At 45.5% G+C, this 288,358-nt stretch overlaps 3 protein-coding genes and 1 long non-coding RNA gene across 9 annotated transcripts in view; 2 read left to right on the top strand and 2 right to left on the bottom strand.

Moving 5' to 3' along the window:
• Positions 1 to 41,440: 41,440 nt before the first annotated feature.
• Positions 41,441 to 91,741, top strand: LOC139537809 (clathrin interactor 1-like). Of its 3 annotated transcripts, none has more exons than XM_071339608.1 (12): positions 41,441 to 41,509; positions 68,366 to 68,470; positions 68,586 to 68,682; positions 69,900 to 70,008; positions 75,364 to 75,540; positions 77,221 to 77,401; positions 77,666 to 77,900; positions 85,994 to 86,075; positions 86,730 to 86,807; positions 88,501 to 88,706; positions 90,093 to 90,261; positions 90,379 to 91,741. In XM_071339608.1, the coding sequence occupies exons 2-12, from the start codon at positions 68,379 to 68,381 to the stop codon at positions 90,726 to 90,728; spliced, it is 1,776 nt and encodes a 591-aa protein (XP_071195709.1). In that variant the 5' UTR covers positions 41,441 to 41,509; positions 68,366 to 68,378; the 3' UTR covers positions 90,729 to 91,741. The 3 variants fall into 3 exon arrangements, with proteins under 3 accessions (XP_071195709.1, XP_071195708.1, XP_071195711.1); XM_071339607.1 differs by lacking the exon at positions 41,441 to 41,509 and adding an exon at positions 41,716 to 42,049; XM_071339610.1 differs by lacking the exons at positions 41,441 to 41,509; positions 88,501 to 88,706 and adding an exon at positions 41,868 to 42,049.
• Positions 91,742 to 110,107: 18,366 nt separating this feature from the next.
• Positions 110,108 to 128,164, top strand: LOC139537807 (transcription elongation regulator 1-like). 2 transcript variants are annotated; one of them, XM_071339603.1, is made up of 21 exons: positions 110,108 to 110,214; positions 110,944 to 111,169; positions 111,356 to 111,508; positions 111,804 to 112,059; positions 112,280 to 112,528; positions 113,865 to 113,927; positions 116,276 to 116,470; positions 116,587 to 116,693; positions 116,817 to 116,902; positions 117,690 to 117,853; positions 117,933 to 118,008; positions 118,925 to 119,063; positions 120,088 to 120,177; positions 120,385 to 120,503; positions 123,115 to 123,265; positions 123,434 to 123,598; positions 125,415 to 125,597; positions 125,875 to 126,054; positions 126,256 to 126,339; positions 127,172 to 127,272; positions 127,496 to 128,164. In XM_071339603.1, the coding sequence occupies exons 1-21, from the start codon at positions 110,168 to 110,170 to the stop codon at positions 127,695 to 127,697; spliced, it is 3,036 nt and encodes a 1,011-aa protein (XP_071195704.1). In that variant the 5' UTR covers positions 110,108 to 110,167; the 3' UTR covers positions 127,698 to 128,164. The 2 variants fall into 2 exon arrangements, with proteins under 2 accessions (XP_071195704.1, XP_071195703.1); XM_071339602.1 differs by having other exon boundaries at positions 112,265 to 112,528.
• Positions 128,062 to 267,534, bottom strand: LOC139537808 (serine/threonine-protein phosphatase 2A 55 kDa regulatory subunit B beta isoform). Of its 3 annotated transcripts, none has more exons than XM_071339604.1 (9): positions 267,230 to 267,534; positions 150,157 to 150,254; positions 146,555 to 146,720; positions 145,614 to 145,726; positions 131,629 to 131,806; positions 130,889 to 131,053; positions 129,529 to 129,698; positions 129,240 to 129,331; positions 128,062 to 129,117 (listed from the first exon to the last, which is right to left on the bottom strand). In XM_071339604.1, exons 1-9 carry the CDS (start codon positions 267,306 to 267,308, stop codon positions 128,838 to 128,840), a joined length of 1,341 nt encoding a protein of 446 aa, XP_071195705.1. In that variant the 5' UTR covers positions 267,309 to 267,534; the 3' UTR covers positions 128,062 to 128,837. The 3 variants fall into 3 exon arrangements, with proteins under 3 accessions (XP_071195705.1, XP_071195706.1, XP_071195707.1); XM_071339605.1 differs by lacking the exon at positions 267,230 to 267,534 and adding an exon at positions 210,051 to 210,241 and having other exon boundaries at positions 128,252 to 129,117; XM_071339606.1 differs by lacking the exons at positions 146,555 to 146,720; positions 150,157 to 150,254; positions 267,230 to 267,534 and adding an exon at positions 146,527 to 146,538 and having other exon boundaries at positions 128,252 to 129,117.
• Positions 267,535 to 287,895: 20,361 nt separating this feature from the next.
• Positions 287,896 to 288,358, bottom strand: part of LOC139537800 (uncharacterized) — a 3,763-nt gene continuing 3,300 nt past the window's right edge. Inside the window, exon 3 of the long non-coding RNA XR_011667601.1 lies at positions 287,896 to 288,358. This exon is cut by the window's right edge and continues 543 nt beyond it. This is a non-coding gene — a long non-coding RNA (uncharacterized lncRNA).

The following is a 288,358-nucleotide window of genomic DNA, read 5'->3' as shown; positions in this document are numbered from 1 at the left end:
ACAAGTGACCTTCCTGTGACACAGGGTGCTGTAGATGTCCTGGAGGGCAGAAAGTGTGCCCCCGTGATGTGTCGGGCAGACCGCACCACCCTCTGGAGAGCCCTGCGGTTGCGGATGGTGCAGTTGCCGAACCAGGCGGTGATACAGCCTTATAGGATGCTCTCAATGGTGCATCTGTAAAGGTTTGTGAGAGTCTTAGGCGCCAAACCAAATTTCTTCAGCCTCCAGATGTTATTGCGGGTGTAGCGAAATGCTTGTGTTCTAGCTCCAACAGTGCAGTAAGGTCTAACAATGCACAACAATACACACAAATCTAAGAACTAAAAGAATGGAATTAAGAAATATAGAAATATTAGGACGAGCAATGTCGGAGTCCAGAGCATAAATAACGTCCTCTCACTGTCAACTGTGTTTATTTTCAGCAAATTTAACATGTGTAAATATTTGTATGAATATAACAAGACTCAACAAATGAGACACAAACTGAAATGGAATAATGTGTCCCTGAACAAAGGGGGGGTAAAAATCAAAAGTAAGAGTCAGTATCTGGTGTGGCCACCAGCTGTATTAAGTACTGCAGTGCATCTCCTCCTCATGGACTGCACCAGATTTGCCAGTTCTTGCTGTGAGATGTTGGCCCACTCTTCCACCAAGGCACCTGCAAGTTCCCGGACATTTCTGGGGGGACTGGCCCTAGCCCTAGCCCTCACCCTCCGATCCAACAGGTCCCAGACGTGCTCAATGGGATTGAGATCCGGGCTCTTCGCTGGCCATGGCAGAACACTGACATTCCTGTGTTAAAGGAAAATACGCACAGAATGAGCAGTATGGCTGGTGGCATTGTCATGCTGGAGGGTCATGTCAGGATGAGCCTGCAGGAAGGGTACAACATGAGGGAGGAGGATGTCTTCCCTATAACGCACAACATTGAGATTGCCTGCAATGACAACAAGCTCAGTCTGATGATTCTGTGACACACCGCCCCAGACCATGACGGACCCTCCACCTCCAAATCAATCCCGCTCCAGAGTACAGGCCTCGGTGTGACGCTCATTCCTTTGACGATAAACGCAAATCTGACCATCACCCCTGGTGAGACAAATCCGTGACTCGTCAGTGAAGAGCACTTTTTGCCAGTCCTGTCTGGTCCAGCGATGGTGGGTTTGTGCCCGTTGTTGACGGTGACGTCTGGTGAGGACCTGCCTTACAACAGGCCTACAAGCCCTCAGTCCAGCCTCTCTCAGCCTATTGCGTACAGTCTGAGCACTGATGGAGGGATTGTGCATTCCTGGTGTAACTCGGGCAGTTGTTGTTGCCATCCTGTACCTGTCCCGCAGGTGTGATGTTTGGATGTACCGATCCTGTGCAGATGTTGTTACACGTGGTCTGCTACTGCGAGGATGATCAGCTGTCCGTCCTGTCTCCCTGTAGCGCTGTTTTAGGCGTCTCACAGTACGGACATTGCAATTTATTGCCCTGGCCACATCTGCAGTCCTCAATCCTCCTTGCAGCATCACCTAAGGCACGTTCACGCAGATGAGCAGGGACCCTGGGCATCTTTCTTTTGGTGTTTTTCAGTCAGTAGAACGGCCTCTTTAGTGTCCTAAGTTTTCAGAACTTTGACCTTAATTGCCTACCATCTGTAAGCTGTTAGTGTCTTAAAACCTGTTACGGCTAGACGTTCCGCTAGCCGTAACAGAGCACCAAATTCAAATTAAATTATTAGAAATATTTAACTTTCATAAAATCATAAAAGTGCAATACACCAAAATAAAGCTTAACTTCTTGTTAATCCAGCCATCAGATTTCAAAAAGGCTTTACGGTGAAAACAAACCATGCGATTATCTGAGGACAGCACCCCACCATACAAACACATGAAAATCATATTTCAACCAAGCAGGTGCGACACGAAAGTCAGAAATAACGATATAATTCATGCCTTACCTTTGAAGATCTTCTTCTGTTGGCACTCCAATATGTCCCAGAAACATCACAAATGGTCCTTTTGTTCGATAAACTCCTTTTTATATCCCCAAAATGTCCATTTATTTGGCGCGTTTGATTCAGGATAACACTGGTTCCAACTCGCCCAACATGACTACAAATGATCTAATAAGTTACCTGTAAACTTGGTCCAAATATTTCAAACAACTTTCCTAATCCATCCATTTATCCTAAAACGTAAATAATCGATCAAATTTAAGACGGCATATACTGTGTTCAATAGCGGATAAAATCAAAGTGGAGCGAGCTCCAGGTCGCGCGCCCCAAACAAAAGAGTCCACATGGCTTGACACTAAGTCTGAACAGCCCTACTTCTTCATTTCTCAAAAGAAAAACATCAACCAATTTCTAAAGACTGTTGATATCTAGTGGAACCCATAGGAACTGCAACCAGGTGCCTCATAAATCTAGTTACCCATAGAAAACAATAGAGAAAACAGTGAACTCAAAAAAGAAAATCCTGGATGGTTTGTCCTCGGGGTTTCGCCTGCCAAATAAATTCTGTTATACTCACAGACATTCTTTTAACAGTTCCAGAATCGTTAGAGTGTTTTCTATCCAAACCTACCAATTGTATGCATATCCTAGCTTCTGGGCCTGAGTAGCAGGCAGTTTACTTTGGGCACACTTTTCATCCGGACGTGAAAATACCGCCTCCTATCCCAAAGAGGTTTTAACAACCGTTCCACAGGTGCATGTTCATTAATTGATTATGGTTCATTGAACAAGCATGGAAAACAGGGTTTAAACCCTTTACAATGAAGGTCTGTGAAGTTATTTGGATTTTTACAAATCATCTTTGAAACACAGGGTCCTGAAAAAGGGACGAGTTTATATTTTTATTTATCCGTTATTTTACAGTACCAGTCCAAAAGTTTGGACACATCTACTCATTCAAGGGTTTTTCATCGTTTTTACTATTTTCTACATTGTAGAATAATAGTGAAGACATCAAAACTATGAAATAACACATATGGAATCATGTAGTAACCCAAAAAGTTTTAAACGAATCAAAATGTATTTTAGATTTGAGATTCTTCTAAGAAGATACCCTTTGCCTTGATGACAGCTTTACACACTCATGGCATTCTCTCAACCAGCTTAATGAGGTAAGATAAATGACAAATAATTATAGTAAAAGGCTTTGGAGCACCTTAAATTACATTTTGGGCAAAAGGCAATTCATTGAATCAGATGGCTCATTTGACACAAAACCCATTGATATTGCCAACAACTTTAATGATTGGCAAGATTAGCAAACTTAGGCATGACATGCCAGAAACAAATGCTGTCACTACACATCCAGGTATATCTGACCAAATTATGAAAGACAACCATTGTAATTTTGAATTCAGTAAAGTAAGTGTGGAAGAGGTAAAAAAAATATGGTTGTCAACAATGACAAGCCACCGAGTCTGACGACTTGGATGGAAAATTACTGAGGATAATAGCGTATGTATAAAATGTATAACTGGCTTAATTTTTCTGGGCCCCAGGAAGAGTACTGTAGCTGCTGCCTTTGCAGTATCTAATGGGTATCCATAATAAATACAAATACAAATACAGCCCAGTCGATGCTCGGCCCTCCGTTTCCTGTAATCCATCACTTCCTTGGTTATCTTCCCCATATCTGTCACTCCCCTTGGTTCTTCCTCAGGTGTTATTGACTCTGTTTTCATGTCGGTGCGTTATTTGTGTTTTGTGTTCATTGTTTATTTTCTTTATTAAAACACTCACTCCCTGAACTTGCTTCCCGACTCTCAACGCACTCGTTACACATTTGATCTGTTAAACCTACCCTTTGGAATGACTTCCATAGCATCAGTGAATCTATTTCGTTTTTAAGTGGAGCTCTCTCAGCAATCGTTCTCACAGCAATTGTTGTCACGGTAGCACATTGGTAATAGTCAGTGACAAACATCATAGCTAAGAAGAGTTGGGTTTGGCTATAACCCTGGATGGGAGACCAAAGGGTAGATGGATAGTTTCTCCAGCAGGAGGTGCAGCTTTTATATTTTTTTCTGATAGTGGATATAACGTTGAAGATCTGACGTTGTTTTAAAAGGTACAAATTCAACATATTTAATATGAGATTTGTCTATGTTGAAATTTGGTTATGATTACATAATCCTGTGGTTGAAATTTCACCCTCAAAACAACAGTTGATAACTTTTTTTAAATCCAATGTATTTTCCAAGTAGATTCCACGTCACAATATGTAGACAAATTACGTTAACAAAATTTTGATTGATCCAGTTTGTTCCCAGTGGGTAATTTATATAGATATAGGATCTTAATTTGATCACTCTATTGCAGGAGAACTGCAGGACATTTTTTACTTGCAGTGTATTGAGGTTAAAGAAGGCTTCTGAAGTTTGTAATTTCCATTTAGACATTTCAGACTTGATTTTCCCTTACGAAAAATGTATCAAACATTACAAAAATGTCCATTAATTATAATACACATAATAATTCACATTTCCTGTTGCTGCAGAATTATTTTCCTGCTGTAGCAAACTGGCTCAAATTAACATCTGACATCTGGACATATTTTCTCCAGATAGCAGATTATCAAGTTGTTCTCAATGTCATGACATTGAAGAAGAAAAAATCGCCATTCAGGCCACAGCAGATTAAAGTCATTTGAGAGTTAATATCAGTCTGGATCCAGTTCTACTCAAGTTCTAGTCAAGATTTCCAAAATGTTTTTTGAAATAATCTAAATATACTGTGGAAAACTTGAAAGACTGTCTCATTAACATTGAGATGTAAAGAAATAGTGAACACAAAACTCTTCTGAGATGACTTAAAACACCAAAAAGAGAGTGGAGATCTCCCAGTTCTGATGGTTACCTTCCCAGGAGACAGTAATTTGGAGGATAAATGGGGTGGAATACCACAGCAGATAAAAGTCCACCGGCCTCCCAATGTTTCTCACTACAGTCTCTGACAGAACAAATAAGCACTGGTTGCCATGCGATGGAACTTTTTAGGAAACTTTATTTTTGTGCGAGGAATAGATTCTTTGACAGAGAATTGACTCTCCTCTCACAGAGGTTTTATAGTGCATTACATTTCAGGTGATAAAAGTGAGTGAATAATGGTAATGGGTTCTGGTATAACAGTAGTCGAACAATGAATGGCTTGTTATTCAATTTCCCAAGAATTAGATTACTGACTTTGGAAATAACATGCTTAAGTCAGGAAATCCTTTGGTTTGACGTTTGAGTGTTCAGGGTCCCAAGTTTAAGTTTGTCAGACCATCATCATCATCATCACTCACTGTGATGGTTCATTTCTCTGTCTCTACCCCTCACTGTGGTGGTTCATTCCTCTGTCTCTACCCCTCACTGTGGTGGTTCATTCCTCCGTCTCTACCCCTCACTGTGGTGGTTCACTCCTCCGTCTCTACCCCTCACTGTGGTGTTTCATTCCTCCGTCTCTACCCCTCACTGTGGTGGTTCATTCCTCTGTCTCTACCCCTCACTGTGGTGGTTCATTCCTCCGTCTCTACCCCTCACTGTGGTGTTTCATTCCTCCGTCTCTACCCCTCACTGTGGTGTTTCATTCCTCTGTCTCTACCCCTCACTGTGGTGGTTCATTCCTCCGTCTCTACCCCTCACTGTGGTGGTTCATTCCTCCGTCTCTACCCCTCACTGTGGTGTTTCATTCCTCCGTCTCTACCCCTCACTGTGGTGGTTCATTCCTCCGTCTCTACCCCTCACTGTGGTGGTTCATTCCTCCGTCTCTACCCCTCACTGTGGTGTTTCATTTCTCCGTCTCTACCCCTCACTGTGGTGTTTCATTCCTCCGTCTCTACCCCTCACTGTGGTGGTTCATTCCTCCGTCTCTACCCCTCACTGTGGTGGTTCATTCCTCCGTCTCTACCCCTCACTGTGGTGGTTCATTTCTCCGTCTCTACCCCTCACTGTGGTGTTTCATTCCTCCGTCTCTACCCCTCACTGTGGTGTTTCATTCCTCCGTCTCTACCCCTCACTGTAGTGGTTCATTCCTCTGTCTCTACCCCTCACTGTGGTGTTTCATTCCTCCGTCTCTACCCCTCACTGTGGTGTTTCATTCCTCCGTCTCTACCCCTCACTGTGGTGTTTCATTCCTCTGTCTCTACCCCTCACTGTGGTGGTTCATTCCTCTGTCTCTACCCCTCACTGTGGTGTTTCATTCCTCCGTCTCTACCCCTCACTGTGGTGTTTCATTCCTCTGTCTCTACCCCTCACTGTGGTGTTTCATTCCTCCGTCTCTACCCCTCACTGTGGTGTTTCATTTCTCCGTCTCTACCCCTCACTGTGGTGTTTCATTCCTCTGTCTCTACCCCTCACTGTGGTGTTTCATTCCTCCGTCTCTACCCCTCACTGTGGTGGTTCATTCCTCCGTCTCTACCCCTCACTGTGGTGTTTCATTCCTCTGTCTCTACCCCTCACTGTGGTGGTTCATTCCTCTGTCTCTACCCCTCACTGTGGTGTTTCATTCCTCCGTCTCTACCCCTCACTGTGGTGTTTCATTCCTCCGTCTCTACCCCTCACTGTGGTGTTTCATTCCTCCGTCTCTACCCCTCACTGTGGTGGTTCATTCCTCCGTCTCTACACCTCACTGTGGTGTTTCATTCCTCCGTCTCTACACCTCACTGTGGTGTTTCATTCCTCCGTCTCTACCCCTCACTGTGGTGGTTCATTCCTCCATCTCTACCCCTCACTGTGGTGGTTCATTCCTCCGTCTCTACCCCTCACTGTGGTGTTTCATTCCTCCGTCTCTACCCCTCACTGTGGTGTTTCATTCCTCCGTCTCTACCCCTCACTGTGGTGTTTCATTCCTCCGTCTCTACCCCTCACTGTGGTGTTTCATTCCTCCGTCTCTACCCCTCACTGTGGTGTTTCATTCCTCTGTCTCTACCCCTCACTGTGGTGTTTCATTCCTCTGTCTCTACCCCTCACTGTGGTGGTTCATTCCTCCGTCTCTACCCCTCACTGTGGTGTTTCATTCCTCCGTCTCTACCCCTCACTGTGGTGTTTCATTCCTCCGTCTCTACCCCTCACTGTGGTGTTTCATTCCTCTGTCTCTACCCCTCACTGTGGTGTTTCATTCCTCCGTCTCTACCCCTCACTGTGGTGTTTCATTCCTCCGTCTCTACCCCTCACTGTGGTGGTTCATTCCTCCATCTCTACCCCTCACTGTGGTGTTTCATTCCTCCGTCTCTACCCCTCACTGTGGTGTTTCATTCCTCCGTCTCTACACCTCACTGTGGTGTTTCATTCCTCTGTCTCTACCCCTCACTGTGGTGTTTCATTCCTCCGTCTCTACCCCTCACTGTGGTGGTTCATTCCTCCGTCTCTACCCCTCACTGTGGTGGTTCATTCCTCCGTCTCTACCCCTCACTGTGGTGGTTCATTCCTCCGTCTCTACCCCTCACTGTGGTGGTTCATTCCTCCGTCTCTACCCCTCACTGTGGTGGTTAATTCCTCCGTCTCTACCCCTCACTGTGGTGTTTCATTCCTCCGTCTCTACCCCTCACTGTGGTGGTTCATTCCTCCGTCTCTACCCCTCACTGTGGTGTTTCATTCCTCCGTCTCTACCCCTCACTGTGGTGGTTCATTTCTCTGTCTCTACCCCTCACTGTGGTGGTTCACTCCTCCGTCTCTACCCCTCACTGTGGTGTTTCATTCCTCCGTCTCTACCCCTCACTGTGGTGGTTCATTTCTCCGTCTCTACCCCTCACTGTGGTGGTTCACTCCTCCGTCTCTACCCCTCACTGTGGTGTTTCATTCCTCCGTCTCTACCCCTCACTGTGGTGGTTCATTTCTCCGTCTCTACCCCTCACTGTGGTGGTTCACTCCTCCGTCTCTACCCCTCACTGTGGTGTTTCATTCCTCCGTCTCTACCCCTCACTGTGGTGGTTCATTCCTCTGTCTCTACCCCTCACTGTGGTGGTTCATTCCTCCGTCTCTACCCCTCACTGTGGTGGTTCACTCCTCCGTCTCTACCCCTCACTGTGGTGGTTCATTTCTCCGTCTCTACCCCTCACTGTGGTGGTTCATTCCTCCGTCTCTACCCCTCACTGTGATGGTTCATTTCTCCGTCTCTACCCCTCACTGTGGTGTTTCATTCCTCCGTCTCTACCCCTCACTGTGGTGTTTCACTCCTCCGTCTCTACCCCTCACTGTGGTGGTTCATTCCTCTGTCTCTACCCCTCACTGTGGTGGTTCATTCCTCCGTCTCTACCCCTCACTGTGGTGTTTCACTCCTCCGTCTCTACCCCTCACTGTGGTGGTTCATTCCTCTGTCTCTACCCCTCACTGTGGTGTTTCACTCCTCCGTCTCTACCCCTCACTGTGGTGGTTCATTCCTCCGTCTCTACACCTCACTGTGGTGGTTCATTCCTCCGTCTCTACACCTCACTGTGGTGGTTCATTCCTCCGTCTCTACCCCTCACTGTGGTGGTTCATTCCTCCGTCTCTACACCTCACTGTGGTGGTTCATTCCTCCGTCTCTACCCCTCACTGTCATTCCTCTGTCTCTACCCCTCACTGTGGTGGTTCATTCCTCCGTCTCTACCCCTCACTGTGGTGGTTCATTCCTCTGTCTCTACCCCTCACTGTGGTGGTTCACTCCTCCGTCTCTACCCCTCACTGTGGTGGTTCATTCCTCTGTCTCTACCCCTCACTGTGGTGGTTCATTCCTCCGTCTCTACCCCTCACTGTGGTGGTTCATTCCTCTGTCTCTACCCCTCACTGTGGTGGTTCATTCCTCCGTCTCTACCCCTCACTGTGGTGGTTCATTCCTCTGTCTCTACCCCTCACTGTGGTGGTTCACTCCTCCGTCTCTACCCCTCACTGTGGTGGTTCATTCCTCTGTCTCTACCCCTCACTGTGGTGGTTCATTCCTCTGTCTCTACCCCTCACTGTGGTGTTTCATTCCTCCGTCTCTACCCCTCACTGTGGTGGTTCATTCCTCCGTCTCTACCCCTCACTGTGGTGGTTCATTCCTCCGTCTCTACCCCTCACTGTGGTGTTTCATTCCTCCGTCTCTACCCCTCACTGTGGTGGTTCACTCCTCCGTCTCTACCCCTCACTGTGGTGGTTCACTCCTCCGTCTCTACCCCTCACTGTGGTGGTTCATTCCTCTGTCTCTACCCCTCACTGTGGTGGTTCACTCCTCCGTCTCTACCCCTCACTGTGGTGTTTCATTCCTCCGTCTCTACCCCTCACTGTGGTGGTTCACTCCTCCGTCTCTACCCCTCACTGTGGTGTTTCATTCCTCCGTCTCTACCCCTCACTGTGGTGGTTCATTCCTCTGTCTCTACCCCTCACTGTGGTGTTTCATTCCTCCGTCTCTACCCCTCACTGTGGTGTTTCATTCCTCCGTCTCTACCCCTCACTGTGGTGGTTCACTCCTCCGTCTCTACCCCTCACTGTGGTGTTTCATTCCTCTGTCTCTACCCCTCACTGTGGTGTTTCATTCCTCCGTCTCTACCCCTCACTGTGGTGGTTCATTCCTCCGTCTCTACACCTCACTGTGGTGTTTCATTCCTCTGTCTCTACCCCTCACTGTGGTGTTTCATTCCTCCGTCTCTACCCCTCACTGTTAGCTGTGTGTAAGGCTTTGTTTCAGAGTGTGTGACTATTTCGTGCATCCCAGCTATACAACAAGGAATCTGATTCATTTTGAGCAACAGCTTTTGCTTCACGCTCTGATTTAACTGGCCTGCACTATGTCACAACCACTGAGATGCATTGGATTATGTGGATTATTCAGCATCAGGGATGTCCGTTTCTAGTTGATTACAGTCATAAAGAGCGCTGACATGCACCAAGGCTCTGGTTTAATGAAAGGAAAAGGGCTGGCAAGGGGCCTGTGTTTTTAGCACTCCTCAAAGTCCTGAGAAGTCACGTCTGTCCCGGAGCAAGGCCAGAAAGACATGGGGAGTGAAAAACACCCCAGTGCCTTCTAACCAGGCCAGCTCCCCCTTAGCGTTGGGTGGAAAAACACAGGAGAACCAGGAGCCGGAAGATGGAGAAAGCTTTGCCAAAGTGCTAGCTTCCCATGTCAGCGCCTCTGTGCTTCCCAGGGCTATGGCAAGCAGCACAGCATGAGAGAGAGAGAGAGAGAGAGAGAGAGAGAGAGAGAGAGAGAGAGAGAGAGAGAGAGAGAGAGAGAGAGAGAGAGAGAGAGAGAGAGAGAGAGAGAGAGAGAGAGAGAGAGAGAGAGAGAGAGATGCCAAATATAATTTGTTTGTCCATCGCTTTCCTGAGAGAATGGCGCCATCTAGTCTGAGCAGAGAAAAAACTGTTCACAATCTGTATAATGTCAACACGGTTACAATGGACACAGTTATGATATCGTTCAGAAGAGCTTTGAGAGTCCATAACACATTATGAAGAATGTGTATAGGTGGTCAAATGCAGTCAAATTCCTGCAGTCAAATGACCAAATCGCCCTCGAGTGGCCTCATGGGTGGAATGTTATGAATATTTATTCTAATTTCCTAATTAATCAACATTATTTAAAAGAATGCAAAAAAAGACGGTGTTTTTATGTCAAATGTCTTTTTAAAAATATATTTCAGTCGTCCGTGATGTGTATAAAGTGTAATGTTGGGATGCAAGCGCAAAATGTAATACATGTCTCTATATCTGACATGGTACAGGTGTCTTCTTCTTTTAAAGCCCATAACCATGTGTGTGAGGTCTATACTTTTGTTTCAAGGTAGATTTGTTTAAGACGACCAAGAAACACGGTGTGATCCTGATTTAGTCCACTGCAGTAAAAGATGAACCTTGATTCCATTTTATTATTATACTTTCATTCCCCCCAAAAAATTGTTCCCTCAAAGTAACACACAATGCAGATAGTGTATCGTGACTCAGATACTCAGGTATCTGAATAATCACTTTTGTTATATACCTTTATGTTTTAAGGCTTTGTGTGTTTCCCTCGTGTCTCCTTCGTTATAGATTATCTATAACTACGCCACAGGGAACAGTAATGAACTTCAGACTATAGGCTATTTCCTGTGTTGTTCTTTTCCTCTGCGCTGTAATATTCTCTTTGCGTCCTAAATTACTGCTACATCTGCACAGGCATTTCCTGCCTGACCTTGAGCCAGGCTCCCGCGCACCCTCAAAGTGACGGAGAAATCACTGACAGCCAAGGACACGCATCTGCACGGACAGAGGACGGACTCCCTGCCACAACAGGCATACACTACTAACAGTAGGGCTAGGTGAAAAATAGTAGGCTTTACAACACAGTCTCATATTTTATATTTACAGTAGACTAAAAATGTATGCTTTATAACTGCTAGGCTCCCTGCCGCCCAGATCTCAGGTGATCTGTAGGAAGTCAAGTTCACATTACTCTCTCAACATAGATCTAATTTTCTCTGGAACTTCATCTATACAGATGTAGGATCTTAATTTGATCACCCTGTTGCAGGAGAACTTGTAGTGTATTTTAGGTTTAATAAGGCTTTTGAAGTTTGTAATTTCCACTTTGAAATTTCAGACGGCTTTCCCTTACAAAAAATGTATCAACCCCTACAATCATGTCCATTAATTATAATCCACATAATAACTCACATTTCATGCTGCTGCAGGATTATTTTCCTGCTGTAGCAAACTGGCTCAAATTAAGATCCTACATCTGTATAATTAACGCAGGCCTCCAACGCCATAACATATCCTATCAGTCATGTATGAAATACCGACCCAGGTGTGGCTGCAGGTGTGAGGGCATGTGGGAGTTGGCATTATTATTCTGGGGCGTGGAGTAGTAGAAGACCATTCACTCACACCAAAGTATTCAAAACCAAACCAAATGTTCATCAATTATGTAATCTCTGCCATTTTGAAATGCTATGCTTCTAAAATTGGGCACAAGTGTTTTTATTCAATGGGAAATGTATATAAGTGAAGGTTAGCTCAAAGACAGTTTAGAATATAATAATTAATGTAAAAGAAAGCAAATAGGATGCAAGTGTGACCTCACTGTATTTTGCGAGCGTGCTCAGAATACATTGATATCCCTCGTGGCAGTAAAAGACTGCCTTTTCTCACACTGCTATTTCATTCCCTGAACAAAATTTTATAGGCTCTGGAAACGAACCAAGCCAAAGTAAAATAATTAGCATAGATTTAAAATAACAAATGTTTCCCTCTGGCGACTTGCTAAACTTTCATAGACATAATACAACACAGAATTATTATTCCAATTCTGCCCAAAAACAAGCCAAGCACACAGTGTCTATTGTGCTCTGTAATTGGTGTCTGCTTTTAATGTTAAATCATATGGCAAGTGACCATGATGGCAATACAAACACACTGAGACTCAATTCCCCTGTGGATCGACTCTCCAGTCAACACAACACACTGTTCTCTTCTCCCATCCAACCCTGTGCAATGTTAGTTTGGAGAATCTTGTCCTGACATCCCCTGCCTCTTCACCTCCAAGTCCAACCCCCTCCACTCCTCCATCTCTCCATCCCTTTACCCCTCCATCCCTCCACCCCCTCCTAATCCCAGCAGGGGGAGTCATAGTTTCCGTAAAGGTCACGTAATCGTATGAGATCATGGTGTTTGATACAAGTATCTCTACTGCTTTCCCATGGGAGAGTTCTAGAAGGAACTGGCAGTGGGCTCTCTCTCTCTTTCTCTCTCTCTCTCTTTTTCTCTCTCTCTCTCTCTTTTTCCCTTCTCTCTCTCTCTCTCTCTTTTTCCCTCTCTCTTTCTCTGTCTCTCTCTCTTTTTTTATCTCACTCTCATTCGTTCTCTCTCTCTCTCTCTCTCTCTCTCTCTCTCTCTCTCTCTCTCTCTCTCTCTCTCTCTCTCTCTCTGCTGAGTGTTCCGTGTGCTGCTGAGAACCAACATCATGCTGCACATATCCTCAACAGTCCTCAACAGTGCCTCTGTTTCCAACACTGGGTTCTAACTAGTGGCTGCCATGTGCTTCGCCTCAAAGCACAATTACAATGTGCATGCGCACATCTGCGCACACACACGCACACACACATACACACACACGTATACACACACATACACACACGTATACACACACACATCAACATCCATAAAAGGATCAACCCGTCTCCATAGTTATTTAAGTTCCTTTGACAGGCTATGACATATGCTCAGTGCCAGGATGCATTGCTGACTAACCTAGGCTCAGGCTCAGAAAGAGACCGCCATGGCTGTCACAGACGCTTCTTAATGCATGTTTGCTGTATAGACAGGTGCATGTCTTCACACTGTCCCATCTCATCTGTTACGGTTCACCGTGTTGCAGTGGTCTGCCCCTAAGAGCCCAGGGCTGGAGGAGGCTTTTACTGCTGTTCTACAGACCCAAGGGGACTTGCTTCCTGATCCAGCCCTGACGGACTGGCTGAGTCTTTGGCTCTGACGGCCACAGCCCTGGTCCCCAGGTGCCCCTCTCAGTCCATGTTGTCACCCAACATGACAGCTGGTGTCCCCCTGAGCGAGAGCACAGCTCTCTACATGAGTGCCAGTCCCGACCATCCGCAGCCCAGACTCAGACAGGAAGTGACAGCCTTTTTCTTTCTGCCGAGGTAAAGGAGTGAAGAGATCGTTCTCTAACTTCAGAGCAGTTTGCCAATTATGGCCAGAGAGAGAGGCAGAGAGAGAGAGAGAGAGAGAGAGGCAGAGAGAGCGAGAGAGAGAGGCAGAGAGAGAGAGAGAGAGAGAGGCAGAGAGAAAGCGAGAGGCAGAGAGAGAGAGAGGCAGAGAGAGAGAGAGGCAGAGAGAGAGAGAGAGAGAGAGAGAGAGAGAGAGAGAGAGAGAGAGAGAGAGAGAGAGAGAGAGAGAGAGAGAGAGAGAGAGAGAGAGAGAGAGAGAGAGAGAGAGAGAGAGAGAGAGAGAGAGAGAGAGAGAGAGAGGTCAGTTTAAAAATCAATAACTGGATCAAGCGATGTTCTAAAACAGAACTCTTGGCGAGGAGAAGAAAACACTCTTTCAACATCAAATTAAACAGATTGATTGTGAGACAGAGACGTATGCAGTTTCAGCCCTTGGCAGAACGCAGGGCAAAATGTCAAATCTTGAAACGTGCTACTCTTTTATTTACAATCCACTTTGACACCTCTGACCTGGCTTCTTGACATGAGTATGACGTATCGCATATCATCACTCATCATTGAGATTGTTCTGGGAGCCTTGCCCACAAACACTGGGTTTATTCAATAATATAAATATATCTGTTTTAAAACCCTGGCAGCTAAAACCATGCAGGCCGTTCGTTGAATGGATAATGAGTGAACAGGAAATCAGCCAATAATCCATTCAGGTTGTTTAGCCACCGATGTTACGAGGTGCTGGAAATGTGAGGTGAATGATGTCATTTCATATGTATGACGCATAAGTATTGCAAGGGGAGTATCCAGTCCTCCCAGTCCCTTTCCACCAGGTAGTAAATGCATCCATGCGGTTAAATACCTACAGGATGCTGCTGGCCTGCGCTGTTCACTGTGTGTTCACTATGCCTACACACACAATCAGAGCAATGACAAGAGCGCCTTAGTCAAAACACCTCTGGCGCCGTGACCCGTGTCCAACCATAAATTATTCCTGAGTGTGAGCATAAAAAGGGTATGCCATTCAAACGCTGCGCTCCTATGACATACCATTAGATTTGTCCTTTCACAGCGCCCAGCACCCCCTGAGGTGTAGGAGTCACGCTGTGGCAAAGCCATGCAAAAATCATTATTTTCCCTGATAAATAAATAAATGAGCTAAGGGCCCTTCAGACTTCACTCCAGCCACACGTGATACTGGGGGGGGGGGGGCTGAATAATATAGAACAAATAGCTCAGTTAATTTATTAATAATAATTTGTGTCTTGCTGTCACACGCAGCGGATTGGCTAGCGGCGGTGTTAAGAGACAAACAGAAATGCCGCTGGGAACATTTTAAATTCCTCCGGTTGAGAGAGAAGTGGGAGGAAATCGACAACTGTTTTAAGCAATGTGAGGTTGACTGAGATGAAGTTTGTTGCTGCAGGCTGTGTGACAATCAAGCGGTGACGATCAAAGGTGGCAGTGGATTTGTGTTTAGATCAGAAATACTGTATATTCTAAAAGAGGAAAAAGTCAGAATGGCCATTTAATGGATGCGTATTTCCCCCTTGATTAAATCTGAACACGTCTACTACAAGCCACGGTAGGCCTTCTCACATTCTTTCTTCATTATTACCGTACAGAAAGCACAGATCTTCTATCACTCCTCCATGCTAACAGGTCACTGGTCATAATACATGTGCAATGTCCAAAACATGGACTTCTAACATGGACGTACACCGCACCTTGTATCTTTGCCTGAGGAGCAGCTTCGCTCCCGATCTCTATTCTCTCCCTGTTGAACCTCACTCTGCTGTGGGAAGGTGAACTCATGACCTGAAACTGAAAGCGCGAACCACTGCTTTTAACCAGGGCAAGGTGACCGGAAGCATGACCGAATACAAACAGTGTAGCTATTCTCTCCGCAAGGCAATCAAACAGGCCAAGTCTCAGTACAGAGACAAAATCGAGTCGAAATTCAACAGCTCAGACACAAGAGGTATGTGGCAGGGTCTACAGTCAATCACGGATTACAAAAAGAAAACCAGCCCCGTCGAGGACCAGGATGTCTTGCTCCCAGACAGGCTAAACAACTTTTTTGCCCGCTTTGAGGACAATACAGTGCCACTGACACGGCCCCCTACCAAAACCTGCGGGCTCTCCTTCACTGCAGCCGAGGTGAGTAAAACATTTAAACGTGTTAACCCTCGCAAGGCTGCAGGCCCAGACGGCATTCCCAGCCGCGTCCTCAGAGCATGCGCAGACCAGCTGGCTGGTGTGTTTACGGACATATTCAATCAATCCTTATCCCAGTCTGCTGTTCCCACATGCTTCAAGAGGGCCACCATTGTTCCTGTTCCCAAGAAAGCTAAGGTAACTGAGCTAAACGACTACCGCCCCGTAGCACTCACTTCCGTCATCATGAAGTGCTTTGAGAGACTAGTCAAGGACCATATCACCTCCACCCTACCGGACACCCTAGACCCACTCCAATTTGCTTACCGACCCAATAGGTCCACAGACGACGCAATCGCAACCACACTGCACACTGCCCTAACCCATCTGGACAAGAGGAATACCCATGTGAGAATGCTGTTCATCGATTACAGCTCAGCATTTAACACCATAGTACCCTCCAAACTCGTCATCAAGCTCGAGACCCTGGGTCTCGACCCCGCCCTGTGCAACTGGGTCCTGGACTTCCTGACGGGCCGCCCCCAGGTGGTGAGGGTAGGTAACAACATCTCCACCCCGCTGATCCTCAACACTGGGGCCCCACAAGGGTGCGTTCTGAGCCCTCTCCTGTACTCCCTGTTCACCCACGACTGCGTGGCCATGCACGCCTCCAACTCAATCATCAAGTTTGCGGATGACACTACAGTGGTAGGCTTGATCACCAACAACGACGAGACGGCCTACAGGGAGGAGGTGAGGGCCCTCGGAGTGTGGTGTCAGGAAAATAACCTCATACTCAACGTCAACAAAACAAAGGAGATGATTGTGGACTTCAGGAAACAGCAGAGGGAGCACCCCCCTATCCACATCGACGGGTCAGTAGTGGAGAAGGTGGAAAGTTTTAAGTTCCTCGGTGTACACATCACGGACAAACTGAACTGGTCCACCCACACAGACAGCGTTGTGAAGAAGGCGCAGCAGCGCCTCTTCAACCTCAGGAGGCTGAAGAAATTCGGCTTGTCACCAAAAGCACTCACAAACTTCTACAGATGCACAATCGAGAGCATCCTGTCGGGCTGTATCACCGCCTGGTACGGCAACTGCTCCGCCCACAACCGTAAGGCTCTCCAGAGGGTAGTGAGGTCTGCAGAACGCATCACCAGGGGCAAACTACCTGCCCTCCAGGACACCTACACCACCCGATGTCACAGGAAGGCCATAAAGATCATCAAGGACAACAACCACCCAAGCCACTGCCTGTTCACCCCGCTATCATCCAGAAGGCGAGGTCAGTACAGGTGCATCAAAGCAGGGACCGAGAGACTGAAAAACAGCTTCTATCTCAAGGCCATCAGACTGTTAAACAGCCACCACTAACATTTAGCGGCCGCTGCCAACATACTGACTCAACTCCAGCCACTTTAAAAATGGGAATTGATGGAAATTATGTAAAAATGTACCACTAGCCACTTTAAGCAATGCCACTTAATACAATGTTTACATACCCTACATTACCCATCTCATATGTATATATACTGTACTCTATATCATCTACTGCATCTTGCCATCTTTATGCAATACATGTACCACTAGCCACTTTAAACTATGCCACTTTATGTTTACATACCCTACAGTACTCATCTCATATGTATATACCGTACTCTATACCATCTACTGCATCTGCCATGCCGTTCTGTACCACCACTCATCCATATATCTTTATGTACATATTCTTTATCCCTTACACTTGTGTGTGTGTGTAAGGTAGTAGTGTGGAATTGTTAGGTTAGATTACTGTTGGTTATTACTGCATTGTCGGAACTAGAAGCACAAGCATTTCGCTACACTCGCATTAACATCTGCTAACCATGTGTATGTGACTAATAAAATTTGATTTGATTTGATTTGACCTCTCCTAACCCTCATCTCTGTGGTAATCCTGCTTTATATCATTATGACAGGGAAACCACAGCTTGCTCACCCCAATGCAAACATGTCAATTGGAATCACATGTTCCTATTCACATTGTCTAGTTCTTACACCCATTACCCTTTCCCTCATCACCGTCACTGATCAGACATGGTGTCCCCCTTTGGAGCATCTTGCCCTGGCTAACTGAGCTCTGAGCTTTTCCATGGAACATTCCAGCCACAGTAGAACCCTGTCTGTATCATTGCTTAGTTACAGATACATTAGCCTTGAGCTCTTTTCCTGGTCATTATAACTCCTTCAGTAAGCATGTCCTAAAGGCCTGGTCCTGCTAGTGTCTCTGTAGCTCCTCTCTGATGGGCTAACCCTGTTGGCTAAGTGGAACTCAGCTGGGGGACAGATGTGACAGAAATACCTCAGTGGTTTGGGCTGGGGTCTTCAGTCTCCACAGGGGAGCACAGCAGTGGTATGTGATTTCAGACATGTTCTCCCATCGAATATACACTATATAAACAAAAGTATGTGGACGCCACTTCATATTAGTGAATTTGGCTATTTCAGCCACACCCGTTACTGACAGGTGTATAAAATCGAGCACACAGCCATCTAATCTCCATAGACAAACATTGGCAGTAGAATGGCCTTACTGAAGAGCTCGGTGACTTTCAACGTGGTACCATCATAGGGTGTCACCTTTCCACCAAGTCAGTTTGTCACATTTCTGTCCTGTTAGAGTTGCCCCGGCCAACTGTAATTGCTATTATTGTGAAGTGGAAACATCTAGGAGCAACAACGGCTCAGCCGCGAAGTGGTAGGCCACACAAGCTCACAGAACGGATTGCCAAGTGCCGAAGCTCGTTCTGTAAGTGTTGCAACACTCACTACCGTGTTCTAAACTGCCTCTGGAAACAACATCAGCACAATAACTGTTAGTTAGGAGCTTCATGAAATGGGTTTCCATGGTCGAGCAGCCGCACACAAGCCTAAGATCACTATGCGCAATGCCAAGCATCGGCTGGAATGGAGTAAAGCCATTTACACCATTCTCTGGACTCATTCATGGACTCTGGAGCAGTGGAAACGTGTTCTCTGGAGTGATGAATCACGCTTCACCATCTGGCAATCTGACTAACAAATCCGGGTTTAGCGGATGCCAGGAGAACGCTACCTGCCCTAATGCATAGTGCCAACTGTAAAGTATGGTGGACGAGGAATAATGGTCTGGGGCTGTTTTTCATGGTTCAGCCTAGGCCCTTAGTTCCAGTGAAGAGAAATCTTAACTTTACAGCATACAATGACATTCTAGATGATTCGGTGCTTCCAACATTGTGGCAACAGTTTGGGTAAGGCCCTTTCCCGTTTCAGCATGACAATGTCCCTGCGCACAAAACGAGGTCCATACAAAAATGGTTTGTCGAGATTGGTGTGGAAGAACTTGACTGGCCTGCACAGAGCCCTGACCTCAACCCTATCGAACACCTTTGGGATGAATTGGAACGCCGACTGTGAGGCAGGACTAATCGCCCCAATATCAGTGCCCGACCTCACTAATGCTCTTGTGGCTGAATGGAAGCAAGTCCCCGCAGCAATGTTCCAACATCTAGTGGAAAGCCTTCCCAGAAGAGTGGAGGCTGTTATAGCAGCAAAGGGGGGGACCAACTCCATATTAATGGCCATGATTATGGAATGAGATGTTGGACGAGCAGGTGTCCACATACTTTTGTTCATGTAGTGCATCTCCAATGCTTAGTGAAAGTGGGTGAAACCCCATACTAGTTCCTTTGTCTAAGATCGAGGCACCACAGTAAAGATGTACTAAAGTGATACTGAAGTTAGCCAAGAGTAGAGTATCAATCTTTGTATATTTATGTTAATCAGCTTAAAAACTATTGACTCCATCAGATCTGCTGTGAGAGAGATAGAGAGGAGAGCAGAATTGGTATCTATCCAAACACGTGTGTAGTGTATTTATTAGCTGTCGTCTTACTTGGTTATGATTAGTAATGCCTGTTGACAGTGTTCTGAGGGACTGTGTTCCCTGTTAGGGTACCATTCTCATCACCATGGCGGTGAGTGGGAGACAGAGAACGCACACGAGGGCCCTGATTGGCCTAGACATCTGATGCATAAAATATTAAAGCTCTGTGGATTCAGTGTTGCCGTAGTTGCTCTTTTTTTGGTTCTAGTTTACTAATGCTGAGAATTACTAACGTTTATTAATGCTGAGAATGACCAACGTTTATTAATGCTGAGAATTACTAACGTTTACTAATGCTGAGAATTACTAACGCTTACTAATGCTGAGAATTACTAACGTTTACTAATGCTGAGAATTACTAACGTTTACTAATGCTGAGAATTACTAACGCTTAATAATGCTGAGAATTACTAACGCTTACTAATGCTGAGAATTACTAACGCTTACTAATGCTGAGAATTACTAACGCTTACTAACGCTGAGAATTACTAACGCTTACTAATGCTGAGAATTACTAACGCTTACTAATGCTGAGAATTACTAACGCTTACTAATGCTGAGAATACAGCAACATCATTTTCTGCAGTGTTGCTTTGGGATTACCGTGGAAACCTTCAACAAGATACAGTATTTGAAATAAGTTTATAAAGCCCTGTTGACATTGGCAGTTTCAAGTGAATCAAATCCTATTTACTTGTATTGTCACGAACGTTGTTGTAAGAATCGGACCAAAGCGCAGCGTGGTTTGGGTTCATCATCTTTATTACGTGAACCGGCAAAAAAACAATAAAGAACAAAACGAACGTGAAGCGATGCAGTGCTCAAGGCAACTATACACAAACAAGATCCCACAACAAACAGGTGGGAAAAGGCTGCCTAAATATGATCCCCAATCAGAGACAACGATAGACAGCTGCCTCTGATTGGGAACCATACCAAGCCAACCTAGAAATAAAGAAACTAGAATGCCCACCCTAGTCACACCCCGACCTAACCAAAATAGAGAATAAAGGATCTCTAAGGTCAGGGCGTGACATGTATATCCCATTTGAATCTGTTCTTTTCCCCGAAACGTTTTGGGGGGGGCTGCGCTACAGACACTGTATTGGTCCGCTAATACAGGACTATTAAAGCTCCAGTGCACTACTTTTGTGAACAAAACAAAAAAATCACAACAACAACAAAAATATATATACTGTATATACATGTTTCTTTTTATGGGGTGCTGCAGCACCCTCAGCACCCTTACTTCCCGCAGCTATGTCATTGTTACTATGACAACTAGCATAACATTGGAAGCAAATGACTTCTGTCTGAACGCACACAAATCCGATTTGGTCACATGTAACTTGCTGTTTGGCCAGTTAGTATTGCAAAACGGATTTGAAAAACAAAATTGATTTGAGCATCACACTGCAGTGTGAACAATGCTTTCGTCTCTCACTCCTGCCTTATTGTACTAGGCTGACTCCTCCGCAAACCTATAAATACCTAGTTGTCTGGCTAGACTGTAAACTCTCCTTCTAGACTCACATTAAATCTCCAATCCAGAGTTAAATCTAGAATCGGCTTCCTATTTCGCAACAAAGCCTCCTTCACTCATGCTGCCAAACATGCCCTCGTAAAACTGACTATCCTACCGATCCTTGACTTCGCCGATGTCATTTACAGAATAGCATCCAACACTCTACTCAGCAAATTGGATGCAGTCTATCACAGTGCCATCCGTTTTGTCACCAAAGCCCCATATACTACCCACCCCTGCGACCTGTATGCTCTCGTTGGCTGGTCCTCACTACATATTCGTCGCCAAACCCACTGGCTCCAGGTCATCTCTAAGTCTTTGCTAGGTAAAGCTCCGCCTTATCTCAGCTCACTGGGGCTGGGGGGGTTGGCAGGGGGGGTTGGCAGGGCGCGCAGTGATGTGGTCTGGTGTGGATAAAATGCCATGACCAAATTCTTGTCCCATTCCCCCCATGATGAAAGTGGTCCCCCTATCTGAACTCCCTGAGTTCCCCTGCTCCGATCACTCCATGGCACTGAGCTCATCAGTCATGCTGCAATGGGATGTGACGTGGGGCGTGTCAGGGACTTGTGATTCCATATGTGAAACAGTTAAACCCCTAACAGCTCTCAGATGGAGAGATGGGGGAGGGGAGATTGCCAAAGGCTCCCTCTCTATCTCCCTCCCAGCTCAATCCGCCATGACACCCTGGCAGTCCTTCTGTTACTGTAGTAGTGCCTGGGATACACCATGGAACAGAACCACAGGCTCTGGAGTCCTCACAAACCTCACATCTCTCCATAACGGAACATCCAAACACACCGACTGTCCCACGACATAAACCATCGTCCCCCCCGTCCCCCTTTCTCTCCATCGGCCCTAACTCAACATGAACACACTGACACACCCCACCGTTTATTCACTATGGCAGGTCTACAACCAAGATGGTAAGCCTTACAGTTTGGCCTGGAGGCATTATCCAATTCTGCACTGTTTCCTTTCCTAACTGTCAACCCTGAGCATTTTCACTTTTTTTTTTGCAATCAAGTACTTTGAGCTTGGTGGTGAAAACCTAGGTATTCTCTGGGGTGCAGTAGGCTGGAGGAAGTGGGCTGAGAGGGTAATTCCAGACGCCCAGCTCCAGTGCCTAAACTGCCATGGTTCCACAAACAACACATTCTCTCCTGGGTTTCTAGTGTTTCACCACCTCTCGCTCTGCATTTCACTATGGGACATGTTGGCTCTTGGTTGACTCTTTCCCTTTCGCTTTGTATTTTCCATGTTTCCATCAGTTCCTAAGCTTCTGCTGAAACCTCTGCTCAAACAGCCCAGAACAGAGGAGAACAAAGTGGAGAAAACATGGGAGTGATGTTTTCTCTGCCGACATGTTTGTCATATTTCTACACTGCTGCTTGTTTACATTAGAGATTTAAATAAATGACATGGATTATATCCCGTGTGTACTGTACAACCAGAGAGGTAGAGTATATAGCTGTATCATATTCAATATAATGTATCCTTTCACTCTTAGAAGAAAAGGTGATATGTAGAACCTTAAAAGGTCCTTTGAAGGTCCCTTTTTGGTTGCAGGTAGAAAGAACCCTTTTGGGTTCCATGTAGATAGAACCCTTTCTACAAAGGTTCTAGAACCCTTTTCAAAAAGATTCTACCAGGAACCCCAAAGGGTTCTCCTATTGGGACAGCTGAAGAACCCATTTGGAACCCTTACAGCAACGCTGTAGCTGTGTCTCTTCTAAGTTCTCCAATAGTCATCATGTCCACTGAATCTGTAGTATACTGTTGCAATCTGGCCTACTATAGGTTAAGTGCAGAGTCTCTTTAAAACCTCTTACATCTCTCTGTTGTACCATAGATTTCCTCTCTCCGTCCCTACTTTTATTCATATAGAGCAGGCCCTATTATCTATGAAGTCTGTTTTCCTTTATACTTAATGATGATGGAAGACAAAGTAGAAAACATATTGAAGCTAGTCACCTGCCCACCTGCTCGCTACGTGCTTTCACACGATTACACTGACAGCTCCTCACATTCCAGAAAATGAACAGGGAAAGATGTTCCTTCAGCGGGCTAAGATTTAAACCTACATAAACACAATCGCCTTAATTTATGGCAAAGGCTCTTTATGATGACAGCCTGAAAACAATTAACACCTTTTCTCCAACATGTCTTGCTTTCCCTCTGGCATAAGAAGCAATAATATTTATTTTTGCCTGCAGCGTCATGGGTCACATCAACTCGATTAGAGATTACTGCTCTGGCAAACAGGGTTTTCAACACCTAGTGTGTGCGGTGAGGAACCAGCTTGACAAGGCAGTTAAGAATGTATACTCTCTGCTTTGGGAGAGATGCTGTTTTTTTCCTCTCCCGGAACAATTCCCATGCCTCTGAGGCTGTCTGCCTGCCCGCTTGATGTAAATCGTATGCAGGGAAAACGTCTCTCTGCACAGCGTACAGGCAATGAGATGATGTACACACAGGATATTTAGGAATAGTTTTTCAATGACTTCATTCTAGCTGGCGTTGAAACAAGTTCAATGTTACTTGTCTTATCATTGTATGATGCTGATGTGTAGTATCAATATTTATTTACATTGTAAACTCAGCAAAAAAATAAACGTCCTCTCACTGTCAACTGCGTTTATTTTCAGCAAACTTCTCATGTGTAAATATTTGTATGAACATAACAAGATTCAACAACTGAGACATAAACTGAACAAGTTCCACAGACATGTGACTAACAGAAATTGAATAATGTGTCCCTGAACAAAGTGGGTGTCAAAATCAAAAGTAACAGTCAGTATCTGGTGTGGCCACCAGCTGCATTAAGTACTGCAGTGCATCTCCTCCTCATGGACTGCACCATATTTCCCAGTTCTTGCTGTGAGATGTTACCTCACTCTTCCACCAAGGCACCTGCAAGTTCCCGGACATTTCTTGGGGGAAAATCCCTAGCCCTCACACTCCGATTCAACAGGTCCCAGACGTGCTCAATGGAATTGAGATCTGGGCTCTTCGCTGGCCATGGCAGAACACTGACATTCCTGTCTTGCAGGAAATCATGCACAGAATGAGCAGTATGGCTGGTGGCATTGTCATGCTGGAGGGTCATGTCAGGATGAGCCTGCAGGAAGGGTACCACATGAGGGAGGAGGATGTCTTCCTTGTAATGCACAGCATTGAGATTGCAGGCAATGACAACAACCTCAGTCCGATGATGCTGTGACACACCGCCCCAGACCATGACAGACCCTCCACCTCCAAATCAATCCTGCTCCAGAGTACAGGCCTTGGTGTAACGCTCATTCCTTTGACAAAAAAATGCAAATCCATCACCCCTGGTGAGACAAAATCGCGACTCGTCAGTGAAGAGCACTTTTTGCCAGTCATGTCTGGTCCAGCGATGGTGGGTTTGTGCCCATAGGCAACGTTGTTGCCGGTGATGTCTGGTGAGGACCTGCCTTACAACAGGCCTACAAGCCCTCAGTCCAGCCTCTCTCAGCCTATTGCGGACAGTCTGAGCACTGATGGAGGGATTGTGCGTTCCTGGTGTAACTCGGACAGTTGTTGTTGCCATCCTGTACCTGTCCCGCAGGTGTGATGTTCAGATGTACCGATCCTGTGCAGATGTTGTTACACGTGGTCTGCCACTGCGAGGATGATCAGCTGTCCGTCCTGTCTCCCTGTAGCGCTGTCTTAGGCGTCTCACAGTACGGACATTGCAATTTATTGCCCTGGCCACATCTGCAGTCCTCATGCCTCCTTGCAGCATGCCTAAGGCACGTTCACGCAGATGAGCAGGGACCCTGGGCATCTTTCTTTTGGTGTTTTTTAGAGTCAGTAGAAAGGCCTCTTTAGTGTCCTAAGTTTTCATAACTTTGACCTTAATTTCCAACCGTCTGTAAGCTGTTAGTGTCTTAACGACCGTTCCACAGGTGCATGTTCATTAATTGTTTATGATTCATTGAAAAAGCATGGGAAACAGTGTTTAAACCCTTTACAATGAAGATCTGTGAAGTTATTTGGATTTTTACGAATTATCTTTGAAAGACAGGGTTCTGAAAAAGGTCAGTTTCTTTTTTTGCTGAGTATGTTTTACACTCTTAGAAAAAAGGTGATATGATGTATCATGACAACATTGCATTTGGGAGTTATTGTTTAATTTCAGATTTCAATCACACTGCAATTGAGAGAGAATTTTTGTTCACCATCTATAACTGAAACCATAAGCCACAGAGAAAGTCCACTGTCCACCAGTTTGTTTGTTTTTAAATATTGTGAAACACTTTTTGATTTTGACAAATAAATCCAGTGGCAGTGGATGATTCTATATGCAGACCCACAATCTATGCTTTATCAGTGTTTCAATCGTGTACACCTACTGGAATCTCTCGGCAGAGGCCAAAAAGGGACTTTTGATCAGTGCCCAGACCTCTAAATTTCATTCACGTGCATTTAACAGCATGTTACACCACTCCTTTAAACAGCTCAGTGTGAGTCAAGAGCCTGGTTTTCATAACGAAGCGCCCATAACAGCTCTAATAATCAACGTGGAGTTCATTATTACAGGCGAGTTGGGTTAGCTTACAGCAGGACTCTTCAACCCTGTTCCTGGAGAGCTACAGTCCTGTAGGTTTTCACTTCAACCCTGTTCTTGGAGAGCTACCCTCCTGTAGGTTTTAACTCCAACCCTGTACCTGGAGAGCTACCGTCCTGTAGGTTTTCACTCCAACCCTGTTCCTGGAGAGCTACCCTCCTGTAGGTTTTAACTCCAACCCTGTACCTGGAGAGCTACCGTCCTGTAGGTTTTCACTCCAACCCTGTTCCTGGAGAGCTACCGTCCTGTAGGTTTTCACTCCAACCCTAATCTAGAGCACCTGATTCTAATAATTAGCTGGTTGATAAGTTGAATCAGGTTAGTTACAACTGGGGTTGGAGCGAAAACCTACAGGAGTGTAGCTCTCCAGGAACAGGGTTGGAGAGCCCTGGCCTCGAGCCTACAGCCCAGAGCCCAGTCCCCAGGGCCAGGGGACATAGAGGAGGAAACACAAGTCCCTGGGGAGCTTTAAGACTACTCTCTCTCTCTTTCTCTCTCGCACACGTTTTCTCTTTCATTCTCCCTTTCTATGTTTTATTCTCTCCATTTCTTCCTCTGAGGGGCATTAGTTCCTGTGAAACGAGAAGTAGCCCTTTTTGGGAATCTATTGTTCTGCCAGCTGCCGTCTGCTTCTCTCCCATGCTTTTTGTAGCTGGAGAGGACAGACCCATGGACATGAAGCGTAGCTGGAGAGGACAGACCCATGGACATGAAGCGTATCTGGAGAGGATAGACCCATGGACATGAAGAGTAGCTGGAGAGGACAGACCCATGGACATGAAGCGTAGCTGGAGAGGATAGACCCATGGACATGAAGCGTAGCTGGAGAGGTTAGACCCATGGACATGAAGCGTAGCTGGAGAGGACAGACCCATGGACATGAAGCGTAGCTGGAGAGGATAGACCCATGGACATGAAGCGTAGCTGGAGAGGACAGACCCATGGACATGAAGCGCAGAATGATGTTGCATTTTGGTAGTTGCATGCAAGAGCATTTTTGGCATTGCTCTCCATCCCATGGGAGAGGAGATAAAGCCATGAACTGACAGGGCTCTTAAGTGTCTCGCTATGAAATCTGAACTGTCCTTTTTCATCTATCCTTCTATAATTTTTTGGGATGTTTCCCTCTGATGGTCCCTGAGCTGTCTATTCTTCAAAAGCGTCTATTCTTTTGAAATGTAAAAAATAAATGAACAAGCTATTGATATTTAGGCGACTGGGATTAATCCGGGGTTTAATCTTCGCTAACTAAACTGTCAATTAAATTCTGATGTCGGTGTCACAAGTTGTACTGTTTAATGTTACGCTATATTTGCTATAGTCTCAGTCGATTTACAATAGACAAATTATTAGGGTAAAAAAATCACCACTTATCAGCCATTTTTCTCAGCTTGACTTTGGCACAGACCTGTTTTATCATGCATGTCACGCGGAAAGCTTTTGTCCTTGAAAGTTTTGCATTTTCATCCTCTCCTTTCCCTTCATTTTCCACATTAACTGTTAATGACTCCAGATGTTTGGCCTTGTTTTCACTTTCCTTTTCAGCTAAATTGTCAATTGAATCTGGCCATAAAAGAGTAGCTGCTTTTCGGGAACCAGGACAGTGTGTGTCAGGATGGAGAGAGCGACCAGGACAGTGTGTGTCAGGATGGAGAGAGCGACCAGGACAGTGTGTGTCAGGATGGAGAGAGCGACCATGACAGTGTGTGTCAGGATGGAGAGAGCAACCAGGACAGTGTGTGTCAGGATGGAGAGAGCGACCAGGACAGTGTGTGTCAGGATGGAGAGAGCGACCAGGACAGTGTGTGTCAGGATGGAGAGAGCAACCAGGACAGTGTGTGTCAGGATGGAGAGAGCGACCATGACAGTGTGTGTCAGGATGGAGAGAGCGACCATGACAGTGTGTGTCAGGATGGAGAGAGCAACCAGGACAGTGTGTGTCAGGATGGAGAGAGCGACCAGGACAGTGTGTGTCAGGATGGAGAGAGCGACCAGGACAGTGTGTGTCAGGATGGAGAGAGCGACCATGACAGTGTGTGTCAGGATGTAGAGAGCGACCATGACAGTGTGTGTCAGGATGGAGAGAGCGACCATGACAGTGTGTGTCAGGATGGAGAGAGCAACCAGGACAGTGTGTGTCAGGATGGAGAGAGCGACCAGGACAGTGTGTGTCAGGATGGAGAGAGCGACAAGGACAGTGTGTGTCAGGATGGAGAGAGCGACCAGGACAGTGCGTGTCAGGATGGAGAGAGCGACCAGGACAGTGTGTGTCAGGATGGAGAGAGCAACCAGGACAGTGTGTGTCAGGATGGAGAGAGTGACCAGGACAGCAGGATGAGAGGGGTTGTCCTGGTTCCCACATGACGCTGCAGCTGGCTTTTTACTGCTCTTTACTGACCTTTAAAGTCTCTCCATTCCTTTCTGTTTATTCCCTGAGAGCGGATCTCCTCTACCTGTGCTGCTACACTGCTGTCATGAATCTGCATGACGCCAGTTTAGGGTTGTTTACAAAAAGCAAATGGCTGACTGAAGCCAAGCTCACAACCCTATTTGCTGGCTGTTCTTCACAGTGTGTGTGTGTGTGTGGCAACGGGGGTGGGGGAGCTTTTTCATCCGCGATAAGAGGGCTGATACAAGTCTTTAAATGCACAGGAGCTCTCCCATGAGGTTATGTCCCAGTGCTCCACGGTTGTTCCTATCCAGATGTGTGCTAAGAATAAGGCCCTTATTTATTGTTCTCCAGTTTATTTTTGGAACAGCTCTGGAATGTGCTCCTTCTGCCTGTTTGTGCTGAACATAAAAATGTAAGCATCAGTAAACGCTGCGGCAGCTTATGATAAAGAAACTGCAGCATGTTTGGAGCATGTCTGGGACTGGGACTGGGACTGGGACTGGGACTGGGACTGGGACTGCAGCTTCCCTCTGTAAGGCCCTGTGCCGTGGGGCCATACTGGGACTGCAGCTTCCCTCTGTAAGCCCCTGTGCTGTGGGGCCATACTGGGACTGCAGCTTCCCTCTAGAAGGCCCTGTGCTGTGTGGCCATACCGGGACTGCAGCTTCCCTCTGTAAGCCCCTGTGCTGTGGGGCCATACCGGGACTGCAGCTTCCCACTGTAAGCCCCTGTGCTGTGGGGCCATACTGGGACTGCAGCTTCCCTCTGTAAGGCCCTGTGCTGTGTGGCCATACTGGGACTGCAGCTTCCCTCAGTAAGGCCCTGTGCTGTGGGGCCATACTGGGACTGCAGCTTCCCACTGTAAGCCCTTGTGCTGTGGGGCCATACTGGGACTGCAGCTTCCCTCTGTAAGGCCCTGTGCTGTGGTGCCATACCGGGACTGCAGCTTCCCACTGTAAGCCCCTGTGCTGTGGGGCCATACTGGGACTGCAGCTTCCCTCTGTAAGGCCCTGTGCTGTGTGGCCATACTGGGACTGCAGCTTCCCTCAGTAAGCCCCTGTGCTGTGGGGCCATACTGGGACTGCAGCTTCCCACTGTAAGCCCCTGTGCTGTGGGGCCATACTGGGACTGCAGCTTCCCTCTGTAAGGCCCTGTGCTGTGTGGCCATACCGGGACTGCAGCTTCCCTCTGTAAGCCCCTGTGCTGTGTGGCCATACTGGGACTGCAGCTTCCCTCTGTAAGGCCCTGTGCTGTGTGGCCATACCGGGACTGTAGCTTCCCTCTGTAAGCCCCTGTGCTGTGTGGCCATACCGGGACTGCAGCTTCCCTCTGTAAGGCCCTGTGCTGTGTGGCCATACCGGGACTGCAGCTTCCCTCTGTAAGGCCCTGTGCTGTGTGGCCATACCGGGACTGTAGCTTCCCTCTGTAAGCCCCTGTGCTGTGTGGCCATACCGGGACTGGGACTGCAGCTTCCCACTGTAAGCCCCTGTGCTGTGGGGCCATACTGGGACTGCAGCTTCCCTCTGTAAGCCCCTGTGCTGTGTGGCCATACTGGGACTGCAGCTTCCCTCTGTAAGGCCCTGTGCTGTGTGGCCATACTGGGACTGCAGCTTCCCTCTGTAAGGCCCTGTGCTGTGGGGCCATACTGGGACTGTAGCTTCCCTCTGTAAGGCCCTGTGCTGTGGGGCCATACTGGGACTGCAGCTTCCCTCTGTAAGGCCCTGTGCTGTGGGGCCATACTGGGACTTCTTATGACACTAGAAATGGAGGACGTCTTGTATCCTTTCACCGTTCCCTTGTTCCCTCTCCTCCATGAACAATGACAGGCTCCACCGCAGGCTGAGCCAGAAAGTGGAGTGCACACATTGTTGTTTACCCCCTAGGAATGCACGCTGCCTCTATTGTGGGGGGCAGAAGAACGACAACAGTTTAGACAAAGGATTTTGAAGGGAAAATGAACATTTAAAGTGATTGTGGTGAAGCCAGTTCAAACGGTATATAAAGGAGGCATCAGATCTGATTTTCTCCAGTGCGGGGGCGAAACATTGGCAGAATGCCCAGATAGCAGAAAATGATCTGCTGGGCAGTATGCCCGCCCACTGAAGTTGGTGAGGGCTCTGGTCCTTCCAGCCCACACAGGCTTTGTTAGGCCTGATTGGAACCACCACAGTGGACACCATGAATATGGCCCAGGTCACGATGCATCATCATACCTGGTAGACACGTGCTGCTCCATCACATAGACAGACAGCTCTCACAATGACAGTAGGTGACTGGCCCAGGAGTTTGACTGAACGTTCCCCGAGCTTAAAAGGAGCAGACCTGTTTACGCAGCTGAATTTCCCATGACTGATCGTCATCTGCAGTCATGGATGCTCTCCATCTTCCTCTCCCACTTCATAGTTTAGCAAAACAAAAAAAAGAGCACAAATAAAACAATCCAAATTTCCCATTATTCTTTTTACATATGGATCAAATCAGTTGAAATGCTGTGAAACCATGCGGGTGAGTTCTGTTTTTCTTCCATTTCCTTTTCTTTTGAAATACAATGTTCTTTGTTCATTGATTTAGCTCTAATGTTACATACCCATGTCCATGACTTGGTTCTCAGGTTTGTAATCTCTCTGTTGGACGGGATATCTTTCTCTCTCTCCACTGTTTTATTTTGAGTTGTTATTTTTGGCTACCACTACCACAGTCAGACCTTAGGTTCTTTTCCCAAGCGATATACATGTCATACACCCACATACCATACAGCATTTGATCCTGCCCCACATGCAAACCCATTTTCACCACAGATTCTTTCCCTGGAAAAAATCATATGTAAACAAATAGAAAAAAGGTTTATTCCTGTTACATGGAAATCTATTTGCTTTATGGGACATTTTGTAAGTGGAACGCCATTTTCTACGATGTCTTGATAATCTGTCTTTTATAAATTCCTTAATATTTACACTGAAAACTATAGTCAATAATTGGTTATTTATTAAAATTATTATTATTACTATTATATCATAAAATGTTACATATGCTCAAAATAAAAGCTATAAATATATATTATGATTATAGTAGTGACTGTTAAAAGAACTCCCCACTCAAAGAGATTTATCCGTACTCCTGTTTCCATCCATCACGGTTTATCTGGAGACACAGTGCCACCTATTGGAAAGACAGAATATTACATTTACATTGAAGGATTGTGTAGTGATCAGGGTGAACTGTTGGAAAATATGTCCTGTCAATATTGACCAATCAACTGTTCATACAAGTATGTGAAAATACAGTTAAAATGCAACTGTGTGATCATCAGTAAGCCGCATAATGAGTATTGGTAGTTTATCGAATCAGAATCGCTTGTACACCTACTCCGTAGCTCCTACCCTCATACACACTTTTGTGGACCTGTAGTTCTGAATTCATAAGGTACGGATCAAAATGTACTGTGGGGGGGGGTCTGGTCCAACTTAAGGTGTCATAACAAAATGGACCCCCCTCACCAACGTAACAAAATATTTTCACATGACACTCCCCCTTGTACTGTAAAATAAATTGAACACCCTTCCCTCTCGTAGAATTAACTCTAAATATTGTTAATTACCACAAATAACAATAACTGTAGCGACCCTGTGTTTATATTCATGGATATCGACTTTGCCACTTCAGCATGCTGTTGTGTCACAGTTGATGCAGGGCTAGCGGCCAGAAGGTTGAGGGTTCTCCAACCACCACAGACAGAATCACTCTCATTGCCTGTTTCATTACTGTCCGATTAGAGCCGTCTGCAGACAATGGTCAGCTCGGGGGAAGTCTGATTTAAAGTTATATAAAATATATGCAATACATTTTCCACCAATAGGTTTCTGTGCCAATTTTTTTATTTTTTTTATTTTTTTTACCGTTATTTTACCAGGTAAGTTGGCTGAGAACATGTTCTCATTTGCAGCAACGACCTGGGGAATAGTTACAGGGGAGAGGAGGGGGATGAATGAGCCAATTGTAAACTGGGGATTATTAGGTGACCGTGATGGTTGAGGGCCAGATTGGGAATTTAGCCAGGACACCGGGGTTAACACCCCTACTCTTACGATAAGTGCCATGGGATCTTTAATGACCTCAGAGAGTCAGGACACCCGTTTAACGTCCCATCCGAAAGACGGCACCCTACACAGAGCAGTGTCCCCAATCACTGCCCTGGGGCATTGGGATCTTTGTTTAGACCAGAGGAAAGAGTGCCTCCTACTGGCCCTCCAACACCACTTCCAGCAGCACCTGGTCTCCCATCCAGGGACTGACCAGGACCAACCCTGCTTAGCTTCAGAAGCAAGCCAGCAGTGGTATGCAGGGTGGTATGCTGCTGGCATATGCACCACACAACCAATAAACAAAGCATACCAATATGGTTTGTGTTTTCAACACCACAATAAATAGACTATGTCAATCTGGACAAACAGAAAACACATCCCTTCCTGCCTTATAGGCTTACCCAGTATCGAATGCTTGGCTTGACAATCTCTGAATGTTATTCAACTTTTGGTGAATTTCCATTTATTAAATTGCCTATGCACAGTTTGGATTAATTGATTGATTTTCTGTCAGTAAAAAAACAAACATATATATACACTGCTCAAAAAAATAAAGGGAACACTTAAACAAGACAATGTAACTCCAAGTCAATCACACTTCTGTGAAATCAAACTGTCCACTTAGGAAGCAACACTGATTGACAATAAATTTCACATGCTGTTGTGCAAATGGAATAGACAAAAGGTGGAAATTATAGGCAATTAGCAAGACACCCCCAAAAAAGGAGTGATTCTGCAGGTGGTGACCACAGACCACTTCTCAGTTCCTATGCTTCCTGGCTGATGTTTTGGTCACTTTTGAATGCTGGCGGTGCTCTCACTCTAGTGGTAGCATGAGACGGAGTCTACAACCCACACAAGTGGCTCAGGTAGTGCAGTTCATCCAGGATGGCACATCAATGCGAGCTGTGGCAAAAAGGTTTGCTGTGTCTGTCAGCGTAGTGTCCAGAGCATGGAGGCGCTACCAGGAGACAGGCCAGTACATCAGGAGACGTGGAGGAGGCCGTAGGAGGGCAACAACCCAGCAGCAGGACCGCTACCTCCGCCTTTGTGCAAGGAGGTGCACTGCCAGAGCCCTGCAAAATGACCTCCAGCAGGCCACAAATGTGCATGTGTCTGCTCAAACGGTCAGAAACAGACTCCATGAGGGTGGTATGAGGGCCCGACGTCCACAGGTGGGGGTTGTGCTTACAGCCCAGCACCGTGCAGGACGTTTGGCATTTGCCAGAGAACACCAAGATTGGCAAATTCGCCACTGGCGCCCTGTGCTCTTCACAGATGAAAGCAGGTTCACACTGAGCACATGAGCACATGTGACAGACGTGACAGAGTCTGGAGACGCCGTGGAGAATGTTCTGCTGCCTGCAACATCCTCCAGCATGACCGGTTTGGCGGTGGGTCAGTCATGGTGTGGGGTGGCATTTCTTTGTGGGGCCGCACAGCCCTCCATGTGCTCGCCAGAGGTAGCCTGACTGCCATTAGGTACCGAGATGAGATCCTCAGACCCCTTGTGAGACCATATGCTGACATATGCACATTTGTGGCCTGCTGGAGGTCATTTTGCAGGGCTCTGGCAGTGCACCTCCTTGCACAAAGGCGGAGGTAGCGGTCCTGCTGCTGGGTTGTTGCCCTCCTACGGCCTCCTCCACGTCTCCTGATGTACTGGCCTGTCTCCTGGTAGCGCCTCCATGCTCTGGACACTACGCTGACAGACACAGCAAACCTTTTTGCCACAGCTCGCATTGATGTGCCATCCTGGATGAACTGCACTACCTGAGCCACTTGTGTGGATTGTAGACTCCGTCTCATGCTACCACTAGAGTGAGAGCACCGCCAGCATTCAAAAGTGACCAAAACATCAGCCAGGAAGCATAGGAACTGAGAAGTGGTCTGTGGTCACCACCTGCAGAATCACTCCTTTTTTGGGGGTGTCTTGCTAATTGCCTATAATTTCCACCTTTTGTCTATTCCATTTGCACAACAGCATGTGAAATTTATTGTCAATCAGTGTTGCTTCCTAAGTGGACAGTTTGACTTCATAGAAGTGTGATTGACTTGGAGTTACATTGTGTTGTTTAAGTGTTCCCTTTATTTTTTTGAGCAGTGTATATATATATATACACACACACAAATCATTTTTTTAAAGTAAATGTGACTGCACAATAAAGTCAGAGGTGTATTTACATTGTGGTCCCTACATTTTCTGTAGCATATGATAGAGTAATATAAGGACTGAATGCACATCTAATTTACACATCTCCATCTTGCTTCTGGGAGTCACCTTATTTTTTAACATACATTATATATAAAGAAGTATGTGGACATCCCTTGAAATTAGTGGATTCTGCTATTTCAGCCACACTCGTTGCTGACAGTTGTATAAAATCGAGCACACAGCCATGCAATCTCCATAGCCAAACATTGCAATCTCCATAGACAAACACGTCTGTCCTCGGTTGCAACACTCACTACCGAGTTCCAAACTGCCTCTGGAAGCAACGTCGGCACAATAACTGTTCGTCGCGAACTTCATTAAATGGGTTTCCATGGCCGAGCAGCCGCACACAAGCCTAAGATCACCATGCGCACTGCCAAGCGTCGGCTGGAGTGGTGAAGGCTTGCCGCCATTGGACTCTGGAGCAGCGGAAATGCGTTTTCTGGAGTAATAAATCACCCTTCACCATCTGGCAGTTCGACGGACGAATCTGGTCGATAAAGAAATGGTTTGTCGAGATCAGTGTGGAAGAACTTGATTAGCCTGCACAGAGCCCTGACCTCAACCCCGTCAAACACCTTTGGGATGAATTGGAACGCTGACTGCGAGCCAGGCCTAATCGCCAAACATCAGTGCCCGACCTCACTAATGCTCTTGTGGCTGAATGGAAGCAAGTCCCTGCAGCAATGTTCCAATATCTAGTAGAAACCCTTCCCAGAAGAGCAGAGGCTGTTACAGCCACAAAGGGAAGACCAGCTCCATATTAATGCCCATACATTTTGGAATGAGATGTTCGACAAGCAGATGTCCACATATGTTTGGTCATGCAGTGTAGCATCTATGGCCTTTTATATTTTCTGGGGTGCGTAATAAAATGTCTTTAATGTAGGGCTCATAAAATATTTTTCATGTTGGAATCATAAAATATCTTTAATGCATGGCTCATAAAATGTATTTAAATGTAGGGCTCATAAAATGTATTTAAATGTAGGGCTCACAAAATATCTTTAATGTAGGGATCATGAAATGTCTTTAATGTATGGCTAATAAAATGTATTTAGTGTAGGGCTCATAAAATATCATTCATGTAGGGATCATAAAATGTCTTTAATATATGAGTTATAAAATGTATTTAATGTAGGGATCATCAGACTCAGGTAGCATCAGACTTGAATTTTCATGACAATCAAAGCTCTAATCAAATCTAGATATTAATATGCTTTATAATGCTTTAGAATGATACTTACAGTTTGGGCACGAAATATCGGGTTGCCAGTGAGAAAAGTGATTATTCTCTGGATGGAACATTTGTAAAATACATGGAAAATATTCAATCATAGTCTGTAGTGTATTCTTTAGATGTTTGTGTGTGCTTGTGAACCATGATGTGCAAGCATAATCAAAGTGACACTGGACTAGCGCACTTTACAGAATCTTTAGGGTGTCTATAGGTTTCCATCCAATTGGTGACAGATTTTCATGTGAATATTTAAAAATCGTCATTAAAAACAATATGCACGTTGTGAGGCTGGTTCAACGTACTCCCAAATTCTCTAGAACAACGTTGAAGGTGGCTTATGGTAGAGAAATTAACATTTGCATTCCAATTGCACACTCCCTCAAAACTTGAGACATCTGTGGCATTGTGTTTGACAACCCTGCACATTTTAGAGTGGACTTTTGTCCCCAGCACAAGGTGCATCTGTGTAATGATCATACTGTTTAATCAGCTTCTTGATATGCCACAACTGTCAGGTGGATGGATTATCTTGGCAAAGGAGAAATGCTCCCTAACAAGAATGTAAACTAACTAAATTAGAGAAATGTTTGTCCATATGGAACATTTTGGGGATCTTTTATTTCAGTTTATGAAACCAACACTTTACATGTTGCGTTTATATTTTTGTTCAGTGTATATTGCGGCAAACACAGCATTAGTTGGAACTTAATTTGGACAAAGAAAAAGGCTCAACAGAATGAAACTAAATACTTGCGAACTGGTTTAAACCTTCACAAATGTTTTGAACAGGCTATATTGCAGCAATTACCAACAAAGGCAAGTGCCTACCGTACCCAACAAATGACAGAAATAGGCTAATGTTATTTATTTTACAACAGACCTACTTATAACCGATCTTGATTTAAAAATGGAGCACACAATTAAGACAGATCTAATTTAATTTAGCAAATGTGAAAATGTCTCAGAATTAAACAAAACAGGTTTAGCATATTATTAAATAGGCTTACAATATTAACAATGATATACAAAAATGATAAAACAAATTATAAATGTAAGTTCCAAAATGTCATCCTGCCTGAATAGGGAGTAGCACAGTAGCCTGTATTCTTCTCATCTTAGTCCATTACAATAACTAAACATATATTCAATTCCCCCTGTAGACTGTTCATTATAGGCATACACTTTCTCCCTCTAACTTTTGTTTACCTCCATTTTAGCAATAAACAGTAGCCTAGGCCAAGGCTCCTCTGTTGCTTGCAAGGCTTGAGAGAAGGATGCTGAATGGCAAATTTGGGGTGTAGGCTATAATAAGCAGCTTCTCCTGGACAATTTGGCCTGCAATAATTTTATGTAAAATCGGCGTTAAAATGTTTTTAAATTGGCCAAATGCCTGGCAATTACCAGCTAAGGGAAACCCTGGACCATTTTCCCCATCAGAGTTGTTTCCATCAAATTGACTTCTTGCAGATAAAAGTATGTGCATAAATACATAGCGCACATAAAAAAATAATTTTGAGGTTAAATTCCCATTAACCTGATAAAAAAAGTTAAATGGGTTTCCATCCCATTTTCAACTCTAGGCATACTGATGGTTTTGTCCTCCCAATTTTTTTTCCATAGGTATAGAGAATGTGCCCATTCTGGTATTGGGACATGCACTCTAGCCAATAGCTTGCAGTTACAGTGCAGGTACAGCACCAGTCAAAAGTTTGGACACACTTACTCATTCAAGGGTTTCTATATTCTCACTATTTTCTACATACATAAGTGAAGACATCAAAACTATGAAATAACACAAATGGAATCATAAAGTATCCCAAAAAAGTGTTAAACAAATAAAAATATATTTTAGATTCTAGCCACCCTTTGTCTTGATGACAGCGTCGTACTCTCTTGGCATTCTCTCAACCAGCTTCACCTGGAATGCTTTTCCAACAGTCTTGAAGGAGTTCCCATATATGCTGAGCACTTGTTGGCTGCTTTTCCTGCAATCTGCGGTCTAACTCATCCCAAACCATCTCAGTTGTGTTGAGGTTGGGTGATTGTGGAGGCAAGGTCATCTGATGAAGCATTCCGTCACTCTCCTTCTTGGTCAAATAGCCCTTACACAGCCTGGAGGTGTTTTGGGTCATTGTCCTGTTGAAAAACAAATGATAGTCCCACTAAGCTCAAACCAGATGGGATGGCATATCGCTGCAGAATGCTGTGGTAACCATGCTGGTTAAGTATGCCTTGAATTCTAAATAAATCACTGACAGTGTCACCAGCAAAGCACCCCCACACTTCTCCACCATTCTTCATGACGGGAACCACACATTATCCGTTCACCTACTCTGCATCTCACATAGACATGGTGGTAGGAACCAAAAATCTCAAATTTGGACTCATCAGACCAAAGGACATATTTCCACCGGTGATATACATTGATCGTGTTTCTTGGCCCAAGCAAATCTCTTCTTATTGGTGTCCTTTAGTAATGGTATTCTTTGCAGCAATTTGACCATGAAGGCCTGATTCACGCAGTCCCCTCTGAACAGTTGATGTTGAGATGTGTCTGTAACTTGAACTCTCTGAAGCATTTATTTGTTCTGCAATCTGAGGTGCAGTTAACTCTAATAAACTTATCCTCTGCAGCAGAGGTAACTCTGGGTCTTCCTTTCCTGTGGCGGTCCTCATGAAAGCCAGTTTCATCATAGAGCTTGGTTTTTGCGACTGCACTTGAAGTAACTTTCAAAGTTCTTGAAATTTTACGCATTGACTGACCTTCATGTCCTATAGCAGGGCTGCCCAACCCTCTTCCTGGAGATCTACTGTCCTGTAGGTTTTCAGTCCAACCCTAATTTAGCATATCTGACTCAGCTAGTTAAGCAAATTAGTATAATCAGGTGTGTTAAATTAGGGTTGGACTGGAAACCCACAGGATGGTAGATCTCCAGGAAGAGGGTTGGGCAGCCCTGTCTTACAGTAATGATGGACTGTTGTTTCTCTTTGCTTATTTGAGCTGTTCTTGCCATAAAATGGACTTGGTCTTTTACCAAATAGGGCTATCTTCTGTATAACACCCCTACCTTGTCGCAACACAACTGATTGGCTCAAACGCATTAAGAAGGAAAGAAATTCCACAAATGTACTTTTAACAAGGCACACTTGTTAATTGTATTCCAGGTGACTACCTCATGAAGCTGATTGAGAGAATGCCAAGAGTGTGCATAGCTGTCATCAAGGCAAAGGGTGGCTACTTTGAAGAATCTCAAATATATTTTGATTTGTTTAACACTTTTTTGGGTACTACATGATTCCATATGTGTTATTTCATAGTTTTGATGTCTTCACTATTATTCTACAATGTAGTAAATAGTACAAATAAAGAAAAACCCTGGAATGAGTAGGTGTGTCCAAACTTTTGACTGGTACAGTATGTGAATGAAAGAGGATACAATTTAATATACATTTATTAATATGTTCAACATTCCACTTCCTTGTATAAAATCCATCCAAACCAGCAATATGAGGTCCTGAGGAGAAATGGTGAAACACGAGGTATAGTGAAGGAAGGCGGGGGCGTGACAGTCAGGAGAGTGGAGTGGTCGATTCATGCCTGATGGCGTTGACAGAACTCAGCACTCCTCTTGGCAGCACACTGACGTAGTGCATCTAAAATACATTGTTTCCTACTTATAGCCTGTCCCTGTGACCTCAACACTCCTGAATACTTTATTAAGAGGCCAGAAACAAGTTCGTAAAGAAGGCCCTCTCAATCTCTGCCACTCCTCCCGTGTCAAAATGATGAAATTGTTTTGGAATGTTCTTATTTCTTCTGCAGGCCTGACAGTCTGTGGGCTGCTTCTTCATTGGCCGTTCAGTTTTGATGAGTTGTGAGCTCTCAAAGGGCACAGTACAGATAGGGACAGTGAGTGCTGTCTCGTGTCATGCTTTGTTTGAATTAAAATCGTCACTTTTTTTTATCTGTATTCAGAACGTTGTCATTTTTCCCTCTCACTTATTTCCTGTCTATGCTTACAAGGAGCAGAGGTCCTCTTGCGGATGAACTGGGTCTCCTGATCATGTAAACGTTCTCCCTCAGAGTCAGGAGCAGACGGTATCCTGAGAAATGGCCTGAGGATCGGAGCTGACACCGGGACGTCCTGCACAGCTGTCTCCTGTCCGTCATGGAGACAGGCACGATGGATTCAGGATGACAACGTGCGAACTGTGCTTAGGTATGTGCATCAGATCAGGCCTCACTCCTCTGCCAGACTGGATTTGGAGTAAGAGCAATGACGTTGTTGAGGACTCTTCAAGCTGAATGTGTACTCATGTAGATGGCTGCCTGCACCACAACATCCCATTACCTTTTCACTTGTCCTCCACAATGATGTCTCTTCTTGAATAATTTGCCACTGACATGGAGATACATGAGCCTTCAAGATCCAAGGAGGTTGAGGCCCTATAGATCATTCAATATAATGATGTAATAATCAATAATAATGATGTAGCGAATGGTGGAGCAGGGAAGCAAACCTGGGTTCACTGGCATGAAAGGCAAACACCCTATGCATCGCACCAATAGGGTTTACCCCACTTAGTAGGAATTGTAACGTGGCTCATTTAGAAAAGATTGCTACACGTCTTTATGCGTCGACCTACCGCAGCCACTCACGGCCGCCATCCCACTTTTGACACCAGTGTAACAAACAGTGAGGCAGGGAAGCGAACCCGGGTCGCTGGCGTTATAGGCAAACACCCTAAACATTGCATGGGAATTGTAACGTGGCTCATATAGCAAGGATCTCTATAATATTTATATGTTTAAGCATAATGATGAGTTAATTTGTTTTTGGGCTATTTTTAAACGTCTTTGCAAGTTACAAATGTTTCTTTCTTAGACTGTAAAGAAAAAGTGGTCTTTGACATATTTTCAGCATACCTTGCTGTACAAAACTCCTGCCACTTCCTACCTAACAACTATTGGTCGCCACACACTTCATTCAATGGGCGCATTCGATTATGCTAAACTACGGGGCAGTGGTCAATGGCCCATTACGTCATCGGGCGAAAGCGGGCAATCTGTAATTTTGGCAACATGGTGCATCATCCAGAAACATACATCTCTTGCCATAAAATAAATGTTAGAAAAGCAATCCCTTTTGCAATGGAAAACACAGAATCCTAGTAATTACTACCTGTGCTTAATGACGTCCCTTTTGCGCCGGCTTCGCTGTGGGCTTTGAACTCACGCTCGGGAGGCAGCCCGGTTCCAAATCGAATGCAATCAACTTTCAGCCAATGCAAAACACGCCTGCACGGGTGGGATTAATATAACCCCCTCAATGTAATCAACCAGATCATGTCCACCTAAAATAGGCTACCCCTTTAAATGCCCCCACCTGCAATCATTAGCCTCTTTCAAACCAAACCAGCATGGAATCCTTGAGATTTGTCATTGACTTTAAATAATCTAAAATATGTTACCTGAAAACCATCTATGAAGCCTTAAAGACCAACCTGTTTAAATAAAAGGACACAGGTCACCCTCTCCTTGTGTTCGTACAGATACACCCGCTGTGTTACGTCTCACCCATCCCTTACTAGTTTCTTTGAGCTATTTTTCCACTTACAAATATACAATCATTCTGATCATGAAAGAAAGAGTCCTCTCAAGACTTTGAAATAAGGTGCAGTTCCATAAATTAAATTTCAACAAGAGAAAGGTGTCAATTGTTTGCCTGAACAGTTTGTGGGGTGTGGCCTAACAGAAAAAAAGTGGAACATAAAAAGGAAAACGCTGCACGTTTCCAGGTAGATGTTACTCTGTTGCATTACCACAAGGGACAAAATCTACACACAACTGTCAAATATAACAATTAACATCTGCATACAAAAAGAAGCAGAGCCAGCTATGCGGCCAAACAGCGAAAGGTTGTAACTATTCAATTCAGTTACAACATCAAATCTCATACTTGTGTATTTTACTAAAGTGTGATTGGGCTGGCAGAGGTCTAGCAAGTAGGAACATAAAGATACCTCTCCTATGTTCATATGCAGATTGGTTCTGGGTACAGGCATAATGAAGCAGGTTGCTTTTCTTTAACTTTTAGGCCAAAATGATTTCCCCCCCAAACACAACCTGGGTGAACTACACTGACGTATAGAGGACGTCTCCCGTAGTAACTTGCCCACAGAGCTGGCTAGTGGAAGGGACTCGGAATTCTGTTGTCGGTGACACAAGTCCATCTGTGGTTGGAAACGGACTGGACGACGCATTATTGAGGCGGCGAGCCACTGATAGAGCGTTTACATGCTAAATATGTGGAAAGTCAGGGAAATTGTGGATAAAGCGTGAGTACTCTTGCTGTTTTCGTCTGCTTGTCATTTTGTTGCAAGGCCCGTTAGCTGGCTAGTTTACATTTGACAACCGACCAGGGAAACACTGATCTCGTGACGTCACGCTGTTTTCTCAGCTGATCGCTCAGTATGGCTAACGTTACTGTATATCAGTCTTGTGTACAAAATGTAACGATATATATTCCTCTGATCTTTTTGATATCCTACTGTCCATTATAAACATACAGACTCCAATATGGAAAGTAACACCCATTTATTCCATGTTAGCAATATTTTGGAGGAATGTATTAACCTTAACTATAAACTAGCTAGATTATGTCTTACCAAATAATGACATCGTATCGTTCAATAACAATGGGACGCCCTCGTTAACTCACAGCTAACGTTAGCTAGCTATAAAACGGGCTAACTTTAATTTATCATTGTTAGCTCACTAGCTAGCTAACGTTAGCTAACACCACTAAGCTAGCCACAATGTCTGTCAAGACCTTCATCAAACCTGTCATTTGCACTTTTTCGTTTCATTATGTTCATTACAATACTCACTATAGAAGTTGAACTTCATGACCATTGTATTGTTTTCTGGTTGAAACGTTTTTACACGAGCACAATGTAACGTTAGTTAGCTATCTAAGCCATCAACTAGCATTTGTCTGTGCATTAGGCTGTAGCGTTCCTGGTTACCGTTAGACGGAAGACGTTGCAGCAGCGCCATAAAGCTGTCTGCCGAATATTGGTCATACCAGGCTCGTGCCTCTCATCAAACGACTGAAAGTGGACCTGACCCACGACTAATGCAGCATGACACAATATCTCTTAGCTAGCTAAGTTAGTGTATTGCAAAGGATCTGTATGTGTTGTGTATGGAATTGTTCACTGCATCATGTGCGTAACATACATTATTTAAATGGATAGCGAGAGGGTTTTGACGTTTCCATACCCTGGCAACATTTAGTTATTCATGCATCAGTATTGGAAAAGTGCAAATTGCTTATTGCAACCATTTATTTAAAGACCGTTATGATAATGAGTGAAAGACTCTGTGTGTGACACATAATTCCTTAGTCTAATAGTTTTCCAGATTTGCAAGCAATGTCAGAAAAAGGTTCCAGCCGAGTGCATGTTTCATGGAGCCTGCAGTCAGGTTGCAGTAACGGATGCTGCCTGAGCTGGTGCCACCTGTTAGGCATGCCTGATTTCAGCTGAATAGGGCCTGTTATTGATACAGCTGGCGAGAAGGCCTTCTCCTGCCACCCTGGTCCCAGAGAGCTCCCTGCAGACCCTGCGCTTTTAGAGAACAGACTATCTACCGCCACACCTTGTGGATTGTGTCACTGCCATCAGTTGTTTGTGGTGTGATTGCAGCACAGGGAGGGACATTGCTTCAGTGGGTTAGCCAGTTGAATGGTATTTTTGTTGAGGACTGGTGTTTTTTCACGTCTAGCAGAATATGCATTTAGGCTAGATGTATGTTTGGGTATATTGTCCCTCACATAAGTGAGGAGGAGAACCCATGGTCATCATGGATTGTTCTGTGGCTGATCAATACTAGCTGTCTGAGACTCAAGATCATAGCTGAATGGGAGGGGCTTTGAGATTGGTCATCTAGTCAAATCAAACTTTATTTGTCACATACGCCGAATACAACAAGTGTAGACCTTACTGTGAAATGCTTACTTACAAGCCCTTAACCAACAGTGCAGTTTAAGAAGAGTTAAGAAAATATTTACCAAATAATCTAAAGTAAAAAGTAACACAATTAATTATAACAATAACGAGGCTATATACAGGGGGCACCGGTACCGAGTCAGTGTGCGGGGGTACAGGTTAGTTGATGTAATTTGTACATGAAGGTAGGGGTGAAGTGACTATGCATAGATAATAAACAGCGAGTAGCAGCAGTGTACAAAACAAATGGAGGGGAGGGGGTGTCAATGTAAATAGTCCGGTGGCCATTTGATTAATTGTTTAGCAGTTTTATGGCTTGGGGGTAGAAGCTGTTAATGAGCCTTGCTGGATGGGAGGGGCTTTGGTAGTATTCCTATTGCTGGATGGGAGGGGCTTTGGTAGTACTCCTATTGCTGGATGGGAGGGGCTTTAAGATTGGTCATCTAGTAAGCCTATTGCTGGATGGGAGGGGCTTTGGTAGTACTCCTATTGCTGGATGGGAGGGGCTTTGGTAGTACTCCTATTGCTGGATGGGAGGGGCTTTGGTAGTACTCCTATTGCTTGATGGGAGGGGCTTTGGTAGTATTCCTATTGCTGGATGGGAGGGGCTTTGGTAGTATTCCTATTGCTGGATGGGAGGGGCTTTGGTAGTATTCCTATTGCTGGATGGGAGGGGCTTTGGTAGTATTCCTATTGCTGGATGGGAGGGGCTTTGGTAGTACTCCTATTGCTGGATGGGAGGGGCTTTGGTAGTATTCCTATTGCTGGATGGGAGGGGCTTTGGTAGTATTCCTATTGCTGGATGGGAGGGGCTTTGGTAGTATTCCTATTGCTGGATGGGAGGGGCTTTGGTAGTATTCCTATTGCTGGATGGGAGGGGCTTTGGTAGTACTCCTATTGCTGGATGGGAGGGGCTTTGGTAGTATTCCTATTGCTGGATGGGAGGGGCTTTGGTAGTACTCCTATTGCTGGATGGGAGGGGCTTTGGTAGTATTCCTATTGCTGGATGGGAGGGGCTTTGGTAGTACTCCTATTGCTGGATGGGAGGAACTTTGGTGGTATTCCTATTGCTGGAGGGGAGGGGCTTTGAGATTGTTCATCTAGTAAGCCTATTGCTGAATGGAAGGGGCTTTGGTAGTACTCCTATTGCTGGATGGGAGGGGCTTTGGTTGTATTCCTATTGCTTGTTTTGAGTTTTGTCATCTACTTGTAGCCTATTAGGTCTGTTCCTATGTCAGTTATTACACAGGAGAGAAGTTAAGAATTGAGAGTCAAATCATGAATTTCTTTGAATGATTACTTTGATTCAAGGCCCATTCCAAATGTAAAGTGGTATAGGCATGAGTTCAGTGGAAGCTGTTTCTCAGTATGATATCATTACATTGTAGTGACTAACGATAGCCACTCTAAAGGCAGTCTTCATGTCCTGTGTAAGTGTTTGAGTCTTTGGATGTTCTCTTCCAGTTAATGGACTGTCAAACATTGCGCTATTATGTGGAAAGATATTATCTGTTGAATGGAGCAGAGGAAACCTGGTCCTGAAGACATGAAAGAAGAGGGACGTTTTGACAACTCTCGCTCAGATAAGATCTGAAGACTGGACCCTCTTCTCAAACTCTTGTGAAGACCAATATAAAACAACTTCCTCACCTTGTTAATTTGTCTCCTTGTTTTAAAGGAAATCATTCGTCCAAGTTGACTTCCTTTTATTAGAAGATATGGTAGCATAAGTTCTTTAGCTTGCCCTTAGCTGGCATCACTGTCTAGGCTTACAGCTTTACTATGAACCACGGCTTATTACGGCTTGAATGTCTGAGTCACACGTCTGGGAAATGCTAATTCTGCCTTTAGATTACAGTAATGAGCAGAACTTCAGCTAGTCATTCAGACAACCTGCAAATCCATGTTCTCAGTAAATGCTCTTCCTAGTAGGCATGACTTCCAGCAGTACGGTATTCTATATCCTCCCAGCACACTGCAGAGTAATCAGCACCACTGGTATAGATTTCTTCTCTCTTCTGGTCCCGTGTGTCTTAGTTGGTAGAGCATGGCACTGGCAATGCCAGGGTTGTGAGTTTAATTCCTACGGGGGACCAGTATGAAAATATATGCACTCAATACTGTAAGTCGCTCTAGATAAGAGTGTCTGCTAAATGACTTAAATGTAACATGTCTTCTGTGTGAGTAGCTTCAGGAGTAGCTCCTACATCAGCCCGGCTGCCAGCTGTTGTCCTCCAGGGCCTCTTCTCCCTGCAAATGTCCTCGTCAGACCAGGGCCTCTTCTCCCTGCAAACGTCCTCGTCAGACCAGGGCCTCTTTTCCCTGTAAACGTCCTCGTCAGACCAGGGCCTCTTCTCCCTGCAAACGTCCTCGTCAGACCAGGGCCTCTTCTCCCTGCAAACGTCCTCGTCAGACCAGGGCCTCTTCTCCCTGCAAACGTCCTCGTCAGACCAGGGCCTCTTCTCCCTGCAAACGTCCTCGTCAGACCAGGGTCTCTTCTCCCTGCAAATGTCCTCGTCAGACCAGGGCCTCTTCTCCCTGCAAACGTCCTCGTCAGACCAGGGCCTCTTTTCCCTGCAAACGTCCTCGTCAGACCAGGGCCTCTTCTCCCTGCAAACGTCCTCGTCAGACCAGGGCCTCTTCTCCCTGCAAACGTCCTCGTCAGACCAGGGCCTCTTCTCCCTGCAAACGTCCTCGTCAGACCAGGGCCTCTTCTCCCTGCAAACGTCCTCGTCAGACCAGGGCCTCTTTTCCCTGCAAACGTCCTCGTCAGACCAGGGCCTCTTCTCCCTGCAAACGTCCTCGTCAGACCAGGGCCTCTTCTCCCTGCAAACGTCCTCGTCAGACCAGGGCCTCTTCTCCCTGCAAACGTCCTCATCAGACCAGGGCCTCTTCTCCCTGCAAACGTCCTCGTCAGACCAGGGCCTCTTCTCCCTGCAAACGTCCTCGTCAGACCAGGGCCTCCTACTTCTGATATGCATCAGTGAGCCCCCTGCCCCTCCTCCCTTGCTGCTGTTGTCCCCTGTGCCCCCTTCATCACCACTATCTCCATCTGAAAACTGACGCCTAGAACCACTGTTCCTCAGAAGCAGGATGTGGTGTTTTTCTTCTAGTGTAGTAGGAGGGAGAGTGAAAGACTGTTTCATGTGCAGTGCTATGTTTTTTCAGCAGGCTGCATGTGTAGGTAAGCAGGCTCATCCTCAGTAGTGCAGGAGTAACGCTGCTGTGGCGGGCCTGCACAACAAAGAGGCCCAGGATGCAGACAGTTGGAGGAGAAGCCTGGGCTCTGTCTCTGTTTGAGAGAGTTGGAAGAGAAGCCTGGGCTCTGTCTCTGTTTGAGAGAGTTGGAAGAGAAGCCTGGGCTCTGTCTCTGTTTGCCTGTACCTTTCGTTCAGACCCACAGCTCGTCTTCTTTTGTCTCATCCCCAGCGGAATATTTTTTAACATAGCGGGCCGTTCTGTGTGCGTGTGTTTCCTAGTCTGCTTGAAATGTAAGCACATCGCCGGTTCACTTGCCGTTCAGGCCATCTGTTTTTATACACCGCTGTCATTCATTATTCAGTGGACTGAGATTTTCCTTAATCTTGGAACAGCTTTGCTGTGGAGATCTCATCTTACTGTCTCTGTCAGTCATACTGCTGCACACCTGGGCAAAAAATACACTAAACAAAAATATAAACGTAACATGGACAGTGTTGGTTTCATGAGCTGAAATAAAAGAACCCAGAAATGTTCCATACGCACAAAAAACGTATTTCTCAACTTTTGTGGACAAATTTGTTTACATTCCTGTTAGTGAGCGGTTCTCCTTTGCCAAGATAATCCATCAACCTGACAGGTGTGGCATATCAAGATCATTACACAGGTGCACCTTGTGCTGGGGACAATAACTCCTTGCCACTGTCAGAAACCGTCTCGGGGAAGCTCATCTGCGTGCTTGTCGTCCTCACCAGGGTCTTGACCTGACTGCAGTTTGGTGTCGTAACCGACTTCACTGGGCAAATGCTCACCTTCAATGGCCACTGGCGCGCTGGAGGCGTGTGCTCTTCACGAACGAATCCCAGTTTCAACTATACCGGGCAGATGGCGTCGTGTGGGCGAGTGGTTTGCTGATGTCAACGTTGTGAACAGTGCCCCATGGTGGCGGTGGGGTTATGGTATGGTGAGGCATAAGCTACGGACAACAAACACAATTTGCGTTTTATCGATGGTAATTTGAATGCACAGAGATACCGTGACGAGATCCTGAGGCCCATTGTCATGCCATTCATCCACCGCCATCACCTCATGTTTCAGCATGATAATACACGTTGCCGTGTCGCAAGGATCTGTACACAATTACTTTAAGCTGAAAATGTCCCAGTTCTGCATACTCACCAGATGTCACCCATTGAGCACGTTTGGAATGCTCTGGATCGACGTGTACATCAGCATGTTCCAGTTCCAGCCAATATCCAGGAACTTCGCTCACAGCCCATGAGGAGCGGGAGAACATTCCACAAGCAACAGCCTGATCAACTATGCAAAGGAGATGTGTAGCGCTGCATGAGGCAAATGGGGGTCCACCAGATACTGACTGGTTTTCTGATCCACGCCCCTACCTTTTTGTTAAAGGTATCTGTGACCAACAGATGCATATCTGTATTCCCAGTCCTGTGAAATCCATAGATTAGGGCCTAATGAATTTATTCAAATTTACAGATTTTTCTTACATGAACAATAACTCAGTAAAATCTTTGAAATTGTTGCATGTTGAGTTTCATATTTTTGTTCAGTGTAGTTGTATTTTGTAGTTCATTTGAAAATACCAACTTCTAAATATATACAGTATATATATATATTTTTTTATCTCAGCAAAAAAAGAAATGTCACTTTTTCAGGACCCTGTCTTTCAAAGATAATTCGTAAAACTCCAAATAACTTCACAGATCTTCATTGTAAAGGGTTTAAACACTGTTTCCCATGCTTGTTCAATGAACCATAAACAATTAATGAACATGCACTTGTGGAACGGTTGACAACTTCTCTAGGATATGTGGGACGCTAACGTCCCACTTGGCCAAAATCCAGATAAAATGTAGCGCGCCAAATTCAAATATATTATTATAAAAATCAATCTTAAATGAAATCACACATGAAAGACACCAAATTAAAGCTACACATGTTGTGAATCCAGCCAACATGTCTGATTTCAAAAAGGATTTACAAGGAAAGCACACCAAACAATTATGTTAGCTCAGTACATAGCCACAGAAAAACACAGCCATTTTCCCAGCAAAAGATGGTAGTAACAAAATCCAGAAATAGAGATAAAATTCATCACTAACCTTTGAACATCTTCATCAGATGACACTCATATGACATCATGTTACACAATACATTTATGTTTTGTTCGATAAGGTGCATATTTATATCCACAAATCTCGGTTTACATTGGCGCCATGTTCAGAAATGCCTCCAAAATATCCGGAGCAATTACAGAGAGCCACGTCAAATAACAGAAATACTCATCATAAACTTTGATGAAAGATACATGTTTTACATATAATTAAAGATACACTGGTTCTTAATGCAACCGCTGTGTCAGATTTTTTTTAAACTTTAGGAAAAAGCATACCATGCAATAATCTGAGACGGCGCTCAGAAATACACAACATTTCTCCGCCATGTTGGAGTCAACAGAAATACGAAATTACATCATAAATATTCCCTTACCTTTGATGATCTTTCATCAGAATGCAGTGCCAGGAATCCTAGTTCCACAATAAATTGTTGTTTTGTTCGATAATGTCCATTACTAGTGTCCAATTAGCTAATTTTGATAGCACGTTTAGTTCACGTGTCCAAACGCTGGCGCCGGTCCAGGCGAACTCGGACGAAAACTTAAAAAAGTTATATTCCAGGTCGAATAAACTGGTCAAACTTAGTAGAGAATCAATCTTCAGGATGTTGTTATCATTTATATCCAATAAGGTTCCAACCGGAGAATTCTTTTCAGTCTCTATAAGTAATGGAACGCAAGACGATATAATGAGGAAAGCGTGTGACCAGGAACTGGCAATCTGCCAGACCACTGACTCATTCCCCTCCCATCCGGTCCCACAACACAGCATAGGCTTCATTCCACGTTCTACTGACTGTTGACATCTAGTGGAAGGCGTATGAAGTGCAAACAGATCCATATATTACAGGGAATTGAATAGGCGATGACTTTAACAACGACCACTCTCAGAATTTTCACTTCCTGTTTGGATTTTTTCTCAGGTTTTTGCCTGCCATATGAGTTCTGTTATACTCACAGACATCATTCAAACAGTTTTAGAACCTTCAGAGTGTTTTCTATCCAATAATATGCATATATTAGCATGTGGGACAGAGTAGGAGGCAGTTCACTATGGGCACGAAATTCATCCAAAAGTGAAAATGCTGCCCCCTATACCACAGAAGTTAAGACACTAACAGCTTACAGACGTTAGGCAATTAAGGTCACAGTTATGAAAACTTAGGACACTAAAGAGGCCTTTCTACTGACTCTGAAAAACACCAAAAGAAAAATGCCCAGGGTCCCTGCTCATCTGCGTGAACGTGCCTTAGGCATGCAGCAAGGAGGTGTAAGAAAAACTTTTATGCTCATATATGCTTGAAGCCAAGATAGGCCTTTATATCTATGCATTAGCTTTTAGTAACAAAAGGCAAAGCAAATGAACTTATATTACAAGTGTGTTTGCAGTATGTTGCACAACCTGCTTCTGGCATGCCAGACTAATGTTTCCACTTACAGCCAAGAAAACAGGAACTGGGTCAACCGCAGAGGTCTAAGGGACTTCATCTTGTGATGACATATCTGCTGATGCCTGGAAGACACACAGACACACACACCCCACCCACGCACATTCACACTCAAACACAGAGAACCACACACACTGCATTAATACCTAATAGAGCTTCTAGGGATCCTAAGCTTATCAACATTGTGCACACACGGCAGTTGGGAAATTCAAAACAGACATTAAGCAAGGGACATTCTTCAACAACAATGGTGGACCAATAAGCATGGACTACGCCCGGACCAGAGCCAACCAGAGGACCAGGACTTCAAAGAATCAACCTACTTTCTGTACTGTATATAATCTGTAATCAACCTGTTTTAGGGGCTCTCCTCTTTTAGCTCACTCGGAGTTCTTAGACGGAGCCCCGCATGCGCAGTACCAAATATATTTACTCTGAATAAACTGCTGATTGTTAAACTTTAACTCCTCGTCTGAGTCGATCCTTGACCGACTCGCTCACCTGTGCACCTCACCTTTTATCAACAGAGGCATGAGGAGTGCAGATGTGGCCAGGGCAATAAATTGCAATGTCTGTACTGTGAGACGCATAAGACAGCGCTACAGGAAGACAGGACGGACAGCTGATCATCCTCGCAGTGGCAGACCACGTGTAAAAACACCTGCACAGGATTGGTACATCCGAACATCACACCTGCGGGACAGGTACAGGATGGCAACAACAACTGCCCGAGTTACACCAGGAACGCACAATCCCTCCATTAGTGCTCAGACTGTCCGCAATAGGCTGAGAGAGGCTGGACTGAGGGCTTGTAGGCCTGTTGTAAGACAGATCCTCACCAGACATCACCGGCAACATCGTCGCCTATGGGCACAAACCCACCGTCGCTGGACCAGACAGGACTGGCAAAAAGTGCTCTTCACTGACGAGTTGCGGTGTTGTCTCACCAGGGGTGATGGTCGGATTTGCAATTATCGTCGAAGGAATGAGCGTTACACCGAGGCCTGTACTCTGGAGCGGTATCGATCTGGAGGTGGACGGTCCGTCATGGTCTGGGGCGGTGTGTCACAGCATCATCGGACTGAGCTTGTTGTCATTGCAGGCAATCTCAACGCTGTGCGTTACAGGGAAGACATCCTCCTCCCTCATGTTGTACCCTTCCTGCAGGCTCATCCTGACATGACCCTCCAGCATGACAGTGCCACCAGCCATACTGCTCGTTCTGTGCGTGATTTCCTGCAAGACAGGAATGTCAGTGTTCTGTCATGGCCAGCGAAGAGCCCGGATCTCAATCCCATTGAGCACATCTGGGACCTGTTAGATCGGAGGGTGAGGGCTAAGGCCATTCCCCCAGAAATGTCCGGGAACTTGCAGGTGCTTTGGTGGAAGAGTGGGGTAACATCTCACAGCAAGAACTGGCAAATCTGGTGCAGTCCCTGAGGAGATGCACTGCAGTACTTAATGCAGCTGGTGGCCACACCAGATACTGACTGTTACTTTTGATTTTGACCCCTCCTCCCCCTTTGTTCAGGGACACATTATTCCATTTATGTTAGTCACATGTCTGTGGAACTTGTTCAGTTTATGTCTGTTGATGAATCTTGTTGAATCTTGTTATGTTCATACAAATATTTACACCTGTTAATTAAGTTTGCTGAAAATAAACACAGTTGACAGTGAGAGGACATTTCTTTTTTTGCTGAGTTTACATAAACACACACACACTGATTATACCAAACGTTAGGAACACCTTCCTAATATTGAGTTGCACACCCCCTTTTGCCCTCATAACAGCCTCAATTCATCGGGGCATGGACTCTACAAGGTGTCAAAAGCGTTCCACAGGGCTGCTGGCCCATGTTGACTCCAATGCTTCCCACAGTTAAGTTGGCTGGATGTTCTTTGGGTGGTTGACCATTCTTGATACACACGGGAAACTTTTGAGCATGAAAAGCCCAGCAGTGTTGTAGTTCTTGACACAAACCGGTGCACCTGGCACCTACTACCATACCCTGTTCAAAGACACCTGAATATTTAGTTTTACCCATTCACCTTCTGAATGGCACATACACAATCTATGTCTCAAGGCTTAAAAATCCTTCTTTAAACTGCCTCCTCCCCTTCATCTACTACACTGAGTTGAAGGGGGTTGAACACGTGCCATCAATAAGAGACTATAGCATTCACCTGGTCAGTCTGTCATGGACAGAGCAGTTGTTCTTTAATGTTTTGTATACTCAGTGTAAAGTTTCAGCTACAAAAAACAACTATTTTCTTTGATATTCAAATACTGGTCTCATAATGAAAAACAAATATTTGGAAGTATTTTAATACCTTTCAGAAAACCAAATAGTATTTGAATATAAGGACGTTATTTGAAAACAAAAAATATTTATTTGATGGCTGCCAAATATTTGATGAAGAAACCAAAAACTACAACAGTCGAATTGTTCATGGTACATGGTTTGGGGGGCTCTTAGATATGAATCTTAATATAGCATGTAGCCTATATTTAAATACATGGGAGGGAAGCCTGGTCTCTGTCTCTGTTTGGGAGAGTTGGAAGGGAAGTCTAGTTCGAATTCAGGCTGCATCACATCTGGCTGTGATTAGGAGTGCCATAGGGTGGCGCACAATTGGACTAGCGTCATCCGGGTTTGGCCAGGGTAGGCCGTCATTTTAAATAAGAATTTGTTCTTAACTGACTTGCCTAGTTTAAATAAAGGTTTGATTTTTAAATATATTTTGTTTTAGGCTGTCCCTGACAACAACAAAAAAGTAATCTGTTCTTTCGACCAATCGACCAGAAATTTTTTAACGTATTTTTCCGTATATAGACACACCCTATGTGTTTTAATAAAATCAACTATATGTAGGCTACTGAGCTTGTCTGATGCTTTAAGCACACTGTGATTTAAATCATTTAAGACACACAAATTATTCAAGAGAGCCAGAGATCAAGATAGCTTTATCAGAAGACAAAAATCATTTTCCCGAACCACCTTCTAGCACCGCTGCTGGCCTTTGCAGATTCTGCCATTACGCTCCCGAAGTTACCGGTAATAGGCTACACCAGGGGTGTTCCATTTGGAGTGCCAATTTATCTTGCCATTTCTTGCCGATCTGCGTGCCAGTTATGTTCATATGTACATTTTCGTGGAACAGTTAAATTCATTTTATAATAAAATAATATCTCAAAATCATTGTCATGTGATTAATACAAGTGTATATCTCAATGGAAATTATACAAATCTAATATGAACCTCTATTTCCATTGCCAACTAGGTAAAAATAGCCTACTTAAAGCCAACAAATAAAAACATAGCAGCCTGCAGGTAGAAAATATCCTATTAAAAAGAAATCACATTGGCTACACATGACCTGTCTGCAACTTGAAACATTGTATCAACCAACAACTTGGTCCAGCCTGAAGCAGGTGCTAACAAACTTGCAAAGTTTAATCAAATATTCTGCACCCTCCTGAGTTTCCTGAGCCAGTGAGCTCCGGACAGCTGCAGGGTATTTGCGCAAGGGATATGAAGTTATCAGGTAGGCCTTTATGACGTTTTCACAGCATCAGAGCATGACCATTTTTTTCCCCCTTTCACTCACTGGTTATGGAAAGGGAGAGAGCTGGAAATATTTTTTTAAATAGGCTACATTGAGGAACTATTGTCATTATCAATGGATATTAAAAAAAATACTTTGTTTACTTGCTGTTTGAGGTAAAGAGAAAATTACTTTGAGAAGCTCCACAGCTCATTTAGTTACGACAATCAGAAATACTATGAGATCCCCAAATGGGCACATTTTATAAGCCTACATTTGCGCGCAGGCCATGTAGCCTAGGACTACTTCTATACTTCTAATCAGGTGTGCATCGTTACTCAACATTGACAGGAGCGCTACAAACAAAACACAATGAATAAATTGACAACTCCTAAATGGAATGAAATAAACCGACACTTGTTTCTCAGAAGTGTAGCCTTGGTTGTGCACTCTGCAAACAACGTGTCCACTCCTACAATGACAACAGTAAAAGACTAATAATATACTGAATGCAGAGACTGCTTTCTAAGACAACTGAAAAAGTACAGGGTTAAACAGCTGCTGGTTCAGTTTTGAATGTTTGTGAGGCTGGGGTATATGTGTATATTAGTCGTGTAGGAGCTACCCCAAGCTGTACCGTATACACATACCACGACCTTGGTTGCGTGGCAATAAAGTATCTTGTATTTCACTTTTATTTTTAAAGTCATATTTTCTTTTAGCAGTTAAATGTTAACTAAATTATAAATGGTTATAGCTATTCTTTTTGGATTTATAAATGTTTATAGGTATCAAATGTTATTTGTCACATGCACCGAATACAACAGGTGTAGTAGACCTTACAGTGAAATGCTTACTTTCAAGCCCTTAACTTCTTTGGGGTAGGGGCCAGTATTTTCACGTCCGGATGAAAAGCGTGCCCAGAGTAAACTGCCTGCTACTCAGGCCCAGATCCTAGGATATGCATATTATTAGTAGATTTGGATAGAAAACACTCTGAAGTTTCTAAAACTGTTTGAATGATGTCTGTGAGTATAACAGAACTCATGGCAGGCAAAAACCTGAGAAAAAATCCAACCAGGAAGTGGGAAATCTGAGGTTTGTAGCTTTTCTACTCTTTGCTTATCCAAGATAAAGTGGAAATGGGGTCATGTTGCACTTCCTAAGGCTTCCACTAGATGTCAACAGTCTTTAAAACCTTGTTTGATTCTGCTACTGTGAAGTGGGGGCGAATGAGAGGATTGAGTAAGGTCTCTCCCAGAGTGCCACGATCTGACCATGCGCGTTCATGTGAGAGTCAGCTGCGTTCCATTGCATTTCTGAAGACAAAGGAATTCTCCGGTTGGAACATTATTGAAGATTTATGTTAAAAACATCCTAAAGATTGATTCTATACATCGTTTGACATGTTTCTACGGACTGTAACGGAACTTTTTGGACTTTTCGTCCGTACTTTCCGCTGGACTTGCACGCGCGTCATGAGTTTAGATTGTGTACTGAACACACGAACAACAAGGAGGAATTTGGACATAAATGATGGACATTATCGAACAAAACAAACATTTATTGTGGAACTGGGATTACTGGGAGTGCATTCTGATGAAGATCATCAAAAGTAAGTGAATATTTATAATGCTATTTCTGACTTATGTTGACTCCAACATGGCGGATATCTCTTTGGGTTGATTTGTCGTCTGAGCGCCGTACTCAGATTATTGCATGGTTTGCTTTTTCCGTAATTTGTTTTGATATCTGACACAGCGGTTGCGTTAAGGAGAAGTGGATCTAAAATTCAATGTGTAACACTTGTATTTTCATCAACATTTATGATGACTATTTCTGTAAATTGATGTGGCTCTCTGCAAAATCACCGGATGTTTTGGAACTACTGAACATAACGCGCCAATGTAAACTGAGATTTTTGGATATAAATATGAAGTTTACCGAACAAAACATACATGTATTGTGTAACATGAAGTCCTATGAGTGTCATCTGATGAAGATCATAAAAGGTTAGTGATTAATTTTATCTATATTTCTGCTTTTTGTGACTCCTCTCTTTGGCTGGAAAAATGGCTGTGTTTTTCTGTGACTTGGCTCTGACCTAACATAATCGTTAGGCTTTATGACGAAAGCAAACCAATTTGAAATCAGACGCTGTGGCTGGATTTGCAACAAGTGTATCTTTTAAAATGGTGTAAAATACATGTATGTTTGAGGAATTTTAATTATGGGATTTCTGTTGTTTTGAATTTGGCGCCCTGCAGTTTCACTGGCTGTTGACGAGGTGACGAGGTCCCACATACCCTAGAGAGGTTTTAACCAACAATGCAGTTTTAAGAAAATACCTAATACATTTTTTTTTTAAAGAGATAAGAATAACTATAGAGCAGCAGTAAATAACAATAGCGGGGCTATATACAGGGGGTACCGGTACAGAGTCAATGTGGAGGCTATATACAGGGGGTACCGGTACAGAGTCAATGTGGAGGCTATATACAGGGGGTACCGGTACAGAGTCAATGTGGAGGCTATATACAGGGGGTACCGGTACAGAGTCAATGTGGAGGCTATATACAGGGGGTACCGGTACAGAGACAATGTGGAGGCTATATACAGGGGGTACCGGTACAGAGACAATGTGGAGGCTATATACAGGGGGTACCGGTACAGAGTCAATGTGGAGGCTATATACAGGGGGTACCGGTACAGAGTCAATGTGGAGGCTATATACAGGGGGTACCGGTACAGAGTCAATGTGGAGGCTATATACAGGGGGTACCGGTACAGAGTCAATGTGGAGGCTATATACAGGGGGTACCGGTACAGAGACAATGTGGAGGCTATATACAGGGGGTACCGGTACAGAGTCAATGTGGAGGCTATATACAGGGGGTACCGGTACAGAGTCAATGTGGAGGCTATATACAGGGGGTACCGGTACAGAGTCAATGTGGAGGCTATATACAGGGGGTACCGGTACAGAGTCAATGTGGAGGCTATATACAGGGGGTACCGGTACAGAGACAATGTGCAGGGGCACCGGTGTCGAGGTAATATGTACATGTAGGTCTGTCACTAAAATCGGATATACTTTTACCATTTATACATATGGGTAAATCATTTATAGATGATTTGAGAGTTCATTCAGAGCGTAGACACACTTATAGGCAGTATTGGGTACTCGTCAATACATGAGAGAAGATTCAACACTTTGTTAAACATATTTAGTCAATTAATATGGGGTATGAAGTCCAAAACATTTAACATTGTGAAAGGATACCTCCTCCACTGGTATTACTGTTACCATACTTGTGGACTATCACAGAGAAGTGATACGTGCGTGTTGATATCATCTGGTAAGGCGTAATGATGATTAATTAATGACCTGGATGTAAATTTGGCCAGGGCATCCGGGTTTCGAAGGTGTCAAGACACGAAAACCCAACGGTCTTGTGTTCCTGGGACAGAGCAATGATGCATCACACACAAAAATGAGAAGATAACTATTTGTTCAACAGTGCAACTATTGAACATATGGATGCATGATGATACATAAGGGTTCATCTTATAAGCATTTGTAAGTGCATTTATGCATTTTTAATAACTGGAGGTACATTTTGGCTCACTGTTTTGACAAACACTGACCAGTTATTGCACTATGTAGACCAATGGGATATAACTTTATTATTGCTTTAAAAGGCATTTACAAATGATTAAATAACGTTAATGTAATTATAGCCTCTTTATAAACCTTTTACAAATGTAACCTCAATGTGTAGTGTTACCCTTTGTTACATAGAACTTTGCAAATTGCTTTATAATTGCATAATAATAGAGCTATTACATAAGTGGAATAAGGAACAGTCACTATTCCTCTTGTGTAGAGTAGTTAAACTCAGCTTATTGCTATGCAATTCAAATACAATTAACAAAGTATTATGTGACAACATGCTAATAAAATGTTGATCCAAAAGTAACTACAGTTTTATTACACTACACCATTTATAGATGTGTGTGTGTTTTGAATTAAGAGCAGTTACCCTCAGATGGACAAAGGGGATCAAAGTTGTTTTTGCTAAGCATCCAACTTGTGGTTTGCAAATAGCTTTGAATGACTCTGCAGTATTTTCAGGTGTTCTAAAAAATTAATTGCAGCTTTCAACTTTTTCAGTGGAAATGTTGAAAGAGTCATACAGTAGTTGATCATCACAACTTATACTTATCTGTACAACATAAAATGGGTACATTTTGATTATGTATACCTGGGCCAATAAGCATTCAGGAGAATGGACATTTACATGTTCAGATAGAAATGTATTGTGTAGATCAAATGTGACCGTCAGATTGGAATGCTATAGGAGATTGTGTGTTCTATTCATTATATTTCTGTCTTCAACATGCCGTTCCAGACACAGCCCGCCATTAGGCCTAGTTGAAGGCAGCTAATCTAATAGTTTCAGAAAAGTAGTCACTTCCTGAGATCTGTATTCAAATATTTTTTTTAAGTTGTCATTTTTTGGGGGATCTATATTCAAATAGTTGTAGTCCCCTCCAAAGTAACTATTCCCCCGGAAATAGTTACTTTCCACAAAGCGTAGTTAAAACGATAGTTATCCCAGATCTGCACTGAATGTAAAGTTTCTTTCCCTGTTTTATGTTAATCTATCCACCATGAAACACACACGATTCATAGAACTTAAGAAGTATCCAGTTCCAGCCAATGTTCTGTTTGGAACAAACCTGTTTGAGTCGTTGCCATTTGTGGATCTCTGTGTAGGCTACGTGTGATCAGTTGGCTGTTTTCCTCAGACTTGATATCATTGGCTCATTCATCAGTCTCTGGTGCCGTCTTATTTCCCCAGCTCTGTTCCATTGTCCTTCCATCTGGCCCTCTGTCACTGAGCACTTGACACTTGACCTCCTAAGGATCTGACCACCTGTCTGTGGTGATGCCCAGGCTAAACCCAGCAGCCATCTGTGAACTAATCAGACCAGTGGTCACACAGGGTCACCTCCACTACTCCAGACTATCTCTGTCCTGTTTTATTACATTTGTTAGGATCCTTTAGATCTGGTACACTGCATTCTAGCTTAAAACGAACTACTCCAGCCGTTAGGCTACGGTGTGCAAACAAATATATGCAAATAGACTGAGTGTGAATAGGTTCAATAGGGGGGGGAATTGTACATTTGTGTGTTCGATATCCTGGATAGGCCAATATTAGGGTCAGGAATTCAGTCAATCTCCCTCCCTCTTGTTAGCGCTCTAGAGCCATAGAATTGGATCATATGTTTTTGTCATCAACATGTGGAAGAAATTGGCAGCGGAGTGAAAGTGAACTAATCTGATACATTATAGACTTAAGTAGTAGAAGGAGCTGCATTTCCTTCCCAGTGAGAACAGGTGTTCAAGCTTTCAGACCTGACCACCTTTTTCTGTTCCTCTCACACTTAACGCTACATCATCCGTGGCCCGCTGTGGTAATGGCTTCCAGAGCTGCCTGCCTGGCTCTCCTGTCAACCTGCTCCCTCCCTGTGCGGGTTGGTCTGTGGGATTTAGTGAGAGTGGAGGAAGTGTCTGAGTTTTCTGTCAAAATGACATTAGGGATGATTAGTAAAAGTGCTGGCAGCTGTAGGGGAAGGGATAGTCTCTAGAGCAGGGGTAGGCAACTAGATTCAGCCTCGGGTCGATTTTTGTTGGGGGGTCGGATGGGGGGGGGGGGGGGGGGAAGTAGTGGAACGTAATTATGATTTGTACACTGCAAATTGACCACAAAAAGAGATGTTATTTTCAAATACAATAATTTCATAACTTGATTATATTGACACGGTCATGTCTTTTTGTAATAATTCAAAATAAATAAATACATACAAGTATTCAGACCCCTTCCCCTTCCCCTTTTCCACATTTTGTTATGTTACAGCCTTATTCTAAACTGTATTAAATAAAAACATTTCCTCATCAATCTACATACATAATGACAAAGCGAAAACAGGTTTTTAGAACATTTATTTGCACATTTATTACAAATAAACAGAAATAACTTATTTATGTAAGTATTCAGACCCTTTGCTATGACACTTGAAATTGAGCACACACCTGTCTATATAAGGTCCCACAGTTGACAGTGCATGTCAGAGCAATAGACAGGTGTGTGTGTGTCTTTCCAAATCATGTCCAATCAATTGAGTTTACCACAGGTGGACTCCAATCAAGTTGTAGAAACATCTCAAGGATGATCATTGGAAACAGGATGCACCTGAGCGCAATTTCGAGTCTCATAGCAAAGGGTCTGAATACTTTTGTTAAATTAAGTTATTTCTGTTTTATATTTGTAATACATTTGCTAACTTTTCTAAAAACCTGTTTTTTCACTTTGGTGTTATGGGGTATTGTGTGTAGATTGACGAATTAAAAAATACATACATTTTAGGATAAACTGTAACGTAACAGAAGGTGTCTGAATACTTTCCAAATGCCCTGGATATATCTTGATTAGATACAGAGCCTTCAGAAAGTTTTCACACCCCTTGACTTTTTCAAAATGTTGTGTTACAGCCTGAAATTTAAAACTGATTAAATTTATATTTTTTGGTCACTGCACAAAGCACATTTTTACTCCTGAATTTATTTATGCTTGCCATAACAAAGGGGTTGAATACTTATTGGCTCAAGATATTTCAGCTTTTCATTTGTAATACATTTCTAAAAACATAATTCCAGTTGGAGTTTAATAGCTGTGAAAGGAGATCTGAGGATGGATCAACAACATTGTAGTTTCTCCACAATACTAACCTAATTGACAGAGTGAAAAGGAAGCCTGTACAGAATAAAAATATTCCAAAACATGCATCCTGTTTGCAACAAGACACTAAAGTAGTACTGCAAAATATGTAGCAAAGCGATTCACTTCTTGTCTTGAATACAAAGTGTTATGTTTGGGACAAATCCAATACAACACATTACTGAGTACCACTCTCCATATTTTCTAGCATAGTGGTGGCTGCATCATGTTATGGGTATGCTTGTAATCGTTAAGAGACCCGGCGCCAGAACGAATCAGTTGGAGGCCTTTGATTTCCATAGCGGGGCATGTTTTTTTCACGGGACCCCCTTTTGTGCAAGTGCTAGCACATTCACCATTTTTTTTTTATTGCTGTAATAGTAGACTATAGGAATTCTTGTGAGTTTCAAGTTTGGTGAAGCTTACAATTTATCCTACCATTTCTACCTATCTACATGCCAGTTCTGATTTATTTTTATATGCGCATTTTCGTCTAACAGTTTAATTTCAATAATATGGTTTTTGTTCCTCGAAATCATTGTCACATGGTTAATCATGATATGAAGTAAAATGATCATCTAAATGTTAACATTGAATTTTGAATGGACACATTGATACGCTGTGATCCATTGGCAGCTAAAGACATTTGAGCACAGAACTCAGATGCAGCAGTGGGCCTAACTTCCTTTGTCAACTAAGTAAAATACATAGGCCTAAAGCCGACAAATAAAAACAGTTGAAAATATCTTGATGACAATTTACAGTTCTTTCATTCACATTAATTTCTCTACTCCGCCTGCCTCCCTTTCTATCTGTCTTGACATGAGCTATTGAAGTGCAACATTGTATCAAATCATCACTTGGTCTGGCCTGAAGCTGTTGCTAGCGAACTTGTAACATTGTATCAACTAGCCTATTCCTGGTTCCTGCGCCAGTGTGTTTGGGACATAAATGTTTTTTATGACGTTTCCACTGTATATACAGTGGGGAGAACAAGTATTTGATACACTGCCGATTTTGCAGGTTTTCCTACTTACAAAGCATGTAGAGGTCTGTAATTTTTATCATAGGTACACTTCAACTGTGAGAGATGGAATCTAAAACAAAAATCCAGAAACTCACATTGTATGATTTTTAAATAATTAATTTGCATTTTATTGCATGACATAAGTATTTGATCACCTACCAACCAGTAAGAATTCCGGCTCTCACAGACCTGTTAGTTTTTCTTTAAGAAGCCCTCCTGTTCTCCACTCATTACCTGTATTAACTGCACCTGTTTGAACTCGTTACCTGTATAAAAGACACCTGTCCACACACTCAATCAAACAGATTCCAACCTCTCCACAATGGCCAAGACCAGAGAGCTGTGTAAGGACATCAGGGATAAAATTGTAGACCTGCACAAGGCTGGGATGGGCTACAGGACAATAGGCAAGCAGCTTGGTGAGAAGGAAACAACTGTTGGCGCAATTATTAGAAAATGGAAGAAGTTCAAGATGACGGTCAATCACCCTCGGTCTGGGGCTCCATGCAAGATTTCACCTCGTGGGGCATCAATGATCATGAGGAAGGTGAGGGATCAGCCCAGAACTACACGGCAGGACCTGGTCAATGACCTGAAGAGAGCTGGGACCACAGTCTCAAAGAAAACCATTAGTAACACACTACGCCGTCATGGATTAAAATCCTGCAGCGCACGCAAGGTCCCCCTGCTTAAGCCAGTGCATGTCCAGGCCTGTCTGAAGTTTGCCAATGACCATCTGGATGATCCAGAGGAGGAATGGGAGAAGGTCATGTGGTCTGATGAGACAAAAATAGAGCTTTTTGGTCTAACTCCACTCGCCGTGTTTGGAGGAAGAAGAAGTATGAGTACAACCCCAAGAACACCATCCCAACCGTGAAGCATGGAGGTGGAAACATCATTCTTTGGGGATGCTTTTCTGCAAAGGGGACAGGACGACTGCACCGTATTGAGGGGAGGATGGATGGGGCCATGTATCGCAAGATCTTGGCCAACAACCTCCTTCCCTCAGTAAGAGCATTGAAGATGGGTCGTGGCTGGGTCTTCCAGCATGACAACGACACGAAGCACACAGCCATGGCAACTAAGGAGTGGCTCCGTAAGAAGCATCTCAAGGTCCTGGAGTGGCCTAGCCAGTCTCCAGACCTGAACCCAATAGAAAATCTTTGGAGGGAGCTGAAAGTCCGTATTGCCCAGCGACAGCCCCGAAACCTGAAGGATCTGGAGAAGATCTGTAGGGAGGAGTGGGCCAAAATCCCTGCTGCAGTGTGTGCAAACCTAGTCAAGAACTACAGGAAACGTATGATCTCTGTAATTGCAAACAAAGGTTTCTGTACCAAATATTAAGTTCTGCTTTTCTGATGTATCAAATACTTATGTCATGCAATAAAATGCAAATTAATTACTTAAAAATCATACAATGTGATTTTCTGGATTTTTGTTTTAGATTCCGTCTCTCATAGTTGAAGTGTACCTATGATAAAAATTACAGACCTCTACATGCTTTGTAAGTAGGAAAACCTGCAAAATCGGCAGTGTATCAAATACTTGTTCTCCCCACTGTATGCAATCATCAGATCATGATATTTTGCTCTTTTACACCGAGGCTTGGTGATTATCTAGGCCGGGAGAGTTGGAACGATTTTTCAAATACTGAGGAACTATCATTCGCAATGGATGTTTAAAAAAAAAAAAAAACGGACTTTGTTAAATGTTTGACATTTTTCGTTGACTTGTGTGAGGCGAGGAATCAGATTGGTGTACATTGTGAGTTAAGACAATCAGACATTGCCAAATGGACGCACCATATCTTCGCCACACTCCCCTTCTTCTTGATGCAAAATTTAAAATTGTACTGTTTTTTAAATGTAACCTTTTATGTAACTAGGCAAGTCAGTTAAGAACAAATTCTTATTTACAATGACGGTATACTCCGGCTAAACCCGGACGACGCTGGGCCAATTGTGCACCGCCCTATGGGACTCCCAATCACGGCTGGATGTGATACAGCCTGGATACGAACCAGGGACTGTAGTGACGCCTCTTGCACTGAGATGCAGTGTCTTAGACCGCTACTACTACAACTACTCGACACATTATCTTCACACATTTTAGATGCTTTTCATTTAACAGTCACAACTCAATCAGCTAGCTCTATTGCCATACGCAATACCCAAATTGGGGCTCCCAATAAATGTTTCGCTGTCCAGACAGCGTCAGATACATGGTCTATACATACTGAGACAGACAGGGGGCCCTATTTCGCTGTCCAGACTGCATCAGATACATGGTCTATACATACTGAGACAGACAGGGGGCCCTATTTCGCTGTCCAGACTGCATCAGATACATGGTCTATACATACTGAGACAGACAGGGGGCCCTGTTTCGCTGTCCAGACTGCATCAGATACATGGTCTATACATACTGAGACAGACAGGGGGCCCTGTTTCGCTCGCTCGGATGATTTAACTGAGATTGATGTTTCTTTCTGTCGCAGCTTGTATCAATATTTCAATATTTTATTTGGACTAGCAAGGAGGTACGGTAGGGCGGGCTGGTTCCTAGGGGAAAACCTGGTTGAGTCTGCTTTCCACCAGACACTGGGAGATGAATTCACATTTCAGCAGGACAATAACCTAAAACACAATGCCAAATCTACACTGGAGTTGCTTTCCAAGAAGACCGTATATGTTCCTGAGTGGCCGAGTTACAGTTTTGGCTTAAATATACTTGAAATCTATGGGAAGACATGAAAATGGTTTTATAGCAATGATCAACAACCAACTTGACAGAGCTTGAAGAATTTTTAAAAGAATAATGGGGCAAAACGCTTGTGCACAAGTGTGGAAAGCTCTTAGAGACTTAGTACAAGTCAGAAGTTTACATACACTTAGGTTGGCGTTAATAAAACTTCTGATTTGACATAATTTGAGTCAATTGGAGGTGGACTTATGGATGTATTTCAAGGCCTACCTTCAAACTCAGTGCCTCTTTGCTTGACATCATGGGGAAATCAAAAGAAATCAGCCAAGACCTCAGAAAAAAAATTGTAGACCTCCACAAGTCTGGTTCATCCTTGGGAGCAATTTCCAAATGCCAGAAGGTACCACGTTCATCTGTACAAACAATAGTACGCAAGTATAAACACCATGGGACCACGCAGCCGTCATACCGCTCAGGAAGGAGACGCGTTCTGTCTCCTAGAGATGAACGTACTTTGGTGCGCAAAGTGCAAATCAATCCCAGAACAACAGCAAAGGACCTTGTCAAGATGCTGGAGGAAACGGGTACAAAAGTATCTATATCCACAGTAAAACGAGTCCTATATCGACATAACCTGAAAGGCAGCTCAGCAAGGAAGAAGCCACTGCTCCAAAACCGCCATAAAAAAGCCAAAGTACGGTTTGCAACTGCACAAGGGTACAAAAGATCGTACTTTTTGGAGAAATGTCCTCTGATCTGATGAAACAAAAATAGAACGGTTTGACCATCATTATGTTTGGAGGAAAAAGGGGGAGGCTTGCAAGCCAAAGAACACCATCCCAACCGTGAAGCACGGGGGTGGCAGCATCATGTTGTTGGGGTGCTTTGCTTCAGGACGGACTGGTGCACTTCACAAAATAGATGGCATCATGAGGTAGGAAAATGATGTGGATATATTGAAGCAGCATCTCAAGACATCGGTCAGGAAGTTAAAGCTTGGTCGCAAATGGACAATGACCCCAAGCATACTTCCAAAGTTGTGGCAAATGGCTTAAGGACAACAAAGTCAAGGTATTGGAGTGCCCATCACAAAGCCCTGACCTCAATCCCATAGAAAATGGCAAGGAGGCCTGCAAACCAGACTCCGTTACACCGGCTCTGTCAGGAGGAATGGGCCAAAATTCACCCAACTTATTGTGGGAAGCTTGTGAAAGGCATCACAAAACATTTGACCCAAGTTAAACAATTTAAAGGCAATGCTACCAAATACTAATTGAGTGTATGTAAACTTCTGACCCACTGGGAATGTGATGAAAGAAATAAAAGCTGAAATGTATCATTCTCTCTCCTATTATTCTGACATGTCACATTCTTAAAATAAAGTGGTGATCCTAACTGACCCAAGACAGATAATTTTTACTAGGATTAAATGTCAGGAATTGTGAAAAACTGAGTTTAAATGTATTTGGCTAAGGTGTATGTAAACTTCCGACTTCAACTGTACCTAGAAAGACTCACAGCTGTAATCGCTGCCAAAGTGGCTTCTACAAAGTAACGACTCAGGGATGTGAATACTTATATAAATGAGATATTTCTATATTTTATTTTCAATAAATTTGCTACAAATTTAAAAAAACATATTTTCACTTTGTCATTATGGGATTTTGTGTGTAGATGGGTTTAATCAATTTTGAATTCAGTCTGTAACACAACAACATTTGGAATAAGTCAAAGGGTATGAATACTTTCTGAAGTCACTGTATGTATTCAACCCTCTGAGTCAATACATGTTAGAATCACCTTTTGGCAGTGATTACAGCTGTAAGTCTTTCTGGGTAAGTCTCTAAGAGCTTTGCACAACTGGATTGTATAATATTTGCATTTTATTATTTTTTAAACTCTTCAAGCTCTGTCAAGTTGGTTGCTTGGTCATTGTTGGACAGCCGTTGACACAGATTTTCAAGATGATTTAAGTCAAAACTCTTAACTAGGCCACTCAGGAACATTCAATGTCATCATGGTAAGCAACTCCAGTGTATATTTGGCCTTGAGTTTTAGGTTATTGTCCTGCTGAAAGGTGAATTTGTCTCCTAGTGTCTGTTGGAAAGTAGACTGAACCAGGTTTTCCTCTAGGATTACTGCTTAGCTCTATTCCATTTATTTTTATCCAGAAAAACTCCATAGTCCTTGCCGATGACAAGCATATCAATAACATGATGCAGCCACCACCATGCTTGAAAATATGAAGAGTGAATATGTGCAGGAAATTCACTATTCGACTGTGGGACCTTACAGATAATTGTATGTGTGGGGTACAGAGATGAGGTAGTCATTTAGAAATCATGTTAACCACTAACTATTATTGCATACAGAGTCCATGCAACTTATTATGTGACTTGTTAATCCTGCTTTTTACATGTGGGGAATCTCAATACATGTGACTGGAACCAGAGCTATTGGCTTATGCATACCATGAGTTTTTTTGTGCCTTTTCATTCCTTTCACTGTTGTGCGGTTGATCAGCCATGTTGTTTCAGCCTACATTTACATTTACATTTACATTTAAGACTTACAAATTGGAAAGTTCATACATATTCATTCTGGTCCCCCAGTGGGGAATGAACCCACAACCCTGGCGTTGCAAGCGCCATGCTCTACCAACTGAGCCACACGGGACCCCCTACATCTGGGCTGACGTTACCATGTTGACCTAATTTATTGCATAGCAGTTCTGTCTCCCATTACTCTAACCTTCCATTAGTTACATCTGTCAGATGCCCCCCCCCCCCCCCCCCCTCCTATCTGGCTCAGCTGAACTGTGACAGTGGAGGTTAGAACTGATGGTCCATAGGTGTGCTCTCTGAGTCCCTGAAAACATTGCCTCACGTTTATCACTGATCAGCTGCATTAGCCCCGGCTCTAATGTTGCTTTGTCTTTCTTTCCCTCTGTTTTCTCAAATGCATTCTTCTCCTTCTTTCGAATTACAGTTATGTTGTCAGCTGGTTAATCTTTTATCCCTGAGTGCTTTTGGGTGTGTCTTTTGTGTTGTCATAATCCGTTCAAGCTGCTTCTCGAATCAGGATAGATCTTGAGAACCCTTTTTACTCATCAGTCAATTTAATGACTGTCTTTATATCCTGTAGTTGCCGCCCGCTCTGCCACTCCTTCTGACAGTTGAGAGGAGAAAGTTGAGAAGAGCCCAGCTGTTTCCTGGCACTCTGCTCTGTTTCCTGGCAGGTCTGCTGATGGTGACGAGTAGAGCCCAGCTGTTTCCTGGCTCTCTGCTCTGTGACTGGCAGGTCTGCTCTGTGACTGGCAGGTCTGCTCTGTTTCCTGGCAGGTCTGCTCTGTGACTGGCAGGTCTGCTCTGTGACTGGCAGGTTTGCTGATGGTGATAGGAGTGAAATGGGGCCTGACAGGAAATGGCTGATTGTTGTGTAGACTCTCGGCTGTAGACTCCACACTGAGCTTTAGGGGCAACAGGAGCCCTCACAACCTGCTCCCAGAACAGGCTCAATCTGATCAGAGGAGTTAGCCTAGGCCCTTGCTGGACATCTAGGCTAAATCAAAGGTCTGTTAAGACCAGCCTTTCCACTACCTATACTAACACCACCACTCTAATACTCAAAACACACTGTATAATACCAGGAAGCCATGCCTCATGCAGAATATCCATCTGTGAGAGAGGTCATAGTTCACATTGGTTACCCAATGTGTCGTTCGGTGTGTTTTTATTAATATAATTATTTATGTCTAAGGTGTCGTGTGTTTCCTGTCTCTTGCAGCACTAACGTGGTGATGAACTACTCTGAGATCGAGTCCAAGGTGCGAGAGGTCACCAACGATGACCCCTGGGGTCCCTCTGGACAGCTCATGGGAGAGATCGCCAAGTAAGGGACAACCACAGCACAACGCTCAGTCCAATCACATTTGCATAACTGGCCTAGCAGTTGTGGCTTTACAGGTACTCCCTAATCCCATCCATATTTCTGATGTTCCTCTCAGATCCACGTTCATGTTCGAGCAGTTCCCTGAGGTCATGAACATGCTGTGGACCAGAATGCTGAAGGACAATAAGAAGAACTGGAGAAGAGTTTACAAGGTGCCGAGTCTCTGTTCCACTGCTTATGTTTCAGTCATATGATCATGTTGCCTGTGGTGAGGAAGCATAGTGTCAGGTTGCCTGTGGTGAGGAAGCCTAGTGTCATGTTGCCTGTGGTGAGGAAGCATAGTGTCAGGTTGCCTGTGGTGAGGAAGCCTAGTGTCATGTTGCCTGTGGAGAGGAAGCCTAGTGTCATGTTGCCTGTGGAGAGGAAGCCTAGTGTCATGTTGCCTGTGGTGAGGAAGCATAGTGTCAGGTTGCCTGTGGTGAGGAAGCATAGTGTCAGGTTGCCTGTGGAGAGGAAGCCTAGTGTCATGTTGCCTGTGGTGAGGAAGCATAGTGTCAGGTTGCCTGTGCTGAGGAAGCCTAGTGTCATGTTGCCTGTGGAGAGGAAGCCTAGTGTCATGTTGCCTGTGGTGAGGAAGCCTAGTGTCATGTTGCCTGTGGTGAGGAAGCCTAGTGTCATGTTGCCTGTGCTGAGGAAGCCTAGTGTCATGTTGCCTGTGGTGAGGAAGCATAGTGTCAGGTTGCCTGTGGAGAGGAAGCCTAGTGTCATGTTGCCTGTGGTGAGGAAGCCTAGTGTCATGTTGCCTGTGGTGAGGAAGCCTAGTGTCATGTTGCCTGTGCTGAGGAAGCCTAGTGTCATGTTGCCTGTTGTGAGGAAGCCTGGTGCCATGTTGCCTGTGGAGAGGAAGCCTAGTGTCATGTTGCCTGTGGTGAGGAAGCCTAGTGTCATGTTGCCTGTGGTGAGGAAGCCTAGTGCCATGTTGCCTGTGGTGAGGAAGCCTAGTGTCATGTTGCCTGTGAGGAGGGAGCCTAGTGTCATGTTGCCTGTGGAGAGGAAGCCTAGTGACATGTTGCCTGTGGAGAGGAAGCCTAGTGTCATGTTGCCTGTGGTGAGGAAGCCTAGTGCCATGTTGCCTGTGGTGAGGAAGCCTAGTGTCATGTTGCCTGTGGTGAGGAAGCCTAGTGTCATGTTGCCTGTGGTGAGGAAGCCTAGTGTCATGTTGCCTGTGAAGAGGAAGCCTAGTGTCATGTTGCCTGTGGTGAGGAAGCCTAGTGTCATGTTGCCTGTGGTGAGGAAGCCTAGTGTCATGTTGCCTGTGGTGAGGAAGCCTAGTGTCATGTTGCCTGTGGTGAGGAAGCCTAGTGTCATGTTGCCTGTGGTGAGGAAGCCTAGTGCCATGTTGTCTCTAACAGATGCTCCTCTCCTCCAGGCCTTACTACTATTGGCATATCTCATCAGGAACGGATCGGAGCGAGTTGTCACCAGCGCGAGGGAACACATCTACGACCTTCGCTCCTTAGAAAACTACCATTTTGTTGGTAAGCAATCATTTGGGGCTGGCGCTACACAGCAGCACTGAAAGACCAAGAGCAGTGTGAACTCTAAGCCTGGGTATTCATTCCATAACCATCCCCACGCCTCTCTTCTACACCAATCAGGATGTCCTCAGTGATGAGGCTCTTGGTTTCAGATGGAACACCCAGGAGTATTCATTAGTGAGGAAGTTTCCATGGCCACAGCTGGAGTACTGAAGAGTCAGTCAGATGCAAGTCATGTTCTGGTTTTCAACCTGGTATATATGTACATATGTAATGTGCACAAGTTAAGAGTATGTAAATGATCAACTTGAGTGGCTCCTTGGATACTAACTGTATGCATTTGTGATTTGCTATGACAGAGGTGAAAACCTTGGATGGTTTTTGTACATGTTTTGTGTGGCCGAGCCTGCATCTGTTTTCAGTGGTACAACAACACATGCTTTGGAGCCTAATGGCATCACAGGAATGTGAGAAACTCTGAAAATGTATGTTCCAAACATGGACGACTTGGTTCCTCTCTTATTTTTGGTAGTTTTTGAAAAAGCTGAGGAATGAGATCGCATCACCATCACTTTTAATATGCTCAGGGAAGGGCTGTTTTGGAGGCGCATGTTGCTTCAACCGTTTTGGTTCCGCTTAGTGTTGCAGTGGAACGTTCTACGTGTTGTGAATGTCAGAGCGTACCACAGTTTGTTTTACAACGCCAAGTCACTGACCATCAGAGAATCCTCTTGTTATGTACAGAGTTCCAGTGAGTGACTGAATGACTGAAAGTGCATTGTTTGGTCAGACCAGTCACCTAGTAATGTCAGTTAAGTGTCTAGGCTGATCTACAGGCCAGACAAGTCTGTCTAGAGAGACACACTAAGGTCAGATAAAGTTTAGGTACATTAAAGGGACAGGTAACCGTGCTATAAATTCTCAGACAACCCAAAGGTTACTAGGTGCCCTTCCAAACTCCCTCCACCTACCCAAGGATGTCAGAGTACAAAAATCAGTTAACCACCTAACTGGGTAACTAAATTTAACCTTGCGTAATACCCTAGATGCAGTCGCACCCCTAAAAACAAAAAACATTTGTAATAAGAAACTAGCTCCCTGGTATACAGAAAATACCAGAGCCCTGAAGCAAGCTTCCAGAAAATTGGGACGGAAATGGCGCTACACCAAACAAAGTCTTCCGACTAGCTTGGATAGATAGTACCGTACAGTATCAAAGAGCCCTCACTGCTGCTCGATCATCCTATTTTTTCAACTTAATTGAGGATAATAAGAACAATCCAAAAAAAGCTAACTAAAAAACAGCATTCCCCAAGAGAGGATGGCTTTCACTTCAGCAGTGATAAATTCATGAACTTCTTTGACGAAAAGATCATGATCATTAGAAAGCAAATGAAGGACTCCTTTTTAAATCTGCGTATTTCTCCAAAGCTCCGTTGTCCTGAGTCTGCACAACACTGCAAACCTAGGATCAAGGGAGACACTCAAGTTTTCTTAATACTATATCTCTTGACACATTGATGAACATAGTCTTGGCCTCTAAACCTTCAAGCTGTATACTGGACCCTATTCCAACTAAACTACTGAAAGAGCTGCTTCCTGTGCTTGGCCCTCCTATGTTGAACATAATAAATGGTTCTCTATCCACCGGATGTGTACCAAACTCACTAAGTGGCAGTAATAAAGCATCTCTTGAAAAAGCCTAACCTTGACCCAGAAAATATTTTAAAAACTATTGGCCTATATCGAATCACCCATTCCTCTCCTCAATTTTTTTTGAAAAAGCTGTTGCTCAGCAACTCACTGCCTTCCTGAAGACAATGTATATGAAACGCTTCAGTCTGGTTTTAGACCCCATCATAGCACTGAGACTGCACTCGTAAAGGTGGTAAATTACATTTTAATGGCATCAGACCAAGGCTCTGCATTTGTCCTCGTGCTCCTAGACCTTAGTCAGTCCCTCCAGGCAGTACAATGAACATAAATCAATCTCAATTGCCGACAAAAATAACAAAACAATTTCCAAGTGTTTTTGGAAACTAGAGAGGGTCGACAATCAACAGTCACTTCGAATCAACAAAGCATATGAGAATGTCAGAACAGTTCCCATAGCAGCGGCAGATCACCATGACTGAAGTGGTAGCAGGGAAGACTGTGGCAAGCGCTGAAAGAATCAAGGTGAGTGGCGTTTTACTCAAACTTTTACTCCGCTAACCTTGGCTTTAGTAGGGTGGTCGACACACTGCTCTCCCCAGTCTGTCTATGGAGAGCGCTGCTCAAAGCGTGCAATTTGCCAGTTTTGCCGTTTATAAACTCTCTTTAAAACTTAATACGGATCACGAAAGCACAATTTTTCTGGATAAAAAAAAAATGGAATAATCAACCACAACTATTTTTACGTGTTCTGTTCTTTATCTTACGACCCTTTCAGAAAAAAAATCACAATCTCAAGAATTTTGAAGACAACTTATTAGAAAGAAATATCGATCCTCAAACTGAAAGTGATTGATCAGCTCTGAATCTATTGGTTTTTTGAGAGCATTTTTGGCCGCAGAAATCACACAAAAAAAAAGTGAAATCCCGGAGGGGCTGCTTTTGATACCATCGATTACCACATTCTTTTGGAGAGATTGGAAACCCAAATTGGACTACACGGAGAAGTTCTGGCCTGATTTTGATCTGATCTGTCTTATCAGTTTGTCTCTGTGGATGGTTTGTCTTCTGACAAATCAACTGTAAATGTCGGGTGTTCCTCAAGGTTCCGTTTTAGGACCACTATTGTTTTCACTATATATTTTACCTCTTGGGGATGTCATTCAGAAAAATAATGTTAACTTTCACTGCTATGCAGACGATACACAGCTGTACCTTTCGATGAGACATGGTGAAGCCCCAAAATTGCCCTCCCTGGAAGCCTGTGTTTCAGACATAAGGAAGTGGATGGCGGCAAGTTTTTTACTTTTAAACAAAGAGATCTTCTGTTGGATCTGACAATCTTGATGGTTGTACAGTCATCTCAAATAAAACTGAAGGACCTCGGCGTTACTTTGGACCCTGATCTCTCTTTTGACGAACATATCAAGAATATTTCAAGGACAGCTTTTTTCATCCATGCTTTTGTCACTTCTAGATTAGACTACTGCAATGCTCTACTTTTCAGCTACCCGGATAAAGCACTAAATAAACTTCAGTTAGTGCTAAACACGGCTGCTAAAATCTTTACTAGATCCAAAAAATGTGATCATATTACTCCAATGCTAGCCTCTCCACTGGCTTCCTGTTAAGGCTAGGGCTGATTTCAAGGTTTTACTGCTAACCTACAAATCATTACATTGGCTTGCTCCTACCTATCTGTCCGATTTGGTCCTGCCGTACATACCTACGCATACGCTACGGTCACAAGATGCAGGCCTCCTTACTGTCCCTAGAATTTTTAAGCAAACAGATGGAGGCAGGGCTTTCTCCTATAGAGCTCCATGGTCTGCCTATCCATGTGAGAGACGCAGACTCGGTCTCGACCATTAAGTCTTTATAGAAGACTCATCTCTTCAGTAGGTCCTATGATTGAGTGTAGTCTGGCCCAGGGATGTGAAGGTGAGCGGAAAGGCACTGGAGCGACGAACCGCCCTTGCTGTCTCTGCCTGGCCGGTTCCACTCTCTCCACTGGGATTCTCTGCCTCTAACCCTATTACGGGGGCTGAGTCACTGGCTTACTGGTGCTCTTCCATGCCATCCCTAGGAGGGGTGCGTCACTTGAGTGGGTTGAGTCACTGACGTGATCTTCCTGTCCGGGTTGGCGCCTCCCTCAGGTTCGTGCCACTGCGGACAAGTTAAAGAAAAAAAATGTATCCACTCACTACTGTAAGTCACTCTGGATTCGAGAAATTCACAACTCTGTTTCAAGCATTGTGTTTTATATTATTTTATTCGTAATCCAATACCATTTCAAATGTTACATGGAAATTAATTTAGGATAATGGCATTTAACTTCGGGGTTGGTGTCCCTTCCACAGGACGGTTGAGCTAACGTAGGCTAATGCGATTAGCATGAGGTTGTAAGTAACAAGAACAATTTCCAGGACATAGACATATCTGATATTGGCAGAAAGCTTACATTCTTGTTAATCTAACTGCACTGTCCAATGTACAGTAGCTATTACAGTGAAAGAATACCATGCTATTGTTTGAGGAGAGTGCACAATTTTGAACATAAAGTTATTAATAAACAAATTAGGCACATTTGGGCAGTCTTGATACAACATTTTGAACAAAAATACAATGGTTCATTGGATCAGTCTAAAACCTTGCACATACACTGATGCCATCTAGTGGCCAAACTCAGAATTGTACCTGGGCTGGAATAATACATTATGGACCTTCTCTTGCATTTCAAAGATGATGGTACAAAAAAACCCCACAAAAGAACAGTTGTTTTTTTCTTTGTATTAACTTTTACCAGATCTATTGTGTTATATTTTACTACATTCCTTTCACATTTCCACGAACTTCAAAGTGTTTCCTTTCAAATGGTACCAAGAATATGCATATCCTTGCTTCAGGGCCTGAGCTACAGGCAGTTAGATTTGGGAATGTCATTTTAGGCGAAAATTGAGAGAAAAAAAGGGGTAATCCTTAAATATTTGAGTAAGGGGCTAACAGATTTACTGTAGGTCTATGTTAATCTTTTTTCATGCTTCGCTCTCAAGAATTAGCATTTGGTGCATGGCATGAGCACTCACTAGGCTCTGTTACATAAAGTCCCCACTGAGACAAATACTGTCTCCAGGACAGGCCTGTTGTGGCATTAAAACAATGGTGCCTTTGTTCCTCCTCCTGAAGAAGCTTCATAAAGGCCTGGTCCCAAGCTCTACCAGACCCTCATCCAAAGCTGCTTTGGCCTGGAGCTGCACTGCACTGTTCTGTTCTTTTTCTCGCTCTCTCATTCTCTCTCGCTCTCTCATTCTCTCTTGCTCGCTCTCACTCGCTCTCTTGCTCTCATTCTCTCACTCTCTCGCTCTCTCATTCTCTCTTGCTCGCTCTCACTCGCTCTCTTGCTCTCATTCTCTCTCGCTCTTTCTCGTTCTCATTCTCTCTCTCTCTCTCAGCCAAAACAAACATCACTTTATTTTCTTCAGTGTTGACTTCCCCTTTAACTGCCTAACCCTGTCACTATGGCGAACGAGAGGTCAGGTTTATGGATGGTGTTGATTCTATTGTCAGTTTTCAATTCAAATGACCCCCACCATGGTATAATGTGGGAAGCCAAAAGTGAAATGATTTCCACACTTTTTTAATTTGGTGAATGCCAGTGTATTAAAGTGTCCGATCGTGTTGTGTTCCCCCTCCCATCGCCAGATGAGAATGGGAAGGACCAGGGCGTCAACGTGCGTCAGAAGGTGAAGGAGATGGTGGAGTTTGTTCAGGATGACGACCGGCTCCGGGAGGAGAGGAAGAAGGCCAAGAAAAACAAGGACAAGTATATCGGCGTGTCCTCAGACAGCACTGGAGGAGGAGGATTCAACAAGACCAGCTGTAAGTGTCACCACACGGGAGCAGATTATCTGTGATGCTCTGTTGAGAATGTGGTATGGTCTCTCATTTCCATGCACTCACAAATCTGTAATTTACCTCTAGTCCCTGTCACTGTCACTGTCATTTACCTCTAGTCACTGTCACTGTAATGTACCTCTAGTCCTTGTCACTATAATGTACCTCTAGTCCCTGTCACTGTCATTTACCTCTAGTCACTGTCACTGTAATGTACCTCTAGTCACTGTCACTGTAATGTACCTCTAGTCACTGTCACTGTAATGCACCTCTAGTCCCTGTAATGTACCTCTAGTCCCTGTGATGTACCTCTAGTCCCTGTAATGTACCTCTAGTACCTGTAATTTACCTCTAGTCCCTGTTACTGTAATTTACCTCTAGTCCATGTTACTGTAATTTACCTCTAGTCCCTGTTACTGAAATTACAGGGAATATAGGTAAATTACAGTAACACGGACTAGAGGTAAATGACAGGGACTAGAGGTTCATTGAAACATGATTTGCCCCGGATTAACAATCGCTCGAATCAAAAGATCAGTGATGAGGAGGAGGAGGCAGCGTGAGAGGAGGGAGGAAGAGGTCTGTGGGGAATAGAGGAAGGCATAGAGGAGCGATATTCTGGAAGCATTCTGAGACTGCAGACAGAGACCTGCAACAAGACTCACAGTAACAGGGACTAGAGGTAAATTACAGGGACTAGAGGTAAATGACAGGGATTAGAGGTAAATTAATCTCTAGTCCCTGTCATTTACCTCTAGTCCTTGTTACAGTAATTTACCTCTAGTCACTGTACCTCTAGTCACTGTAATTTACCTCTTGTCACTGTAATTTACCTCTAGTCCCTGTTACTGTGAGTCTTGTTGCAGGTCTCTGTCTGCAGTCTCAGAATGCTTCCAGAATATCTCTCCTCTTTGCCTTCCTCTATTCCCCACAGACCTCTTCCTCCCTCCTCTCACGCTGCCTCCTCCTCCTCATCACTGATCTTTTGATTCGAGCGATTTTCAATCCGGGGCAAATAATGTCTTCTCACATCTTCATCAGTGAGATTTCTGATCATGTTTGTACGAGAGAAACCTCAACACCCTCACGATGTAACAGAATATATCTTCCCCATATCTGTTTTTGATTCGCTGCTTTCTGATCTGCTATTCCGATATCTAATCAAGGGCGAGTCCCTTGCCATTTCATTAGGATTCGGTTGGAGACAACTGACTGACAGGCTTTATTTTCATGCGCCATTGATTCCACCCTTTGATTTGCTGCTGTGATTTCCCACTTCATTAGTTAAACCAGAGTTCCCATTTGTCAATTAATGATGTGGCAGGGGGGGAATTATTTTTGTCGCACAGGATCAAAAATAACACTGCGATGGAGACATTCACATAGAGATGCTCTGTTTCAGCAGACATACTGTAGCTGTGCAGTGCTTGTGTTGGCAATGGGCCCATCCATTTTCAATGCAGAATAACCAATTATCTGTTGCACATCTTAATTGGCGTTCCAGATAGATGCAGTGCATTCCCACAACGGCGCTCATTGTGTTAGTGAAGTGAGGCTCACTCTGCATAGCTACAGGACACGTTAATGTTACCAAACCACACTTGATTTTTCAGCATAAACCTGTAACCCTGTTTCCCCCCTCTCTGCCCCTCTCCTCCCCCTCAGCGGGGGAAATGTTTGACTCTGAGCCCAAGGGGAAGTGGGATGAGGACTGGGACAAGAGCAAAGGAGCCTTCCCCTTCAGTGAGAAGCTGGGAGAAATCAGCGACAAGATCGGCAGCACCATCGACGACACTATCAACAAGTTCCGCAAGAATGAGAGGGATGACTCGCCCGACAGAACCAGGTATTCCTGACTGTATTTAAGGGCAAAAGGAGATGTAATGCTGAACGTGTCCCGGCGACCCCAGGGATCTACACAGCTGATTCAAATGATCAACTCATCAGGCTTTGATTGTCTGAATCAGTGGAGTAGTGCTCGCACAAAAAAAACTAAACGTGGACCCCCTGGGGTCCCCGGGACCGAGTTTTGGAAACGCTGGCTTAAGTCAATACATCTGTTTAATGAGCATTTCTTTCATGTGTGTGTTGTTCCCTTTCTCCCCCCCAGTGACAACGAGGAGGACAGGGTATCGCGGAACGGCCGGCCGGTGTCGGGGTCGGGGAAGCTGTCGGAGTTCAGAGACGAGGAGGAGACTGTTACGACCACGAGCATCCAGATCAGCCATGCAACGGAGACTACCACCACACGCAGACGGGCCGGCATCCGCTCCAAAACCGTGGACCTGGGGGCCGCTGCACACTACACAGGGGAAAGGGGCAGGCTGGACGCAGACAACGTAAAGGTACCTCTGTCCTCCCTGTATCTCACTCTGACCTCCCTGTTTCTCACTCTGACCTCCCTGTATCTCACTCTGTCCTCTCTGTTTCTCACTCTGTCCTCCCTGTTTCTCACTCTGTCCTCCCTGTATCTCACTCTGACCTCCCTGTTTCTCACTCTGACCTCCCTGTATCTCACCCTGTCCTCCCTGTTTCTCACTCTGTCCTCCCTGTATCTCACTCTGACCTCCCTGTATCTCACTCTGACCTCCCTGTTTCTCACTCTGTCCTCCCTGTTTCTCACTCTGTCCTCCCTGTATCTCACTCTGACCTCCCTGTTTCTCACTCTGTCCTCCCTGTTTCTCACTCTGTCCTCCCTGTATCTCACTCTGACCTCCCTGTATCTCACTCTGACCTCCCTGTATCTCACTCTGGCCTCCCTGTTTCTCACTCTGGCCTCCCTGTTTCTCACTCTGACCTCCCTGTATCTCACTCTGTACTCCCTGTTTCTCACTCTGACCTCCCTGTATCTCACTCTGACCTCCCTGTATCTCACTCTGACCTCCCTGTATCTCACTCTGTCCTCCCTGTATCTCACTCTGTCCTCCCTGTTTCTCACTCTGTCCTCCCTGTTTCTCACTCTGACCTCCCTGTATCTCACTCTGACCTCCCTGTATCTCACTCTGACCTCCCTGTATCTCACTCTGTCCTCCCTGTATCTCACTCTGACCTCCCTGTATCTCACTCTGGCCTCCCTGTTTCTCACTCTGGCCTCCCTGTTTCTCACTCTGTCCTCCCTGTATCTCACTCTGACCTCCCTGTATCTCACTCTGACCTCCCTGTATCTCACCCTGACCTCCCTGTATCTCACCCTGACCTCCCTGTATCTCACCCTGACCTCCCTGTATCTCACCCTGTCCTCCCTGTTTCTCACTCTGTCCTCCCTGTATCTCACTCTGACCTCCCTGTATCTCACTCTGGCCTCCCTGTTTCTCCCTCTGTCCTCTCTGTTTCTCACTCTGACCTCCCTGTATCTCACTCTGACCTCCCGGTATCTCACTCTGACCTCCCGGTATCTCACTCTGGCCTCCCTGTTTCTCCCTCTGTCCTCTCTGTTTCTCACTCTGACCTCCCTGTATCTCACTCTGTCCTCCCTGTATCTCACTCTGTCCTCCCTGTATCTCACTCTGTCCTCCCTGTATCTCACTCTGTCCTCCCTGTATCTCACTCTGACCTCCCTGTTTCTCACTCTGACCTCCCTGTTTCTCACTCTGGCCTCCCTGTATCTCACTCTGTCCTCCCTGTATCTCACTCTGTCCTCCCTGTATCTCACTCTGACCTCCCTGTATCTCACTCTGGCCTCCCTGTTTCTCACTCTGGCCTCCCTGTTTCTCACTCTGACCTCCCTGTATCTCACTCTGTCCTCCCTGTTTCTCACTCTGACCTCCCTGTATCTCACTCTGACCTCCCTGTATCTCACTCTGCCCTCCCTGTTTCTCACTCTGACCTCCCTGTATCTCACGCTGACCTCCCTGTATCTCACTCTGTCCTCCCTGTATCTCACTCTGTCCTCCCTGTTTCTCACTCTGACCTCCCTGTATCTCACTCTGACCTCCCTGTATCTCACTCTGACCTCCCTGTATCTCACTCTGTCCTCCCTGTATCTCACTCTGGCCTCCCTGTTTCTCACTCTGGCCTCCCTGTTTCTCACTCTGGCCTCCCTGTATCTCACTCTGACCTCCCTGTATCTCACGCTGACCTCCCTGTATCTCACTCTGTCCTCCCTGTATCTCCCTCTGTCCTCTCTGTTTCTCACTCTGACCTCCCTGTATCTCACTCTGACCTCCCTGTATCTCACTCTGACCTCCCGGTATCTCACTCTGGCCTCCCGGTATCTCACTCTGGCCTCCCTGTTTCTCCCTCTGTCCTCTCTGTTTCTCACTCTGACCTCCCTGTATCTCACTCTGGCCTCCCTGTTTCTCACTCTGACCTCCCTGTATCTCACTCTGACCTCCCTGTATCTCCCTCTGTCCTCTCTGTTTCTCACTCTGACCTCCCTGTATCTCACTCTGACCTCCCTGTATCTCACTCTGGCCTCCCTGTTTCTCACTCTGGCCTCCCTGTTTCTCACTCTGACCTCCCTGTATCTCACTCTGACCTCCCTGTTTCTCCCTCTGTCCTCTCTGTTTCTCCCTCTGACCTCCCTGTTTCTCACTCTGTCCTCTCTGTTTCTCACTCTGTCCTCCCTGTATCTCACTCTGACCTCCCTGTATCTCACTCTGACCTCCCTGTTTCTCACTCTGTCCTCCCTGTATCTCACTCTGACCTCCCTGTATCTCACTCTGACCTCCCTGTATCTCACTCTGACCTCCCTGTATCTCACTCTGACCTCCCTGTATCTCACTCTGACCTCCCTGTATCTCACTCTGACCTCCCTGTATCTCACTCTGGCCTCCCTGTTTCTCCCTCTGTCCTCTCTGTATCTCATTCTGACCTCCCTGTATCTCACTCTGGCCTCCCTGTATCTCACTCTGGCCTCCCTGTTTCTCACTCTGTCCTCCCTGTATCTCCCTCTGACCCCCCTATATCTCACCCTGACCTCCCTGTATCTCACTCTGGCCTCCCTGTATCTCACTCTGGCCTCCCTGTTTCTCACTCTGGCCTCCCTGTATCTCACTCTGTCCTCCCTGTTTCTCACTCTGGCCTCCCTGTATCTCACTCTGTCCTCCCTGTTTCTCACTCTGTCCTCCCTGTATCTCACTCTGACCTCCCTGTTTCTCACTCTGTCCTCCCTGTATCTCACCCTGACCTCCCTGTATCTCACCCTGACCTCCCTGTTTCTCACTCTGGCCTCCCTGTATCTCACTCTGTCCTCTCTGTTTCTCACTCTGTCCTCCCTGTATCTCACTCTGACCTCCCTGTATCTCACTCTGACCTCCCTGTATCTCACTCTGACCTCCCTGTATCTCACTCTGGCCTCCCTGTATCTCACTCTGGCCTCCCTGTATCTCACTCTGGCCTCCCTGTTTCTCCCTCTGTCCTCTCTGTATCTCACTCTGACCTCCCTGTATCTCACTCTGGCCTCCCTGTATCTCACTCTGGCCTCCCTGTATCTCACTCTGTCCTCCCTGTTTCTCACTCTGTCCTCCCTGTATCTCCCTCTGTCCTCCCTGTTTCTCCCTCTGTCCTCTCTGTATCTCACTCTGTCCTCCCTGTATCTCACTCTGTCCTCCCTGTTTCTCACTCTGTCCTCCCTGTATCTCCCTCTGATCTCCCTGTTTCTCACTCTGACCTCCCTGTTTCTCACTCTGACCTCCCTGTTTCTCACTCTGGCCTCCCTGTATCTCACTCTGACCTCCCTGTATCTCACTCTGGCCTCCCTGTATCTCACTCTGACCTCCCTGTATCTCACTCTGACCTCCCTGTATCTCACTCTGACCTCCCTGTTTCTCACTCTGTCCTCCCTGTATCTCACTCTGGCCTCCCTGTATCTCACTCTGTCCTCCCTGTTTCTCACTCTGTCCTCCCTGTATCTCCCTCTGTCCTCCCTGTTTCTCCCTCTGTCCTCTCTGTATCTCACTCTGTCCTCCCTGTATCTCACTCTGGCCTCCCTGTATCTCACTCTGTCCTCCCTGTTTCTCACTCTGTCCTCCCTGTATCTCACTCTGACCTCCCTGTATCTCACCCTGACCTCCCTGTATCTCACCCTGACCTCCCTGTATCTCACCCTGACCTCCCTGTATCTCACCCTGTCCTCCCTGTTTCTCACTCTGTCCTCCCTGTATCTCACTCTGGCCTCCCTGTATCTCACTCTGGCCTCCCTGTATCTCACTTTGACCTCCCTGTTTCTCACTCTGACATCCCTGTATCTCACTCTGGCCTCCCTGTTTCTCACTCTGACCTCCCTGTATCTCACTCTGACCTCCCTGTATCTCACTCTGACCTCCCTGTATCTCACTCTGGCCTCCCTGTTTCTCACTCTGACCTCCCTGTATCTAACTCTGACCTCCCTGTTTCTCCCTCTGTCCTCTCTGTTTCTCACTCTGACCTCCCTGTATCTCACTCTGACCTCCCTGTATCTCACTCTGGCCTCCCTGTTTCTCACTCTGGCCTCCCTGTTTCTCACTCTGACCTCCCTGTATCTCACTCTGACCTCCCTGTTTCTCCCTCTGTCCTCTCTGTTTCTCCCTCTGACCTCCCTGTTTCTCACTCTGTCCTCTCTGTTTCTCACTCTGTCCTCCCTGTATCTCACTCTGACCTCCCTGTATCTCACTCTGACCTCCCTGTTTCTCACTCTGTCCTCCCTGTATCTCACTCTGACCTCCCTGTATCTCACTCTGACCTCCCTGTATCTCACTCTGACCTCCCTGTATCTCACTCTGACCTCCCTGTATCTCACTCTGACCTCCCTGTATCTCACTCTGTCCTCCCTGTATCTCACTCTGACCTCCCTGTTTCTCACTCTGACCTCCCTGTATCTCACTCTGACCTCCCTGTATCTCACTCTGGCCTCCCTGTATCTCACTTTGACCTCCCTGTTTCTCACTCTGACATCCCTGTATCTCACTCTGGCCTCCCTGTTTCTCACTCTGACCTCCCTGTATCTCACTCTGACCTCCCTGTATCTCACTCTGACCTCCCTGTATCTCACTCTGGCCTCCCTGTTTCTCACTCTGACCTCCCTGTATCTCACTCCGACCTCCCTGTTTCTCCCTCTGTCCTCTCTGTTTCTCACTCTGACCTCCCTGTATCTCACTCTGACCTCCCTGTATCTCACTCTGGCCTCCCTGTTTCTCACTCTGACCTCCCTGTTTCTCACTCTGACCTCCCTGTATCTCACTCTGACCTCCCTGTTTCTCCCTGTTTCTCCCTCTGTCCTCTCTGTTTCTCACTCTGTCCTCTCTGTTTCTCACTCTGACCTCCCTGTATCTCACTCTGACCTCCCTGTATCTCACTCTGACCTCCCTGTTTCTCACTCTGTCCTCCCTGTATCTCACTCTGACCTCCCTGTATCTCACTCTGACCTCCCTGTATCTCACTCTGACCTCCCTGTATCTCACTCTGACCTCCCTGTATCTCACTCTGACCTCCCTGTATCTCACTCTGTCCTCCCTGTATCTCACTCTGACCTCCCTGTTTCTCACTCTGACCTCCCTGTATCTCACTCTGACCTCCCTGTATCTCACTCTGACCTCCCTGTATCTCACTCTGACCTCCCTGTATCTCACTCTGACCTCCCTGTATCTCACTCTGACCTCCCTGTTTCTCCCTCTGTCCTCTCTGTATCTCACTCTGACCTCCCTGTATCTCACTCTGGCCTCCCTGTATCTCACTCTGTCCTCCCTGTTTCTCACTCTGTCCTCCCTGTATCTCCCTCTGATCTCCCTGTTTCTCACTCTGACCTCCCTGTTTCTCACTCTGACCTCTCTGTTTCTCACTCTGGCCTCCCTGTATCTCACTCTGACCTCCCTGTATCTCACTCTGGCCTCCCTGTATCTCACTCTGACCTCCCTGTATCTCACTCTGACCTCCCTGTTTCTCACTCTGTCCTCTCTGTTTCTCACTCTGTCCTCCCTGTATCTCACTCTGACATCCCTGTATCTCACTCTGACCTCCCTGTATCTCACTCTGACCTCCCTGTTTCTCACTCTGACCTCCCTGTTTCTCACTCTGTCCTCTCTGTTTCTCACTCTGTCCTCCCTGTATCTCACTCTGACCTCCCTGTATCTCACTCTGTCCTCCCTGTATCTCACTCTGACCTCCCTGTATCTCACTCTGACCTCCCTGTATCTCACTCTGACCTCCCTGTATCTCACTCTGTCCTCCCTGTATCTCACTCTGACCTCCCTGTTTCTCACTCTGACCTCCCTGTATCTCACTCTGGCCTCCCTGTATCTCACTCTGGCCTCCCTGTATCTCACTCTGGCCTCCCTGTATCTCACTCTGGCCTCCCTGTATCTCACTCTGACCTCCCTGTATCTCACTCTGACCTCCCTGTATCTCACTCTGACCTCCCTGTATCTCACTCTGGCCTCCCTGTTTCTCCCTCTGTCCTCTCTGTATCTCACTCTGACCTCCCTGTATCTCACTCTGTCCTCCCTGTATCTCACTCTGGCCTCCCTGTATCTCACTCTGGCCTCCCTGTATCTCACTCTGTCCTCCCTGTTTCTCACTCTGTCCTCCCTGTATCTCCCTCTGACCTCCCTGTATCTCACCCTGACCTCCCTGTATCTCACTCTGGCCTCCCTGTATCTCACTCTGGCCTCCCTGTTTCTCACTCTGGCCTCCCTGTATCTCACTCTGTCCTCCCTGTTTCTCACTCTGGCCTCCCTGTATCTCACTCTGTCCTCCCTGTTTCTCACTCTGTCCTCCCTGTATCTCACTCTGACCTCCCTGTTTCTCACTCTGTCCTCCCTGTATCTCACCCTGACCTCCCTGTATCTCACCCTGACCTCCCTGTTTCTCACTCTGGCCTCCCTGTATCTCACTCTGTCCTCTCTGTTTCTCACTCTGTCCTCTCTGTATCTCACTCTGACCTCCCTGTATCTCACTCTGACCTCCCTGTATCTCACTCTGACCTCCCTGTATCTCACTCTGACCTCCCTGTATCTCACTCTGACCTCCCTGTATCTCACTCTGGCCTCCCTGTATCTCACTCTGGCCTCCCTGTTTCTCCCTCTGTCCTCTCTGTATCTCACTCTGACCTCCCTGTATCTCACTCTGTCCTCCCTGTATCTCACTCTGGCCTCCCTGTATCTCACTCTGTCCTCCCTGTTTCTCACTCTGTCCTCCCTGTATCTCCCTCTGTCCTCCCTGTTTCTCCCTCTGTCCTCTCTGTATCTCACTCTGTCCTCCCTGTATCTCACTCTGGCCTCCCTGTATCTCACTCTGTCCTCCCTGTTTCTCACTCTGTCCTCCCTGTATCTCCCTCTGATCTCCCTGTTTCTCACTCTGACCTCCCTGTTTCTCACTCTGACCTCCCTGTTTCTCACTCTGGCCTCCCTGTATCTCACTCTGACCTCCCTGTATCTCACTCTGGCCTCCCTGTATCTCACTCTGGCCTCCCTGTATCTCACTCTGACCTCCCTGTTTCTCACTCTGTCCTCTCTGTTTCTCACTCTGTCCTCCCTGTATCTCACTCTGACCTCCCTGTATCTCACTCTGACCTCCCTGTATCTCACTCTGACCTCCCTGTATCTCACTCTGACCTCCCTGTATCTCACTCTGTCCTCCCTGTTTCTCACTCTGACCTCCCTGTATCTCACTCTGTCCTCCCTGTTTCTCACTCTGACCTCCCTGTTTCTCACTCTGACCTCCCTGTTTCTCACTCTGTCCTCCCTGTTTCTCACTCTGACCTCCCTGTTTCTCACTCTGTCCTCCCTGTTTCTCACTCTGACCTCCCTGTATCTCACTCTGACCTCCCTGTATCTCACTCTGACCTCCCTGTATCTCACTCTGACCTCCCTGTATCTCACTCTGACCTCCCTGTTTCTCACTCTGTCCTCCCTGTATCTCACTCTGACCTCCCTGTTTCTCACTCTGTCCTCCCTGTTTCTCACTCTGACCTCCCTGTATCTCACTCTGTCCTCCCTGTATCTCACTCTGACCTCCCTGTTTCTCACTCTGTCCTCCCTGTTTCTCACTCTGACCTCCCTGTATCTCACTCTGACCTAGTGGTCCTGCATGTCAATGTAGGCCAATAGGCTGTGTAGACTCAACAGAACCTGCTTTTGAAGCCTATAGAGACACTGTTGAGTTGTCGGCGGAATCTATTTTCATCTTTGAGTTTTTCTAGAGACTGTCTCCCGTGGGACAGAAGAAAGCTGTGTTTCATCTCTTCTGACTGTCTAATGACATGATAGAAACGGATGGCAGCAGGACCAGTGAACAGGAGGAGCTCCTGGGATGCCTAATCCAAACTGATCTAGACTAAATGACATGGCAGCAGGACCAGTGAACAGGAGGAGCTCCTGGGATGCCTAATCCTAACTGTTTCTAGACTAATGCTGCTCTCTTGTGGCAGCTTTAGGAAGTGTAGCACCGTGTTTTATTCCAACTCAAATTAAAAGTGAACAGCTTGTGTGAGTGTCCTTATCTAAATTCTCTGTGCCCTCTTCAGACGTCTGTTAGCCAGTCTTCAAGCTGTGGCCTTGCAGACCTTCTTATGGTGGACTCTGAGTCCAGTCAGACTGCACCAGCAGGTGAGACCTATCACTCACTCATCTAATGAGCCAGTCAGCCACAGTGCTACACACATTGAGAAGAGGTCGCTATATATAAAGTGATAGCACTCTAAAGTAAGATGGCTCAAAGCCATACAGAATCACCACGAACAAGAGGGGAAGGAGCAGGCAGGCCTAAGATGCCAAGATGTCAGACCAGTGTTCCAGGCAGCGTAGGGAGAAAACGGGAGGGGAGGAGAGAACAGGAGAGGAGAAGGGGAGGAGAGGAGAGGGAGGAAGAGCATGGCATGGCCAGCTGTCTGAGACTGAGCCAGTGTTTGCTGGGAAGCAAATGCTGCATGTTCACACACACAGAGAGCTGCTGCGGTCCCTCGTGTCGTTGCCTTCTCCAACCAAAAGAGCTCGGGCCTGTCTCTCACACTCAGCCATACACTGGGAGGGAGGGAGGGAGGGAGGGAGGGAGGGAGGGAGGGAGACGACGTCCTCATCTCCTCCACTGATACTGTTCTCACTGTGTGTGTGTGTGTGTGTGTGTGTGTGTGTGTGTGTGTGTGTGTGTGTGTGTGTGTGTGTGTGTGTGTGTGTGTGTGTGTGTGTGTGTGTGTGTGTGTGTGTGTGTGTGTGTGTGTGTGTGTGTGTGTGTGTGTGTGTGTGTGTGTGTGTACCATCCAGGTGGCAGTTCAGACCTCCTCTGTGGTTTTGCTGACTTCTCCTCCCCAGCTGCCTCAGCCAGTCTCCCTTCATCAGCCGGTACGTCTCAGTGCTTCCCCTCTCCATCGTCTGAACACACTCTGCTGTCTGTATTACAGCTTCAATCTGAGGCAGGCCACTTCCCAATAACTCCAGCAGAAAACGTTTTCATAAACCTGGTAGCAGCGAGGGGAAAACTGAAGAGGTGAACAGCCATGCCACAGAGGTGTTTAGGGGGAGTCCCGCCTCCCGTCCCTCTCCGTGCCATCTCCTGCCCAGGGGGTTATGGCTGCGGACCACGTGATGTCCTGTGGAAGTGAAGGTGGTGTAATATTGATGTGTCTGGGATGAGACCAGAGGCCCTACCTGCTGAGCCTTATGAGGACAGACACACGTCAGCTCTCATTTCACACAGCTCATGTCCCCCAGCCTCCACCCTCTGCTGTGTGGATGGATGGATGGATGGATGGATGGATGGATGGATGGATGGATGGATGGATGGGAGAAAAGAGAGAAGGATGGAGGGGAATGAGAGCCCCAGCAACAAGTCTTTGGCAGTTTATCTGCTATTGTCAGAGTCCTCTCTGGATGTGTGTGTGCACGTCCGCATGTGTTCCCGTGCAGTACCCTCTGGTCCCGTGCAGTACCCTCTGGTCCCGTGCAGTACCCTCTGGTCCTGGTTTGTAGTCCCGTGCAGTACCCTCTGGTCCCGTGCAGTACCCTCTGGTCCCGTGCAGTACCCTCTGGTCCTGGTTTGTAGTCCCGTGCAGTACCCTCTGGTCCCGTGCAGTACCCTCTGGTCCCGTGCAGTACCCTCTGGTCCTGGTTTGTAGTCCCGTGCAGTACCCTCTGGTCCCGTGCAGTACCCTCTGGTCCCGTGCAGTACCCTCTGGTCCTGGTTTGTAGTCCCGTGCAGTACCCTCTGGTCCCGTGCAGTACCCTCTGGTCCTGGTTTGTAGTCCCGTGCAGTACCCTCTGGTCCCGTGCAGTGCCCTCTGGTCCTGGTTTGTAGTCCCGTGCAGTACCCTCTGGTCCCGTGCAGTACCCTCTGGTCCTGGTTTGTAGTCCCGTGCAGTACCCTCTGGTCCCGTGCAGTACCCTCTGGTCCTGGTTTGTAGTCCCGTGCAGTAGCCTCTGGTCCCGTGCAGTACCCTCTGGTCCTGTGCAGTACCCTCTGGTCCTGGTTTGTAGTCCCGTGCAGTACCCTCTGGTCCCGTGCAGTACCCTCTGGTCCTTGTTTGTAGTCCCGTGCAGTACCCTCTGGTCCCGTGCAGTACCCTCTGGTCCTGTGCAGTACCCTCTGGTCCCGTGCAGTACCCTCTGGTCCTGGTTTGTGGTCCCGTGCAGTACCCTCTGGTCCCGTGCAGTACCCTCTGGTCCCGTGCAGTACCCTCTGGTCCTGGTTTGTAGTCCCGTGCAGTACCCTCTGGTCCCGTGCAGTACCCTATGGTCCTGGTTTGTGGTCCCGTGCAGTACCCTCTGGTCCCGTGCAGTACCCTATGGTCCTGGTTTGTGGTCCCGTGCAGTACCCTCTGGTCCCGTGCAGTACCCTCTGGTCCTGATCCCACTGGGCTGTGTGTGCTGGTACTCCCCTTGGGTCGATCTCTGTTACCTTCACTGTTCACCTGCTGCCTGACAGGGTGGAAAAACTCCCCCTTACAGAAGAAATGGGACATGCCTCATGCCTTGTTCATTTCTCTTCAAGTTTTTGCAAATGCTGAACACTATGGATAATGAAATCTTCACTCCTTAGGGCCAGGGTCCAGTGGGAAGGGTGAGTTTGGGGATTGGAATGCGTTCTCCAGTCCGCCGGCCCCCACCCCACCCTCAGCTGACTTATTTGACCTGATTGGCTCCAATCACACCTCCCTCAGCGCCTCCCAAAGCATGACCTTCTCCATGTGTGGTACCCAGAGTGTGGGTGTCGCCAACACCGGCCTGCCCATCTCCAGATCACAGGTACGGGTGGCTCACAGGACTCCTCACTACATGAACCATTGTTATAGATGGAAGTGCCTCATTATCATGGAAGAGGTCTACGTTGTGAATACAAAGGATGTACACTATATATACAAAAGTATGTGGACACCCCTTCAAATTGGTTGATTCGGCTATTTCAGCCACACCGTTGCTACAGGTGAATAAAAGCGAGCACACAGCCATGCAAACTCCATATATTAACATTGGCAGTAGAATGGCTTTACTGAAGAGCTCAGTGATTTTCAACGTGGCACCGTCATAGGATGCCACCTTTCAGTTGGTCAAGTTTCTGTCCTGCTAGATCTGCCCCGGTCAACTGTAAGTACTGTTATTGTTAAGTGTAAATGTCTAGGAGCAACAACGGCTCAGCCGGGAATTGGTAGGCGACACAAGCTCACAGAACGGGACCGTCTGTCCTCGGTTGTAACACTCACTACCGAGTTCCAAACTGCCTCTGGAAACAACGTCAGCACAATAACTGTTCGTCGGGTGCTTCATGAAATGGGTTTCCATGGCCGAGCAGCCAAACACAAGCCTAAGATCAACAGGCACAATGTCAAGCGTCGACTGGTGGTGTAAAGCTCGCCGCCATTGGACTCTGGAGCAGTGGAAACGCATTCTCTGGTGTGATCAATCACGCTTCACCATCTGGCAGTCCGACGGACGGATCTGGGTTTGGCGGAGGCCAGGAGAACGCTACCTTCCCCAATGCATAGTTCCAACTGTAAAGTTTGGTGTAGGAGGAATAATGTTCCGGGGCTGTTTTTCATGGTTCGGGCCCCTTAGTTCCAGGGAAGGGGAATCTTAACGCTACAGCATACAATGACATCCTAGACAATTCTGTGCTTCCAACTTTGTGGCAACAGTTTGGGGGAGAAACTTTCCTGTTCTAGCATGACAATGCCCCTGTGCACAAAGCAAGGTACATACAGAAACGTTTTTTCGAGATTGGTGTGGAAGAACTTGACTGGCCTGTACAGCACCCTGACCTCAACCTCATCGAACACCTTTGGGATGAATTGGAACGCCAACTGCAAGCCAAGCCTAATCTCCTAACATCAGTGCCGACCTCACTAATGCTCTTGTGGCTAAATGAAAGCAAGTCCCCGCAGCAATGTTCCAACATCTAGTGGAAAGCCTTCCCAGAAGAGTGGAAGCTGTTATAGCAGCAAAGGGGGGACCAACTCCATATTAATGCCCATGATTTTGGAATGAGATGTTGGACTAGCAGGTGTCCACATACTTTTGGTCATGTAGTGTAGCATCTATGGGCTTTCATATTTTCATGTAGTGTGATTTGTAGGATAGATGATTGTGATAAACTGGCCTGTGTTTTTGTGTTGTCTCTTCTTTGGGTTGTTGTAGAACTTTGGACCAATGCAAGGGGGCTTATTGCCCCAGCACATGGAGCTCCAGACGCCCTGCCTCCCCTCCACATGGTCAGACCCCAGCGTCAACATCAGCCTGGACTTCCTGTCTCCTGGTATGCAGATGACCACCTGCAAGCCCAGCCTCAACAACATGTTACAGCAAGGTCTGTTATTAACTCACTGTCATCACTTATTTCTCTGTTGACCCTCAACTTGAAATTTCTATGTGTCCTTGCAGGAAGGTCTAACTGACGGTAATATCACCATATTTGTCATTTCAGATCCCCTGCTTTCAGGAGTCCAGCCGCCCATCAACCTGACTCAGAGTTTTGGAGGTCTGAATCTGAACATCCAGGCCACACCCATCAGACTTTCCACCAACCCCATGATGCCCGCCAGTGCCATGGGCCTAGGCATGCCTCCCACCATGGCAACGGGTACCATGGGGATGGGCGCCATGCGAATGGGAGGAGTGCCTGTCAATCAGGGAATTATGGGAGTGAACATGGTTGTGGCCCCCGCAGGCACCCTGGGTATGCCAGGGATGGGCGTAGGGCAGCCCATGGTCAACCCTGCCATGGTGCAACCCAAACAAGATGCCTTCGCCAACTTCGGCAACTTCGGGAAATGAGCGAGCTGAAGGATTTCTGTGGAAGAGTTTTGTTCAGAATACACCATTATGAACGGAAAGCTGCGTACATGGACTACTTGAGAAATATCTAATGGTGTTACCCTTCAATCCCTTCTCTTTATATACACTGAGTGTACAAAACATTAGGAACACCTTCCTAATATTGACTTGCACTCCCTTTTGCCCTCAGAACAGCCTCAGTTTGTCGGGGCATGGACTCTACAAGGTGTGGAAAGCATTCCACAGGGGATGCTGGTCCATGTTGACTCTAATGCTTCCCCACAGTTGTGTCAAGTTGGCTGGATGTCCTTTGGATGGTGGATCATTCTTGATCACACGGGAAACTGTTGAGCATGAAAAATACCCAGCAGCGTTGCAGTTCTTGCCACAAACCAGTGGGCCTGGCACAAACTCCTATGCCCTGTTCACTTAACACCCTATGAATGGCACACTTACACAATCCATGTCTCAAGACATCCTTCTTTAACCTGTCTCCTCCCCTTCATCTATCTGATGGAAGTGGATTTAAGTGACGTCATTAAGGGATCATAGTTTTCACCTGGATTCAGCTGGTCAGTCTGTCATGGAAAGAGCAGGTGTCCTTCATGTTTTGTACACTCAGAGAGTGTGTGTGTAATCAAGAGTTTGAATTAGTTTTTGGGCGGGAAGGGCTTAACATTACATGTTGTATACGGTTGGAAGCATATACATGATACTTTCTTGGTGTTTCTACCAACAACAGATAAATACTTCAGAAAACACGTTAAGGGTGTTACTGTGTCCCTTTTCTACTTTCATGTTGTCATGTCTCTGTTTTCAAACATGTCAGAAGAATGTTCAGGAATTACCTCACATTGACCATACTTCATGCCGGGACTCAGAACAGGAATGGCAAAATATGTAAATATATTTTTGGTGTGCAAAACAAAAAGTATTATTGCGCTATTAAAGATGTCTTGGAAAGTATGTGCTTTAAGGACAAAAGTCCACCAAGTCATTCAATTCCTCTGTTACATTTTTTTGTGTTTTCATGTAACATTTATATCTCCAACCTACAGTCTGTTACTGGTGTATGTTTAAACTGCACTTTCTACCATCGTAGTGGGTTAACCATCTGAATCAAGGTTAATATTATGAGTTAACGACAAAGCTGGTGACCACAAGCAGCAGCAGCTTCTGTTCTGCTTCCCAAATGGCACCGTGAAGGTAACGGGGTTCCATTTGGCCACCGTGAAGGTAACGGGGTTCCATTTGGCCACCGTGAAGGTAACGGGGTTCCATTTGGCCACCGTGAAGGTAACGGGGTTCCATTTGGGCACCGTGAAGGTAACGGGGTTCCATTTGGGCACCGTGAAGGTAACGGGGTTCCATTTGGCCACCGTGAAGGTAACGGGGCTCCATTTGGGCACCGTGAAGGTAACGGGGTTCCATTTGGGCACCGTGAAGGTAACGGGGTTCCATTTGGCCACCGTGAAGGTAACGGGGTTCCATTTGGGCACCGTGAAGGTAACGGGGTTCCATTTGGGCACCGTGAAGGTAACGGGGCTCCATTTGGGCACCGTGAAGGTAACGGGGTTCCATTTGGGCACCGTGAAGGTAACGGTGTTCCATTTGGGCACCGTGAAGGTAACGGGGTTCCATTTGGGCACCGTGAAGGTAACGGTGTTCCATTTGGGCACCGTGAAGGTAACAGGGTTCCATTTGGGACTCCCTGCTTTTCCATCCCAATGGGATCATGTACAGTGGCAGTGTTCCAGTGTTGCCCAGACAGAGACTGTCCTCTCCTTCCTTCTAGGGTGCCTCACAGTAAACCCCATACCTTGTCTCTGATGAGGGATGTGGTCACGAAGGCTGACACAAGAATAAATCAGTATTTGATCGAGATCCTTGATCAATCTAGTCCTTTAAACGTCGCTATATTCATGGATATTAAGCCCATGTATTTTAAGTATATTCATGGATATTAAGCCCATGTTTGCCACAGCATGATATAGGTATGAGGCGTATTGTGAGGTCATTGTGGGGATGTGTGTGACTGCGTGGTCAGCAGAAGTGGTCTGGCAGGCCTGGTGGTGATGGGGAAACTGGGGGTTATTGGGACTGTGGAGGGAGGAGACTATTGACTGATGATGATGAGTGAGACTGCATCCCTGCCTAGCACTTAAACGGGGGAGAGAGAGCGATTGGGCCTAGATTGAGTCACTCTGATCTGCCCAGTGGCACCCCTCATCTCTCTCCACTGTGATGGCTGATCCAACGGGTGTTTCTGTCTCACGACTCTCCCAACTGTGAAGGCTGATCCAACGGGTGTTTCTGTCTCATGTCTCTCTCTCAACTGTGAATGCTGATCCAACGGGTGTTTCTGGCTCGCGTCTCTCTCCACTGTGAAGGCTGATCCAACGGGTGTTTCTGTCTCACGACTCTCCCCACTGTGATGGCTGATCCAACGGGTGTGTCTGTCTCGTGTCTCTCTCTCCACTGTGAAGGCTGATCCAACGGGTGTGTCTGTCTCGTGTCTCTCTCTCCACTGTGAAGGCTGATCCAACGGGTGTGTCTGTCTCGTGTCTCTCTCTCCACTGTGAAGGCTGATCCAACGGGTGTGTCTGTCTCGTGTCTCTCCACTGTGAAGGCTGATCCAACGGGTGTGTCTGTCTCGTGTCTCTCTCTCCACTGTGAAGGCTGATCCAACGGGTGTTTCTGTGTCTCTCTCTCCACTGTGAAGGCTGATCCAACGTGTGTTTCTGTCGTGTCTCTCCACTGTGAAGGCTGATCCAACGGGTGTGTCTGTCTCGTGTCTCTCTCTCCACTGTGAAGGCTGATCCAACGGGTGTGTCTGTCTCGTGTCTCTCTCTCCACTGTGAAGGCTGATCCAACGGGTGTTTCTGTCTCGTGTCTCTCTCTCCACTGTGAGGGCTGATCCAATGGGTGTGTCTGTCTCGTCTCTCTCTCCAAATGTAAAGGTTGTTTCAAAGAGTGCTTGTGTCACTATAAAGGTACCCGTGGGCTCCCGACTGACGCAGCGGTCTAAGGCACTGCATCTCAGTGCTAGAGGTGTCACTACAGACCCTGGTTCAGCGGTCTAAGGCACTGCATCTCAGTGCTAGAGGTGTCACTACAGACCCTGGTTCAGCGGTCTAAGGCACTGCATCTCAGTGCTAGAGGTGTCACTACAGACCCTGGTTCAGCGGTCTAAGGCACTGCATCTCAGTGCTAGAGGTGTCACTACAGACCCTGGTTCAGCGGTCTAAGGCACTGCATCTCAGTGCTAGAGGTGTCACTACAGACCCTGGTTCAGCGGTCTAAGGCACTGCATCTCAGTGCTAGAGGTGTCACTACAGACCCTGGTTCAGCGGTCTAAGGCACTGCATCTCAGTGCTAGAGGTGTCACTACAGACCCTGGTTCAGCGGTCTAAGGCACTGCATCTCAGTGCTAGAGGTGTCACTACAGACCCTGGTTCAGCGGTCTAAGGCACTGCATCTCAGTGCTAGAGGTGTCACTACAGACCCTGGTTCAGCGGTCTAAGGCACTGCATCTCAGTGCTAGAGGCGTCACTACAGACCCTGGTTCAGCGGTCTAAGGCACTGCATCTCAGTGCTAGAGGCGTCACTACAGACCCTGGTTCAGCGGTCTAAGGCACTGCATCTCAGTGCTAGAGGCGTCACTACAGACCCTGGTTCAGCGGTCTAAGGCACTGCATCTCAGTGCTAGAGGCGTCACTACAGACCCTGGTTCAGCGGTCTAAGGCACTGCATCTCAGTGCTAGAGGCGTCACTACAGACCCTGGTTCAGCGGTCTAAGGCACTGCATCTCAGTGCTAGAGGCGTCACTACAGACCCTGGTTCAGCGGTCTAAGGCACTGCATCTCAGTGCTAGAGGCGTCACTACAGACCCTGGTTCAGCGGTCTAAGGCACTGCATCTCAGTGCTAGAGGCGTCACTACAGACCCTGGTTCAGCGGTCTAAGGCACTGCATCTCAGTGCTAGAGGCGTCACTACAGACCCTGGTTCAGCGGTCTAAGGCACTGCATCTCAGTGCTAGAGGTGTCACTACAGACCCTGGTTCAGCGGTCTAAGGCACTGCATCTCAGTGCTAGAGGTGTCACTACAGACCCTGGTTCAGCGGTCTAAGGCACTGCATCTCAGTGCTAGAGGTGTCACTACAGACCCTGGTTCAGCGGTCTAAGGCACTGCATCTCAGTGCTAGAGGTGTCACTACAGACCCTGGTTCAGCGGTCTAAGGCACTGCATCTCAGTGCTAGAGGTGTCACTACAGACCCTGGTTCAGCGGTCTAAGGCACTGCATCTCAGTGCTAGAGGTGTCACTACAGACCCTGGTTCAGCGGTCTAAGGCACTGCATCTCAGTGCTAGAGGTGTCACTACAGACCCTGGTTCAGCGGTCTAAGGCACTGCATCTCAGTGCTAGAGGCGTCACTACAGACCCTGGTTCAGCGGTCTAAGGCACTGCATCTCAGTGCTAGAGGCGTCACTACAGACCCTGGTTCAGCGGTCTAAGGCACTGCATCTCAGTGCTAGAGGCGTCACTACAGACCCTGGTTCAGCGGTCTAAGGCACTGCATCTCAGTGCTAGAGGCGTCACTACAGACCCTGGTTCAGCGGTCTAAGGCACTGCATCTCAGTGCTAGAGGCGTCACTACAGACCCTGGTTCAGCGGTCTAAGGCACTGCATCTCAGTGCTAGAGGTGTCACTACAGACCCTGGTTCAGCGGTCTAAGGCACTGCATCTCAGTGCTAGAGGTGTCACTACAGACCCTGGTTCAGCGGTCTAAGGCACTGCATCTCAGTGCTAGAGGCGTCACTACAGACCCTGGTTCAGCGGTCTAAGGCACTGCATCTCAGTGCTAGAGGCGTCACTACAGACCCTGGTTCAGCGGTCTAAGGCACTGCATCTCAGTGCTAGAGGTGTCACTACAGACCCTGGTTCAGCGGTCTAAGGCACTGCATCTCAGTGCTAGAGGTGTCACTACAGACCCTGGTTCAGCGGTCTAAGGCACTGCATCTCAGTGCTAGAGGTGTCACTACAGACCCTGGTTCAGCGGTCTAAGGCACTGCATCTCAGTGCTAGAGGTGTCACTACAGACCCTGGTTCAGCGGTCTAAGGCACTGCATCTCAGTGCTAGAGGTGTCACTACAGACCCTGGTTCAGCGGTCTAAGGCACTGCATCTCAGTGCTAGAGGTGTCACTACAGACCCTGGTTCAGCGGTCTAAGGCACTGCATCTCAGTGCTAGAGGTGTCACTACAGACCCTGGTTCAGCGGTCTAAGGCACTGCATCTCAGTGCTAGAGGCGTCACTACAGACCCTGGTTCAGCGGTCTAAGGCACTGCATCTCAGTGCTAGAGGCGTCACTACAGACCCTGGTTCAGCGGTCTAAGGCACTGCATCTCAGTGCTAGAGGCGTCACTACAGACCCTGGTTCAGCGGTCTAAGGCACTGCATCTCAGTGCTAGAGGCGTCACTACAGACCCTGGTTCAGCGGTCTAAGGCACTGCATCTCAGTGCTAGAGGCGTCACTACAGACCCTGGTTCAGCGGTCTAAGGCACTGCATCTCAGTGCTAGAGGTGTCACTACAGACCCTGGTTCAGCGGTCTAAGGCACTGCATCTCAGTGCTAGAGGCGTCACTACAGACCCTGGTTCAGCGGTCTAAGGCACTGCATCTCAGTGCTAGAGGCGTCACTACAGACCCTGGTTCAGCGGTCTAAGGCACTGCATCTCAGTGCTAGAGGCGTCACTACAGACCCTGGTTCAGCGGTCTAAGGCACTGCATCTCAGTGCTAGAGGCGTCACTACAGACCCTGGTTCAGCGGTCTAAGGCACTGCATCTCAGTGCTAGAGGTGTCACTACAGACCCTGGTTCAGCGGTCTAAGGCACTGCATCTCAGTGCTAGAGGTGTCACTACAGACCCTGGTTCAGCGGTCTAAGGCACTGCATCTCAGTGCTAGAGGTGTCACTACAGACCCTGGTTCAGCGGTCTAAGGCACTGCATCTCAGTGCTAGAGGTGTCACTACAGACCCTGGTTCAGCGGTCTAAGGCACTGCATCTCAGTGCTAGAGGTGTCACTACAGACCCTGGTTCAGCGGTCTAAGGCACTGCATCTCAGTGCTAGAGGTGTCACTACAGACCCTGGTTCAGCGGTCTAAGGCACTGCATCTCAGTGCTAGAGGTGTCACTACAGACCCTGGTTCAGCGGTCTAAGGCACTGCATCTCAGTGCTAGAGGTGTCACTACAGACCCTGGTTCAGCGGTCTAAGGCACTGCATCTCAGTGCTAGAGGTGTCACTACAGACCCTGGTTCAGCGGTCTAAGGCACTGCATCTCAGTGCTAGAGGTGTCACTACAGACCCTGGTTCAGCGGTCTAAGGCACTGCATCTCAGTGCTAGAGGTGTCACTACAGACCCTGGTTCAGCGGTCTAAGGCACTGCATCTCAGTGCTAGAGGTGTCACTACAGACCCTGGTTCAGCGGTCTAAGGCACTGCATCTCAGTGCTAGAGGTGTCACTACAGACCCTGGTTCAGCGGTCTAAGGCACTGCATCTCAGTGCTAGAGGTGTCACTACAGACCCTGGTTCAGCGGTCTAAGGCACTGCATCTCAGTGCTAGAGGTGTCACTACAGACCCTGGTTCAGCGGTCTAAGGCACTGCATCTCAGTGCTAGAGGTGTCACTACAGACCCTGGTTCAGCGGTCTAAGGCACTGCATCTCAGTGCTAGAGGTGTCACTACAGACCCTGGTTCAGCGGTCTAAGGCACTGCATCTCAGTGCTAGAGGTGTCACTACAGACCCTGGTTCAGCGGTCTAAGGCACTGCATCTCAGTGCTAGAGGCGTCACTACAGACCCTGGTTCAGCGGTCTAAGGCACTGCATCTCAGTGCTAGAGGCGTCACTACAGACCCTGGTTCAGCGGTCTAAGGCACTGCATCTCAGTGCTAGAGGTGTCACTACAGACCCTGGTTCAGCGGTCTAAGGCACTGCATCTCAGTGCTAGAGGCGTCACTACAGACCCTGGTTCAGCGGTCTAAGGCACTGCATCTCAGTGCTAGAGGCGTCACTACAGACCCTGGTTCAGCGGTCTAAGGCACTGCATCTCAGTGCTAGAGGCGTCACTACAGACCCTGGTTCAGCGGTCTAAGGCACTGCATCTCAGTGCTAGAGGTGTCACTACAGACCCTGGTTCAGCGGTCTAAGGCACTGCATCTCAGTGCTAGAGGTGTCACTACAGACCCTGGTTCAGCGGTCTAAGGCACTGCATCTCAGTGCTAGAGGTGTCACTACAGACCCTGGTTCAGCGGTCTAAGGCACTGCATCTCAGTGCTAGAGGTGTCACTACAGACCCTGGTTCAGCGGTCTAAGGCACTGCATCTCAGTGCTAGAGGCGTCACTACAGACCCTGGTTCAGCGGTCTAAGGCACTGCATCTCAGTGCTAGAGGCGTCACTACAGACCCTGGTTCAGCGGTCTAAGGCACTGCATCTCAGTGCTAGAGGCGTCACTACAGACCCTGGTTCAGCGGTCTAAGGCACTGCATCTCAGTGCTAGAGGCGTCACTACAGACCCTGGTTCAGCGGTCTAAGGCACTGCATCTCAGTGCTAGAGGCGTCACTACAGACCCTGGTTCAGCGGTCTAAGGCACTGCATCTCAGTGCTAGAGGCGTCACTACAGACCCTGGTTCAGCGGTCTAAGGCACTGCATCTCAGTGCTAGAGGCGTCACTACAGACCCTGGTTCAGCGGTCTAAGGCACTGCATCTCAGTGCTAGAGGTGTCACTACAGACCCTGGTTCAGCGGTCTAAGGCACTGCATCTCAGTGCTAGAGGTGTCACTACAGACCCTGGTTCAGCGGTCTAAGGCACTGCATCTCAGTGCTAGAGGTGTCACTACAGACCCTGGTTCAGCGGTCTAAGGCACTGCATCTCAGTGCTAGAGGTGTCACTACAGACCCTGGTTCAGCGGTCTAAGGCACTGCATCTCAGTGCTAGAGGTGTCACTACAGACCCTGGTTCAGCGGTCTAAGGCACTGCATCTCAGTGCTAGAGGTGTCACTACAGACCCTGGTTCAGCGGTCTAAGGCACTGCATCTCAGTGCTAGAGGTGTCACTACAGACCCTGGTTCAGCGGTCTAAGGCACTGCATCTCAGTGCTAGAGGTGTCACTACAGACCCTGGTTCAGCGGTCTAAGGCACTGCATCTCAGTGCTAGAGGTGTCACTACAGACCCTGGTTCAGCGGTCTAAGGCACTGCATCTCAGTGCTAGAGGTGTCACTACAGACCCTGGTTCAGCGGTCTAAGGCACTGCATCTCAGTGCTAGAGGTGTCACTACAGACCCTGGTTCAGCGGTCTAAGGCACTGCATCTCAGTGCTAGAGGTGTCACTACAGACCCTGGTTCAGCGGTCTAAGGCACTGCATCTCAGTGCTAGAGGTGTCACTACAGACCCTGGTTCAGCGGTCTAAGGCACTGCATCTCAGTGCTAGAGGTGTCACTACAGACCCTGGTTCAGCGGTCTAAGGCACTGCATCTCAGTGCTAGAGGCGTCACTACAGACCCTGGTTCAGCGGTCTAAGGCACTGCATCTCAGTGCTAGAGGCGTCACTACAGACCCTGGTTCAGCGGTCTAAGGCACTGCATCTCAGTGCTAGAGGTGTCACTACAGACCCTGGTTCAGCGGTCTAAGGCACTGCATCTCAGTGCTAGAGGCGTCACTACAGACCCTGGTTCAGCGGTCTAAGGCACTGCATCTCAGTGCTAGAGGTGTCACTACAGACCCTGGTTCAGCGGTCTAAGGCACTGCATCTCAGTGCTAGAGGTGTCACTACAGACCCTGGTTCAGCGGTCTAAGGCACTGCATCTCAGTGCTAGAGGTGTCACTACAGACCCTGGTTCAGCGGTCTAAGGCACTGCATCTCAGTGCTAGAGGCGTCACTACAGACCCTGGTTCAGCGGTCTAAGGCACTGCATCTCAGTGCTAGAGGTGTCACTACAGACCCTGGTTCAGCGGTCTAAGGCACTGCATCTCAGTGCTAGAGGTGTCACTACAGACCCTGGTTCAGCGGTCTAAGGCACTGCATCTCAGTGCTAGAGGCGTCACTACAGACCCTGGTTCAGCGGTCTAAGGCACTGCATCTCAGTGCTAGAGGCGTCACTACAGACCCTGGTTCAGCGGTCTAAGGCACTGCATCTCAGTGCTAGAGGCGTCACTACAGACCCTGGTTCAGCGGTCTAAGGCACTGCATCTCAGTGCTAGAGGTGTCACTACAGACCCTGGTTCAGCGGTCTAAGGCACTGCATCTCAGTGCTAGAGGTGTCACTACAGACCCTGGTTCAGCGGTCTAAGGCACTGCATCTCAGTGCTAGAGGTGTCACTACAGACCCTGGTTCAGCGGTCTAAGGCACTGCATCTCAGTGCTAGAGGTGTCACTACAGACCCTGGTTCAGCGGTCTAAGGCACTGCATCTCAGTGCTAGAGGTGTCACTACAGACCCTGGTTCAGCGGTCTAAGGCACTGCATCTCAGTGCTAGAGGTGTCACTACAGACCCTGGTTCAGCGGTCTAAGGCACTGCATCTCAGTGCTAGAGGTGTCACTACAGACCCTGGTTCAGCGGTCTAAGGCACTGCATCTCAGTGCTAGAGGTGTCACTACAGACCCTGGTTCAGCGGTCTAAGGCACTGCATCTCAGTGCTAGAGGTGTCACTACAGACCCTGGTTCAGCGGTCTAAGGCACTGCATCTCAGTGCTAGAGGTGTCACTACAGACCCTGGTTCAGCGGTCTAAGGCACTGCATCTCAGTGCTAGAGGCGTCACTACAGACCCTGGTTCAGCGGTCTAAGGCACTGCATCTCAGTGCTAGAGGTGTCACTACAGACCCTGGTTCAGCGGTCTAAGGCACTGCATCTCAGTGCTAGAGGTGTCACTACAGACCCTGGTTCAGCGGTCTAAGGCACTGCATCTCAGTGCTAGAGGTGTCACTACAGACCCTGGTTCAGCGGTCTAAGGCACTGCATCTCAGTGCTAGAGGTGTCACTACAGACCCTGGTTCAGCGGTCTAAGGCACTGCATCTCAGTGCTAGAGGTGTCACTACAGACCCTGGTTCAGCGGTCTAAGGCGCTGCATCTCAGTGCTAGAGGCGTCACTACAGACCCTGGTTCAGCGGTCTAAGGCACTGCATCTCAGTGCTAGAGGCGTCACTACAGACCCTGGTTCAGCGGTCTAAGGCACTGCATCTCAGTGCTAGAGGCGTCACTACAGACCCTGGTTCAGCGGTCTAAGGCACTGCATCTCAGTGCTAGAGGTGTCACTACAGACCCTGGTTCAGCGGTCTAAGGCACTGCATCTCAGTGCTAGAGGCGTCACTACAGACCCTGGTTCAGCGGTCTAAGGCACTGCATCTCAGTGCTAGAGGTGTCACTACAGACCCTGGTTCAGCGGTCTAAGGCACTGCATCTCAGTGCTAGAGGTGTCACTACAGACCCTGGTTCAGCGGTCTAAGGCACTGCATCTCAGTGCTAGAGGCGTCACTACAGACCCTGGTTCAGCGGTCTAAGGCACTGCATCTCAGTGCTAGAGGCGTCACTACAGACCCTGGTTCAGCGGTCTAAGGCACTGCATCTCAGTGCTAGAGGCGTCACTACAGACCCTGGTTCAGCGGTCTAAGGCACTGCATCTCAGTGCTAGAGGCGTCACTACAGACCCTGGTTCAGCGGTCTAAGGCACTGCATCTCAGTGCTAGAGGCGTCACTACAGACCCTGGTTCAGCGGTCTAAGGCACTGCATCTCAGTGCTAGAGGTGTCACTACAGACCCTGGTTCAGCGGTCTAAGGCACTGCATCTCAGTGCTAGAGGCGTCACTACAGACCCTGGTTCAGCGGTCTAAGGCACTGCATCTCAGTGCTAGAGGTGTCACTACAGACCCTGGTTCAGCGGTCTAAGGCACTGCATCTCAGTGCTAGAGGTGTCACTACAGACCCTGGTTCAGCGGTCTAAGGCACTGCATCTCAGTGCTAGAGGCGTCACTACAGACCCTGGTTCAGCGGTCTAAGGCACTGCATCTCAGTGCTAGAGGTGTCACTACAGACCCTGGTTCAGCGGTCTAAGGCACTGCATCTCAGTGGTAGAGGTGTCACTACAGACCCTGGTTCAGCGGTCTAAGGCACTGCATCTCAGTGCTAGAGGTGTCACTACAGACCCTGGTTCAGCGGTCTAAGGCACTGCATCTCAGTGCTAGAGGCGTCACTACAGACCCTGGTTCAGCGGTCTAAGGCACTGCATCTCAGTGCTAGAGGCGTCACTACAGACCCTGGTTCAGCGGTCTAAGGCACTGCATCTCAGTGGTAGAGGCGTCACTACAGACCCTGGTTCAGCGGTCTAAGGCACTGCATCTCAGTGCTAGAGGTGTCACTACAGACCCTGGTTCAGCGGTCTAAGGCACTGCATCTCAGTGCTAGAGGTGTCACTACAGACCCTGGTTCAGCGGTCTAAGGCACTGCATCTCAGTGCTAGAGGCGTCACTACAGACCCTGGTTCAGCGGTCTAAGGCACTGCATCTCAGTGGTAGAGGTGTCACTACAGACCCTGGTTCAGCGGTCTAAGGCACTGCATCTCAGTGGTAGAGGTGTCACTACAGACCCTGGTTCAGCGGTCTAAGGCACTGCATCTCAGTGGTAGAGGTGTCACTACAGACCCTGGTTCAACGGTCTAAGGCACTGCATCTCAGTGCTAGAGGTGTCACTACAGACCCTGGTTCAGCGGTCTAAGGCACTGCATCTCAGTGGTAGAGGCGTCACTACAGACGTGTCTTGGATCAAACTTTTTTGTGAGCATTTGCTGCTCACAGATGTTTAATATTTGAATACTTAACATTAAACAGACTGTAGTATGTTCATTTATATTATGTTGTATGAATCGGAGGGTTACTACAATCATTATTAGTTTATGCGAATGTAAAAAATAAGGATAAAGCATCTCTCATAAACTAGTTTATTTTCAGTACATACAGTTGAAGTCGGAACTTTACATACACTTAGGTTGGAGTCATTAAAACTCGTTTTTCAACCACTCCACAAATTTCTTGTTAACAAACTATAGTTTTGGCAAGTCGGTTAGGACATCTACTTTGTGCATGACACAAGTAATTTTTCCAACAATTGTTTACAGGCAGATTATTTCACTTATTTAACTTGTATCACAATTCCAGTGGGTCAGAAGTTTACATACACTAAGTTGACTGCCTTTAAACAGCTTGGAAAATTCCAGAAAATTATGTCATGGTTTAGAAGCTTCTGATATGCTAATTGACATCATTTGAGTCAATTGAAGGTGTACCTGTGGATGTATTTCAAGGCCTACCTTCAAACTCAGTGCCTCTTTGCTTGCCATCCTGGGAAAATCTAAAATCAGCCAAGATCTCAGAAATAAAATTGTAGACCTCCACAAGTCTGGTTCATCCTTGGGAGCAATTTCCAAACGCCTGAAGGTACCACGCTCATCTGTACAAACAATAGTACGCAAGTATAAACACCATGGGAACACACAGCCATCATACTGCTCAGGAAGGAGACACCTTCTGTCTCCTAGAGATGAACGTACTTTGGTGCAAAAAGTGCAAATCAATCCCAGAACAACAGTAAAGGACATTCTGAAGAGGCTGGAGGAAACAGGTACAAAATTATCTATATCACAGTAAAACGAGTCCCATATCGACATAACCTGAAAGGCAGCTCAGCAAGGAAGAAGCCACTGCTCCAAAACCGCCATAAAAAAAGCCAAACTACGGTTTGCAACTGCACATGGGGACGAAGATTGTACTTTTTGGAGAAATGTCCTCTGGTCTGATGAAACAAAAATAGAACTGTTTGGCCATAATGACCATCGTTATGTTTGGAGGAAAAGGGGGATGCTTGCAAGCCGAAGAACACCATCCCAACTGTGAAGCACGGGGGTGGCAGCATCATGTTGTGGGGGTGCTTTGCTGCAGGAGGGACTGGTGCACTTCACAAAACAGATGGCTTCATGAGGAAAGAAAATTATGTGGATATATTGAAGCAGCATCTCAAGACATCAGTCAGGAAGTTAAAGCTTGGTCGGAAATGGGTCTTCCAAATTGACAATGACCCCAAGCATACTTCCAAAGTTTTGGCAAAATGGCTTAAGGACAACAAGGTCAAGATATTGGAGTGGCCATCACAAAGCCCTGACCTCAATCCCATAGAAAATTTGTGGGCAGAACTGAAAAAGCGTGTGCGAGCAAGGAGGCCTAAAAACCTGACTCAGTTACACCAGCTCTGTCAGGAGGAATGGGACAAAATTCACCCAACTTATTGTGGGAAGCTTGTGGAAGGCTACCCGAAACGTTTGACCCAAGTTAAACAATTAAAGGCAATGCACCAAATACTAATTGAGTGTATGTAAACTTCTGACCCACTGGGAATGTGACGAAATAAATTAAAGCTGAACTAAATCATTCTCTCTACTATTATTCTGACATTTCACATTCTTAAAATAAAGTGGTGATTCTAACTGACCTAAAACAGGGAATTTTGTACTAGGATTAAATGTCAGGAATTGTGAAAAACTGAGTCTAAAATGTATTTGTCTAAGTTGTATGTAATCTTCCGATTTCAACTGTACTGTTTTGGATTGTACTCCATAGTATTTCTGTATTTAAACAGTTTATTAAATCATGACTAAAAGGACATTCTCTTGCAGAACTTTTATTTAAAGTTATTTTCTGTTTTGAGCTTAAAGAGATACTCATTGACAAACCTAATGGCAACATCAACAGTCACTTTGCTTGTACAGTGTAAATTTCATCAAATATCCATTTTTGGTTCCAAATTGGATGCAAATGAAGTCTGTGGTTGAACCAGAGAGTGAAGGAGGTGGGATCGCGAGGCATGAAAGTGATTCATTAGTAACAAGATTGGGATAATTAAAGCATGTGTTGTCTTAGGGGAATTCTGATTGGTTTTTCAGTCACTTCAAAGGCCCTGGCACCTTTGGCTAGAGCGCTGAGGTGTCAGGGATACCAGTTTACAGGATGCCCAATGTGCCTTGACAGCGTGGGCATCCTGGCATCTGTTCAGTCAGAGAGCAGAGGAGAGTCACCTGTACGTGTTCTTCCTGAACATGTTGGCAGTGCTAACACACTGGAGAGTCCGACAGCGAGGAGTGGTTTATTATTTTACACTAGCTAGTCATACCGAAACCTCGGCCAGCTGCTGGTTTTGTCATCTTGCACTTACTGCCTTCATCTCCCAGGATGTTATGCAGGAGATGGCAATCTTTATATGAGGAGAAGTCATTAAAATGCTCTTCCTGTGGCCACTCCTATGTTCTCTATTCTTAAAAAAAGGTCACTGTAGTACAGTAGACACTTCATTTGGACAGATTATTATTATTCGTTTTCATTATCACTACTACTTGGAATAACGTCTCTGATCTCTCAAACAACAGAATAGAGAAGTGACTTTGCTGTGGGCACTGGGAAGAGGAGACTGGAGCCTTACTTGAACATGAGAGTGCTCATTGAAGTTGTCAGAAGAGAGGCTTTCAAAAGAGGAAGGGAGACTGCAGAGAGTTGGAGCACCTTTGCAGATGTTTGTCTTGAAAATAAATCTCCAAGCGTGTGTGTGTTTAAGGACGTGACCGTATTCTAATGAGTCATGCGTTGTTCTGCAGAGCTCTTGAAGTGTGTCAGTGAAGCTGGGGAACAGATGTCCCCTGGGATTCCTCCACTGCCTCTCCCCTGAGCCGCCAGCAACACAAGTAAGGGCCTCCACTTTCTTCTCCCTGTTGGGCTATTCTATTGCATAGAGTTTTGGCACACAATACAATGTACAGGGACTATATATAACCCTTTAAATATTATTGCAGTTGTGCATCCTTTCACCTTTATGAAATGCAGACAGTATTTTGCATAATTACAGACTAATGATGAATCTTTTTGTAGGGAGGATTGTGTAACATGCAAGGTTGCCATAGAACACAACTAATTGTCAGATTTTGAAACCTGCCCAGTTAGATACCCATGTTCACCCCAGCCAATTTGTCTTTTCACTATTCCACCATAGTCGGGGTTTAACTGCCTTATACCCTATGAATTAAGATTGCTTTTGAATGCGTACTGATGTTGGCTGTCCTATCACTGAAGGCAAGTTTGAGGGAGGTAGTTGTTGAATTCCATGAGATAGACCAGAATTCCATGAGATAGACCAGAATTCCTTGAGAGAGACCAGAATTCCATGAGATAGTGCCTTTTGAAAGCCCTCAGTCGAGGTAGAATACCAAGGTGCATTTTAGAAATGTGGTTGTACACTGATAGTTAATGAGCCCATCAACTAACATTTTTTTTATTGCTAATTTAGTTTGGCGGCCAGCTATCTAAACGTGTTATCAATGGTCGAATTACTGTCTGGGGGCCCCCATTGATTTTGTTCGTCAGTCTCACTCAGATATATTAAAAACTGGAAACATTTCTCTCCACCCTATGGCAAAATGTGTATAATTGCAGGAAATCATCTGTAAAACAGTTAATCTTCCTCTCCGCCCCGTGGTAAATTAGTAGAATTGCATGAAATTAGTCATAAAATTGCTAAATATTCTCTGCACCCCATGGCAAAACTCTACACCCCCCCATCAAAGTTGCCCATCCCTGAGATAGGCAAAAAGTAGCTATAGTGTGTTTGGGGATCATGTGCACAGTACAATGTAATCACAATCAGAAATGTAGAAATAAAAAATGGCATCTGAATGTTATTTACAATTCAGGAGCTTAATAATTCATGTTGACCATATGTATTTGATAAGCAGATAAAAGTGATAAAAGATGGCACGCTCACTGCAATTTCCATTTTGCCTAATTTATTATTAGTCTAATGTCGCCATCTAGTGGTTAACTGTAGTACAGTGGCGGGTACAGCACACATTCTGTGGTCATAGGTCATACGGTCATTGGCATTTGTTTATGACAGCGTTATACAGGATTTAGGACGGGAGATTACCATTGCCTTGTTTTGCTATGACTAAACTGCTTGTTTTGTCGACACGTATTTTAGTTTTTTTAGGGTGTATAAATCATTGTGACAAGTAAACTAGTTGCGTTCCTTTCATTGCCAAACAATTATTTATTTATGACAAATCCCACCCAATTGTTGTGGTTTTTAACAATGCCGCTCGCACAACAATTTAAATCGTTCCCAAACATTCCATGACGGTTTGTTTATCGTTACAACCAACAATCAATCAGTAGTTTTTTGGGGGGGTTGATGTCTGTCACAAAGGTTTTCTCTCAAATTGAGCTAACTTGCTAATTTTTCAAAAAAATGGATAGGCATCCCAAGCGAAGAGCTCAAATGATATTCAAGAAAAGTGAACAAGGTAAAAACAAAGATGACAGTAAGAAAAATGCCAATGAAAGAGCGGGCCCTGCATCTATCTAATGCCCACAAGTTCAACACACCTCAAGGAAGACATTCAAGGTCGACCAGTTACATTTGAAAAGGAGAGGGCATCATCATCAGTCAGTAAACAGACTAAAGCCAAATCTGATCATCCCATGAACTCTCAAGTGCAGGTCATCAAGGGGGAGATCCTCACACCTGCTCCAGGTCAGGCCAAGGTAAAAGTTGCTTGAGAACCAACAACGCATCGTCAAGGATGTCCACCTGCAGCTCCCACTATAGACTTTTCCAAACCGATCCATGTTGTCCACAAAAATGGGATGACCTTCACAGTATTGGATGGTAAAGCCATAACGCTCAGTAAAGTTCCATACCCACCAGCTGTTCAGGTGAATGGTCCACCACCTCCAGTCAAGAAGGTGAACACTAGAGGGATGAATCTCACCATGCCACCATCAGACGCAGGTATGAATACGAGCTTACCTAAATTATACATACGGACGGTTTATACTTTTCAGCACATCATAGTCACCTATTGAGTTCATTCACAAACCAATAATCTATGTGAACATTTTCCTTCTAGAAAAAAAAATTCTGTGATGTCCTTCACCCCTCAACCGTCCTGCTGCTCTGCAGGGACAAGTGTTCCTGGGGCGTAGTCTTGTCCCATGACCGTGATGTCCTTCACCCCTCAACCGTCCTGCTGCTCTGCAGGGACAAGTGTTCCTGGGGCGTAGTCTTGTCCCATGACCGTGATGACAATGGTCACCAATACCACCAGCTCCTCTGTTGCATACACACGGGCTGCAGATAAAGCAAATAGCTCACTGTCTGGCTATCCCTCACCAGACACACTTTCATTTAGTGCACAAGTATAAAAACCCATAAACGTACAGATTTTAGTCTCTCCATACAACTTACACAGACTACAAAAACACACTTTTATCAACATGACAAATCTAAAACTACAGTTCATGTTTTAATAGAGATGGATGGCATTATTTAAAAAAAACATTTTATTTAACCTTTATTTAACTAGGCAATTGGCCATAACAAATTCTTATTTACAATGATGGCCTACCCCAGACGATGCTGGGCCAATTGTGCGCCGCCCTATGGGACTCCCAATTACGGCCGGGTGTGATACATCCTGGATTTGAAACAGGGACTGTAGTCACACCTCTTGCACTGAGATGCAGTGCTTTAGACCGCTGCGCCACTCAGGAGCCACAGTAGCTGCTATAACAGTAAACTGGAATAATACATTGCAGTATGAAGATTAATACAGTAGTTGTTTTGGTTTGGTCTTCCCCCAGGCTCTAATGTCCAGGGTGATACAGCAGCAGCCTCTCAGAGTACCAGCCCAGTCTCCATATTCTTCCAGACTACTGCCTGCCCACATCCCCACCCAACAGCCACTACCTCTGGTGGTAAGCCTGGAGAATGCAAGCGTGAAGCCAGACACTCTGGCAGCAACCTTGAAGAAGCTCTCAAACCCAGGAAAATCAGCAGTCAACAGGCATACTACAATTCTGCCAGTGTGATTCTCTCTACAATCATGCCATCCAGCTCCAGATGTCTCCAAATACCACTCTCTAACCTGACTTACCCAGACATGTATCCTCCATCTCCCATGCCACATCCGGTGGGCCTCTTCCCCACCCCTCGCTTCCCATTTGCTCTGCCCTACTTCATGTCTGGACCCCAGTTTTATCCACCAGGGTAAGCAAAGCATGCTGTTCCATGTTGAATACCAATTAAGTACTACCGTATGTAAGTTTGATGTTTTATAATTGTGCAGGTTAGTGGTGAAAATTGAACTATGGTCATTTGAAACGCCATCATCCTGGGATTGTTGTCTTTTTTTTTCAGATCATACCATTACCCACACGACCCACACTCCCATACTCCTACCCAGTTCTCCAACCCCAGGAGTTCTCCAACCCCATGATTAATCCTATGTCTACTCCAGGCTACTCCTATGATGACAACTACGATCAGCACGAGTCCACGTTCTCCCTTCCCAACAGAGACTAACCGTTTCGGCGGGGCAGAGATGTCAAGGTCAAAGGTAGACCCCCACTACCTCTGAGCTCCTGGGTTAGGTCCCACCACTGGATGTGCATGACCTGGAGAACATCTTCACCAACTCTGCGCCAGAGAACCCTGCCAGTGTCTAAGAGGTCCAAGTCACCAATGAGGAGGACGAGGAAGAAGTACACGTGATGAGAATTCTCTAGGATCAAACCAAAGTGACATCCTTTAGTAAAATCCCTGTTAGAGACAATTTGTTGATTCAGTGAATCAGTACATTGTGTTGTATATAAACACCCCAAGAAGTTTTGATCTAAAAATTAATTAATAGTTACTGTTATTCTGAAGTAATTTGTTTTTTAAAGATAAATACTGTTTTATGAGATTGATCTCTGCTCTGTACAAGATTACATTTTGCAGTATTTTAAGGTGTTTAATAGGAAGTCTATTTATTTATGCCTTTTTGTTCTACAAATACCTAGTTTATAAGGAGAAGGGGGTGCTTTGCTGGTTTTATGCAGACTGAGAGTCCAGGCATAGACATAGGTACTACTGGCCTATGCAGAGTACTGTGCTCTTTGTATAGAAATCAGATACAAATGCCAATGAACCAATAATACATGCGGAGTGGCCATTTTTACACAAGTACAGCAAATACTGTACATCCAATGTTGTTAATAACTTGCATGTAACTATGCAATGATGTATGTTTCTTAGTAAATGTAAATGAGGTTATGGTACAGTTGCCTGTCTGGCCATCTGTTTTGAAATTGTTATCCATCAATAGTTAGGAAAGTCCTAACTGAACAAAGACATCACAGTTGGCTGGACGGAGAGCCCTCTGGGCAGACGATGGCGACTATTTTGTCATCCAATCAGATTTTCTATATGACGGGCGTATAGTATGATCGATAGGGCATTTGGCCAATGTTGTGTAAAAGTTTGTGTGCGGAGGCGTTTCCAGGAAGAGTCGTTTCATTTTTCTGTAATGGCGGACCACGGAGACGGTGAAAGTATTGTGTTTAACGACAACAGGTGAGGTGATAGCGAATAAAGCCAAGTGAATCATATTTTTCAGAAGTACTGTTTTCTACGGTTGTTAGCTAGTTTGACATGAAGGTGAACGTGTCCTCCCAATGTCTGATTTGTTACATGCGCTGCAGGCGACTAGTGCATTCGGTGCTGACTATTCAATGTGGCCACGCTAGCAGCTAACATCATTAGCTAGCCTCCCTCCTGACTCGTGGATTTTTCTAAACTATGATGCTATTTAGCTAGCTGCGCGTCGATTTAAATTGCATAACATTAGCAACCTAGCTAGTTATCGTAACTAGCCTTACATTAGGTAGCTAACTAACTAGTGTACACTACCCTTACTGTGTTGATATGCGTATTACCAGTACACATTTGCTAGCTACGGTTAGTGTGTTCATGTGGGTATTAGCAGTTTATGTAGGTAGCTAGCTAAAGTTAGTCAGTGAGACTGTCAAATTGAACTAACTTAGGATCATAACTTGATTGCATCGTTTGATCCCAACAAGTAATGTATAGCTAGTTAGACTGTAACATAATTTAGCTAGCTAACGTTAGCCTGATAACATGAATCATGATTTTGTGTGGGGTCACTAACGTTAACCTGTGTTGCAAACAATCAGCTGGGAAAGGGGAAGATAGCAAGCGAGTAGATATAGCAACTCGATGTTGTGTAGTTCGATCGTTATTTTGATTTGGTTCATGAGCCAGGTCCATTTGTTTTGTTTCTAGGATGGCGCAGCAGCAGACGCTGCGTTTCCGCGGCCCTGCTCCTCCTCCAACCCCAGTGATGCGTGGTCCACCCCCACTGCTCAGACCTCCACCTCCCCCCTTCGGTATGATGAGAGGGCCTCCACCACGGGGGCCACTGTTTGGGCGTCCGCCGTTTGACCCCAGCATGCCACCCATACCCCCACCAGGAGGCATGCCCCCACCACTCGGACCCCCTCACCTACAGGTACACCTGTCAGAGATGAAAGGGATAATTTCTGCCATTGGATCCATCCATCTTTTCTATAGAATGTGACTGTTACACATTTGGTTTGTCAGAGGTATGAATGCATTGAGAGTCTGAACATCTTAGACTGCATTGCAAGAATTAAAGGCTTGATATTTGAATGCATTTTTTTTGTGTGTATTTCAGAGACCTCCTTTTATGCCCCCGCCGATGGGCAGCATGCCCCCACCCCCAGGGATGCTATTCCCCCCTGGGATGCCCCCAGTTCCTGCTGCTGGAGCTCATACTCTGCCCCCTACTGAGGAGATCTGGGTGGAGAACAAGACACCTGAGGGAAAGGTAGAGAATGGCCTCTTACTTAAAGGAAAGATTGACCCGTTTGAATGTGTTATTATTTTTGTGCATCTCTGAGTGTTTTCATGTGTATTGGAGCTATTGCCGTCCAAGCAAGCAGAAATACAGCCGGTATGTCTAGTTTTGCATCCAGGCTGTATTTCTGCCTGCTATAGATCATCACTTAGATGCACAGAAACTATATAACATTCACAATGGGTAAATTTTTCCTTTAATTGAGATGTTACGGTAGTTCTCTATTTGAACCTATCTGAATGAATATTTTCCTGTTTCCACCTAGGCGTACTACTACAACGCCAGGACTCGAGAGTCAGCCTGGAGCAAACCTGAAGGGGTAAAGGTGATCCAGCAGTCAGAACTCAACCCTATGATGGTGACCCCGGCCGGAACAGGAGCCTCCTCCAATAGCAGCACTGCAGCCAGCACTACAGCTGCCACACCCTCTCCAGTGTCCACACAGGCACCTTCCCAGTCTCATACCATGAGTACCAGCCCAGACACCAACACCACCTCTTCTTTGTCCCAGACCATCACTAGTGAGTACAGCACTGGGAAATGGACATCTGGATCTTGTTTTAGTTCTCTGGACAGGTCTGATGGTTAGAAATCCTCTTGGTATGACAAATTAAGACTGATTTAGTGAAGATCACAAAGTTGGAAATGAGTAGTTTTCTGCTTGTCTATTGTTAGTTTTACTATATGTCCAGACTGTGTTGTAACACTCTGCTGGTCTTTGTCCAGCTTCTGCTGCTACAGATCTGCAGCCTGTGTCCTCCGTCCCCTCCAGTGTGGGAGTGACCACGATGGCAGTGGTCAGTGTAACCACAGTGCCATCCTCAGTGACACCAGTCCAGACTATGTCCCTGTTGCCCCAAAGTCTCCCGACTGGCCTGCCCCACCACACCATGTCCCAGCCTCACACCACAGCCACTATCCCAGGCTTCCCCCCAGGGGTCATGCACCCCTTCAGGGTGCCTCTACCAGGCATGCATATCCCACTGCCCGGTAAGACACTCTCTCCTCATCCCAAACCTCTCTACCTCCCTTAACATTACTGACCCTCCACCCCTTTCCATACTGTCATTAGTCATCTCTTCATTTGTTTGTCATCTTAACGTTAGGTCTTATTTTTATTCCTGTACATTTTATATTTTAGTCATTTAGCAGACACTCTTATCCAAAGCAGTAGTGAGTGCATTCAGTTTAATCTATTAAAAGTAATAGATTAAACTAATAATTGTGGAGGTAGAATGGTCTCGGCCATGGTTGGAGAGAGAAATAAGCTAATCAGAACTTGTATTTGTAGTTTTTTAATTAAAAAAAAACTTATTCCACACAACTCCACATTCAGCTCTTTGACATTTTGTTTATTCTTGCACTGTAGTTATTGGAGAAACAAGTCTCTTTTAGTCCTGTAGATAGATGGCAGCATTGCCCATGTTCAGAAAAGGGTCAGCTAGTCGTCTGGAGAAAATAAATGCTGGAGAAAATTAAAATGCCTTTGAGACGATGTTCTATAAAGAAATAGGGTGTTTTTGTTGACTCACTTTGCAATATATATTAATTTAAAGGTGCAATATGCAGAAAACCCTCTCGCCATTTCCTGGTTGCTAAAATTGTGGTCCCGTGTGGCTCAGTTGGTAGAGCATGGCGCTTGCAACGCCAGGGTTGTGGGTTCATTCCCCACGGGGGGACCAGGATGAATATGTATGAACTTTCCAATTTGTAAGTCGCTCTGGATAAGAGCGTCTGCTAAATGACTTAAATGTAAATGTAAAATTCTAATAGTTTGCCTAATTTCAGTTTGTGACAAAACAAGCAATGTCTAGTTCAGAGTCAATGTACCATCTAAACTGCTGTGAAATGTCTTTTCAATAACCCAAAATATTATATTTTCAGCTGTTTGAAACTAGTGTTGAAAACCGAAAGTAAAAGGCGCAAAAACCAAACTTAAGGGGAAGCGTAGAAATAGCACACACACAACAGATCTACTGCTTCTTTGACTTGCTTTCAATGAGAATTTTAGATCTATATCTCATATTTCTATGTGAATTTGGTTGGGTCATCCAAAAAGTTACACATTGCAGCTTTAAATGTTTCGTTTAAAAAAAAATATATATATATAATTTTAATTCAATACTTTGCACATCTACATAACCTAATCAGCACTTTATTCATCCATCTGGTTGTTACCAGGAAGAGAATACTACATGTTGTTATCAAAGTGATAGTGGTTGTGGGCCTAGTTTTAATGTGTTGAAATCTGTGTCTGATCTGCCCTGGCAGCTTGCACCTCTCTCCTCCTGTGTTCAACACAATGCTTGCTTGTCCGTTCTTGCAGGTGTGGCAATGATGCAGATAGTAGGAGGTCCCTATATAAAGACAGTCTCCTCCAACCATAACGGTAATTCTTTCAAACATCTCCACTCACTATTCTGTTAGATGGCATGTTAGAGATTTGTTGTGAAAATTATGCTTATAATTTTTGGGCTCTTTTGGCACCGCCAAACAAGGTGGAATATTACTGTTGATTTTTTTTGTAGTTTTATTTCTTCAACATTAGTGAGTTAGACATATTCTAGGACTTTCTGTCTTGTGTTAAATGCTTTTTTTAAAGAGGAGATTTGGGAAGGAGGCATTTTGGATCTTGTATAGTGTTGAACAACCAATAGATGTTTGGACAAAACCGCAATGTGGACTTGTGTCAGTACTGTCGCCGTTATACTGTTTTTAGCTAGATTACTCTTTGCAGGGTTCGATTTTTGAGTGGTAATTTAGTCACTGGTATATAGGTCCTTGTTTTGACAGGCGACACACCTATTTTAGGTTAGGTTATTTTCCCTTTAGTACAGGAAATTCACATTTTATTAATGTTGTATGGTCATTTGATAATCATTTTCTTCTTGTGGCATACCTTGTGTGTTTTTGGTAACATCTCAGTGGCTCAGTTTTAGATGGTACCTGTGTACTCAAGGCTAAGCAGAGAAGGCCCTATATTTACAATTAGAAAATTAGGTCAAAGTATTGGAACTAAGACCTTTATATTTCAGGTGAATTCTCATGGGCTCTAAAATACATGCAGTGCATTCGGAAAGTATTCAGACCCCTTTACTTTTCCAAATGTTGTTACATTACAGCCTTATTCTAAAATGTATACACAAAATAATAATTCCTCAATCTATACACACTACCCCATAATGACAAAGCAAAAACAGGTTTTCTGAAAATTTTGCAAGAAATAACAAAAAAAAATGAATTATCACATTTACACATCATGCTACAAGCTTGTCACACCTGTATTTGGGAGGTTTCTCCCATTCTTCTCTGCAGATCCTCTCAAGCTCTGTCAGGTTGGATGGGGAGCGTTGCTGCACAGCTATTTTCAGGTCTCTCCAGAGATGTTCGATCGGGCTCAAGTCCGGGCTCTGGCCGGGCTACTCAAGGACATTGAGACTTGTCCCGAAGCCACTCCTGTGTTGTCTTAGCTGTGTGCTTAGGGTCGTTGTCCTGTTGGAAGGTGAACCTTCGCCCCAGCCCCATCAAGGATCTCACTACTTTGCTCCGTTGATCTTTCCCTCAATCTTGACTAGTCTCCCAGTCCTTGCCTCTGAAAAACATCCCCACAACATGATGCTGCCACCCACGCTTCACCGTAGGGATGGTGCCAGGTTTCTTCCAGACGTGACGCTTGGCATTCAGGCCAAAGAGTTTATTCTTTGTTTCATCAGACCAGAGAATCTTGTTTCTCTTGGTCTGAGTGTCTTTAGGTGCCTTTTGGCAAACTCCAAGTGGGCTGTCTTGCCTTTTACTGAGGAGTGGCTTCCATCTGGCCACTCTACCACAAAGGCCTGATTGGTGGAGTGCTGCAGAGATGGTTGTCCTTCTGGATGGTTCTCCCATCTCCACAGAGGAACTCTAGAACTCTGTCATAGTGACCATCGGGTTCTTGGTCACCTCCCTGACCAAGGCCCTTCTCCCCCGATTGCTCAGTTTGGCCAGGCGGCCAGCTCTAGGAAGAGTCCTGGTGGTTCCAAACTTCTTCCATTTAAGAATATTGGAGGCCACTGTGTTCTTAGGGATCTTCAATACTGAAGAAATGTTTTGGTACCCTTCCCCCAGATCGGCGCCTTGACACAATCCTGTCTCGGATCTCTACGGACAATTCCTTCGACCTCATGGCTTGTTTCTTTGCTCTGACATGAACTGTCAACTGTGGGACGTTATATAGACGTGTGTGTGCCTTTCCAAATCATGTCCAATCAATTGAATTTACCACAGGTGGACTCCAAGTTGTAGAAACATCTCAAGGATGATCAATGGAAACAGGATGCACCTGAGCTCAATTTCAAGTCTCATAACAGGGTCTGAATACTTCTGTAAATAACGTAATTTGCAAACATTTCTTAATCTATTTTCACTTGGTTATTATGGGGTATTGTGTGTAGATTGCAAACAATATATATATATTTAATACATTTTAGAATAAGACTAACGTAACAATGTGTAAAAAGTCAAGGGGTCTGAATACTTTCTGAAGGCACTGTACGTCCTCAGAACTTTTCAAGAATGAGCGACACAAGCTCTAGCAAAAGTGTCAACACAGCATTTTCCTTTTGGACCCTTTTACCCAAATGGAAGTAGATGCCCTACCCGCCCCTTGCTTTATGGCTTTGTTTAGATGTGCAGTAGAATGGGTTTATCAGACATGAATGTGTCTTAAGAAGTATTCTGTGTGTATTTGACCTTCCACAGGTATGCTGCCTGGCATGGGCCCTCCTCTTGTTCCCATGATGCACCACCCTCAGTTGGCCCTGGCGGCGCCCGCCTTGTCAGGCCTCCAGTTCCCAGAGTGGTCTGAGTACAAAACGGCCGACGGGAAAACCTACTACTACAACAACCGCACACTGGAGTCCACCTGGGACAAACCCCAGGAACTACGGGAGAAAGGTCGGTCTACTTAAAGCTTTGGATCTCTCCAACCAGCTAGCATTCATGCTCGACTGATTTAAGTGAGATTTTAGATGTTGCATATCTAATGTGTGTGAATTTTTCCTCTCCTGTAGAGAAAGAGGCAGAGAAGGCCAAAGAGAGACAGCAGGCCCTGGAGGAGGAGGCTATGGAGATGGAGGATGAACAGCCTAAAATAGAGCTCCCTAAGGAGGTGAAGGAGGTGAGAGGAGACCTGGAGCCATCTACTAGTCACACATCATTCTGGCCTGCATTTTATCATTTCAAACGGTCTATTATTAATGTCATCTAACTTAATAAAAGTTGTATTCCTTTCATTGAGCAGGTTAAGGAGGAGGAGATGACTGAAGAGGAGAAAGCAGCACAGAAAGCCAAGCCCGTTGCCACTAACCCAATACCTGGCACTCCCTGGTATGTAACAGAAAGCTAAGCCCGTGGCCACTAACCCAATAGCTGGCACTCCCTGGTATGTAACAGAAAGCTAAGCCCGTGGCCACTAACCCAATAGCTGCCACTCCCTGGTATGTAACAGAAAGCCAAGCCCGTGGCCACTAACCCAATAGCTGCCACTCCCTGGTATGTAACAGAAAGCCCGTGGCCACTAACCCAATAGCTGCCACTCCCTGGTATGTAACAGAAAGCCAAGCCCGTGGCCACTAACCCAATACCTGGCACTCCCTGGTATGTAACAGAAAGCCCGTGGCCACTAACCCAATAGCTGCCACTCCCTGGTATGTAACAGAAAGCCAAGCCCGTGGCCACTAACCCAATAGCTGCCACTCCCTGGTATGTAACAGAAAGCTAAGCCTGTGGCCACTAACCCAATAGCTGCCACTCCCTGGTATGTAACAGAAAGCTAAGCCTGTGGCCACTAACCCAATAGCTGCCACTCCCTGGTATGTAACAGAAAGCCAAGCCCATGGTCACTAACCCAATAGCTGCCACTCCCTGGTATGTAACAGAAAGCCCGTGGCCACTAACCCAATAGCTGCCACTCCCTGGTATGTAACAGAAAGCCCGTGGCCACTAACCCAATAGCTGCCACTCCCTGGTATGTAACAGAAAGCCCGTGGCCACTAACCCAATAGCTGCCACTCTGGTATGTGCCACTGATGGTAACAGAGCTATGTGCTGTTGTATGGAGGCGGAACTTGCATCAGTCACACGCCCTGGTGCCCTATTGAACTTGTGTGTGTAGGTGTATTGTGTGGACCGGTGACGAGCGGGTGTTCTACTACAACCCCACCACGCGTCTCTCCATGTGGGACCGGCCCGAGGAGCTGGTGGGGCGGGCCGACGTTGACAAGAACATCCAGGAACCACCTCATAAGAGAGGCCTGGAGGACGCCACCAGGAAGCTGGGTACGACCACACACAGGCACACTCTCATCCTGCCTCTGTAGGTGTTCATGACGATGGTCTCATCACTTCTCTCCCTCAGGAATCAGCAAAGAGGAGCTGGAGCAGGCAGCAGAGGAAGCTCTGGAGGATGAGCCTGTGAAGGCCAAGAAGAGGAAGTAAGTCCCCAGTCCTCTCCACCCAAGGGCCCAGCACACTTTACTAGGGGGCAGTAACAGCATGACAAAGCACTCAGTCATTCTCCATCGTCTGAACAGATAAAACAGCATGTACAAATTGAAATCAACCCATGATGTACTCGGGCTAAAAATATCTCAGTTCTTAGTTTAAGGTTAAGTTAGGGTGTTTGGTCGTGAAACCTAAATTGCTTGATTTTTGTATTTTCCTCTGGGGGTGGAGGGACTGACTCTTTCTGTGGGAAGTAGTTTTTAACCCAGCTTGTACTGACTTAGTAAAGCCTATGATGTCTTCACTGGTTCTGTTAAAGTGGTCAATCGATGGTCACTGTCCAGGTTACCCAATCAGTCACTGTTTCCCATCAGTGCCCTCCAAGCCTGCCTCTCCCGCTACCCTAAACACTGGTCCCGTTGCACAAGAGACTATTTTTCAGGGAAAAGGCCTGTAGAACACATGGTGATGCCAACAAGGTAACCAAGGTAACCACCTTGCTTGACCTCCTTCTTCTAGAACTACAGCTTTAGGAACCCCAATGAAGACGTTCACCTCCCCGTCTCGCCATAGCTATATGTGATAATGGAACACTGAATACAAATCCAAGACCGTGAATATCAGTGGTCAGGTATTTGACAAATCCTCCCCCTCTCAATCTTTATAACCTGTAGCACCTGTGCAAGACCCAACTTATATCATTTGGAGTCCACTCATTTGGTAGAGATGGACGGTAATTGATCAGTCAAGTATAGCAGAACGCCTGGGTAGAGAACATAGAAGAACATACTGTATCATTTCCCCAATTGAAGAAGTAAAGTTGCACCCCAGGCCAGCCCCCTAACCCCCCCCCCGTCTATCACCCTCCCCTGTGCCTGGGCCTTGACGTCTTCCCTCTGCTTGCAGGAAGGAGGAAGTGATGAAAGAGGCGGACTCTGAGAAAGAGGCAGCCATGGAGGCGGAGCTGAAGGCGGCCCGAGAGCGGGCCATCGTGCCCCTGGAGAAGCGCATGACACAGTTCAGGGACATGCTGCTGAAGAGAGGGGTAAAACACTTCAATCCAACGCAATACTGTAACGTTAGACACATTAATCTGAATGGAAGCCCACCAAGGTACACTCTTAAGTTACTTCTCCTTGTCTTTGGTGTTTTATTCCTGTTCTTCCTGCCTCTATCCCTGACCTCTATCTTATGCCCAGTTGATTGACAAGTACATTTCTGTTTATGTTTTGGTAATACTTCAAAAAAGTACATTCATAAAAGTTAGTTAAACATGTTATGTGCATATCTATAATAGTGTTGAATTGTAATGATAGACTAAGAATTTAACATTTCACTATTCTTTGTAGGGAAGAAATTATTTTATATCTATTTATTGTACATAATGGTGACTTTAAAAAAATGATATCTATTTTTTGAAAATGACATGCACATGCTGTAATGGATCAGTGTTTGGTTTTTCCAATACATTCATCAGATCTATATGTCTCCAGGCCTACCCTGCCAATGGCGGTCTTTATGTTCCTTGTTTACAAACTGGCATGCAGAGTAGATAATAGCTTGATGTCATTATGTTGTCATGTCCTCTAATTTGGGATCAGCTTTCATGTGTTCAGCTTCCTATTTCTGTATTACATGAATTATGTATCAACTTCTCTATCCTGGAAACTGTTGTTCAGAACCAAAAGAGGCATATTGCAACTTTGACGCATCCAAAGCAGAGATAAAACTAATTGGATTGTAAAATGTATTAAACTTCCCAAGCAGGGGAGTTATTGGTGCCTGGCTGCTCTCTGGAGCCTTTTCCAAGAGTACCACCAGGTGTGATGCAGGCCTTTATTGCATTGCTCTGCTGTAATTGCATTGTTCCTTTGGGTGTCACTAGTTTGAGGAGTAAAACGTGACTCATTCCAACCCTTTTAGATTTGAGGGGGATTGATTGGGCCGACGGGGGATTATTTTCCCCCCGAAGGAAATCAATTTGACTGATGACTGAAAGTGTTATGTGACTGTTGTTGAAGCCCACCTTGATTGGCCTGGTCTCACGCCCTCTGACCCCGTGCCCACAGGTCTCAGCGTTCTCTACGTGGGAGAAAGAGCTGCACAAGATAGTGTTTGATCCACGATACCTGCTGCTTAACCCCAAAGAGAGAAAGCAGGTATTGTACACTAACAGAACTCATTTATCATTTTAGTTTTTATTTGTTTCCATATTGTCATATTATGATATGAGCTGTGTTCCCCTTTGAGGGAAAGATCAGAGCTCTGCAGTCAGGTGGTATATGTATTTTCCAAGGGGTTATCTGGCAGTTCTGTCTTTATTTATGCTAACTGTTGTTCCATGCGTGTCTGCTGATCCTGTGCAGGTGTTTGACCAGTATGTGAAGACCCGAGCTGAGGAGGAGAGGAAGGAGAAGAAGAATAAACTGATGCAGTGTAAGGACGAGTTCAGGAAGATGATGGAGGAGGCCAAGCTCACTGCCAGGTCAGACCTCACTACAAACACTAGTTAACACGTTACCAGTCAGGTGATTAGTTAATACGTTACCAGTCAGGTGATTAGTTAATACGTTACCAGTCAGGTGATTAGTTAATACGTTACCGGTCAGGTGATTAGTTAACACGTTACCGGTCGGGTGATTAGTTAACACGTTACCGGTCGGGTGATTAGTTAACACGTTACCGGTCGGGTGATTAGTTAACACGTTACCGGTCGGGTGATTAGTTAACACGTTACCGGTCGGGTGATTAGTTAACACGTTACCGGTCGGGTGATTAGTTAACACGTTACCGGTCGGGTGATTAGTTAACACGTTACCGGTCGGGTGATTAGTTAACACGTTACAGCTCGGGTGATTAGTTAACACGTTACCGGTCGGGTGATTAGTTAACACGTTACCGCTCAGGTGATTAGTTAACACGTTACCGCTCAGGTGATTAGTTAACACGTTACCGCTCAGGTGATTAGTTAACACGTTACCGCTCAGGTGATTAGTTAACACGTTACCGGTCAGGTGATTAAGATAATATGTTACCAGTCAGGTGATTAAGATAATACGTTACCAGTCAGGTGGTTTAGATAATATGTTACCAGTCAGGTGATTAAGATAATATGTTACCAGTCAGGTGATTAAGATAATATGTTACCAGTCAGGTGATTAAGATAATATGTTACCAGTCAGGTGATTAGTTAACACGTTACCAGTCAGGTGATTAAGATATGTTACCAGTCAGGTGATTAAGATATGTTACCAGTCAGGTGATTAAGATAATATGTTACCAGTCAGGTGATTAAGATAATACGTTACCAGTCAGGTGGTTTAGATAATACGTTACCAGTCAGGTGATTAAGATAATACGTTACCAGTCAGGTGGTTTAGATAATACGTTACCAGTCAGGTGATTAAGATAATACGTTACCAGTCAGGTGATTAAGATAATACGTTACCAGTCAGGTGGTTTAGATGATACGTTACCAGTCAGGTGATTAAGATAATATGTTACCAGTCAGGTGATTAAGATAATATGTTACCAGTCAGGTGATTAAGATAATATGTTACCAGTCAGGTGATTAAGATAATATGTTACCAGTCAGGTGATTAAGATAATATGTTACCAGTCAGGTGATTAAGATAATATGTTACCAGTCAGGTGATTAAGATAATATGTTACCAGTCAGGTGATTAAGATAATATGTTACCAGTCAGGTGATTAAGATAACTAAACCACCTGACTGGTAACATATTATCTTAATCACCTGACTGGTAACATATTATCTTAATCACCTGACTGGTAACGTATTATCTTAATCACCTGACTGGTAACGTATTATCTTAATCACCTGACTGGTAACGTGTTAACTAAACCACCTGACTGGTAACATATTATCTTAATCACCTGACTGGTAACATATTATCTTAATCACCTGACTGGTAACGTGTTAACTAAACCACCTGACTGGTAACATATTAACACGTTACCAGTCAGGTGATTAAGATAATACGTTACCAGTCAGGTGATTAAGATAATACGTTACCAGTCAGGTGATTAAGATAATACGTTACCAGTCAGGTGATTAAGATAATACGTTACCAGTCAGGTGATTAAGATAATATGTTACCAGTCAGGTGGTTTAGTTAACACGTTACCAGTCAGGTGATTAAGATAATATGTTACCAGTCAGGTGATTAAGATAATATGTTACCAGTCAGGTGGTTTAGTTAACACGTTACCAGTCAGGTGATTAAGATAATATGTTACCAGTCAGGTGATTAAGATAATATGTTACCAGTCAGGTGGTTTAGTTAACACGTTACCAGTCAGGTGATTAAGATAATACGTTACCAGTCAGGTGATTAAGATAATACGTTACCAGTCAGGTGATTAAGATAATATGTTACCAGTCAGGTGGTTTAGTTAACACGTTACCAGTCAGGTGGTTTAGTTAACACGTTACCAGTCAGGTGATTAAGATAACATGTTACCAGTCAGGTGGTTTAGATAATATGTTACCAGTCAGGTGGTTTAGATAATATGTTACCAGTCAGGTGGTTTAGATAATATGTTACCAGTCAGGTGGTTTAGATAATATGTTACCAGTCAGGTGGTTTAGATAATATGTTACCGGTCAGGTGGTTTAGTTAACACGTTACCGGTCAGGTGATTAGTTAACACGTTACCGGTCAGGTGATTAGTTAACACGTTACCGGTCAGGTGATTAGTTAACACGTTACCGGTCAGGTGATTAAGATAATACGTTACCGGTCAGGTGATTAGTTAACACGTTACCGGTCAGGTGATTAAGATAATACGTTACCGGTCAGGTGATTAAGATAATACGTTACCGGTCAGGTGATTAAGATAATACGTTACCGGTCAGGTGATTAAGATAATACGTTACCGGTCAGGTGATTAAGATAATATGTTACCGGTCAGGTGGTTTAGATAATATGTTACCGGTCAGGTGGTTTAGTTAATACGTTACCAGTCAGGTGGTTTAGTTAATACGTTACCAGTCAGGTGATTAGTTAATACGTTACCGGTCGGGTGGCTAGTGTCTCTCAGGGAACTAAGAGTTGCTGTGTTCTTTGTTTCAGGACAACGTTCAGTGAGTTTGCCTCCAAGCACGCCAAGGACACACGGTTCAAGGCCATAGAGAAGATGAAGGACCGGGAGACCATCTTTATCGAGTTCATGACCGCTCTCAAGAAGAAAGAGAAGGAGGACTCCAAGAACAGAGGAGAGAAGGTGAGCGCTGGACTGGAAACCTCCATGGCCACTGAAAACAGTAGCCTGAGGAAGTGATATGCTGGACAAGTAACTACATACCTGGATTGTGTGCTTAGTGAAACCTGGAAACGTTTGGAATATCTCATCGTGTCTATGTCCCTATTGTAAACCTGGTCTCTGTCCCAGGTGAAGCAGGACTTCTTTGAGTTGCTTGGTGACCACCAGCTGGATGGAGGGCAGCGCTGGAGCAAGGTGAAGGACAGGCTGGAGGGAGACCCTCGCTACAAGTCTGTGGAGAGCTCCAACACCAGAGAGGAACTCTACAAGCAGTATGTGGACAAGCAGGCCAAGGTGGGAGGAACAGGATATCACCTCAGAGGCTGCCCTTACTGTTCATATACTCACCGACTCCAGCTTGTCATCTGACATTTAACCCCATTCAGTGTCACGCTCTTAGATGCTGTTTAGCCTGTTGACGTGATGGCTGTCATGATGCCTGTAATGATTGCATGCCTCTGTGTACAGTGGGGAGAACAAGTATTTGATACACTGATGATTTTGCAGGTTTTCCTACTTACAAAGCATGTAGAGGTCTGTAATTTTTATCATAGGTACACTTCAACTGTGAGAGACGGAATCTAAAACAAAAATCCAGAAAATCACATTGTATGATTTTTAAGTAATTAATTTGCATTTTATTGCATGACATAAGTATTTGATACATCAGAAAAGCAGAACTTAATATTTGGTACAGAAACCTTAGTTTGCAATTACAGAGATCATACGTTTCCTGTAGTTCTTGACCAGGTTTGCACACACTGCAGCAGGGATTTTGGCCCACTCCTCCATACAGACTTTCTCCAGATCCTTCAGGTTTCGGGGCTGTCGCTGGGCAATACGGACTTTCGGCTCCCTCCAAAGATTTTCTATTGGGTTCAGGTCTGGAGACTGGCTAGGCCACTCCAGGACCTTGAGATGCTTCTTACGGAGCCACTCCTTAGTTGCCCTGGCTGTGTGTTTCGGGTCGTTGTCATGCTGGAAGACCCAGCCACGACCCATCTTCAATGCTCTTACTGAGGGAAGGAGGTTGTTGGTGTAGATCTCGCGATACATGGCCCCATCCATCCTCCCCTCAATACGGTGCAGTCGTCCTGTCCCCTTTGCAGAAAAGCATCCCCAAAGAATGATGTTTCCACCTCCATGCTTCACGGTTGGGATGGTGTTCTTGGGGTTGTACTCATCCTTCTATTCCTCCAAACACGGCGAGTGGAGTTTAGAGCAAAAAGCTCTATTTTTGTCTCATCAGACCACATGACCTTCTCCCATTCCTCCTCTGGATCATCCAGATGGTCATTGGCAAACTTCAGACGGGCCTGGACATGCGCTGGCTTGAGCAGGGGGACCTTGCGTGCGCTGCAGGATTTCAATCCATGACAGCGTAGTGTGTTACTAATGGTTTTCTTTGAGACTGTGGTCCCAGCTCTCTTCAGGTCATTGACCAGGTCCTGCCGTGTAGTTCTTGGCTGATCCCTCACCTTCCTTATGATCATTGATGCCCCACGAGGTGAGATCTTGCATGGAGCCCCAGACCGAGGGTGATTGACCGTCCTCTTGAACATCTTCCATTTTCTAATAATTGCGCCAACAGTTGTTGCCTTCTCACCAAGCTGCTTGCCTATTGTCCTGTAGCCCATCCCAGCCTTGTGCAGGTCTACAATTTTATCCCTGATGTCCTTACACAGCTCTCTGGTCTTGGCCATTGTGGAGAGATTGGAGTCTGTTTGATTGAGTGTGTGTACAGGTGTCTTTTATACAGGTAACAAGTTCAAACAGGTGCAGTTAATACAGGTAATGAGTGGAGAACAGGAGGGCTTCTTAAAGAAAAACTAACAGGTCTGTGAGAGCCGGAATTCTTACTGGTTGGTAGGTGATCAAATACTTATGTCATGCAATAAAATGCAAATTAATTACTTAAAAATCATACAATGTGATTTTCTGGATTTTTGTTTTAGATTCCGTCTCTCACAGTTGAAGTGTACCTATGATAAAAATGACAGACCTCTACATGCTTTGTAAGTAGGAAAACCTGCAAAATCGGCAGTGTATCAAATACTTGTTCTCCCCACTGTATATGATGATGTTTTTGATGGCTTCTCTCTGCCTCCAGAACATGGACTCTGATAAGGAGAAGGAGCTGGAGCGTGCCGCCAGGATAGAGGCCAGTCTGAGGGAGAGGGAGCGCGAGGTGCAGAAGGCCCGCTCTGAGCAGACCAAGGAGATCGACAGAGAACGGGAGCAGCATAAGAGGGAGGAAGCCATCCAGCACTTCAGAGCCCTCATGTCAGATATGGTGAGCTCACACCATCCGCTGAAGTTGGTTTACCCAATAAGGCACCGACAGGACTACATTTGTAGCTGAGAACTTGGGTGAACCAAACATTTATTTAGATTAAACCCAGTTTGATATGGCCACTGGAAGATCATCTCAGCCAGGCAGATCAGAGACAAGAAAGGAAACGTTGTTTTTAGATTGACCTTGTTAATGACCAGACTTGTACACTGATTTTGTATTATGTGGACGAGGAACCATGTGCCAGGTCTTAATGCAGCTGGTGTGTTGTGATCAGGTGAGGTCGTCTGACGCGTCGTGGTCAGACACCCGGCGTAACCTGCGTAAGGACCACCGCTGGGAGTCCGCCTCTCTGCTGGAGAGAGACGAGAAGGAGAAACTGTTCAACGAACACGTTGAGGCGCTCTCCAAGAAGAAGAAGGAGAACTTCAGACAGCTACTGGACGAGACCGTCATGGTGAGAGACAATGTTTGGGCTGGTGTTACGCTGTCATTACAGGGCATATATGTACATCAGTGTATTAACTTAACATGCTGCTGATATAAAGGTGGTACTGTAAACCTCCAAGTCATATACTGTGTGCATGTCATTCAGACAGAGTATTGTCCTGTGACGGATGACTTGGTAGTTCGTGCTTTGATTGAGTGTTTGCCACAGATCACACTGACCACCACGTGGAAGGAGGTGAAGAAGATCATTAAAGAGGATCCTCGCTGTATCAAGTTCTCCAGTAGTGACAGAGTAAGATCTTTCTCTTTTACCTTGCTGTGTTCTACTGGTTGAGTCGGCCACCCATGTACTCCGTGTTCTACTGGTTGAGTCGGCCACCCATGTACTCTGCGTTCTACTGGTTGAGTCGGCCACCCATGTACTCTGCGTTCTACTGGTTGAGTCGGCCACCCATGTACTCTGCGTTCTACTGGTTGAGTCGGCCACCCATGTACTCTGTGTTCTACTGGTTGAGTCGGCCACCCATGTGCTCTGTGTTCTACTGGTTGAGTCGGCCACCCATGTACTCGGTGTTCTACTGGTTGAGTCGGCCACCCATGTACTCTGTGTTCTACTGGTTGAGTCGGCCACCCATGTACTCTGTGTTCTACTGGTTGAGTCGGCCACCCATGTACTCTGTGTTCTACTGGTTGAGTCGGCCACCCATGTACTCTGTGTTCTACTGGCTGAGTCGGCCACCCATGTACTCTGTGTTCTACTGGCTGAGTCGGCCACCCATGTACTCTGTGTTCTACTGGTTGAGTCGGCCACCCATGTACTCTGCGTTCTACTGGTTGAGTCGGCCACCCATGTACTCTGCGTTCTACTGGTTGAGTCGGCCACCCATGTACTCTGCGTTCTACTGGCTGAGTCGGCCACCCATGTACTCTGCGTTCTACTGGCTGAGTCGGCCACCCATGTACTCTGTGTTCTACTGGTTGAGTCGGCCACCCATGTACTCTGTGTTCTACTGGTTGAGTCGGCCACCCATGTACTCTGTGTTCTACTGGTTGAGTCGGCCACCCATGTACTCGGTTAACACCAGGCAAAGACGCTGAGCGGTTCGTCTTCTTTTGGTTTGTAGAAAAAACAGAGGGAGTTTGAAGACTACATCAAAGACAAGTACATCACAGCCAAAGCTGACTTCAGAACGCTTCTGAAAGAGACCAAGTTCATCACTTACAGGTGAGTACAGCAACGGGCTGGATTGTGACATTCTTTCACTGGTAGCTGGGTGAATATGTATCACAGGTTGGTTCATTTTAATGGCATTTATACTTGTGTAAATTAGGTGTGTTTAAGACTGGAGAGTTTTAAACAATTATTAGATGAATTGAGTCAGTAGGAGGTGCTATTGGTCCATCTGCATTGCCTCTTTACTGACCCCCCCATGTTGTCGTCCTCTCAGGTCGCGGAAGTTGCTCCTGGAGTCTGACCAGCACCTGAAGGACGTGGAGAAGGTTCTGCAGAATGACAAGCGTTACCTGGTGCTGGACTGTGTCCCGGATGAGAGGAGAAAACTCCTCATGTTCTACATCGAGGACCTGGACCGCCGGGGTCCCCCTCCTCCCCCCACCGCCTCGGAGCCCACGCGCCGCTCCACCAAGTGACCAGAGACTGCTAGAAAACCTGAGCATGAACCAGCCCTGCACCTGTTCTAGTGCAGTATTAAACTGTAATGTCCTAATGCCTTGTGGTAAACCTGGAACATCCATCCTTGTATTTATTAAAGTGTCAGTAGTGCAGAGCTCTGGCTCTCCTCTCTACAGGGCCTGATGATGTGCCACTGCTCTAACCCCTGACATCTGACCTTTTGGCTCAGCTGAGGTCACAGGGATCGGCGTAGTAATACATCTGCAGCCACCTATGACGTTAGACAACTGTAAATGATGAACTCTGCTGTTTCTGTGACTCAAGGCATCGCAGGCCTTAGTAACTGTTTTTAGGGTGTCGTTGACATCGACCAACTCACAGTACAGTTTGAATGTTAACGTTTATTCTCAGTGGTTTAATTTTGATGCGTTGCTTTTTCTGTACATGTTTACTGGAATAAAAGCAACTTTTCTTTTTTTAACAATGCAGTCCTGTGATATGTTAATAGTTAATCTAAAAATCTTTAAGTTTAAACTCGGGATCACTGAGCCCATAATAAAGACATGAATAATTAATGTACCTATTTTTTTTTATTAGATTTTGTAAAGTTCTTAAAAAAAAATTGGAACAAAAAGCTTGCTACGTTGTTTTAATCAATACTACCCGGTAACAGCGGTTCCTCTGCATGTTTTAAAACCTTCATGAAGATAAATAATGAATGAAACGGAAGGGGCAGGAGAGGTCAAAGGGCGTCAAGCGCACACCATCTCAGGGATGCAAAGGTTGAGTTTGTAGAGCCAGTCTCAGGTCATCTCCCCAATGCAAAGCTTCTAAGGAACAAAAAAGTATCGTCCCTGCATTTATGTGCATAACCTTAAACTACAGCAACAACTTAAGAGGGGGAACCTTTTAAAATGGACAAACAAAAAGATGTTGACAGCCATCGTTCTTCAGTGTTCTGGATGCAACAGAGGGCAACCCTAGATTTACAACATGGGTGCAAGTCTGAGGTGGAGCGGATGAAGAGAGCTGCAACGCTGTCTGTGTCTCTTCACAAGTTGCAGTGCGGCCAGAGATTCCCAGCCTTGCGGCCCTCTCCCAGGTGAGTGTGATCAGCCAGTCAGGAGGCTCTATGCTGGTCTGTGCTGCTCCATCCATTAGTTGACCTTGTCTTGGAATATGTAGAGGTTGTTGGTGGCGGCCACGGCGATAATGTTCTCAGAGGGGTGCCAGGCGCTGTGCAGGATCTTCTTGCTGAAGTCCAGGCTGTCCACGCTGATCTCGTCCTTGCGTCTCTTGCCCCCTACACACACCTTCCTGGGCTTCAGGATGGCCCGGGGCTTGCTGTTCTCCCTCGACGCCTCCAGGGTCACGTCACGCTTGGTGTTGCGGTCGAACATGCGGAAGAAGTTGTTGTACGAGCCGGTCATGATCACACTGCGGAGAGAGAGGGGGGGGGGGACACATCAATCCCCTTTATCCAACCTTAGCTATTCATACATAGATGTGAACTATCAATAGATCCAGTCACACCGATCCTAACAGTTGCTGTGACTGACCTGTCAGACCCATTCCAGACACATTCAAACTTGTCGAAGATGCAGTCGTTCTCATACAGGGAGCACAGCTTACTCCTCAGGTAGTCATGAACCTGGAAGAGAAAGTCCATTGAGATGTATTTTCCAGAGTCATATGTTCAGATACATATATGGTTCTGGTAGTTTCCAATGCATCATTTCTTTGGTGCCCAGCAAGAATGTGCAGAAATCATTCAAAACGATGTGATCTATGGCATATCAAGGTCTTGGCACTTCCAGAGAAAAGTGACGAGAGAGTGCTATACTCTACCTGGTAGGTCTCCAGAGGTTTGCTCTCCATGTTGAGGTCCCACACCTTGACCGTGAGGTAGTCCCGTGTTATCAGGTAGCGCCCGCTGTGGCTGAACTTGACGTCTGAGATGGACGATATGATCTCGGAGAAGAAGGAGCGGTTACTGGGGTCCTCTGGCTCCTCGAACACTGCAGGGGGAACAGACAGAGGACCAGGCCGTGTTAACGTCTGGCCCAAAAACACTGGAGGAGCAACTCTCTCTGGCTTCCAGCTTCAGTTGATTGATGGATCACTTTCACACTGCACCAGATATTGTATGCCATTGGCTGGCTCTGTTAAACAACTGCTAAATATGTAAAGGGAAAAGTAGAGAAATTATGAGTCTAGTTGCAGAGAACCATTTCTCAGGTTAGCAGACATTTATTCCTCAGTAATAAAGTAGTTAATGGTCATATTTTTCAATGCAAACACATCATTAATACATCATTATTCACGTATGGGAACTGATAATCCATGTAACTTATTTACGAGTCCATCCATCCATATCCACTCAAACTTTTAAATGCAAATGAAGCTTTTAACAGGCAATAGTTGAACACACAAATACTGCGAGCTTATGGAAGATATTAAATGCAAGACATGTGCCATTGAAGAATTATAATAAGGCTGTGAGTTTGTTCCCTATATAAACCCCTGTCTGTCTATGATCTGACAATGTGTTCAGCAGGGTGGAAAATTATGATTTGGGGTTTAGGGACAGTGCCTTGACTGACCTTGAAACATCAATATCACTGTGGGTGTGTGTGTGGGTACTGTTGGGGATTTGGATAAACTCAGAGCCATGAAGGAATACACACTGCCTCCTGTGGACTTTTGGTCCACCATTTACATAGAACTAGTCCATGGAAAGGAGGGGAAAACATAGATAAAATCCCCCTTGGCCTCACTGCGCTCCCTGTTTCCCTCCATTTCCACCTCAACAATCTTATTTTCCAATAATGTCTTACAGAAACAAGTCCACCTGCAGCTTAGTATCAGTTCAACTAAATATAGCATGCAAGACATTACGTTCCCAACCACTGTGCCAGGACTCACCTGGGTCCCATCACACAAATACTCGGTAGATCACTGTGAGGCAAATGACTAAGTGGAACAGTAGCAATGAAAAGAAGTAGCCACGGGGGCTTCAGAGCCTACGATAGACACACTGCTTATGCTTAGGGCTAGGAGGTTTTCTGATCATGTGACCTGACCAGTACATGGACAACTCGGGTCCAGAGGTGTTCCTAGTCAACTAAACACTCCTGGCCCTTATAATAGAGCCTGCTGGCAATATTCAGTATATGAGTGGTTTGGGAAGTGGCTGAGGCAGCCTTACGTTTGGAGTGGTTGTCACACAGTGCTGAGGCCCTCATGTCACACAGTCGGATGGAGCCCTTGCTACTGCTGTAAACGAAGGTGTTACACTGGTTGGGTTGGAACTCTGCTGCTGTGATCACCTCCGTCAGCATCTCCATGTTGGCCGGCTTGATGTCCACGATGTCTGAGGTGTTGGGGTGAAAGAACTCAACCACATAGAGGAGTACTGATGCAATTCACAGCTTACAGTTTGAGACTTTAAACTAACTATTGGACAAGAGAAGGAAAGGAGAAAAACATAGCAACCCATTAGAAGCAAAAAAGAAAGAAATTAAAACAATAAAACAGCTTGAGAAAAATGAACAGCAAAAACCAGCGCTGGTCCGAGTGAGGGAAATGACAGCAGGTCCCTCAGTGAGAACTGAGAAGAGGCTTTTTAGCCAGCAGCACTGTGATTGATAGAGTAACGAGGCTCAGTAAATAAGAAGCTCAATATGTGCCCAGGGCCCCACAGCTCAGTCATCCAATCTGCTGTCTATAGGGCATCTCATCTGTGATCCACAGGGAACCTCAAAGTGAAAATCAATGTTGATCGATGGGGATGTGTTCCTGTTTTAAGATGACCTCGTTGGCTTCTGGGAAGGGGATGCAGATGACAGACAAACAGAAGAAAGAAAGAAAATCCAAAGTGAGACAACCTCTTAATATGAGCTCCTTAGGCATCAGTCTAGCAGTCTATGTTTGTTGAGAGAAGGATACTGAAACTTCTGTTGGTGCTCTCCAGGTTCCACAGGTTAATTCTCAGGTCATCTGTGGACATGTAGGTCTCGTAGTCACTGTTCACAGAGATGGAGTTGATGTGGTACGTGTGGGCATTGGAGAATACTCGCCTGGGAGTGGCTTCCACCATCAGGTCCATGGGCTGCAGCACTGGTACCTGGGGGAGAGAGAGAGAGCGAGAGAGAGAGATAGAGAGAGAACCAGTATTTCAGTATGGGCTGTTCATGTCTCAGACTGAGCTCCTACAGCCATAATGAGTAACCCCATGTTGTCACAGGGAGTAAGGGCCCTTAATGACGGCAAATCTCAGCCGGGGCCCCTACACACCCACCACACGGCAGGGGGCCCCCACAGAGACCCATTCCCCCACTACGCAGTGCCTCGTCTGCCACACTCACACAGTTCAAGGGCTCATTCCTCTACAAATGTTCCAGATTTTTCCTCGAATGCTCCTCGCAATTTAGACTAATGTAACGCCAACTCAGGGGAATCAGCAGGAGGCTTGATGCCACATGATCCTATATACGCTTCAGCAAGCACAGCTAATGAAGTCACTGAAACCTTCAACAAAGAGTTGCAGTCTGTTTTGGAATACACTGGTCCTGAACATCTCTAAAACTAAGAGCATTGTATTTGGGACAAATCATTTCTTAAGTGCTAGACCTCAGCTGAATCTGGTATTGAATGGTGTGGCTGTTGAACAAGTTGAGGAGACTAAATTACTTGGCGTTACCTTAGATTGTAAACTGGCATGGTCAAAACATATAGATTCACTGGTTGTAAAGATGGGGAGATGTCTAGCCATAATAAAGAGATGCTCTGCTTTTTTGACACCACACTCCAAAAAGCAAGTTCTGCAGGCTCTAGTTTTGTCTAATCTTGATTATTGTCCAGTCGTGTGGTCCAGTGCTGCGAGGAAACACCTAGTTAACTTCTACTTCCACACCATCCCGGATCCGGGAGCACCCCCCACAGTAAAAAAGCTGACTAGCATAGCCTAGCATAGCGTCACAAGTAAATACTAGCATCTAAATATCATTAAATCACAAGTCCAAGACACCAGATGAAAGATACACATCTTGTGAATCCAGCCATCATTTCTGATTTTTAAAATGTTTTACAGGGAAGACACAATATGTAAATCTATTAGCTAACCACGATAGCAAAAGACACAACTTTTTTTTCCCACCATTTTTTTCCTGCATGGGTAGCTATCACAATTTCGACCAAATAAAGATATATATAGCCACTAACCAAGAAACAACTTCATAAGATGACAGTCTGATAACATATTTATTGTATAGCATATGTTTTTTTAGAAAAATGTGCATATTTCAGGTATAAATCACAGTTCTACATTGCAGCTGCAATCTGAAATAGTGCCGAAGCTGCCAGAATAATTACAGAGACCAACGTCAAATAACTAATTACTCATCTTAAAACATTTCTGAAAAATACACAGCGTACAGCAAATGAAAGCCCAACATCTTGTGAATCCAGCCAATATGTCAGATTTTTTAAGTGCTTTGCAGCGAAAACACAATATAGCATTATATTAGCTTAGCACAATAGCCAGAAACACAAGCAATTTACCAGCAGCACAGGTTAGCGATCGTAACAATACAGCAAAAGATATATAATTTTGGACTAACCTTGATATACTTCGTCAGATGACAGTCCTGTAACATCATATTACACAATGCATATAGGTTTTGTTCGAAAATGTGCATATTTAGCAGCACAAATCGTGGTTATACAATGTGATCAGTGGCAACAGGTCATGCATTCTGGCCGGCGCCATCTTGGAAAGGCACCTAATCTAATCAATAAATAATCGTAAACTTGACAAAAAAATACAGGTTGGACAGCAAATGAAAGATGCATTAGTTATTAATGCAACCGCTGAGTTAGATTTTTTAAATTAACGTTACTAGACATACAGTGTGCGTTACAGCCAGACTAGTGCCGCAATAATGGCGGACAAATCCGTTTACATTTTTCCACATAAATACGGAATAACATCATAAATAGCTCTTACTTTTGGACGAGCTTCCATCAGAATCTTGGGCAAGGTGTCCTTTGTCCAAAAGAATCGTTGCTTGGTTGTAAAACGTCGTCTTCAACTTCGGAATAAGCAGCTAACAATAGCTATGTGGCCACAACATGCCCAAATCCTCAAAACGCAATACTAAGGAAATTCCGAAAATAGCAATATACTCGCATAAACTGATATAACTCGGTTTAAAATAACTTCGTTATGATGTTTCTAACACCTATATCGAATTAAATTACAGACGGATATATCTAAGGCCGATAACTGAGCGTTTCAAAATGCCATCCTGAGGTCTTGCTTTGCGTAATGACGAATGTCGAAAAGAGAGCTCCCTTCGTTCCTTGGCCTTTTATAATGTCTGAGAACTACGTAGAAACTCCATTCCACTTCTCATTGGTTACTGACATCCAGGGGAAGGCGGGTGCAGTTCATGTCGACCCATAGGATACATACAGAGCTTTAAACTGATCTGAGAACAGAGACTCGTTTTCAGACCTTCGCAGTTCCTGTCATGGATTTCGCTGCAGATAGAGTTCTGGTTCACCCACAGACATAATTCAAACGGTTTTAGAAACTAGAGATTGTTTTCTATCCAATAGTAATAATAATATGCATATTGTACGAGCAAGAATCGAGTATGAGGCAGTTTAATTTGGAGACGATATTTTCCAAAGTGGAAACAGCACCCCCTAGATTGAGAAAAGGTTAAGCTGCAGCTGTCCCAGAACAGAGCGGCACGTCTTGCTCTTCATTGTAATCAGAGGGCTGATATTAATACTATGCTGCCAGTCTCGCTTGGCTAAGAGATGAGGAGAGACTGACTGCATCACTTCTTCTTTTTATAAGAAACATTAATGTGTTGAAAATCCCAAATTGTTTGAATAGTCAACTTACATACAGCTCTGACACACACACTTATCCCACCAGACATGCCACCAGGGGTCTTTCCATAGTCCCCAAATCCAGAACAAATTCAAGAAAACGTACAGGATTATATAGAACCCTTATTGCCTGGAACTTCCATCTCATATTGCTCAAATAAACAGCAAACCTGGTTTCTACAAACAGATTAAATGCCCCCAGCCTGTCTCCCCACAGACACACGCACACACACACACACACACACACACACACACACACACACACACACACACACACACACACACACACACACACACACACACACACACACACACACACACACACACACACACACACACACACACACACACACACTTGGAATGAGATTTCTACAGTTCTCAGCCATAATCCCTCATTCTCTAATGGTCTATAGGCTCAGCACGGAGAAGGGGAAAGCAAAATATTCAGCAGAGAGAGAGACAAAGAGAGAAACAGGGAGGGAGACAGAGAGAGAGACAAAGAGAGAAACAGGGAGAGAGACAGAGAGAGAAACAGGGAGAGAGACAGAGACAGATAGAGACAGAGAGAGAAACAGGGAGAGAGACAGAGACAGATAGAGAGAGAAACAGGGAGAGAGACAGAGAGAGAGACAGAGAGAGAGACAGAGACAGATAGAGAGAGAAACAGGGAGAGAGACAGAGAGAGAGACAGAGACAGATAGAGACTACCCCTTTGTTAAGAGAGGGGGGGTTAACGAGGGGTGGAAACTCAGGATACTTGACAACGAGGACTCTGAGTCAGCTAATATAAATCTCTATAAGTCTGGAACAGTAATGGTACAGGGCAACCCCAAACAGTTTCAGCTGGACTTTCACCTAATCAAAGAATTAGCCCAGCAGGAGAAGCTCTCCCTTGATAAAGATACCCCCACCCCAAGCGGGTCAGACCAGACCTCTTCATCATATAACCCCACAGACGAGCAACCCTCAGCAGACAGTCAACCTCCCAGCACAGAGTACTTCTCCCTCATTGAAATGAAGGATAAATTCACCCAGCTGGAGGTAAGGCAGGTGGAGCTGGAACAGCAGGAAAACTAAAAGACTTCCACTCTGCAACAATACAGCGGGTAAACGCAAGCATTTCCCGTGACTGTGCCTCAAAACCAAATGTTTTCCTGGCCCACCACTCCACCCTGGACTTGAACAGCCTCTATGACCAGGTCCACCTCTACAAAGCAGCAGTGCCCACCTTTGCCCGGACTCTAAAGGACATCGCTCTCAAACGCAGCCCCAACACTTCACACAGGAGCAACAGATCAATAGACACCCCACCCAGACCAGCGAGACACCCTCCAAAATCTGCAGGACCCCCCCCCTGGACCTACACATAGAGGACCCACGCCAAGAGGACTTACATCCAGAACACAGCACCCCCAGACACATCCACACCCACACCACAACCAATCAACACCCCCCCACATCAACCATGCCCACACCCCATTTAGGCCCCCTCAGATCAGACCTATGCCACTCCTGCCCACCCCATGCACCCCACCCCCGCAAAGAGGGCATCAACATGGAAGTCACACATACGCCCAGGTAGTGAGCGGGCAAACAGGCCCAACCCCCACTCTTACACTCGCCCAAGCCAACGGCATGTACCAGATGCTCAGCAGGCTCTGCTCACACTTACTGGCCTGAGGCCAAACCACGACCAACAACATTGGACACTTTATGGAACAAAAAGCCTTCACTATATCATCCTGGAATATCCAAGGCCTGAGGTCATCTGCCTTTGGCCTAAAGAGCAGGAACCCGGACTTCACCAAAGAAATCGGTAATACAGACATTGTCATCCTGCAAGAAACATGGTATAGAGGAGACGGACCCACTGGTTGCCCTCTAGGTTACAGAGAGCTGGTAGTCCCATCCACCAAACTACCAGGTGTGAAACAGGGAAGAGACTCAGGGGGTATGCCAATTTGGTATAGAGCAGACCTAACTCACTCCATTAAATTAATCAAAACAGGAACATTTTACATTTGGCTAGAAATTCAAAAGGAAATTATCTTAAGAGAGAAAAATGTCCTCCTGTGTGCTACCTATATCCCCCCACTAGAATCCCCATACTTTAATGAAGACAGCTTCTCCATCCTGGAGGGGGAAATCAATCATTTCCAGGCCCAGGGACATGTATTAGTCTGTGGCGACCTAAATGCCAGAACTGGACAAGAACCTGACACCCTCAGCACACAGGGGGACAAACACCTGCCTGCAGGTGACAGCATTCCCTCCCCCATATGCCCCCCTAGGCACAACTATGACAACATAACCAACAAAAACGGGTCACAACTCCTGCAGCTCTGTCGCACGCTGGGTATGTACATAGTCAATGGTAGGCTTCGAGGGGACTCCTATGGTAGGTACACCTATAGCTCATCTCTTGGCAGTAGCATTGTAGACTACTTTATCACTGACCTCAACCCAGAGTCTCTCAGAGCGTTCACAGTCAGCCCACTGACACCCCTATCAGACCACAGCAAAATCACAGTCTACTTGAACAGAGCAATACTCAATCATGAGGCATCAAAGCCAAAGGAACTGAGTAACATTAAGAAATGCTATAGATGGAAGGAATGCAGTTTGGAAACCTACCAAAAAACAATTAGGCAACAACAAATTCAATCCCTTTTAGACAATTTCCTGGGTAAAACGTTCCACTGCAATAGTGAAGGTGTAAACTTGGCAGTAGAAAATCTTAACAGTATATTTGACCTCTCAGCTTCCCTATCAAATCTCAAATAGAAAACCGAAGAAAATGAACAACAATGACAAATGGTTTGATGAAGAATGCAAAAATCTAAGAAAGAAATTGAGAAACCTGTCCAACCAAAAACATAGAGACCCGGAAAACCTGAGTCTACGCCTTCACTATGGTGAATCACTAAAACAATACAGAAATACACTACGGAAAAGAAGGAAGAGCACGTCAGAAATCAGCTCAATGTAATTGAAGAATCTATAGACTCTAACCAATTCTGGGAAAATTGGAAAACACTAAACAAACAACAACACAAAGAATTATCTATCCAAAATGGAGATCTATGGGTAAACCACTTCTCCAATCTTTTTGGCTCTATAACAAAGAATAAAGAGCAAAAACATATACAAGATCAAATACAAATCCTAGAATCAACTATTAAAGACTACCAGAACGCACTGGATTCTCCAATTACCTTGAATGAGTTACAGGACAAAATAAAAACCCTCCAACCCAAAAAGGCCTGTGGTGTTGATGGTATCCTTAATGAAATGATCAAATATACAGACAACAAATTCCAATTGGCTATACTAAAACTCTTTAACATCGTCCTTAGCTCTGGCATCTTCCCCAATATTTGGAACCAAGGACTGATCACCCCAATCCACAAAAGTGGAGACAAATTTGACCCCAATAACTACCGTGGAATATGCGTCAACAGTAACCTTGGGAAAATACTCTGCATTATCATTAACAGCAGACTCGTACATTTCCTCAATGAAAACAATGTACTGAGCAAATGTCAAATTGGCTTTTTACCAAATTACCGTACAACAGACCATGTATTCACCCTACACACCCTAATTGACAACCAAACAAACCAAAACAAAGGCAAAGTCTTCTCATGCTTTGTTGATTTCAAAAAAGCCTTCGACTCAATTTGGCATGAGGGTCTGCTATACAAATTGATGGAAAGTCGTGTTGGGGGTAAAACATACGACATTATAAAATCCATGTACACAAACAACAAGTGTGCGGTTAAAATTGGCAAAAAACACACACATTTCTTCACACAGGGTCGTGGGGTGAGACAGGGATGCAGCTTAAGCCCCACCCTCTTCAACATATATAAACGAATTGGCGCGGGCACTAGAACAGTCTGCAGCACCCGGCCTCACCCTACTAGAATCCGAAGTCAAATGTCTACTGTTTGCTGATGATCTGGTGCTTCTGTCACCAACCAAGGAGGGCCTACAGCAGCACCCAGATCTTCTGCACAGATTCTGTCAGACCTGGGCCCTGACAGTAAATCTCAGTAAGACCAAAATAATGGTGTTCCAAAAAAGGTCCAGTCGCCAGGACCACAAATTCCATCTAGACACTGTTGCCCTAGAGCACACAAAAAACTATACATACCTCGGCCTAAACATCAGCGCCACAGGTAACTTCCACAAAGCTGTGAACGATCTGAGAGACAAGGCAAGAAGGGCATTCTATGCCATCAAAAGGAACATAAAATTCTACATATTAGTTAGGATCTGGCTAAAAATACTTGAATCAGTCATACAGCCCATTGCCCTTTATGGTTGTGAGGTCTGGGGTCCGCTCACCAACCAAGACTTCACAAAATGGGACAAACACCAAATTGAGACTCTGCATGCAGAATTCTGCAAAAATATCCTCCGTGTACAACGTAGAACACCAAATAATGCATGCAGAGCAGAATTAGGCCGATACCCACTAATTATCAAAATCCAGAAAAGAGCCGTTAAATTCTACAACCACCTAAAAGGAAGCGATTCCCAAACCTTCCATAACAAAGCCATCACCTACAGAGAGATGAACCTGGAGAAGAGTCCCCTAAGCAAGCTGGTCCTAGGGCTCTGTTCACAAACACAAACACACCCCACAGAGCCCCAGAACAACAGCACAATTAGACCCAACCAAATCATGAGAAAACAAAAAGATAATTACTTGACACATTGGAAAGAATTAACAAAAAAACAGAGCAAACTAGAATGCTATTTGGCCCTAAACAGAGAGTACACAGTGGCAGAATACCTGACCACTGTGACTGACCCAAACTTAAGGAAAGCTTTGACTATGTACAGACTCAGTGAGCATAGCCTTGCTATTGAGAAAGGCCGCCGTAGGCAGACATGGCTCTCAAGAGAAGACAGGCTATGTGCTCACTGCCCACAAAATGAGGTGGAAACTGAGCTGCACTTCCTAACCTCCTGCCCAATGTATGACCATATTAGAGAGACATATTTCCCTCAGATTACACAGATCCACAAAGAATTCGAAAACAAATCCAATTTTGATAAACTCCCATATCTACTGGGTGAAATTCCACAGTGTGCCGTCACAGCAGCAAGATTTGTGACCTGTTGCCACAAGAAAAGGGCAACCAGTGAAGAACAAACACCATTGTAAATACAACCCATATTTATGCTTATTTATTTTCCCTTGTGTACTTTAACCATTTGTACATTGTTACAACACTGTATATATATAATATGACATTTGTAATGTCCTTATTGTTTTGAAACTTCTGTATGTGTAATGTTTACTGTAAATTTTTATTGTTTATTTCACTTTTGTATATTATCTACCTCACTTGCTTTGGCAATGTTAACACATGTTTCCCATGCCAATAAAGCCCCTTGAATTGAATTGAATAAAGACAGAGAGAGAAACAGGGAGAGAGACAGAGAGAGAGACAGAGAAAGAGACAGAGACAGATAGAGAGAGAAACAGGGAGAGAGACAGAGACAGATACAGATAGAGACAGAGAGAGAAACAGGGAGAGAGACAGAGAGAGAGACAGAGAGAAACAGAGACAGATACAGAGAGAGACATAGACAGACAGAGATAGAGACAGAGAGAGAGACAGAGACAGAGAGAGTGGGAAGGAAGGGGAGAGAGAGAGAGGAGAGTGATATCTTGTGACAGAGAGGGGGAGTGGGACATGTCCACTGATATATGATATCCTGCGACAGAGAAGGGGAGTGGGACATGTCCACTGATATATGATATCTTGTGACAGAGAGGGGGAGTGGGACATGTCCACTGATATATGATATCTTGTGGGGGAGTGGGACATGTCCACTGATATATGATATCTTGTGACAGAGAGGGGGAGTGGGACATGTCCACTGATATATGATATCTTGTGACAGAGAGGGGGAGTGGGACATGTCCACTGATATATGATATCTTGTGACAGAGAGGGGGAGTGGGACATGTCCACTGATATATGATATCCTGCGACAGAGAGGGGGAGTGGGACATGTCCACTGATATATGATATCTTGTGACAGAGAGGGGGAGTGGGACATGTCCACTGATATATGATATCTTGTGACAGAGCGGGGGAGTGGGACATGTCCACTGATATATGATATCTTGTGACAGAGAGGGGGAGTGGGACATGTCCTCTGATATATGATATCTTGTGACAGAGAGGGGGAGTGGGACATGTCCACTGATATATGATATCTTGTGACAGAGAGGGGGAGTGGGACATGTCCACTGATATATGATATCTTGTGACAAAGAGGGGGAGTGGGACATGTCCACTGATATATGATATCTTGTGACAGAGAGGGGGAGTGGGACATGTCCACTGATATATGATATCTTGTGACAGAGAGGGGGAGTGGGACATGTCCACTGATATATGATATCTTGTGACAAAGAGGGGGAGTGGGACATGTCCACTGATATATGATATCTTGTGACAAAGAGGGGGAGTGGGACATGTCCACTGATATATGATATATTGTGACAGAGAGGTCGAGTGGGACATGTCCACTGATATATGATATCTTGTGACAAAGAGGGGGAGTGGGACATGTCCACTGATATATGATATATTGTGACAGAGAGGGGGAGTGGGACATGTCCACTGATGTACACTGACTGCGAGGCGAATGCTTGGCTGACCGTTATTGGGTATCTGTCTGATAGGGATCACAAACCATCTGTCAACGCCACGCACGCACGCACGCGCACACACACACATTTTTACATTTACATTTTAGTCATTTAGCAGACGCTCTTATCCAGAGCGACTTACAGTAGAGTGCATACATTTTATTACATTTTTACATACTGAGACAAGGATATCCCTACCGGCCAAGAGCAGACGCTCTTATCCAGAGCGACTTACAGTAGACACACACACACACACACACACACACACACACACACACACACACACACACACACACACACACACACACACACACACACACACACACACACACACACACACACACACACACACACACACACACACACACACACACACACACACACACACGCAGGGCCCAGCCTGGCACAGCACAGCCAATGTGATTATCAGATAAGAGTCTGCTAGCATGATGAGTGTCTCTCAGCACCACGGTCACAACATCACACAGCGGAGGTGGAGGAGGAGCATGCTGCAGAGACTGCTGAGGTCATTAACTCATACATCAACTTCTGTTCATCAGATGAAGCAGCCAGCGCTGAGAGGAGCTGCTTCCGTCTACAATTATGACTCAATAGAAAGAAGTGGATGTGAATCAAGCCAAGCGGGTGATATGTTCACTTAAGACAGGAGACGCATAGCAAACCCAGCGGCAGGTATCCTAGTGGTTAGAGCGTTGGGCCACTAACCAAAAGGTGGATCAAATCCCCCACCTGACAAGATGAAAATCTGTCGTTCTGCCGCTGTGCAGCCAGTTAACCCACTGTTCCCCGGGTGCCGAAAATGTGGATGTCGATTAAGGCAGCCCCCCACACCTCTCTGATTCAGAGGCGTTGGGTTAAATGCAGAAGACACATTTCAGTTGAAGGCATTCAGTTGTACAACTGACTAGGTATCCCCCTTTCATTCAGTTGGACAACTGACTAGGTATTCCCCCTTTCATTCAGTTGGACAACTGACCAGGTATCCCCCTTTCATTCAGTTGGACAACTGACTAGGTATCCCCCTTTCATTCAGTTGGACAACTGACTAGGTATCCCCCTTTCATTCAGTTGGACAACTGACTAGGTATCCCCCTTTCATTCAGTTGGACAACTGACTAGGTATCCCCCTTTCATTCAGTTGGACAACTGACTAGGTATCCCCCCTTTCATTCAGTTGTTCAACTGACTAGGTATCCCCCTTTCATTCAGTTGGACAACTGACTAGGTATCCCCCTTTCATTCAGTTGGACAACAGACTAGGTATCCCCCTTTCATTCAGTTGTACAACTGACTAGGTATCCCCCCTTTCATTCAGTTGTACAACTGACTAGGTATCCCCCTTTCCCTCAACCCAAATTGATAGTAAATCCTCCTTCAAGTGTACCGTCTCACCCTAAACCCACAGTGGTTCTCAGGAAGAGGATTCACTGTGGACATTTCAATAACATTGATCCCGTATTGGGGTCACTTAGGGTTAAGTGTAGTCAGTACGGTCCCCTGCAGGCCAGGGCAATGGGACAGACTGACAGAGAATTCTGCATCCTCTCTGATGGGTGACATCATGTTTTCTCTCAGAGTGACTGACAGCCAGGAGTCCCAATCATCTGTGAACCTGGGAGTCTCTAACTGACCAGTCCTGGAACACTGTCCCTCCCTCCCACCAGCTTGTTCCCATTCCATTATGTTTCACAATCCCATCTCTCAGGCATCATGTGATTCCTATTGATTTCCAAAGGCTGTGTTGTGTAAGGGTCAATTTGGGTCCAGAGTGGAAAATAAGAGCATGAAGAGATAAGGATGATTGGGGCGAGCCAGGGGTCCAAATATTGATATCGTTTCTGCACCGCTCACTTTTCTAAATCAATCTAATATTTACTGAGGAGGACTGAGGACTATGAGCTCTTGAACAAAGGAAAATGTGTAAATTTCACTTTTTTAAATCTATAGATAAAGACAGATGATTGGGACTCCTGGCTGTCAGTCACTCTGAGAGAAAACATGATGTCACCCATCAGGTTGATGGTTGTTCTGGGTTGTTGTTCTGGGTGGTTGTTCTGGGTTGTTGTTCTGGGTTGTTGTTCTGGGTTGTTGTTCTGGGTGGTTGTTCTGGGTTGTTGTTCTGGGTTGTTGTTCTGGGTTGTTGTTCTGGGTTGTTGTTCTGGGTGGTTGTTCTGGGTGGTTGTTCTGGGTTGTTGTTCTGGGTTGTTGTTCTGGGTTGTTGTTCTGGGTGGTTGTTCTGGGTTGTTTTTCTGGGTGCTTGTTCTGGGTGGTTGTTCTGGGTGGTTGTTCTTGGTTGTTGTTCTGGGTGGTTTTTCTGGGTGGTTGTTGTTCTGGGTTGTTGTTCTGGGCTGTTGTTCTGGGTTGTTGTTCTGGGTTGTTGTTCTGGGCGGTTGTTCTGGGTTGTTGTTCTGGGTTGTTGTTCTGGGTGGTTGTTCTGGGTGGTTGTTCTGGGTGGTTGTTCTGGGTTGTTGTTCTGGGTGGTTGTTCTGGGTTGTTGTTCTGGGTTGTTGTTCTGGGTTGTTGTTCTGTTGTTCTGGGTTGTTGTTCTGGATGATGAAAATGTGGATGAGGATGATGAAAATGTGTATTTTACGGTGTATAAAGAACAGAAAACAAGCACCAGATATAACCTGTATGGTATCATGGTCTTATCATCTGAAAGCTGCCATTAGAGCTGACACCAACATTTCTGTGTTTCCATGGAGATGGGGGTGATTTTTTGATTAGGGCTGGGCGATACGGCCTAAAACACATATCTCACAATATATATCTAGAATATCTAAAATGTTTTTTCTAAATAAGCTTTGTTGTACAATTTAAAGTTAAAATATACAGCATTTAAAACAGTCAGCAATAACCTAATGAATTCAGAGTTTGTGTAATTATACCTAGGCTAAATAGGAGCCTTACACAGCCATAAAACCCACTAATAATTTAATTATTCTATCAAAAATAGTTTAACCTGCTGTTTTTGCAATAATCACTGATCTGGCTTCCAGGTCGGTCTATAAAAATGCCCTCAAATGCAAATGTTGAGTTGAAACCCTTTGTCAGAGAGGAAGAAGTGATCACTGATCTTTGTTGTTGTGAGTGGTAGGGGGAGGGGCTTGGGAGAAAGACGCGAAGCCGGAGGTTTCATTCTCACCAAAATCTGTCCAAAATAAGCCCAATGCATTTCTATGCGCTTATTTTGAACCTAAGGTTGTCGCCTGCCTTCCCGCCTTTGGGACAACAACTCCCATTGTTAGGGCGGAGACATGAGCATCTCATCATTATATACAGATCTCTGGTGTAAATAGGAAGGTGCACAGCACAGAAGGAGCGAACGAGAAGAGACCAAAAAGACAATGAGAACAAGAGAAGAGACGTTCATACAAACAAAAAATACCACAACCTTGATTCTGCAATACAGGTATTTGGAATATCACGTAAAAACATACATTTGAATTAATCAAATGTATTTGATATATCGCCCAGCCCTATATTTGACCCCATGCTGACCCCTGGGTACAAGCTGGTGTAGACAGATGGGTCACCCCAGGACCTGGCTAATGTGTGGTCAGCAGCATGGGTGCCTGGTGTCACACCCCCATCTAAGAACCGGACAACCCCCTCCCCACCCCCACACTGACAGACACGTGCATTTGGCAAGATATGAAACCAGGCCAGTTTCTTGAATCCCTCGGTGGCACTGGGAGGGATGAAGGCTGCCATAGGGATGAAGGCTGCCATAGGGATGAAGGCTGCCATAGAGATGAAGGCTGCCATAGGGATGAAGGTTGCCATAGGGATGAAGGCTGCCATAGGGATGAAGGTTGCCATAGAGATGAAGGCTGCCATAGAGATGAAGGTTGCCATAGGGATGAAGGCTGCCATAGGGATGAAGGCTGCCATAGGGATGAAGGCTGCCATAGGGATGAAGGCTGCCATAGGGATGAAGGCTGCCATAGGGATGAAGGCTGCCATAGGGATGAAGGCTGCCATAGGGATGAAGGTTGCCATAGGGATGAAGGCTGCCATAGAGATGAAGGCTGCCATAGGGATGAAGGCTGCCATAGGGATGAAGGCTGCCATAGAGATGAAGGCTGCCATAGGGATGAAGGCTGCCATAGGGATGAAGGCTGCCATAGAGATGAAGGCTGCCATAGGGATGAAGGCTGCCATAGGGATGAAGGCTGCCATAGGGATGAAGGCTGCCATAGGGATGAAGGCTGCCATAGGGAGCAATAATGTCACATACAAATTCTGTATGTAGCACTGCAAATGTGGGCACAGAGATGACCGGGCAGGCTGTGGTGACACTGTAGTGGGGGAAGGGTTGGCATCTTACCCGCAGGGAGGTGATGGTGGTGGGGTCTCGGATCCTCCCTTCCTCGTCCTTCAGGTTGTAGCCCTCCGGTCTCTTGTCCCGCTCACTGACCTTCCACAGCTTCACTGTTTTATCTGCAGGGAGGAGAGGAGGAGGAGGAGGAAGAGGGTGGACGAGAAGGAGGGGAGGGAGGGGTGGAGGAGGGGAGAGAGGGATGAGTAACAGCAGGCTTGGGATTGGCTAAAGGAAAGGTGTGATGGCCTGGCTGGCTGGCTGGCTGGCTGGCTGGCTGGCTGGCTGGCTGGCTGGGGGAGATAGCTAGCTGTACTAAGGAGAGGAGGGGACTCAGTAGTCTGCTGTGCTGCTACAGTATTGGAAGCAGGCCACTGCTGAGGGTTGGCATGACATAAATAGATAAGAAATATATCAGCCTCCAATTAACCTGATCAAAGTTCCTGATGCCAGCCTAGCTTGTTCCACTGATGTCCAGGAGTCAGTCTGCTGATTCAAGTTCCCCGTCTAATACATTTACTGAAAGGCGAAAGGAAGGGTACTGCAGTATTGTAAAGGTCACTTCCTGCCTCTGGTGGCACTTAACTCAACATAAAACGGCTGCTTGGCTAACATCAATGGGCCTTACAATACAATAAATAATGTCATGGCGGTAATGGAACCATTAACAAACATGAACATCGACTGGTCTAGTGAGCAGTTAGATATGCTGATATCACTAGAACAAACAGGAGTAGAAGGTGATGAAAAACCTGATGTTGGTCACACAGGAAACAAAATGGCACCTTATTCTCTGTATATTCTCTGTAACCCAACGTGCAACCAAAAAATAACGTGAGCATTTTAGAACGAATAGGCACGACTCTGCTCACATAACGCCTGTTCCTTCCTAGATTTCACTAGGACTAGCAGTGTGGCTTGCCATTGGTGGAGAGGAGGAGGTGGCTCACCATTGGTGGAGAGGAGGAAGTAGGCGGCGTTCTGTTGAGGCAGCCATCGTATCTTGTTGATCTTCTCCTCGATCTCCAGGCTCTTCAGGTAGTCAAACTCAGGCTCGTGGCTCTGGAAGGTGCTGTAAACATTGTACTCCCCTCTCCTGTGGGGCTGGTTCTTACTCTGAAACAACAAGGATGTTTGAGTTTGTGGAAGATGTTCTGCTATTATTCAGCTATTAAGACATGCACTGCATGACCTAGTCACTACGCACTTTATGTTTGTAAAAACAATGTACATCCAGTCCATTATTACCTCTACTTGTTGTTTTACTAGTTGATTGTTAATATTGTTATTGACTAATGTACTGCATTGTTGAGGGAGCTAGTACATTTTGTTGCACCTTTTATACCTGCTGTAAACTGTATGTGACTAATACAATTTGATTAAATTTATTTGATAGGCCAGTGTTTCAGCATGAGGATACAGGGGAGGATACAGAGAGTGGGGATCGTCCTATTTGCAATGAATAGACAACATTTAGGAAACAGCAACCCAAGACTTGCACAGCAGCAAATGGGTCGATGGCCTGGTTTCTGCTTTCTATATCAAGCATAAATACAGGAGGGGGCTGTCAAAAACCCAGGAACCAACAAAGCACGGGGACTGTAGTACGTGGACCAGTCTCCAAAATCCGTCTCCGGTATCGTACGGGTTGACATAACCGCTGACATTGTACAACCATTTTGCCTCCACATGGGAGAAATTCAAGAACTCAGGCGAAGCGGGTTAAATCTATTGTAAGGTTGTCAAGATGTGTAGTCAGGGTGGCAGAGATAGCTCAATGGGAACCCAGCAACCTAGCTTCAGCTCAGCCAACACGGCAGGTCGGGTCTCACCTCAGGAAGCTGCACAATCAATAGAGCCAAATCAGATGACCAAACAGGAGGGGAGGGTATTAATGGAAACAGATTTGCCTTCTGCGGGGGTAAAGACAGGGGAAGGGGGGAAGGAGGGAAGGAGGGGGGAGACGCCTCTGGTGTGGGGATTAGTGGATACTATGGAGCGCCTTGAAATCAGCCGGAAAGAAAATGAAGGGAAAGGAGGAAGAGGAAGAAAGGGGGATTCAGTCAGTCAGTCCCTGACAGGGGGATTCAGTCAGTCAGTCCCTGACAGGGGGATTGAATCAGACAGTCCCTGACAGGGGGATTCAGTCAGTCAGTCCCTTACAGGGGGATTCAGTCAGTCAGTCAGTCCCTGACATGGGGCTTCAGTCAGTCAGTCAGTCCCTGACAGGGGGATTCAGTCAGTCAGTCCCTTACAGGGGGATTCAGTCAGTCAGTCCCTGACAGGGGGATTCAGTCAGTCAGTCCCTGACAGGGGGATTCAGTCAGTCAGTCCCTTACAGGGGGATTCAGTCAGTCAGTCAGTCCCTGACAGGGGGATTCATTCAGTCAGTCCCTGACAGGGGGATTCAGTCAGTCAGTCCCTTAGAGGGGGATTCAGTCAGTCAGTCCCTGACAGGGGGATTCAGTCAGTCAGTCCCTTACAGGGGGATTCAGTCAGTCAGTCCCTTACAGGGGGATTCAGTCAGTCAGTCCCTGACAGGGGGATTCAGTCAGTCAGTCCCTGACAGGGGGATTCAGTCAGTCAGTCCCTTACAGGGGGATTCAATCAGTCAGTCCCTTACAGGGGGATTCAGTCAGTCAGTCCCTGACAGGGGGATTCAGTCAGTCAGTCAGTCCCTGACAGGGGGATTCAGTCAGTCAGTCAGTCCCTGACAGGGGGATTCAGTCAGTCAGTCCCTTACAGGGGGATTCAGTCAGTCAGTCCCTGACAGGGGGATTCAGTCAGTCAGTCCCTGAAAGGGGGATTCAGTCAGTCGCTGAAAGGGGGATTCAGTCAGTCAAGTCAGTCCCTGACAGGGGGATTCAGTCAGTCAGTCCCTGACAGGGGGATTCAGTCAGTCAAGTCAGTCCCTGACAGGGGGATTCAGTCAGTCAGTCCCTGACAGGGGGATTCAGTCAGTCAGTCAGTCCCTGAAAGGGGGATTCAGTCAGTCCCTGACAGGGGGATTCAGTCAGTCAGTCCCTGAAATGGGGATTCAGTCAGTCTCTGACAGGGGGATTCAGTCCGTCAGTCAGTCAGTCCCTGACAGGGGGATTCAGTCAGTCAGTCCCTGAAAGGGGGATTCAGTCAGTCCCTGACAGGGGGATTTAGTCAGTCAGTCCCTGAAAGGGGGATTTAGTCAGTCAATCCCTGAAAGGGGGATTCGGTCAGTCAGTCCCTGAAAGGGGGATTCAGTCAGTCAGTCCCTAACATTCATATTTTCACCACAGTGAGACAGAAGATTCAAACGCTGTCTAGTCCTTCCATCCAGCTTCCACAGGAAATGCTATAGGCCTCCCAGAGTCAACCGTAATCCATAATACCTCCTACCACCACTGAATAAACATCCACAGCCTTTCAACACCACTACTACTACACAGTAACCCAGAGAATGGAACTGGAACACCATCAATGAATGGTAACGAATGTGGCAATGATGTTATTTCATTAAAGGTTCCGTATAGGTTCATTGGATGCAGGTTCATTAGCTAGATCAGCATTTCCCAAACTCGGTCCTCAGGACCCCAAAGTGTGCACGTTTTGGTTTTTGCCCTTGCACTACATGGCTGATTCAAATGATGAAAGCTTGATGATTAATTGAATCAGCTGCGTAGTGTTAGGGCAAAAACCAAAACGTGCCCCCCTTGGGTCCCCAGGACCAAGTTTGGGAAACCCTGAGCTTGATGTCGAATGGTTAGTGCAGGGCTTTCCAACCCTGTTCCTGGAGAGATACCGCCTTTTAGGTTTTAACTCCAACCCTGTTTCTGGAGAGCTACCTTCCTGTTGGTTTTCACTCCAACCCTGTTCCTGGAGAGCTACCCTCCTGTAGGTTTTAACTCCAACCCCGTTCCTGGAGAGCTACCCTCCTGTAGGTTTTAACTCCAACCCTGTTCCTGGAGAGCTACAGTCCTGTAGGTTTTCACTCCAACCCTGTTCCTGGAGAGCTAACCTCCTGTAGGTTTTAACCCCAACCCTGTTCCTGGAGAGCTACAGTCCTGTAGGTTTTAACTCTAACCCTGTTCCTGGAGAGCTATCCTCCTGTAGGTTTTAACTCCAACCCTGTTCCTGGAGAGCTATCCTCCTGTAGGTTTTCACTCCAACCCTGTTCCTGGAGAGCTACCATCCTGTAGGTTTTAACTCCAACCCTGTTCCTGGAGAGCTACAGTCCTGTAGGTTTTCACTCCAACCCTGTTCCTGGAGAGCTACCATCCTGTAGGTTTTAACTCCAACCCTGTTCCTGGAGAGCTACAGTCCTGTAGGTTTTCACTCCAACCCTGTTCCTGGAGAGCTACCATCCTGTAGGTTTTCACTCCAACCCTAATCTAGCACACCTGATTCTAATAATTAGCTGGTTGATCAAATGAACCAGGCTAGTTACAACTGGGATTGGAGTGACAATCTCCAAGAGGGTAGTTCTCCAGGAACAAAGTTGGAGACCCCTGAGTTAGTGACTCATAGGAAAACAGGATGTGATGTGACGTGATGAGTACGGAGTCTTGGCTGGTCTTACCTCCTGTTCTCTCTGGAACACCACTACTCTCCCTCCCTTGTCCCCGGTCGCCAGCAGCTCTCCAGTTGGGTTGAACTCAACCGTGGATATGATGTCAGCTGGAACAGAAAACACAAATGGAAAACAACATGTTACCTCACTGAGATACACAATACGACAGTAAAGTACATTACCGACCTACTGTATGCCTGAAAGAGTCATGTTCTGTTCCCTTCATCTCATTGACAACTGTGAAATCTACTTTCTAAACCCAACTATATGAAATTGAAGTGGTTAATGACTTGAAATAGGTAGGGAAAGACGCAGAGTGGAGTGAAAAGGTCTACTTTCATGTGATCCTCAAGTCTTTGAAGACCTGCTCTCTCCCGAGCAGAAAGGCCTGCTCAGATAGCATGTCCATGGATCGAATCAATGATGTGTGCTGCTAGCCTACCTCAGGGCTGATGAAAGGCCTGGACCAGCACTACAACAACCTGCAGTCTTCACAATACCACTACCCCCTCGCACCACGCTTGCCCCTCACTGTCACCAACCCATTCATATGCAAAACCCTCTCACACATCTCCCAGACACACATCACATCTCTACAATAACATGGAATGGTGAACATGGAGAATTATACACAGAGATAGCCTGCTGCTTCCGTCTGTGGCAGGGACGCGTTCACAATAGGTTGCCACAACTCAATCGCATGAGATCAGATACAAATGACATCTTTACTTCCATACGTCGCACACTCGGGGGCACTCCATTCTGTGGTTGACAGTGAAATTTCATGACAAAGGAGCCACCCCACACCCCCTCTCTTTCTCTACAATATTAAAGATGATAGATAAATGCTATACTCGTGTTCATATATAGGGATGGGAGATAGAGTCAGTCTTTACAGACCCCAACAGAGTGGCCAGGCAGCCAACCGTTGACAATGATCCAGAACTATTATTATTATCTGGGAGAAACATACTAGACTTCAGAGAATCCACTAAGACAACACTAACAGACATATGTGTGTGTGTGGGACACAAACGTCTCAATTAACCCATCTCTATTTTAGGGGCTTAGAGAAATGGCAAAGGAAGCTGCTATTTTTGGCTGTCTTGCTTTGTGATGAGGACTATCTAAACCACAGAGGAAGGTAGAGGACTATCTAAACCACAGAGGAAGGTAGAGGACTATCTAAACCACAGAGGAAGGTAGAGGACTATCTAAACCAGAGAGGAAGGTAGAGGACTATCTAAACCACAGAGGAAGGTAGAGGACTATCTAAGCCACAGAGGAAGGTAGAGGACTATCTAAACCACAGAGGAAGGTAGAGGACTATCTAAACCACAGAGGAAGGTAGAGGACTATCTAAACCACAGAGGAAGGTAGAGGACTATCTAAACCACAGAGGAAGGTAGAGGACTATCTAAACCACAGAGGAAGGTAGAGGACTATCTAAACCACAGAGGAAAGTAGAGGACTATCTAAACCACAGAGGAAGGTAGAGGACTATCTAAACCACAGAAGAAAGTAGAGGACTATCTAAACCACAGAGGAAGGTAGAGGACTATCTAAACCACAGAGGAAGGTAGAGGACTATCTAAACCACAGAGGAAGGTAGAGGACTATCTAAACCACAGAGGAAGGTAGAGGACTATCTAAACCACAGAGGAAGGTAGAGGACTATCTAAACCACAGAGGAAGGTAGAGGACTATCTAAACCACAGAGGAAGGTAGAGGACTATCTAAACCACAGAGGAAGGTAGAGGACTATCTAAACCACAGAGGAAAGTCGAGGACTATCTAAACCACAGAGGAAGGTAGAGGACTATCTAAACCACAGAGGAAAGTAGAGGACTATCTAAACCACAGAGGAAGGTAGAGGACTATCTAAACCACAGAGGAAGGTAAAGGACTATCTAAACCACAGAGGAAGGTAGAGGACTATCTAAACCACAGAGTCACAGAGGAAAGTCGAGGACTATCTAAACCACACAGCTACAGAGGAAGGTAGAGGACTATGTAAACCACAGAGGAAAGTCAAGGACTATGTAAACCACAGAGGAAAGTAGAGGACTATCTAAACCACAGAGGAAAGTCGAGGACTATCTAAACCACAGAGGAAGGTAGAGGACTATCTAAACCACAGAGGAAAGTCAAGGACTATCTAAACCACAGAGGAAGGTAGAGGACTATCTAAACCACACAGCTACAGAGGAAGGTAGAGGACTATCTAAACCACAGAGGAAAGTCGAGGACTATGTAAACCACAGAGGAAAGTCAAGGACTATGTAAACCACAGAGGAAAGTAGAGGACTATCTAAACCACAGAGGAAAGTCGAGGACTATCTAAACCACAGAGGAAGGTAGAGGACTATCTAAGCCACAGAGGAAGGTAGAGGACTATCTAAACCACAGAGGAAGGTAGAGGACTATCTAAGCCACAGAGGAAGGTAGAGGACTATCTAAACCACAGAGGAAGGTAGAGGACTATCTAAACCACAGAGGAAGGTACGACAATCTGGGATGTTTAATTAAGGCAACCCCTCACTAGGGAGCGCCGATGAGCTACGACGCTCTGTCTGTCTGTCTGTCTGTCTGTCTGTCTGTCTGTCTGTCTGTCTGTCTGTCTGTCTGTCTGTCTGTCTGTCTGTCTGTGTGTCTGTCTGTCTGTCTGTCTGTCTGTCTGTCTGTCTGTCTGTCTGTCTGTCTGTCTGTCTGTCTGTCTGTCTGTCTGTCTGTCTGAACAACCTGCTGCCATATCAAAGCCACCACTACTCCCACACAACTCATTGTTCACATTAACAGCCTCTCAAGAGTCCCCGACTCCCCACCCCTCTCTTTACTCAACGTGTAATTTACCACCCTCGAAGAAGACAGAGCCTTTATGGCTGTGTATATGAGTGCATGTGCTGCTAGGTGTTGGTGTATGCTACAGCGATAAGCTCTGCTATAACAGCCAGCAGAGGAGATGTGTCTCTAAATGGAGGAGCTGTGTGTCTAGTATGCATAACCCTCCTCACCCTCCTCACCCTCCTCACCCCCAACACCCAGTCTATCAAGTAACATCCTCTGTCTCCTCATCTAACCCTGTAGTTTCCCGTCTGCCCACGTCACACACAACCAAAATAACTTAGCTACCCTACATGATCTGTGGACTGAACGTACCAAAACAGTGATTCAGGTCAGGACATCCAGAACTGAGATGTATCACGTAGAATATCGTAGAATACACTGTGAGGTTAAGAGAATCCAACTGGCATGCCTAGAATGAATGGAAGTTGTTTTTTTAGATGAAAAACAAAACGAGTCGATGGTGAGTTTTCCCTCAAGCAGATTGTGGTTCGATCGATTCCTGCCTTTGACACATCTTCCCTGGTCTTCCTCTAGCAGATGCATCTGTTTTAGAGGCTGTGCCTGCCTGGCTACACTGTTGCTATGCAATCCTCTCAGAGATAACGGTACACACTCTGTCTAGTGAGCTGTGTGGAGCGGCCTCGCATTTGCAGGTTTAATTGTATTGTTCCAGCGTCTCTTTAGACCTAAAGAGACTAGTCCCTCGCCCGCACACACACACACGTGCACGCACGCACACACATGCACACGCACGCTAACAGAGTGCTAAACCGGCAAAGCTTGGTCCTGATTAAAATAATTAACATTAAAACAAACAAGACAAAGCTTTTAAATAATTATGTTTTTTTCCAGGAGCAGCATGTCAGAAAGAGAGAGAGGTGATGAAAGGAAAATATATAGATGTGTTTTGTGTTTTTAAAAGAGAGAGAGAGAGAGAGAGAGAGAGAGAGAGAGAGAGAGAGAGAGAGAGAGAGAGAGAGAGAGAGAGAGAGAGAGAGAGAGAGAGAGAGAGAGAGAGAGCGAGAGGGAGGGAGGGAGAGTGAAAGATAGTGGGAGTGAAAGAGAGAGAAGACTGGGTTGTTATATGTTTACCCTAGTGCACCTCCATGTTGTCTGCCTGTGTAGGAGATTTAAGGTTCCCATGACGACCTCCTCCTAAACTAGCAGAGGCTGAATGAGGAGGACTTTGTTCTTGGGCATTGAATTGGCATCAGCAGACTGCATCTTCTCTTGCTACTGCTTCATATTCATATACACTATACTCCCCTCCCCTGTACACATACAGTACAGTGCTTCAGAAAGTATTTACACCCCTGGACTTTTTCCACTCTTTGTTGTGTTAAAGCCTGAATTTAAAATGGATTAAATTGTGAGCGTGAAAAACCCAGCAGCGTTGCAGTTCTTGACACACTCAAACCGGTGCACCTGACACCTACTGCCACACCCCGTTCAAAGGCACTTAAATATTTTCTCTTGCCCTCTGAATGGCAGACAGACACAATCAATGTCTCAATTGTCTCAAGGCTTAAAAATCCTTCTTTAACCTGTCTCCCCCCCTTCATCTACACTGATTGAAATGGATTTAACAATTGACATCAATAAGGGATCATAGTTTTCACCTGGATTCACCTGGTCAGTCTGGGTCATGAGCATGCTTTGTAAACCTCACTACTTCTCCCCCAAACAATACTTGAATCTGTGACATCAAGCTCCATATAAGGGCATATCGTGACATTTCTATATAGCAGGGTTTTCCCTCACGAGGGTGCACGTGCACATGCACAGTTGTTACCCGTCTCCGCTGCTGTGGCAGCCGGCTACATAAAATAACGATAGAAAATAATTGCAAATATTTCAGGTGGAAAAGAACACAAAAATAGCTCACTATGCTTTCAATAAAACAATGAATTGGTCCACAGTTTGCAGATTTGTGACTCATACATTCACTGACAATGGAGCAGAGTGAGGCCTGCATCCAGCAACGTCACGAGTCACGTGACCCGTGTTTGCAGCTGTCTCAGTTCTGCACTCCAGGGAGAGAGAGGGATAGAGGGCAACCTTCACTGAAATAGTTTCAATGTATGGAATCACTTGGGAGTTTCTGGATTTTGGGTAAACTTCTCCTTTAACACCACTGAGGTAATACATCTGTGACCAAGTGAGCCAGACACAATCCTCACAGCCTCCTCTTGTAAACCAGACTGGAGAAATATTCTGTGTCGACGATGGTAAAAGCAGGATGTGTGTCTCTGAGGTCACTGGTCATTTTAATAATGGAACACTAGTCACTTTAATAATGTTTACATACTGCTTTACTCATTTCATATGTATATACTGTATTCTATTCTACTGTATTTTAGTCAATGCCACTCTGACATTGCTCATCCTAATATTGATATATTTCTTCATTCCATTATTTTACTTTTAGATTTGTGTGTATTGTTGTGAATTGTTAGATATTACTGCACTGTTGGAGCTAGGAACACAAGCATTTCACTACACCCGCAATAACATCTGCTAAATATGTGTATGTGACCAATAACACCTGTTAAATATGTGTATGTGACCAATAACACCTGTTAAATATGTGTATGTGACCAATAACATCTGCTAAATATGTGTATGTGACCAATAACATCTGCTATATATGTGTATGTGACCAATAACATCTGCTATATATGTGTATGTGACCAATAACATCTGCTAAATATGTGTATGTGACCAATAACATCTGCTATATATGTGTATGTGACCAATAACAACATTTGATTTACTTTGATTTGAGATAGCTCGTGTTTGCGTGTGTTTGTGATATCTTATTGTGTTCCAATGAGGGAGTATGATGCTGAGAGACCAAGCACTAAGTGCCAATACAGACAAGACATAGAGAGGAGCTGGGAATGGAGAGCCTCATGAAAGAACCCCCTTTAGCTCGGGACACAACAGTCCCCGATGTGATGCCTGTGACACAACTTGGGCAACTGACTGTCTCTATGCCAAGTGGTACCATTTTTAGCTTAGCACCATGCCATGAGCCATGAGTCCTCCTGATTACTGGACAAACACATCAGGCCTGTGTGTGTGCTGCTTATCCCTCACTGTGAGAGACAGCTGTCCTCTCGTGTGTACCAAATGCCACCCTATTTCCTATATAGTGCACTGCTTTTGACCAGGGCCCATAGGGCCCTTATATAGGGAACAGGGTGGCATTTGAGAAGCAGCCATATAGTGTGATGGAGAGAGATGTACAGTACAGTCAGCGGTATGGACATCCTGAAAATCAGGGACAGGACAGGATAGAGAAAGACAGGATAGACAGACAGGATTGAGACAGTCAGGTTTGAGACAGACAGGATAGACAGACAGGATCGAGACAGACAGTATAGAAAGACAGGATAGACAGACAGGATCGAGACAGGATCGAGATAGACAGGATCGAGACAGGGCTAGCCAGGACACTGACGGCTTACGTGTGGATAAGCACTATGTTCTCTCCTGTTTCATTTAGCCTATTGGATCCAACACAATTTACAAATGAGGACCGTTATGTAACATCTCTATGTTCAAATAGGAAAGTACAGTTGAAGTCGGAAGTTTACACACACCTTAGCCAAATACATTTAAACTCAGTATTTCACAAATCCTAGTAAAAATGCCCTGTCTTAGGTCAGTTAGGATCACCACTTTATTTTAAGAATGTGAAATGTCAGAATAATAGTAGAGAGAATGATTTATTTCAGCTTTTATTTCTTTCATCACATTCCCAGTGGGTCAGAAGTTTACATACACTCAATTAGTATTTGGTGCATTGCCTTTAATTGTTTAACTTGTGTCAAACGTTTTGGGTAGCCTTCCACAAGCTTTCCACAATAAGTTGGGTGAATTTTAGCCCATTCCTCCTGACAGAGCTGGTGTAACTGAGTCAGGTTTGAAGGTCTCCTTGCTCGCACATGCTTTTTCAGTTCTGCCCACACATTTTCTATGGGATTGAGGTCAGGGCTTTGTGATGGCCACTCCAATACCTTGACTTTGTTGTCCTTAAGCCATTTTGCAACAACTTTGGAAGTATGCTTGGGGTCATTGTCCATTTGGAAGACCCATTTGCAACCAATCTTTAACTTCCTGACTGATGTCTTGAGATGCTGCTTCAATATATCCACATCATTTTCCTCCCTCATGATGCCATCTATTTTGTGAAGTGCACCAGTCCCTCCTGAAGCAAAGCACCCCCACAACATGATGCTGCCACCCCCGTGCTTCACGGTTGGGATGGTGTTCTTCGGCTTGCAAGCCTCCCCCTTTTTCCTCCAAACATAACGATGGTCATTATGACCAAACAGTTCTATTTTTGTTTCATCAGACCAGAGAAAATTTCTCCACAAAGTACGATCTTTGTCCCCATGTGCAGTTGCAAACCGTAGTCTGGCTTTTTTATGGTGGTTTTGGAGCAGTGGCTTCTTCCTTGCTGAGCGGCCTTTCAGGTTATGTCGATATAGGACTCGTTTTACTGTGGATATAGATACTTTTGTACCTGTTTCCTCCAGTATCTTCACAAGGTCCTTTGCTGTTGTTCTGGGATTGATTTGCACTTTCGCACCAAAGTACGTTCATCTCTAGGAGACAGAAAGCGTCTCCTTCCTGAGAGGTATGACGGCTGCGTGGTCCGATGGTGTTTATACTTGCGTACTATTGTTTGTACAGATGAACGTGGTACCTTCAGGCGTTTGGAAATTGCTCCCAAGGATGAACCAGACTTGTGGAGGTCTACAATTGTTTTTCTGAGGTCTTGGCTGATGATGTCAAGGAAAGAGGCACTGAGTTTGAAGGTAGGCCTTGAAATACATCCACAAGTACACCTCCAATTGACTCAAATGATGTCAATTAGCCTATCAGAAGCTTCTAAAGCTATTACATAATTTTCTGGAATTTTCCAAGCTGTTTAAAGGGACAGTCAACTTAGTGTATGTAAACTTCTGACCCACTGGAATTGTTATACAGTGAATGTGTGAAATAATCTGTCTGTAAACAATTGTTGTAAAAATTACTTGTGTCATGCACAAAGTAGATGTCCTAACCGACTTGCCAAAACTATAGTTTGTTAACAAGAAACTTGTTGAGTGGTTGAAAAACGAGTTTTAATGACTCCAACCTAAGTGTATGTAAAGTTCCGACTTCAACTTTAAATAAGGTCGCTGAGCTGTAAATCTTTGTCTGATCATCATCTACAATAGGAGACACTCCAACTTCAAGAGTCAGGCTAGGCTACATAGAGTCAGGCTAGGTTACATAGAGTCAGGCTAGGCTACATAGAGTCAGGCTAGGCTACATAGAGTCAGCCTAGGCTACATAGAGTCAGGCTAGGTTACATAGAGTCAGCCTAGGCTACATAGTCAGGCTAGGCTACATAGAGTCAGGCTACATAGTCAGGCTAGGCTACATAGAGTCAGGCTAGGCTACATAGAGTCAGGCTAGGCTACATAGAGTCAGGCTACGTTACATAGAGTCAGGCTAGGCTACATAGTCAGGCTAGGCTACATAGAGTCAGGCTAGGTTACATAAGAGTCAGGCTAGGTTACATAAGAGTCAGGCTAGCTAGCTCCGCGCACTAGCTTTGGCCCCATCTCTTGTCATAGCTCCGCGCACTAGCTTTGTCTCCATCTCTTGTCATAGCTCCGCGCACTAGCTTTGTCTCCATCTCTTGTCATAGCTCCGCGCACTAGCTTTGTCTCCATCTCTTGTCATAGCTCCGCGCACTAGCTTTGGCCCCATCTCTTGTCATAGCTCCGCGCACTAGCTTTGGCCCCATCTCTTGTCATAGCTCCGCGCACTAGCTTTGGCCCCATCTCTTGTCATAGCTCCGCGCACTAGCTTTGTCTCCATCTCTTGTCATAGCTCCGCGCACTAGCTTTGGCCCCATCTCGTCATAGCTCCGCGCACTAGCTTTGTCCCCATCTCTTCTCATAGCTCCGCGCACTAGCTTTGTCTCCATCTCTTTTCATAGCTCCGCGCGCTAGCTTTGTCCCCATCTCTTCTCATAGCTCCGCGCGCTAGCGTTGTCTCCATCTCTTCTCATAGCTCCGCGCGCTAGCTTTGTCCCCATCTCTTCTCAAACGCGCCTTTGTATTTTGGTACTGCTGAAGATCCAGCCCATAGAAATACAGCAGCATCAGCTGTATCTTTACGTCCTCCGCTTGTCTTTCCCCATCATTTCAGATTCAATATCTCCTTCATATGCATCGTCGCGGAAGTGGTTGCTACAAACAGCGATGCAACGTTGGCAGCAGAGAGTTTGTATCGTCTGCATCTCTTTGTAACTTTTTCCAAAAAACTGTGAAAGTTGGTGACTTCTTCCCTTGATTCCCTGTATAAAGTGCCGCCAGGGACTGAACACCAGCGCGCTCTTGTTGCCATCTCTTGTTCCACTTTACATATCTAACTTTACCTGCAACAGGCCTATCAACTTTCACACCAGCTCCTTCTTCCTCCAAATAAACTGTGACATCAAGCTCCATATAAGGGCATATCATGAGCAGGGTTTCCCCCATGAAAGTGCTCATGCTCAGTTGTTACCCATCTCCCCTGCTGTGGCAGTCAGCTACATAAAATAATGATATAAAATTATCGCAAATGTTTCAGATTAGAAAAAAATGTAAAATTCACTGACTCAAAACCGATAGTACTTCTGATAAAAATCCCTAATTCAGCTGTACGCTTTCAATAAAACAATCATACATTCACTGAAATCGGCGCAGAGCGAGGCCTGCATCCAGGAACGTCACGAGTCATGTGACCTGTTGCTGCAGCTATCTCAGATCTGCACTCCATGGAGAGAGAGGGCAAACACCACTGAACTAGGTTCAATGTATGGAAACACTTGGGAGTTTCTGGAGTTTAGGAACACTTCTCCTTTAAATCACATTGTTCTACATACAGCGATAAAAACAAACACAAACACCCTCATACCACACTGCCATACACACACACACACACACACACACACACACACACACACACACACACACACACACACACACACACACACACACACACACACACACACACACACACACACACACACACACAGTGTGTCAGGGCAGAGCAGCATGCTCAATACATGACGAAAAGGCGTATCGGAGAACACAAAGCAGAGTAGAACAGAGCGGGCTGGGGGGGGGGGGGGGGGGGGTAGGAATAATTACCATCTAAATCATATTCACATTCCACATGGAAACGGAATTCCAAATGATATCTCCAAGACGGGAAACATGCTGACCTAATTAGGCCCCAGGAGGATCCAGTTTTTGAACTCCTATTCCCAACGTTTTCTTTCCTTATCATCAGAGGAGAACCTGGTGGAAGTATTCCACCAACAAAGAGAATGGAATAGTATTAAAGATTCAGAGGGAATGATGCGCCAGAGGGTGAATTGTTTTCTTCTCATTAACAACCAAGTTCTATATTGCTTCTTTATTGTGGACAAGGTATAGCTGAACACAAAATGCACACATTGTTTGTCCTGTGAGGAAAAACAACAACTATAGAACATAAATATCAGTATACATGTGTTTCATACTGGTATGATGTGTGTGCTCCGCTCCCTACATGTAATTGCTGTGAGCATTTTTTTTATCAAACAAAATCAAAGTTTACTGGTCGCGTACACAGATGTGCATCTTGTCAGATATTCACCATCTGTTCATCAAACAGAAAATCCTCAAAGAAATTTAGAATAAAGTTCTGTTCTGTTTCGCTCTGTGTGTGTGTGTGTGTGTGTGTGTGTGTGTGTGTGTGTGTGTGTGTGTGTGTGTGTGTGTGTGTGTGTGTGTGTGTGTGTGTGTGTGTGTGTGTGTGTGTGTGTGTGTGTGTGTGTGTGTGTGTGTGTAACCATGAGTGTGTGGGACAATCTCACTCACTACTGGTGTGAATCGATGGGTGATATATTGGCAGACACATTGTGATTTCAAAGGCGGATTCCTTTTTTCCATGATTAACCCATTAGATTGAAAAGCTGCCGCGGTCATCCCCCTCTTCAAAAGGGGAGACACTCTAGACCCAAACTGTTACAGACCTATATCCATCCTGCCCTGCCTTTCTAAAGTCTTCGAAAGCCAAGTTAACAAACAGATCACCAACCATTTCGAATCCCACTGTACCTTCCCCACTATGCAATCTGGTTTCCGAACTGGTCATAGGTGCACCTCAGCCACGCTCAAGGTCCTAAACGTTATTATAACCGCCATCGATAAAAGACAGTACTGTGCAGCCGTCTTCATCGACCTGGCCAAGGCTTTCGACTCCATCAATCACCACATTCTTGTCGGCAGACTCAATAGCCTTGGTTCCTCAAATGACTGCCTCGCCTGGTTCACCAACTACTTCTCAGATAGAGTTCAGTGTGTCAAATCGGAGTGCCTGTTGTCCGGACCTCTGGCAGTCGCTATGGGGGTGCCACATGGTTCAATTCTCGGGCCGACTCTTTTCTCTGTATATATCAACGATGTCGCTCTTGCTTCGGGTGATTCCCTGATCCACCTCTACGCAGACGACACCATTCTGTATACATCTGGCCCTTCTTTGGACACTGTGTTGACAAACCTCCAAATGAGCTTCAATGCCATGCAACACTTCTTCCTTGGCCTCCAACTGCTCTTAAATGCTAGTAAAACGAAATGCATGCTCTTCAACCGATCGCTGCCCGCACCCGCCCGACTAGCATCACTACTCTGGACGGTTCTGACTTAGAATATGTGGACAACTACAAATACCTAGGTGTCTGTAAACTCTCCTTCCAGACTCACATTAAGCATCTCCAATCCAAAATTAAATATAGAATCGGCTTCCTATTTCGCAACAACTATAACGAACGTCGTCGGGAGAAGGAGAAGAGGACCAAGGTGCAGCGTGGTAAGTGTTCATATTACTTTAATAAAATATGAAATACTTGACAAAACAACAAAAACGACAAACGAACAGTTCTGAAAGGTGACGACACACAAAACAGAAAACAACCACCCACAAACACAGGTGGGAACAGGCTACCTAAGTATGGTTCTCAATCAGAGACAACGATAGACAGCTGCCTCTGATTGAGAACCATACCAGGCCAAACACATAGAAATACAAAACAAGGACAACATAGAACACCAGACATAGAATGCCCACCCAAACTCACGCCCTGACCAACCAAAATAGAGACATAAGGTCAGGGCATGACAACAAAGCCTCCTTCACTCATGCTGCCAAACAAACCCTCGTAAAACTGACCATCCTGCCAATCCTTGACTTCGGCGATGTCTTTTACAAAATAGCCTCCAACACTCTACTCAGCAAATTGGATGTAGTCTATCACAGTGACATTCGTTTTGTCACCAAAGCCCCATATACTACCCACCACTGCGACCTGTATGCTCTCGTTGGCTGGCCCTCGCTACATATTCGTCGCCAAACCCACTGGCTCCAGGTCATCTCTAAGTCTTTGCTAGGTAAAGCCCCACCTTATCTCAGCTCACTGGTCACCATAGTAACACCCACCCGTAGCACACGCTCCAGCAGGTATATCTCACTGGTCACCCCCAAAGCCAACACCTCCTTTGGCTGCCTTCCAGTTCTCTGCTGCCAATGACTGGAACGAATTGCAAAAATCACTGAAGCTGGAGACTTATATCTCCCTCACTAACTTTAAGCATCAGCTGTCAGAGCAGCTTACCGATCACAGCACCTGTACACAGCCCATCTGTAAATAGCCCACCCAATCACATCATCCCCATATTGTTATTTTTTTGTTGCTCTTTTGCACCCCAGTATCTCTACTTGCACATCATCATCTGCACATCTATAACTCCAGTGTTAATGCTAAATTGTAATTATTTCGCCACTATGGCCTATTTATTGTAGAGATCGACCGATTAATCGGCATTGCCAATTTTTACATTACAATCGTTAATCTGCATTTTTGGATGCCGATTATGGCCGATTACATTGCATTCCACGAGGAAACTGCGTGGCAGGCTGAACACCTGTTACGCGAGTGCAGCAAGGAGCCAAGGTAAGTTGCTAGCTAGCATTAAACTTATCTTATGAAAAACTATCAATCTTCACATAATCACTAGTTAACTACACATGGTTGATGATATCACTAGGTTAACTAGCTTGTCCTGCGTTGCATATAATCAATGCGGTGCCTGTTAATTTATCATCGAATCACAACCTACTTCGCCAAACGAGGGATGATTTAACAAAAGCGCATTCGTGAAAAAAACACAATCGTTGCACGAATGTACCTAACCATAAACATCAATGCCTTTCTTAAAATCAATACACAGAAGTATTTTTTTTAACCTGCATATTTATTTAAAATAAATTCATGTTAGCAGGCAATATTAACTAGGGAAATTGTGTCACTTCTTTTGCATTCATTGCACGCAGAGTCAGGGTATATGCAACAGCTTGGACCGCCTTGGTTGTTTCAAACTAATTTGCCAGAATTTTACATAATTATGACATAACATTGAATGTTATGCAATGTAACAGCAATATTTAGGGTTACCGCCCGTTCGATAAAATACAGAACGGTTCCGTATTTCACTGAAAGAATAAATGTTTTGTTTTCGAAATTATAGTTTCCGGATTTGACCATATTAATGACCAACGGCTCGTATTTCTGTGTTTATTATATTATAATTAAGTATATGATTTGATAGAGCAGTCTGACTGAGCGGTGGTAGGCAGCAGCAGGCTCGTAAGCATTCATTCAAACTTTACTGCGTTTGCCAGCAGCTCTTAGCAATGCTTGAAGCACAGCGCTGTTTATGACTTCAAGCCTATCAACTCCCGAGATTAGGCTGGCAATACTATAGTGTCTATTAGAACATCCAATAGTCAAAGGTATATGAAATACAAATGGTATAGAGAGAAATAGTCCTATAATTCCTATAATAACTACAACCTAAAACTTCTTAACTGGGAATATTGAAGAACTGGGAATATTGAATCACCAGCTTTCATATGTTCTCATGTTCTGAGCAAGAAACTTAAACGTTAGCTTTCTTACATGGCACATATTGCACTTTTACTGTCTTCTAAAACACTGTGTTTTTGCATTATTTAAACCAAATTGAGCATGTTTCATTATTTATTTGAGACTAAATAGATTTTATTCATGGTTAAATAAATAAAGGTGAAAAAATAAAAAATAAAAAGAAGGGAACAGCTCATTACCGTAGCTCCTCATTACTGTAGCTCCTCATTACCGTAGCTCCTCATTACTGTAGCTCCTCATTACCGTAGCTCCTCATTACTGTAGCTCCTCATTACTGTAGCTCCTCATTACTGTAGCTCCTCATTACCGTAGCTCCTCATTACTGTAGCTCCCCATTACCGTAGCTCCTCATTACTGTAGCTCCTCATTACTGTAGCTCCTCATTACTGTAGCTCCTCATTACCGTAGCTCCTCATTACTGTAGCTCCTCATTACTGTAGCTCCTCATTACCGTAGCTCCTTATTACCGTAGCTCCTCATTACTGTAGCTCCTCATTACTGTAGCTCCTCATTACTGTAGCTCCTCATTACTGTAGCTCCTCATTACCGTAGCTCCTCATTACCGTAGCTCCTCATTACTGTAGCTCCTCATTACTGTAGCTCCTCATTACTGTAGCTCCTCATTACCGTAGCTCCTCATTACTGTAGCTCCTCATTACTGTAGCTCCTCATTACCGTAGCTCCTTATTACCGTAGCTCCTCATTACTGTAGCTCCTCATTACTGTAGCTCCTCATTACCGTAGCTCCTTATTACCGTAGCTCCTCATTACTGTAGCTCCTCATTACTGTAGCTCCTCATTACTGTAGCTCCTCATTACCGTAGCTCCTCATTACCGTAGCTCCTTATTACCGTAGCTCCTCATTACTGTAGCTCCTCATTACCGTAGCTCCTCATTACTGTAGCTCCTCATTACCGTAGCTCCTCATTACTGTAGCTCCTCATTACTGTAGCTCCTCATTACTGTAGCTCCTCATTACCGTAGCTCCTCATTACTGTAGCTCCCCATTACCGTAGCTCCTTAATTACTGTAGCTCCTCATTACTGTAGCTCCTCATTACTGTAGCTCCTCATTACCGTAGCTCCTCATTACTGTAGCTCCTCATTACTGTAGCTCCTCATTACCGTAGCTCCTCATTACCGTACCTCCTCATTACTGTAGCTCCTCATTACCGTACCTCCTCATTACTGTAGCTCCTCATTACCGTACCTCCTCATTACTGTAGCTCCTCTGAACGTAGAGAAGCTCAGCTGCTTTGTTCTATGATCAAGGCCTGACAAGACAGACAGACAGACAGACAGACAGACAGACAGACAGACAGACAGAGACAGAGACAGAGACAGACAGACAGACAGACAGACAGACAGACAGACAGACAGACAGACAGAGACAGACAGACAGACAGACAGACAGACAGAGACAGACAGACAGACAGACAGACAGACAGACAGACGGTGACAGACAGACAGACAGACAGACAGACACAGACAGACAGAGACAGACAGAGACAGACACAGACAGACACAGACAGACAGACAGACAGACAGACAGACAGACAGACAGACAGACAGAGACAGACAGACAGACAGACAGACAGACAGACAGACAGACAGACAGACAGACAGACGGAGACAGACAGACAGACAGACAGACAGACAGACAGACAGACAGACAGCAACACACACTAGTACTAAATGAATCACCAGACAGGTGTTCTACATACTGCATACAGAGAACTACAGCACTGGATCCTACAGTTCAGGTAAACCTGCTATCAAACATGAACAATATTGACCAAAGGCTGCCGTTTCAGAAAACTGAAAAGCTGTGTTGATATGAGCCAGTGTGAGTAACTGGACTGAGAGGAGTCCGTTCTGAAGAGGTCTTCATCCCAACATCTGAGTGATGTTTTGATCACTGATCAGGTGTTGACCATGTGGAGCTCTGTCTGATGAATCAGCTCTGTCTGATGAATCAACTCTGTCTGATGAATCAACTCTGTCTGATGAATCAACTCTGTCTGATGAATCAGCTCTGTCTGATGAATCAACTCTGTCTGATGAATCAACTCTGTCTGATGAATCAACTCTGTCTGATGAATCAGCTCTGTCTGATGAATCAACTCTGTCTGATGAATCAGCTCTGTCTGATGAATCAACTCTGTCTGATGAATCAACTCTGTCTGATGAATCAACTCTGTCTGATGAATCAACTCTGTCTGATGAATCAGCTCTGTCTGATGAATCAACTCTGTCTGATGAATCAACTCTGTCTGATGAATCAGCTCTGTCTGATGAATCAGCTCTGTCTGATGAATCAACTCTGTCTGATGAATCAAGACATCAACTCTGTCTGATGAATCAACTCAACACAAAGACATGCCTGTCTATTAGACTGAGAGAGAGAGAGAGAGGGAGAGAGAGAGAGAGACCAAATCATGAGAAAACAAAAAGACAATTACTTGACACATTGGAAGGAATTAACAAAAAAACTGAGCAAACTAGAATGCTATTTGGCCCTAAACAGAGAGTGCACAGTGGCAGAATACCTGACCACTGTGACTGGCCCAAACTTAAGGAAAGCTTTGACTATGTACAGACTCAGTGAGCATAGCCTTGCTATTGAGAGAAGCCACCGTAGGCAGACCTGGCTCTCAAGAGAAGACAGGCTATGTGCTCACTGCCCACAAAATGAGGTGGAAACTGAGCTGCACTTCCTAATCTCCTGCCAAATATATGACCATATTAGAGACACATATTTCCCTCAGATTACACAGATCCACAAAGAATTAGAAAACAAATCCAATTTGATAAACTACCATATCTATTGGGTGAAATACCACAGTGTGCCATCACAGCAGCAAGATTTGTGACCTGTTGCCACAAGAAAAGGTCAACCAGTGAAGAACAAACACCATTGTAAATACAACCCATATTTATGATTATTTATTTTCCCTTTTGTACTTTAACCATTTGCACATTGTTACAACACTGTATTTACACATAATATTACATTTGAAATGTCTCTATTCTTTTGGAACTTCTGTGTAATGTTTTCTGTTAATTTTTAATGTAAATTTCACTTTTGTTTATTATCTACTTAACTTGCTTTGGCAATGTTAACATATGTTTCCCATGCAAATTAAGCCCTTAAATTGAACTGAAATTGAGAGAGAGAGAGAAAGCTTGAGAGAAAGAGCGAATGAGAGAAAGAGAGAAAGAGAGAGAGAGAGAGAGAGAGAGAGAGAGAGAGAGAGAGAGAGAGAGAGAGAGAGAGAGAGAGAGAGAGAGAGAGAGAGAGAGAGAAAGAAAGAAAGAAAGAAAGAAAGAAAGAAAGAAAGAAAGAAAGAAAGAAAGAAAGAAAGAAAGAAAGAAAGAAAGAAAGAAAGAAAGAAAGAAAGAAAGAAAGAAAGAAAGAAAGAAAGAGAAAGAAAGAGAGAGAGAGAGATTGAGAGTGAGAGACAGGGAGAGAGCAAGAGTGAGAGACAGGGAGAGAGTGAGACAGGGAGAGAGCGAGAGAGAGAGAGAAAAAGAGAGACAGCGCGAGAGAGAGAGAGACAGGGAGAGAGCGAGAGAGAGACAGGGGGAGAGCTAGAGAAAGAGAGAGCGGGAGAGCGAGAAAGAGAGAGAGTGAGACAGGGAGAGAGACAGGGAGAGAGCGAGAGAGAGAGAGAGAGACATCCAATTGAAATATTGCATGCAGAGTTTTGCAAGACTGTATTGCAAGTACAAAGAAAAACTCAAAATAACGCATGTAGGGCAGAATTGGGCCAATACCCCCTCCTCATTCGAATAGAAAAAAGAGCCATCAAATTTTACAACCATCTAAAAACAAGTGACCCCAAAACATTCCATCACACAGCTCTACAATGTCAAGAGATGAAACCAGAGAAGAGTCCCCTCAGCCAGCTGGTTCTGAGGCTCAGTTCACCAACCCAAACCAACCCCATAGAGCCTCAGGACAGAAAATCTGGCCCAACCAAATCATCACAAAACAAAAATAAAAATATATCACCTATTGGAAAGACACCACAAAAAATCAAAGTAAACTTCAATGCTATTTGGCTCTAAACAGACAGTACATGGTGGCAGAATATCTGACCACTGTGACTGATAGAACACTGAGGAAAACATTGACAAGGTACAGACTCAGTGAGCACAGTCTGGCTATAGAGACCGGTCGTCACAGACAAACCTGGCAGCCCAGAGAGGACAGGCTGTGCTCACTCTGCTCCAGGGGAGAGGTAGAGACAGAGCTGCATTTCCTATTACACTGTGACAAATACTCAGACCTAAGAGAATATTTCTTTCCCAAAATTATAATTCAATACAAAGAATTTGAAACTATAAAAGATGAAGAAAAAATCAAATATTTATTGGGTGAAAAGCCAAAATGTGCAGTTTTGGCAGCCAAATATGTGTCCTCCTGCCACAACCTGAGGGACAGCCAGAGAAAAGTGCAAAGTAATGTTGATAATATTTCCCATCTTGTTTTGTTTTGTCTTTCATACCAGGTCATGTGTCTTCTCAGTCATGTTGACACTGGTCTACTACTGTTGCTTTAATGTATTGTTGTTCTGATTAATATTGTGGTTGTAGTTGTTGTTAATGGTAATCCCATGTCCACTACTAGTATTATTATTACTGTTGGTCCCACCATTTATTTATATATATATTTTGTATATATATACATATATATTTGATTTGTATTTTTCGATATGTATACTTTGACAATGTAAGTAATAATGAACTTGCCATGTCAATAAAGTCAATTGAATTGAATTGAATTGAATTGAGAGAGAGAGAGAAAAAGTGAGACAGGGAAAGGGAGAGAGAGAAAGAGAGCGAGAGAGAGAGAGTGAGAGACAGAGAGCGAGAGAGAGAAAGCGAGAGAGAGAAAGAGAGAAACAGTGAGCAAGAGAAAGAGAGAGAGAGAGAAAGTGAGACAGGGAAAGGGAGAGAGAGAGCGAGAGAGAGAGAGTGAGAGACAGGGAGAGAGCGAGAGAGAAAGCGAGAGAGAGAAAGAGAGAGAGCGCGAGAAACAGTGAGCGAGAGAAAGAGAGAGAGAGAGAAGGGAAAGGGAGAGAGAGAGCGAGAGAGAGAGTGAGAGACAGGGAGAGAGCGAGAGAGAGAAAGTGAGAGAGAAAGAGAGAGAGCGCCAGAAACAGTGAGCGAGAGAAAGAGAGAGAGAGAGAAAGTGAGACAGGGAGAGAGCGAGAGAGAGACAGGGAGAGCTTTCAAACGCAAGGGGTCAGGGGTCATGGTGCTGCATGAGGGCCCAGCCGCCCTGATAACACAAACTCATCTTGTGTAATAATGTCAGAACGGGACCGTGGAAGGGGACAAGAGCTGAGTTTATCACTGCCCCCCAACCATGCATTTCACGCACATCTACACACACACACACGCACGCACGCACGCACGCACGCACGCACACACACACACACACACACACACACATTCACCTATAATATTAAACGTGTGCCACAGAATGCGTATTAGAGGTACCAGGGTGGTGCACCCTCGCTCCTGCTGCCTAGTGGTGATTGTAAAGGAGATTGGATCCTAAAGTCTACCTCCACCACACACATCAGTCCCAGGTGACTGACAGGCTTAAATCAGAATGTAGATAGCAGTTGATCCAGATCTGGGACGCTGAAATTGAGGTGCAGAGGGCAGCAGGGATGACGCCAGACAGGAATGAGGGTTTTTTATTATAAAAACCAGGCGTCAAATGTGCTGGATGTCAATGTGCTGGAGGCCCAGAGGCACTGTGAATCAGTCATAGACAACATCAGTCCTCTGCTTGACACCTCCCTCCCCTCTATAGTACATTCTGCATTGTTCTCATTCCCACACCTTGTTTTTCTCAACGCTCAAACAACTAACAATGTACACTGTGTATACAAAACATTATGAACACCTGCTCTTTCCATGACATAGACTGACCAGGTGAATCCAGCTGAAAACTATGATCCCTTATTGATGTCACTTGTTAAATCCACTTCAATCAGTGTAGATGAAGGGGAGGAGACGGGTTAAAGAGGAGAACGTGTGATCAACAAACAGTACGAGAGTAGATATGGATATTTTTAAAACGGAGTTGGTTCCTGTTTAAGATACCTTGATATTTAAACTATTTCCAGTCTTCATCTCCACGTTTAAGCCTTCAGACAATTGAGACATGGATTGTGTATGTGTGCCATTCAGAGGGTGAATGGGCAAGACAAAAGTTTTAAGTGCCTTTGAACAGGGTATGGTAGTAGGTACCTGGCGCACCAGTTTGTGTCAAGAACTGCAACGCTGCTGGGTTTTTCACACTCATGTTCCACCACCCAAAGGACATCCGGCTAACTTCACACAATTGTGTGAAGCATTGTAGTCAACATGGGCCAGCATCCCCGTGGAACTGGGCCAGCATCCCCGTGGAACTGGGCCAGCATCCCCGTGGAACTGGGCCAGCATCCCCGTGGAACTGGGCCAGCATCCCCGTGGAACTGGGCCAGCATCCCCGTGGAATGCCTTCGACACCTTGTAGAGTCCATGTCCTGACGAACTGAGGCTGTTCTGAGGGCAAAAGGGTGCAACTCAATTTTAGGTTGGTGTTCCTAATGTCTGGTATGCTCAGTGGGAACATACATAACTTTGCATAACGAGGAAACTAATATACACTGACCGTACAATCAGCTTTAGTCAAGAACCAGACAGGAAGTAGTTAGCCAGCAGCATACCACCCCACATCCTACTGCTGGCTTGTTTCTGAAGCTAAGCAGGGTTGGTCCTGGTCAGTCCCTGGACCAGATGCTCCTGGAAGTGGTGTTGGAGGGCCAGTAGAAGGCACCCTTTCCTCTGGTCTTAAAAAATATCCCAATACCCCAGGGCAGTGATTGGGGACATTGCCCTGTGTAGGTTGTTGTCTTTTGGGTGGGATGTTAAATGGGTGTCCTGACTCTCTGTGGTCACTAAAGATCCAATGGCACTTATCGTAAGAGTAGGGGTGTTAACCCCGGTGTCCTGGCTAAATTCCCAAGCTGGCCCTCATACCATCACGGTCACCTAATCATCCCCAGCTTCCAACTGGCTCATTTCTCTACTCTCCTCTGTAACTATTCCCCAGGTCGTTGCTGTAAATGAGAATGTGTTCTCAGTCAACTTACCTGATAAAATAACGATAAAAAAACAAGCTGTCAGAGAACAGTATGTTACATGCAAAGTAGAGACAGGTCCTATGCTGCCGTGTCCAGTGCCAAAGCTCAGACAGACTACATGCTGTAAAGAGCCTCGTGGTTGGGAAGGACCTAAAACTGCTGCTGTGACTCTGCCCAGAGCAAGTTGCATAAGAGTAAATCCATCTGAATGTAATCCCTTTCTGAGCGCACCCCTTGGAATGTTTCCTAATGGTGGTGTAAGTGGGGAGTTTCCCATCCATCCTTCCCTGTTCTGTAGCCTAAGTATACTTGCAGCACTAAGTGGCTTTGACAGGCCTGCTAATCCTATATTGTGTCCACACACAGCCATAAATCTCTCTGAGGACTAATAATAAACCAACCAACCTGCCACTTCATTTGACCCCTGTCTCTCTCTCACTCTCTCAGAATATCTAGACTGAACTGAATTCTCTACTGCTGAAGCGCAGCCCAGAAGCAGATCACAGGAGCTACAGAGAGAGATAGAGCTCTGAGGAGATCTGGTCTCTCTGATTGGCCGGATCACATACTGTCTCTCTGATTGGCCGGATCACACACTGCTCTGTCATTTCACCATGGACACCAGCAGCTCCCTCAAAACATGACATCATCACAGAGTCTGCTGTCAAGGTAGAATCCGAGGCCAGTTTAGTCAGACACACACACAACAAACACCTTTTACGTCCATTAAAAGGGGCACCTGTAGAGTTCCATTTCTGTCCTGTTCTGTTCAGAGCATCTCATTAGGTATAGAGGTTCTCAGGGAATGTATTTATTCCTGGTCCAATTCCCTTTGAAGATCAGCAATTTGAGACCATAAAGAGGCCACATCATTAAATCTACATCCTCCAACCATTTCAATACGATTTGGATCCAAAGATTGATCTTAAAATATCATCAGAGATTTCATGCAGCCATCTCCTGGTGCTGTTGAGAAAGGCCAGAGGCAGGTGCTCATTAGAATATGCCCTGAAACATCAGTCCACCCTCATGGCCATGCAAATGCTCTTTTGTCACAAAATAGATGGATCCTATGCTAATGGAGAAAATAAAAACGGCATAATATCTAAATATCTAAATAAACCAAACTGTTCCTCCCCCTGTCTCCTCCTCCACTGTACCAGGGCCAGAATGCTCTGAGGATTTTCTTTGGAAATAATGAATGTGCCCCCGGGGCTGCTGAAATATACATTTTCATAAATAAATCGGGGAGACCTGGGGCCCGGGTCTGTTTGTCTTGGCACAGGCAGCTTACTGCAGCTCAGTTATTAACAGGCAGCCCCCCAGACCCGAACTCAGCCACCCAGACCCCAGCGCAGCCAACCAGACCCCAGCTCAGCCAACCAGACCCCAGCTCAGCCCCCCAGACCCCAGCTTAGCCACCCAGACCCCAGCTCAGCCAACCAGACCCCAGCTCAGCCATCCAGACCCCAGCTCAGCCCAAGAGCCACCCAGACCCCAGCTCAGCCAACCAGACACCAGCTCAGCCATCCAGACCCCAGCTCAGCCAACCAGACCCCAGCTCAGCCATCCAGACCCCAGCTCAGCCATCCAGACCCCAGCTCAGCCACCCAGACCCCAGCTCAGCCAACCAGACCCCAGCTCAGCCATCCAGACCCCAGCTCAGCCATCCAGACCCCCAGCTCAGCCCCCCAGACCCCAGCTCAGCCACCCAGACCCCAGCTCAGCCATCCAGACCCCAGCTCAGCCAACCAGACCCCAGCTCAGCCATCCAGACCCCAGCTCAGCCACCCAGACCCCAGCTCAGCCATCCAGACCCCAGCTCAGCCACCCAGACCCCAGCTCAGCCATCCAGACCCCAGCTCAGCCATCCAGACCCCAGCTCAGCCATCCAGACCCCAGCTCAGCCATCCAGACCCCCAGCTCAGCCCCCCAGACCCCAGCTCAGCCACCCAGACCCCAGCTCAGCCCCCCAGACACCAGACCACAGCTCAGCCCCTCAGACACCAGACCACAGCTCAGCCCCCCAGACACCAGCTCAACCAACCCAGACACCAGACCACAGCTCAGCCCCCCAGACCACAGCTCAGCCCCCCAGACACCAGCTCAACCAACCCAGACACCAGACCCAAGCTCAGCCCCCAGACCCCAGCTTAGCCCCCGAGCCACCCAGACCCCAGCTTAGCCACCCAGACCCCAGCTCAGGCCCCCAGACCCCAGCTCAGCCACCCAGACCCCAGCTCAGGCCCCCAGACACCAGCTCAGGCCCCCAGACCCCAGCTCAGGCCCCCAGACCCCAGCTCAGCCCACCAGACCCCAGCTCAGCCTCCCAGACCCCAATGTGCAGAAATACGGGGAAAGTTGAGTTAATATGTAGCCTACATGTAGGCAGGGGTAAAAAGTGACTAGGCAGCAGGATAAATAATAAATAGTAGTAGCATAGCATAATAATAGTAGCATAATAATAAATAGTAGTTGAATGTGGTGAAAAGTGTGTGTGTGGGGGGGTCAGTATGTGTGTGTGTGGGGTCAATATGTGTGTGTGTGTGGGGTCAGTATGTGTGTGTGTGCGTGTGTGGGTCAGTATGTGTGTGTGTGTGTGTGTGTGTGTGTTTGTGTTTGTGTTTGTGAGTGTGGGGGGGTCAGTATTTGTGTGTGGGGGGTCAGTGTGTGTGTGTGTGTGTGTGTGTGTGTGTGTGTGTGTGTGTGTGTGTGTGTGTGTGTGTGTGTGTGTGTGTGTGTGTGTGTGTGTGTGTGTGTGTGTGTGTGTGTGTGTGTGTGTGTGTGAGATTATTCCTTGTTCCAACACAGCAGCATATGAAATATCTTTATACTGCATTGCTTGTGTTTCTGATGAGGCTGTAGATGTGGAATATGTGACGAAGCAGAAGAAAAGCAGAATGTTTTTGATCTCCAGTGTGCTCCAGTGTATCGGTTTGTCCCAGAGGCGGCTAGTGGCACCTTAACTGGGGAGGTCGGGCTCATAGTAATGGCTTGAACGGAGTAAATGGAATGGTATCAAACACATGGTTTATATGTGTTTCAATACTTTTACATGTTTTTATTGAACAAGTCAGTTAAGAACAAATTCTTATTTTACAATAACGGCCTAAACCTCCCCTACCCCTAACGACACTGGGCCAATTGTGCGCTGCCCTATGGGACTCCCGATCACGGCCGGTTGTGATATAGCCTGTGATTGAACCGGGGTCTGTAGTGACACCTCTAGCACTGAGATGCAGTGCCTTAGACCGCTGCGCCACTCAGGAGCTTTAAATAATATCATTCCATTTACACCACTTCAGATATTATTATGAGCTATCCTCCCCTCACCAGCCTCCTGTGATTTACAGACTAGGGCTGCAAAGCTACCAGTAGTTTACCAAAGTAACCAGAATCTTCAGTTACTTGGTAATTAAGAATACTTTTTTTTTTATCTATTCATATAGTATTCATTTGTTATATCTGTGTCCATATGGTTCATGAGTTTCTAGTAAATAGACCAGATGGTTCATGAGTTTCTAGTAGATAGAACAGATGGTTCATGAGTTTCTAGTAGATAGACCTGATGGTTCATGAGTTTCTAGTAGATAGACCAGATGGTTCATGAGTTTCTAGTAGATAGACCAGATGGTTCATGAGTTTCTAGTAAATAGACCAGATGGTTCATGAGTTTCTAGTAGATAGAACAGATGGTTCATGAGTTTCTAGTAGATAGACCTGATGGTTCATGAGTTTCTAGTAGATAGACCAGATGGTTCATGAGTTTCTAGTAGATAGACCAGATGGTTCATGAGTTTCTAGTAGATAGACCAGATGGTTCATGAGTTTCTAGTAGATAGACCAGATGGTTCATGAGTTTCTAGTAGATAGACCAGATGGTTCATGAGTTTCTAGTAGATAGACCAGATGGTTCATGAGTTACTAGTAGATAGACCAGATGGTTCATGAGTTTCTAGTAGATAGACCAGATGGTTCATGAGTTTCTAGTAGATAGACCAGATGGTTCATGAGTTTCTAGTAGACACACCAGATGGTTCATGAGTTTCTAGTAGATAGACCAGATGGTTCATGAGTTTCTAGTAGATAGACCAGATGGTTCATGAGTTTCTAGTAGATAGATCAGATGGTTCATGAGTTTCTAGTAGATAGACCAGACGGTTCAAGAGAAAATATCCTAATTAATGAAAAAAAAGCATCTAATCAACAATGGTATTATTTACAATTAACTCTGCAACTCTTCCAACTATTGACCTTCACAGCTGCCACCAGTTTGACACCGAAACATTGACAACAAATACATACTGACAATAAATAAATCAATGATATTTCATGCTGAAACCCTCATTAAACACCAATAGTAGTCACTAAGTTGATGGTTTATATTTAGAATAATGTTTTACAGCTTTGTCATTATATTTATTTTTAAATATTAAATTATTTCATATATTTTCCATGTGATAAGGCCACACAGAGGGCCAGACTGTCACGTGTGCTCCGTCTCCGGCCTCTAGGTCAACAGGCTGCTCGTTATGGGCCACACCTGGCACCATCGTTTCGCGCCTCAGCGCATTATGACACTCACCTGGACTCCATCACCTCCCTGATTACCTTCCCTATATATGTCACTCCCTTTGGTTCCTTCCCCAGACGTCATTGTTTCTGTTTCCTGTCTGTGCGTTGTTCGTGTTTCTTGTTTTGTATTATGTTTCATTTATTGTTTAAATGATTCACTCCCTGAACTTGCTCCCCGAATCCCAGCGCACATGTTACACAGAGATAATTACAGACACCTGCGATAACCTGATGTACCCAAAAATGCCACTTGTGATAGATTACATAAAATCCTTGAAAGATACCAACATTCTGCCAGTCTACTGGTAAACTTCAGTTTACCTGTATGCACTTATGTGTAGGTCTATAAACATTCTCCCCTGTCTGTATGACTGTGTACTGAACATCAGTATGTGAGGAACTTTTGCTGCAATGCAGATTGGCCAGCTGTTACAGTCTCAAGGCAGCCTTAGAGCCATAAATCACTGATGGGATTGACTGAAGCTGGGGCTGACTTTGGGGCTGCATGGGTTCAGAGTACCAAGGCCAGGGCTGGGGCCACAGTCACAGAGACATCCAGAGCCACGGGGCTAACTCCTGCTGTCCTCTACTCTTCTACTGGAGAATAGTCTTTGGGCTCTAGGCTCCAGCAGCACTAACAGGCCTCTCACTGACTCCCCACTGCTCGGTGTCTTTAGTTAGCTGCCAGGGCCTGAGCAGACAGTTTTCCTCCCTTGGGTATTGGCTGTGGATGCTGACGGTGGGGATTCCTTTGTGTCAGGTAGGGTACTGTATCTGTAGCTCTTTGTTTTAGCTGCAGAATAGGAGAGGAGGAAAGGAGAGGAGTAGAGGAAAGGAGGAGAGGAAAGGAGAGGAGGAATGGAGAGGAGTGGAGGAGGATGAGAGGAAAAGAGAAGAGAAGGAGGGGGAGAAGAGGATGAGAGGAGAGAGGAGGGGGAGAAGAGGAGGAGAGAGGAGGAGGAGAGAGGGGAGAGGAGAGATGAGAGGAGGAAGAAAAGAGAGGAGGAGAAGGAGTATAGGAAAAGAGGAGAGGAGAGAGGATAGGAGGAAGAGAAGAGAGGAGGAGAGGAGAGAGGCCTCTGGCTCTATAGTAAGGTGCTCTGCAGAGCCAAATAAATAACCTTCAGCAGTAGACTGGACATGCTTGGTGAAGCTCCTCCATTATCACTAACAGACACTAGAACAGCCATGATCTAATGGAACACATGAGACAAACATACTGATCTATAACAGCCATGATCTAATGGAACACATGAGACAATCATACTGATCTATAACAGCCATGATCTAATGGAACACATGAGACAATCATACTGATCTATAACAGTCATGATCTAATGGAACACATGAGACAATCATACTGATCTATAACAGCCATGATCTAATGCAACACATGAGACAATCATACTGATCTATAACAGTCATGATCTAATGGAACACATGAGACAATCATACTGATCTAGAACAGCCATGATCTAATGGAACACACGAGACAATCATACTGATCTATAACAGTCATGATCTAATGGAACACATGAGACAATCATACTGATCTATAACAGCCATGATCTAATGCAACACACATGAGACAATCATACTGATCTATAACAGCCATGATCTAATGCAACACACATGAGACAATCATACTGATCTATAACAGCCATGATCTAATGGAACACATGAGACAATCATACTGATCTATAACAGCCATGATCTAATGCAACACACATGAGACAATCATACTGATCTATAACAGCCATGATCTAATGGAACACATGAGACAATCATACTGATCTATAACAGCCATGATCTAATGGAACACATGAGACAATCATACTGATAATGATACCAATGATACTAGCCAATATAAATAGTTATTAACATACCAACAGTCAGGGGCTGTCATTACACTACAGCGGCAGCTATTACAGTCAGACAACATGATTGCATCTTTGATTCTGTCCATTTAGCTGTAGTTGGTGAAGTTGGCAGGACCCAAGAGCAAGAAAGCAGTATCACTCCCTGGCTGGAAATCGAACGTGAAACCTAGACACATTTCTCTGCTGAATCATGCTGCTCCGAGCTTTCTCTCGCTCCATTCTCCTCAACCTCTGCCGTCTGCTCAAATGAAGATTGAGATCACCAGTTGACTGTACAGCATCGGGTCTGTATCTACATTTAGAACAATTTCACAGGAAAGAGAGAGGGAGACAGACAGACAGACAGACATCTGGTCTATGATAATGAGCTCAAATGTAATCTCTGCAGCAGGAAGTCCCTCATATAAGCAGCTATGCCAGCATCATCTTCACACACACCTGGTCTAAATTGTCCCTACACATGAACATTGGTCTCCATTAAAGGAGCATCTGGGACCCTCTGCCTATAATACAGGTTTTATTGCTAACATACGCAACTGGTTAGAATGTGTGTGTGTGTGTGTGTGTGTGTGTGTGTGTGTGTGTGCGTGCGTGCGTGCGTGCGTGCGTGCGTGCGTGCGTGCGTGCGTGCGTGCGTGCGTGCGTGCGTGCGTGCGTGCGTGCGTGTGTGTTGCGATAAAGCTGTCTGGCACTGGCAGAGCCGTGGAGGGAAACAGCGGTGTCTCTGAGCCGGCTGTAAGACAGATCACAGCGATCCCCTAGTGACTATGGCAGGATGTCACCGCTGTGCCAGCTGCTGTAACCAGCCTGCCCATACCAGTCACCGTGGCACAGTAGGGGACCATGGTTATCAGTACAACAGCAGTTTTAGGCCAGACCTGTTCGCTACCTAGATTTGTTTGGGATGAAACGTTCAACCGGTAAAGATATGTATCTGGAGCATGTGAGTGTGCAGAGCTGCAGGTCATACCTTACGGCAGATGGACTCATCCATTCCAGCACCATATTAAAAGGAATGTGCCTTTGATTTCATATGCAATTGGGTTAACTAGCTACCAAACCATCTCCACTACATCCACCACGCCAGAGAGAGAAAAACACTACTTGTCTGTCAAGATCGAGACAACAACAATAATTCTCTAGTCTATTTCAAATTGGATATGGTGACACACCTTTATAAGTCTCATGCCCTGAGGATCTGCAGCAATATAACCCAACAACATAGTCTACTAACAGTCCTGGGGAATAGGTACCCAACAACACAGTCTACTAACAGTCCTGGGGAATAGGTACCCAACAACATAGTCTACTAACAGTTCTGGGGAATGGGTACCCAACAACATAGTCTACTAACAGTCCTGGGGAATAGGTACCCAACAACATAGTCTAATAACAGTCCTGGGGAATAGGTACCCAACAACATAGTCTACTAACAGTCCTGGGGAATAGGTACCCAACAACATAGTCTAATAACAGTCCTGGGGAATAGGTACCCAACAACATAGTCTACTAACAGTTCTGGGGAATAGGTACCCAACAACATAGTCTAATAACAGTCCTGGGGAATAGGTACCCAACAACATAGTCTACTAACAGTTCTGGGGAATGGGTACCCAACAACATAGTCTAATAACAGTCCTGGGGAATAGGTACCCAACAACATAGTCTAATAACAGTCCTGGGGAATGGGTTGGAATGACTTGTTAATAGAGGGAAGAGACTCCGTGGAGAGAGAGAGAGACAGTAATAAGTGTCTCCATATGATCTATGGCACCTTTTTACGCTAGCATTCCCATCTGCCTGGCTCACACTACCCTGGCATTATTGGCTCTGGGACCTGGGTTGACTGCTGTTGGGACTCCGGGTGCATTAACTTCTTATGGCTGCAGGGGCAGTATTGAGTAGCTTGGATGAAAGGTGCCCAGAGTAAACGGCCTGCTCCTCAGTCCCAGTTACTAATATATGCATATTATTATTAGTATTAGATAGAAAACACTCTGAAGTTTCTAAAACTGTTTTGAATTATGTATGTGAGTATAACAGAACTCATATGGCAGGCAAAAACCTGAGAAAAAATCCAAACAGGAAGTGGAAATTCTGAGGCTGGTCGATGTTAAACTCATCGCCTATTCAATTCCCTATAATATATGGATCTGTTTGCACTTCCTACGCCTTCCACTAGATGTCAACAGTCGGTAGAACGTTGAATGAAGTTTATACTGTGTTGTGGCGCCGGATGAGAGGGGAATGAGTCACTGGTCTGGCAGATTGCCAGTTCCTGGTCATGTGCATTCCTCATGATATCGCCTTGCGTTCCATAACTTCTACAGACAGAAGGAATGCTCCGGTTGGAACGTTATTGGAAATATATGATAACAACATCCTGAAGATTGATTATCTACTTAGTTTGACCAGTTTATTCGACTTGTAATATAACTTTTTAAAGTTTTTAAAGTTTAAGTTTGCCTGCATCTGCGCGAGCGTTTGGACACGTGTACTACACATGCAAGCAAAAGTAGCTTGCATGTGGACATAAGTCATGGACATTATCGAACAAAACAACGATTTCTTGTGGAACTAGGATTCCTGGGAGTGCATTCTGATAAAGATCATCAAAGGTAAGGGAATATTTATCATGTAATTTCTGGTTTCTGTTGACTCCAACATGGCGGCTAATTTGGCTATTGTTCTGAGCTCCGTCTCAGATTATTGCATGGTTTGCTTTTTCCGTAAAGTTTTTTTTAAATCTGACACAGCGGTCGCATTAAGGAGAGGTATATCTATAATTCCATGTGTATAACTTGTATTATCATCTACATTTATGATGAGTATTTCTGTTGAAACGATGTGGCTATGCAAAATCACTTGATGTTTTTGGAACTAGTGAATGTAACGCGCCAATGTAAACTCAGATTTTTTTATATAAATATGAACTTTATCAAACAAAACATACATGTATTGTGTAACATGAAGTCCTATGAGTGTCATCTGATGAAGATCATCAAAGGTTAGTGATTCATTTTATCTCTATTTCTGCTTTTTGTGACTGCTATCTTTCGGTGGAAAAATGGCTGTGCTTATTGTGGTTTGGTTAGGTCACAAAGTTTGTAGTGCTTTCGCTGAAAAGCATATTTGAAATCGGACACTTTGGTGGGATTAACAACAAGATTACCTTTAAAATGATATAAAACACATGAATGTCTGAGGAATTTTAATTATGAGATTTCTGGTTTTTGAATTTGGCGCCCTGCACTTTCACTGGCTGTTGTCATATCATCCCGTTACCGGGATTGCAGCCATAAGAACACGGGAAATGAAACAAGAGGGAGAGCGATGCCGTGCTGTTCCCGCAGTGTCCTGGGAACACTTGGCTGTTGGAGCAGAACTGCTGACTAGGTACTGAGGTAATAGGAAGAATCCAGTCAAATGTAGCACATTATGTTTAATTAATTACTGGCCACGTTACAATCTCTCTGTGTTCCTCTTTCATTTCCTGTTCATAATGACTTCATCTCAAATCTCCAATGATGGGTGATCTAATCCTGTCAGCAAGGGTTATATTCAGCAACACAGCTGGCTGTCAGAGAAATACCCGTGTGAGAGTACACACGATTTGTTGACGTAAGTGTCTGCATCTGGGTTTAACAATAATACTTTAACCACATCAACACGCAGGGTGTTCAGACGCAGTACTGAAGTAGAAACAGTGTCTAGTGTTCTATCTAAACAGAGAAGGTCAACTGAACCATATCAGGCAAAAGGTCAGCAAATATCACAGTGGCAAAAGGGCTGAGCATTAAAGCTGATTTCTCTTCTGTGTTAATGGGCCAGAGCCGATTCTCTCTGTGTGAGCCTTTCACACCCATAAAAGACAGACGTATTAATGTGGCTGTTATAACCACTCAACCATATACCATGGGCACAATGGGAGAGGCACCATATAGCTTCTACTGCCTTTATGAGATGTGTGTATGGGTGCGCGCTTGTGTGTGTGTGTGTGTGCGTGTGTGTGCATGTGTGTGTTATGAGTCAGTTCCTGAGAGAGAGCTGCCTTAGAGACCTGATACCAGGACCAGTCATCTATGATTGGATGATTCTATGTATTTATGTGGAAGCAACAGCACTCTCTATTGTCCCAGTCAAATTTCCCCTCAGGGACAATAAAGTATATCATATCATCATATCATATCAACAACAGAACTGCCTGCAGAGTCTGGCTTTTCATTTGCTACAATCCACTGATGAGGAATGATTCCACTCTGGAATTGGTTCATAAGCAGAGAGTTTCATCACCTGGCAATAAAACGTTTAAAATAATTTATTAAAAAGATCCACGGAAAATGTGGTGATGAAATTGGTGTGGTGTAATTCACATAGATTACTTGTTCCTTTCATTTCTTATTCTTATTCGTATTTTTTTTAAACTGCATTGTTGGTTAAAGGCTTGTAAGTAAGCATTTCACTGTAAGGTACCAGGACAGGAACACCTGTTGTATTGAGCACATGTGACTAATACCGTTTGATTTGAAGTATGTTTTCAAGCTAGTCCAGGCCAGGCAATTTGAATGGAAAACCTACGTCAGCAGCAATCAACAAGTCGGCGGTCTGCTGAGTCTGGCAGACAAACTAATATTGACAAGCCACCCTACATTGGTATGTTCCTCTATTGAAATTCAACAGTTCAGGATACATTCAATGTTCTGGTTTCACAAACCTCCACCCCAGCCATGCATTCAGCTTGGCTTTTCCTTTGTTACTGGGCCCAGGCTGGGTTACATACTCTGGCCCTTACCCATAGCCTGGCTTTGGTCCGGTAGCTGAGCTGTGTACATTCTTTCTGTGTTCTAAGGGTTTGAGTTTGGGTGTGTATGTTACGTGCCTATGAGCCTTTCCAGCCCACACTGGGTAAGAAAGGGAGATTATAAGAGGTTATGAATAACCTCAGTATTACTTGCTTATATCTCTGGGAACTAAGTGAAGGTCTGGAGCAAGACAGTTTCCTGAAGGTATACAGTATAAACAGCCAACAGGGGTTGGGCTCAGGTAGAAATTACAGCAGGTCCCAACCAATTAGCAATTACAACAGGTCCCAACCAATTAGCAATTACAGCAGGTCCCAACCAATTAGCAATTACAGCAGGTCCCAACCTATTAGAAATTACAGCAGGTCCCAACCTATTAGAAATTACAGCAGGTCCCAACCTATTAGAAATTACAGCAGGTCCCAACCAATTAGCAATTACAGCAGGTCCCAACCTATTAGAAATTACAGCAGGTCCCAACCAATTAGCAATTACAGCAGGTCCCAACCTATTAGAAATTACAGCAGGTCCCAACCTATTAGGAATTACAGCAGGTCCCAACCTATTACAAATTACAGCAGGTCCCAACCTATTACAAATTACAGCAGGTCCCAACCTATTAGAAATTACAGCAGGTCCCAACCTATTAGAAATTACAGCAGGTCCCAACCAATTAGCAATTACAGCAGGTCCCAACCTATTAGAAATTACAGCAGGTCCCAACCTATTAGGAATTACAGCAGGTCCCAACCTATTACAAATTACAGCAGGTCCCAACCTATTACAAATTACAGCAGGTCCCAACCTATTAGAAATTACAGCAGGTCCCAACCAATTAGCAATTACAGCAGGTCCCAACCTATTAGAAATTACAGCAGGTCCCAACCTATTAGGAATTACAGCAGATCCCAACCTATTAGAAATTACAGCAGGTCCCAACCTATTAGAAATTACAGCAGGTCCCAACCTATTCGAAATTACAGAAGGTCCCAACCTATTAGAAATTACAGCAGGTCCCAACCTATTAGAAATTACAGCAGGTCCCAACCTATTAGCAATTACAGCAGGTCCCAACCAATTAGCAATTACAGCAGGTCCCAACCAATTAGCAATTACAGCAGGTCCCAACCTATTAGAAATTACAGCTGGTCCCAACCTATTAGAAATTACAGCAGGTCCCAACCTATTAGCAATTACAGCAGGTCCCAACCAATTAGCAATTACAGCAGGTCCCAACCTATTAGAAATTACAGCAGGTCCCAACCTATTAGAAATTACAGCAGGTCCCAACCTATTAGAAATTACAGAAGGTCCCAACCTATTAGAAATTACAGCAGGTCCCAACCTATTAGCAATTACAGCAGGTCCCAACCAATTAGCAATTACAGCAGGTCCCAACCTATTAGAAATTACAGCAGGTCCCAACCAATTAGCAATTACAGCAGGTCCCAACCAATTAGCAATTACAGCACGTCCCAACCAATTAGCAATTACAGCAGCTCCCAACCAATTAGCAATTACAGCAGGTCCCATCTAATTAGCAGTTACAGCAGGTCCCAACCAATTAGCAATTACAGCAGGTCCCAACCAATTAGAAATTACAGCAGCTCCCAACCTATTGGCATTTACAGCAGGTACCAACCTATTGACAATTACAGCAGCTCCCAACCTATTGGCATTTACAGCAGCTCCCAACCTATTGCAATTACAGCAGCTCCCAACCTATTGCAATTACAGCAGCTCCCAACCTATTGCAATTACAGCAGCTCCCAACCTATTGGCAATTACAGCAGCTCCCAACCTATTAGCATCCCACCAGCCTGGTTGAGAGATAAACAGATTGTTGTATCAGTTGATGTCCACTGGGGCTGCCCCTGGCCGTCATGCTGTTTGGAGGACCGGCAGGAAGGCAGGCAGGCAGGCAGGTAGGCAGCCAGGAAGGAAGGAAGGCAGGCAGGCAGGCAGGCAGGCAGGAAGGAAGGAAGGCAGTCTATAGTACACTGCTGACAGTGCTGGATGAGAGAACCCTTGTGTATGTGGGGAGTATTTCTGTAAAGGGGGCAATAATAGGAGAGACTCAGAGGGGCTGCGGTGAAGTGCTGCAGGGCAGGGAGAGAGGGGGGGGAGAGGCGAGAGAGAGGAGGAGAGAGGGGGGAGAGGGAGGATAGAGGGGGGAGAGGGAGAATAGAGGGGGGAGAGGGATGATAGAGAGGGGAGAGGGAGAATAGAGGGGGGAGAGGGAGAATAGAGGGAGGATAGAGGGGGGAGAGGGATGAGGGAGGATAGAGAGGGGAGGGGGGGAGAGGGAGGGATGAGGGGGAGAGGGAGGATAGAGTGGGGAGATGGAGAATAGAGGGGGGAGAGGGAGAATCGAGGGGGAGAGGCAGCATAGAGGGGGAGAGGCAGGATAGAGGGAGAATCGAGGGGTAGAGGCAGGATAGAGGGGGAGAGAGGGGGGTAGGGGATAGAGGGAGGATAGAGTGGGGAGAGGGAGAATAGAGGGGGGGGCAGGATAGAGGGGGGAGAGGGAGGATGGAGGGGGAGAGGGAGGATGGAGCGGGAGAGGGAGGATAGAGGTGGGAGAGGGAGGGGAGAGAGGGAGAATAGAGGGGGGAGAATAGAGGGGGGAAGGGAGAATAGAGAGGGGAGAGGGAGAATAGAGAGGGGAGAGGGAGAATATAGGGGGAAAAGGGAGAATAGGGGGGAGGGGGAGAATAGAGAGGGGAGAGGGAGAATATAGGGGGGAGAGGGAGAATAGGGGGGAGAGGGAGAATAGAGAGGGGAGAGGGAGAATAGAGAGGGGAGAGGGAGAATATAGGGGGAAAAGGGAGAATAGGGGGGGAGAGGGAGAATAGAGAGGGGAGAGGAAGAATAGAGAGGGGAGAGGGAGAATAGAGGGGGGAAAGGGAGAATAGGGGGGGGAGAATAGAGAGGGGAGAGGGAGAATAGGGGGGAAGGGGAGAGGGAGAATAGAGGGGGAAATGGAGAATAGGAGGGGAGGGGGAGAATAGAGAGGGGAGAGGGAGAATAGGGGGGAGGGGGAGAGGGAGAATAGAGGGGGAAAAGGGAGAATAGGGGGGAAAAGGGAGAATAGGGGGGAGGGGGAGAGGGAGAGGGAGAATATAGGGGGAGATGGAGGATAGAGTGGGGATAGAGAGGATAGAGAAGAGAAAGGGAGGGTAGCGGGGGATAGGGAGAATAGAAGGGGAAGAGAGAGAATAGGGGGGAGGGGTGAGGGAGGATAGAGGGGGAGAGGGAGGGGTGAGGGAGGATAGAGGGGGGAGAGGGTTACACATGGAATAAACTAAACATACAGTCAATAAAACAGTAGAAAAATAAGCCTATATACAATGTGAGCAAATGAGGTGAGATAAGGGAGGTAAAGGCAAAAAAAGGCCATGGTCGCGAGGTAAATACAATATAGCAAGTAAAACACTGGAATGGTAGATTTTTTGTGGAAGAATGTGCAAAGTAGAAATATAAATAATGGGGTGCAAAGGAGAAAAATAAATAAATAAATACAGTAGGGGAAGAGGTAGTTGTTTGGGCTAAATTATAGATAGGCTATGTACAGGTGCAGTAATCTGTGAGCTGCTCTGACAGCTGGTGCTTAAAGCTAGTGAGGGAGATAAGTGTTTCCAGTTTCAGAGATTTTTGCAGTTCGTTCCAGTCATTGGCAGCAGAGAACTGGAAGGAAAGACGACCAAAGGAGGAATTGGCTTTGGGGGTGACCAGTGAGATATACCTGCTGGAGCGCGTGCTACGAGTGGGTGCTGCTATGGTGACCAGTGAGCTGAGATAAGGCGGTGCTTTACCTAGCAGAGACTTGTAGATAACCTGTAGCCAGTGGGTTTGGCGACGAGTATGAAGCGAGGGCCAACCAACGAGAGCGTACAGGTTGCAATGGTGGGTAGTGTATGGGGCTTTGGTGACAAAACGGATGGCACTGTGATAGACTGCATCCAGTTTGTTGAGTAGAGTGTTGGAGGCTATTTTATAGATGACATCACCGAAGTTGAGGATCGGTAGGATGGTCAGTTTTACGAGGGTATGTTTGGCAGCATGAGTGAAGGATGCTTTGTTGCGATATAAGAAGCCGATTCTAGATTTGATTTTGGATTGGAGATGCTTAATGTGAGTCTGGAAGGAGAGTTTACAGTCTAACCAGACACCTAGGTATTTGTAGTTGTCCACATATTCTAAGTCAGAACCGTCCAGAGTAGTGATGTTGGACGGGCGAGCAGGTGCGGGCAGTGATCGGTTGAAGAGCATGCATTTAGTTTTACTTGCGTTTAAGAGCAGTTGGAGGCCACGGAAGGAGAGTTGTATGGCATTGAAGCTCGTCTGGAGGTTAGTTAACACAGTGTTAAAGAAGGGCCAGAAGTATACAGAATGGTGTCGTCTGCGTAGAGGTGAATCAGAGAATCACCAGCAGCAAGAGCGACATCATTTATGTATACAGAGAAAAGAGTCGGCCCGAGAATTGAACCCTGTGGCACCCTCATAGCGACTGCCAGAGGTCCGGACAACAGGCCCTCCGATTTGACACACTGAACTCTGTCTGAGAAGAAGTTGGTGAACCAGGCGAGGCAGTCATCTGAGAAACCAAGGCTGTTGAGTCTGCCGATAAGAATGTGGTGATTGACAGAGGCGAAAGCCATGGCCAGGTCGATGAATACGGCTGCACAGTATTGTCTCTTATCGATGGCGGTTATGATATCATTTAGGACCTTGAGCGTGGCTGAGGTGCACCCATGACCAGCTCTGAAACCAGATTGCATAGCGGAGAAGGTACGGTGGGATTCGAAATGGTTGGTGATCTGTTTGTTAACTTGGCTTTCGAAGACCTTAGAAGGGTAGGATAGATAGAGGTCTGTAGCAGTTTTGGTCTAGAGTGTCTCCCCCCTTTGAAGAGGGGGATGACCGTGGATAATAAGCCTCTTGTACCTAGACTTGGTGCTCCGGTACCACTTGCCATGCGGTTGCAGAGAGAACAGTTTATGACTAGGGTGGCTGGAGTTTTGACAATTATATGGGCCTTCCTCTGACACCGCCTGGTATAGAGGTCCTGGATGGCAGGAAGCTTGGCCCCAGTGATGTACTGGGCCGTTCGCACAACCATCTGTAGTGCCTTGCGGTCGGATGCCGAGCAATTGCCATATCAGGCAGTGATGCAACCAGTCAGGATGCTCTCGATGGTGCAGCTGTAGAACCTTTTGAGGATCTGAGGACCCACGCCAAATCTTTTCAGTCTCCTGAGTAGGTTTTGTCGTGCACTTTTCACGACTGTCTTGATGTGCTTGGACCATGTTAGTTTGTTGGTGATGTGGACACCAAGGAACTTGAAGCTCTCAACCTGCTCCACTGCAGCCCCGTTGATGAGAATGGGGCGTGCTCTGTCCTCTTTTTCCTGTAGTCCACAATCATCTCCTTTGTCTTAATCACGTTGAGAGAGGTCTCTGACTTCCTCCCTATAGGCTGTTTCCTCGTTGTTGGTGATCTGGCCTACCACTGTGTCATCGGCAAACTTAATGATGGTGTTGGAGTCGTGCCTGGCCATGCAGTCATGAGTGGAAAGGGAGTACAGGAGGGGACTGAGCATGCACCCCTGAGGGACCCCTGTGTTGAGGATCAGCGTGGTGGATGTGTTGTTACCTATCCAAATTGGAGTGGGTCTAGGGTTTCTGGGATAATGGTGCTGATGTGAGCCATAGATCAGCCTTTCAAAGCACTTCATGGCTACAGATGTGAGTGCTACGGGTCGATAGTCATTTAGGCAGGTTACCTTAGTGTTCTTGGGCACAGGCACTGTGGTGGTCTGCTTAAAACATATTGGTATTGTTAGCAATTTATGTTAATCTTCAATAACACAAACTACAAAGCAAATCAGGGGGAGAAAAATAGGTTTATTCAGAGAGGACAAATCAAGATTGGGGCAGCAGGTAGCCTAGTGGTTAGAGCGTTGGACTAGTAACCGAATGGTTGCAAGATTGAATCCCCGAGTTGACAAGGTAAAAATCTGTTGTTCTGCCCCTGAACAAGGCAGTTAACCCACTGTTCCTAGGCCGTCATTAAAAATAAGAATTTGTTCTTAACTGACTTGCCTATTTAAATAAAGGTCTCAAAAAGTTTTTTTTATTTTTTAAATATGTTATGCTGGGAGTCAGATGTTCAGTCTCCCCCTGTCCTCAGCTTTTCTCCTCAGAACAAAGGACAGGATGCCACTTATAACCCCCCCACCCTAGCCTGGGGTTGACCAATCAGAAGTCCTTGCAGGACCACTTTGCCAATGGCCAAATAACAAGTATCCCACTCCAGACTCAATGTATAGACCAAGGAAAACATGGCCCACGTAGCACACATAGCTCTGAGTTCATTACTGACATCCCACAGATCCTAAACAGATGTTGAGCTGAAATCCAACTCCTATTTACAATTCACTATTGACCATTAGTACTCTAGTTTTTAGTCCTCTCAAACTCTGCGTTGTGTATTTATCTTCAAAATATTCTTACAGTATTACAGACTCGGACAGGGAGAGGTTAAAAATGTCAGTGAAAACACTTGCCAGTTGGTTAGCGCATGCTCACAGTACACGTCCTGGTAATCCATCTGGCCCTGTGGCCTTGTGAATGTTGACCTGTTTAAAGGTCTTACCCACATCTGCTGCGGAGAGCGTGATCACACAGTCTTCCGGAACAGCTGGTGCTCTCATGCAAGTTTCAGTGTTATTTGTCTCGAAGCGAGCATAGAAGTAGTTTAGCTCGTCTGGTGACAGACAATAGACATACATCAAATCAAATGTTGGTCACATGCACCGAATACAACAGGTGTAGACTTACCAGTGAAAATGCTTACTTACGAACCCATTCCCGACAGTGCAGAGTTATAAAGTAAGACAAATATTTGCTAACTATAGCTAAACATGCACAGACTCAGCAGCATTTAATGGCAGTCCATCACTTCTTAATCAATAATATCCTCTTAAAGAGGAGACAAGAAGGGATGGCATTAATATGGTTCTTAATAACATTTGATTTGTGAGCAGCTTGGATATTGAGGTATCTTTAATTCTGAGCACATACATTTTGGAATACTGAGCAAACCGTAAAGGTGCTATGGTTTCTATTGTTTCACCAAGATGCCACACAATCCATAGCGTCTGACAGGTAGCATTGTCTTCCTTTCACAATAGAGGTCATGCCATCTAAACTCTAGTGATTGGTATGCAGTACGCACAGATGCTGGTGGGTTGTGGGTCGATATACTGATGCAGAAGAACAATATAGCATTGTTTAGCCATTCTTATATCACATGTCCTCTGGGACCTGGTCATGAAGCACGCCTGGGGACTGGAGAGCTGATCTCCTTCCTCTGGACAAACACCAGGCATGTCAACAGACTCCTGACCATCCACTACTATCACAGTCCACCTCTACCACAGTCCACCTCTACCACAGTCCACCTCTACCACAGTCCACCTCTACCACAGTCCATCTCTACCACAGTCCATCTCTACCACAGTCCACCTCTACCACAATCCACCTCTACCACAGTCCACCTCTACCACAGTCCACCTCTACCACAATCCACCTCTACCACAGTCCACCTCTACCACAGTCCACCTCTACCACAGTCCACCACTACCACAGTCCACCACTACCACAGTCCACCTGTACCACAGTCCACCTGTACCACAGTCCACCTCTACCACAGTCCACCACTACTCAACCCCTCAAAGGCTAACCCTGAGATTCCACTCAGGACTGACTAGGGGGGTGGAGGAGTGGAGGGGTAGTAGGAGGGACCTTTCACTGGGCAACACAGCGCATACGGAGGGTGGATGTCAATTGGTCGCTGCTCGGGTTTGTCCTTGCTTCCTCACTATTGTTTACACAAAAAGCCTCTTGATAGGACAGCAGTGCCAGGGTAGAGGCTGCAACAGCAGCAAAACAATACCCCATCGATTGCAAACAGCATAGCAAAAACAGATGTGTATTTAACAGAACCACCAAACAAGACAAACAAGCTGCAGGCAACAAAACAGGTTTACAGAATGAGTGGAAATCTGTTGTTTTAGAGAATTAGACCTGATCTATTATAAAGAGAGACCCAAAAGGAATGCAACTCAAATCTTAGAAGTACCAGGTCATACACATTAACAGTAAAATACCAATTCTGTCCACAGGTACAGGGGCACTGCAGGGCCAGAGTGGATAATAGTAGGAACCAATCAGGTCACAGAATGAGCCGAGTGCATCAACCTTTATATTCTGGGCTGATGACACTGCATGGATGCCCAAAATCCATGGAGCAAACATGGCTGCTGACCCATGTGGTTTAATCCACACACCTCCACAGAGGCACACAAACAGCCAGCCCTAAATTAGTGTCATTATAATGCAAAGGCAGACTCCCTCTGCTGCACACAAATCAAATCAAATCAAATCAAATTTATTAGTCACATACACATGGTTAGCAGATGTTAATGCGAGTGTAGCGAAATGCTTGTGCTTCTAGTTCCGACAATGCAGTAATAACAACAAGTAATCTAACCTAACAATTCCGCAACTACTACCTTATACACGCAAGTGTAAAGGGATAAAGAATATGTACATAAAGATATATGAATGAGTGATGGTACAGACGGCATAGGCAAGATGCAGTAGATGGTATAGAGTACGGTATATACCTATGAGATGAGTACTGTAGGGTATGTAAACATAAAGTGGCATAGTTTAAAGTGGCTAGTGGTCCATGTATTACATAAGATGGCAAGATGCAGTAGATGATATAGAGTACAGTATATACATATACATAAGAGATGTGTAATGTAGGGTATGTAAACATTATATTAGGTGGCATTGTTTAAAGTGGCTGGTGGTACATTTTTACATAATTTCCATCAATTCCCATTTTTAAGGTGGCTGGAGCTGAGTCAGTTTGTTGGCAGCGGCCGCTAAATGTTAGTGGTGGCTGTTTAACAGTCTGATGGCCTTGAGATAGAAGCTGTTTTTCAGTCTCTCGGTCCCTGCTTGGATGCACCTGTACTGACCTCGCCTTCTGGATGATAGCGGGGTGAACAGGTAGTGGCTTGGGTGGTTGTTGTCCTTGATGATCTTTATGGCCTTCCTGTGACATCGGGTGGTGTAGGTGTCCTGGAGGGCAGGTAGTTTGCCCCGGGTGATGCGTTCTGCCGACCTCACTACCCTCTGGAGAGCCTTACGGTTGTGTGCGGAGCAGTTGCCGTACCAGGCGGTGATACAGCCCGACAGGATGCTCTCGATTGTGCATCTGTAGAAGTTTGTGAGTGCTTTTGGTGACAAGCCGAATTTCTTCAGCCTCCTGAGGTTGAAGAGGCGCTGCTGCGCCTTCTTCACAACGCTGTCTGTGTGGGTGGACCAATTCAGTTTGTCCGTGATGTGTACACCGAGGAACTTAAAACTTTCCACCTTCTCCACTACTGACCCGTCGATGTGGATAGGGGGGAGCTCCCTCTGCTGTTTCCTGAAGTCCACAATCATCTCCTTTGTTTTGTTGACGTTGAGTGTGAGGTTATTGTCCTGACACCACACTCCGAGGGCCCTCACCTCCTCCCTGTAGGCCGTCTCGTCGTTGTTGGTAATCAAGCCTACCACTGTAGTGTCGTCCGCAAACTTGATGATTGACAAAGGGATTCCAGTGGGATTGGGAAGCTCACAAAGGCATGCTCACAGAACCATATGTTACCAGGATGGGGAGTCGACACACATGGGACTGCTCCACAACATATAAATATTCAGAGAATCATTCCAACTCATCCAGGCCTAATCAAACCCAGGCATCAAACACATTGGCATCTGTGATTTTAATCCTGGGAAATGCCATACATGCTCATTCATTTCAAATCCATTTGTGCCTAATATACCAACAATCCATCTGATTTTAATTTACTGCAGTTCCTTTGAGCGATAGCAGTATATTGGTATGTAGCTCCAAAAAACATCCGCTCACACTTCTAGGTCAGCCAGTTCTGAGCTTTATTTATCCACCTAACCCCCGCCTCCCTCCATCTTCCTGCATCTCTCTCTCCTTCTCTGTTTCATGTGAACTCCCAGCCCATCCATAAGGCAGAAGGCTCATTGGAGTGTGCAGCATCCGTCACAACAGCCTTGCAATGTTACCTCCTCTGGCCCCAGAGTAGAGAGAGAGAGAGAGATGTGACTCCTGTCTCATTATGTCTCTACCTGACTTCTTACTGCTCACACTGAATGGGAAATGAGTTGCCTGACTTGGCCCTGAGCCGGGCCATAAACCCAAGAGGATGGTGACAGAAACACTGCATGATGTTCCTCGTGAGTTATACTGAACTTACTGTACATTCTAGATGGTTACTGAATGTTCCTTTCAAACAACATTTTAAACTACATTTTAAACTTTTATCTACAGTCACAGATACACGAAGACTCTAAAACCCAGTAGGATTTGCTCATCATAAATCATGAACCAATCCAGTGGCAACCCGTCATTGAGCCCCACCTGCTTTGAGCACCACCTGTGTGCCTGTTTTGCATATCACATATCAGTTTGCAAACAATGTAAAAAATAATAATATTTGAGTTAACAAAGCCACATACAAACATGGTGTATTTATTGCTTTCTTGAGTAAAGCAGCTCCAAAATGCAGGTGTTTCAGCCTAGCTCAGTGCTTTCTGTGGTGGTGCGGCAGCCAGCGGGAAAATACGGAGCGTAGGTGTTGGTAATGTTCTCTAGTTGCGCTGTGATTCGGTCAGTGTTCTGTCACTCATTAGGTACACTACGTCACCGCAAAATCTAAGGGGAGAGCTCAGAAATTCAATCCCCTTGGATGCTGCCATAGAGTTACATTAGAAGTGCCCATCCAAGAAGGCTCAAGGTCATTGGCCACAGATAAAATTACATCAAATCACGTTATATCCACCGTAGCTTTGATTGGACTGATCATGTCAACATCATACTTTCAAAATCTTAGCTAGCAAGCTAGACAAGCAGTCATCGTCATCATCAATCTAGTCGACGATCTACTGGCAAAATTCTTTTCAATCCTTGTCATATGAAGAGAAATTATAGATAAACATTACACAACAAGTGGGAAATCTCAAATTCAACAATGACTGGTTTGGAAGGAATCAGTGGCTAACTGCAAGTGTTGCAAAGCAATCACCAGCCACTATTCAGTGGAGAGAGAGTGTGGTTCAAGTCTGGGTTTAAGGGTATCTTTTCCAAGCTTAAAACGATAAATATTCACATGCAACATCATGGGCCAGAAAAGGTTGAATACATTAGCTATGCTGTCAATCCAGCATGACTTCTGCCACGTTCAAAACAACTGGAAACTCGGAACTGGGAAATCTCTGACTTTAGTGAGTTCAAGACAACTGGGAACTCTGAAAAAATGAGCTCCGACTGGGAAAATACGTTTTTAACGATCATCCAACTCAGAATTCCAAGTCGGGGAACTCTGGTCTCTTTCTAGAGCTCTGACCTGAAGATCACTGATGTCATGATTCAACCTTGTTTTTTTTCCCGAGTTCACAGTTGTCTTGAAAGCACCATAAATCCAGATAATGCTAGACTTTGATGACAAAATTTGCCCACAAGAAGGACCACCATGCCACCTTCCTGTTCAAGTGAGAACACATGTTTTGTATTCTGCTGCATAAATGAGAGAGGGAGATATGTATACTGTAGTTAAGAAAGTAATACTAAGTGTATGTTGTGTAGTAAGCTGTTAGTAGCCCCTGTGCCTCACCCTAATAATTTGGTCCCTTTCCCCCTCATTAACGTAGCCTACTGTTCTGACTTGGTATTGCACATGTAGCCTATAGCCTGTTTTAGAGAAATGTCATCATCGAATATTGTAAGAGCTTTCATTGTCTGCTTATATGCCCCCTTTATTTATCCTTCAGTTCTGATTTGGTGTACAGGGAGATTACTGTAAGAACGGCCCATGTTCTGAATTCTGTCGCTGTACATTTCAAAAGTGCTGAACAAATAGTTATATTGACTATATCCGTCTTAGCTAGCTCATTAATGTCTTAATTAAAATGATCGATTGCCTCTTATCAACTAATTGTTTTCTTATGACATAGTTTGTACATCTCAATTGTCATTAGAAACCACATTTGTTTAAGCAAGACAGCCATATCAGTTACGTTTCTTAAAAGGCAGTAAATGAGGCTGAATGAACTGTTTCGCTGCCAGACAAGGCTCCTCTGATAACCAGGTGTAGCAGTGGTAAGGATTCACTACATGGTGCTGAAAAGAAAGCTCTGCTGTTGTGAAAGCTTTATGTAGGGCCTAACAGTTTGTGGGCACTGTTTGTCACCATTATAGTGTAATTAATGTATTGTTTAGTGTTGTGGTTTTGCTGGCAAATCACCACTGAATCAAAGGCAGGTGGTACAAAAAAACACTGTAGGATTTATGTTACATATTGACTTTAGTAACTTTCTCCTCTCTGGTTTGGTACATATAATTTGCTTGTAAAGCCGTCACTCAAGCAGTCAATATATTTCCTGAGAGTAGTTTGTAGGATCTGTTGAAAGGCCATAACCAGAGACCTCTCAGTTTGAGTAGTATATATGCAGGGCAATTCCAGTTAGTGCTTCCCCCTTCAGTCTGATGTAACTGCTTGCATGACAGTTCACTCCTTATTTAGCTTCGTACAACTTTTAACATGTCTAATAATTTCCAACATATTCATGAGTTATGACAAAATGAATGTCAAAGGCTTTGACTACTATAATGATGTGTATTTTGGGATAAGTGCACAGGAAATATTACAAAGTGGGCAGTCACAGAGTGATGATTGATGGGCTTGTGCTAAAAGATCTTCAGACAGAGCTTCATTCTTACAACCTGTCATTTCAGAAAGGCCAATGTGCCAGTCCCTGGAACTGTAGCCAGTCTTCCCTGGAACTGTAGCCAGTCTTCCCTGGAACTGTAGCCAGTCTTCCCTGGAACGGTAGCCAGTCTTCCCAGGAACTGTAGCCAGTCTTCCCTGGAACTGTAGCCAGTCTTCCCTGGAACTGTAGCCAGTCTTCCCTGGAACGGTAGCCAGTCTTCCCTGGAACGGTAGCCAGTCTTCCCTGGAACGGTAGCCAGTCTTCCCTGGAACTGTAGCCAGTCTTCCCTGGAACGGTAGCCAGTCTTCCCTGGAACGGTAGCCAGTCTTCCCAGGAACTGTAGCCAGTCTTCCCTGGAACGGTAGCCAGTCTTCCCTGGAACTGTAGCCAGTCTTCCCTGGAACGGTAGCCAGTCTTCCCTGGAACGGTAGCCAGTCTTCCCTGGAACTGTAGCCAGTCTTCCCTGGAACGGTAGCCAGTCTTCCCAGGAACTGTAGCCAGTCTTCCCTGGAACGGTAGCCAGTCTTCCCAGGAACTGTAGTCAGTCTTCCCTGGAACGGTAGCCAGTCTTCCCAGGAACTGTAGCCAGTCTTCCCTGGAACTGTAGCCAGTCTTCCCTGGAACGGTAGCCAGTCTTCCCAGGAACGGTAGCCAGTCTTCCCAGGAACTGTAGCCAGTCTTCCCTGGAACGGTAGCCAGTCTTCCCAGGAACTGTAGCCAGTCTTCCCTGGAACTGTAGCCAGTCTTCCCTGGAACGGTAGCCAGTCTTCCCAGGAACGGTAGCCAGTCTTCCCTGGAACTGTAGCCAGTCTTCCCTGGAACTGTAGCCAGTCTTCCCAGGAACTGTAGCCAGTCTTCCCAGGAACGGTAGCCAGTCTTCCCAGGAACTGTAGCCAGTCTTCCCTGGAACGGTAGCCAGTCTTCCCTGGAACTGTAGCCAGTCTTCCCTGGAACGGTAGCCAGTCTTCCCAGGAACGGTAGCCAGTCTTCCCAGGAACTGTAGCCAGTCTTCCCTGGAACTGTAGCCAGTCTTCCCTGGAACTGTAGCCAGTCTTCCCAGGAACTGTAGCCAGTCTTCCCTGGAACTGTAGCCAGTCTTCCCAGGAACTGTAGCCAGTCTTCCCAGGAACGGTAGCCAGTCTTCCCAGGAACTGTAGCCAGTCTTCCCTGGAACGGTAGCCAGTCTTCCCAGGAACTGTAGCCAGTCTTCCCTGGAACTGTAGCCAGTCTTCCCTGGAACGGTAGCCAGTCTTCCCAGGAACGGTAGCCAGTCTTCCCAGGAACTGTAGCCAGTCTTCCCTGGAACTGTAGCCAGTCTTCCCTGGAACTGTAGCCAGTCTTCCCAGGAACTGTAGCCAGTCTTCCCAGGAACTGTAGCCAGTCTTCCCTGGAACTGTAGCCAGTCTTCCCTGGAACTGTAGCCAGTCTTCCCTGGAACTGTAGCCAGTCTTCCCAGGAACTGTAGCCAGTCTTCCCTGGAACTGTAACCAGTCTTCCCTGGAACTGTAGCCAGTCTTCCCTGGAACTGTAGCCAGTCTTCCCTGGAACTGTAGCCAGTCTTCCCTGGAACTGTAGCCAGTCTTCCCAGGAACTGTAGCCAGTCTTCCCAGGAACTGTAACGGTTTTCTTCCAGGGGTGAAGGAGAGGACCAAAGTGCAGCGCGGCTAGTGTTAAACATGTTTAATAAAGAACAAGTGAAACACTACAAACAACAATACAAAATAACAAATGTGCAAAAACCGAGACAGACCTATCTGGTACAGAATCACCCACCAACCTAGGACCAAGCGGTGGGGGAGAGCTCAACAGCGAAACCAGGACTCGTGGACTTGGGAGCAAATATTGGCTGGAAAAGGACCCTGGGCTCAGACAGGAGAGAATCGCCGCTCTCGGGAAGAGAGGGAGGCAGCTAAAGCCCAGGAGCGGTGGTATGAGGAGGCAGCAAGGAGACGTGGCTGGAAACCCGAAAAGCCTGTGAGTAAACCCCAAATATTTCTTGGGGGGAGGCTTAAAGGGAGAGTGGCGAAGTCAGGTAGGAGACCTGCGCCCACTCCTTGTACTTACCGTGGAGAGCGAGAGTACGGGCAGACACCGTGTTACGCAGTAGAGCGCATGGTGTCTCCTGTACGTGTGCACAGCCCGGTGCGGTACATACCAGCTCCTCGTATCGGCCGGGCCAGATTGAGCATTGAGCCAAGTGCCATGAAGCCGGCTCTACACATCTGGCCACCAGTGCGTCTCCTCGGGCCGGCTTACATGGCACCAGCCTTACGCATGGTGTCCCCGGTTCGCCTACATAGCCCGGTGCGGGTTATTCCACCTCCTCGCACTGGTCGGGCGACGGGGAGCATACAACCAGGTAAGGTTGGGCAGGCTCAGTGCTCAAGGGAGCCAGTACGCCTGCACAGTCCGGTATTTCCGGCGCCACCTCCTCGCTCCAGGCCAGTACCACCAGTGCCTACACCACGCACCAGGCTTCCAGTGCGTCTCCAGAGCCCTGTTCCTCCTCCACGCACTCTCTCTGTGGTGCGTGTCTCCAGCCCAGTGCCTCCAGTTCCGGCACCACGCATCAAGCCTCCTGTGCGTCTCCAGAGCCCTGTATGCACTGATCCTTCTCCCCGTACTCGCCCTGATGTGCGTGCCCTCAGCCCGGTACCACCAGTGCCGGTACCACGCACCAGGCCTATAGTACGCTTTGAGAGTCCAGTGTGCCCTGTTGCTGCTCCCCGCACTAGCCTGAAGGTGCGTGTCTTTAGCCCGGTACCTCCAGTTCCGGCACCACGCACCAGGCCTACAGTGCGTCTCAGCCGGCCAGAGTCTGCCGTCTGCCCAGCGGCACCTGAACTGCCCGTCTGCCCAACGGCGCTTGAACTGTCCGTCTGCCCAACGCCGTCTGAACTGTCCGTCTGCCAAGCGCCGCATGAACTGCCCGTCTGTATTGAGCCTTCAAAGCCGCCCGTCGGTACTGAGCCTTCAAAGCCGCCCGTCTGCCATGAGCCTGCAAAGCCGCCCGTCTGCCATGAGCCCACAGAGCCGTCCGCCAGACAGGAGCCGCTAGAGCCGTCCGCCAGACAGGAGCCGCTAGAGCCTTCCGCCAGACAGGAGCAGCCAAAGCCTTCCGCCAGACAGGATCAGCCAGAGCCTTCCGCCAGACAAGATCAGCCAGAGCCTTCCGCCAGACAAGATCAGCCAGAGCCGTCAGCGAGCCATGACCAGCCAGAGCCGTCAGCGAGCCATGACCAGCCAGAGCCGTCATCCAGCCATGACCAGCCAGAGCCGTCATCCAGCCATGACCAGCCAGAGCCGTCATCCAGCCATGACCAGCCAGAGCCGTCATCCAGCCATGACCAGCCAGAGCCGTCATCCAGCCATGACCAGCCAGAGCCGTCATCCAGCCATGACCAGCCAGAGCCGTCATCCAGCCATGACCAGCCAGAGCCGTCATCCAGCCATGACCAGCCAGAGCCGTCATCCAGCCATGACCAGCCAGAGCCGTCATCCAGCCAGGATCCGCCAGAGCCGTCATCCAGCCAGGATCCGCCAGAGCCAGCCAGCCAGGATCCGCCAGAGCCAGCCAGCCAGGATCCGCCAGAGCCAGCCAGCCAGGATCCGCCAGAGCCAGCCAGCCAGGATCCGCCAGAGCCAGCCAGCCAGGATCCGCCAGTCAGTCTGGTGTTGCCCCTCATTCTGGTGTTGCCCCTCATTCTGGTGTTGCCCCTCATTCTGGTGTTGCCCCTCATTCCGGTGCTGCTCCTTATCCTGGTGATGCCCCTTAATTTAGGTGGGGTTATTTGGAGGGTGGTCATTGTGAGGTGGATAAAGAAGCGGGGATTTAGTATGGTGGGATGGGACCCACGCCCAGAGCCTGAGCCACCACCGTGGACAGATGCCCACCCAGACCCTCCCCTAGACTTTTGGTGGTGCGTCCGGAGTTCGCACCTTGAGGGGGGGGGTTCTGTCACGTTCCTGACCTGTTTTATGTTATTTTTGTATGTGTTTAGTTGGTCAGGGCGTGAGTTGGGGTGGGCATTCTATGTTTTGTGTTTCTATGTTTAGGTCACTTGTAATTAGCCTTATATGGTTCTCAATCAGGGACAGGTGTTTGACGTTTTCCTCTGATTGAGAACCATATATAGGTTGGCTGTTCACACTGTTGGTTTGCGGGTGATTGTCTTCCGTGTCTGTGTCTATGCACCACACGGGACTGTTTCGGTTTGTTCGTTCGTTAGTTGTAGTCTGTACCTGTTCGTGCGTTCTTCATGTTATATGTAAGTTCTCATGTTTTAGGTCAGTCTACGTCGTTTTGTTATGTTGTAGTTTGTTGAAGTGTTTTCGGTTTTCGTCTTTACTTTAATAAACTTAATTATGTCTACATTCCACGCTGCGCTTTGGTCCAATCCCTACTCCTCCTCTTCGTCTGAAGAGGAGGAGGACAACCGTTACAGGAACTGTAGCTAGTCCCTGGAACTGTAGCCAGTCTTCCCTGGAACTGTAGCCAGCCTTCCCTGGAACTGTAGCCAGTCTTTCCTGGAACTGTAGCCAGTCTTCCCTGGAACGGTAGCCAGTCTTCCCCGCTCTCTTCCCTCTACCACCCTACCCGTATCCATTTTGTGTGAATTGGGAGGTCCATGAATCTCAGTCCCTGTCAGGGATGGAGTCGGCTGGGAGGGGAGAGGATGAGCCCTCTAAGAGGCTGAGATCTGATTACAGAGGACACAATCACAACGTGACACCACCTCTCTCTCACACACACACACACACACACACACACACACACACACACACACACACACACACACACACACACACACACACACACACACACACACACACACACACACACACACACACACACACACACACACACACACACACCTCTCACCCAGGGTGTGCATTCAATCAGGACTAATCCACACCGTCTCTCAGCAGGCAGATCCTCTCTCCCAAAGGTTTTCTGAGTGGAAACTGCTCCCGCTGGAGCTTTGGTATTCCCTCCTCGACAGACACCATAGGGTCACCATGGAGCGGCAGGTAGACACCATGGGGTCACCATGGGGCGGCAGGTAGACACCATGGGGCAGCAGGTAGACACCATGGGGCGGCAGGTAGACACCATGGGGCGGCAGGTAGACACCATGGGGCGGCAGGTAGCCTAGTGGTTAGAGTGTTGGACTAGTAACTGAAAGGTTGCCTGATCAAATCCCCAAGCTGACAAGGTAAAAATATGTCGTTCTGCACCTGAACAAGGCAGTTAACCCACTGTTCCTAGGCCGTCATTGTAAATAAGAATTTGTTCTTAACTGACTAATTATTGCCCTGGTCTAATAACTACTCTATCCTAATTACTGCCCTGGTCTAATAACTGCCTTGATCTAATAACTGCCCTGGTCTAATAACTACTCTGGTCTAATAACTACTCTGGTCTAATAACTACCCTGGTCTAATTACTGCCCTGGTCTAATAACTACTCTGGTCTAATTACTGCTCTGGTCTAATAACTACTCTGGTCTAATAACTACTCTGGTCTAATAACTACCCTGGTCTAATTACTGCCCTGGTCTAATAACTACTCTGGTCTAATTACTACTCTGGTCTAATAACTGCCCTGGTCTAATTACTGCCATGCCGTGGTCTAATTACTGCCCTGGTCTAATTACTGCCCTGGTCTAATAACTGCCCTGGTCTAATTACTGCCATGCCGTGGTCTAATTACTGCCCTGGTCTAATTACTGCCCTGGTCTAATAACTGCCCTGGTCTAATAACTACTCTGGTCTAATAACTGCCCTGGTCTAATAACTGCCCTGGTCTAATTACTGCCCTGGTCTAATTACTGCCCTGCCCTGGTCTAATAACTGCCCTGGTCTAATAACTACTCTGGTCTAATAACTGCCCTGGTCTAATAACTGCCTTGATCTAATAACTGCCCTGGTCTAATAACTGCCCTGGTCTAATAACTGCCCTGGTCTAATTACTGCCCTGGTCTAATAACTACTCTGGTCTAATAACTGCCCTGGTCTAATAACTGCCCTGGTCTAATTACTGCCCTGGTCTAATCACTGCCCAGGTCTAATTACTGCCCTGGTCTAATTACTGCCATGCCGTGGTCTAATTACTGCCCTGGTCTAATTACTGCCCTGGTCTAATAACTACTCTGGTCTAATAACTACCCTACTCTGGACTAATAACTGCTCTGGTCTAATTACTGCTCTGGTCTAATTACTACTCTGGTCTAATTACTACTCTGGTCTGATAACTGCCCTGGTCTAATAACTGCCCTGGTCTGGTCTAATAACTACTCTGGACTAATAACTACCCTGGTCTAATTACTGCTCTGCTTTCACGCTCATGTCATCAGTCAAGATAACACCATGGGTTTTTCTCTTTTCTGTTCAAATTCTATCAAATGTATTTTATAATTCCCTTTTTAAAATTGTCAGTTGTCAGAAAGTGCTTTACAGTAACTTAGACCCCAGAGAGCAAACAAAGAAAATGTGAGGGGATTGGGGACTCAAATGGTGATATGCAAATGCATGATGTTGCTATGGTATCATGCAATAGGTTAAAAGTTCCCAGTCTACGTTTAGTATTTTCTTCTAGTGGAGAAAGTTACCACAGTAACAGGCAGAAGGAAACACAACACGCATTAAAATATCTTTTAAAAATGTATGAGTCATCATTTATTAATCTGGTTGTCAAACCAGAAGCATCAGATCATCATAAGGAGAACAAGTTTACCCCCTGGTCATTTATATGGGTTCTTCCTGAATCCTAATGACATATTCCCTGCTCTAACTTCCACGGACAGTGGACAGTACACGGCAAAAAAGGTCATTTCTCTCCTAGTCAATTATTCACCCCCCCAAGGTAACGGTAATGAAATAGCATTGAATTGCAATGAATAACATTGTTGTTGTGATTCAAAGCATCAGACTCTTAAAGGAAACCGCAGGAAAAGATCAGGGACAATCACAATGCAATAATTGTGTATGATCTTCTATGTAGAGTTCTAACAAGTCCTGTGCGTCTTTGTGAGCGTCGTGAAAAGCTGAGACTCTCACAAACATGCTTCTTTCTACGACGCTCACAAAGACGCACGTTTGTGAGAGTCTCAGCTTTTCAGAATGGGGTCATCATAGTTTTGTAGCTCAAACCGTTCGGACTTCAGAGATGTTTTCATGAGAAGAACCGTTCAGTATCCTCTCATCTCACAAACATCGCTCTAGCTAAGCCCCCATCTAATGGTTGACATCGGCGGAATCAGTGAATTTAGACGCGTACAATGCAAGAAGTACGCCTACCCGGAAGTCTCTAGCTCAAACACATAACTTTTAAGGGGGTTTAGAAGCACTAAAAAGGTCGGCACCGAACTGGTTGTATCCCCCCCCAAAAAATGTTTATGTCTGCTCCTCAATGCATCTCCCATAGAGAAATCTAGATCCTCCCAGACACACAAACAGAGTAGATGACAGACACCTACTTCCATGTCAACTACCTCTACATAGACTGAGATTACGTGTTGTCTTTATAGAGGTATAGAGGTTAGAGGTCGACCGATTAATCGGAATGGCCGATTAATTAGGGCCGATTTCAAGTTTTCATAACAATCGGAAATCGGTATTTTTGGACACCGATTTGGCCGTTTTTTTTTTTTTTTTTTACACCTTTATTTAATCTTTATTTAACTAGGCAAGTCAGTTAAGAACACATTCTTATTTTCAATGACGGCCTAGGAACGGTGGGTTAACTGCCTCGTTCAGGGGCAGAAGGACAGATTTTTACCTTGTCAGCTCGGGGGATTCAATCTTGCAACCTTTCAGTTAACTAGTCCAACGCTCTAACCACCTGCCTCTCATTGCACTCCACGAGGAGCCTGCCTCTTACGCGAATGCAGTAGAAGCCAAGGTAAGTTGCTAGCTAGCATTAAACTTATCTTATAAAAAACAATCAATCAATCATAATCACTAGTTAACTACACATGGTTGATGATATTACTAATTTATCTAGCGTGTCCCGCGTTGCATATAATCAATGCGGTGCGTATCGTTGCTCCAATGTGTACCTAACCATAAACATCAATGCCTTTCTTAAAATCAATACACAGAAGTATGTATTTTTAAATCTGCATATTTAGCTAAAAGAAATTGTGTAACTTCTCTTGCGTTCATTGCACGCAGAGTCAGTGTATATGCAACAGTTTGGGCTGCCTAATTTGCCAGAATTTTACGTAATTATGACATAACATTGAAGGTTGTGCAATGTAACAGGAATATTTAGACTTATGGATGCCACCCGTTAGATAAAATACGGAACGGTTCCGTATTTCACTGAAAGAATAAACGTCTTGTTTTCGAGATGATAGTTTCCGGTTTCGACCATATTAATGACCTAAGGCTCGTATTTCTGTGTGTTATTATGTTATAACTAAGTCTATGATTTGATAGAGCAGTCTGACTGAGCGGTGGTAGGCAGCAGCAGGCTCGTAAGCATTCATTCAAACAGCACTTTCCTGCGTTTTGCCAGAAGCTCTTCGCTGTGCTTCAAGCCTATCCACTCCCGAGATTAGGCTGGTGTAACCGATGTGAAGTGGCTAGCTAGTTAGCAGGGTGCGCGCTAATAGCGTTTCAAACGTCACTCGCTCTGAGACTTGGAGTAGTTATTCCCCTTGCTCTGCATGGGTAACGCTGCTTCGAGGGTGGCTGTTGTCGATGTGTTCCTGGTTCGAGCCCAGGTAGCGGCGAGAAGAGGGATGGAAGCTATACTGTTTGCATTATTTAAACCAAATTGAACATGTTTCATTATTTATTTGAGGGTAAATTGATTTTATTGACGTATTATATTAAGTTAAAATAAGTGTTCATTCAGTACTGTTGTAATTGTCATTATTACAAATATATATTTTTTTAAATCGGACGATTAATTGGTATCGGCTTTTTTGGTCCTCCAATAATCGGTATCGGTATCGGCGTTGAAAAATCCTAATCGGTCGACCTCTAATAGAGGTGATGTATGTGTTTGTGTTTTAGTGGTAATGGTGAGATGGAGACAGCAGTCTGGTTGCCTTAACAGCCCCTCATCTCCTCTCCTTCACAAACAAATGCAGGACATAGCTGACCTTATATTAGGACAGTCAGAGACAGCAGACTGGGACGAAGGCGGGAGAAGGAGGGATGGGGAGGGGGTTAGGATCCGGAGAGGGGGGGATCAGGAGGGGGAGATTGGGGGGGGTGCTAAGCTCCTGGCAAGGAGGGTAGTCTGTAGGTCAGTGGGTGAGGATCCGGAAGGGGGGGATTGGGGGGGATGCTAAGCTCCTGGCAAGGAGGGTAGTCTGTAGGTCAGTGGGTGAGGATCCGGAGGGGGGGGGGGGATCAGGAGGGGGGGTGCTAAGCTCCTGGCGAGGAGGGTAGTCTGTAGGTCAGTGGGTGAGGCTGGGTTGTTCACTCGGAAACAGGCTTAACCTGGTCTCTTAGTGATGGAGGAGGGGCAGCCTTCAGCCCCCTCCAGCCCTGGAGAAGGTGATGGAGACAGTGAAGGTAGTAATGGGCTTTTATGGAGGAGAGGTGGGGGAGGGGAGAACGTCATTTGTCTACATTGTGTTGTCTCAGAAGTGTAATGATTTACTGATCATATTGTGAGGGGTATGAAGAGACTATAATAAGGAAAATCACATCACAATTCATCAATTGACACATTTGTTGGGAATCACAAATAAAGTATATTGAAAATATATCCAAGTAAAGCTAGGTTGGCTGTTATGAACAACAGATTGACTCCTGCTGCTCACTTTTACCCCGGACATTACCCCGGACATTACCCCGGACATTACCCCGGACATTACCCCGGGCTCTTGTCTTCACCTCAGTGACTTCACACATACAGTAGAGAAACCAGAAGAGCTGTACAGCTCAGAGACCGTAACATGTAAGATATGGAAAAACTGTCCTTTCCTTCCAGCGATGTAGCACTGGGAAGACTGCAGAACCCTACAGTATAGACCTTACAGTTACCCATACACCCCAGGGGCAACTCCGCGGTAACAGAATGACGCTGACACTCAGATTCTTCATTTTAAAATAATGCCTCCCCCCCCCCCCAAAACAACAACATTGATTGCAAAGTTAAACAAACCATACAACTCTAAGCACAAAGACTACTTTTAACCATTTCCACTAAACATGTTACAAAAACACAGCTATGATGTGATACCTTACTACTGTAAGATGTTACCGGAATGACATCATGGCTCCCTGATTTGTACTATAGGGAAATGCATAATTATTCATGTCATTCTCTTCATGGTGATGTATCCTGAATAGGTATACATTTGCATATTTGGGTATTATTCTACACACTCGCTATTATTGTAATTGTAACAAGACCAAATTTGGTTGGTCGGGACCGTACCAAGTCTGTACCAATCATAGACGTCTATGTTCCACAAGTTTGGACATCACGGCAGAGCACAGTAAGATTACAGCACAGCAGAGAAGAGTTCAGAACAATAGAGTAAAGACGACTGTACTCTAGTGTGCTCTACACTGTACTCTAGTGTGCTCTACACTGTACTCTAGTGTGCTCTACACTAAAGTATCGTGTACAGTACTGCACTAAATTATACTGTACAGTACTGCACTAAATTATACTGTACAGTACAGTACTGCACTAAATTCTACTGCACTGCACTGTATTGTACTGACCTCTGCCCTACTCTACATTTCTTTACTGTACTGTAGTGTCCAAACTTGTGAAACAGACATCTATGATTAGTTCACATTTTGACTGACCAAATTTCAACTACTTTTCAACGTCCATGGATGTTTATTGTCTGTCGGTGCTCAGTGGATCAGAGAGCTGGTTACAGAAGATGGAAAGAGGGGGGGCTCGTGGCTAGGTCAATCAATCAATCAAATGTATTTATAAAGCCCTTTTTACATAAACAGTTGTCACAAAGTGCCTATACAGAAACCCAGCCTAAAACACAAAAGAACAAGCAATGTAGTGTCAGTAGAGCCAGGAGAGGTGACAATAACTACACAGAGAGAGAGAGAGAGAGAGAGAGAGAGAGAGAGAGAGAGAGAGAGAGAGAGAGAGAGAGAGAGAGAGAGAGAGAGAGAGAGAGAGAGACAGGGAGAGAGAGAGAGAAAGAGGGAGAGAAAGAGGGAGAGGGAGAGAAAGAGGGAGAGAAAGAGGGAGAGAAAGAGGGAGAGAAAGAGGGAGAGAGAGAGAGCGAGAGAAGAAAGACAGAGAGAGAGAGAGAGAGAGAGAGAGAGAGAGAGAGAGAGAGAGAGAGAGAGAGAGAGAGAGAGAGAGAGAGAGAGAGAAATTGTCCAGACTGTTTTCACTGTCTTGCTTTGACCACCAGAAGACAGAAAGAGGAAGAAAATAACTATGAGATGAACATAACAGTATGCCAGTGGAAAGGAGAACAGTAGCAGGTCATTCTGGTAATTGGTAATTCTGTTACCGATTTGGTGTTTTAATCACTTGATAATAAACCAAAATGTTATCAGTAAAAACACTATAACTAATTGGTAGATCTACCTTTACTTGTTACTTCTGTGAACTTTCATTATCCTCCCTCCTCATGGAGAGAAATTAGAAAATATCTTTAAGATATGGGGGGTTTTGATATCAGAATGAGAATATTTCTTAAACTTACAGAAGGAAAATTATTTCAGCAAAACTACATAGAAATATTGCTATAAGATGGCAGGGGTATTTAACATTATATAAATAGTTATATAAGATGGCAGGGGTATTCAACATTATATAAATAGTTATATAAGATGGCAGGGGTATTCAACATTATATAAATAGTTATATAAGATGGCAGGGGTATTTAACATTATATAAATAGTTATATAAGATGGCAGGGGTATTCAACATTATATAAATATTGATATAAGATGCCAGGGGTATTCAACATTATATAAATAGTTATATAAGATGGCAGGGGTATTCAACATTATATAAATAGTTATATAAGATGGCAGAGGTATTCAACATTATATAAATAGTTATATAAGATGGCAGGGGTATTCAACATTATATAAATAGTTATATAATATGGCAGAGGTATTCAACATTATATAAATAGCTATATAAGATGGCAGAGGTATTCAACATTATATAAATAGTTATATAAGATGCCAGGGTTATTCAACATTATATAAATAGTTATATAAGATGGCAGGGGTATTCAACATTATATAAATAGTTATATAAGATGGCAGGGGTATTCAACATTATATAAATAGTTATATAAGATGGCAGAGGTATTCAACATTATATAAATAGTTTTATAAGATGGCAGGGGTATTCAACATGATATAAATAGTTTTATAAGATGGCAGGGGTATTCAACATTATATAAATAGCTATATAAGATGGCAGAGGTATTCAACATTATATAAATAGTTATATAAGATGCCAGGGGTATTCAACATTATATAAATAGTTATATAAGATGGCAGGGGTATTCAACATTATATAAATAGTTATATAAGATGGCAGGGGTATTTAACATTATATAAATAGTTATATAAGATGCCAGGGGTATTCAACATTATATAAATAGTTATATAAGATGGCAGGGGTATTCAACATTATATAAATAGTTATATAAGATGGCAGAGGTATTCAACATTATATAAATAGTTATATAAGATGGCAGGGGTATTCAACATTATATAAATAGTTATATAAGATGGCAGGGGTATTCAACATTATATAAATAGTTATATAAGATGGCAGAGGTATTCAACATTATATAAATAGTTATATAAGATGGCAGGGGTATTCAACATTATATAAATAGTTATATAAGATGGCAGAGGTATTCAACATTATATAAATAGTTATATAAGATGGCAGGGGTATTCAACATTATATAAATAGTTATATAAGATGGCAGGGGTATTCAACATTATATAAATAGTTATATAAGATGGCAGAGGTATTCAACATTATATAAATAGTTATATAAGATGCCAGGGGTATTCAACATTATATAAATAGTTATATAAGATGGCAGAGGTATTCAACATTATATAAATAGTTATATAAGATGCCAGAGGTATTCAACATTATATAAATAGTTATATAAGATGCCAGGGGTATTCAACATTATATAAATAGTTATATAAGATGCCAGGGGTATTCAACATGATATAAATAGTCATATAAGATGCCAGGGTTATTCAACATTATATAAATAGTTATATAAGATGCCAGGGGTATTCAACATTATATAAATAGTTATATAAGATGCCAGGGGTATTCAACATTATTGTGTTTTGATGTATTTCTAAAATCTTGTAAGACTTTTCTGATCGATGTCACTACTGTAAGAGATAAGAGCGTCTGCTAAATGACTAAAATGTAAATGTGTTTTATAGACACTTAGTTTTCATTTGACATCAAATGTGATGTTCTACTATGAACTTCATGTGTTAGAGCTTATGTGGCTTTTAACGTGGAAATGCCCTAAAGCACCCGAGTCAGAGACAATGCAACAACACTTTCAGTAGGAAAGAAGGGCACAGGTTAAGCCCTTCTGGAAATTGCAGTAGCTAGGCAGTTTAGCGACGAGGTTGACTACAGAGGGGAGAGACTGGGCGAGAGAAATGAGAGTTCATCTTGTGTTATGTGTCGTAGCTGTATGAAGCCAGTGGCATCTGCCTGTCTGCTGGTTCAGCTTTTATGGGTATTTCAGCTCTCTCGTGTCTCATCTCACTGGCTGGGCTGCTCAGTATGATTTATCTGCTTTCTGTTGATATAGCCCTGAATCAATCGATCAAAGCCATGTGCAAGATGGAAATCAAAATGGGAATGACCAACATTCTCTTTGTGCTATCTTGCATATTTCAGGATTGACATAAAAAAAAAGACAAAATGTTTAGAAAACTAAAGTTGAATTCTGAAAAGCAAAAATCGGATTGTCTCATGTTTCATCTTAAAATACTTTGTTGTATCCTGCACTACTCTGACACCTGCAAAACTCGGCCCATAAATCTGTTACTGCACACGCAAGGAGTTGCTCTGCTACAAACACAGCATACCATTAAGAAAGCAGGTGGAATCCCAATAGTTTATAGACAATGTTTACCGATTAAAATGCTGATACTATTACTAATAATAATAAGTAATCTCACTCTCTAAATGAATTATTGCGTATCGATCAATATTTACTCGTGTGGTTGATATGAAATGGTCATCCTAATACTGTTTGTGATCTGCTGTTGTGTAGTTGACCAGAAGGATTAGCCTATTTCCCTGTGGGAATTGTGTCACCGACTCCACTCTGGACTTAAAGACCCGCGCTTCTTAGGCAGCTGGATGTGCGTAGCTTCTGTGACTTATTCCGAATAGATAGAAATGAGCATATCCATGACTGCATTGTGCATTCTCTAATATCTGAACATCTCGATAATGCCACACCACTGACCACTGACACACTACAGGTTAATGCAAGACAGCCATTCCTTCTATTCTACTCTCTTTTCTGAGAAAGAGACTGCAGGCCTACAGTAATTAGTACTGACCACATGTTATTGTCATTTCAACCATATGACAAGTCAGTAACACACCAGTTGTCCCTAAAAAGCCACGCACCGCACCCCCAAAACGGTGTACTACATTTGAACAATTCCGATGATAGCCTACATGCCGCCGGTTGAACACCGGTTCGCATTCTATAGCCTACATTTTCTTTAAAGCGATATATGTATTAATTCAATATGGATAGATACCTTCAGTTGCATAGTTGTGGTCCCGGAGGAAGCTGTTGTTGATTTTGCGGGTGTCGATTTCTTCATCCATTTGTGCTTTTATTTTGTAAACCAGAAACAGAGAAACAGGTATCCATGGTCCTGAAACATCGCTTCAGCACAGGGTCGGCGCGAGCTGCACGCTGTTCGTCATGATTCGACCCTTTCCAGAAATAAGAACGTGAAAAAGAGGCAGAAACCTCACCGTTCGAATCAATGTGATAGGAGGGAAATGCCTGTCCCTTTCGAGACGTTGGAAGGTGTGGCGTTGGATGTCAGGCACGATGGCGCTCAGATTAAAGTGTGAGAAAACGAACTATAAAACCAACAGAAAGATTATATCTGCGCATTTTCCCCTCCATTGCCAGATGCGCCATAAATCAGTGCAGGCAGAGAAGGGTGTGTGAGCAGGTCATTATTTTGCCTGAGTCCGCTTGCATAGCAGGGTCAGTTTCCTCTTGTCGTCTAGGATCACCCGGTTTCGCCTCGACGTGTGACTTTGCCGCCAAACCGCACCGGGTGCTCCACTGCTGCCTGCAAGGGTCTTTCTCTGTCTGTCAGTCACTCCCTCTCACAACGATGCCACCTTGGCACCCTGTGCTCCACTGCTGCCTGCAAGGGCCTCTCTCTGTTAGTCACTCCCTCTCACAGCGATGCCATCTTGGCTCCCAGTGTTCCCTGCAAGGTTCTCTCTCTGTCTGTCAGTCACTCCCTCTTACAGTGACGCCATCTTGGCTCCCAGTGCTCCCTGCAAGGTTCTCTCTCTGTCTGTCAGTCACTCCCTCTCACAGCGATGCCATCTTGGCTCCCAGTGTTCCCTGCAAGGTTCTCTCTCTCTGTCAGTCACTCCCTCTTACAGCGACGCCATCTTGGCTCCCAGTGCTCCCTGCAAGGTTCTCTCTCTGTCTGTCAGTCACTCTCTCTCACAACGACGCCATCTTGGCTCCCAGTGCTCCCTGCAAGGTTCTCTCTCTGTCTGTCAGTCACTCTCTCTCACAACGACGCCATCTTGGCTCCCAGTGCTCCCTGCAAGGTTCTCTCTCTGTCTGTCAGTCACTCTCTCTCACAACGACGCCATCTTGGCTCCCAGTGCTCCCTGCAAGGTTCTCTCTCTGTCTGTCAGTCACTCCCTCTCACAGCGACGCCATCTTGGCTCCCTGTGCTCCACTGCTGCCTGCTGTTGCAACTGCTCCACTCGCGCATTGCATTATTGGCTCCTCCCCGACAGGTTGCCTCTGTCGACCTGCGTCAGCATCACAGTGATATTTGCGAACACGCGGGGGCAGTGTGCACGGATGCACCCTTCACATCAGGGGGACATGGTGGTCAAACTTCAACAGATTTGCTCAATTTGATCTCCAAAAACAAAACAAAAAATAAAAAAGCTTCCTAATCCTTCCTGATAATTGTTGCCCCAAAAAGTGTGTGTGTCTGTGTGTTTTCTCATTTGTGTTCTCTCACAAACCCAATTTCCAATTACATTTCCCCTGGTTGAATTTGGACATGGTGGTGAGGGTGGGTGTCTGTCTGAGATGTTCCCCTGCCAATCCTGCCCCTACATGTTGAAACATTCTGCTATAGCTGTTATGCTGATGAATGAGGACCCAAAAGCGACGTAATAGTAACAGAGTCTTTATTCCAGTATCAAACAAACAATGATTCTCCTGGATATATCAAAGGTAAATCCAAAACAGGAAACTGAAATCCTCTCGTCAGTAGAGAGGAACGACAGGAGACGCGACCACAGACTGCAGGTCGCTTCAGGAAGGCACAGGCCGTAGCTGACATAGACACCTGCTCACACGCAGCATCTGAAGAAGGCAAAAACACGACAGGGCGGAACAAGGACACAGGAACAGCAAACATCAAACAAGAATCCGACCAGGACAGAAGCGGAAAACAGAGGGAGAAATAGGGACTCTAATCAGAGGGCAAAATAGGGGACAGGTGTGAAAGAGTAAATGAGGTCGTTAGGAGAATGAGAAACAGCTGGAAGCAGGAACGGAACGATAGAGAGAGAGAGCGGGAGAGGGAGAGAGGGAGGAGGAGAGAGAGAGAGAGAGAAAGAGGGAAAGAACCTAATAAGACCAGCAGAGGGAAGCACAGGGACAAGACATGAAGATCAAAGACAAAACATGACAGTACCCCCCCACTCACCGAGCGCCTCCTGGCGCACTCGAGGAGGAACCCTGGCGGCAACGAAGGAAATCATCAATCAACGAACGGTCCAGCACGTCCCGAGATGGAACCCAACTCCTCTCCTCAGGACCGTAACCCTCCCAATCCACTAAGTACTGGTGACCACGTCCCCGAGAACGCATGTCCATGATCTTTCGTACCTTGTAAATAGGAGCGCCCTCGACAAGGACGGGGGGGGGGGGGGGGGAAGACGAACGGGGGCGCGAAGAAAAGGCTTGACACAAGAGACATGGAAGACAGGGTGGACGCGACGAAGATGTCGCGGAAGAAGCAGTCGCACAGCGACAGGATTGACGACCTGAGAGACACGGAACGGACCAATGAACCGCGGAGTCAACTTGCGAGAAGCTGTCGTAAGGGGAAGGTTACGAGTGGAAAGCCACACTCTCTGACCGCGACAATACCTAGGACTCCTAATCCTACGTTTATTGGCGGCTCTCACAGTCTGCGCCCTGTAACGGCAAAGTGCAGACCTGACCCTCCTCCAGGTGCGCTCACAACGTTGGACAAAAGCCTGAGCGGAGGGAACGCTGGACTCGGCGAGCTGGGACGAGAACAGAGGAGGCTGGTACCCAAGACTACTCTGAAACGGAGATAGCCCGGTAGCAGACGAAGGAAGCGAGTTGTGAGCGTACTCAGCCCAGGGGAGCTGTTCTGCCCAAGACGCAGGGTTTCGAAACGAAAGGCTGCGTAATATGCGACCAATCGACTGATTGGCCCTTTCTGCTTGACCGTTAGACTGGGGATGAAACCCGGAAGAGAGACTGACGGAAGCACCAATCAAACGACAGAACTCCCTCCAAAACTGTGACGTGAATTGCGGACCTCTGTCTGAAACGGCGTCTAACGGGAGGCCATGAATTCTGAACACATTCTCAATTATGATTTGTGCCGTCTCCTTAGCGGAAGGAAGCTTAGCGAGGGGAATGAAATGTGCCGCCTTAGAGAACCTATCGATAACCGTAAGAATCACAGTCTTCCCCGCAGACGAAGGCAGACCGGTAATAAAGTCTAAGGCGATGTGAGACCATGGTCGAGAAGGAATGGGAAGCGGTCTGAGACGACCGGCAGGAGGAGAGTTACCTGACTTAGTCTGCGCGCAGTCCGAACAAGCAGCCACGAAACGGCGCGTGTCCCGCTCCTGAGTAGGCCACCAAAACCGCTGGCGAATAGAAGCAAGCGTACCCCGAACGCCGGGATGGCCAGCTAACTTGGCAGAGTGAGCCCACTGAAGAACAGCCAGACGAGTAGAGACAGGAACGAACAGAAGGTTACTAGGACAAGCGCGCGGCGACGCAGTGTGAGTGAGTGCTTGCTTTACCTGTCTCTCAATTCCCCAGACAGTCAACCCGACAACACGCCCTTCAGGGAGAATCCCCTCGGGGTCGGTAGAAGCCACAGAAGAACTAAAGAGACGGGATAAGGCATCAGGCTTGGTGTTCTTATTTCCCGGACGATAGGAAATCACGAACTCGAAACGAGCGAAAAACAACGCCCAACGAGCCTGACGTGCATTAAGTCGTTTGGCAGAACGGATGTACTCAAGGTTCTTATGGTCAGTCCAAACGACAAAAGGAACGGTCGCCCCCTCCAACCACTGTCGCCATTCGCCTATGGCTAAGCGGATGGCGAGCAGTTCGCGGTTACCCACATCATAGTTGCGTTCCGATGGCGACAGGCGATGAGAAAAGTAAGCGCAAGGATGGACCTTATCGTCAGACTGGAAGCGCTGAGACAGAATGGCTCCCACGCCCACCTCTGAAGCGTCAACTTCGACAATGAATTGTTTAGTGACGTCAGGAGTAACAAGGATAGGGGCGGATGTAAAACGCTTCTTGAGGAGATCAAAAGCTCCCTGGGCGGAACCGGACCACTTAAAGCAAGTCTTGACAGAAGTCAGAGCTGTGAGAGGGGCAGCCACTTGACCGAAATTACGAATGAAACGCCGATAGAAATTAGCGAAACCGAGAAAGCGCTGCAACTCGACACGTGACTTAGGAACGGGCCAATCGCTGACAGCCTGGACCTTAGCGGGATCCATCTGAATGCCTTCAGCGGAAATAACAGAACCGAGAAATGTGACAGAGGAGACATGAAAGGCGCACTTCTCAGCCTTCACGTAGAGACAATTCTCTAAAAGGCGCTGGAGTACACGTCGAACGTGCTGAACATGAATCTCGAGTGACGGTGAAAAAATCAGGATATCGTCAAGGTAAACGAAAACAAAAATGTTCAGCATGTCTCTCAGTACATCATTAACTAATGCCTGAAAGACAGCTGGAGCATTAGCGAGACCGAACGGCAGAACCCGGTATTCAAAATGCCCTAACGGAGTGTTAAACGCCGTTTTCCACTCGTCCCCCTCTCTGATGCGTACGAGATGGTAAGCGTTACGAAGGTCCAACTTAGTAAAGAACCTGGCTCCCTGCAAAATCTCGAAGGCTGACGACATAAGGGGAAGCGGATAACGATTCTTAACCGTTATGTCATTCAGCCCTCGATAATCCACGCAGGGGCGCAGAGTACCGTCCTTCTTCTTAACAAAGAAAAATCCCGCTCCGGCGGGAGAGGAAGAAGGCACCACGGTACCGGCGTCGAGAGAAACAGACAGATAATCCTCGAGAGCCTTACGTTCGGGAGCCGACAGAGAGTATAGTCTACCCCGAGGGGGAGTGGTCCCCGGAAGGAGATCAATACAACAATCATACGACCGGTGAGGAGGAAGGGAGCTGGCTCTGGACCGACTGAAGACCGTGCGCAGATCATGATATTCCTCCGGCACTCCTGTCAAATCACCAGGTTCCTCCTGAGTAGAGGGGACAGAAGACACAGGAGGGATAGCAGACATTAAACACTTCACATGACAAGAAACGTTCCAGGATAGGATAGAATTACTAGACCAATTAATAGAAGGATTATGACATACTAGCCAGGGATGACCCAAAACAACAGGTGTAAAAGGTGAACGAAAAATCAAAAAGGAAATGGTCTCACTGTGGTTACCAGATACTGTGAGGGTTAAAGGTAGTGTCTCACATCTGATACTGGGGAGAAGACTACCATCTAAGGCGAACATGGGCGTGGGCTTCCCTAACTGTCTGAGAGGAATGTCATGTTTCCGAGCCCATGCTTCGTCCATAAAACAACCCTCAGCCCCAGAGTCTATCAAGGCACTGCAGGAAGCAGCCGAACCGGTCCAGCGTAGATGGACCGACAAGGTAGTACAGGATCTTGATGGAGAGACCTGAGTAGTAGCGCTCACCAGTAGCCCTCCGCTTACTGATGAGCTCTGGCTTTTACTGGACATGACATGACAAAATGTCCAGCAGAACCGCAATAGAGGCAAAGGCGGTTGGTGATTCTCCGTTCCCTCTCCTTAGTCGAGATGCGAATACCTCCCAGCTGCATGGGCTCAGTCTCTGAGCCGGTGGGAGGAGATGGTTGAGATGCGGAGAGGGGAAACACCGTTAACGCGAGCTCTCTTCCACGAGCTCGGTGACGAAGATCTACCCGTCGTTCTATGCGGATAGCGAGTGCAATCAAAGAGTCCACGCTGGAAGGAACCTCCCGGGAGAGAATCTCATCCTTAGTCCCTCCAGAAAACGAGCGAGCAACGCCGGCTCGTTCCAGTCACTGGAGGCAGCAAGAGTGCGAAACTCTATAGAGTAATCCGTTATGGATCGATCACCTTGACATAGGGAAGCCAGGGCCCTGGAAGCCTCCTTCCCAAAAACTGAACGATCAAAAACCCGTATCATCTCCTCTTTAAAGTTCTGATAATCGTTAGAACACTCAGCCCTTGCCTCCCAGATAGCTGTGCCCCACTCCCGAGCCCGACCAGTAAGGAGTGATATGACGTAAGCGATCCGAGCTCTCTCTCTTGAGTACGTGTTGGGCTGGAGAGAGAACACAATATCACACTGGGTGAGAAAGGAGCGACACTCAGTGGGCTGCCCAGAGTAACATGGTGGGTTATTAACCCTAGGTTCCGGAGACTCGGAAGACCAGGAAGTAGCTGGTGGCACGAGATGAAGACTCTGAAACTGTCCAGAGAGATCGGAGACCTGAGCGGCCAGGGTCTCAACGGCATGACGAGCAGCAAACAATTCCTGCTCGTGTCTGCCGAGCATTGCTCCCTGGAACTCGACGGCAGTGTTGAGAGAATCCATAGTCGCTGGGTCCATCTTGGTCGGATTCTTCTGTTATGCTGATGAATGAGGACCCAAAAGCGACGTAATAGTAACAGAGTCTTTATTCCAGTATCAAACAAACAATGATTCTCCTGGATATATCAAAGGTAAATCCAAAACAGGAAACTGAAATCCTCTCGTCAGTAGAGAGGAACGACAGGAGACGCGACCACAGACTGCAGGTCGCTTCAGGAAGGCACAGGCCGTAGCTGACATAGACACCTGCTCACACGCAGCATCTGAAGAAGGCAAAAACACGACAGGGCGGAACAAGGACACAGGAACAGCAAACATCAAACAAGAATCCGACCAGGACAGAAGCGGAAAACAGAGGGAGAAATAGGGACTCTAATCAGAGGGCAAAATAGGGGACAGGTGTGAAAGAGTAAATGAGGTCGTTAGGAGAATGAGAAACAGCTGGAAGCAGGAACGGAACGATAGAGAGAGAGAGCGGGAGAGGGAGAGAGGGAGGAGGAGAGAGAGAGAGAAAGAGGGAAAGAACCTAATAAGACCAGCAGAGGGAAGCACAGGGACAAGACATGAAGATCAAAGACAAAACATGACAATAGCAAAGGTTATCTAACAGCCCACTACCCTTCAGCTAGGTGGGAATAAATCACCTCCATTATCTACATCCCCCAATAATGAGGGTCACTCATGCATACAATGAATAGAAGTTCCATCCACGCCAAAACCTGTGACCAGTTGAATATCCCAATCTGATTGTCCCCTCACCATGACAAACCTATACCCTCAACCCCTAATCCTTTTAGGAGATAGTCCTCACCAGCCCATGAATCATCTGTATTCACATTCACTCTAAATGGCATAGAATCTGTTTTTGCCTTCATGCTGGGCTTAACAAACTATTATGATCATTCTATTTGGGCGCTGAAGCGTATATGGAAAGGAAGAGGGAATTAAAAAGGCATTGATTTCCAGAATCACCACACAGTGATGTGCTCTATAAGTGGGAGACTGAGAGACTGAGAGACTGAGAGACTGGGAGACTGAGAGACTGAGAGACTGGGAGACTGAGAGACTGGGAGACTGAGAGACTGAGAGACTGAGAGACTGGGAGACTGAGAGACTGGGAGACTGGGAGACTGAGAGACTGAGAGACTGAGAGACTGGGAGACTGGGAGACTGAGAGACTGGGAGACTGAGAGACTGGGAGACTGAGAGACTGGGAGACAGAGACTGGGAGACTGAGAGACTGGGAGACTGGGAGACTGAGAGACTGGGAGACTGAGAGACTGGGAGACTGAGAGACTGGGAGACAGAGACTGGGAGACAGGGAGACTGAGAGACTGGGAGACTGAGAGACTGGGAGACTGAGAGACTGAGAGACTGGGAGACTGGGAGACTGGGAGACTGAGAGACTGGGAGACTGAGAGACTGGGAGACTGAGAGACTGAGAGACTGGGAGACTGAGAGACTGAGAGACTGGGAGACTGAGAGACTGAGAGACTGGGAGACTGAGAGACTGGGAGACTGAGAGACTGGGAGACTGGGAGACTGAGAGACTGGGAGACTGGGAGACAGAGACTGGGAGACTGAGAGACTGGGAGACTGAGATACTGGGAGACTGGGAGACTGAGAGACTGGGAGACTGAGAGACTGGGAGACTGAGAGACTGAGAGACTGGGAGACAGAGACTGGGAGACAGAGACTGTGAGACTGAGAGACTGGGAGACTGAGAGACTGGGAGACTGGGTGACTGAGAGACTGAGAGACTGAAAGACTGGGAAACTGGGAGACTGAGAGACTGGGAGACTGAGAGACTGAGAGACAGAGAGACAGAGACTGGGAGACTGAGAGACTGGGAGACTGAGAGACTGGGAGACTGAGAGACTGGGAGACTGAGAGACTGGGAGACAGAGACTGGGAGACTGAGAGACTGGGAGACTGGGAGACTGAGAGACTGGGAGACTGAGAGACTGGGAGACTGAGAGACTGGGAGACAGAGACTGGGAGACAGGGAGACTGAGAGACTGGGAGACTGAGAGACTGGGAGACTGAGAGACTGAGAGACTGGGAGACTGGGAGACTGGGAGACTGAGAGACTGGGAGACTGAGAGACTGGGAGACTGAGAGACTGAGAGACTGGGAGACTGAGAGACTGAGAGACTGGGAGACTGAGAGACTGAGAGACTGGGAGACTGAGAGACTGGGAGACTGAGAGACTGGGAGACTGGGAGACTGAGAGACTGGGAGACTGAGAGACTGGGAGACAGAGACTGGGAGACTGAGAGACTGGGAGACTGAGATACTGGGAGACTGGGAGACTGAGAGACTGGGAGACTGAGAGACTGGGAGACTGAGAGACTGAGAGACTGGGAGACAGAGACTGGGAGACAGAGACTGTGAGACTGAGAGACTGGGAGACTGAGAGACTGGGAGACTGGGTGACTGAGAGACTGAGAGACTGAGAGACTGGGAAACTGGGAGACTGAGAGACTGGGAGACTGAGAGACTGAGAGACAGAGAGACAGAGACTGGGAGACTGAGAGACTGGGAGACTGAGAGACTGAGAGACTGAGAGACTGGGAGACTGAGAGACAGAGAGACAGAGAGACTGAGAGACTGCATTAAGAGGAGCCTTCTGATGGATGACATTAACAAGCAGAGCTCATTGCTGTCCTGGGGAAGGAGGATGGAACAGCGGTACTATAGGGCTGTAAACCAAATGACTCTTTACTGCGTCTTCTGACAGACAGACACACAGCAGCGCGCACAAACAAAAGCTCTGACACACACACACACACACACACACACACACACACACACACACACACACACACACACACACACACACACACACACACACACACACACACACACACACACACACACACACACACACACACACACAATGGTCTAAGGGGCTTGCAGAGACGTACTTTTTTTCTGCAATGATACTGTAGGGGAAAGCTTTGAAGGAGCCCAGACTGAGATCAACAATCTGACTGATTTAATTAAACCTTCAGCTTCCAGAACACACAACCACAGCAGCAGTCTGTTGACTGAAACCTCTACCTGTGTGTGTGTGTGTGTGTGTGTGTGTGTGTGTGTGTGTGTGTGTGTGTGTGTGTGTGTGTGTGTGTGTGTGTGTGTGTGTGTGTGTGTGTGTGTGTGTGTGTGTGTGTGATGGGGGGAAATTTTATTTTTTATTTTTAACGATATATCATATTATTTTGACAATATCGCAATATTATTTTTTGCGGTAGTCAGCTGTACTTGCATCCAAACGGCAGTATTTTTCCTTCACAGTTTGTTCTCGGTTTCTTTTTAAATAGGGAGGTAATTTGTTTTAAGGACCATGGCTGAACAAAACTATTTTTCTCATGTCTCTCTCTGGTCCCTCTGCAGCAGACATATAGTGAGCAACATGTTTGGAACATCGAAACGCAATAAAATCACAGCATCGAATCACACTACACATATAGAATAACTATATATATAGAATCACACTACACATATAGAATACCTATACATATAGAATCACACTACACATATAGAATCACACTACACATATAGAATCACACTACACATATAGAATCACACTACACATATAGAATCACACTACATATAGAATTACTATACATATAGAATCACACTACACATATAGAATTACTATACATATAGAATCACACTACACATATAGAATCACACTACACATATAGAATCACACTACACATATAGAATCACACTACACATATAGAATCACACTACACATATAGAATCACACTACACATATAGAATCACACTACATATAGAATCACAATATACATATAGAATCACACTACACATATAGAATCACACTACATATAGAATCACACTATACATATAGAATCACACTACACATATAGAATCACACTACACATATAGAATCACACTACACATATAGAATCACACCACATATAGAATCACACTACACATATAGAATCACACTACACATATAGGATCACACTGCATATAGAATCACACTATACATATAGAATCACACTACACATATAGAATCACACTACACATATAGAATCACACTACACATATAGGATCACACTGCATATAGAATCACACTATACATATAGAATCACACTACACATATAGAATCACACTACACATATAGAATCACACCACATATAGAATCACACTACACATATAGAATCACACTACACATATAGAATCACACTATACATATAGAATCACACTACACATATAGGATCACACTGCATATAGGATCACACTGCATATAGAATCACACTACACATATAGAATCACACTACATATAGAATCACACTGCATATAGGATCACACTACATATAGGATCACACTGCATATAGAATCACACTACACATATAGAATCACACTACATATAGAATCACACTACATATAGAATCACACTGCATATAGAATCACACTATACATATAGAATCACACTACACATATAGGATCACACTGCATATAGGATCACACTGCATATAGAATCACACTACACATATAGAATCACACTACATATAGAATCACACTACATATAGAATCACACTGCATATAGAATCACACTACACATATAGAATCACACTACATATAGAATCACACTACATATAGAATCACACTGCATATAGGATCACACTACACATATAGAATCACACTACATATAGAATCACACTACATATAGAATCACACTGCATATAGAATCACACTGCATATAGAATCACACTACATATAGAATCACACTGCATATAGGATCACAATACATGTCGTATCGGCACCTAAGTATAGTGATAATATCGTCTCGTGAGGTCCCTGGCAATTCCCAGGCCTAGTGTGTGTGTGTGTGTGTGTGTGTGTGTGTGTGTGTGTGTGTGTGTGTGTGTGTGTGTGTGTGTGTGTGTGTGTGTGTGTGTGTGTGTGCACACACCTAAGTGTGATCTCAGAATCATCATTACATCAGTCATTGGAGTGTATAATGCAGAGTATTCCAGCACATTCTATTATAATGGGACACCTGCTTCAAGCACTGAGCATCAGAAACACCCAGACAGTAATGGCTTTATTTTAACACACAATCTCTCTTGTAGATGGCGTCATAATTACATGGCCTGGGGGATGGAGCCTGATGAGAACACACAGTGTTGTCCTCCACAGAGAACATGCTGGATCCAGAGTCTGCCTCCAAATTGTCTCTGTCGTTCAACCTGCCCCCTGTGCCCTCCTCGCTCCTGGCTGCTGCTGCAGTGGCTATGGGGAATAATCCTGGTGTGTTTCCTCTCTCCCATCCCCCCTTCTCTCTCTCCATCTCTCCATTGCCTGGCCCTCCTCCATCCAACCCGAGCCCAGAGCCACCACCCCAGTCGGTGTGCTCCGCTCAACCAGGGGAAGTAGCTAGGTCCACAGCTTCACAGGCTTAGCTGTGCAGTGCTATGCTTACTAGCCATCCACCCTGCTCATAAGACTGGGCTACTACAGTAGTACAGGGTTATTTGGCTGTCCACATAGGACTCTGACCTGGGATCAGCTAACAGAGTCATTGTATTGTATAGAACAATGTGATACAACAAGACATGACTGACTGCAGAACTGTCACAACTGCCCTCCTGAATAACTGGGAAACAGGACTGTTTTGTGTACACAAGTTGCTATCTAGAACCTTAAATGGTTCTTCGGCTGTCCCCATAGGAGAAACCTTTGAAGAACCATTTTTGGTTCCAGGTAGAACCCTTTCAGGTTCCAAGTAGAACCCTTCAAACAGAGGGTTCTACATGAAACCCCTACATGAAACCAAAAAGGGTTCTGCCAGGAACCAAAAAGGGTTCTGCCAGGAACCAAAAAGGGTTCTGCCAGCAACCAAAAAGGGTTCTCCTATGGGGACAGCCGAAGTACCCTTTTGGAACCCTTTGTTCTAAAAGTGTAGCTGCTCAGACACAGACCTATTCTGAAGAAAAGAATGGTAAAACTATAGAATGATTATAAGGGTACTATTGGAGATGTATTCTCTTCAGGTGGTGAGGTCTCAGAGGTTCTCTTGTGGAGAATGTTTTAATAGCAGTCTGAATTAGCAACGAGAGGGGAATGATTTAGAAAATCAGTTTTGCCACTAGACACCTCAATATGCTTCACAAACTGCTGTTAGGAAGAGAGCCCGTCTATTTTAGGCAGGAGGGGGTTCGGACCGGAGCTGCAAGGTAGAGTAAAATAGAGGAGAGGAAGAGGAGGATGGGAAGAAGAGGGTGAGAGAGCCTGGCTTCACAAACTCCTTGCTCCGGCCAAACGCTACGCCACGCTCACGGACATTCCTTTCTTCTCCGCAATGAGTCTGGATCTGATTGGTCCCGGAAACCGATGGATTGGGCCAGAGCAAAAAACTGAAATACCTTATTGACATGAGTATTCAGACCCTTTGCTAAAATTTTAATTGATCTCAGGTGCATCCTGTTTCCATTGATCATCCTTGAGATGTTTCTACAACTTGATTGGAGTCCACCTGTTGTAAATTCAATTGGTTGGACATGATTTGGAAAGGCACACACCTGTCTATAAGGTTCCACAGTTGACAGTGCATGTCAGAGCAAAAACCAAGGACCAACGAAGGACTTGTCTGTAGAGCTCAGAGAAGGTCCCCAAGAACACAGTGGCCTCCATTCTTAAATGGAAGACGTTTGGAATCACCTAGACTCTTCCTAGAGCTGGCGGCCTGGCCAAACTGAGCAGTCTGGGGAGAACTCTGGAGTTCTGTCAGAGCTCCAGAGTTCTTCTGTGGAGATGGGAGAACCTTCCAGAAGGACAGCCATCTCTGCAGCACTCCATCAAATCAGGCCTTTATAGTAGAGTGGCCAGACGGAAGCCACTCCTCAGCAAAAGGCACATGACAGATGCTTGGAGTGTGCCAAAAGGCACCTAAATGACTCTCAGACCACTAGAAACAAGAATATCTAGTCTGATGAAACCAAAATTGAACGCTTTGGCCTGAATGCCAAGTGTCACATCTGGAGGAAACCTTGCACCATCCCAACGGTGAAGCATGGTGGTGGCAGCATCATGCTGTGGGGATGTTTTTCAGCAGCAGGGACTGGGAGACTAGTCAGGATCGAGGGAAAGATGAACGGAGCAAAGTACAGAGAGATCCTTGATGAAAACCTGCTCCAGAGTGAAGGTTCACCTTCCAACAGGACAAGCACACAGCCAACACAACGCAGGAGTGGCTTCGGGACAAGTCTCTGAATGTCCTTGAATGGCCCAGACAAAGCCCAGACTTGAACCTGATCGAACATCTCTGGAGAGTCCTAAAAATAGCTGTGCAGCGACGCTCCCCATCCAACCTGACAGAGCTTGAGAGGATCTGCAGAGAAGAATGGGAGAAACTCCCCAAATACAGGTGTGCCAAGCTTGTAGCATCATACCCAAGAAGAGTCGAGGCTGTAATCGCTGCCAAAGGTGCTTCAACAAAGTACTGAGGAAAGGGTCTGAATACTTATGCAAATGTCATATTTCAGTTTTTTTTATCAATACATTTGCTTTGTCATTATGGGGTACTGTGTTAAATTGATGAGGGGGAAAATGTAAGCCATTCTGAATAAGGCTGTAACGTAACAGAATGTGGAAAAAGTCAAGGGGTCTGAATACTTTCCAAACGCTTTTCTCCCTCTCTGTCTCTGTCTCTGTCTCTGTCTCTCTCTCTCTCTCTCTCTCTCTCTCTCTCTCTCTCTCTCTCTCTCTCTCTCTCTCTCTCTCTCTCTCTCTCTCTGTGTCTCTGTCTCTGTCTGTCTGTCTGTCTGTCTGTCTGTCTGTCTGTCTGTGTCTCTCTCTCTCTCTCTCTCTCTCTCTCTCTCTCTGTCTCTCTCTGATGATGATCCCCATGAGTAGGAGGTATAGTCATCATCGTTCAGAAGAGAAGGCAGAATATCTAGACCTGAATTCTCTTCTGAACGATGATGATGATGAATGCTGTGTTGTTGACAGGGAATCTACATGATATAATACCAATAGAAACATTCTCTCTCTCTTTCAACAGTTGTAAAATAGGATGCCATATTACTTACAGAATGTGTCTAGTTTATTTTAAGAAACCTAAGAAATACTAATAAAATGTTATGTTTTATTGTCACATACACCGGATAGATGCAGTGAAATGTGTAGTTTTACTGGTCCCCAGTGAAAATTATTGTTTTAGTCCTGGGCTGGGATCCATGAAAACAGCAACAATAACATTGCAGAATCACATACAACATACACTAACATGGTTTGGGTTTTTGATATTGCTGTCAAACACCGTTTTGTGTGGGCCAACTGTACATGCTGGATACTAAATCAAGAAGATAAAATGTAAAATAATTCAGACATTATTTATGACCATGCCAAGTCATAATAATACCAGCATGCATTTCACATGTATGGCTCAAAGGATTTGTATTTTCCCTATAGCCTACTCCTGTATAGTGGGTTGTGTGTCATTTTAATTGTATTTTATTTATTTCTTATTTTACCAGTTGAGTTGACTGGGAATACATTGTCATTTACAGCAAAGACCTGGGGAAATAACTGTCCTCATGAGACAGAGGCCCTATATCTGTGATTCATCCAGGCCAGATCAGATGATGACAGAGTGACCCGTCCCACGGTCCTCTCTCGCTCTTTAATCTCTGCCTATCTCGCCAGACGCAACATTCATCAATACATTTGACTCATTGACAGATGTCACATGACCAGTTCATTTCTACACTTCATTAATGCTTTCCAATCCTACCCTTTGTTGTCTTTATTTCTAGTTCCATGCAAGCCAGGAATCAATAGCCAAAGCCTAATTCTTAGATAGAAAAACAGGTCCTTGACTCGCATTAAATCATTCATTCATAGTGAAATGACACATACTTCCTGTTGTGCACAAAAAGGAGAAATGCAAAGTAGTTTAAAAACCTTAACAAAAGATTACTTAAAGGCAGCAATCAATTTCAGGTAAACATTTCTGAACAAAGACAATATCACTGCATCACTTAACCTTTTGTTTCATCTGTTTTTGATCAATCTCTGAGGAAATGAGCCCTCTCTGTGAAAGAACCATTATGACAAGGACTGGCAGTAGACCAGATACTGCCAGAGACTGCTGTCTATAAGTAGACCAGATACTGCCAGAGACTGCTGTCTATAAGTAGACCAGATACTACCAGAGACTGCTGTCTATAAGTAGACCAGATACTACCAGAGACTGCTGTCTATAAGTAGACCAGATACTACCAGAGACTGCTGTCTATAAGTAGACCAGATACTACCAGAGACTGTTGTCTATAAGTAGACCAGATACTGCCAGAGACTGCTGTCTATAAGTAGACCAGATACTACCAGAGACTGCTGTCTATAAGTAGACCAGATACTGCCAGAGACTGTTGTCAAGAAGTAGACCAGATACTACCAGAGACTGCTGTCTATAAGTAGACCAGATACTGCCAGAGACTGCTGTCTATAAGTAGACCAGATACTACCAGAGACTGCTGTCTATAAGTAGACCAGATACTGCCAGAGACTGCTGTCTATAAGTAGACCAGATACTACCAGAGACTGCTGTCTATAAGTAGACCAGATACTACCAGAGACTGCTGTCTATAAGTAGACCAGATACTACCAGAGACTGCTGTCTATAAGTAGACCAGATACTACCAGAGACTGCTGTCTATAAGTAGACCAGATACTACCAGAGACTGTTGTCTATAAGTAGACCAGATACTGCCAGAGACTGCTGTCTATAAGTAGACCAGATACTGCCAGAGACTGCTGTCTATAAGTAGACCAGATACTGCCAGAGACAGCTGTCTATAAGTAGACCAGATACTACCAGAGACTGCTGTCTATAAGTAGACCAGATACTACCAGAGACTGCTGTCTATAAGTAGACCAGATACTGCCAGAGACTGCTGTCTATAAGTAGACCAGATACTGCCAGAGACTGCTGTCTATAAGTAGACCAGATACTGCCAGAGACTGCTGTCTATAAGTAGACCAGATACTGCCAGAGACTGCTGTCTATAAGTAGACCAGATACTACCAGAGACTGTTGTCTATAAGTAGACCAGATACTACCAGAGACTGCTGTCTATAAGTAGACCAGATACTACCAGAGACTGTTGTCTATAAGTAGACCAGATACTACCAGAGACTGCTGTCTATAAGTAGACCAGATACTGCCAGAGACTGCTGTCTATAAGTAGACCAGATACTGCCAGAGACTGCTGTCTATAAGTAGACCAGTAAGACTTTTTACACTGCATTTAATCTCTAATGAAAAAGCTCCTGTGCATCAGCTGTGAACCAGGGAAAAACCTTTTCTGTTTCTCAAATCAATCCTTATAAGATGGGCCTACTGACAGCCTAGTGTGGCGAGGTGAATCTATTTTATGTGACATCTAATTCAACCTGTCTTGCAAAGACATTGAATATTCCTATACTGTCCAGGGCTGTGTCTGAAATCATACCACATATCACCTGTGAGCAGGATTCGGGAGGACCCAGGAGGACTAGTTAGTAAAAGACTTGGAACAAGCCATGCACAGGCAGCTCCCTAGACACCCATCAGACAGTGTGGCTCCCCAAATGCAGCACAGAACACAGAACACAGAGGCTCCCAAATAGAATGTACACAATAAATAATGTCTGAAGAGCCCAGCGCAGTTCTACTGACATCTAGATGGCAACACACTCCGTAAACTCTGTTGCCTGCAGGTACAACTACTCTCTCCATTTGCCTTAGAGGGTGTGCTGTGTCTGAGCCCAAACAGAACAGGGTTTAGAGGGCGTGCTGTGTCTGAGCCCAAACAGAACAGGGTTTAGAGGGTGTGCTGTGTCTGAGCCCAAACAGAACAGGGTTTAGAGGGTGTGCTGTGTCTGAGCCCAAACAGAACAGGGTTTAGAGGGCGTGCTGTGTCTGAGCCCAAACAGAACAGGGTTTAGAGGGTGTGCTGTGTCTGAGCCCAAACAGAACAGGGTTTAGAGGGTGTGCTGTGTCTCAGCCCAAACAGAACAGGGTTTAGAGGGTGTGCTGTGTCTCAGCCCAAACAGAACAGGGTTTAGAGGGTGTGCTGTGTCTCAGCCCAAACAGAACAGGGTTTAGAGGGTGTGCTGTGTCTCAGCCCAAACAGAACAGGGTTTAGAGGGTGTGCTGTGTCTCAGCCCAAACAGAACAGGGTTTAGAGGGTGTGCTGTGTCTCAGCCCAAACAGAACAGGGTTTAGAGGGTGTGCTGTGTCTCAGCCCAAACAGAACAGGGTTTAGAGGGTGTGCTGTGTCTCAGCCCAAACAGAACAGGGTTTAGAGGGTGTGCTGTGTCTGAGCCCAAACAGAACAGGGTTTAGAGGGTGTGCTGTGTCTCAGCCCAAACATAACAGGGTTTAGAGGGTGTGCTGTGTCTGAGCCCAAACAGAACAGGGTTTAGAGGGTGTGCTGTGTCTGAGCCCAAATAGCTGTTTCTCTCCCATTCAGTCATTCCCTCTTACTACATGATTGTATAGAGCAGCGTCAGGCTTAGCTGTCTAAATATTCAATCAGGATCCCTACTGAAGCTCACAGAGGGGAACGATGGTGGTACTGTACTGAATAGTATTCTCATCACTAAGTCCTTGGGAACTCAAGCATTAGGATAGGCACATACTTGAGATTTTTGAGAGTGTTGGATCAAATTATGATGCAGTGGTTGTATGCCCACTTTTGTGCCTCTGCGAGAGAAAGAGAGCGAGAGAGAGTGAGAAAGAAAGAGATAGAGGGATGGATAAAGAGAGAGACAGAGGGATAGAGAAAGAGAGCGAGAGAGAGTGAGAAAGAAAGAGATAGAGGGATGGATAGAGAGAGAGACAGAGAGAGACAGAGGGATAGAGAAAGAGAGAGAGATAGAGAGAGTAGCAACACTAACACAAATAATAATTTATTAAACTTCTTTCATAATAGACATCTCAAAGCACTTCATAAGTGGATATATCATGGCTGGGTCAACTAACAGAGGCCAAGTCTTGAGTCAGTTCATGGCTTGAGTGGAGGGAGCTGGTCAGAGGACGATAGATGATGGTGATGGAGTCTGCTGATGATCTTGTAGAGGGCAAGTCTGGGAACCAGCATGAGTCTGACAGCTACTGGACTTCTCCTCTTCCACTCTGTGTAACGCACACCTGGGTGATGCCTTGGCAGCTCTGGGCACCAGAAAGATCACCACACAACATTCAGAATAGACAGCCTCCTCCTTCCTGCTCCTCCTCTCTTCAGTAAATGTGCTGAATGAGCGGGTTCCCGGCCTGGTCTGTCTGTCTGCTTGGTCTGTCTGGCTGCTGGTCGGTCTGCCTGCCTGGTCTGTCTGCCTGGTCTGCCTGCCTGGTCTGTCTGCCTGGTCTGTCTGCCTGCCTACCTTGTCTGTTTGACTGGTCTGTCTACCTGCCTGGTCTGTCTGCTTGGTCTGTCTGCCTGCCTGGTCTGTCTGCCTGCCTGGTCTGTCTGCCTGGTCTGTCTGCCTGCCTAGTCTGCCTGCCTGCTTGGTCTGCCTGCCTACCTGGTCTGCCTGCCTGGTCTGTCTGTCTGTCTGCCTGGTCTGTCTGCCTGCAGGCCTGGTTCAGCTTTCTGCACAGGGAGCTTAATAGCAGCAACATATGGCCAGCTCACTGAAAACAGAGACCTGTTTTTTTAAATTATTTTTTTAGACCACTGCGCCACTCGAGAGACCTGTTGTTTTTACCCCGATACTGCTGACAGAAGAAACATCTGGACGTTTCCCTGGCGGGGGCTAAGGGCATGCTGGGGATCAGGCAGTGTTCCGCCTCCCGCTGACTCTGCCTGCGCCCCTATGATAATCCCATCACCATGACAACTGTGTCAGTGCAACAGGAGAAAACACAGACACTGCCCCTCATTAAACAAACAAAGGTGCTCTATTCTACTGTCATTGGGAGATGCTTTATATGAACGTCCATGCATTTTCAATAAGGTAAAGCCAGAAATAATATGTCACCAGGCTCATAGTCGAGCAAACAAAGATATTTCTTTATTAGCTTTGTAGGACCTTTTTACAGCTCAGCGCCACATCAATGACCTTCGTGCCCTTCAGTGTCAGGTTTAAATCGCATCCGAAGCCTTGAGTTTACCTGGCTGGTCAGATGTCCCAGTTGGATAGAGGTCTCAATCCCTCAGCTCATTTCACTGCATCAACAGCCTTTTATTCTCTTTCTCTACAGCCAATTGGATGCCATTCTGTGGGCTGGACTCATTGTATACACAGTGACTGATTATTATTGAGGTTCTTACAGAGATATTTGTATCAACCAAAACCCCCACCTAATACACACATGTAGGAAGGCAGGTGTTAGGTTCTGACAAACAGAGTAGAATTCACGGAGGACTAGTTATGCTCAAACCAAGTTTATTCACCCACTGTGTCACACAGCTGCATAAGACAAAGACATATTTACACAAGCACATATATTTAAACCTTCCTCCCATGCTGAGTCTCCTCCTTACACATCTGGCCTGCCAATACATCTCTGTTGCTAGACAGGACTTTAGTGATGCCTGTTCTTTCTCACTTCATCTGACCTGACCTCTGCCAAAATTCCTCACTCCTCCTCAACTCACGGCTGTCCTGTTGACTTGAACCAGACTGTGGCCCTTGTCCTCTCCATAGCATACCTGGTGTAGAACAATAACATGTTGTGACAGAATGTAAACTTTCCCCTTTCTCTCTCAGTTCTAATATGATAAAATATCAAATATCCTTATTCATGTTAAGTTTAGAAGTTAGTACCCATCACAGGTAAGCAAGCAGGCAAACAAGCACGCACGCACACAGAAATCACAATCATCTCTTCCAGGGTGTGGGCCCCTGGGGAAAAGTTAAACAGATATCATAGCTTATCCTTTAATGTTGTCTTTTCTTGTCAAACCCAGCTGTTCCATACAACCTGTCTGCGTGAGGCTGCTAGAAAGAACATACTGGAGCTAAGTCTTACCCCACAGCACCCCCAACTGGACAGTCTGCGCTATTACACCAGTAAAAATGAAATGTAATCTCACTTCCAAGTATTTTACATTTAAATGTTTTGTTATTTTGCAGACGCTCTTATCCAGAGCAACTTACATTAGTGAGTGTATACATTTTCATTTGTACTGGTCCCCCGTGGAAATTAAACCCACAACTCGGGTGTTGCAAGTGCCATAATCTACCAACTGAGCCAACCAGAATGGAAATTAGTGCATACTCAGTAATCATTATCTCTACGCATAGACCATTTTAATTAGTCAATAACAAAAAGTTACATTTCAATCCATAGAGTGTCTTCTAGGGCTGGGAAATGCCAGGGACCTCAAAATACAATATTATCACTATACTTAGGTGTCGATACGATATGTATTGCAATTCTCACGATTCAATATGTAGCGTGATTCTATATGTGGTGTGATTCTATATGTGTAGTGTGATTCTATATATGTAGTGTGATTCTGTATATATAGTGTGATTCTATATGTGTAGTGTGATTCTATATGTAGTGTGATTCTATATGAAGTGTGATTCTATATGTAAAGCAATTCTATATGTTTAGTGTGATTATATATGTAGTGTGATTCTATATGTGTAGTGTGTTTCAGTATGTAGTGTGATTCTGTATATATAATGTGATTCTGTATATATAGTGATTCTATATGAAGTGTGATTCTATATGTGTAGTGTGATTCTATATGAAGTGTGATTCTATATGTATAGTGTGATTCTATATGAAGTGTGATTCTATATGTGGTGTGATTCTATATGTAGTGTGATTCTATATGTGGTGTGATTCTATATGTAGTGTGATTCTATATGTAGCGTGATTCTATATGTATAGTGTGATTCTATATGTATAGTGTGATTCTATATGTATAGTGTGATTCTATATGTATAGTGTGATTCTATATGTAGTGTGATTCTATATGTGTAGTGTGATTCTATGTGTAGTGTGATTCTATATGTATAGTGTGATTCTATATATAGTGTGATTCTATATGTAGATTCTATATGTGTAGTGTGATTCTATATGTATAGTGTGATTCTATATGTATAGTGTGATTCTATATGTAGATTCTATATGTAGTGTGATTCTATATGAAGTGTGATTCTATATGTATAGTGTGATTCTATATGAAGTGTGATTCTATATGTATAGTGTGATTCTATATGAAGTGTGATTCTATATGTGTAGTGTGATTCTATATGTAGTGTGATTCTATATGTATAGTGTGATTCTATATGTATAGTGTGATTCTATATGTGTAGTGTGATTCTATATGAAGTGTGATTCTATATGTATAGTGTGATTCTATATGTAGTGTGATTCTATATGTATAGTGTGATTCTATATGTGTAGTGTGATTCTATATGTATAGTGTGATTCTATATGTAGTGTGATTCTATATGTGTAGTGTGATTCTATATGTATAGTGTGATTCTATATATAGTGTGATTCTATATGTAGTGTGATTCTATATGTAGTGTGATTCTATATGTGTAGTGTGATTCTATATGTATAGTGTGATTCTATATGTAGTGTGATTCTATATGTGTAGTGTGATTCTATATGTGGTGTGATTATATATGTAGTGTGATTCTATATGTAGTGTGATTCTATATGTGTAGTGTGATTCTATATGTATAGTGTGATTCTATATATAGTGTGATTCTATATGTAGTGTGATTCTATGTGTAGTGTGATTCTATATGTAGTGTGATTCTATATGTGTAGTGTGATTCTATATGAAGAGATCTTCTGTTAAATCTGACAATTCATCTTGATGGTTGTAAAGTCGTCTCAAATAAAACTGTGAAGGACCTCGGCGTTACTCTTGACCCTGATCTCTCTTTTGACGAACACATCAAGACTGTTTCAAGGACAGCTTTTTTCCATCTACGTAACATTGCAAAAATCAGAAATTTTCTGTCCAAAAATGATGCAGAAAAATTAATCCATGCATTTGTTACTTCTAGGTTAGACTACTGCAATGCTCTACTTTCCGGCTACCCGGATAAAGCACTAAATAAACTTCAGTTAGTGCTAAATACGGCTGCTAGAATCCTGACTAGAACCAAGAAATTTGATCATATTACTCCAGTGCTAGCTTCCCTACACTGGCTTCCTGTTAAGGCAAGGGCTGATTTCAAGGTTTTACTGTTAACCTATAAAGCGTTACATGGGCTTGCTCCTACCTATCTTTCCGAGTTGGTCCTGCCGTACATACCAATACGTACGCTACGGTCACAAGACGCAGGCCTCCTAATTGTCCCTAGAATTTCTAAGCAAACAGCGGGAGGCAGGGCTTTCTCCTATAGATCTCCATTTTTATGGAACAGTCTGCCTACCCATGTGAGAGACGCAGACTCGGTCTCAACCTTTAAGTCTTTACTGAAGACTTATCTCTTCAGTAGGTCATATGGTTGAGTGTAGTCTGGCCCAGGAGTGTGAAGGTGAACGGAAAGGCTCTGGAGCAACGAACCGCCCTTGCTGTCTCTGCCAGGCCGGTTCCCCTCTCTCCACTGGGATTCTCTGCCTCTAACCCTGTTACAGGGGCTGAGTCACTGGCTTGCTGGTGCTCTTTCATGCCGTCCCTAGGAGGGGTGCGTCACTTGAGTGGGTTGAGTTACTGACGTGATCTTCCTGTCTGGGTTGGCGCCCCCCCCTTGGTTTGTGCTGTGGTGGAGACCTTTGTGGGTTATACTCGGCCTTGTCTCCGGATTGTAATGTTGGTGGTTGAGGATTTCCCTCTAGTGGTGCGGGGGCTGTGCTTTGGCAAAGTGGGTGGGGTTATATCCTTCCTGTTTGGCCCTGTCCGGGGGTTTCTTCGGATGGGGCCACAGTGTCTCCTGACCGCTCCTGTCTCAGCCTCCAGTATTTATGCTGCAGTAGTTTATGTGTCGGGGGGCTAGGGTCAGTTGGTTACCTGGAGTACTTCTCCTGTCTTATCCAGTGTCCTGTGTGAATTTAAGTATGCTCTCTCTAATTCTTTCGTTCTCTCTTTCTCTCTGAGAACCTGAGCCCTAGGACCATATGTCAGGACTACCGGGCATGATGACACCTTGCTGTTCCCAGTCCGCCTGGCCTTGCTGCTATTCCAGTTTCAACTGTTCTGCCTGCGGTTACGGAACCCCTACCTGTCCCAGACCTGCTGTTTTCAACTCTTAATGATCGGCTATGAAAAGCCAACTGAGATTTATTCCTGATTATTATTTGACCATGCTTGTCATTTATGAACATTTTGAAAATCTTGGCGCTCTCTAATTTTCTCCTTCTCTCTTTCTTTCTCTCGGAGGACCTGAGCCCTAGGACCATACGTCGGGACTACCGGCCGTGGTGACTCCTTGCTGTCCCCAGTCCGCCTGGCCTTGCTGCTATTCCAGTTTCAACTGTTCTGCCTGCGGTTATGGAACCCCTACCTGTCCCAGACCTGCTGTTTTCAACTCTTAATGATCGGCTATGAAAAGCCAACTGAGATTTATTCCTGATTATTATTTGACCATGCTTGTCATTTATGAACATTTTGAAAATCTTGGCTCTCTCTAATTTTCTCCTTCTCTCTTTCTTTCTCTCGGAGGACCTGGGCCCTAGGACTATGCGTCGGGACTGCCGCCCGTGGTGACTCCTTGCTGTCCCCAGTCCGCCTGGCCTTGCTGCTATTCCAGTTTCAGCTGTTCTGCCTGCGGTTATGGAACCGCCACCTGTCCCAGACCTGTTGTTTTTCAACTCTTGATGATCGGCTATGAAAAGCCAACTGAAAATTATTCATGATTATTATTTGACCATGCTTGTCACTTATGAACATTTTTGAACATCTTGGCATAGTTCTGTTATAATCTCCACCCGGCACAGCCAGAAGAGGACTGGCCACCCCTCATAGCCTGGTTCCTCTCTAGGTTTCTTCCTAGGTTTTGGCCTTTCTAGGGAGTTTTTCCTAGCCACCGTGCTTCTACACCTGCATTACTAGCTGTTTGGGGTTTTAGGCTGGGTGTCTGTACAGCACTTCGAGATATTAGCTGATGTACGAAGGGCTATATAAAATAAAATTGAATTGAATTGAATTGAAGTGTGATTCTATATGTAGTGTGATTCTATATGTAGTGTGATTCTATATGTAAATCTGTTGTTCTGCCCCTGAACAAGGCAGTAAACGAACTGTTCCTAGGCCGTCATTGAAAATAGGAATTTGTTCTTAACTGACTTGCCTAGTTAAATAAAAGTAAAATAAAAAAATTCAATTAAAATGTAGTGTAATTCTACAGTTGAAGTCGGTAGTTTACATACACTTAGGTTGGAGTCATTAAAACTCGTTTTTCAAACACTCCACAAGTTTCTTGTTAACAAACTATAGTTTTGGCAAGTCGGTTAGGACACCTACTTTGTGACATCTACAGTGGGTCAGAAGTTTACATACACTAAGTTGACTGTGCCTTTAAACAGCTTGGAAAATTCCAGAAAATGATGTCATGGCTTTGGAAGCTTCTGATAGGCTAATTGACATCATTTGAGTCAATTGGAGGTGTACCTGTGGATGTATTTCAAGGCCTACCTTCAAACTCAGTGCCTCTTTGCTTGTCATCATGGGAAAATCAAAAGAAATCAGCCAAGACCTTAGAAAAAAAAATTGTAGACCTCCACAAGTCTGGTTCATCCTTAGGAGCAATTTCCAAATGCCTGAAGGTACCACGTTCATCTGTACAAACAATAGTACGCAAGTATAAACACCATGGGACCACGCAGCCGTCATACGGCTCAGGAAGGAGATATGTATATGTATAGTGTGATTCAATATGTATAGTGTGATTCTATATGTGTAGTGTGATTCTATATGTGTAGTGTGATTCTATATGTATAGGTATTCTATATGTGTAGTGTGATTCTATACTGGGATTTTATTGCGTTTCGATGTTCCAAACATGTTGCTCACTATATGTCTGCTGCAGAGGGACCAGAGAGAGACATGAGAAAAATAGTTTTGTTCAGCCATGGTCCTTAAAACAAAATACCTCCCTATTTAAAAAGAAACCGAGAACAAACTATGAGGTAAAAATACTGGCGTTTTGATGCAAGTACAGCCAAGTAGCGCAAAAATTAAAATGCAATATTTTCAAAACTAATATTGTGATATATCGTCAAAAATAATATCCCGATATGTAACTGACTATATTTTTTCCCCCAATCAGTAGTGTCTACAAGATATGTGGGGGAGCGGAAAAGAAATTGCAAATATGTCAAATAAAATAAATGTCATGTTATTTTATAAAGCGTACATGCCATGCTTTGATCCTCTAAATCCAGATGAAACTAAAGATGGGATTTTTCTCTCTTTGTAAGTATTGGCTTTCAGCTGACAAAGCAAGCAGAACTGGACACCAGCATACACCACCCCCAACACACACACACACACACCACACACCACACACACCACACACACACACACACACCCTGTATAAGCATAACAAATCCATACCAATGACCCCAAATAACCCTGAGGAAGTTAGACATTTGAATGGTTTTGTTTCATGTAATGATGAGCTGACGGACCACAAGGCATATTGTATTCTACTATGTTCACCTAGCAGATGCTGGCAGATGTTTAAACGGGCGACAAGGCAATTTTCTCTCTCCTTTCCATCTCAGCTTGGCAGAGCCAGGAATATCAATGAGTGATAAATCATACAATTTGGTCAATATGTTGAGGCAGCATCTAAAAACTAGGACAAAACTTGTTTGAATTTTAGATCATTGCGAGAATGGTTTTAAATCAAGGTGTCATACACACACAGTCCAGCTGACGTTGGTGTTTATTGTGTTGCAGACAGACTATTACTATAATTGGTATTCTCACAGCAACAGAAGCCTCCATAGAGAGGTAGAGAATGAGGCGAAATGACTGGGACTGTTGTTTCTCCACAGCAACTCTGTCATCTGTGCAGACAGGCTCATTTGACATCAGAGAGAGCGGCAGTCAGGCAGGTAGAGAGAGAGAGAGAAGAGAGAGAGAGAGAGAGAGAGAGAGAGAGAGAGAGAGAGAGAGAGAGAGAGAGAGAGAGAGAGAGAGAGAGAGAGAGAGAGAGAGAGAGAGAGAGAGAGAGAGAGAGAGAGAGAGAGAGAGAGAGAGAGAGAGAGAGAGAGAGAGAGAGAGAGAGAGAGAGAGAGAGAGAGAGAGAGAGAGCAGTACAGACAGCAATTAGTAGCCAAAAAATACAATCTCTCCTGGACAACTTTTTAGCCTTAACATTCTCCTTCAGCAATGAAGGTGTAAATTTGGCCGTTAGGAACATAAACTTTATATTTGACAAATTAGCCTCCTTGGCTAATCTAAAGAAGCATAAGAGCAAACCAAAAATAACAGATAATGAAAAATGGTTTGATAATGATTGCAAAAATCTAAGAAAGTCATTGAGAAATATATCTAATCAAAAACACAGAGAACCAGACAACAAAAATATACGCCTTCAATATGGGGAAACACTGAAGCAATACAAACGCACCCTAAGAACAAAAAAGGAACAGCACATTAGAAATCAGCTGGATGGAATTGAGGAATCCATAGAATCAAACCACTTCTGGGAGAATTGGAATAAATTAAACAAACCTCATCATGAGGAGTTGGCTATCCAAAATGGGGATATGTGGAGAAATCACTTTGCAAACCTCTACAGCAATATAACAAAGAGCCCAGAACAAAAAGATATACAAGATAAATTACAAATCCTTGAATTAGCAGTCAAAGACTATCAGAATCCTGTGGATACCCAAATTACAGAAGAAGAATTATTGGAAAAAATATGCAATCTCCAACCCAAAAAGGCCTGTGGTGCTGATGGGATTTTAAATGAAATGATCAAATATACAGACCACAAATTCAAATTGGCTATACTCAAACTCTTCAACATTATCCTCACTGCAGGTATTTTCCCCGATATTTGGAACCAGGGATTGATCACACCAATCTATAAAAATGGAGACAAATTTGACCCAAATAATTACAGAGGAATATGCGTTAACAGCAACTTGGGGAAAATTCTCTGCAGTATTATAAATAGCAGACTACATCATTTCCTTGACGAACACAACGTCCTGAGCAGAAGCCAGATTGGATTTCTAAAAAATTATCGTACAACAGACCACATTTACACCCTCCACACTCTAATTGATAAACAAGTTAACCAAAACAAAGGCAAAATCTACTCGTGTTTTGGTCTACTACTGTTGCTTTAATGTATTGTTGTTCTGATTAATATTGTTGTTGTAGCTGTTATTAATGGTAATCCCATGTCCACTACTACTATTATTACTGTTAATCCCACCATTTATTTATATATAAATATATATATTTTGTGTATATATATACATATATATTTTATTTAAATTTTTCGATATGTATACTTTGACAATGTAAGTAATAATAACTTGCCATGTCAAGAGAGAGAGAGAGAGAGAGAGAGAGAGAGAGAGAGAGAGAGAGAGAGAGAGAGAGAGAGAGAGAGAGAGAGAGAGAGAGAGAGAGAGAGAGAGAGAGAGAGAGAGAGAGAGAGAGAGAGAGAGAGAGAGAGAGAGAGAGAGAGAGAGAGAGAGAGAGCGAGCGAGAGAGAGAGAGAGAGAGAGAGAGAGAGAGCGAGAGAGAGAGAGACAGAGAGACAGAGAGACAGAGAGAGAGAGAGAGAGAGACAGAGACACAGAGACACGAGAGACGAGCGAGAGAGCGAGCGAGAGAGCGAGCGAGAGAGCGAGCGAGAGAGCGAGCGAGAGAGCGAGCGAGAGAGCGAGCGAGAGAGCGAGCGAGAGAGCGAGAGAGAGAGAGACGTAGTGTTAGGAGAAATCAGCAGAGAGTGTACCGGCCAGGACACTAATCTTAGCTACATTGACCACACCGGGGGTAGGATTAGAAGGCGACGTTGTGTTAAAGTGTTTAACTATGTGGAGAGAAAGACTGAGGAGAAGAAGACACATTGGCATTACATTTGTAAAACAACTTTATGTTTAACAAACTTTATTGAGAGATTCACATGATGCGCATTCCCAGCCAGTCCTCATTACTCACCACTTCTCAGCTGTCAATCCGGAGATTAGGGTCGCTCTATGATTCACATCACAACATTCCGTTTCAGTGCGTGTCAACCGCTCTCCAAATGCACATTCACCATCAGCATCAAATCCCTTTTCCATGACTGCTATCCCCCTCCCCCTCCCCCACCCCTGACCCAGTGACCCACATTCTAACCCTTCCTGTAATCTTGTAGGTTTATGATTCATCACAGCCCATATCTGACATGATGTTGTGGGCCCACGCTGTCTGACTGCCTGTCTGCCATGCATGGCCTGGTCGGCCCTGGGTGTAAATCCCTCTTTAGCATGGATGAGTGGCCCAGCCTATGGGCCGGGTGCAGCACCAGCAGTGTGAGAGGAGAATGGGGAGCTGTATGTGGAAATGGGCCGGGTGCAGCACCAGCAGTGTGAGAGGAGAATGGGGAGCTGTATGTGGAAATGGGCCGGGTGCAGCACCAGCAGTGTGAGAGGAGAATGGGGAGCTGTATGTGGAAATGGGCCAGAATACATGAGGCATCAGTGTGGCCAGTCTGTCTCTGGGAGCTCTGTAGAAGTCTCTCTCTCTCTCTGAGACCACAGCCCCACAGTGCATCTGGAGACAGCAGGTCAGTCTGTATCTGGGAGCTCTGTAGAAGTCTCTCTCTCTCTCTCTCTCTCTGAGACCACAGCCCCACAGTGCATCTGGAGACAGCAGGTCAGTCTGTATCTGGGAGCTCTGTAGAAGTCTCTCTCTCTCTCTCTCTCTCTCTGAGACCACAGCCCCACAGTGCATCTGGAGACAGCAGGTCAGTCTGTATCTGGGAGCTCTGTAGAAGTCTCTCTCTCTCTCTCTCTCTCTCTGAGACCACAGCCCCACAGTGCATCTGGAGACAGCAGGTCAGTCTGTATCTGGGAGCTCTGTAGAAGTCTCTCTCTCTCTCTCTCTCTCTGAGACCACAGCCCCACAGTGCATCTGGAGAAAGCAGGTCAGTCAGTCAGCTCGCCTGGTGTTGCACACTGCTGGGTGGCAGACAGAGGCATGAGTCAGACGGTCGATACCAGGCAGGGGTGGCAAGGGTGAGGGGGTAAAGAGATGAGACACACAGTGCTGGAGCGGGTCACAAAACAAACAAAGTCAACTCCCCATGTAGGTTGGTTTGTTCCTGTTGGCCAATAGCATGACCTCCTCCTCAGCAGGACACAGAAATCAACAACAAATACATCTGATAGCAATAAAACATCTCTAAAGTGAAGTACCAGGAAGTACAGCCAGGAAGGCAGAAACAGCAGCACCGTATTTCTCTCTCTGCTTACAAAGTCCTCTGCTTTATGGCATGCTGACAGATACAGATGGCTGTATCCGGCTGTATCCGAGCTCTAAGCAGGTGAGGAAAAGGCGCTTCCAGAGACATGGCACATGGGTAATTGCTTTAATGTAAGAAAGGAACGGGCAATTGTGATATCAAACGGATCAGTAAAATAAATGCCACAACACCGTTAATCAAAGCTCAGAAGAACATGTTTCAGCTAGTATCAGCAGCATCAAAAAAAGAGCCCTGCTGTTGAGGCGACTGCAGAGAGGCAGAAAAAAGACAGAGAGCCCTGCTGTTGAGGCAATTACAGAGAGGCAGAAAAAAGACAGAGAGCCCTGCTGTTGAGGCGACTGCAGAGAGGCAGCAAAAAGACAGAGAGCCCTGCTGTTGAGGCGACTGCAGAGAGGCAGAAAAGTTTCCCCAAACCGTGCTGGGGTGAAAGGAAATGCCTCCTGTCTGAATCAACTGGTCTCTGTTGTTAGCATGACAACACATCCACATTAAAAACATACTAGAGTAGACCATGGTATAAATGCTATACTGTAGTGTTTTTGCGGACTTTACTGTAGCAGTATTTACTATAGTATATTCTAGTATTTAGTGTAGTATGCTGTAGTATATGTCATGACGTTGGCCTGGGGGTAGGTTTAAGACAGTCATAAATACCTCTCCCCCCCTTTTTCCTCTCTCTACCCTACTGATGTGACATTTGGTTAACATAGAGATTCTGGGAACATCAGAAGGTGGGGGGAAATGAACTATATTCTGGTAATCCGACCAACTGAACATATGCTGTGGTACTTAATGAATATGATGTCAGTTTGGTTGTCATCTGAGACATTCTGATCAATGATAGAATGACAAACTCTACAGTGGAAAGTCTGCACATTGTAGTTATCGGAGTCACATGGAATTGTTGTTCAATTTAAATGTTTGAATATAAAATTATTGTTGAAGAGATGAAATGTAATTTTAGCTTCCAAATGAGAGATTTGGGTTTTCATAAGGTTAGGGCTCTGCTCAATCAGTGGCCCGCCCCTGTGAAGAAACATGGGTTATAAAAGTTTTCAAACACGTCCTCCTCTCCCTTCCTATATAAAGCCTTGACGACAATATAACCGCCTGTTCCAAGTACGTGAGGTCTGCAGCCTCTGCGTTAAAAGGACGAACATGTCAACTACAGAACTAAGCCAACCTCAGCGTGAGCTTTGGTTGCGAATGGTATGAACGTTGAACTCTTATTCACTACAGAAGTGATACCTCCTAGCCGTCGAGTTAGCAACAGCAGCTGCAAACGTGGGCTAGGAAAGAACAGACAGAGTATCCCGTCTACCACACAACGACGTTACTACAACCTATCCAATTTACCACCAGAGACATTCTTCAAAGGACAAAGGACTCGGTTGGGCAACACGGCCTTCCATCTACCACCAACCTACCGAAGCGCAGGTGTGATGTTCGGATGTACCGATCCTGTGCAGGTGTTGTTACACGTGGTCTGCCACTGAGAGGAAGATCAGCTGTCCGTCCTGTCTCCCTGTAGCTCTGTCTTAGGCGTCTCACAGTACGGACATTGTAATTTATTGCCCTGGCCACATCTGCAGTCCTCATGCCTCCTTGCAGCATGCCTAAGGCACGTTCATGCAGATGAGCAGGGACCCTGGGCATCTTTCTTTTGGTGTTTTTCAGAGTCAGTAGAAAGGCCTCTTTAGTGTCCTAAGTTTTCGTAACTGTGACCTTAATTGCCTACCGTCTGTAAGCTGTTGGTGTCTTAACGACCGTTCCATGTTCATTAATTGTTCATGGTTTATTGAACAAGCATGGGAAACAGTGTTTAAACCCTTTACAATGAAGATCTGTGAAGTTATTTGGATTTTTACAAATTATCTTTGAAAGACAGGGTCCTGAAAAAGGGATGTTTCTTTTTTTTGCTGAGTTTATATACGATAATAATGCATGTAGTGTTTTTGTGGATTGTAGTATACTGTAGTATTTGCTGTAGTTGTTTTGAGGACATTACTGTAGTATGCTCTAATATTTATTATAGTCTTTTTGATTTATTATCTTTGACATTGAAGTAGAGACGTCCTCCTTCAGGAAACCTACTGGAGAAATACTAAGAGTTAATGTTCCATAACCTGTAGATAGGTAGGACTGGGGTTAGTATTTACTACAGTGTTTTTTACCCCGGATAATACTGTATTCAACAGAATACTACAACATTCTATAGTAAGTACTAAACATGATCGATGGATACTACAGTGTGAGGTATTCTACAGTATATTACAGTTGACTATAGAATTCTATAGTAAGTACATTAGTATTCGTATTGTAAACTGTAGTATTTTTTCATGTGGGCAGCGAGGCGAGCTTCTGGATCTATGGAGTGGAGCGAGGGCTCATGGGGGAGTCTAGAGTCTAGACAGACAGATCTTTACCGGTGGACCCCGCAGGTAACAGAGCATACTGTCCCCAAAGTCTCAAAATAACTCCTCCTCACTCCTCTCCTGCTGAAAACAAGTAATTCATTGCACACCTGAGTAAACCTGTTCTGCCAACATCTAGACTGACTCCCAGGTTCAGAGAGACTGATACAGCTGGAGTCCCACATTAGCAGTAAGAGTCCAACTTTGCATGTCAGAATCTAGTCAGCAAACATGTTTTATTTTTATTTCAACTAGGCAAGTCATTTAAGATTTTTTTTATTCTATACAATAACAGCCTACCCCGGCAAAACCCTAACACGGACAATGCTGGGCCCTCCCTATGGGACTCCCAATCACAGCCGGTTGTGATACAGCCTGGAATCGAACCAGGTCTGTAGTGACGCCTCTAGCACTGAGTTGTAGTGCCTTAGACTGCTGCGCCACTCGGGAACTTGGCACGGGAGGTGAGGTAAATAAAGTCAATGACATGTTAATGAGTGAGGTCACGGTTATTGTTATTTCCCAAGGAGTCTGGGTAGCATCTCCTCCTTCCAACCAATCAAACTAGTCAACTTACCTCGAAGCTTCTCTCTACAGATGATGCACTGCAGTGCATTTACAGACCTGGTTAACCTGATCACCTGAGAAGTAAGACACGACGGTACTAAAATCCTAGCATTATTTGTTTGTGAATGGGGAATGTTGAGGTTTTCTCGAAAGCTCAGAGTTCCTCTCCCATATGGGTGACATGTGGAGAAGAGAAGCATCTGCTGCATGTGTCTGGTTTTCCAGTCCCTGATTCGGCCTGACCTCCCACAGCCCGCATCCCCACATCCTTCCGTCCTGCCTCCTGCTCAGCCATGCAGGGATAATCCCAGCCCACCCCTCCACAGCAGGGAAGGAAATAATCCACTAAATAGAAAAGATAGAACGAATTTCCAAACCGATTTACTACCTACAGTACAATCTCAGCAGACATGGGACAGACCTGACTGGTTTAGGGTTCAGCAGAGCCATGGCTCAATCACCAGGCCACGTCCCTAATGGCAAATACACACTGACTGAGGTGAGGAATTACACACTGACTGAGGTGAGGAATTACACACTGACTGAGGTGAGGAATTACACACTGACTGACGTGAGGAATTACACACTGACTGAGGTGAGGAAATACCCACTGACTGAGGTGAGGAATTACACACTGACTGAGGTGAGGAAATACCCACTGACTGAGGTGAGGAATTACACACTGACTGAGGTGAGGAATTACACACTGACTGAGGTGAGGAATTAAGATCTCATGGGAACCCGTGTGAAAATCTCAGCCTCTGATTAGAATTGTAACATGCAACAGGGATTCTGCCTATCTGATAGGACTAATAAACACTACACACACTTGAACAATGAACACAAAACACAACCAACATTCTAAAAAGTGCAAAATCTGACTATTCATTTCATATTCATGCAATTGTATAGGCAATGACCTACATGAAACGGATCTTCGACTATAACTATGTCACTGTCATTTAGAGGTTACTTTGTGTACTGCATGTGTTTGTAACAGTGTCTGGCCCTGAATATGCTCACTCTGTGTCACAGAGTCTCCTCCTGGCTCTGGGCTGACTCACTGTGCTGTGCTAGCCTGCGCTCCCCTTCGCACCCTGCCCCAATGTTACTGCATGTTATACAAGCCAGCTACAATGTGAGTCATTCCCACAGGGAGGAGGCAGAGGGAGGGATGGAGGGTAACGAGGGAGAGAGAGAGGGAAGAAGGGATGGAGGGAGGGCAGCAGGGAGGTAGGGCTGTAGGAAGGGAGTAAGGGAAGGCAGTAGGGAGGGAGGGAAGGCAGTAGTAGGGAGGAAGGGAGGGAGGGCAGTAGGTAATTTGTAATTTTTATTAGCATCCCCATTAGCTAACGCCGTAACGCTAGCTAATCTTCCTGGAGTCCAACACCAATTAACAAGACATTACAAACAACCACAATCAAGACTTCACAAACATTCAACAAGTACACAATACAGATAATTAAAATACCTGACAGGAAACACATTTAACATTCAGTTGATAATTTCTATTTCCTGTCCAGTCATATGGTCTATCACATTAGATGTTCTTTCTATTTCCTGTCCAGTCATATGGTCTGTCACATTAGATGTTCTTTCTATTTCCTGTCCAGTCATATGGTCTGTCACATTAGATGTTCTTTCTATTTCCTGTCCAGTCATATGGTCTATCACATTAGATGTTCTTTCTATTTCCTGTCCAGTCATATGGTCTATCACATTAGATGTTCTTTCTATTTCCTGTCCAGTCATATGGTCTATCACATTAGATGTTCTTTCTATTTCCTGTCCAGTCATATGGTCTATCTCATTAGATGTTTTATTTTTTTCTTGAAGGTCGATTGACTTTTTGCCTGAGAAATATGGATTGGTAAAGAGTTCCATTCAGCTGGCTCTAAATAAAACTGTAAATTTAAGGCGATTTGTCCTTGGCTTGGGTTGTCTGGAGGGAGGGAAGTAGGAGGAAGGGAGGGCAGTAGGAGGGAGGGAAGGCAGTAGGGGGGAGGGAGGGATGTAGGGAGAGAGGGAGGGAAGTAGGGAGAGAGGACAGCAGGTGGGGAGGGAGGGAGGTAGAAGTTCTCAGTCTCTATCTGAGCCACATGGTCAGCAGCCCACAGCTCTATAAGAGGTGCCTGAGGAGGTTCTACATGCAGAATATCAGCCCACAGCTCTATAAGAGGTGCCTGAGGAGGTTCTACATGCAGAATATCAGTCCACAGCTCTATAAGAGGTGCCTGAGGAGGTTCTACATGCAGAATATCAGAGGAGTCACAGGGACTGATGCTCTCCTTCAGATGGAGAGATACAAAAGGGTTAGCGCCACTGACCACTTCAAGATGTATACTGCTGGTCTCCGTAAACCAATATCTAGGCTACATTTCCATACTACTAAATTATGTTTTGGCCATGCATACTAAATAGCAGGCTAGATAGGATATTGGGACAAAGTCGGTGCTTCAAAAGTGAAGAATAGTAACCTTTAACACATATCCCTGACAACTTTCTCTAGTTCGGTCCCATGGGACATATCTCTCCTCCTCATATCCCTGACAACTTTCTTTAGTTTCGCCCCATGGGACACCTCACCATATTCATCCACAGCCTACCCTGCTACTCTCCTCTCCTGCCACATATTTCCTCCTCTCCTCCTCCTCCTCCTCCTCTCAGCCCAGCTCCTCCTCCTCCTCCTCCCCCAGGATGAATGGAGCTGCCATGACCCAAGGGAGGAGGGGGGAGGTTGCTCTGCCCTCCCTGGTGCATGCCATGGTGACTGTGGAGCTGAAGCACCCTGGTGATTACACAATAAATCCCACAGAAAGAGATGGAGGAAAGAGAGAGAGAGAGAAAGAGAAAGCGTTAGAGAGAGAGAAAGAGAAAGCTTTAGAGAGAGAGAAAGAGAAAGCGAGAGAGAGAAAGAGAAAGCGATAAAGAGAGAGAGAGAAAGAGAATGAGAAAGGGAGAGAAAGCGATAGAGAGAGAAAGCAAAAGAGAAAGAGAGAGAGAAAGCGATAGAGAGAGAGAGAGAGAAAGAGAAGGCGATAGAGAGAGAGCGAGAAAGAGAGCGAGAAAGACTGAAATAAAGCCTCGAGCAGAGATGGGACTAACGTTACAACGATGGGACTCATCCTCTTCTCCCGGACCCGCAGAGCTATTATTGGGCTTCATTCGTCAGTCAGCGAATTCACCCTGCAATTTACATGTCCGCTTTTATCCACTGGGGTCAGAGAGTGTCAGAGGACAACTCTGAACTGCCAACACGCACAGAGCCCACTGCCATTGTCACAGCTCTCTTATCCCCATTCAGAGAATAGGTCTACATGCAGTCTCCTTGATTAGAACCGTTCTCTTAATTTACACCATATGCAACATGTTTATTTACAACACGCAAAACAAACATGTTTATTTACAACACGTAAAACAAACATGTTTATTTACAACACGTAAAACAAACATGTTTATTTACAACACGTAAAACATGTTTATTTACAACACGTAAAACATGTTTATTTACAACACGTAAAACATGTTTATTTACAACACGTAAAACATGTTTATTTACAACACGTAAAACATGTTTATTTAGGACACGGAAAACGTGTGTTTATTTTGGGTGAAAGTGTCCAGTTTGCCAAAACAAAAATCACTGACTGAATGGTTAAAAAATTGGTAAATTTACACTTATAAATACTGATATTATCCAGTAGTTCTGCTTCGGTGAGCCTAACCCAGGTCATTTTTAGAAAACCTCGCTGAGGTTAAATGTAACGGTCGTCTGAAGAAGAAGGTGACCAAAGTGCAGCGTGGTACGTGTTCATCATTTATTAAATAAAAACTGAACACTGAAATACAAAAAGCAACAAAGAGAACGACCGAAACAGTTCTGTCTGGTGACGACACAAAAAACAGAAAACAACTACCCACAACACACAGGTGGAAAAAGGCTACCTAAGTATGGTTCTCAATCAGAGACAACGATAGACAGCTGCCTCTGATTGAGAACCACACACGGCCACACACACAGAAATAGAAAGCATAGAAAAATGAACATAGAATGCAAGACATAGAATGCCCACCCCAACTCACGCCCTGACCAAACCAAAATAGAGACATAAAAAGGATCTCTAAGGTCAGGGCGTGTCATTAAATTGACTAAAATAGGTCTGTGAGCAAAGTGCCCCTCCCTTCTAAATGTATGGGAGGCCCCACTACTGTTCATTCTATGGTGTAACTACTGCAGATTGAACCCAACCCAGTCTGCAGCACAGCTAGGAGCAGCTACTGATCTGCATCTTATGACAGGCAGGGAAAAGTCAAGATGTTTCTGCTCACTGGCTAAATAAGAATTTATTGAAGGCTGCATGATTGGCCAAGAGCCAAATGGTATCATTTTCATGACACGAGCAGAAATACTGTGTATAATCATCACTGCATTTCATGTCAGAGGCAAAGCACCACAAAATCGCAGAGAAAGATTTTTCTAAATTTAAGCTTTTCCAAAAACAAAATATTTGACAGTGCTGCAAATGAGGGTACTATAACTACTGGCAAATGACTTCTGTTACTTTCAACCAAAATATCTTTCCTCAATTCCTCAACTCAAAGCTGCTCAGCCCCAAAAAAACACAAAAAAACAGAGGGTGGGAAGCGATGCAGAGAGGGGAATTTTATTTTTGTGAATCATCTCTTTGGCAAGTCCTCCTCTTTCTTTCTCAGATGATCAGAGCACATGCTTCCTTCTGTCAGCTGATCTGTGAGAGGCTGAGCACCAGGAGGTGCAGCAGAGAGCCTGGGAGAGATTTGCCCTGTGTTTTCCTTTCATGAGAGCAAAAACACACATGAAGGCCCAAACAGTATCAAACGCAGCCAGGCAAAAAGTGGCTGTGGGAGCAAATCTAAATATGACTATGCTATCCCTCTAAGGGGGAATGCCACACAGCCAGAAACAAACGAATAAAACATAGGACAATGCACAACGTGTCTGTTAGCAGTGGGGCCATGCTCACTGTCATCCGGGACCTCTATACCAGGAAGACCCTAAAAAGGATCAAAGACTCCCACCCAAGTCACTGTCTGTTCTCTCTGCTAACGCACGACAAGCAGTACCGAAGAGCCAAGTCTGGCACGAAAATGCTCCTGAACAGATTCTACCTCAAAGCCATAAGACTGCTGAACAGTTAAACAGCTAGCTGGACTTTCTGCTTTTCACCCCCTACCTACATGTACTGAGTAGAGGTCGACCGATTCATCGGAATGGCCGATTAATTAGGGCCGATTTCAAGTTTTCATAACAATCGGAAATCGGTAATTTTGGACGCCGATTTTGCCGATTTTTTAAAAATGTATTTATTATTTTACACCTTTATTTAACTAGGCAAGTCAGTTAAGAACACATTCTTAATTTCAATGACGGCCTAGGAACGGTGGGTTAACTGCCTTGTTCAGGGGCAGAACGACAGATTTTTACCTTGTCAGCTCAGGGATTCAATCTTGCAACCTTACGGTTAACTAGTCCAACGCTCTAACCACCTGCCTCACGAGGAGCCCGCCTGTTACGCGAATGCAGTAAGAAGCCAATGTAAGTTGCTAGCTAGCATTAAACGTATCTTATAAAAAACAATCAATCAATCAATCATAATCACTAGTTATAACTACACATGGTTGATGATATTACTAGTTTATCTAGCGTGTCCTGCGTTGCATATAATCGATGCGGTGCGCATTCGCAAAAAAGGACTGTCGTTGCTCCAACGTGTACCTAACCATAAACATCAATGCCTTTCTTAAAATCAATACACAGAAGTATATATTTTTAAACCTGCATATTTAGCTAAAAGAAATCCAGGTTAGCAGGCAATATTAACCAGGTGAAATTGTGTCACTTCTCTTGCGTTCATTGCACGCAGAGTCAGGGTATATGCAACAGTTTGGGCCGCCGGGCTCATTGCGAACTAATTTGCCAGAATTTTACGTAATTATGACATAACATTGAAGGTTGTGCAATGTAACAGGAATATTTAGACTGATGGATGCCACCCGTTAGATAAAACACGGAAAGGTTCCGTATTTCACTGAAATAATAAATGTTTTGTTTTCGAGATGATAGTTTCCGGATTCAACCATATTAATGACCTAAGGCTCGTATTTCTGTGTGTTATTATGTTATAATTAAGTCTATGATTTGATAGAGCAGTCTGACTGAGCGATGGTGGGCACCAGCAGGCTCGTAAGCATTCATTCAAACAGCACTTTCGTCCGTTTTGCCAGCAGCTCTGCTGTTTATGAATTCAAGACTATCAACTCCTGAGATTAGGCTGGTGTAACCGATGTGAAATGGCTAGCTAGTTAGCGGGGTGCGTGCTAATAGCGTTTCAAACGTCACTCGCTCTGAGACTTGGAGTAGTTATTCCCCTTGCTCTGCATGGGTAACGCTGCTTCGAGGGTGGCTGTTGTCGATGTGTTCCTGGTTCGAGCCCAGGTAGCGGCGAGGAGAGGGATGGAAGCTATACTGTTACACTGGCAATACTAAAGTGCCTATAAGAACATCCAATAGTCAAAGGTATATGAAATACAAATCGTATAGAGAGAAGTAGTCCTATAATAACTACAACCTAAAACTTCTTACCTGGGAATATTGAAGACTCATGTTAAAAGGAACCACCAGCTTTCATATGTTCTCATGTTCTGAGCAAGGAACTTAAACGTCTTACATGGCACATATTGCACTTTTACTTTCTTCTCCAACACTTTGTTTTTGCATTATTTAAACCAAATTGAACATGTTTCATTATTTATTTGAGGCTAAATTGATTTTATTGATGTATTATATTAAGTTAAAATAAGTGTTCATTCAGTATTGTCATTATTACAAATAACATTATTTTTTTTTAAATCGGCCGATTAATCGGTATCGGCTTTTTTGGTCCTCCAATAATCGGTATCGGTATCGGCGTTGAAAAATCATAATCGGTCGACCTCTAGTACTGAGTACTTCAATCAATCACCTAACCAAACCTACATGTACATATTACCTCAATCACCCAACTACATCGTACCCCAGTACACTGACTAAGTACCGGTACTCCTTGTATATAGCCTGTATTTAACCTTGTCATTGTTATTTTATTGTGTTATTTTATTGTGTTACTATTATATTTGATCTATTTGTTAATTTTCATACTTTTTAAACTGCATTGGTGGGAAAGGGCTCGTAAGTAAGTATTTCACTGTAAAGTCTACACTTATTGTATTCAGCGCATGTGAAAAATACAATTTGATTAAAAAAAATACATATATATATTTTATCACACCACTATAACAACAAGGACCATAGGCTGAACTGAGAACTGTGGCACCACGTCAAAACCATGCTCTTCGATCAACAGCTCATATCAATTCCTAGTTGCTTGGCTCTCTCTCCATTATCGAGAGCAGCTTAAATTGCCTCCATGTTTTACATCATCCATCCATCCTGCACAAATAGATATTGATTGAAACCAATATAATTAAATACTTTTCTCCTGATGTGAAGTGTCTCCTCAGAGATCTGAACCCCTGTGCCCTTCTGCTTTCTCTGTGTTCTCATTTACTAAGTACAAGTCCACACAGCTGCTTCTGCACACAGAAACCAAATAAGGGTCCTACCATAGAGTTTTGGTTTAAATTAATAGCTTAATGGTGGACTGGGGTTCAGCTGACATGAGAAGTCGAGAGGCTCACATGATTAACTTGGCTGAAGCTTTGGTGTAAATATTCTAACCACATACATAACTGATTGATGCTCAGTTCCCAAGGGCCCTGTACGTCTTTCACAGACACAAAACAAGTCTGGTTATATCACATATGCTAATACCCTTCTTCATTTCCTAAAATCAATATCTCTGACCTTGCCAAATGTCTGTTGTTATTTCAGAAACTCTGGCACAGTAATCATTGGATCAGGGTGCTTCTGTAACCAAGGAACCCTGGCACAGGGTGCTTCTGTAACCAAGGAACCCTGGGACAGGGTGCTTCTGTAACCAAGGAACCCTGGCACAGGGTGCTTCTGTAAACAAGGAACCCTGGGACAGGGTGCTTCTGTAACCAAGGAACCCTGGCACAGGGTGCTTCTGTAACCAAGGAACCCTGGGACAGGGTGCTTCTGTAAACAAGGAACCCTGGCACAGGGTGCTTCTGTAACCAAGGAACCCTGGGACAGGGTGCTTCTGTAAACAAGGAACCCTGGCACAGGGTGCTTCTGTTAACAAGGAACCCTGGCACAGGGTGCTTCTGTAAACAAGGAACCCTGGGACAGGGTGCTTCTGTAAACAAGGAACCCTGGCACAGGGTGCTTCTGTTAACAAGGAATCCTGGCACAGGGTGCTTCTGTTAACAAGGAACCCTGGCACAGGGTGCTTCTGTAAACAAGGAACCCTGGGACAGGGTGCTTCTGTAAACAAGGAACCCTGGCACAGGGTGCTTCTGTAAACAAGGAACCCTGGCACAGGGTGCTTCTGTAACCAAGGAACCCTGGGACAGGGTGCTTCTGTAACCAAGGAACCCTGGGACAGGGTGCTTCTGTAAACAAGGAACCCTGGCACAGGGTGCTTCTGTAAACAAGGAACCCTGGCACAGGGTGCTTCTGTAAACAAGGAACCCTGGCACAGGGTGCTTCTGTTAACAAGGAATCCTGGCACAGGGTGCTTCTGTAAACAAGGAACCCTGGGACAGGGTGCTTCTGTAAACAAGGAACCCTGGCACAGGGTGCTTCTGTAAACAAGGAACCCTGGGACAGGGTGCTTCTGTAAACAAGGAACCCTGGCACAGGGTGCTTCTGTAACCAAGGAACCCTGGGACAGGGTGCTTCTGTAACCAAGGAACCCTGGCACAGGGTGCTTCTGTAACCAAGGAACCCTGGGACAGGGTGCTTCTGTAAACAAGGAACCCTGGCACAGGGTGCTTCTGTAACCAAGGAACCCTGGGACAGGGTGCTTCTGTAACCAAGGAACTCTTACACTTTTATTTCTCTGAGATTTAGATGAATGATTATATTCTTTCTCCATTTTCATAGATCATTTTTATGTGGTCCTCACTAACAAAGGTTCAGAATGTATGACTACCTTGTGTGACTGCAATGGCAAAACATTCAGTATGAAAACAAAACTTTTCTCTGATCATAGCTAGCTACTCTGACTAACATTTCTCATGGTCATCTTCTGGGGAACAGAATGTATTGTAATAATATTCTAAAACTCTGATATGTGATGGTACTCACTCCACCAAAACAACTTCTACACTTGAGCTGAGATAGAAAAACAAGGGTAGACTTTAATGCAGCAAAACTTAAATCCATTTAACCAAATTTCTATCAACATGTTAAATGAGCAACCAGAGGAATAAAAACTCTGGACCACCTCTACTCCACACACAGAGATGTGTACAAAGCTCTCCCACGCCCTCTATTTGGCAAATCTGACCATAATTTTATCCTCCTGATTCCTACTTACAAGCAAAAATTAAAGCAGGAAGCACCTGTGACTAGAGCAATAAAAAAGTGGTCAGAGGAAGAAGATGCTAAGCTACAGGACTGTTTTGCTAGCACAGACTGGAATATGTTCCGTGATTCCTCCGATGTCATTGAGGAGTACACCACATCGGTCATTGGCTTCATCAATGAGTGCATCAATGACATCGTCCCCATTAGTGACCGTACGTAAATACCCCAACCAGAAGCCATGGACTACAGGCAGTATCTGCACTGAGCTAAAGGCTAGAGCTGCCACTTTCAAGGAGCGGGACTCTAACCCGGAAGCTTATAAGAAATCCTGCTATGCCCTCCGACAAACAATCAAACAGGCAAAGCGTCAACAAAAGACAAAGATCGAATCGTACAACACCGGCTCTGACGCTCGTCGGATGTGGCAGGGCTTGAAAACCATTATAGACTACAAAGGGAAGCACAGCCGAGAGCTGCCCAGTGAAACGATCCTACCAGACGAGCTAAACTACTTCTATGATCGTTTCGAGGCAAATAACACTGAAACATGCATGAGAGCACCAGCTGTTCCGGAAGACTGTATGATCACGCTCTCCGCAGCCGATGTGAGTATAACCTTTAAACAGGTCAACATTCACAAGGCCGCAGGGCCAGACGGATTACCAGGACGTGTACTGCAAGCATGTGCTGATCAACTGGCAAGTGTCTTCACTGACATTTTCAAACTCTCCCTGTCCGAGTCTGTAATACCAACATGTTTTAAGCAGACCACTAAAGTCCCTGTGCCCAAGAACACTAAGGTAACCTGCCTAAATTACTACCGACCAGAAGCACTCACGTCTGCAGCCATGAAGCGCTTTGAAAGGCTGGTCATGGCTCACATCAACACCATCATCCCAGAAACCCTAGACCCACTCCAATTTGCATGCTGCCCCAACAGATCCACAGATGATACAATCTCTATTGCACTCCACACTTCCCTTTCCCACCTGGACAAAAGGAACACCTATGTGAGAATGCTATTCATTGACTACAGCTCTGCGTTCAACACCATAGTGCCCTCAAAAGCTCATCAATAAGCTGGAGACCCTGGGACTAAACACCTCCCTCTGAAAATGGATCCTGGACATCCTGGCGCTCCACCCCCAGGTGGTAAGGGTAGGTAACAACACATCTTCCACGCTGATCCTCAACACAGGGGCCCCTCAGGGGTGCGTGCTCAGTCCCCTCCTGTACTCCCTTTCCACTCATGACTGCATGGCCAGGCACGACTCCAACACATTAAGTTTGCCGATGACACAGTGGTAGGCCAGATCACCGACAATGACGAAACAGCCTATAGGGAGGAGGTCAGAGACCTCTCTCAACGTGATCAAGACAAAGGAGATGATTGTGAACTACAGGAAAAAGAGGACAGAGCACGCCCCATTCTCATCAACGGGGCTGCAGTGGAGCAGGTTGAGAGCTTCAAGTTCCTTGGTGTCCACATCACCAACAAACTAACATGGTCCAAGCACACCAAGACAGTCATGAAGAGGGCACGACAAAGCCTATTCCCCCTCAGGAAACTGAAAAGAGTTGGCATGGGTCCTCAGATCCTCACACGGTTCTACAGCTGCACCATCAAGAGCATCCTGACTGGTTGCATCACTGCCTGATATGGCAATTGCTCGGCATCCGACCGCAAGGCACTACAGAGGGTAGTGCGAACGGCCCAGTACATCACTGGGGCCAAGCTTCCTGCCATCCAGGATCTCTATACCAGGCGGTGACAGAGGAAGGCCCTAAAAATTGTCAAAGACTCCAGCCACCCTAGTCATAGACTGTTCTCTCTGCTACCACACAGCAAGCGGTACCGGAGTGCCAAGTCTAGGTCCAAGAGGCTTCTAAACAGCTTCTACCCACAAGCCATAAGACTCCTGATCACCTAATCAAATGGCTACCCAGACTATTTGCATTGCCCCCCCCCCCCCCTCTTTTACACTGCTGCTACTCTCTGTTGTTGTCATCTATGAATAGTCACTTTAATAACTCTACCTACATGTACATACTACCTCAACTAACCGGTGCCCCCGCACATTGACTCTGTACCGGTACCCCTCTGTATATAGTCTCCACATTGACTCTGTATCGGTACCCCCCTGTATATAGTCTCACTATTGTTATTTTAATGCGGCTCTTAATTACTTGTTACTTTTATCTCTTATTCTTATCTGTATTTTTTAAAACTGCATTTTTGGTTAAGGGCTTGTAAGTAAGCATTTCACTGTAATACCTGTTGTATTCGGCGCATGTGACTAATAAAATTGGATTTTATTTGATTTAAACAAGCCCACAATTAAGCCAACGCTCACACCTACTAAAGCAATCGATCATGGTGTGTAGTTACACTTTATTTCAACAGCAGTTTTTCCCTCTCCTTCTCTTCACAGTGTAGTGTGATTATAGGGTGTTGTCTCTCCGTCTCTTTACAGTGTAGTGTGATTATAGGATGTTGCCTCTCCGTCTCCTCACAGTGTAGTGTGATTATAGGGTGTTGTCTCTCCTCTTCACAGTGTAGTGTGATTATAGGGTGTTGTCTCTCCTTCTCTTTACAGTGTAGTGTGATTATAGGATGTTGCCTCTCCGTCTCCTCACAGAGTAGTGTGATTATAGGGTGTTGTCTCTCCTTCTCTTCACAGTGTAGTGTGATTATAGGGTGTTGTCTCTCCGTCTCCTCACAGTGTAGTGTGATTATAGGGTGTTGTCTCTCCGTCTCCTCACAGAGTAGTGTGATTATAGGGTGTTGTCTCTCCGTTTCTTCTTCTTCCAGGATATCCTCACAGTGTAGTGTGATTATAGGGTGTTGTCTCTCCGTCTCCTCACAGTGTATTGTGATTATAGGGTGTTGTCTCTCCGTCTCATCACAGAGTAGTGTGATTATAGGGTGTTGTCTCTCCGTCTCCTCACAGAGTAGTGTGATTATAGGGTGTTGTCTCTCCGTCTCCTCACAGAGTAGTGTGATTATAGGGTGTTGTCTCTCCGTCTCCTCACAGTGTAGTGTGATTATAGGGTGTTGTCTCTCCGTCTCCTCACAGAGTAGTGTGATTATAGGGTGTTGTCTCTCCGTCTCCTCACAGTGTAGTGTGATTATAGGGTGTTGTCTCTCCGTCTCCTCACAGTGTAGTGTGATTATAGGGTGTTGTCTCAACATCTCCTCTTCTCTCTGGTTCTTCACTCATTTTATCCTCCTTCATGCTCTCTTCCGCTAGTTTCAGCGTGACCTCAGTCTGATCTCAGACTTCACTTCAGTCTAGTTTATAGTGAACTAAAACTAGGAGATGTAATTATACGCAAATGTTTTGATTGATATGTGTGCAACACAGCATCTACAGGGCTTCATGTCCACTTACTGTATGGCAGCCACTTGTATGTTCCCCATCTGCTCTCTACCTTATATAGGATCATACATATATCAGATCCCTCCTGACTCTCTGTTTATCCTCTATTGTGTGAGTTTATATGATGAAAATCCCTTTAATATCCTTCCTCATTCCTATCATCCTCATCCCTATCATCCTCATCCCTCTCTTCCTCATCCCTCTCATCCCTCTCTTCCTCATCCCTTTCATCTTATCAGCTTATCTCAGTGGGACTGTCAACTACAAGCACCAGCCCTCCGTGTCCCCGTCTCCCTTGGCCAGATCCCAATCCAAAAATCAAATCTGTGACACAGAGCTCTCCTACGTGGTGTTTACCCCTCTGTTACATCATGTCCGGCTGAGACCTGGGAGGTTGGGCTGCTGGACCCAGGGGTCTGGGCTGCTAGAACCAGGGTTCTGGGCTGCTGGAACCAGGGGGCTGGGCTGCTAGAACCAGGGGGCTGGGCTGCTAGAACCAGGGGGCTGGGCTGCTGGACCCAGGGGGCTGGGCTGCTGGACCCAGTGGTGGCTGGGCTGCTGGACCCAGTGGTGGCTGGGCTGCTGGACCCAGTGGGGGCCGAGCTGCTGGACCCAGTGGGCGCCGGGCTGCTGGACCCAGGGGGCCGGGCTGCTGGACCCAGTGGAGGCTGCCAACATCACCATCACCCACTGGCCGTAGGTTGAAGAGTGGCTCATCTTGGCTCACAAGAGCGGGCCAAAACACACAGGCTGACAACAGGGGGAACTGCTAGAGGTTGAAAGAGGAAGAGAAGGTAGAGAAGGTAGAGAAGGTAGAGAAGGTAGAGAGAGGTAGAGACAGGTAGAGAGAGGTAGAGAAGGTAGAGAGAGGTAGAGAAGGTAGAGAAAGGTAGAGAGAGGTAAAAATCAAAAGTAACAGTCAGTATCTGGTGTGGCCACCAGCTGCATTAAGTACTGCAGTGCATCTCCTCCTCGTGGACTGCACCAGATTTGCCAGTTCTTGCTGTGAGATGTTGCCCCACTCTTCCACCAAGGCACCTGCAAGTTCCCAGACATTTCTGGGGGGAACGGCCCTAGTCCTCACCCTCCGATCCAACAGGTCCCAGACGTGCTCAATGGGATTGAGATCCGGGCTCTTCGCTGGCCATGGCAGAACACTGACATTCCTGTCTTGCAGGAAATCACGCACAGAACGAGCAGTATGGCTGGTGGCATTGTCATGCTGGAGGGTTATGTCAGGATGAGCCTGCAGAAAGGGTACCACATGAGGCAGAAGGATATCTTCCCTGTAACGCACAGCGTTGAGATTGCCTGCAATGACAACAAGCTAAGTCCGATGATGCTGTGACACACCGACCTCAGACCATGACGGACCCTCCACCTCCAAATCGATCCCGCTCCAGAGTACAGGCTTCGGTGTAACGCTCATTCCTTCGACGATAAACGCGAATCCGACCATCACCCCTGGTGAGACAAAATCGCAATTCGTCAGTGAAGAGCACTTTTTGCCAGTCCTGTCTGGTCCAGCAACGGTGGATTTGTGCCCATAGGCAACGTTGTTGCCGGTGATGTCTGGTAAGAACCTACCTTACAACAGGCCTACAAGCCCTCAGTCCAGCCTCTCTCAGCCTATTGCGGACAGTGTGAGCACTGATGTAGGGATTGTGCAATCCTGGTGTAACTCGGGCAGTTCTTATTGCCATCCTGTACCTGTCCCGCAGGTGTGATGTTCGGATGTACCGATCCTGTGCAGATGTTGTTACACGTGGTGTGCCACTGCGAGTACGATCAGCTCCCTGTACCACTGTCTTGGCATCTCACAGTACGGACATTGCAATTTATTGCCCTGGCCACATCTGCAGTCCTCATGCCTCCTTGCAGCATGCCTAAGGCACGTTCACGCAGATGAGCAGAGACCCTGGGCATCTTTCTTTTGGTGTTTTTCAGAGTCAATAGAAAGGCCTCTTTAGTGTCCTACGTTTTCATAACTGTGACCTTAATTGCCTACCGTCTGTAAGCTGTTAGTGCCTTAACGACCGTTCCACAGGTGCATGTTCATTAATTGTTTATTGTTCATTGAACAAGCATGGGAAACAGTGGTTAAACCCTTTACAATGAAGATCTGTGAAGTTATTTGGATTCTTTTTTTGCTGAGTTTATATCCACAGTCAGTTAATACCATATTAAATACAGTGTCAGTTCAATACCATACCATACAGTATAAATGTATGTGCATATTATGTGAGTGAGCAGATGAGTGAATGTGTGTGTGTGTGTGTGTGTGTGTGTGTGTGTGTGTGTGTGTGTGTGTGTGTGTGTGTGTGTGTGTGTGTGTGTGTGTGTGTGTGTGTGTGTGTGTGTGTGTGTGTGTGTGTGTGTGTGTGTGTGTGTGTGTGTGTGTGTGTGTGTGTGTGTGTGTGTGTGTGTGTGTGTGTGTGTGTGTGTGTGTGTGTGTGTGTGTGTGTGTGTGTGTGTGTGTGTGTGTGTGTGTGTGTGTGTGTGTGTGTAGGGTCCTGTGGGTGTGCATAGAGACATAGACCAATAAAGATACAAGGTTAACTCAGATAGTAGATGTACCTATTTATCAGTCTTATTACTTGGGGATAGAAGCTGTTCAAGAGCCTGTTGGTGCCAGACTTTATGCCCTGGTACCGCTTGCCATGCGGCAGTAGAGAGAATAGTCTATGTCTTGGGTGGTTGGAGTCTTCAACGATTTTCCGGGCCTTCCTACCACACAGCCTGCAATCCATGATATATGTCATGGATGGCAGGGAGCTCAGCCCCAGTGATGCACTGGGATGTCCGCACCACCCTCTGTAGCGCCATGTGATCGAGGGCAGTGCTATAGCCATACCAGGCAGTGATGCAGCCAGTCAAGATGCTCTCAGTGGTACAGCTGTATAACTTGTTGATGATTTGAGGGCCCATGACAAACTTTTTCAACCTCCTGAGGGGGAAGAGGTGCTGTCGTGCCTTCTTCACGATTGTGCATGTGTGTTTGGACCATTTTAAGTCTTTACTGATTTGGACACTGAGGAACTTGAAGCTCTTGACCTGATCCACTGCAGCCCCGTTGATGTGGATGGGGGCGTGCTCACCCCATGGTTTCCTGTGGTTCACGATCAGCTCCTTCATCTTACTGACACTGAGGGAGAGGTTGTTGTTCTGGCACCACACTACAAGGTCACTGACCTCCACCTTGTAGGCTGACTCATCGTCGCCGGTGATCAGGCGTACCAACATCTTTAGCAAACTTGATGATGGTGTTGGAGCAATGCGTGGCCACGCAGTCGTGGGTGAACAGGGAGTACAGGAGGGGACTAAGCACATACCCCTGAGGGGCCCCTGTGTTGAGGGTCAGCGTGGCGGAAGTGATGTTGCCTACCCTCACCACCTGGGGTCGGACTGTCAGGAAGTCCAGGATCTAGTTGGAGAGGGAGGTGTTCAAACCAAGACTCCTAAGCTTGGTGACAAGCTTGGAGGGGACAATGGTGTTGAACACTGAGCTGTAGTCAATGAACAGCATTCTCACATAGGTATTCCTCTTATCTGGGTGGGTGAGGGCAGTGTGGAGTGCAATTGAGATTGCATCATCTATGGATCTGTTAGGGCGGTATACACACTGGAGTGGGTCTAGGGTTTCTGGAGTTAATGTGTGCCAAAACCTCTCAAAGTAGGGATGCAACGATATGACATTTTTTGCCGATACCGATATCCGATATTTCCCTTGCCAAAAAACCCGATACTGGCCTCCCGAGTGGTGCAGTGGTCTAAGGCACTGCATCGCAGTGCTAGCTGTGCCACTAGAGAACCTGGTTCGAGTCCAGGCTCTGTCGCAGCCGGCCGCGACCGGGAGACCCATGGAGCGGCACACAATTGGCCCAGCGTCATCCTGGTTAAGGGAGGGTTTGGCCGGCAGGGATGTTCCTGTCCTATCGCGCACTAGCGACTCCTGTGGCGGGCAGGGCGCAATGCACGCTGACACGGTCGCCAAGTGTACGGTGCTTCCTCCGACACATTGGTGCGCCTGGCTTCCGGGTTAAGCGGGCGTTGTGTCAAGAAGTAGTGCGGCTTGGCTGGGTTGTGTTTTGGAGAACGAACGGCTCTCGACCTTCGCCTCTCCCAAGTCTGTACGGGAGTTGCAGCGATGGGACATGACTGTAACTACCAATTGGATACCACGAAATTGGGGAGAAAAAGGGGTAAAAATAATAATAATAAAAAATATAATAACACATTTAAAAACCTGATCCCGATAACTGATATTACACATTTTAGTGGCCTTTTAAGTACAGTCTAATACAGTTAAATAGTTGAAACACACAAACACACACACACACACACACACTGACCAAAAAGTTATTTTGTTGGCATTTATGTATGTCCCCATTACCAGTAAAACATAATCAAAACCTATTTCTTTCACTTACTTGCTGTTTTGTTCATTTGTTCAGTCGTTTCTTTCTCAGCCAGGATTTCATCATACATGTCAAACAGTGAAGTTTCAGCTCTGTCTGACCGTGGCCACTCTTCCTCGGTGCGCACTGTCACTGTGTCCATTTTAATCTTGTTTAGCTGTGTCTAAAATTTCACGTAAACCCTGTTTCTTGTCTGCATCGAAGTAGCTGTACTTAGCATCGAGCATGGTGGCGACACAGTAAAGAGGCTCAGAGAGAATGCCACCGAATCGCTTGTTCACAGCCTCAAATCCTTTTGTAAGTTTTAACCCCACGGTCTGTGTGGGCAGTTGTGTTGCGCAGGCGTTTCAAAGCCATTACAGAGGGTATCACGTCTGCTGCAGACACAGTTGATGAGTTTTATTCTTGAGTCAGTTGTTCGAATGGAGCTAGGAGTGTGTTCATGTTTTCAATGAGAGTCCACTGGTTTGTACTGATTGTTGCAGGTAACTCATTGTCGGCTGCGTACACGCCAAGCACTCGTTTTTGTTCCAGCAGGCTCTCCATCATGGAAAAAGTACTGTTCCATCTGGTGGAAATGCCTTGCTTAAGCCTTTTCGTTTTCACTCCAAGCTGCTCCTGTATTGCTTGCACGCAGGGCTCTATGCTAGCTGTGAGCGTTTAAAATGACCCACTATCTTCCTACCTGTTGCCACTGTGTCAGATATGCTGCGTTGGGCCAAAACACCTTCGTTCACAGCCAGTCAAAGCGTGCGTGCCATGCATGGCAAACTGGCGACTCCGCATTCTTCCAAAGCTTTTGTCACGTTACGTGCATTATCACGTAGCATAACATGTACTTTGTTCTTGGGGATTTTCCAAGTTTCAAACATGTTCTCAAATGCCATTAAAATGGCAGGAGTGGTATGAGAACCAGCACATTCTTGAGCATGCAATAAGGCTTTCCTCAGTAGGAAATCCTTGTCGACCCACTGTGCTGTCAGACTCAGCATGCTCATGGGGCTGACGTCGCTGGCCCAAATGTCAGTCGTGAAGCTAATAGCAGTGACACCCATAGCAAGTTGCTCATGGATGTGCGTTTCAACAATACTGTGTAACTCCGGTAGGGCAACATCTAAAAAATAGCAACTACTTGGTAATGTGTAACGGGGCTCGAGGCGCTCGACCAGTCAGCAAAAGCAAGAGAACGGTTGATTGTCACGGTTGATTGTCAAGGGCAATGAATTCAATTATCTTGGCGTTAACAGATTTCGCCTTTGAGTTGTCTCGCTGAAATGTTCTTACTCTTTCAAAATGACTGCTCGACTTGAACTTGTTAAGTTGTTGGAAGCGTGCGCCTAGTTTTTTTCTGCTTTTGTTCGCTAGTCGCTGAAAGTCTGGGGCTGATGCACTTTCAAATGAGTCATTAGGTTTGTGGTACTGAAAGATTTCACTTTCTCCCCTCCTCGGGAAATAAAAGCTGCACAAACGTTCCGTATGTTATCGTCCATTGATACTTCAAAATAGATCCACACAGCAGACATTTTAGGAATGCTGTGTTGCACGTGTAGTGCTGTATTTTTCGTGGCGTCATTACATCACCTACCTACGTTATACAGGTATGCACGTCAGCTTTGACATCGGTTTTGCACATCGGCGTTAAACTATACATAGAGCCGATGCCGATGTTGGCATTTTTAGCTAATATGGGCAGATTCCGATATGCTTACCGATATATTGTGCATCCCTATCTCAAAGCACTTCATGATTACAGAAGTGAGTGCTACAGGTTGGGTAGTCAATGTGGCATGTTCTTGAGGACAGGAATGATGGTGGACATCTTAAAACATGTGGAGATTACAGACTGGGACAAGGAGAGGTTGAAAATTACTGTGAATATGCCAGCCAGTTGTTCTGCGCATGATCTGAGAACGCGCCCTGGAATATCGTTGGGCCCCGCGGCCTTGTGGGTGTTGACCTGATTAATGACCTTTCTCACGTCGACCTCGGAGAGCGAGATCACCCAATCCTCGGGACCGCTGACGGCCCTGACACCCAGCACGATGTTGTCGTTGTCAAAGCGTGCATAAAATGCATTGAGTTTGTCTGGTAGACAATTTCCTGGACAAAATGTTTCACTGTAATAGTGAAGCTGTAAACTTAGCAGTAGAAAACCTAAACAGTATATTTGACCTCTCAGCTTCGCTATCAAATCTAAAAAATGTCAAGCAGACCTCAGAAAATGAACAACAATGACAAATGGTTTGATGAAGAATGCAAATACCTAAGAAAGAAATTGAGAAACCTATCCAACCAAAAACATAGAGACCCAGAAAACCTGAGTCTACGCCTTCACAATGGTGAAACAATACAGCACGTCAGAAATCAACGCAATGTAATTGAAGAATCCATAGACTCTAACCACTTCTGGGAAAATTGGAAAACACTAAACAAACAACACAAAGAGTTATGTGACGACCCTCACACTCTGTCTGCCGTATTCTCTTTCTTTGCTCTTGTTTCCTTATTAGGATGCCGGTGGGCGGAGCCGGGAGGGTCGTCAGCGACATGGGAATCACCTGGGCCCGGGTGTCCCAGGATAAATAGACCTCTTCCACATTCATTGGGAGACTCTCTCCACGCAGACATACTATTGTTTATTTGTATATAGGTTACCTTAGTTAATAAATATATTTTGTTATTCCTTATCTCCACGTTGTCTCCCTTTTTGTTACGGGCTTCGAGCCGGTTCGTGACAGTTATCTATCCAAAACGGAGATGTATGGATAAACCACTTCTCCAATCTTTTTTGCTCTATAACAAAGAACAAACAGCAAAAACATATACGTACATGATCAAATACAAATTTTAGGACCAACTATTAAAGACTGCAAGAACTCACTGGATTATCCAATTACATTGAATTAACTACTGGACAAAATACAAAACCCTCCAACCCAAAAAGGTCTGTGGGGTTGATGGTATCCTAAAAGAAAGGCAAGGCAAGAAGGGCCTTCTATGCCATCAAAAGGAATATAAAATGTGACATACCAATTAAGATCTTGCTTAAAAATACTTGAATCAGTTACAGAACCCATTGCCCTTGATGGTTATGAGGTCTGGGGTCCGCTCACCAACCAAGAATTCACAAATGGGACCAACTGTCACGTTGGTAACAATGATTCGGGAGACAGGGGCAGGAATGTGTAATAGTTTTTTTTATTGTACCCAATTTACGGCACAGGGACGAAGACCAAACAAACACTATACAAAAAACACAGGGTTGAAACCCAAACAAAAGAGTGAGGAGTACCTCGAATAATTAACACACGCACACAATGATTAACACACGGGACGAGACCAGTAATTATATGTGCAATCCACAATGGCATGAAAGCCAAAACACACAGCACAGGTACTCACACGCACCAACGGACATTGTAACAATAATGGACAGCGCCAGGATGAACAAAGGACACACTATACAAGTACTAATCCGTGGGAATAGGGGACAGGTGTGCGTAATGAAAGTTCCGGAAGGATCCGTGACACCAACACCAAATTGAGACTCTGCATGCAGAATTCTGCAAAAATATCCTCTGTGTACAACGTAAAACACCAAATAATGCATGCAGAGCAGAATTAGGCCGATACCCGCTAATTATCAAAATCCAGAAAAAATCTGTTAAATTCTACAACCACCTAAAAGGAAGCGATTCCCAAACCATCCATAACAAAGCCATCACCTTCAGAGAAAGTAACCTGGAGAAGAGCCCCCTAAGCAACACAATTAGAGATAACCAAATCATGAGAAAAGAAAAAGATAATTACTTGACACATTGGAAAGAATTTACAAAAAAACAGATCAAACTAGAATGCTATTTGGCACTAAACAGAGAGTGCACAGTGGCAGAATACCTGACCACAGTGACTGACCCAAAACTAAGGAAATCTTTGACTATGTACAGACTCAGTGAGCATAGCCTTGCTATTGAGAAAGGTTGACGAAGGCAGAACTGGCTCTCAAGAGAAGACAGGCTATGTGCTCACTGCCCACAGAATTAGGTGGAAACTGAGCTGCACTTCCTAATCTCCTGCCCAATGTATGACCATAGAGACACATATTTCCCTTAGACTACACAGAAAACAAATCCAATTTTGATAAACTCCCATATCTATTGGCTGAAATACCACAGTGTGCAATCATAGCAGCAAGATTTGTGACCTGTTGCCACAAGAAAAGGGCAACTAGTGAGGAACAAACACCATTGTAAATAGAACCTATATTTATGTTTATTTATTTAACCTTTTGTTTATTAACTATTTAAAATCACTTTTGTTTATCTATTTCACTTGTTTTGGCAATATAAACATATGTTTCCCTTGCCCTTAAAATTGAATTGGAATAATTGGGCAGATCATGGCTGGGTCTTTCTTTGTAATCCGTAATAGACTGTAGCCCCTGCCACATGCGGCGGGCGATGGAGCCTGTGTTATATGATTCCACCTTATTCCTATGGTTGGCCTTTTGCTCGTTTGATGACTGCTGAGGTCGTAGCGGGACTTCTTGTACTTATTCCTGTCCTCAGCCATAGCCTCAGGGTTGTCTACAATAGCTCTGTGTACGGTAGCCCTGTCTTTTAGTTCAGTGTCAAACTCAACGTTAATCCAGGGCTTTTGATTGGGGAAGCAGCCAACCCTCACCGAGGAGACAACGTCGCCGATACATTTTCTAATGAAGCGGTTTATATATTCTTATTCATTCCTTTACTTCCATTTGTGTGTATCAGGTAGTTGTTGTCGAATTATTAGATTACTTGTTAAATAATGCTGCACTGTCCGAACTAGAAGCACAAGCATTTCGCTACACTCGCAATAACATCTGCTAACCATGTGTATGTGACCAATAAAATTTGATTTGATTTGAGTTTCTTCTTGTAAACACTCTTACTGACACTGTTGGCTGCTTCGCGTGATGTATTGTTGTCTCTACCTTTTTGCCCACGCTGTTGTCTATGCCCAATAATTTTTGTACCATGTTTGTGCTGCTACCATGTTGTGCTGCTGCCATGTTGTGTTGCTACTGTGTTGTTGTCATGTTGTGTTGCTAACATGCTGTGTTGTTGTCTTAGGTCTCTCTTTATGTAGTGTTGTGGTGTCTCTCTTGTCGTGATGTGTGTTTTGTCCTACTTTTTTTTATTTGATCTCAGCCCCAGTCCCCGCAGGAGGCCTTTTGCCTCTTGGCAGGCCCTCATGTCCTGTCCCTATGCAGCCAGAGCAGAGCAGGCGACACTACCTATAGCTGGCAACTCTCACCAGATTGATGAGCCACACTCTGTATTATTCAATAGCTGTAATAATGTCGAATTCAATAATCAGACACTTTTAATATATAACAAACATGGATACATGTTAATGAGACATATTATTTCAATAAACAAATTCCAACAATTGTATAATTACAAAATATTATTTACAGTAGGCTAGTTTCGACATAGGCCTAGTGAGGTGACATAAGCTTAGTGAGATGACATAGGCCTAGTGAGGTGACATAAGCTTAGTGAGATGACATAGGCCTAGTGAGATGACATAAGCTTAGTGAGATGACATAGGCCTAGTGAGGTGACATAAGCTTAGTGAGATGACATAGGCCTAGTGAGGTTGGCCTTATGTCAAACCTACACATCACGTCAATATTTCAATAGTTTAAAGTAAAAGCAGGAACCTTGTATTACCATATATACTGAGTATACTAAACATACTGTATATACTAAGTATACTAAACATATATACTGAGTATACTAAACATATATACTGAGTATACTAAACATATATACTGAGTATACTAAACATATATACTGAGTATTCTAAACATATATACTGAGTATACTAAACATTAAGAGCAGCTGTTCTTTCCATGACACAGACTGGTGAATACAGGTGAAAGCTATGATCCCTTATTGATGTCACTTGTTAAATCCACTTCAAATCAGTGTAGATGAAGGGGAGGATGGGTTAAAGGATTTTTAATCCTTGAAACAATTGAGACATGGATTGTGTATGTGTGCCATTCAGAGGGTGAATGGGCAAGACAAAAGATTTAAGTGCCTTTGAACAGGGGTATGGTAGTAGGTGCCAGACGCACCAGTTTGTGTCAAGAACTGCAACGCTGCTGGGTTTTTCACACTCAAAAGTTTCCTGTGTGTATTTTTATTGTTTAACCTTTATTTAACTAGGCAAGTCAGTTAGGAACAAATTCTTATTTACAATGACGGCCTACCCCGGCCAAACCCGGACAATGCTGGGCCAATTTTGCGCCGCCCTATGGGACTCCAAATCACGGCCGATTGTGATACAGCCTGGAACCGAACCAGGGTCGGTAGTGACACCTCTAGCACTGAGTTGAAATGTCTTAGACCGCTGTGCTACTCGGGAACCCCTGGTCCACCACAACCCAAAGGAAATCCAGCCAACTTGACACAACTGTGGGAAGCATTGGAGTCAACATGGACCAGCATCCCTGTGGAACACTTTTGACACCTTGTAGAGTCCATGTCCAAATGAATTGAGGTGGTTCAACTCAATATTAGGAAGGTGTTTCTAATGTTTGGTATAGTCAGTGTATTGTTGCCTAATGAATTGACTCTTATGAAGCCTTACTTATTAACGTTGTTTTGGTTGTCATGGTCAGATGACCTGTCCTTGACCACCATGTTGGACTGAGGAAATGGCACATGCTTGTCTCTGGTCTTTTTGAACAGCATCCAGTGTTGCAGGCAGTTTATTGCCACCATAGTAGAGGTGCTACTCTGTTCAGCTTTGGCTGAGGGAGAAAGGTTCTGTGTTCTGTCTTGAAAGTTTCTACACCTTACACAAGCTGCTGCAGATACATTAATTATGTAAATATAGGTCCTACAAATTAAACCTAGCCAATTCCACAGCGGTATCTCCCGATTTCACACGGTTTGAAATTTCAATCTGACTATGGCTGTTTCGTCTAGAAAAAGAAACGGCAGAGAGCAGGGTGTTATGCTCTGTTGGTCCCAGTCAACCTCCAGCCTCTTCTCTATAAATACATGTACGATGGCTCCCGAACTGACCTAACCTGCTGCTGGTTGCCCAGTACCCACAGAAAAGCGCGCGCACATGCAATAACATAACATGACAGGTCCGTAGCCTACCTTCGGTGTGACAGCTGGAGGAGAGGATGGTGCTCGAGGGTCTGAAGAGGTAAGGTAGGTACCGGGAGAAGCATTTCATCTTTTTGGTTGTTGTTGGCTGCGCATCACTATCAAGTCCACATCGTAGGCTACTCTACACCGACTGCATTGACAAAGCGGAAAGAAACTAAGCACTGGAGAGAGGTCATGGTCTTCGGCATGACTTTTTATCGCCTTATATAAACGGGAATCCTTCCTTCAGTGCTAACCTAGCAGGAAGAGAGGATAGGTCTCCGCGCGCTATGCTACTCTCATAAACCATGCTTCTTCCCTCTAGTCGCCAGCAGGACACGAGAATGTTATTTTTTGCTGGAGTCGGCTGCTATGGAGGTAGGGGCAGACTGGGACGAGAATCCTGCCCTGGCATTTTATCCACACCAGCCCACTTCACCGTACCAGTGAAAGGCAATACATGGTACTCATCCTCTTTTTTAACCAGCTCATGTTTAAAACAAATGCAATATGTACAAACACAAAAACACCACTGTTTAGGGCAACAGGTAGCTTAGTAAACACAAAAACACCAGTAACCAAAAGTTGTCTGGTTTGTATCCCCGAGCTGACTAGATGAAAAATCTGCCGGTGTGCCCTTGAGCAAGGCACTTAAACCTAATCTGTTAAATGACTAAAATGGAAACTCTCCTCTATAACCGTGTCACTGCTCTAGCCATTTGGTTTGCCTCCCTGTGGCGCTGTCTGTCTGTCTCAGCATCTTCTCTGCTGTCACTCTGTGCTTCTTCTTGTTCTCTGTCTGTCTGTCTGTCTCAGCATCTTCTCTGCTGTCACTCTGTGCTTCTTCTTGTTCTCTATCTGTCTGTCTGTCTGTCTGTCTCAGCATCTTCCCTGCTGTCACTCTGTGCTTCTTCTTGTTCTCTATCTGTCTGTCTGTCTGTCTCAGCATCTTCGCTGCTGTCACTGTGCTTCTTCTTGTTCTCTCTCTATCTGTCTGTCTGTCTGTCTGTCTCAGCATCTTCCCTGCTGTCACTGTGCTTTTTTTTGTTCTCTATCTGTCTGTCTGTCTGTCTCAGCATCTTCTCTGCTGTCACTCTGTGCTTCTTCTTGTTCTCTGTCTGTCTGTCTGTCTGTCTGTCTGTCTGTCTGTCTGTCTGTCTGTCTGTCTGTCTGTCTGTGTCTCAGCATCTTCTCTGCTGTCACTCTGTGCTTCTTCTTGTTCTCTATCTGTCTGTCTGTCTCTCAGCATCTTCTCTGCTGTCACTCTGTGCTTCTTCTTGTTCTCTGTCTGTCTGTCTGTCTGTCTGTCTGTCTGTCTGTCTGTCTGTCTCAGCATCATCTCTGCTGTCACTCTGTGCTTCTTCTTGTTCTCTATCTATCTGTCTCAGCATCTTCTCTGCTGTCACTCTGTGCTTCTTCTTGTTCTCTGTCTGTCTGTCTGTCTGTCTGTCTGTCTGTCTGTCTGTCTGTCTGTCTGTCTGTCTGTCTGTCTGTCTGTCTGTCTCAGCATCTTCTCTGCTGTCACTGTGCTTCTTCTTGTTCTCTATCTGTCTGTCTCAGCATCTTCTCTGCTGTCACTCTGTGCTTCTTCTTGTTCTCTATCTGTCTGTCTGTCTGTCTCAGCATCGTCTCTGCTGTCACTCTGTGCTTCTTCTTGTTCTCTATCTGTCTGTCTCAGCATCTTCTCTGCTGTCACTCTGTGCTTCTTCTTTTTCTCTATCTGTCTGTCTGTCTGTCTGTCTGTCTGTCAGCATCTTCCCTGCTGTCACTCTGTGCTTCTTCTTGTTCTCTATCTGTCTGTCTGTCTGTCTCAGCATCTTCCCTGCTGTCACTCTGTGCTTCTTCTTGTTCTCTATCTGTCTGTCTGTCTGTCTCAGCATCTTCCCTGCTGTCACTCTGTGCTTCTTCTTGTTCTCTATCTGTCTATCTGTCTGTCTCAGCATCTTCTCTGCTGTCACACTGTGCTTCTTCTTGTTCTCTGTCTGTCTGTCTGCTTAATTCTTATACATTATAAACGGAAAGCTAACGACTTCGGATATATGTTGCAAATTAGTACCTGTCATGTGTGTTCCCCTAAATCAAGTGTTCATTACTATCACAGGGCTCCAGAATAACATGTTCCCTTGAATCATCACCTACCCTAAGTGTTCATTACTATTACAGGACTCCAGACTAACATGTTCCCTTGAATCATCACCTACCCTAAGTGTTCATTACTATTACAGGACTCCAGACTAACATGTTCCCTTGAATCATCACCTACCCCAAGTGTTCATTACTAACACAGGGCTCCAGACTAACATGTTCCCTTGAATCATCACCTACCCTAAGTGTTCATTACTATTACAGGACTCCAGACTAACATGTTCCCTTGAATCATCACCTACCCTAAGTGTTCATTACTATTACAGGGCTCCAGACTAACATGTTCCCCTGAATCATCACCTACCCCAAGTGTTCATTACTATTACAGGGCTCCAGACTAACATGTTCCCCTGAATCATCACCTACCCTAAGTGCTTATTTGTTTGTTAATTTAACCTTTATTTAACTATGCAAGTCTGTTAAGAACTCATTCTTATTTACAATGATGGCCTAGGAACAGTGGGTTAACTGCCTTGTTCAGGGGCAGGACAACAGATTTTTACCTTGTCAGCTCAGGAATTCGATCTAGCCCAACACTCTAACCACTAGGCTACCTGCCTCCACTCATTACTATTACAGGGCTCCAGACTAACATGTTCCCCTGAATCATCACCTACCCTAAGTGTTAATTACGGGTTTGTGGCTGTCTAGCTAGAGTAACGGATGTGAAATGGCTAGCTAGTTAGCGGGTACGCGCTAATAGCGTTTCAATCAGTCATGCTCTGAAACCTAGAAGTAGTGTTGCCCCTTGCTCTGCAAGGGCCGCGGCTTTTGTGAAGCGATGGGTAACGACGCTTCGTGGGTGACTGTTGTTGATGTGTGCAGAGGGTCCCTGGTTCGCGCCCGAGGTCGGGGCGAGGGGACGTACTAAAGTTATACTGTTACACTACCATGACAAAGACCAAAGCCGGCGGGAGTACCGTTGAGGACAGTAGTGTATCTCTATCACACGCGAAGGATCTTTTAAACAAACAAAAAGAGACCTACAAGCAGTTGTTACAACAACAAGAAAATAGCTTCAAGTGTTTTGTCCAAATACTCGTGGATTCTACTAATAAAAGAATGGACGACCTGACCAGAGAGGTCCAGGACCTGAAGAACAGTTTGCAGTTCTCCCAGGGTCAGCACGATGAGTTGAAACAGGAGAACGGCAAGATGACAGCAATCTGTAAGTCATTGAGAGAGGACATCAGTTCTGTGTGTGAATTCATGATAACAATGAGGGACAATCAAGGCGGAACAACATGGTTGTGGACGGAATTGCAGAATCTCCGCATGAGACCTGGACGGAGTCTGAGGACAAAGTGAGGGAAATGATCTCTGAGAAATGAAAGATGGACCACAGGAAGATTGAGGTGGAGCGCGCCCACAGGACTGGAAAACCCACCACTGGCCCAGGTGATAGGCCCAGGCCGATAGTGTTCAAGTTCCTGAGGTTCAAGGACAAGGTAGCTGTTCTGGAAAGAGACAAGAACTTGAGAGGAACGTATATCTTCCTGAAGCTGTGTGCCAGAAGAGGAAAGTGTCACACACTGATCTGTTTCATCTGTCCTTGTGATTGTCTCCACCCCTCTCCAAGTGTCGCCCATCTTCCCCATTATTCCCTGTGTATTTATACCAGTGTTCTCTGTTTGTCTGCTGCCAGTTCGTCTTGTTTCTCAAGTCAAAGGCTCCTGCTTTTCCCCAGTCTCTCTTTTCACGTCCTCCTGGTTTTGATACTTGCCTGTCCTGACCCTGAGCCCGCCCGCTTGACCACTCTGCCTGCCCCTGACCCTGCCTGCTGTCCTGTATCTTTGCCCCTGTTGTTGTAATAAACATTGTTACTTCGACACGGTCTGCATCTGGGTCTTACCTTTATCCTGATAGTACAAACTGGCCATGACTGACCCAGTAGACCCGGGCCAGCTGCGCGACGCCATCTCCTCCCAAGGAGCCACCATCGGGAGGCACGAGGAACTGCTTCGTGGCCTTATGGAGGGGGTCCAAACGTTGGCTGAAAGCCATGATCGGGCATTGAACAGTTTGCTGGAGCAATTCTGCGGGTTGTCTGGGAGGTAGCCTACCAGGGTGGTGATAACAGAGCCCCTCAGTAACCCAGCTGCTAACAGCGCCATCTCATCAGCCACTCCACCTTCTCGGGAACCCCGTAACGCTTCAATGGAGAGTCGAGTACCTGTCGGGCGTTTATAGCTCAGTGTGCCCTCATTTTCAAGCTTCAGCCCTTCTCCTTCCCCTCAGATCGCTCCAAGATAGCCTATCTCATCACACTGATGTCCGGGAGGGCTCTCGCCTGGGCTACTTCTGTATGGGAACAGCAGCCGGCCATATTCGTTAGTCTGGAGGGGTTCGTGGTGAAGAAGGTTTTTTACGCCCTGTTCTCCGGGAGAGAAGCTGTGTGGCAGACTATGCGGTGGATTTATGGATGTTGGCAGCGGAGAGTGCTTGGAATCAGGAAGCACTGTTCAATATGCACGCCGTCTCGGAGGAGGTCAAGGACGAGCTTCCTGCTCGGGAGTTACCTACGGATCTCGATTGCCTCATCGCTTTGACCATCCGAATCGATGGGCGACTACGGGAACGACGGTGGGAGAGGAAATTCGACTTCGCTCGCGCGTCCAGGGATTCCACCTTGCCTCCGAGTCATCCCGGAAATCGCAGTGGAAACCCCACCCATCCCGGGTGGCGCAGTGGTCTAGGGCACTGCATCGCAGTGCTAGCTGCGCCACCAGAGTCTCTGGGTTCGCGCCCAGGCTGTGCTGGGTTCGCGCCCAGGCTCTGTCGCAGCCGGCCGCAACCGGGAGATCCGTGGGGCGACGCACAATTGGCATAGCGTCGTCCGGGTTAGGGAGGGTTTGGCCGGTAGGGATATCCTTGTCTCAGTATGTAAAAAAAATAATAATAATAATAAAATAAAATAAAAATAATAATAATAAAAATAATAAAAAAAATAAAAAAATTATATAAAAAAAAATAAAAAAAATAAAAAATATGCGGGTTGTCTGGGAGGTAGCCTACCAGGGTGGTGGTGATTTTCACCACCGGATGAAAATCATGCCCAAAGTAAACTCCCTGCTACTCAGGCCCAGAAGCTAGGATATGCATATTATTAGCAGATTTGGATAGAAAACACTCTGAAGTTTCTAAAACTGTTTTAATAATGTCTGTGACTATAACAGAACTGATTTGACAGGCGAAACCCCGAGCACAATCCATCCAGGGATCTGGATGGACATACTTCCGGCGCCGACCGAGATCCCCGCCTCGCTTCGCGTTCCTTGGAAAATATGCAGTATTTTGTTTTTTATGTGTTATTCCTTACATTGGTACCCCAGGTAATCTTAGGTTTCATTACATACAGTCGGGAGGAACTACTGAATATAAGATTAACGTCAACTCACCATCGTTCCAACCAAGAATATGACTTTCCCGAAACGGATCCAGTGTTTTGCCTTCCACCCAATACAATGGATCTGATCCCAGCCGGCGACCCTATGCGACGCCGTAAAAGGGGCAAACGTAGCGGTCTCCTGGTCAGGCTTCGGAGACGGGCACATCGCGCTCCACTCCCTAGCATACTACTCGCCAATGTCCAGTCTCTTGACAATAAGGTTGATGAAATCCGAGCACGGGTAACATTCCAGAGAGACATCAGAGATTGTAACGTTCTCTGCTTCACGGAAACATGGCTAACTCAAGAGACGCTAAAGGAGTCGGTGCAGCCAGCTGGTTTCTTCACGCATCGCGCCGACAGAAACATACATCTTTCTGGTAAGAAGAAGGGCGGGGGTGTATGCCTTATGATTAACGAGACGTGGTGTGATCATAACAACATACAGGAACTCAAGTCATTCTGTTCACCTGATCTAGAACTCCTCACAATCAAATGTCGACCGCATTATCTACCAAGCGAATTCTCTTCGATTATAATCACAGCGGTATATATTCCCCCCCAAGCAGACACATCGATGGCCCTGAACGAACTTTATCTGACTCTTTGTAAACTGGAAACCACACACCCTGAGGCTGCATTCATTGTAGCTGGGGATTTTAACAAGGCTAATCTAAAAACAAAACTCCCTAAATTCTATCAGCATATCGATTGTGCAACCAGGGCTGGTAAAACCTTGGATCATTGTTATACTAACTTCCGCGACGCATATAAGGCCCTCCCCCGCCCTCCTTTCAGAAAAGCTGACCACGACTCCATTTTGTTGCTTCCAGCCTACAAACAGAAACTAAAACAACAAGCTCCCGCGCTCAGGTCTGTTCAACGCTGGTCCGACCAATCTGATTCCACGCTTCAAGACTGCTTCGATCACGCGTATTGGAATATGTTCCGCATTGCGTCCAACAACAACATTGACAAATATGCTGATTCGGTGAGCGAGTTCATTAGAAAGTGCATTGACGATGTCGTACCCACAGCAACGATTAAAACATTCCCAAACCAGAAACCGTGGATTGACGGCAGCATTCGCGTGAAACTGAAAGCGCAAACCACTGCTTTTAACCAGGGCAAGGTGACCGGAAACATGACCGAATACAAACAGTGTAGCTATTCTCTCCGCAAGGCAATCAAACAAGCTAAGTCCCAGTACAGAGACAAAATAGAGTCGCAATTCAACAGCTCAGACACAAGAGGTATGTGGCAGGGTCTACAGTCAATCACGGATTACAAAAAGAAAACCAGCCCCGTCGCGGACCAGGATGTCTTGCTCCCAGACAGGCTAAATAACTTTTTTGCTCGCTTTGAGGACAATACAGTGCCACTGACACGGCCCGCTACCAAAACCTGCAGGCTCTCCTTCACTGCAGCCGAGGTGAGTAAAACATTTAAACGTGTTAACCCTCGCAAGGCTGCAGGCCCAGACGGCATTCCAAGCCGCGTCCTCAGAGCATGCGCAGACCAGCTGGCTGGTGTGTTTACGGACATATTCAATCAATCCTTATCCCAGTCTGCTGTTCCCACATGCTTCAAGAGGGCCACCATTGTTCCTGTTCCCAAGAAAGCTAAGGTAACTGAGCTAAACGACTACCGCCCCGTAGCACTCACTTCCGTCATCATGAAGTGCTTTGAGAGACTAGTCAAGGACCATATCACCTCCACCCTACCGGACACCCTAGACCCACTCCAATTTGCTTACCGACCCAATAGGTCCACAGACGACGCAATCGCAACCACACTGCACACTGCCCTAACCCATCTGGACAAGAGGAATACCTATGTGAGAATGCTGTTCATCGACTACAGCTCAGCATTTAACACCATAGTACCCTCCAAACTCGTCATCAAGCTCGAGACCCTGGGTCTCAACCCCGCCCTGTGCAACTGGGTCCTGGACTTCCTGACAGGCCGCCCCCAGGTGGTGAGGGTAGGTAACAACATCTCCACCCCGCTGATCCTCAACACTGGGGCCCCACAAGGGTGCGTTCTGAGCCCTCTCCTGTACTCCCTGTTCACCCACGACTGCGTGGCCATGCACGCCTCCAACTCAATCATCAAGTTTGCGGATGACACTACAGTGGTAGGCTTGATTACCAACAACGACGAGACGGCCTACAGGGAGGAGGTGAGGGCCCTCGGAGTGTGGTGTCAGGAAAATAACCTCACACTCAACGTCAACAAAACAAAGGAGATGATTGTGGACTTCAGGAAACAGCAGAGGGAGCACCCCCCTATCCACATCGACGGGTCAGTAGTGGAGAAGGTGGAAAGTTTTAAGTTCCTCGGTGTACACATCACGGACAAACTGAATTGGTCCACCCACACAGACAGCGTTGTGAAGAAGGCGCAGCAGCGCCTCTTCAACCTCAGGAGGCTGAAGAAATTCGGCTTGTCACCAAAAGCACTCACAAACTTCTACAGATGCACAATCGAGAGCATCCTGTCGGGCTGTATCACCGCCTGGTACGGCAACTGCTCCGCCCACAACCGTAAGGCTCTCCAGAGGGTAGTGAGGTCTGCATAACGCATCACCGGGGGCAAACTACCTGCCCTCCAGGACACCTACACCACCCGATGTCACAGGAAGGCCATAAAGATCATCAAGGACAACAACCACCCAAGCCACTGCCTGTTCACCCCGCTATCATCCAGAAGGCGAGGTCAGTACAGGTGCATCAAAGCAGGGACCGAGACTGAAAAACAGCTTCTATCTCAAGGCCATCAGACTGCTAAACAGCCACCACTAACATTTAGCGGCCGCTGCCAACATACTGACTCAACTCCAGCCACTTTAATAATGGGAATCGATGGAAATTATGTAAAAATGTACCACTAGCCACTTTAAACAATGCCACTTAATATAATGTTTACATACCCTACATTACTCATCTCATATGTATATGTATATACTGTACTCTATATAATCTACTGCATCTTGCCATCTTTATGTAATACATGTATCACTAGCCACTAGCCACTTTATGTTTACATACCCTACATTACTCATCTCATATGTATATACTGTACTCTATACCATCTACTGCATCTTGCCTATGCCGTTCTGTACCATCACTCATTCATATATCTTTATGTACATATTCTTATCCCTTTACACTTGTGTGTATAAGGTAGTAGTTGTGGAATTGTTAGGTTAGATTACTTGTTGGTTATTACTGCATTGTCGGAACTAGAAGCACAAGCATTTCGCTACACTCGCATTAACATCTGCTAACCATGTGTATGTGACAAATAACATTTGATTTGATTTGATTTCCATTAGGTTTCTATGGCAAGCCCGTTTTAATAGAAATATGCTTGCAGTTCCAATGGCTTTCACTAGATGGCAACAGTCTTTAGAAATTGGTTGATGTTTTTCCTTTGAGTAATGAAGAAGTAGCCCTTTCCTTTCTGGGAGTCGAGCCAATTGGACTCGTTTGTTTGGGACGCGCGACCTGGCGCTCGCTCCACTTTCATTTTATCCGCTATTGAATACAGTTTATCCCATCTTAAATTTTATCGATTATTTACGTTTTAAAATACCTAAAGTTGGATTAGGAAAGTTGTTTGAAATGTTTGGACTAAGATTACAGGTAATTTATTAGATAATTTGTAGTCATGTTGGGCGAGTCTGAATCAAACGAGCCAAATAAATAGACATTTTGGGGATATAACGATGGAATTAATCAAACAAAAGTACCATTTGTGATGTTTATGGGACATTTTGGAGTGCCAACAAAATAAGATCTTCAAAGGTAAGGCATAAATTATATCGTTATTTCTTTTGTGTCGCACCTGGCGGGTTGAAATATGATTGTCATGTGTTTGTTTGAAAGGGTGCTGTCCTCAGATAATAGCATGGTTTGCTTTCACTGTAAAGCCTTTTTGAAATCTGACACGGTGGCTGGATTAACAAGAAGTTAAGCTTTATTTTGGGTGTATTGCACTTGTGATTGTATGAAAGTTAAATATTTCTAATAATTTAATTTGAATTTGGCGCTCTGCCATTTCACCAGATGTTGTCAAATCGATCCCGTTAACGGGATTTGATCCCACTCACACATTGTAAACTTAGACCGCTCTCTTCCTTTGAAGTCAATGTTCTCCACGAGTATGATATTTTTTTATAAGCTCTCAGCAAGCCTTTTTATTATGTACATATACAATTGTATTTTTAAGTGTATCTGAATGCTTTGGAATGTAGACTGCCTATATATGAGTGGGACATATGGAGAATTTTCCTGCTTCCCTTGCTCGCACCCCTGTTCATGCCATTCTGCTGTGGGGAAGCCAGTCTAAATCTATCCGGGTCTTCATTGACTCTGGGGCCAATGAGAGTTTTTTGGGACGTTACCCTGGCTTCCGAGCTGAACATCCCCACTCAGCCCCTCTCCACTCCCATGGATGTTAGAGCGCTGGACAGGCACTCTATAGGCTGGGTCACTCATATTACCACACCCATCAACCTACGGGTATCAGGGAATCACAGCGAGACTATTCAATTCCTGCTCATCAAGTCTCCTAAGATTCCTGTGGTATTTGGATTATCCTGGCTCCAGCGACACAATTCCCTAATCAACTGGTCTACTGGTGCCATCATGGGCTGGAGACCGTTCTGCCACACCCAGTGTCTGAAATCAGCGCAACCTGCCCCGGGACGTCTTCCTGGGGGCTCGGAGGGTGCCCCGCACCTCTCCACCATTCCCGCGGAGTACCAGTACCTTCGGAAGGTGTTCAACAAGGCCCGGGCCACTTCGCTTCTGCTGCACCGACCATATGACTGCGGGATTGACCTTCTCCCTAGCACCACTCCGCCCCGGGGACGACAGTACTCGCTGTCGGGACAGGAGACCAAGGCTATGGACACCTACATTGGGGACTCCCTAGCTGCAGGATTTATACGTCCTTCATCCTCTCCCGCCGGTGCAGGGTTATTCTTTGTGGAGAAGAAGGACAAGACCCTGCACCCGTGCATTGATTACTGGGGACTAAATGACATAATGGTGAAGAACCACTACCCACTACCACTCATCTCCTCGGCCTTCGAGCCGCTCCAGGGAGCCGCCGTGTTTTCCAAGCTGGATCTACGGAACGCCTACCACCTGGTGCGGTTATGAGAGGGGGACGAGTGGAAGACCGCCTTCAACACGGCCAGCGGCCACTACGATACTAATACTTATTTTCCACCATAATTTGCAAATAAATTCATTAAAAATCCTACAATGAGATTTTCTGGATTTTTTTTCTTCTCATTTTGTCTGTCATAGTTGAAGTGTACCTATGATGAAAATTACAGGCCTCTCTCATCTTTTTAAGTGGGAGAACTTGCACAATTGGTGGCTGACTAAATACTTTTTTGCCCCACTGTATACACAGGATGGATCATACATTGATTACTAATTATGTCACAAAAGAAAACGTCCCTAGCAGACGAAACCGATATGACGGCTGGTTACACAAAGAAAGGGGGTTGGGTTTGAATGAAAGAGCGGGAAGACTGAGGAACAAAAGGATTGGGTCTCTATTGGACCTTGTGAAGCTATGCTATAGTAAATACAGAATCTTATGCATTCTAAATAACCGCCCATTCGGAAAAGGAAAATGCAAGAAATATATTTACTCTGAGCTGCGCTTCGATAGATTGGTCGAAGATGGAAGGCTGGGTTGCCCGCAGAGATCTCCCTTGTCCTGTGAAGAATATGTGTAGTCGTAGGGCGGATACGTTGTAGTCTGTCGTCATTTGTAGAACGGATGTGTTGTAGTACCCTGTCATTCTGAAGAGATTTTCCGTCCTTTCCTAGGCCACGCACGTTTACAGCTGCTGCTAATAACTCGACGTCTACGATGTATCACTTCTTTAGTGAATAAAAGTTAAAAGTTCACACCAAGTTGCCATACTATAAGCTCTTGCTATATTCTGGCTGGTATAGTCGAAATTCATCCAGCGTGGCGATCGTCACCTCCACTTTGAAATTTGCCCTTTTAAACGTATGGACATCAGTCCTCACGTCATCGGGAACACAATGTTAATTTCGTTAGGTTGTAGTCGTTCAACCATTTGCAACCAGAGCTCACGGGGAGGTTGGCATAGTCCGCCGTGAATTGGGTCACGGGGGCTCTTATAGAAATGTAGAAAAGGGGTTGGTTCATCATTTCTAACCAATGCCTATTCACGTGGGCGTGGCCACTAAGTGAGCTAATTTTACAATTCTCTCATTTTAAAAACTAAAAATACATTTAATCTTTTCACAAGTAGTTTCATATTTAAATATTTAAATTGCACAACAATTCCATGTGAATTGAATGTGTAGATTTTCCAAGATTATGGGCGGAAAGACTAATTCAACTCCATCTTTCATCGAATCAGGTGGCTTATTCATCACAAAACCATTTGATGTTGCCAATTATTTTAATGATTATTTCATTGGCAAAGTGGACAAACTTAGGCAGAAAATGCCAACAATGAAAAGTGAGCAATTATAATCAATTGTATTCATGCATAAAAAAAACACCTACTGAAAGGAAAGCAGTGCAAGTTGGAGTTTTGTAAAGTTAGTGTAGGAGAGGTGGAGAAATGATTGATATCGATTAATAATGACAAACCTCCTGGCATTGACAACTTAGATGGAAAGCTACTGAGAATGGTAGCTGACTCTATAGCCACTCCTATCTGTCATATTTTTAATCTGAGCCTAGAGGAAAGTCTTTGTTCTCAGGCCTGGAGGGAAGCCAAAATAATTCCACTACCCAAGAGTGGTAAAGTGGCCTTTACTGGTTCTAACAGAAGACCTAAAAAAAAAGAAATGTCCCTTTTTCAGGACCCTGTCTTTCAAAGATAATTCGTAGAAATCCAAATAACTTCACAGATCTTCATTGTAAAGGGTTTAAACACTGTCTCCCATGTTTGTTCAATGAACCATGAACAATTAATGAACATGCACCTGTGGAACGGTCGTTAAGACACTAACAGCTTACAGACGGTAGGCAATTAAGGTCACAGTTATGAAAACTTAGGACACTAAAGAGGCCTTTCTACTGACTCTGAAAAACACCAAAAGAAAGATGCCCAGGGTCCCTGCGCATCTGCGTGAACGTGCCTTAGGCATGCTGCAAGGAGACATGAGGACTGCAGATGTGGCCAGGGCAATAAATTGCAATGTCCGTACTGTGAGACGCCTAAGACAGAGCTACAGGGAGACAGGACGGACAGCTGATCGTCCTCGCAGTGGCAGACCACGTGTAACACCACCTGCACAGGATCGGTACATCCGAACATCACACCTGCGGGACAGGTACAGGATGGCAACAACAACTGCCCGAGTTACACCAGGAACGCACAATCCCTCCATCAGTGCTCAGACTGTCAGCAATAGGCTGAGAGAGGCTGGACTGAGGGCTTGTAGGCCTGTTGTAAGGCAGGTCCTCACCAGACATCACCGGCAACAACGTCACCTATGGGCACAAACCCACCATCGCTGGAACAGACAGAACTGGCAAAAAGTGCTCTTCACTGATGAGTCACGGTTTTGTTTCACCAGGGGTGATGGTCGGATTCGCGTTTATCGTCGAAGGAATGAGCGTTACACTGAGTCCTGTACTCTGGAGCGGGATCGATTTGGAGGTGGAGGGTCCGTCATGGTCTGGGGTCGGTGTGTCACAGCATCATTGGACTGAGCTTGTTGTCATTGCAGGCAATCTCAACGCTGTGCGTTACAGGGAAGACATCCTCCTCCCTCATGTGGTACCCTTCCTGCAGGCTCATCCTGACATGACCCTCCAGCATGACAATGCTACCAGCCATACTGCTCATTCTGTGCGTGATTTCAAGACAGGAATGTCAGTGTTCTGAAAGGCCAGCGAAGATCCCGGATCTCAATCCCATTGAGCACGTCTGGGACCTGTTTGATCAGAGGGTGAGGGCTAGGACTAGGGCCGTTCCCCACAGAAATGTCCGGGAACTTGCAGGTGCCTTGGTGGAAGAGTGGGGTAACATCTCATAGCAAGAACTGGCAAATCTGGTGCAGTCCATGAGGAGGAGATGCACTGCAGTACTTAATGCAGCTGGTGGCCACACCAGATACTGACTGTTACTTTTGATTTTGACACCCACCCTTTGTTCAGGGACACATTATTCCATTTCTGTTAGTCACATGTCTATGGAACTTGTTCAGTTTATGTCTCAGTTTTTGAATCTAATGTTCATACAAACATTTACACATGTTAAGTTTGCTGAAAATAAACGCAGTTGACAGTGAGAGGACGTTTTATTTTTTGCTGAGTTTATAAGCTTGTGCCAGCTCTTAGCAAACTTTTGGAAAAAATTGTGTTTGACCAAATACAATGCTATTTCTCTGTAAACAAATTAACAACAGACTTTCAGCATGCTTATAGTGAAGGGCACTCAACATGTATTGCACTGACACAAATGACTGATGATTGGTTGAAAGAAATTGATAATAAGAAGATTGTGGGAGCTGTACTGTTTGTTTTCAGTGCAGCCTTTGATATTATTTATCATAACCTGTTGTTGAAAAAACATATATGCTATGGCTTTTCAACCTCTGCCATATCATGGATTCAGAGCTATCTATCTAATAGAACTCTGAGGGTTTTCTTTAATGGAAGCGTCTCTGATGTCAAACGTAAAGTGTGGTGTACCGCAGGGCAACTCTCTAGGCCCTCTACTCTTTTCTATTTTTACCAATGACCTGCCACTGACATTAAACAAAGCATGTGTGTCCATGTATGCTGGTGATTCAACCATATACGCCTTCAGGAACCACAGCTAATGAAGTCACTGAAACCCTTAACAAAGAGTTGCAGTCTGTTTTGGAATGGGTGGCCAGTAATAAACTAGTCCTGAACATCTCTTAAACTAAGAGCATTGTATTTGGGACAAATCATTCCTTACATGATAGACTTCAGCTGAATCTGGTATTGAATGGTGTGGCTGTTGAACAAGTTGAAGAGACTAAATTACTTGGCATTACCTTAGATTGTAAACTGTCATGGTCAAAATATATATATATTCAATGGTTGTAAAGATGGGGAGAGGTCTAGCCGTAATAAAGAGATGCTCTGCTTTTTTGACACCACACTCCAAAAAGCAATTTCTACAGGCTCTAGTTTTGTCTAATCTTGATTATTGTCCAGTCGTGTGGTCCAGTGCTGCCCGGAAAGACGTAGTTAAGCTGCAGCTGGCCCAGAACAGAGTGGCACGTTTTGCTCTTAATTGTAATCAGAGGGCTGATATAAATACTATGCATGCCAGTCTCTCTTGGCTAAGAGTTGAACAATTTCAAGAAAACGTACAGAATTATATAGAGCCCTTATTGCCTGGAACTTCCATCTCATATTGCTCAAATAAACAGCAAGTCTGGTTTCAAAAAACAGATAAAGCAACACCTCGCGGCACAAAGCCTCTCCCCTATTTGACCTAGATAGTTTGTGTGTATGCATTGATGTGTAGGCTACATGTGCCTTTATAAAAATGTATGTAGTTCTGTACTTTGAGCTGTTCTTGTCTATTGATGTTCTGTATTATATCATTCTGTATTATGTTTCATGTTTTGTGTGGACCCCAGGAAGAGTAGCTGCGGCTTTTGCAACAGCTAATGGGGATCCTAATAAAATACCAAAATACCAAATTACTATTACAGGGCTCCAGACTAACATGTTTCCCTGAATAATCACCTACCCTAAGTGTTCATTGCTATTACAGGGTTGCAGACTAACATTTTCCCCTGGTGCCACTAACTTGTACAGTTGGTGATGAAATGACATATTTTTGTGCACTAATATCATGGGCTAATTAATTTGGGGTTCAACACCAGAGAAAGTGGAAACTCAAAACACATGAACTAGACTGCTAACTCTAAATACCTAAATAGGCCTATGTCCTCTCAATGGCTAGTGCGCATTTCATGTCTGCGCTGCTCCGTATCTCCAAGCCATATCAAATATCTTGGTTGTAAAATAGTTGCTATTGAGCTGAATATTGAGAGTTGAGAAATAAAGATTATACCTACAGAAAGCTGAAACCCTCTTTTCTTTGACAGGGACAAGCTTTACGAAGCTTCCAAAGTGGTGTTTTTCCCGCAATTGCATTTTGAAATGTTGTACGATTAGAACAAATTTTTCATGGGGGAGTGGCTTGCTCATCATAGCAGCAGGGCCCAGCGAAACAGGGGCAGGGGCAGACACTTCCCTTACAGGAATCATAAGAATAATGCACTTTACTGTTTGATCAAATCATGGTTTTAGCCAGACCAAAAAATTGACATTTTGAGTGAGGTGACAATGTATAATGTGCTCTTTTACGATCCATGATCTTGGCTGTCTCTAACTGAAGACAGAGTGGGAACAGGTCTCTTTGTTGATGCCGCATTGGACTTTGAATGTGAGTTTGCGTGAACTCAACTCAGCCCAACGGAAAACAGGGCCGTCCCATCTTGGTAGGGGGGCCGACCGTTGCCCACTGACCAGCCAAAGGTAAATTATAGATTAATACAACAGAGAAGTTGCGCAAAAATGATAATAAAATGTAAAACTTAACAGGCCCTTATATATAAAACTAAATATTTTTGTGTGTGTCAATTTTGACCAGCCCAACCAACAAAAAAATGGTCTAGACTATCTGGCATTTTCCAGAATTGCCAGGTGGCCAATCCACCGCTGGAGGGAGGGAGTTGATGGAGGGAGGAGGACAGAAGCATCGGGGTAATTATTTTAGGCGAGGCTGGGGAGCACCCATAGACTTACATGCTGACCACGCTGCTCGCACATGTCAATGAGTGTCTGCGTAGGCAGGCGCTAAAATAGAACTTGGTTCTATTTATGATGCTTGCTACGCTGCAAGTCCCGCCTCTCCCATCTCCTCATTGGTTTTTAGGAGCATATATCCACATGGGTGATTGAAAGATGAACTGAGGTCCACACTCCAATCCAGTTGGTAGTGGTAATGCACGTTAAAGTTGGTTGCTAACTGCCATAGAAAGTCCAAAGAAGAAGAAAAAGACTGAAGGAGGAGAGATTACTAGAAACAAACTCGGTTTACCCTTTTATCTGTGGATTAATTGTCAGAGTAGAGGACCTTGTGCATTTCAGGTAAAATAACAACCCAATGTTTATACGGCCCCCCCTTGGGTTGTGCCGTGGCGGAGATCTTTGTGGGCTATACTCGGCCTTGTCTCAGGATGGTAAGTTGGTGGTTGAAGATATCCCTCTAGTGGTGTGGGGGCTGTGCTTTGGCAAAGTGGGTGGGGTTATATCCTTCCTGTTTGGCCCTGTCCGGGGGTATCATCGGATGGGGCCACAGTGTCTCCTGACCCCTCCTGTCTCAGCCTCCAGTATTTATGCTGCAGTAGTTTGTGTCGGGGGGCTAGGGTCAGTTTGTTATATCTGGAGTGCTTCTCCTGTCTTATCCAGTGTCCTGTGTGAATTTAAGTATGCTCTCTCTAATTCTCTCTTTCTCTCTTTCTTTTTCTCTCTCGGAGGACCTGAGCCCTAGGACCATGCCTCAGGATTACCTGGCATGATGACTCCTTGCTGTCCCCAGTCCACCTGGCCGTGCTGCTGCTCCAGTTTCAACTGTTCTGCCTGCGGCTATGGAACCCTGACCTGTTCACCGGACGTGCTACCTGTCCCAGGCCTGCTGTTTTCAACTCTCTAGAGACAGCAGGAGCGGTAGAGATACTCTTAATGATCGGCTATGAAAAGCCAACTGACATTTACTCCTGAGGTGCTGACTTGCTGCACCCTCGACAACTACTGTGATTATTATTACTTGACCATGCTGGTCATTTATGAACATTTGAAAATCTTGGCCATGTTCTGTTATAATCTCCACCCGGCACAGCCAGAAGAGGACTGGCCACCCCTCATAGCCTGGTTCCTCTCTAGGTTTCTTCCTAGGTTTTGGCCTTTCTAGGGAGTTTTTCCTAGCCACCGTGCTTCTACACCTGCATTGCTTGCTGTTTGGGGTTTTACGCTGGGTTTCTGTACAGCACTTTGAGATATCAGCTGATGTAAGAAGGGCTATATAAATACATTTGATTTGATTTGATTTATATCCCAGGACAAATTAGCTAGCAACAGCAAATAAATTGACATAAATGTTTAATGCTTTTTGACCTGTCCCCAAATTAATATAGTTGGTTCAGAGTTTGTTTTGATATTTAAACCTGCGTGTCCTGATCGTGTCTGGTGTAGGTGAACAAAATCAACATGCGTGCGATGGCACACACGTGCGTGCGAGCGGTCTGGTCAGCATGTTAGACATTAGGCCATTGTATGTGTCTCATTATGGCATCTGTGAGAGCATGGGCAGCGCCAATGAAGCCATCTCCATTTTAAAGTAGTACATTTTATTCTTCTACTACTTCTATGAGTTACTGAAAGGGTGCATACTGCCACCTAGAGTGTGTTGTTTGAACAGGTGTAAAGCCAAGGTTTGCGATTTACTGCTACCTGCAGTTATGGAATGTTTGCTCATGAGTTTAATTCATTGGCTGATCCCTCCTGATGACCTGGATGGACTCAATAGATCCTTCTTTAACCCACAGGAAGTCCCACCCAGTTGACTAAAACATTTAATGGTGCTGCTCATGCTAAAATGGGCTTTTGGGCTCTAGAGTCCTCTATCTATCTCTATGGGAGCACCTATTCTGTCTGTCAATGGCAGCATGCTGCGTCTGTTGGTCGCTTGAGAATTGTCTACTGTGCCTGAGGGTCTCTATTGGTCTCTATTGGCCTCCAAAGCCCCTTTTTGGAGAGAGAATATAGCTTATTTATCTGAACCAGATCTGTTATCACTCCTTATTCAGCCATGATATCATTTAATGATGATGATGATGAAGGGTTTATAGAATAATTAGCCAATGGTGCTTTCACTTATTAGGTAGCCGCTATCAACGTACGCATATTGTCCATGTGAAAGTCATGGAGTGCCTGGGTCTGTGCTCTTGGTAATCCCTGGATAATACTTGTGAAATCTCCAGTCTGCAGTAGCCCAATGACCAGTGTCACAAGGCATCAGGACTGCCAAGACCATATTATAGTCCTTCAGTTTACTTAACTCGTGTAGGTAGGCCTCATTTGTAAAAATAAATAATAATAAAAATAAATTAAAAAAATGTAAGCTTTGGAGCACCTTAAATGACATTTTGTGGGAAAAAGCCAACTCGGCCCCCATTTCATTGAATCAGATGGCTCATATATCACAAAACCCACTGATATCGCCAACTACTTGAATTACTTTTTCATTGGCAAGATAAACAAACTTAGGGATGACATGCCAGCAACAAAACGCTAAACATCCAAGTATATTTTACCAAATTATGAACTTTCACATGGACAATATGCTTAGCAAAATGGCACCAATAGAGATGGCAGCTTCACTTCTAGTCCTTAGGAAACTGTGGAGTATTGTTTTATGTATTATATCTTAAATTGTTAGCTCAGAAAACCTTAAGTGTTATTACATACAACCGGGAAGAACTATTGGATATCAGAGAGACGTCAACTTACCAGCACAACCAGCACTACGACCAGGAATACGACTTTCCCAAAGCGGATCCTTTGTCTGCACCTCCCAGGGCATTTGAACTGACTCCAGAGGCAGACCCAAAACAACACCGCCAGAGGAGAGGGTGCCGGAACGGTCTTCTAGTGAGGCTTCGGATGCGCGCACACCACCCACCGCTTCCCGAGTATATTACTCACTAATGTCCAGTCCCTAGATAAAAAATCAACAAAATCAGGGCAAGAGTTGCTTTCCAAAGATATATCCGGGATTGTAACATACTCCGTTTCACAGAAACATGGCTAGCTGGAGACATATACATACACGTACACAAGGATTTTGTGTTGTAGATATGTGGTAGTGAAATATGGGCCTGAAGAAGCACACTTAGTGTGTTGTGAATTCTGTAATGAATGTATTGTAATGTTTTTCAAATTAAGGATCCGCCCTTTTTTTTTCTTTTTTTTCCGTCTAAAATGACATACCCAAATCTAACTGCCTGTAGCTCAGGCCCTGAAGCAAGGATATGCATTTTCTTGGTACCATTTGAAAGGAAACACTTTGAAGTTTGTGGAAATGTGAAAGGAATGTAGGAGAATGTAACACAATAGATCTGGTAAAAGATAATACGAAGGAAAAAAAAAACATTATTTTGTATATTTTTTGTACCATCATCTTTGAAATGCAAGAGAAAGGCCATAATGTATTATTCCAGCCCAGGTGCAAATTAGATTGCAGCCACTACATGGCAGCAGTGTATGTGCAAAGTTTTAGACTGATCGATGAACCATTGCATTTCTGTTCAAAATGTTGTATCAAGACTGCCCAAATGTGCCTAATTTGTTTATTAATAACTTTTCATGTTCAAAATTGTGCACTCTCCTCAAACAATAGCATTGTATTCTTTCACTGTAATAGCTACTGTAATTTGGACGGTGCAGTTAGATTAACAAGAATTTAAGCTTTCTGCCAATATCAGATATGACTATCTCCTGGAAAAAAATGTATTGTAACTTACAACCTCATGCTAATCGCATTAGCCTACGTTAGCTCAACCGTCCCGTGGAAGGGACACCGATCCCGAAGAAGTTTGAATTTTGCCAGACCCCAGGAAGAGTAGCTGCTGCCTTGGCAGGAACTACTGCGGATCCATAATAAATACAAAACACAAGTGCTGTAACAATTAAAAAGGTACAGGGGCAAACTAAGGTTTTAAGACCTGACATGTGTTAATTTAGTCTCTATTCAATCTATCCAACCGTACACCTATGTAAACGGGACAGATTACTTTGGCAGTTACACAGATATCTTTGTCAGTGATTTGGTTGATAAAAGTGTCCATTTGATTACAACACCATAGGAGCAAAATTGACAAAATGTTGTGATTTTTTTCTCTGTGGATGCAATTTATTTAGTTCAAACAGGCCCGGAGTTGTGTATTTGAACTCCTCTAAAAACACAGCATATGGGCAGCTACTGATGACGTTACCCAAGCAGGCTGTCTACTCGACCTGTGTGGCAGGTTGCCTCTCTCCTGAGTCATTCAAGGTATCAGGCGCACATCTATAAGAATGTATGACACAGTATTGTTTAATGACAATATAAAAACAATGACCACACAAAAAGCCCTTTACATGTGTCCCTGTTATTCTCTGAAAGGCTTCTTTGTCATTTTACCAAACATTATATCATAAACTGCATTCGCTTATAACTGTGGTCGGCACACAGTGAACAGAATACACAGAATCTTGTCGGATCACAGAAAATGAAGAAACGTTTCCAACGGAGCACATTAATAAGGTGTCTAATAGCCATCATTAGCAGCTTTACCCCCCACACACCCCCTGGTGGGGATCCATCTACTGGGCTCTGACAACTGAGTTCTCCCTACTAATTAACAGGTGGATCCAGTCCCCTTTACTACTAACATAACTGTTGTTTTTTTTTATATTACAAAATTAATAACAGTTTCCAGGGTGTGGAGAACAGGAGCCATCTGTCTGTTTCCAAAGTGTAGCATCGTCATACG

Source organism: Salvelinus alpinus, chromosome 13 (assembly GCF_045679555.1).
Source record: "Salvelinus alpinus chromosome 13, SLU_Salpinus.1, whole genome shotgun sequence".
Classification (NCBI taxonomy): domain Eukaryota; kingdom Metazoa; phylum Chordata; class Actinopteri; order Salmoniformes; family Salmonidae; genus Salvelinus; species Salvelinus alpinus.
This window is presented reverse-complemented; position numbering and strand designations above follow the sequence as displayed.

Bases quoted from the DNA above. Each gene is read 5' to 3' on its own strand.
- LOC139537809 (XM_071339607.1), top strand. From the start codon at position 42,009: ATGCTAAATATGTGGAAAGTCAGGGAAATTGTGGATAAAGC. The intron at 68,683-69,899 runs GTGCCGAGTCTC...CCTCTCCTCCAG, and splicing joins ACTGGAGAAGAGTTTACAAG to GCCTTACTACTATTGGCATA. The intron at 77,901-85,993 runs GTACCTCTGTCC...TGCCCTCTTCAG, and splicing joins TGGACGCAGACAACGTAAAG to ACGTCTGTTAGCCAGTCTTC.
- LOC139537807 (XM_071339602.1), top strand. From the start codon at position 110,168: ATGGCGGACCACGGAGACGGTGAAAGTATTGTGTTTAACGACAACAG. The intron at 111,509-111,803 runs GTAGAGAATGGC...GTTTCCACCTAG, and splicing joins ACAAGACACCTGAGGGAAAG to GCGTACTACTACAACGCCAG. The intron at 112,060-112,264 runs GTGAGTACAGCA...GTCTTTGTCCAG, and splicing joins TTTGTCCCAGACCATCACTA to CTTCTGCTGCTACAGATCTG.
- LOC139537808 (XM_071339604.1), bottom strand. From the start codon at position 267,308: ATGAAATGCTTCTCCCGGTACCTACCTTACCTCTTCAGACCCTCGAGC. The intron at 131,807-145,613 runs GTAAGATGCCAA...TCTCTCCCCCAG, and splicing joins CCACCATCACCTCCCTGCGG to GTACCAGTGCTGCAGCCCAT. The intron at 129,699-130,888 runs GTAAGGCTGCCT...TTCCCCCTGCAG, and splicing joins GTGTGACAACCACTCCAAAC to TGTTCGAGGAGCCAGAGGAC.